Source organism: Podarcis vaucheri (genome assembly GCF_965113315.1).
Source record: "Podarcis vaucheri genome assembly, chromosome: 13".
Taxonomy (NCBI): Eukaryota; Metazoa; Chordata; class Lepidosauria; order Squamata; family Lacertidae; genus Podarcis; species Podarcis vaucheri.
The window spans coordinates 44,245,117-44,482,792 of record NC_138751.1 but is presented as its reverse complement, the minus strand read 5'-3'; the positions used below and the strand labels follow the sequence as shown (position 1 = coordinate 44,482,792).

The 237,676-nt window shown below is 47.1% G+C and overlaps 3 protein-coding genes and 1 long non-coding RNA gene across 16 annotated transcripts; 3 read left to right on the top strand and 1 right to left on the bottom strand.

The window, feature by feature from the left end:
• Window positions 1-3,435: 3,435 nt before the first annotated feature.
• On the top strand, window positions 3,436-27,886 carry DBF4B (DBF4B-CDC7 kinase regulatory subunit). Its single transcript, XM_082194894.1, has 12 exons — window positions 3,436-3,544; window positions 6,603-6,772; window positions 7,707-7,880; window positions 13,002-13,052; window positions 15,557-15,626; window positions 18,580-18,632; window positions 19,742-19,778; window positions 21,838-21,883; window positions 22,267-22,374; window positions 22,999-23,119; window positions 24,662-24,783; window positions 26,462-27,886. Exons 1-12 carry the CDS (start codon window positions 3,508-3,510, stop codon window positions 27,315-27,317), a joined length of 1,845 nt encoding a protein of 614 aa, XP_082051020.1. The 5' UTR covers window positions 3,436-3,507; the 3' UTR covers window positions 27,318-27,886.
• Window positions 7,763-21,873, bottom strand: LOC309516389. Of its 5 annotated transcripts, none has more exons than XR_014212866.1 (5): window positions 21,290-21,873; window positions 19,721-19,901; window positions 17,942-18,055; window positions 14,009-14,204; window positions 7,763-7,878 (listed from the first exon to the last, which is right to left on the bottom strand). It is a non-coding gene; the product is annotated as an uncharacterized lncRNA (long non-coding RNA). The 5 variants fall into 5 exon arrangements; XR_014212867.1 differs by having other exon boundaries at window positions 14,009-14,176; XR_014212868.1 differs by lacking the exon at window positions 17,942-18,055.
• A 750-nt stretch (window positions 27,887-28,636) lies between the features above and the next one.
• Window positions 28,637-113,497, top strand: ADAM11 (ADAM metallopeptidase domain 11; the record flags this gene model as incomplete). Of its 6 annotated transcripts, none has more annotated exons than XM_082194830.1 (28): window positions 28,637-29,094; window positions 32,223-32,385; window positions 32,758-33,000; window positions 34,364-34,581; window positions 57,143-57,219; window positions 62,727-62,793; window positions 69,506-69,591; window positions 70,483-70,549; window positions 72,376-72,442; window positions 77,630-77,697; window positions 78,822-78,896; window positions 80,453-80,524; window positions 80,883-81,049; window positions 82,817-82,901; window positions 83,993-84,083; window positions 84,913-84,964; window positions 85,087-85,186; window positions 88,367-88,438; window positions 89,323-89,415; window positions 91,961-92,041; window positions 92,383-92,433; window positions 93,398-93,461; window positions 95,840-95,939; window positions 96,096-96,215; window positions 96,544-96,712; window positions 97,270-97,384; window positions 98,960-99,050; window positions 101,969-104,061. In XM_082194830.1, exons 3-28 carry the CDS (start codon window positions 32,934-32,936, stop codon window positions 102,012-102,014), a joined length of 2,361 nt encoding a protein of 786 aa, XP_082050956.1. In that variant the 5' UTR covers window positions 28,637-29,094; window positions 32,223-32,385; window positions 32,758-32,933. The 6 variants fall into 6 exon arrangements, 5 of the variants coding, with proteins under 5 accessions (XP_082050956.1, XP_082050958.1, XP_082050959.1 ...); XR_014212798.1 differs by lacking the exons at window positions 28,637-29,094; window positions 32,223-32,385 and adding exons at window positions 110,283-110,803; window positions 112,808-113,497 and having other exon boundaries at window positions 32,540-33,000; window positions 101,969-101,986; XM_082194832.1 differs by lacking the exons at window positions 28,637-29,094; window positions 32,223-32,385; window positions 101,969-104,061 and adding an exon at window positions 112,808-113,497 and having other exon boundaries at window positions 32,540-33,000.
• A 3,232-nt stretch (window positions 113,498-116,729) lies between these two features.
• SCN4A (sodium voltage-gated channel alpha subunit 4) lies at window positions 116,730-227,321 on the top strand. Of its 4 annotated transcripts, XM_082194660.1 has the most exons (27): window positions 121,505-121,671; window positions 129,824-129,909; window positions 144,386-144,713; window positions 146,886-147,006; window positions 148,075-148,162; window positions 149,374-149,502; window positions 152,808-152,899; window positions 155,831-156,130; window positions 157,890-157,953; window positions 159,376-159,517; window positions 161,650-161,862; window positions 171,899-172,066; window positions 174,697-174,820; window positions 175,693-175,931; window positions 180,621-180,794; window positions 188,058-188,414; window positions 196,295-196,741; window positions 207,445-207,577; window positions 208,413-208,567; window positions 210,250-210,423; window positions 211,320-211,442; window positions 212,863-213,150; window positions 215,596-215,649; window positions 215,793-215,930; window positions 218,719-218,823; window positions 221,696-221,966; window positions 225,759-227,321. In XM_082194660.1, the coding sequence occupies exons 3-27, from the start codon at window positions 144,444-144,446 to the stop codon at window positions 227,123-227,125; spliced, it is 5,736 nt and encodes a 1,911-aa protein (XP_082050786.1). In that variant the 5' UTR covers window positions 121,505-121,671; window positions 129,824-129,909; window positions 144,386-144,443; the 3' UTR covers window positions 227,126-227,321. The 4 variants fall into 4 exon arrangements, with proteins under 4 accessions (XP_082050787.1, XP_082050788.1, XP_082050786.1 ...); XM_082194661.1 differs by lacking the exons at window positions 121,505-121,671; window positions 129,824-129,909 and adding an exon at window positions 116,730-116,873; XM_082194662.1 differs by lacking the exons at window positions 121,505-121,671; window positions 129,824-129,909 and adding an exon at window positions 119,489-119,571.
• Window positions 227,322-237,676: the final 10,355 nt, after the last annotated feature.

Here is a 237,676-nt window from a genome sequence, read left to right as displayed (position 1 = left end):
AATCCTGGCTACGCCCATGATCCTGAACTAGTCAGTGTAGATTATCCTCATGGTTTTCTCAACAGTTTCCACTGTGGAAGGATGTGTGGATCCAGAATTAGCCTCCACAGTCACGGACTCACTGGTAAGACCGTGTTCATGGAAGACAGTCTTACTCGGCTACGAGTGATCGCCAAAGAAGAAGAAGAAGAAGAAGAAGAAGAAGAAGAAGAATGGAACTCATATGTATACACTGTACCTTTAGAGCACATTTGAAGGACACTATTTCCCCAAATAATTATAGACACTATAATTTGTTACAGGTTGCTGGGAATTGTAACTGATGGGTAAATAATGCCCAGGATTTTTGGAGGGAAACGATGTGTTTTGAATGTACATTAAAGGTATAGTGCATTAGCTTCTGGATTCTTTTCACATGATCAGCCACCACCACCCATTTTTTAAAAAAAGACCAGCATTTACTCACCACCAGTCTCCTGGCATCTGACCCATTCTGAAATATCACTTTCAGTAGCTCTGAAATACAGTAAAGGATATCAATACAGTAAAACATCAAGCCAGCAGAGAAGGCAGTTTAAAACTGGCCTCAATAGTCAGGAAACACCTAAGAAGAAAATTAAGTTTTTATGAGGGGAACAGACTGTCAAGGAGGAACAAGTTCTTAAAAATCCCCCATCCAAATTCAAATGGCAGGTCAAATTCAAATAGCTGTTCAATTTTTCTTATATTTACTTTAAAATACTAAAAACATCAGACAGCTACAATGCAAGATTCAAGTAGCACGTCAAATGTATGGTGTTCAGCACAGGCGAGTAAAACCAACCTGTCTTTATAGCAACTGTAGGAGTCTGGCAACTAACCAGCCACCTGCCTCTGCTAGTCAATCGATTCCTGATGCATACCCCTGTTTGAGCCCACCGTATTTCAGATGTGTTTGTTCCACAAAACAGGTGCCATTGGAAGCCCCTTTAACACCCTGTATGTGCTGTAAAATGAAAATGTTCAGAAGTCATTAAATATATATATATACTTGGAAAGATAGTGCTACACAGAATCAATGCTACACACGCACACCCCCAACTTTAAAAATGATTGCTTTGGGGTTTCCAGTATTCATTGCAACTGTAGTCTAGGCTGGAAGGAAAAAACCCTGCTTGCTCTCCTAAATGAACCTGTCATTAATTGACAAACAAAATGCCTAGTAAGCTGTCTTCAACCCTTGTCATGTTGACACCTTTCCATTCATTCTGAATAATTCAGACATCCGGGAGGGTAAGAAAGAAATTGGCCTGCCCAGAGTGATGCTGAATGCAATGTCTGTACTCAGATTACTATGTAGAAAGCAAACACTCCATATCATTTGGTGTAGATGAGTTACCCTAAAGCACCTTAACCCTCAGAGTTCTCCATCTTGCACTTTTGGGTGGCATGATTGATAGAAAACCATCGCTTGCAGCTTTTCCCACCATGGGATTGCAGTGATGATGAGGAAAGGCACCCACACAGCTGTGACAGTTACAGAATCCTGATTCCCCCACCCCCAACCTCAGTAACCTACATCAGGGTTGCCAACCAGCCAAACAAAATTAGCTTGGCCTACTCTTCTGTCCATGATTAATAACTGCTGCACAACATACTTCTCTTAAATGGACAGTCAGACTGGAAGGGATCCTGAGGGTCATCTAGCCCAACCCTCTTCTGGTGCATCATCTTTAAACTGGGCTTCAAGTATGGGTGTAGCCAGGATTTATTGGGGGGGGGAGACCTCAGTTAAATGATATATATATATGAATGACGCGGGTGGCACTGTGGTCTAAACCACAGCTTAGGACTGGCCGATCCGAAGGTCAGCAGTTCAAATCCTGGCGACAGGGGAAGCTCCCGTTGTTCTGTCCCAGCTCCTGCCCACCTAGCAGTTCGAAAGCACGTCAAGTGCAAGTAGATAAATAGGTACCGCTCCGGCGGGAAGGTAAACGGCATTTCCATATGCTGCTCTGGTTCGCCAGAGCTCGCCACATGACCCAGAATCTGTCTGTGGACAAACGCCGGCTCCCTTGGCCTATAGAGCGAGATGAGCGTGCAACCGCAGAGTCGTCTGTGACTGGACCTAATGGTCAGGGGTACCTTTACATATATGTATGTGTATACACACACACACACACACAGTGGTACCTCGGGTTAAGAACTTAATTCGTTCCGGAGGTCCGTTCTTAACCTGAAACTGTTCTTAACCTGAGGTACCACTTTAGCTAATGGGGCCTCCTGTTGCTGATATATATATATATGGGGGCATCTGCCCCTCCTGCCCTCCCTTGGCTACACCCATGGCTTCAAGTGGACAGTCCTTTCAAAAGAGGACTGGTTCATGTAAATCAGGATACATCAGCACCCCACCCTTGTGCCATGTGAGCCCATGGTTTTTTAACAGAGCCCGAAGCAGCTGACCTTCAGCCTCATAACCAATAAATCCATTGAGCTCCCAGTTAGTGGGTGGGAGAGCATAGCTGCAGCATAGGATATGTAGCTTGTTTTATGAAGTAACCATGAATAACAAGGAAATCAGAGGCAGAGAGGTGGTGTTGAGCGAACCTCTCCGTCGCCTTTCACTTGAAACCGCGCTCTTGTTCCGTTTCCCAATGCATAAGGCGATCCGAATTGCATCTGGAGGAGTTTCCTATGTAAGCCTCCCCCTCTCAAGCCCCTCCCTCTCCCCTCAGTTTTGCCCTTCCCGGCCGCCGTAGCTCACAAAGTCTTTAACAACTGTAGCTATTGGCAGGAAATTTAAACTTGGTTCATTGGCAGTTTCGGGAAAACAAGGTCTTACATTCATGGGCGGATGAAAGTTTTGCATGTAAGTAAAAGGTTCGATTTTTAAGGAATGCTGGCTGAGGATCCCATCCCACTGATGGGATCTGCTTAAAGCCTTTTACTCAATTGCATGTTTTTGGTCTCGTGAACGTGTTTGTTCACACATTATTGCTAAATAGCCTTCGCTATGTTAATGGGTCCCGCTGCGATTTTGCATGGTGTTCCCCAGTGAATGCAAGAGTTATGATTCCCCAGTTACTCTGCGTGCTCCTCATTTATTTTCTTAAATGGACAACGTGCCTGCAAGGGCGGGTGCGGTGAGGTGGGGGCTCTGAAACATTCGGGTCATTGTGAAAACAAAGCAGTTTTTGTCATGTGAATTTGGAGGAAAAGAAAGCTGTGAGTTGGCTGAGGCATGCTTGGGGTGCAGTTATTCACTCTTTAAGGGCCTGTTACAGGGTTAGTGCATTTGACTGCTTTAATATGAGGTTTTCTGGTCTGCAGTATAGCAGAACTTTTATCTGTGCTCTTGGGACCTCTTTGTTTTAAATATTCTTGGAGCTTCAGCAAATGTCCTCAGAAAGTGACAACTTCAAGGCTGATAACTTTATTTTCCTTTTATTTTAGCCTTCTGAAATAATTGTTTTTTTTATGCTGAGGATTCTGCTGGCCTAGCCCATCCCAGCTTTCTCTGCTAAAATGGCTGACTGGACGCTTCGGCACTGGCAAAATCTCGGTGAGTGAATGCACCCATGGGGTTATATTCAGCTCTCTTTCTAACTTTTACTCAGAGTAGACCCACTGAAATGAATGGCCATGGCAAACTTGGGTCCCTTAACTTTGGTAAGTCTGTTCTGAATAAAAGCGGAACACAACACACCATCTCTAGATGAGGCAGAGTCCCCTAGCCAGCATAGATAACTGTGGATTTATTTTTATTTAAAATGCGTCTATGCTGCCTTTAAAAGCAAAAGCTCTCTCAAAGTGGCATCCATAAAAGCAGCCTAATGCAATCACAAATAAAAAAGATTGACAAGCCAATACATAATAGAACAGACAGATGAAATTAAAGTCCAATGTAATCAAAATCAACAGCAGCAGGAAAACGCAACAATTTCTTTTATTTCCAAAAATTGTCAAGGCAAGAAACTCGGCAAGAATAGTTGAGTTCTCGGATCTTTCCAAGAGCCCAGTTGATAAAGAGTTCCAGAGCCTTGAGGCTACTCTGGAAAATGTTCTCCCCTTTCTATATGCCAATTTAATTGCACTTGGTGACAAGCAGGACTTCCACCTGTTCGTTTATAAAAATACTGTACTTGCATACAACAATTTATTTAAAAAATTAAGTATGGCATATAACTATATATACAATAGAAACCAAAACCACAGATCACCAACTGACTGTAACAAAAATGATTTTTTAAATTGACTACAAAAACCTAGCAGCATAAAAGTTTCCCCCAAAAAGAGAGTAAAGATTAATACAGAATACACCTGCTGAATCTCTGTTGGGACAGTAATCCACACAATTGGGCTGATAACACTGAGGACATGGTTTTGTGTTGATATCAGACGTTGCGCTCAAAGTGCTCTTGGGCCTTCAAATAACTTGGACCCAAACCATTTTAAGGCTTTAAAAGAGAAAGAAAGGATAAGGAGTTCCTTTCACATTTCATTTTTAATTCATTACCTGCTTTTCCGCCCTGCTGTACTCAAGGCAATTTACAACCCATAGAAGTGATGAAATAATGTACAACATAAATCAGTAACAATTCAGTCCAATGTAAATAAGTCCTCATGAGTAGTGTTTTAAATCAGGTAATGTAAAATTCAATAGATGGTGAAGTAATATCTACTAACAGAATATTGGCAAGTTATGGTTTTGATGTAGAAGAAGGGTGCTTTAGTCCCAGTGAAATCGGTGGGCACAACTGAAGTCCCATTGGTTTCAAAGGGACTAACACTGCAATCCTGTGCATGTTTACTCAGAAGTAAACCTTACAGTGTTCAGTTGGGCTTATACCCGGGTAAGTGTGCATAGCATTGTAGCTTAAAGGATGGCTTAAGGCTGCAATTTGTACATTGTACAAATACCTCAGGTTACAGACGCTCCAGGTTGCATGTTTTCAGGTTGCGCACCATGCCGAACCCGTAAGTACCGGAACGGGTTACTTCCGGGTTTCAGCACATGCGCAGAAGCGCCAAATTACAACCTGCGCGTGCGCAGATGTGGCCCTGCGGGTTGCAAATGTGCCTCCCGCACGGATCATGTTTGCAATCCGAGCGTCCATGTAGTATACACACTTCTGAGCAGACATATGTAAGATTGCCCTGTAATTTTCTCTGGCTTCAACCTAATAATGAAACCAAGTCACTCTGAATGATTACAACAAACCTTTAGTTATAAACAGCAAATATGTAATATATAGAACACCATCGATCTCACAAATGTTTAACATAGGGGCAAGGTCACATCAATTTACAGTGGTACCTCGCAAGACGAATGCCTCGCAAGACGGAAAACCCGCAAGACGAAAGGGTTTTCCGTTTGCGAGTTGCTTCGCAAGACGAATTTCCCTATGGGCTTGCTTCGCAAGAAGAAAGCCCATAGGGAAATCTCCGGGGACCTCTTTTAAATGCTGGCGGTGGGGAGCAAAGCCTCCCCTCCCCTCCGGCCTTCAGAAGAGGTCCAGGAAGGCCGGCGGGGGCCGAAAGGCTTTGCTCCCCACCGCCAGCATTTTAAAAGCAGTCTGGGATAGCAGGGAAGCGCTTCCCGCTATCCCGGACGGCTTTTGAAGGCAGGCGGGGGGGAGCAAAGACTTTTGCCCCCCGCCGGCCTTCAGAAGAGGTCCTGGACCTCTTCTGAAGGCCGGCGGGTGGCAAAAGTCTTTGCTCCCCCCTGCCTGCCTTCCCGGGAGAGCGGAGAAATGCTGTCCCGGACGGCTTTTGAAGGCAGGCGGGGGGGGAGCAAAGACTTTTGCCCCCCGCCCGCCTTCAGAAGAGGTCCAGGACCTCTTCTGAAGGCTGGCGGGGGGGGCGAAAGTCTTTGTCCCCCCTGCCTGCCTTCCCAGAGGCTTTTAAATCGCCCCGGGACAGCGGAGAAGTCCTCCGCTGTCCCGGGGTTTTTTAAAATTCTGGGGGTGGGAAGAAAAGCCCTTGTCCCCCCCCCCAGCCTTCAGAAGAGGTCGGGGGACAGACTGTCCCCGGACCTGGTCTGAAGGCGGTTTCCATAGGAACGCATTGATTGATTTTCAATGCATTCCTATGGGAAACCGTGCATCGCAAGACGAAAAACTCGCAAGAAGAAAAAACTTGCGGAATGAATTAATTTCGTCTTGCGAGGCACCACTGTACAACATTCCATTTATTTATTAATTATTGCATTTATACCCTACCTTTTTTCCAAAGGGTTCAAGGTAGTATACACTGTTCTCTTCCCATTTTATCCTCACAGCAATCGTGTGAAGTAGGTTAGACAGAGAGACAGTATCTAGCTCAAGGTCACCAAGTGAGCTTCACGGCTGAGTGGGGATTTGAACCCAGGTCTCCTGGGGTAACCACTGTGGTGCCTTCCAGAAGTTGTTGACTACAACTCCCATCAGCCCCAGCCAGCATTGCTAATGGTCAGGGGTGATGGGTATCGTAGTGTGCAAGAATTGGAGGGCACCGTGTTGACTATCCCTGCTGCAACCACTACACCACACTAGCCCTTGGTGTGGCAAACAGAAATAGCTGGCAGAGGAAAACAGAGAAGAAAGCAATGTGATTGGACAACATCCCTCATTACTTTCCAGCCAGTCTAGATGGTCGCGCCCAGAAGAGCCAATTGAAAGCGACAAGGAAACGAGAGGAGGCTGCCCGTTCAGCCAGAAGCCGTCCTTTGGTTGGGAAATCTTTCTACCTGGACCTCCCCAGGGGCAAGAATCTGGAGTTTTTGGCAGAGAGTGTGAAGCAACTAGGTGGGGTGAGTACAGTGGGGTTGTTTCTCTTCCTGGTCTCCGTTAGGAAAGCCAATGTTACAGCTCAGTTAGGCATAATTGTAACTAGAACCAATTTGACAGGGAGGACTCCATCTAGAATGCCTCTGAGCATATGCAGAATGAGTGTCCCTCATCCGTGAGTGGACAGAGTTTGCCCATTGCACCAGGAAGTGCAATGTCTCCAGGGAAGCAGGTGTGGCTTCCACACAGGCAGGAGTCCCAACATTTTTCTTTGTACCAGTTCAGCACTGTAGCACAGTTAGATCAGAAATGGGTAGATGGGGCGGTATTCAGTGTATTTCAGTCATCAGTTTAAATGTGCTAGCTTACTATTGGCTCAGTCAAGAGATGTGGATGGTCTTTTCAAAGTTCATTTCTATTGGCCACCCTCTTGCAACTTAACCGCAGGGCAAACTGGGACGTACCGAGTTTTTCCTTGCATTCTGTCATCTTTTCCTTAAGGTGCTGCAGTTTTGGAAGCAGAACAGGAAAGACATGTCCGCAAAATTGTCAACTGTTCCAAATTACCAGTCAGATTAAAAAAATAATAATAATGAACTGGAAGGATTGGTTGGTTGCACTGATTATAGCTTGCTGAGGAAATCCACTTGGCATTATGTGAATATTGCATGATGTGTGTTAACAGACAGGCTTGTTTGTTAGCAGGATTGGCACCACACACGCACCGTAGGCTTCCCCCAAAGAATCCTGGGAATTGTAGTTACTCCTCATGGAGCTACAAATTTCATCACCCTTAACAATCCACCATTTCCAGGATTCTTCTGGGGAAAGTGCTTTGAATGTATGGTGTATGTGTGCAGCTGTCGTGATTCATTCCAAGCAAGAAATGTCCACCATTAATCAGTCAAGATTAATGATCAGCTGTGAAACTGTCTTCCTGTTTGTTTCTGGCTCCAGGTTGTTGAAAGTTTTCTGAGCAAAGAAGTGACTTGCGTTGTCTCCAGTAGCCAAGAGGCCAGGCGGGAGAGGTGGATGGAAAAGCAAAGTAGTTCTGCGTTGAAGGATGCTCAAGCTGGATCCCGGCCTTCTGCAGAGCTCCAAAGGGGTCCCTCGCACAAGCCAATAGACACTGTAAGAGATGCGGCGGGGTGGGTTGGGGGACTAGGAGTTTTATGTATTTTTTCGCAATAGAACTCCCCACCCACCCACCCCCCACCAGTGCTGTCCTCAAATCTGGAGAGCTGGGGGAAAACCCAGAACAAGTTTGTTTGTTATTGTATCTATATCTCATATTTTCTTCAAGGGACTCAGAGTTGGCATACAGACCTCTTCCCCTTTCCCCCTATTATCTTCACAACAACGCTGTATTTTTTGCGCCATAAGACACACCCGACCATAAGACGCACCCAGTTTTTAGAGGAGGAAAACAAGAAAGCAACGCAAAGCCTCTTGAGCAAAGAGGCAGGAGCGCTCCTGCTGCACTCAAGAGGCTTTGCATGGCTATCCCTGAAGCCAGAAGAGCAAGAGGGATCGGTGCGCACTGATCCCTCTTGCTCTCCTGGCATCAGCGATAGCTACGCAGCCTGCATTCGCTCCATAAGATGCACACACATTTCCCCTTACCTTTTAGGAGGGGAAAGGTGCGTCTTATAGAGCGAAAAAGACGGTAGGTTAGGCTGAGTGTGACTGGTCCATGGTCTTCGTGGCTGAGTGGGGATAAGAACCCTGATCTTCAATGTTGAAGTTCAACACTCTAGCAATTAGTCATACCTTGGATCCCGAACGCCCTGGAACTCGGACATTTTGGCTCCCGAACGCGGCAAAGCCGGAAGCCATTGTACTGGTTTGCAAATGTTTGTTTGGAACCTGAACTTCCTGCAGCCAATCCGAAGCCACAATTTGGTTTTCAAATTATTTTGGAAGTCGAACGGACTTCCGGAACGGATTCTGTCCGACTTCCAAGGTATGACTGTACACCACAGTGGTGCACAGGAAGAGAGGGAGGGGAAATCCCATTGCCTGGACAAAAGTCCTTGTGCTGATGGGACAAGTGCATTGAATACTACCCTAAAAATTAGCTTCCTTTTTGTGGCATGCTAGCAGCCCCTGCGCTCAGTATGAGAATTACTAGGCTACTTAAATATCAACCTTGCCATGCAACCTTTTTTCCCCTTTGCTCTGAATTCTTAAAGAAAACCTCTGGGCTTTGAAGCATGTTTTCAATTGACATTTTTAAAAGATGGATTAGTTCATGGGGGGGGGGGACTCAGTGGCGTAGCGTGGGGGGTGCCAGGGGTGCCAGCCGCACCGGGCGCAACATCTGCGGGGGGCGCGAGTCCAGAGGGAAGGGACAAGTTCCTTCCTCCGCCGGGCTCCCCGCCGCCACCGCCAGCTTTGCGCCTTGGCGCGCGCACCCCCCGCCGCCGCCGCTGCGGCTGCGCTCCACTCACTGCTCGCAGGAGGAGCAGCCGCTGCAGCAGCGCTGACCCCGCCACCAATGCCTGGCCGGGCACGGGCAGCCTCCGCACCCTGACGCCATCCCCTTCCCCCCTTTTTTTCCAGAGCTGGGGGAGGGGGAGGTTTTAAAAGGGGGTCTTGCATTGGCGATCCTGCAGCACTTTGGGCCGCACGACGCGAGCGCGCAGCACGGATCAGCCACGACCCCACCCCGTGCATTTCCTGGGGAAAAGTGCTCCGCGTGGGAGGCGCGTTTCCCCTTCATTCCCTCTCGTGCAAATCCTCCTTGGGTTCCCTCCCCCGTCTTTCCTCTCCCTACCTCACAAAAGCCTCACCTCGTCGCCTCCTCGCTGCCTCTCGCCTCCGCAGGAGCATTTCCCTCTGCGGAAGAAGGAGCAGGGCGCTTCTGCAACTTTGGATTGCAACTTCTTGCTTCCCTGGGAAACAGAGCCCGGCCGGGTCAGTTGTCCAGCGGAGGGCCAGTTCCCCCCTCTGCAACCCTTGCGCCCCCCCGCGTACTACTTGCAATGCAACTTCCGCGCTCCATGCGCTTTCATAGAATCTGTCGAGCTGGAAGGGAGCCGAGGGTCATCTAGTCCCACCCGCTGCAATGCAGTAATACGCCGCTGCCCCCCTACAAGGGATCGAACCTGCAACCTTGGCCTTATCAGCGCCGTGCTCTTAAACTGAGCCATCCGGGCTCCCCTTTCCCCCACCTTCTTGCATGCCTGAACCTGTCCGCGTTTTGCATTCTAACACTTGCAAGCTCCATCCTCCAGCAGTTCCCTGACGCCGGCTGCGCTTCCTTTCAGGCCAATACTTGGCAGCCATAAACTCGCACCGTGTCCAATATCCTATAAAAAGCATTAATCGGAATACCTTGCAACATTTCATCAAAGAAAATTGAGACGCCCTATTCCATAATAATAATAATAGTAATAATTTTATTATTTATACCCTTCCCATCTGACTGGGCTGCCCCAGTCACCTTGGATAAAAATATAATAAAACATGAAACATTTAAAAAAACTTCCCTTCAGATGACTTGTGAAGTTGTAGAGTTACTTATCTCCTTGGCTTGGGGGGTGTCAAATAAAAATAAAAATAAATTATTTATACCCTGCCCATCTGGCTGGGCTTCCCCAGCCACTCTGGGCGGCTTCCAAAAAAATATTAATACGTCAAACATTAAAAGCTTCCCTAAACAGGGCTGCCTTTGGATGTCTTCTAAAAGTCTGGTAGTTGTTCTTCTCTTTGACATCTGGTGGGAGGGCGTTCCACAGGGCAGGTGCCACTACTGATAAGGCCCTCTGCCTGCTTCCCTGTAACCTCACTTCTTGCAGGGAGGGAACCGCCAGAAGGCCCTCGGCGCTGGACCTCAGTGTCCGGGCAGAATGATGGGGGTGGAGACGCTCCTTCAGGTCTACTGGGCCGAGGCCGTTTAGGGCTTTAAAGGTCAACACCAACACTTTGAATTGTGCTCAGAAACGTACAGGGAGCCAATGTAGGTCTTTCAATGTAACTTCATACATTATTATTGTTGTTGTTGTTGTTTAGTCATTTAGTCGTGTCTGACTCTTCGTGACCCCATGGACCAGAGCACGCCAGGCACTCCTGTCTTCCACTGCTTCCCGCAGTTTGGTCAGACTCATGTTTGTGGCTTCCCCTCCCCATCCAGCTTGGTTTCCCTAGCCACTCGGAAACCCGAACCCTATGGAAATAGGGATGTCAAGGTTGCAGGTTCAATCCCCGCACGGGACAGCTGCGTGGTCCTGCATCTTTCCTCAGGGCCTGCAAGACAGAGCTGTTCCACCTGGCCTTTGGTTTGGACTCAGTGGGACCCTTATGTCTTCCCTCCCCTTACAGTTTTGATTTGTGGGCTACTTTTAAAATGAGGCTGCTTTTCAAATTGCATTTTAACCTGTATTTTAAATTGGTCCCTCCCCCCATTATGTTTCTATTGTAATTTTACCGGTGTTAGCCGCCCTGAGCCCGGCTCTGGCTGGGGAGGGCGGGGTATAAATAAAATGTATCATCATCATCATCACCACAGGGGGTTGGACTAGATGACCATCGGGTCCTTCCGACTCTACGATTCTATGATTCTATAAAGTCAAGTGTTACCGGAAAAATCCGAGGGCGCGCTCGCACTTGAGTGCTAAAATCCACGGGTTAGGGGGCGCAAATTACTTGCCTTGCCCCGGGTGCTGACAACCCACGCTACGCCACTGGGGGGACTTCACTTGTTCCATGTTTCCCAGTACCTTTTTCTTTTCTTTTTTAAAGCTGAATACCAAGAATGAAGGAAGGGAAGGGGTTCTCTGGCTCTGGTTCTGTTTGAGGCAGGACACTGGTCCCTCTTTGGACCAAATTAGATGTGATGTTAATAGCGTGAATGAAACAAGCGGGCATCTTTTTGTAAACAACCACATATAGGCCTGCAGTGACCCAGAAGTAGAGTTAAGCCCTTTCCCTTCTGCCATGGTACCAGCAAAAATCCCCCCTACTTTTATTTACATCAGGATGGAAGCCCATGTTTATCACCCATCACTGTCGCCAATGGGGAGATTTTTTATTTTTAATTTTTTTGCAGACCTGATGCTATATAGCAAAAACAGCAAAGTGCATGCTATTTCCAATTTACACGATTGTCATGTCTAGCTCAGCCTTTTTATCTCTCTCCACTGCCCAAAAGCAGTTTTACTTAGCAGTGCAGAGGTTCCTGCCCTCCCCCAACTTTATTGTTTAGGCTAAAAAGAAGAAAAATGTGCACGAGCCTCTTTAGTCCTAATAAGCTGCAGAGGTTTTATCAGACAGATAAACATTTTCTTCCAGTGTTTGGGCTAGCTAGGAAGAATGGCTGCAGCTGCTTTTAAAAAAAGCAATTTTTTTATTTTAAAAAATGTGGTCTTCCGTTGCCTTGGATGCAAAACACCCTTCTGGTGTGACAGGGTTTCAAGCATCAAACAGCCACGCCCCATTTTACCATTAAAAAAAATCTCACTTCTACCAAACCAGGTTTTCGAGTGCTTACTGTCACTTACGTCTTTTCTAAGAAGGGGAGATCTGGATGGGCATTCCATTTGCTGACCTTGACATAAGTTTTGTTTTTGTTTTTTCATCCCTGGCCATAGCTGCTCCTGCTCCCCGTATGTATGTATGTATCTGTCCAACCGTCCCTTCCCACTTCTGATTTTAAGAAGTCCATCTGTGGTGCCCCAAAACCCGTTAAACTGAACTAAAAAGGTAAAGGGACCCCTGACCATTAGGTCCAGTCGTGGCCGACTCTGGGGTTGCGGCGCTCATCTCGCTTTATTGGCTGAGGGAGCCGGCATACAGCTTCCGGGTCATGTGACCAGCATGACTAAGCCGCTTCTGGCAAACCAGAGCAGCGGACGGAAACACCGTTTAACTTCCCGCCGGAACGGTACCTATTTATCTACTTGCACTGGTGTGCTTTTGAACTGCTAGGTTGGCAGGAGCTGGGACTGAGCAACAGGAGCTCACCCCGTCGCGGGGATTCAAACCACTGACCTTCTGATCGGCAAGTCCTAGGCTCCGTGGTTTAACCCACAGCGCCACCCACGTCCCACTGTTAAACTGGACTAAGAGCGCACAAATAAGCCTAATGCTAATACCTAATGCTTATAAAGAAGTGATGAATAGAAACAGATAAAGCCCATTGCCAAGACCTGTGAAATCTGATTTCTCCATTTGTTTTAACCTGCTCTTTCCTTTGTCCCAATTCTTTCCCCTCCCCATTCTTACCCACACCCTCCCCAACTCTTTATGCAGAACCTGATCAGTCGTGGGAAAAAGCTCTTGCATAAAGCCATCAGGGGTCAGGTGAGCAACCCTACCAATCACTTTGTTCATCCTTGGGGTGGGGTGATGGGTCACAGTTGTGGATGAAACAGCAGAGTTGAAATGCAACCAATAGGTAACCTAGCTCAAGCCCCTGCTTACATTTAAACTGAACAATAATTCGGTGAGCCGAAGCTCAGCCCAGACAAGACAAAGACGCTGTTAGTTAGTGGGTGGTTCCTCTGACCAGATGAGTGGAGTTCAGCCTGTTCTAAATGAGACTGCACCACCCCGGAAGGATCAGGTTTGTGGCATTGAGGATTCTCTAGGGTCCTCTTCTGTTGCTTTATTCATTTATTTATAAGCATTTTAAAAACTGCTTAATATTTAAAATCTCTTACATAAAACAGTATCATAAAAAAACAGAATTATTTTTTTTTATGAGTCATAGAGAACCTGGGCAAAAATAGGTCTTTTGAAGCAACTTATGGATGATGTAGAGAGGGAAGGATATTCCGAAGGATGGGGGCAGCAGCAGCAGCTAATGCCCAGTTTTAGGTGATGGGTGCAGGGCCTCAAGTAAAATTTTCCCCGATGATCCTAACGATCTTAACAGGTCTGTACAGGGGCAGATGGTCTTTCAGGTAACCTGGCCCCAAGATCATTGGGGTTTTTGTGTGACCTTGAACATGGCTTGGTAGCTAATCAGCCACTGCTGTAGCTCCCTCCTTACAGGTAAAGTTTCTGTGAGTCCATGTACTCTAGTTAGCACCCTTGCTGCAACATTCTGTACCATCTAGTCCAGTCTCAATGCATGCCTCACTATAGTCCAGTTGTGAGGTTGCCAATGCATGAATCACAGTGGCCAAGCTATCTTTGTCCAGGTAAGGGTGTAACTGGCAAACCAACCTAAGTTGGTAATAGGTGCTCCTCACCAGAAAGACTGCCTAGCCTTCCAGCGACAAAAATGGTTCTGGAAGCACCCCCAAAGCACGTACCTGTTCCTCCACAGGGAGTGCAGTCCTGTCCAGAACTGGTAATCTGTTCTGCCTGGGAATCACTTCCTTGCACATTCGCCTCCTTACCAGAATTCAGTCTTAGTTTCCTGGCCCTCATCCAGCGCTCCATTACATCCAGGCACCGGTTCAGAACAGTCACTGCATCTCCTGATTCAGATGTAAAAAAATCTCTAATCTATGTGCAATATAAAAACAATATCCATTAGAACAAAAATACAATAATGTTTTTTTAGGGTGCAGTCCCATGAGTGGAATTTCCCCAGATCTAAGTGGTCTTATAGGACTGCACACAGGGGCAGACAGTCTTTCAGGACACCGTGGCCAATGGTATCAAAAGCCCCTGAGAGATCAAGCAAAAGCAACAGAGTTGTACTCCCTCTGTCTCAAAACTGAGCTTTAACCCTGACTGAGACCGATTAATCTAATAGACATAGGTGGCCTCAGTGGCACAGAGTGTCTTCCCCCAGCTTCGGTTGGTGGTTCAGCTGTACCCATACCTGGGCAGGGATGGCCGGGCTGTGGTGATCTATTTCCCAGTATCCTCTTGATTGGATTACTGCGATGGACATAGGGCTAGCTGGTGTCAATGCAGCCACCAGATTACCCAGGGGACTAACACTAGTATTGGCACAACTGCACTTCCTATCTATAGGCTTTGGGGACCAATTCAAGGTGCTACTTTTAACCTATAAAGATTTATACAGCCCAGAACCACAATACCTGATTGACTGCTTCTCCTGGCAAGATTATACCAATACTTTATGAGGGTCATCTGAGGCCATTTTCCTTGTGCCTCTTCTGAGAGAGGCTTGAAAGATGACAATACAGAGAGAGTCCCCCCCCCCCACCTGTGAAATGCTCTCAAAATGAGACTCACTTGGCACCGACACTGACATCTTTTGGGTGCCAGGTTCAGGCTTTAATTTTCACCCTGGTTTTCAATGAAATTTCACCCAGGTGAGTCAAGGCTAGTGTTGGGTTGGGTTGCTAATAATACCCCCTCCCCCTTGGAAGCAGATGTTTCCTCTCTATCATGTATTTATTAGAGTGTTTAGGTTTTAATTGTGGTTGTTTTTAACGATTCCATACGTTTTCAAATGTGATGGTAAGTTGCCTTGTGTCGGGTGACAGACAAAACAAATAGATACATTAATAATCTAGGTCTCCCCATGCAAGCCAGAGAGCAGACATACTACAGAAATATGGCCACCAAGCAGGTAAGTTTCATGTGCTGCAGGGGAGACAGAAAGCTCTCAGAGTTATTGTCAAAGATAATATAGGTGGTATGCGCTTGTATGCCAGACAAACACCAGTCACTATTAGTGGTAGTCTGTTGCTCCATGAGAAAGCTGGGGGTTGGCCTTCCTGAAACAGCAGAGTACTGGCAAGACAACCTTTGAGTCGGTGAGTTACCTTGGTCCTACACCTGTTTCGTGAAAAGTATTCTCTCTGCCCCACCTGATTTGTTATAGGCGCTCTGATTAGTAATTGCTATATACATTCTCTGTTTTTCTTTCTTTCTTTCAGGATAGCACCTGTGGCAACAGCATCCTTGCCACTTCGCGATCCTTGGGGGTACAGATTATACACATAGATGGTATCCTTTTTCTAATCTGGAGTGGGGTGTCCATTCAGATGGCTTTGCAAAGATAAATCATGTCTTGCAAAAGAAGCACCTAGTCTGACAGTGAAGGAAGAACTCTCCCAAATATTTTACCAGCGTGGCTCCTTGATTCCCACCAGGGCTCCCTACCTAAGAGAGGCAACTTCTGTGAGCTGAGGTTTTGTGGGTTTCTTTTTGCATCTTGAATCAAAGGGTATAGTTTCCCCCCTGTGTATGTGCCCAACCTAGCAGAAATCTTGCTACCGCCCCCACAAAAATAAAAAGTAAAAAATTAACAGTTCCCAGGATTCCCTAAAAGGATCCTGTATGGTTGGAATACACAATTTGTGTGCTTCTTTCTTCCAAGCAACTTGAAAGTTTCTCCCACCCCAAGGTCCTGTTAAATCTTAATATAAAATTTCCTGTCCTGCTATAGAGGGTTAGGGTGGATTGTCTGATGCTGCCTTTGTACCTTTGTAACAGTCTGGAAGGCAAGTTGGGCTAAAGAAGGTGCTTGTCTGAAGGTACCAAGTAAGCTTTGTAATTGAGCAGGGATACAAACCTGGATCTCACAGCTCAGTACTAGACATCATCCTGTATAATAGGTAAATAAGAGAACATGGGGCAGATTCTGGAGTGCATGGAGGGTATAAAATGATGAGAGACAGACCTAGGGATAGATGTGTCTATTTTAGTCTGTGTCCATTTTGCATACATTCAGGCATAAATCCTTTCGATTCTGTTTTTTGCATGAATCAGCAAACCTTTTTTTAATCTTCATGAAAACTTGTATTTATATTTTATCTCGATAGATCTAAACCTAAAAAGGATGCGGGTGGCGCTGTGGGTTAAACCACAGAGCCTTGGCCTTGCTGATCAGAAGGTTGGTGGTTTGAATCCCCGCGATGGGGTGAGCTCCCGTTGCTCGGTCTCTGTTCCTGCCAACCTAGCAGTTTGAAAGCACGTCAAAAGTGCAAGTAGATAAATAGGTACTGCTCCGGCGGGAAGGTAAATGGCGTTTCCATGCACTGCTCTGGTTCGCCAGAAGTGGCTTAGTCATGCTGACTGCATGACCCGGAAGCTGTACGCCGGCTCCCTCGGCCAGTAAAGCGAGATGAGCGCCACAACCCCAGAGTCGGCCACGACTGGACATAATGGTCAGGGGTCCTTTACCTATCTAAACCTATTTTATCCTAAAATATGGGTTGCAACGCCAAAGGATCTGAATTCTGCTTTCAACTTACTTTGAGGTTTAGGGTAGGGATTTTAGCTCTGGCAGAAAGTGTGCTTAGCACACAGAAGATTCCAGGTTCAATCTCTGGTTTCAAGGATCAGGGATCTGGTGATGGGCAAGTTCTCTGTGTTGGACCCCGTAAAGCTACTGCCAGCCAGAGTAAACTACTTGGCTAGGTGGGCCAATATAAGGCATTTTCCTGTGCTACACATAGGCTCTATTTAGATGCAGACCAATATGCTCCAGTTATTAGAGCAACTAGTTAAGAGTGCATGCTTGCTCAGAAAATGATGGATTTCAAAATGGGGAACCTGATGTAAATCAATGATTTAAATTGGTCTTTTTCCCAGAGTGATTTAAATCACCTTGATTTCAATCGATAACACCGCATTATAGAGGCAAACCTCTTTTCTGCATGAAATAGCGCAATGCTTTTTCCTTGCCGGAAGGTGGCAGGCCAGAGCAATGGATGGAAGAGCTTTTCATTGGTATGGGGTGGTTGCCGGGGAGATTTTCCCTCACTCTCTTCTGCATGGGTCTTGATTAGGATTGCTGACAGTCTTACTAGCTCTGACTCCCGTGGCTCAGCAGATTGATCAACAGACATTCTTCTCCACTGAAATGCCTCATTTGCTGAGTTGTATTTTTGTGAGTCAGTCTGCTGCTATATGCACCGGGGTGGGCCTCTTTTCTGTCAATTGGCAACCATAGCCTTAATTGGACCAAAAGACTGATGTAGTTCCAGCCTTTTCCTTACCAGGGAGGCTGGAATGACATAAGCTAGTGCTACCAGGTAATTTATGTGATTCGCTATACAAAAAGCTTTGCTTCTGTACAATGTGTGCATATTATTTTTTTTAATGCACATGTTCTGTCTTGCTCATTCAGTTTCAGAATTGTTAAGCATATTTAGCAGGTGTCCTGCGGGATAAACCTGTTGAGATGTTGCAGAGTTCTTTGTGGCATCAGTACTGCTTCAGCAGCGAGCATATGGAAAAGCTGGGGTGGGAGAAAAGAAGGCTTGTTCCTCAACCTGAGCGCTTGTTGGTTCATGCAAACATTAGACAAACATTACCTTAATTGTGGGGCCCCATCTCTCCTTTATGCCTCATTCTAATCCCTCTGTCAATTAGTTTCTGACACAGCTTACTTAAATTGTTGGCTGATCAACCCTGTTCCTGTGCTTGATCTGCAGAAATCAGTAGGTAAATTTTAAGTTAGCTTTTTCCACGGTGTGAAGATAAGTGTGATCACTTGCTACTGTCTGCTGATCAGGCTGCTGTTCAGGGCACAGCTGCAGCAGCTGCTTAAAAGTTGGTGACCTAACAAGTGCTCAAAGTTGGTTTGATAACTGGGTGTGGCTTCTTTCCCTCCTCCTTCTCTCTTCTCCCCCATCCAAGTGTTGAAACTGTGAGGTTGTGTCCACACTCCCATTTATCCCACATGCAGTACTAGCCCACCACTGGCTTGAGAAGCAGTGTACAAATGATTTTAGCTATAATCAATAGCTCCCTGTTGTTTCTTTTGAAACACAATGTGTTGATGCGTTCTTTCCCAACCCAGATATGATCTGAATTGAGAAACACCTTCCTGAGTTTTAAGCCAGTAATGTATATACTGCCTGAGTTAGGTTGTGCTCCTGTTCCTCTACTCTTATCTTTTTCTAGGGGGTAGAATACAATGTTGTTCTCCTTAATGGCCCTTCCTCCTCAGAAATGCTGTCCTACATACGACTGTTGTCTAAGAAGCACCCTTCCACGGCAAAGGTTGGTAACGTTAAGAGGTACATTTTTGTGCAGCTTTTATGATTTCAGGATCGTAACAGGCCTGGGAAATGCCATGCTTAAAAGGTAAAGGGACCCCTGACCATTAGGTCCAGTCGTGACCGACTCTGGGGTTGCGGCGCTCATCTGGCTTTATTGGCCGAGGGAGCCGGCGTACAGCTTCCGGGTCATGTGGCCAGCAGGACTAAGCCGCTTCTGGCGAACCAGAGCAGCACACGAAAACGCCATTTACCTTCCCGCCAGAGCAGTACCTATTTATCTACTTGCACTTTGATGTGCTTTCGAACTGCTAGGTTGGGAGGAGCAGGGACTGAGCAACAGGAGCTCACCCCGTCGTGGGGATTTGAACCGCCGACCTTCTGATTGGCAAGTCCTAGGCTTTGTGGTTTAACCCACAGCGCCACCCACATCCCTCAGGATCGTAACAGGCCCAGGAAATGCCATGCTTAAGATGTGGTAAATCCTGCCCTACAGCAGGAAGGGCAGGATAAATCATGGCCTTTCTTTCTGTGGCTGATTGACACCATTTGTCTGGAAGGTTAGGTGCCCACACGACTGAAATGATTGTTGCCCTATTGGCTTCCCACAAACGGACTCGGTTTTTGTCACACCCCAGAGCAGGAGAGATTTAGCTAGAAGACTTTTGAGGCTGTTTTCCAGGCATTTGCCAATTCTTAGGAGATCATTTCATATTATGCAAACAGGTTCTCAAAAGCACAATGTAACTGGGGGGTAGAAGACTGAGAATTTGAACCTGGGTTTGGGGAGACTACAGAGGTCCGCCTCTTCCAGGGGTTGTGGTTTCTAGTTCTAGAGCACACCAGCATAACCCACTTTCATATGCTCTGGTGTTACATAAACTGCCATGTGAACAAGCATGTTCCCTGTCCATTGGCACTGGGAGAATGGGTGGGACACCATCTGCTACATGCACTGGCGGTCAGTGCTGCTGGGACCAGCTGCCAGAAACCTTGAAGACCTGCTGCCGTGTGCATTTAGGGTTTTTTTTTGCCTGCCTCTGTCAGCCTTTTTAATGCTTGCTGCACATTCATTGTCCTGACATCTCTTACTGTGTATTTCTCCTGGGTTAGGTGAAGTTGGTTGCTTCTGGGTTCCAGCCTTCGGAAGGTAAGCCTGGAGGTTTCAGTGTTGCTGGAGGCCAGGGGACGCCCTGTGTTGTCACCTGCTGCCTCCCATCGCCTTGCATAAACTCCAAAATTCATATTGCGGTTTGGTGATGTACACTCTGTGCTTAAATGAGACGGGGAGAGAAAGCCAGAGAGGTTTGCTACAAGAAAACGTATATAAATCACTTCATGCAAAATAAAGAGACTTGAGTCAGTTCCAATTCTGAACACTTAGAAAAACAGAACTCTGAATTGGAGGGAGAAAATTTGGCTGCAGACAAGAAACAGGAAGAAAAGTTGCAGATCTGTGAGTAGGAAACAGCATTGTCCAGATCAGTTAAAGTCCCATCACTTCATCTTGCTTTTCCAAACAAGTGTTGCATGTTTCCAAGCCTAGCAATAATAAAGAGCTAGGACCTTACACTGGGTTGTGCTAACTCTGAAGTTTTCAACCTTTTTGAGTCCGCGGCTCCCTTGACCAACCAATTATTTATGTGGCACCCCTGTGGGTCTCAGGAGCCCAGTTATGTCACCTCTTCCCTGCAGAGCTTGGCAGCCTCTCACTCTTTATCGAACACCCTTCCTTGTGGGGCGTTTCCTCAGCCTCCTCTCCCCTCTCCTTGGGAGTCCTCTGGGCAGTCACTGCTGCTGCCCGTGGTCTCTGAGCTGCCTGCCCTGCCCCAGAGAGAGGTGCCTTCTCACACTGCCCCACAGGGACCTGGGACTTGTCTGTCCATTCCCAACAGTAAGGACTGGCTGGCTGGGCTGCCTCACCTGCCTGCTTGCTTACTATGAGGCCACTTCAGCTTCTGGCAACCGGCACCCCCTGACCAGCCCCAGAGGCACCATTTGCCTGCGGAGCTTGTAGCCAGGTCTGCTGTAACAAACAACTGTGCTAGCCTTTGGGAGGCAGAGATGCAAGAGGGCATCAGAGATGGGAGGGAAAGAAAGAGGGACAGAGGCCAGTGTTGCCCACAGCACCCCTGACCATCATTCAAGGCACCCCAGGGTGCCACGGCACACTGGCTGAAAACCACTGTGCTAACTTATTTATTTTTCTTGTGTACATTTTAGCATATGCTTTGTATGCCGTGGTGATGTTGTTGTTGTTATTATCTATCCACCCTTCACTCTTAAGGTCCCAGGATGGGTTACAACAATTAAAACACAATACTAAAAACAATTTACAGTGGTACCTCGCAAGACGAATGCCTCGCAAGACGAAAAACGCGCAAGACGAAAGAGTTCTCCGTTTTTTGAGTCGTTCCGCAAGATGAATTTCCCTATGGGCTTGCTTCGCAAGACGAAACGTTTTGCGAGTTCTTGCGAGTTTGTTTCCTTTTTCTTAAAGCCGCTAATAGCCGCTAAGCCGCTAATAGCTGTGCTTCGCAAGATGAAAAAACCGCAAGACGAAGATACTCGCGGAATGGATTAATTTCGTCTTGCGAGGCACCACTGTAAAACAATTTCCAATCACAAGCATAAAATGAGTCCCAAAAATATACAGCTCACTGTACATTATTTGCTCTCTCTGTTGCCTCTCCCCCCCCCTTCCAGGGAAATCTCCAGTGTTCCTTTGGTATTTAAAATTGCTGATGGGCTTCCTTTGTGCCGGCGACAAGGTCCAGCCACATCTCCTGTTCCCTGGAGATGTGCTATTGTGACTGCCAGTTCTGGACTGTCTCCCACTTGCTAACAATGCAGCGTTGGCATGGTGCTGGCACGGTGCCTGCCCATGAGGCAGGCTGTTGTTTTAATATAATAATCGCCTTGTTGCACAGTGTTTAAGTAACAGTCACCTGCAACAGCTTGCTCAGCTGTTTCCCCCCAGAGCTGGCTGCTTAACTGCAATCCTCCTCCCCCACCTCCCGACTTCCACAAATCTGTAATGACTTAATGCTTAGCTTTTTAAAGAGAGGTGTCCGGACTACCTAGCTTCCTGTGACCTTTCCACTAATCCAAAGTCTGGGATGGTGGTGGCTGTATCTATCTTTCCTCTGATATTTTAATAACGAGAGCTGCCAACAGTTGCTTTTCTTCTTCTCATGTTTCTTTCTTAGTGGTAAGGCTGAAAGCTCCATTCCTGAAAATTGAAGATGAGAGCAGGTAAGAGTCATGGAGAGTCACGGGACTCTCCCCTGCCTATTAATTTCTCAAAGACTGGAAGCTTGATGTCACCTGGCTCTGTCGAAGCAGTCCATGAGGGAGTTCTGGATCTGACTCACTAGCCTGATCCAGTTCCCCTGCCCTGGCCTCTGATGTAGAAACTCTTCAATCTTTCCCACACAATGCAGGGTACGGATTTCTCTGGTAAACCCATTCAGAGGTCCAGGGGAATAAGGTGGGCAATGATGTCTCCCATCTTGGCATGATTCCCAGCTATCCCTCCTTGAAGGTCCTGTAGGTGGATCTCTGTACATGCTGCCTTCCCAAGGGCCATTCTTGTTCATTTCCCAAGTACTTACTGAGAGGTTTTTCGCTCTGTCTAGGCAACTCAGGCCATTCTTTCAACAATTCAAGAATTTCCCCCAACTGTATTTCCGGCCGCTGAGAAGACATAGCCCATTTCAACCCCCACGAACCTCTTCCAGCTCAAAGTAAGTGTTTGTGGGGGACGGGTGGGTAAGGTAGCTAATGGCGTGGGAGGAAAACTTAGGAAGCTCTGCTAATAAATATACAGTGGTACCTCGGGTTACATACGCTTCAGGTTACTTACACTTCAGGTTACACACTCCGCTAACCCAGAAATAGTGCTTCAGGTTAAGAACTTTGCTTCAGGATAAGAACAGAAATCGGGCTCCGGTGGCGCGGCGGCAGCAGGAGGCCCCATTAGCTAAAGTGGTGCTTCAGGTTAAGAACAGTTTCAGGTTAAGAACGGGCTTCCAGAACGAATTAAGTACTTAACCCGAGGTACCACTGTACAGGACAAATCAAATCTGCCTATGTGGTGGGGAAACCAGGTAAATAAACTGGAATCCTACCCATAGCACCAGCTATTTTTGCCACAGGTGTAGAAAGGGAAGCCACAAAAATATTGTTGGGCAGGCCTGAAGTTCAGAAACCAAAGGTAGTCCTGGATGGGACCCCCAAGTGCTGAGGAGACTATAAAAGTTTTAAATTGTCTCGACAAATCTGAAGGCGGAGGGAACAAAGTAGGATACTGGGTTTGTGCAGCAGGGGAATGGAATGTCCTGAATATGTTTGTTTTGCCCTTTCTGCAGAGCACCTGAAAGCAAACAGTCACCCAATGAACTCTTCCCTCCTTCAGCCTGCTGTATCATGCCCAAACCACAGAAAGGCTACTGTGAATGTTGTGAAGAAGCCTTCGCAGAGTTGCAGATGGTAAGAAAGTCCCTTGCCCCAGACCTAGGCTTCCTCTGAAGGAGAACAAGCCCTATTTATACCAGTGTCTGCCCAGTCCTGGGACAGCTACCTACATTTTGAACTGCATGTACTAAAGCTACACCAGGCTTTGCAGCTTCGGCCTTGGAGGACGTAACCTCTGCTCCATTGTAGTACAAGGTCTAAGCTAGTCAGAGTACTAAAGCCTTTTCCTATACCAATTTATATATGTTCAGCCTAGTGCTGTGCTGAAAATGTTCCCTGCTCTTTTTGTAAACCTATTTGCAGGCCATGGCAGCATTTGGGGGATTTATGCAATTTTTGGAGGAGAATATTAAATTTTCAGTGGCGAAGAGCTTTACCAGAAGAATGACTTTACCCCAAAAGTCCTCGAAACAGCTGGTGGCCACATCTGCCCTTCAATGACTCCTCTGAGTGGCCTTGCATCACATCATAGTGTTGTTCCAGGTGAATTGTACAGTGGTACCTTGGGTTGAGAGCTTAATTCGTTCTAGAGGTCCGTTCTTAACCTGAAACCGTTCTTAACCTGAGGTACCACTTTAGCTAATGGGGCCTCCTGCTGCCACAATTCCGCCACCGTGCAATTTCTGTTCTCATCCTGAAGCAAAGATCTCAACCCAAGGTACTATTTCTGGGTTAGCGGAGTCTGTAACCTGAAGCCGAAATAGAATTCCATTTTTATAAAGGAAATAGAAAGCCTTTGTTGCTGCTGCCGTTTTTCAGGTAAAGCTCTTTGCCACTCCAAAAATTTCACAATTTTCCCCCAGCCCCTGAATATGTATTGCCTTTATACACACACACACGTGACCACTTTGAAGATCTGCAAAAAGTTCCCATTGGAATTTCAGACCCAGCTCTCATTCAGCCAACTGTCTGGCTTTGGAGACATCAGCACCATTAGCCATGTACTAACAGGCTCATCTTTGCAGCATAAGGGATAAATCTGCTTGTGTTTTTAAAGAAGCTGAGCTTTTCAGGAAGATACGTTCTGTGATAGTGTTGCATTCTGTGCTCTTACAGAATCCCAGCATATGCACAGCTCTGAGTACTAATGTCTCCCAGGCCTGGTAGTGCAGATGTCACTCAAGAATAAATGCATTCAGTGCTGAATAGACTGGGAGGAGGGACAAGTCCTCATGACTCTGTTTATCCCTCCTGAGAATTAAAAGTCTGGAAACTTCCTTGGAGACCAGTGGTTTTCTTTTGCTCAGAATGCAAACCCCCCAAATTGGTCCAGTTTGTTAAATATCGGCACAAATATTGGCTGGGCACTGATTTAGTATTACTTCCTCTCCTCTGGCAGTTCTAGTCTCCTTCTCCATCTCCCCACCAAAGCAGCTTTTCTTTTGTGGGTAAGCTCCTGAGGTCATACCAGTCTTCCCAGCTCCTAAACAAGGCAATTCCTCATTTATTTTGTCTGGATGCTTAAATAAAGAGGTTTGCTGGTACAGAATCTTTCATTTCCTTCCCATCTTCAGACCTCTCCCATTGCCTCTGATGCAGCCATTTTGCCTTTTGCAGCACCTTCAAAGTCAACGGCATAAAGAATTTGCGCTGGATCCATCCCACTACACTCTCGTGGACAGCATCCTCTCTCAACTGACCAATGACTTCGTGGTTTCTTCTTCCTCTCCACCACTGAGGTGAAAGTTTAACTCATGGGTTTTGGAGGGGGTGAAGAGTTATAAGTACCCAGCTCTTTTTGAAGGACTGAGGAATCACTGCAGAAATCTGACGAGTATTGTGGCTATATTCAGGGATTCTGATTTGCTGCATGGCTACAGTTGTAGAAACTGACTTGGCAGGAAGTTCGGGATGGACAGAAGGAAGCACTTCTTCATGCAGCATAATCCTGGATTGCCAGTAGTACATGTAAAAGGGATTTACAGGTCTTACTAGAGCACAAGCTTAACATGAATCAACAGTGTGAAGCAGCAACCAAAAATACTAATCAAGGGGAGTACAGTGGTACCTCGGGTTAAGTACTTAATTCGTTCCGGAGGTTTGTTCTTAACCTGAAACTGTTCTTAACCTGAAGCACCATTTTAGCTAATGGGGCCTCCTGCTGCCGCCGCGCCACCGGAGCACAAAATCTGTTCTCATCCTGAAGCAAAGTTCTTAACCTGAAGCACAATTTCTGGGTTAGTGGAGTCTTTAACCTGAAGCGTATGTAACCAGAAGCGTATGTAACCCGAGGTACCACTGTAATAAAAGGTAAAGGTAAAGGTACCCCTGCCCAAACGGGCCAGTCTTGCCAGACTCTGGGGTTTGTGCGCCCATCTCACATTTATTGGCCGGGGGCCAGCGCTGTCCGGAGACACTTCCGGGTCACGTGGCCAGCGTGACAACGCTGCTCTGGCGAGTCAGAGCCGCACACGGAACGCCGTTTACCTTCCCGCTGGTAAGCGGTACCTATTTATCTACTTGCCCCCGGGGGTGCTTTCGAACTGCTAGGTTGGCAGGCGCTGGGACCGAGCAGCGGGAGCGCACCCCGCCGCGGGGATTCGAACCGCCGACCTTTCGATCGGCAAGCCCTAGGCGCTGAGGCTTTAGCCCACAGCGCCACCCGCGTCCCTCACCCGCGTCTTGCTCTATTCTGTCTTGGTTAGACCACACCTGGAGCCTTTTGCAGGATGGTTTAGGAAATTGGGTATGTTAAACCTGGTAAAGAGGAGACAGAAAGGAGATATGATAGCCATCTTCAAATATCTCAAGGGTTGTCACATGGAGGATGGAGCAAGCTTGCTTTTTCTTGCTCTGGATGATAGGACCTGAACAAATGGATTCGTGTTACAAGAAAGGAGAGTCTGACTAAACATCAGGAAGAGCTTTCTGACAGTAAGAGCTGTTCAACAATGGAACAGACTCCCTTGGAAAGTGGAGGGCTCTTAAGCAGAGGTTGGATGGCCATTTGTCATGGATGCTTTAATTGAGATTTCTGTATTGCAGGGGGTTGGACTAAATGACACTTGGGGTCCCTTCCGGTTCTTTAATTCTATTATTCCCTTCATTGCTCATGACAAAAGTTTGTCTAGGTGGCTGAAAAATATAGAAGAATGTCTGTCTTATGGTCATGCTTCTGACTGAAGAACAAAACCCAGGGTGGGGCCATTTTATTTCGTTTCGTCTCTCTAAAGCAGTCCAATGACATTGTTCTTTGTGTAATATGATAAAATTAAAACTTCCAGTAGAAGAACTGAACAGAAGCGGATAATTGGTTTAGGAACACTAAAATAATGAAGGTACGAAAAATATATTCACCTGGGGCCCAAATGTGCTATATTTATATCATTTGCTATCTTTATATTCTCTTCCTCTTAGGGTGCCTCCCAGTGCCTGTAGTGGTGACTATTCTGAATTTCGTTTGGAGGACTATTGCATGTTTGCTGGAGGACAGACTGTCAACCCAGAGGCTTCAGCTCACTTGCTGGAGGACCAAGACTTTCTCCATCTTGCAGAGTTACCCCTAGAGATGCTCCTCACCCCAGTGCCATTTGGCTCCCTGGGGTCAGCATCCGAGCATCACAAAGCGGGCAGGCTGCTTGCCAGCACTCGCTCAGAGGCTGCAGCCTCCGCTGAGGCCGACCACGGTGCCGTCCCCCAAGAGAGGGGGCTCTTAGTTCAGCCTGCTGTGCTGTCTCGGAAACGCAAGCTCTCCGGCAGCCTGCACGGGCAGGCAAGAAAGAAGCGAGCCTTATCCAAGCATCCCTCAGACGACAGGTTGCCAGATGAGGAGTTGCTCCCTGGGAACCAGCAGGCTGGCACGACGGGATGCCCTCCGAACCAGATGGCTTCCAGACCCCTCGGCTTCTCTGCGGTACCATTCAGCAACCTTGGCCCCTCACACTTAACTTGGGACAGTCTGTCTTCTGAGCCTCTTGCTATAGACACCGGCTGCCTCCAAGACGCAGCGCAGCAGCAGGGCCAGGGCAAGGTGGCTGCTCTTTCTCCCTATCAAGGGAAGGACGCATGCATTTCTTGGGACTTTCCCAGCCCTAGTATTGAATCAAGAAGCATGTCTGGCTTCCCCATGGGCAAGCACATAGCCCCCACACTACTGGGCTCTGTGGACCAGCAATGCTTGCCTTTCATGGATATATCTGAACTAGCTTGGTGTGTTACCTCGGCAACTGGGCCTAGGCATGGCCTCTCTGCCCCCTTTCTGCCCACTGACTAGTCTTTCTCCTGAGGCAAAGAGCCCTCCTTCCATGTCAGAATGAGATAGACGGCTTCTGTGTGAGCCGGCAAGGGCCTCCCATCGCCCCTTCAAGAGCTTGACGGATGCTGCACTGCTAGGGACCTGCGTCAGCCTGTGTGAGGCAGCAACTATGAATCCCATCTTTGTTCTGTGCCCCTACAGAAAACAGCCAATCTCAGGCTGCAGGGAGGACTAGGGTTACAGGAACAGCTGTATGGAGATGGAGGGGACTCAACAGCAGTTGGGGCTTGTGTGGAAAACTGGATAAGCTAGGCTTCACTTCCAGAGGCCTGCTTCCTCTGCTCTGCATCCTCCTCCATCTCTGTTTCCTATGCCCTCTCTTTGCTCTGCCTCTTTCCATCTCTGAGCTTCTTTCTCCTCTTGCAGGTGGGCTACCGCCAAGTCTTCCTTTCTCCTCCAGTATCCTACAGAGTCAGGATTCATAACTGCATCCTTACAAGTTCTCTCTGATTTGCGTGCTTCTTAATGTGGCTTTTTTTCTGCTCTGCACCCCCTCTGAACCGAAATAAACAACGGCAAACATTTGATTGCACTTGTTCCGTGTCATTTTCCTTTAAGGTCCTGGTTTCCAAAATTCACTCATTCCTCTATATTCAGCTTTTGAATTCATGGAGAGCATAGCTCCATTGGTAGAGCATAAGACTCTTCAATCTCAGTGTTTGAGCCCCACGTTGGGCAAAAGATTCCTGCATGGCAAGGGGTCAGCTTCTACAATTCCTTGAATCGCCTAACTTTCTGCTTCTCTTTATGAATATCTCGCACCCTTGAATTCCACATTGCTGTTAAATTGTGATTCTACTCTCGCAATGTTAATATATAGGAATTAAGATCTCACGCTTCGAGACCCCACAAAATGGTGACTTCCCAGGATCCCTTGCAAAAAGCCTGTCTTTTGCTCCAATGAGTCAAGGTTTCCCTCAAAGTATCTGCCATCTCCACCTATTGACTCAAAAGAGATTAGTTCGCCTCTCCCTTTATATTATTACTTGAGCGCATCTACATCAGATATGTGGGTGGATCTATATTTGCTTTGGGATCCTCTCAGATCAGAGCACAGACCGTTAAACAGATGCATGATGAAGAAAAGAAACATTCTAAGCCAGTCATTTTTATATACAGAGTTTTTAAAAGTTCTCATTTCCTGACCTCACATAACAACATCTTAAATGTCACAATAGCTATCCTAACTTTTAAATATATACTTTAAGGTTTCCTTTGTCTCATTTCTCTTTGCCCCTCCCCCCACCTCTCTCTCCCTCAGAATCGCAAACTCATTTCCCAACTGCCACACTCCCCCAGTCACTCTCTTCACTCCCCTATTGTCAATCATTTTTCCACTAACATTTCTGTCACAAAACCATCTTGCGGCTCAAAACCAATCAACTACCCAACCCCATGTAACACCTGGCAACTTTTGTGGCGGGCATACTGATACCCAAATGTCAAAAATGCTATAACGCGGCCCAGCTTTTGTAGAGGTCTCCCTCAAATTGTGCTCGCCTCAGAATTGAACGCTCTGCTTTCCCCCCTCCATATCTTACCTCCTGTAATTAGAGATAACTGTTATGCTATGTATGTAGGTTGAACAGAGTAAAAGCCTCATGGGTGGAAATTAATATTTCACCCTGCTCACAGATTTTGACCAAAAAAATACAAGTTTAAATCATTACAGGAGAAATGTATCCTTTCAGCAGGAGTGTCACGGCAGAACGTACAACATGAGCATAAAGCTGAGGTAACATTTGACCCAAATGTGCTTAATGCAGTGGATCCACCGGAGATCCAGCGAACGCTTGTATTCTGTGATGCACAACGAGCTAATCCCTAATTTAGAAAGGAAATCAGGTTTGGGGGAAATGCAGAGCTCAACAATAAATTTCAGACGGTGTTTTGCAGGCCTGCTGCATGCAATATCAAGTTTTCCACATTGGATCTTCCCTTAAAGTTAATCCACATGGATTATTAGACACCCACATGATCTAAGCCTTGGGGATCCAAACAGATGATGAAAGTTGGTGGTATGAAATCAGAGTGAAGTCATTTACTTTGTTTTCACAGCGCCCTGTTGTTGCCTCTTTTTGGAAAGATGTTGAAACTAGAATGAATTTTACTTTTGGATAGCACTTCAGAGAAGTTGGCCTACATATCAGATAAATGGAGACCATGTGAGGGGGTGGTTTAGCAAAGCCGTGCTGAAAACCTAAAAGAGTAATCTTGAGGCACTGGAAATCTAGGATGACACCAAAGATGGAAGGGCTGGATGTATGATCCGCTGCTGCTGGCTGCTCATGAAAAGGTTCTCTGAGAGATGGGGGCTTCAAACAGATTTGGGATGGATTCATAGAACAGTATGCAGATTAGCACTAAGGAGAGAGATGGCACACAAACCAGTATTTCTGAGATACAAACTGAGTTCACCCCCAAAGGTACACTCTATTGTCTCCCGAGACAGATGGATGCCAACCAAAGATTAATAAGAATATTTTAAATTTTCCATTCTAATTTTTGTTTCTTTGGGGAAGTGGAGATGGGTTATGTTTGGGCCAGTGGGGAGACTTGGGTGGGTGTTGGGGGAGTAAGTTTGAAAGGTACTGCATGCTATACGAAAAGTTATCAACAAGCAATTAATAAACACACAATCATGTTGTGGTTTCTCACATGTCATATTGCTGCACACTTGCAGCAAAAAATGGAAGTCTTATAAAAGCCATTCTTAGACAGAACCTTTGCATTTTAAATGCCCTGCACTTTTTAGAAATGGGCCTGCCACAACTTCTAACGTACTGAAACAAACCAGGCACGTGTGGTGACTTGTAGAATAGTAGAGTTGGAAGGGATCCCAAGGGTCATCTAGTCCAACTAGATGTTCCATACGGGAATCAAACCATGGTGCTAATAGTCAGATACTAGTAAACTGGCAAAAGGTGATTGAGGAGTTAGCAGGTTTGGACTCTGGCTGGAAAGATATGATAAGCCATGAGTTCCACTGGGCCAGCCACTATCTGAGCCTAGACTACCTGATGGCGCACTATAAAGTGAGGTGCTTTGCACTCATGTTTACCACCCTGAGCAGGTACAGGGTGCTGTACCTGCTGACATTTATTCTTCTTTGGAAAACGTTTCAGAGCTGCAGCCTGTATTCCCACTCCATTACATCATTAAGGATGGACTATCCCTTAATGGACTATCCCTTTTCCCAGTAGTGATGTATGGAAGTGAGAGCTGGACCATAAAGAAGGCTGATCACCGAAGAATTGATGCTTTTGAATTATGGTGCTGGAGAATTGATGCTTTTGAATTATGGTGCTGGAGAAGACTCTTGAGAGTCCCATAGACTGCAAGAAGATAAAACTGATTCATTCTTATGGAAATCAGCCCTGAGTGCTCACTGGAAGGACAGATCGTGAAGCTGAGGTTCCAATACTTTGGCCACCTTATGAGAAGAGAAGACTCCCTGGAAAAGACTCTGATGTTGGGAAAGATTGAGGGCACAAGGAGAAGGGGACGGCAGAGGGCGAGATGGTTGGACAGTGTTCTTGAAGCTACCAGCATGAGTTTGACCAAACTGCGGGAGGCAGCGGAAGACAGGAGTGCCCGGTGTGCTCTGGTCCATGGGTTCATGAAGAGTCGGACACGACTAAACAACTAAACAACAACAACATCCCTTAATTAATGGAATATGTTAGCCCCCATAGTGCCCAGAATACAGATTACACCAAATGTTCCATCCTACAGTTATAAATTTGTGTCTCTGAGCACGTGCAAATTACCTTTCCCTCTTTACCACAGAGTATCAACAGACTGCCCCTACCCTGTTTGGATTGCACAGGAGAGGGTACGCCTAATAAACCGTAAATCTCACCACTTAAGAAATTTAAGTACTACCATAGGAGGTTGGAGAAGGAACTTTGTATTGTGCATTCAATTTAGCAACATTTGATTTGTGCTATTAATCGAGAGACTGTCTTATCCCTTATACACTCAGTGGATTGTTGTGGGAGAGTTTCTCCTGCAAGTTCTCAGAAGCCTGCTCAGCAATAACTCAGAGCAGGGCTTTCAGTGTGGCTGCCCCTGTTCTGTGGAACAGGATTCCCTGGGAGATACAACAGACCCCCACTATCTGCACTTTCTGGAACCACCTGAATACATTTTTGTTCCAACAGATGTTCCAAGCTGGATAAATGGGTCTTAACCACAAGTGTCTGATTTGCATCATTTTAATTTTAAATGTAATTGCTGTTTTTATGTTGCTAACTGTTTAAAAATATTTTTTAGTGTACATAGCCTTGTGGTGGTTGCTTAGAAGGCAATTAATAAATTGATGATGATAATAATGATTTCAGTTCACTGCCGGACTTCCTGAACCTATTCAGGTGAACGTAGAATTCGATCAGAAGGTAGAACCTAAAGCCATTTAATTTGTCCCCTGATTCCATTCCCATGCTTCAAGACTGGATCTTCTGTCTGCCAACGCATATCTAATCAGCCCACACAACCCTAACCGTGGCATATAACAAAGAGGTGCTGTTGAAAAGCTACCTGGCAGGAGACTTCGCTCCTCAAGCAGGTGAACAGAGGTATATGCTTCAGGAGAACATACGCACACTAGGCTTGCTTACCAATTTGGCTTGGCCCTGCAATTTGTAAGTACATGAGGACCATGCAAGACCACACCTGATTTGACTGACCTGGCATCAGCTACCAAACACTCCCCATTTCTTCTAAATAGGTCATCCTTGCTCCTTAATCCCAGATACGTTGAACGAAGGGGATGAATTCTGGTGAAAACTACAGGTTACCCGGTAATGATGGTAGGCACTCTGCATATACTCAGAGGCATACTTCCTCTCTTCCATGTTCCAGTGCTGAATCTCTCAAATCCATCCTGGGACCTGAATCAACCTGAGCTCCTGGCTTAATCTTCCTGAAAGAAGAAATAATTCCATGATTTTGGAGTGTGTTTATTCCGCCTTGATTTCCACCAGAGTAAACGGGTCTGATTTGCCTGTGTGCATGTGCAGAGAAGGTTAGTGTGCACACCCCCTGCTTCCCCCACCCCCTGCTTTTTGCTGGTTCCTGCTGCCTGTCCATACAGAAAGAGAGTGGGGGGGGGGGAGCGACAAGAGACAGCTCTTCCATGCTAAAAAGGCAGGAGGGAGGGATCTTTGCAGCTCACGTGTCCTTTCTCTCCTTTGCCTCCCCCCTCCCCAACTCTCCCCATCTCTCTCCCTCACATCATGTTAGACTCTTGTATCCATCACTGCAGAGCCAGGATGGAGAAATTTCCGTATCCTTCCTGCCCGTTCCTGGCTCTTCACTGGTTTTGATTTTGCCTCTGCAAAACATTCTCGTCTCTCTTTCCTCTCCGCTCCTCTTCTGACCACCTTCCTCCCCTCAGCAACAATTCCGAGGAGAAAAAGAAGAAAAAGAAGGAAGGAAGGAAGAGGCAAGGACCAGGGAGCATCCCAGACTTTCAATGCAAAGCAAAAGAAGAAAAAGAAAGGGCACTGAGAGCTGTCTTCCTCGCATGCTGTACCAATCGGTGCCAGCCCTGATTCCGATTATGAAGGCATTATGAGCTGCCCGCTACAGAACTGGGTGTTGTTGACAGCCTTCCTCTCTCTGCTGCTTTGTCATTCAGGTGAGGGGAGCCTCTCTTAGCTTTGCCCCCCCCACAACTTTCCCCAGTCCCTTCCTGAATTGCATTGGGGCAGAGGGCATCATATGGGGCGGGGAACCCGGGTACCAGCAGGTTGGAGCTAACAAAGGAGTGGGAGTTACAATGCATGCATCTCTCTGAGCTAACTGGGAGCAGCACCATGTTGCACCACCGCTGCTCCCCTCTCCCAAATAATACAGGGTTGCTCCACACCGCCTTTTTGAATGGAGCCCTTGGTGGGTGGGGGGCAGGTGGGTTGCAATTTGTTGCTTGTAAACATTCCCCGAGTTTGCTGGGCACCCCTTCCCCACAGTCCCATTTCTACACCCACCTCTACCGGTGCTGTGACTGCAGTCTTTTCTGCTGCATAGACACATTTTTCTGCAGTTCCTTCCAGCCCTAAGGTGGAGATGGTTGAGCAACAGCTGGGGTGGACGGCGAAAATATCTTGTCGGTTCTGCCTGGGAATGGCAGGGATGGAAGAGAGAGTTGAGGGAAAGGGGGGCTCCTGATATACACAGCTTGGGCGCACATTTTAGAGGGGATGCGTGGGTTTGGATCAGACTCTGATCACAAATGTATTGCCAAGTGTTGTTGGCCAAAAAGGATGGGACTCTGACCCCCCAAACTGCTTGGGAACAAGCCCAGGCATCTATCTAAATAGGTGTCTATTTATGCCAGGGCTCCCTAAGCATGTGAAGAGTACATTTCTATCAGCACAGAACAACCAGAACAGTCCTGCACAGATCCAGGATTTGGGGACAGGGCATGCCATTCAAGGCATGCGGATTCTAAAAATGCTTGAGCCCCAGCTCCCTTTCATTTTAAGAAACTAATAAAACCACTGATCCAGAGATGCCCTTACAGGGAGTATACCCGGGACAATACTATGCCAGCCTATCCAAGGCAATGTAGATGAATTAAATGCTGAGATGGTTGGAGGAGCTCCATCTAAGCCCTTGTTCCTTTGGTATGTAGGCCTCTCTGCAACATGTTGAATTTATTTTGTATCTTCCATGGCTTGATCTGATGAAAAATTAGCCCCACAACCTGTCCCGGGACAAACCCGAAGTCTGGAAAAGAATGCATCTACGCCTGATTTAGAATAGCTTTCCTTCCCCACCAAGAGACCTCAATCAACCACCATTCCCCTCTGCATCTCTTGAGTTTATAAGTAAATGCTTTCGGATCAGAAAGGGTGACCCGCAGGCTGGCTGCAGCCCCTCTGCCCACTTTAGCTGCCCCTCTCAGAAATGAAGCCCCAGTTCATCAAGTCCTCCCTCCTTTCCTTGATCGCACCATGATGACTGGTTTGCGTTTCTTTTTTCCCCTTTCCTTGGAGTAGGTTTTGTAAAAGCGGATACGCAACCTGGCGATTTGCGGAGGAGGGTCCCGAATGCCGGCTGGCGCAAAAGATGGGGTGTTTCGGAAATCACCCACCCCACCAGGCTAGTAGGACAGAGTTCTGGGGGAGAGGTCCAAAACCATCAGCTGGACACCAGGGTCAGAAAAGAGCCTGGCAGCAGCGGAGGAGCAGGAGGTGGCGGAAAAGGAGAAAGCCCTGTAAGTGAACCCTGCCTCCCCATTTCTCTTTCTCTCTTTTTTGTTAAAGGAAGACATTGTCCTAAGGCTCTTCTTAACATTATAGCAGGTGTGGGTGTGGGTGGGGAGAGCAGGCTCCAAGCTGTTCTGTGAAGCCAGATGGTATGCATACACAATGGTTGGGTGGCAAGGGCTGCTTCCAACTTTTTAATAAGATACTGTTATGCAGTGTTGGTGACGGAACAGAGCCGCCTGGCCTCTTGGGCAGTTGGAGCATTTGTCCAGGAAGTTTGTGAATAGCCACATGTGCTATCTCGGTTGGCATTCCCCATTGCCCTGAGAAGCACTTGCCCATCTGGCTGTAAGGAAGGTGAGAGTGGAGTGTGCTGCTCCTTTCCTAGAAACCAGAACATGCACCCAGGCAAACAACTGCGACATCCTTTCTGCCCTTGCCCCCACCTGTATAGAACAGGATACATATCTAATTCTTCTCAGCTGGCAGCAGCTCTCCAGGATTTCCAACTCTCTGGTGCGATGTAGAGGGAGATCAGGCTGCCCCCCTGGTCTAGATGGAGGGGCAAAATTGGGGCAGATGGTTAGCAGCGCGTTAGCTACTGGAAGGTCCCAAGGAAATGAGGGTTCACATATGTGGTGATCACATGAAAATGACAGAATGGGTATTCAAGGAAGGCAATAAATATTGCAGCCCCAGCAGCCTCCTTCCTTTGAACAGGAAACACTAGCATTTATGGCTGATCTTGATCTTTCCATCTGGTCCCTTGAATTTTGTTTTGGCTAGTTTTACTTACTGTTGCCAAGGATTCCTAAAACAATATTTTTTGGCAATTGTAGGTAAGCTTTGGAAACTGAGTACTACATCAAAGCAGAATGCTTCACAAGTTCTCAACTCCTCTACACAGGATAAATAGGAAAAAGCTGTGAAAGACTGAAATTGTTAGATAAAAGCAGAGCTTCGTGCTCTTTTTTGAACTATTGACTAATATTATATTGGCTATATCTGAGTTGCCAGATAGCTTGGTTCTAAGGGTTGTGTGATAGCTGGGTTCCAAGGTTGTGCAAGTTCATTTTAAGAGCATAATAAAATAAAACTGCAATCAGAAATTGTAAACAGAGTACAGTGGTATCTCGGGTTAAGTACTTAATTCGTTCCGGAGGTCCGTACTTAACCTGAAAGTGTTCTTAACCTGAAACACCACTTTAGCTAACGGGGCCTCCTGCTGCTGCCGCGCCGCCGGAGCACAATTTCTGTTCTCATCCTGAAGCAAAGTTCTTAACCTGAAGCACTATTTCTGGGTTAGCGGAGTCTGTAACCTGAAGCATATGTAACCTGAAGTGTATGTAACCTGAAGCGTATGTAACCCGAGGTACCACTGTAGAACAATATTTGGATATACCATTCAAGTCTTAAAACATGGCAACATGAAATGCTGCAACTGTAAATGTCCTGACTTAGAGCAGAATTAGAAATCTCTGCCCTGGTTTCTATGTCACAGAAAAAAGGGAAGCATGAGGAGTCAGAGAAAATTGATGGGGCTGGGGGGAACACGTATGCAGTAGCTTTCAGGACCCCGAAGCTCACATCTCACTTTTAACTCTAACCTCCCAAATCGGGCCAATTTGGATTTTTCATGTCTTGTGTGTTACTTATTCCACTGTCTCACTGTCTAGACCTGCCTCTTCACACACATCAAAGGCAGATCTAGGGGAGCACGATCAGTTTGGTACCACCAGCAACGACTTCCAAAGGAAGATTTTGGCATTGCACAGGGCACCACTGAAATTTGAGATGCCAAGGTCTGCCACTGTGCCCGCACAAAAACACACACCTTCCCTGTTGGCCTTATAACTTTCTGTGCACATCTTTTCTTTTTCCTCTCTTGTTGGAAGATGCTTGTGGCCCTGCTGGTTTTGGATTTTGGGTGTGTGTGGGGTTTAGGCAAAATCGTGACCTATGTGTTGGTTGCAGTCCCCCAGCTGAAGATCAAGGATGCAGAGGGGTTGGGGTTGGGGAGGCCCAGGGAAAGGCCAAAGTCAATTCTCAGTGTAGCACTGCTGTTCCTCAATAACAGGAAACCTGATTTGGTATGGATCCCATTGTAAGCCATTGGAAAGTTTAAATGTATTAGATATGGTGTGGTGAACCAGTGGCCCTCCAGATAGGACTACAACTCCTATTGTTCCTTCCTACTGGTGTTGGTAGCTGAGGCCGATGGGAGTTGAAGTCCAACAACATCTGGAGTGCCAGAGGTTCCTTGCCCTTCGCCTAGATAACCTTCCCATGTACTCTAGCTTAACAACTCCATATTTCAGTGCTAATTTCATTGACCCCTGGATATGAAACTCTTCACTGTTTGCTTTTCTTCTAGCACTCATTATCTTTTTTGTGTCTGCTGCTCTTTCTTTCTTTCTTTCTTTCTTTCTTTCTTTCTTTCCTAACTTTTGCATGGAGGACTGGGTAGCAGCTGTGATAGAAAATATAACCTTGCAAACCTTGTTGCAAATCACTTTGAAATTACCAGTGGAGGGGGTGGAAGAAGTTTGCAAATAAATAAAGCTGTAATCTTAACCCCTCTTACCTGGAAGGAAGCCCAACTGAATTCAGCAGGAGTTTTTAGAGCAGACATGGTTAGGATTGCAATGTACGTCTCAAAGTACAGAAGTTCCAAGTTCTTAATGCTGTTTGCAGGCAGGCAAACAGCAGGGGAAAGTTGCTGCCTCCATGCCCTGCTTATGAGGTTTCCTTGTTGCATCTAGTTGTCCACCACTGGAAAATGATGGCTGGATCTGATCTAACATGTTGCTATAATCCTGAGCTACACACAATTCACTGCCACAAGACCTATTGATGACAACTAATTTAGACTGCTGCCGGATGACCTATTTATTGAACATTCAACCTGACTTGTTTGCAGGGAGATTAGGTGATGTTGGCCATTTAATGAGCATTCTTTCTTGTTTCCTTTATGGGGAGGTTAGATGACATTGTGCCAAAGCAAAGCAAAAACTTCTACGTTCAGAAGCTAGCTAGTTAGCTAGCTAGCTAGCTGGGGTAGGGGGGCATGCTGGGGGGGGAAGCATGCTGGGGGCTGGCATCATTCCCTACTGAGAGCTTCATCACTGAAATCTTACTGACACCACTTGATTTATCAAAGCAATTCTTGCATTCTTAAGGAAGGAAGAAACTGTTGGTTTGAAACCACAGGACTTGGTGCACACACACACCCCACCATGGTTTTTAGGGGAGCTGTTATGCAAGCAGTACTTTGCTTTGCACCAAATCCTCCCACGAAACACACTTGAGAAATAGCTTGTCTTTCTTGCAAAGAATAGAGACATGTTAATGGGTTTATTTTTAGTATAGGTTGTTAGATATATCAATATTCCAACTAGAACCTAAGGGGGAGGATAGTACATGTTTTGTGTCTCAAAAACCACATTTCTCATACTGGTTATCCTCCAGCCCTGCCCCACTTAAAAACATTTGCAAACCATTCTTTCCCTTCTACGTTTGGGTCTCCTGATCTTTTTTTCACATCTTTTTCACTGGAAACAGTTTTAAAAAAATCTCTTTTTCTCTCAACATATGGAGTTGCCAAGCCACTCGACTACAGAATGAATCCTGGAGTTTGTTTGGCTCAGCCTTCCGCGAACAGTGCAAAGATGCAAGGGAATTAAGAGGAGAGAGCAGTGGAGACTTATAGACAGCCAAACAGAACTGAACGGCTCCTGGCTCCTTTTAACAAGAGGGATTCCCCCCGCCCCACCAGTAGCTCTGCTAGGAAATGACAGCTGGCAGCCTTGGATCTCAACAACCCCCTCCCCCAATGGGGCAGAGGCTGGAGATTCAGAGGGCAGAACATCTGTGGAACTTTCTGGCAGAATTCAGAGCCTTGGCTCCCTTCCCTGTGCAAAGTGGCCTTTTTGCAAAATCTAGTTGTTGTCCAGAGATCTAGGCTTTTGGTAGGAGAGTCATTTCCTCCTACGCCAACAAATGCAAGTTAGCCCCTTGATTTCCATGCCTCTGATAGCTGAGGTCCATTTTTGGAAGTTAAAATTGGAATTACCCTTTACTCTTTCACTCCGAAAGGTCAAGCACTATGCAAAAGGCATAGCCCTTAGAGGATTCCCAACTTCTTTGTTTCTTTGTGTGTCACTGTTCTGGGGATGCTTGAAAGGAGGCAAACTCAGATCAGTGACCCATACAGAGACCCAACAGGCAGTATCCTTCAAAGGCAGGTGATTTTTCCGTATCTCTGCATCAGATCAAAATTATCAGGTCATTCATTTCTTCTGGATTCTGAAGAGCTATGGCAGAATCACCCAACCCAAAGCAGGCTAATTGAAGAAGGCTAGGCCTGGTCAAGGGACGCGGGTGGCGCTGTGGGTTAAATCACAGAGCCTAGGACTTGCCGATCAGAAGGTCAGCGGTTCGAATCCCCGCGACGGGGTGAGCTCCTGTTGCTCGGTCCCTGCTCCTGCCAACCTAGCAGTTCAAAAGCACATCAAAGTGCAAGTAGATAAATAGGTACCGCTCCAGCGGGAAGGTAAACGGCGTTTCCATGCGCTGTTCTGGTTCGCCAGAAATGGCTTAGTCATGCTGGCCACATGACCCGGAAGCTGTACACCGGCTCCCTCGGCCTTTAAAGCGAGATGAGCGCCACAATCCCAGAGTTGGTCACGACTGGACCTAATGGTCAGGGGTCCCTTTACCTTTTTAGGCCTGGTCAATAAATGAGACAGAGATGCAGAAGTCTGTAAGTAGGTGTTTGGGAGTCACACAAATATTTTATTAATATCTCATTGGGAGTACATTTCTTCATGGCACACAGTTTATGGCTTAAGGCCAAACTAGATTGAGATGTGAAAGATCCAGGATTAGATCTCCCAACATTTCTACCTCCGTTTTTTCCTTAAAAGAAGTTTAAACTTCAGGGCCCCTAAAGTAGAGTTTGGGGATCTTCCTGAAGAAGGAGCAATATCTGTCCCAGCCTGGGCATTGTTCAAAAAGGGTGAGATTAATACAGAAATAAAAATGGCATCTAATGCCATCTAGTTGGTATCTTGGGGTACAAAATTTGATGGGCTACACCCATGCCATATATTTAAAGCACACGGCTTTACTCAAAGAATCCTGGGAACTGCAGTTTGTTAAGAGTACTGGGAAGTGAAATGTGTGGTAAACTACAATTCCCAGGGTTCTGTGGGGAAATCCATGTGCCTTAAATGTGCTTTATATGTATGGTGTGAATGTGACCTTGGGAATCCAGGCGCAAGAGACTGCCTCTGCCTTTGAGGAAACATTAGCAAGGCACTATTGAGAATGGGGTATTGTTAGTATAGGCACTGTAAAAGACTTGAGTGAAGCACAGGCTCATGATACAGATTTGGATGAAATTTGCATATATGTCTCCTTCCCTGTTCCATCCAATTACAGAGTGTGCCTCTGGGCAAATTAAGATGGTGGATAACTCAAGTCTTATGATAAAACAACGGCTTCTTAAAAAGATCAAGTTTTAAAAAAGGGGAAGATGCAAGAAATCTGGGGTCTGCCGCAAAAGATTTTGGGTTCTACCTTCCTCTGCTGCCCAACAACACCCTTGATTGTGAAGATTCTCTCCCTAAAACAGACCCTCCAACTGTCTCCCTTTTCCAGGGACAGCCCTGGATTTACAAAAGCCATCCTGGTTTCTGATTTGATCCCGGAATGTGCCACTTTTCCTTAGGACATGCTTAATTTCATTGGAGAAATGTTGGGGGGTATGGCGTTATGAGCCAAGGAGATAAGTAACTATACAACCCTTAGAAGACATCTGAAGGCAGCCCTATATTGGAAAGTTTCTTAATGTTTAATTATGTCTTTATATATGTTGGAAGCTGCCCAGAGTGGCTGGGGCAACCCATTCAGATGGACGAATAATAATAATAATAATAATAATAATAATAATAATAATAATAGGATGTCCCTATTTTCATTGGAGTAATGTTGGGAGGTATGCTAATGTCTCCCACACGCTTTCCACTCAGAAAGTTTCACCTGTAAATGTTTCCAATCTACTCTTCTCCCACCCCCACCTTCAACCCTCTTTAACGGATTCCATTAAACTCTCTGCTGTAGGTGTATGCAAGTGTTAAACTAGATTAAATGGAAGGCATGTAGAATATCTCATCCATAATGAATAAGATAATCACTCAGCCACGATGGAAGCAAAGGTAGAATTGCTTCTGGTGGTGGATTGCTGGCTGGGGCAGGGTGGGTGGGGGAGCCCAAGGTGCTGAGCAAGTGTGATGCACAGCTGACTGCAGCGGGTGGGCGGTTAAAACCGCAGGTTGTCCTTTGTGATTTTCAGTCCCTCCCCACCCTCCTCCAGGTGGTAGCTAACTCCAGAACAAAATCTTTGCATTGCCTAGATAAGTGAGTGGGAAGATTGATCAGGCTGGGCATGGCAGGATTCTGTTCAGATTCCTCACTGTGCATGGTACCATTTTTGTGTCCCAAACACTTTGACAATCCTTTTCCTTGTGACAGCTGCCCTATGGAATTTTTTTGGGAGGGGTGTGGGGGCTGCACAGGCCTCCATCCCACAGAATGTGAAATTGTTAAGTTGTGGGTGAACCTATCAGACGACACAGCGATTTGTCAAACAGCTCTTGTTTATTCACAGGCCAGAACAGAACTGGGCTGAAGGGTTCAGCCAGCCTGCTTATATAGAGCTCCACTAGAACGCAACAGTAATCACTTTCTGTAACTATCCAATCACTGAACGTCACTTTCAATCCCTTATTTGCATATGTGGACCTGAGTGAAAACTATCTACAGTATCCCCCTGCTGGCACAGGGTGAGAACTTCAGTACATAACAGAAATGATAAGGTAAAGGGACCCCTGACCATTAGGTCCAGTCGTGACCGACTCTGGGGTTGCAGCGCTCATCTCGCTTTACTGGCCGAGGGAGCCGGCATACAGCTTCCGGGTCATGTGGCCAGCATGACTAAGCCACTTCTGGCGAACCAGAGCAGCGCAAGGAAACGCCATTTACCTTCCCGCCAGAGTGGTACCTATTTATCTACTTGCACTTTGACGTGCTTTCAAACTGCTAGGTTGGCAGGAGCAGGGACCGAGCAATGGGAGCTCACTCCGTCACAGGGATTCAAACAGCCGACCTTCTGATTGGCAAGCCCTAGGCTCTGTGGTTTAACCCACAGCGCCACCCAGGTCCCAATAGAAATCATAATGAAGTGGAAATGCTTCTGGGCATGTACTGAGATTGCTTCCATTCTAGCTAATTAGTCTGGAATTGCCATGCTTCGCTCACTCACTGTTTACAAAGAATGCATTTGACGTTGTTGCAAAACAACTGCATCCCAGTGTTCATAGGAGCCAACGCCTAGGGGCTGAGGTCCCTTTCCCCCCAATAAAATATTTGAGGTGGCCGAGCTTCCCAAAAGTTGATGGGCATTGTCATTCAAATGGTGTGCATATGCTACATCTTGCGATTGGTTGTGCGAGGCAAGGGTTACCTGCCCCCAACATAGTTTATTCAAGTTGGCACCCCTGCCAATGTTGCTTCTCATCTTTTTCATATCTGATTTTTGTTGAAGTTGTTTGCAGTGAACCAGCAGCCTGTTCAGGAGTGAGAAAGCACTACTGTGGTTTTTCAAGAGACATTGTGTCTTTAATTAAAAGCTTCTGCCTCACATATTCCTGTTCAGCATGGCCGGGGGAATTAGTGATGGACTGTGACTTCATTCGTCAGCTTCTGTTCCCTGTTTTGTGGGGAAGGATTGAAGGGGTGAAGACTGAGAGAGCCAGACGGGAGCCATCTTATCTTGTACCCCTACCAGGCAAAAGGCCATTTTCTATTCTCTAGAAGAGCCAGCTAAGAGCAAACCAGGTCTCTGTTATATTTTGCAAGAACAGCAGTTGCATGCTTGTGGTTAGGGGAATTTTGCATGTACTAAGCTATTTCTGAGAAACGAGCCCCTGACTAACACAATAACAGGATGTTGCCCACCACGAAGACCGCAAGACCCCGGAGATGGGCTCTATTTAGAAACCACAGCCCATTCCCAGAAATGTGTGGGCTAGGGGCTCATTTACTGGAAATAGTGAAGAGGTCAAGCAGCTTATAAGCCAGCAGCGCCATCTAGTGATTAGTGCAAGCTTGAAACCGAACACGGCAGCCACCAATCTGATTGGTAGAGCTATAATGAATATGCAATAGATGGGGAGGGGTAAGGGGCTGAACTATGCTTAGCAAGAAAGGTATATAAGTAGACCACCCCCTTTGAAGGGTGGGCATTTTTTCATTTTACTGAAATGCACCCTTTTGCTTTTGTCTGGCAAAACCAAATAAAAACTTTTTCTTTAAGAAACTTTGCTGCCTGATCTTTACATTCTTGGTCTGAAAACCGATGTCCCTTTCATTTGGTGCCGTGACTCGGATCCTAAGGACCTTAAGTCCTGACCAGGAGGCAGCTCCCTTGCCCTCTGGGCAGGGACGGCAGGGGGCCAACAGACCTCCTGCTTCCAAGGCGCCCACCGAACTGTTTCTTCGGAGGAGGACAGAAGGCGACTTGACCCTCTGCTGTCTGCATCCTGGAGGAGAGCAACGGATTAAAGAACCGAGGTTCCTAGGTCTCAGAATCAGCCGGCAGTGGGTGAGTAGATGACAACGGGTCCCGATAGGGTAACCTCCTTATTTAATAATTAAGGAGAAGGGGGGTCCTGATCACACCCCCAGTGTGTCTGGACAAAGGGGGAAGGAGTGTCCCCCTGGCATCCAATCACACTTAGGTATTAAGAAGAGGTAAAAGAGGGTTGGAATTGCTGGGTGGTTAGTTGGATTGTACAACGTCTGGCGAAAGAGGCACTCTTGTGCACGTATGTTACAGGGTGACTGTATGAATGAATGGGGCCGGGATTTAGTCATCCCTTGGCCGCGCGGAAGTAGGATTGTGCATTTCTCTGTCCGGGCGACCGCGACGAGTCACAATCTGCAGCAAAAGGTGTATGTTTGGAAAGAGTGACACCGTCCGGAAAAAGTCTGAATTGATTCTGTGAGTTTGTGAATTTTTGGTGTGGTGACGTTGTAAAGGGCCATACTAAATATGGGTGGGGGTGCATCGACCGGGAATGTTACTCCCCTTCAATGTATGTTGAACAACTTTAAAAAAGGCTTCAGCGGAGACTACGGTGTCACTATGACACCAGAACGCCTAAGAACTCTGTGTGAATTAGACTGGCCAACGCAAGGAACGGAATGGCCGTCCATCGGCACCTTTGACCGGTCCCTGGTCGCCAGTTTATGGGGAAATATCATCAAGGACCAGGGGGGACATCCTGACCAGATCCCCTATATAGACAGTTGGCTGAGTGTGGTAGATAAAACCCCCCCCTGGTTGAAGAAATGCAGGACTGAATATTGCAAAGTCATGGCCCTCAGGGCTGAAGTTAGGGGCACAAAGTCAGGAAAATGTCCCAAGAAACCCATTTACCAGGGACCCGAGGCTGAAGTCTTAGCCCCACCGCCGTATGTTCCACCGACCGTAGTGGCCCCCTTAGGAGAACAGGGACAAGCCCCTCAAGTCCCCAACGCTCCACCATTGCCGCCGCCCCAATATGTTCCAATAGGCGCTGAAGGGGGAAAACCTGCCCCAGGAGAAGACCAGACAGAACCCAGTGATCAGATCCTAGAAGAAATATATCCCCACCTTAAAACCTTGAGGGAAGAGGCGGCCAAAAAGAGGACCAATACCGTCATGTATCGAGACGCTGTAAAAGCTTATGGCCAGGCCCGATACAAAGCATTGAGCTTGTATATGAAACAATGTAAGGCCGCTGCAGAGGCGAAAGCAGCAGTAATGACCCCCCTTCGCGTGGTTTATGATAGCCCGCCTCCGGCGCCTGCAGCAGGAGCAGCCGACGGCGATAACCCGCCGCCACCGCCGCCCCAAAGAACATTTACCCTTCAATATGTTCCTTTTACCACAACTGATTTGTTTAACTGGAAGACCCACACCCCGCCATTCGCTGAAAAACCCCAGGCAATGTTGGACCTACTGTCCTCTATATTTGCAGCCCATGAGCCCACCTGGCCAGATTGCCAGCAATTACTGAATACCCTTTTTACCTCGGAGGAAAGGAGGAGAATCAATACCCAGGCTTTGGAATATTTGAGGGATCAACAGGTGGATGAACAGGAATGGCCAAATCGGTATCCCCTTGCGGACCCACATTGGGATCCAAATAATGCAGACAGCCGTACCACCCTAACCACCTACCGAGAAATTCTCCTACATGGAGTACGTAGGGCAGCTAAAAAACCCACTGACCTGTCCAAAGTTTCGAGTGTCCTGCAACGGCCAGACGAGAGTCCTGGCGACTTCTTGGAACGCCTGATAGACGCTTACCGAACTTGGACTCCCTTCGACCCCGAAACCCCCGCACATGAGTTGATGGTCAATGCCTCCTTCATTGGACAGTGTGCAAAAGACATTAGAGTAAAAATTCAAAAACAACCCGGGTTCCAAGGCATGACCAGGTCCCAACTCATGGCCATCGCCCAGAAGGTCTTTGAGCAGAGGGGGGATGTGGAGAAGAAGGAGAAAAAGCAGTGGATGAAGGAAAAGGCAGCAGTGATAGCCGCGGCAATCGCGCACCGCCCAGGGAACCGGGAGGTCCGCCGCAGTCAGTCAGAGCCCCGCAGCCGAGGGGGAGGAAAAAAATCAAGGCTTAGGAAGAAACCAGTGTGCGATATGCAAACAAGAGGGCCACTGGAAAGCCGAGTGCCCCCAGAACCAGCCAGGAAGGATGGGAGGAGGCCGAGGACGGGAACGCCGGGGCAGGATAGTGGAAGGAAGATACGCCAGAGGACCAGACCGGACAGACCTTGTGGGTCTGGCAGCCATGGGCGACTATGAAGACTAGGATGGACCGGGTTCCTCCCTTGTAGGCACACAGTCAGCCTTCTCAGGTTCCCAATCGGAACCCATGGTCAAAATCAAATTAGGGAACCGACTTATCAATTTTATGATCGATACTGGTGCCCAATACTCAGTCTTGACTACTCCCCTTCAACGTGAAAGCCAGAGAACAGTGAACATAGTGGGGGCCACTGGCAATTATTCAAGAAAACCATTCCTACAACCCTTGGACTGTCAGATCGGGGGGCGTCACCTGACCCATCAATTCTTGTACATACCTGAGTGCCCAGTGCCCTTGTTAGGAAGAGACGTCCTCTCCAAACTACAGGCTCAAATTACCTTCACCCCCAAGGGACCCGAGTTGAAATTGCCCCCACAGGCAAGTGGCATAATGTCAGTTACAGTGCCCAGAGAACATTCATGGCGATTTCTAGCAGCATTGGCCGCCGAGCCCCAGCCAGTCTCTGCGAATGATCATATCCCGAAAAACCTTAAAGCGCCACCTGGCGTCTGGGCTGAAGACAATCCTCCGGGATTAGCCATCAATATACCACCTATCATAGTCAAATTAAAGCCTTTTGCAACGCCAGTATCTGTAAGACAGTATCCCTTGCCACGCCAGGCAGTGGAAGGAATAAAGAAACATTTAGACCGTTTACTTCAGTATGGGTTACTCAAACCGTGCCAATCTGAATGGAACACCCCTCTACTGCCAGTTAAAAAGCCTCACACCAATGACTACCGTCCAGCACAGGACTTAAGGGTCGTCAACCAAGCCACAGAGACCCTACACCCCAACGTGCCAAACCCATATACCTTATTAAGTCTCATCCCACCGGAAGCCACCTTCTTCACCGTTCTAGACCTTAAAGATGCCTTTTTCTGTTGCCGCCTGGCCCCTCAAAGCCAACCCCTTTTCGCCTTCCAGTGGGAGGATCCAGTGACCGGCACAAAAGGGCAACTCACTTGGACGAGACTTCCCCAAGGGTTTAAGAACTCCCCCACTCTTTTTGGCACAGCATTGGCAAAAGACCTGGCGCGGTACAATTCCGTGCCTGGCCACAAGGTGGTGCTCCAGTACGTTGATGACATCATTCTTGCGGCAGTGGACTATGAGACTTGTAGGGAGGGCACCGAAGAATTGCTCCACCTGTTGTGGGAGGCGGGATACAAAGTTTCCCGAAAGAAAGCTCAATTATGTCAGGAAGAAGTGAAGTATTTAGGTTTTAATGTGTCGCACCAGCAGAGGGCACTGCGCCCTGAGAGAAAGGAAGCCATCTGTTGCATGAAGGAACCCACTACCAGAAAACAGTTGAGGGGTTTCCTAGGAGCAGCAGGCTTTTGCAGAATCTGGATCCCAGCCTTCAGTATTTTAGCCAAACCCCTCAATGAAAGTACTAGAGGAGGAGAAAGAGATCCCTTTGAATGGGGACCGGCCCAACAAGAAGCCTTTGAGACTATTAAACGATGCCTCATGGCCGCACCAGCCCTGGGTTTGCCAAATCCCGGGAAAGCATTCCAATTGTATGTGCATGAACAAAACGGCGTAGCCGCTGGGGTCCTGACTCAGAGGCTAGGCAGTTGGAATCGGCCCGTCGCCTACCTCTCCAAACAATTAGACCCCACAGCGAAAGGATGGCCACCCTGTATGCGGGCCGTGGCCGCCACCGCCACCATTGTAGAAGAAGCAGGCAAGTTCACGTTCGGCCAGGAGATGCATGTGAATGTGCCCCACTCCGTTCTTACCCTTATGGAATTCAAGGGGAACTATTGGATGACCAACCCCCGCATGGCCAAGTACCAAGGCCTGCTGTGTGAAAACCCCAGAATACATCTACGAGTTGTCAATACCCTCAATCCAGCTACTCTACTGCCCTTGCCTGACACAGATACTATAGAACACCACGATTGTCTCCAAGTGATGGATGAGGTTTATTCCAGTAGACCGGACCTGAAGGATGAGCCGCTGAAGAATCCAGACGTTGTATACTACACAGATGGTAGTAGTTTCGTCCTGGACGGCGTCCGGAAAGCCGGGTATGCTGTAGTGACCAATGAGGAAGTTGTGGAAGCAGAACCTTTGTCCCCCGGCACCTCTGCCCAAAAGGCCGAATTGATTGGACTAACCAGGGCCCTGCAATTGGCAGCTGGATGTAAGGCTAACATCTACACAGATTCCAAGTACGCCTTCTTAACCCTGCATGCGCATGGAGCCCTCTGGAAGGAGCGGGGCTTGATCGGAGCCCACGGGAAAGCCCTGAAATACGGTCCAGAAGTTGAGACCCTACTGGAAGCGGTATGGGGTCCTGAAAAGATTGCCGTGATGCACTGCAAGGGCCACGGGAGAGGCAGGGACACGGTCACTAGGGGCAACCGGAAAGCAGACAGTGCGGCTCGGGAAGCAGCTTTGAAACCTCCACCAGCACTCCATGCAGCCCTCATCCCAGAATTCACTCCAGACGACGTGGAACCACGCTACACACCTGAGGAAAAGCAGTGGGCACGCCAGGAAGGAGCGACGCTCCAGGAAGGATGGTTCCGTCTACCTGACAACCGTGTGTTTGTGCCCCAACATCTGGCTACCGTGATTGTGAAGAACTACCACGAGTCCACTCATCTAGGGGGTCCAGCTGCCAGGGCGCACCTTGGGAGACTTTTCTATATCACTAACCTTGCTCAATTAGTTGCTGCTATATCCCAGAGGTGTGTCCTGTGCGCCAAGAACACCCCCAGACAAGGCCACCTCCCTCCTCCGGGAGTACAACACGTTGGCTTTACCCCTATGGAAAGCCTGATTGTGGACTTCACTGAACTACCATCCGCAAGGGGCATCAAATACCTGCTTGTGTTTGTCTGCACCCTGACGGGCTGGACAGAGGCCTACCCCACTAGAACAGAAAAAGCTCGGGAGGTGACCAAGAAACTATTGAATGAACTCATACCCCGCTTTGGCCTCCCCAGAAGTATTGGCAGCGACAATGGGCCGGCCTTCATTGATAAGGTTGTGCAAGAAGTATGCAAAGCGCTGCACATTAGATGGAGGCTCCACACAGCGTACCGACCCCAGAGCTCAGGGAAAACCGAACGCATGAATCGCACCTTGAAGACCCATTTGGCCAAGCTGACACAAGAGACAGGACTATGCTGGATAGATGTCCTGCCCCTTGCTTTGTTTCGGGTCCGGAGTGCTCCAACCAAGAGACTGAGACTATCACCCTTTGAACTTTTGTATGGCAGGCCACCCCCTTTCGTCAGAGACCTCCCCGCCAGTTTGGGCCGGGTGGGAGACCATATTACCCAGGAACAAGTGCAATCCTTGTCCCGTGTGTTTGCTTCCCTTTCCAGGTACACCCTCGAGCGCACACCCTGCAGTCTCGCTGAGCCGGTCCACCAGTTCCAGCCAGGGGACTCCGTGTGGTTGAAAGAGTGGAAGCGCGACCCTCTCATCCCGAAGTGGCGAGGCCCGTACACCGTCCTCCTCTCCACTCCTACCGCGGTGAAAGTAGCCGAGGTGACTCCCTGGATCCATCACACACGTCTGAAGAAGTCTGAGGGTGTCTGGACGTGCAAAAGCAACCCTGCTGACCCTCTGAAATTGACTCTCTCCAAGAACCCTTGTGTCTGACGCCACCGGAAGCGCGTCAGGCCACGGGCAACGGTTCCTGCGACGGATCATCACCTTGCGTCTGACGCCACCGGAAGTGCGTTAGGCCACGGGCAACTGTTCCTGCGACTGATCATCACAAAGACTTTCACAGAGACTTTCCCCTTTCTCTATTCTGTGCCTACCGTTTTGTTCTATGTCCTATCGTCCTGACCCCACCGAGCCATACCAATCCTTCTGGCCTGCTGACCTCTGCTACGAGTGGTTCGTCCTACCGGTGGTAAGGGACGGCGTCCTTGTCGGCTATTGGGAGCGGGGGCCTCACAGGGCAGCGGCAGTGAGGCATCCCACTTACCCTCTGTGGCTCCTTGTCCACGACACGTCCCAACGCACGTGGGTATTGCTCCTACGCGAAGTCGAGGAAACGGTCGAACTCTATCGAGTTTTCGCCCGCTCCTGTTTTGGAGGGGAGATATCCCACTGCCTAAGGGGGGGGAGAGCACTGGACCGGGGAGGTGGAGCACAGTACCAACCCCATTTGGCATACCACGCCCAGACCCTGACCCGGGTGTTGAAGGAATATTGGCTCAGGTGTTGAATGGGAGGGAGCTTGACCCCGGGGCGTATTGAGATTGCTGAACAAGTACCCGTAAATCCCGCAGCCCCACCTGTGGTTGTTGTGGTGGCTCGAACCTCCCAAAATCCCAGAGTAAGACCTGAACTAATAGGCTTGGTGACCCCACACCCAATACCTGTGGATGTGGCAGGATATTCTTGTGGCTGCATAAGGGTTGCCACCCCAGGGTTTCAGCCTACCTTCGCCCTGGTTAGAGGCCACGTGGGCGACAACCACCCAATAGGACCAGCAGGCCGGCAGACAGTACTCCTAGCTTCAGAAGAATCCAGACCCTGGTATAGGCCCTGGAACGTTAGGGGTCCTGAACTAGCGGAGCTCCTGGACGTTGCATATCGCCAGGCCCAGGAAGGACGCTACCGCTGGTATCTTGGCAACTAGGTACAGAAATCTCACCGCATGCAGAGACGCCCTTCCCCGTTAGAACCCTATCACGAGGACTGGTCAGCACAGCAGTGTTACAAGTGGTTTGCCCGGCCAGTAACCCGAAGCAGCTTCTTTTTGCAGGAAGGAGCGTTCAGGTGTGGCCACTATACATTTACCCTGCGCCAACACACCGTTCTTCCCTTGTGGCTGGTCTACAGAGCTTCAGAGGCTCAGGAGTGGGCTCTTAGGCCCTTCGGCCTCATCCGGGGAGTGGGCCCCTTTTTCGAAACTTACAGGGTCTACCGCCACCCCCGCAGTTCCCAAGGCCTAGCAGTGTTCCACTTCCGGACAGACACCTTTCCCTGGGAAGAGTGGGAACGCTACGTGTGTGCACGCTGTTCACGCCGTAGCACGGCCAGAAGTTAGAAGCCCCATGCCCTGGCCTTGGTGGGCCACCCTCCTTTTTGCTTGCGGCATTGCCATTTTTGTAGGATTCCTGTGTTGGTGGTACAGTCCCCTGTTCTGCGGTACTGAACAAGATGAGGAATCAGGTCATCCTCTGGCTCCTATGGGTCCTCACCTCGCAAATGGCCACGGGGTGGAAGGACAATACCTTCCTAAACATGACAACGGCGGTAGCCAAGAGCCTCAATAGGTCAGAATGTTGGGTATGCGTGCACGTCCCCATGCATATGGGGCAGGGGATCCCCATAACGGGAGTACCTTTCTCTATGAATGCAACTTCTTTTCTACGTCTGCTGATAGGTCCATGGCTGAACGTGTCCGACATAGGTCCATGGCTTAACGAGTCCTACAGAGTTCCCCGACACCACATTTGGAGCCTTGACAGGGTCATAGAGGGAGGCCCGTGCATCCACAGGAGTATACCACCTGTGGACAGTGCCGTTTGGAAAGCCTACTACAGGAACCATACTCCCCCTGACGATTGGTGGCAGCCAGACATTCCAAGCGAGGTTTTTGTGGGCACTCACTCAGGGTGTACTTACATACATAATGTGACCCGCGCTAAACAGACCTTAGACCACCCCTGGCACTACAATGCCTGGCCCCTTGCCACACCAGGGTGGAGAAAGGGATGGTTTTGGCTTTGCGATCACACAGCTTACAAGACTTTGCCTCGCAATTGGTATGGGACCTGCACCTTAGGAACCTTGGCCCCAGGGCTCACACTCCATGACACCTTCCCGGGAGTGGCACGCCCCCGCTACCGCAGGGCAGACAACCCCCTGGTGGTCAGAAACACCGGCTTTCACTCCTTTATGAGAGCGTTTTTCCCTGGCCTTGGAGTTTATGAGGTAGAACGAGCACTGGTCAATATTTCAGCCTCACTGGAGATCTTTGCGGCCTCCACCGCAGATGCCTTAACCTCCCTGCAGGAAGAGGTAGCACAACTGGCCCTAGTAGCTAACTCCACGGCTGATGCCCTTATGGCCCTTCAGCTGGAAATCAGGCAGATGGCCGCTACCACCTTCCAGAACAGGATTGCTTTGGACTACCTACTGGCCAGCCAGGGAGGGGTTTGTGCCTTTCTGAACTCCTCCTGCTGCGTATACATTAACCGAGACCAACGCGTGTTGACAGATATTTGGCGCATTAGGGAGTTAGCATCCATATACAACCAAAGTAAACGTGTGGAGAATGATGTTGAGCGCATTAAGAAGCAAGCTGACTTGTTCCACAAGATTAGTCAAGATGGTACAGGTCTTCCCAGTATTTGGAATTGGCTTACCTCTTGGCTCCCAGGATGGTCATGGTTAAAGGAGATTTTACTTGTGGTTCTGGTTTTCTTTCTTATTGTAATCGCCTTATCATGCTTTGTACCTTGTCTTATTCAGATTGTACGCCAAATGGTGAGCCGCTCAGTTAATGCAGCAACACGCACACAGGTTCTGGCTCTCTACGATTTTGCATCTATAGGTCCATCAACCGAAGATGAGGAACCTTGACCTGGGTTCTGCATCTTCGGGATGGAAAGGGGGGAATGAAGGGGTGAAGACTGAGAGAGCCAGACGGGAGCCATCTTATCTTGTACCCCTACCAGGCAAAAGGCCATTTTCTATTCTCTAGAAGAGCCAGCTAAGAGCAAACCAGGTCTCTGTTATATTTTGCAAGAACAGCAGTTGCATGCTTGTGGTTAGGGGAATTTTGCATGTACTAAGCTATTTCTGAGAAACGAGCCCCTGACTAACACAATAACAGGATGTTGCCCACCACGAAGACCGCAAGACCCCGGAGATGGGCTCTATTTAGAAACCACAGCCCATTCCCAGAAATGTGTGGGCTAGGGGCTCATTTACTGGAAATAGTGAAGAGGTCAAGCAGCTTATAAGCCAGCAGCGCCATCTAGTGATTAGTGCAAGCTTGAAACCGAACACGGCAGCCACCAATCTGATTGGTAGAGCTATAATGAATATGCAATAGATGGGGAGGGGTAAGGGGCTGAACTATGCTTAGCAAGAAAGGTATATAAGTAGACCACCCCCTTTGAAGGGTGGGCATTTTTTCATTTTACTGAAATGCACCCTTTTGCTTTTGTCTGGCAAAACCAAATAAAAACTTTTTCTTTAAGAAACTTTGCTGCCTGATCTTTACATTCTTGGTCTGAAAACCGATGTCCCTTTCAGGATAATTACTGGTTTCTTTTCATTTTTGCTATGAGAGAAATGAACAGGAGACCAGTAATTAAAGACCCTCTCCTGAGAAAAAAGAAATGGTAATTAATCAGCAACACTGCACGGAACAAGAAGATAGAAAACAGACTGAATTTGCAAAGAGGAAATCGCTAAGTAATGTTGCAGGGGACCTTTGGTGAGCAGGAAAGGGATTCTGGCTATGGGGAAAAGGCATTGCTGGGCAATATAGTGCTATATCAGGTGCTTTGTGGAATCCGCATTTTAATTATGTTCTGTTGATTCTTTCTGTTGATTGAGGAAAAGCCTCAGCTTTGCTAAAGGGCTGTAATGTGGAAGAACTTAAGTGTCTAGAAACCAGCAGCTATGCAACTGAAATTATTGAGCAAGGCTTCTAAATCAATTTAAGTCTGCAATGTCCATCTGAATTCTGATCAGGCAGTATTTTTAATTCCCGTCATGTACAATTACTTTCCAAGATTTACCTGGTAGTCAAACGGTTTTTTTTAAATAAAAAAGTCAGTTTACCAATTAATTGCATTTAATTAATTTGTTATAGTTCATTGTTTTGTGCAGGCTTTTTAATGTTGTTGGTGATGCTTTCGCTTTGTGAGCTACTCAGCAAACTCTTGTTATAGGGTGGCTATATAAATGTAATAAATAAATATCCCCTAGCTTCAAATCTGCAGCTCCCAAGGGCCAAACTAACAGTAACAGGGCAGCCAGATTTCTACTTGGGGAAGAGAGCTTTATAAGAGGTGTACACAATAAAAGTGTTGATTGATAGAACATAAATAAAACCCACCAAACTGTTAAAAATGAATAAAACACAGATGGAATCTGTAAAACAGAAAGCAGAATAATGAATGTCCAATTGCATTTGGTATTTATGTGTCTGCCATATACATGTAGAAAATGTATGTGGGGAAACTAATGTTTTACCCCAAAAGAGACTCACAGGTGAAGAGAGCTATGTTTTCTCCCTTCTCTTCCCCTGCCTGCTTTTGCTGCTCTCTGTCAATTTGGGCACCTTTTGCTCAGCGCCTGTGCCAAAACTGGATTTGGCCGAGGATAATACTTCCTGAACTGACAGCAGGCAGCAAGGTCAGGTCAGGAAGCGTTCAGCTCATGGCTCATTTGAAGCAATAGTTAGACCCCACCTTTTTTGTTTTAAGTGAATATAGTAGACACGGAGCACTTCCAGACTGTCACTATTTTCAGGTGGGATTTGATCACATACTGTGATCCATGTGATATGACAGACACATATCAGTGTCTGTCTGATATGTAACTGGAGGAAGTTACAAAAAGTAAGTGGCGCCATACTGAGGACTCATTTCTGCCATTGTGTAGAATGGACCTCTGGATCCCTTCTGTGCATTGAAAGTATACATGACTAAAGTCTCCAGGCTGGTGTATATACTTTGAATGCATATAGGGACTGTGCAGTCTAGTGAAAATACCTAAGTCACAGGTGGACCTGCCATAACAATCTTGCTTCAGTTTCTTTCTTTCTTTATTTCACAACACTTATATGCTGCCGCTTGATTGTAATAATAAAAAACCCCAAGGCAGTTTCCTTTATGAACGAAGTCCTGGTACAAGTGATCCCCAATCACTTCCGTCTCTCCAATTGTGTTTATTGTCTATTTATTCTTACTCGCTGCTTTCTTCCTTTTTTTAAACCAGTTTGCCATTCCGTAAGCAGAGTTGCCCTCTTATTCCATGCCTGCTTAATTTACGCAGGGAAAGCATTGCACTTGGGGAAAAGCCTTTTGAAAGTCCAAGTACGCGAGAGGATAGCTGCTTAAAGATATTTGCATTCAGGGTTGTTATCTTAAATGACAACAGCTCCTGGCTGACAAGGGAGTTCATGGCATTTCAATCAGATAGCCCAATTCTTACTGCTTTTTCTTGGCCGGTCCACTAGCCACTACTTGCTTGTAGGGAACTCTGTATGCTGCCTTACTCAGCACACCAGATATACAAGTCCTTCTGGGTTGCCATATGTCATCTTTCCCCAGGACGTGTCCTCTTCGTGGGTATGTAAAATGAGAGTCGTAGCAATCCATAGTTAGAAGCAGAAGTCGGCAAATGTGTCCTCTTTTTTGCTCTTTAAAATATGGCGATCCAATTTGCTTGCACACAGCTGATTATCCTAGCATGGGGCAAAGATGAGTCGAAACTATTTGGCCTTGCTAGGGCTCCTTCACCTCTCTTCTACCCCATTTTAGCCCCCCCCCCCCCGAATCTATATAGAATTAAGGTTTGAAGCACATTTATTACAAGATGCTAAAGTGGATGCACAAATCAGTCCACAGCAAGAGTTAAAACACATTCCTTCTATTGGAGTGCTCATTGAAAGTGTCATACCCTTCAGTCATCTTTTTGATTGCAGCTAAATATGTTGATCCCTTGATGTCTCTCCCTGGAAATCTTATTTTTCAGTCCTTGAAATGCTCTTGTAATTTCACCCTGCGTTTTCCTTCCTTTTCTCTCCCCCCCTCCTCCCACCTTAAAGAAAGGAGAGAGCGCACAGCAGAGAAACCAGAACTGGCCCTAATGTTTGAGTCACCTTCACATCCAACCTTAGTCACTCCCTCCTCCTCCCTCTCCCTTCCTTTCCTCCATCGCACAGCCAAAAATTGCATTATCCCAATTTGCTGCAGCAGCATTTGAGCAGGGGTTCCTTTGAGCCAGGGCTCAACCCCAGAAGCTTTTAACCTGCTACATCCAGTCCTTCTGAGAACTTTTTTTGGACTCAACTGTTCAGTACTCACCCTTCCTCCCAACAGCACATAGCTCTGCCCTGTATATGAAGTTATTTCCCCATCTCAATGGATCTTACAAGTCCATCGCTTTTTTCACTTGATGCGATTTGGTCCAGGAAAACACGCAGTAAATTCTGTTGGCAGTACATTCTGGACTGGGGGAAAGGAGGACTTTGCAAAATGCAGCATTGACTGACGGAATTTAGTGCCACAAGATGTGATGAGAACTACCCACTTAGAAAGCTTTAAAAGAGATCAGACAAATTTATAGAGGACAGGTCTGCCAGCAGTTTATTCTCCGTAATAGACAAATGGAACCTGCATGTTCAAAGGTGATATACTTGGGCAGATGGACAAGAGCCAGTGTGGTGTAGTGGTTAAGAGCGGTGGACTCGTAATCTGGTGAACCGGGTTCGCTTCCCTGCTCCTCCACATGCAGCTGCTGGGTGACCTTGGGCTAGTCACAATTCTTGATGTCTCTCAGCCTCACTCACCTCACAGAGTGTTTGTTGTGGGGGAGGAAGGGAAAGGAGAATGTTAGCCGCTTTGAGACTCCTTCGGATAGTGATAAAGCGGGATATTAAATCCAAACTCTTCTACTCTTCTTCTTTTGGTTTGATAAGTGGGAGTTTTTCCAGATAGCTATCTAGAATAGGAAAACCGCTATGTGCATAGTTAATTTCCTTTGAAAGAGAGAGAGAGAGAGAGAGAGAGAGAACATTGCAGCAGCTTAAGCCAAGCCAATATAGAAATCCATTATCAGAGATGTATGGAGGGAGTATGCTTAATCAAAAGATGAGGGAATTGCACTTTGCACATGCCCAGGGGTGTGCATTCATAGAACATGAAGCTGAAAGGGACCATAAGGATCATCTGCTCCAGTGTCTCCCAAACTTTGATCTCCAGCTGTTTTTGGAGTACAGTTCCCATCATCCCTGACCACTGGTCTTGCTAGCTAGGGGTGGTGGGAATTGTATTCCAAAAACCTCTGGAAACCCAAGTTTGGGAAACGCCAATCTAGTCCAACCCCCTGCAATGCAGGAATATGCATCTGTCCCATATGGGGATCAAACCTGCGACCTGGTGTTATCAATACCACACTCTAACCAAATGAGCTATCCAGGCCATTGTATGACCGTATTTTTCGTTCTATAGGACACACTTTCCCCCCTCCAGAAATTAAGGGCCCAGAATTCCAGCATTGGCTATGGGTGCCCATTACTTGAAGGTGAGGGGTTTTACAAAGGAGGGGAGGGTGAATTATCTCATCCTAAGCCCTGATGGTCTCTTCCTGGGACTGAGGGCGGAAGAATACTGTGCATTTCTCTGTTGTTTCTGAACTGAGGTTTTTTGTTTGTTTTAATCACTTCTTCTACTATTGGAAGTGGGAAAGGGCAGGTTTAGATATACTAAACCCTCTGGATGTTGCTGGACTCCAACTCCCATCAGCTCCAGCCAGCACAGCCAGTGGTTGAGGATGATGGGAGCTGTAGTCCGGCAGCTTCTGGAGGACAGCTGCTTGGGAAAGGCTGGTGTAACTGATACACTTAAAATAAATGCCAGGGAAGAACCTGAGAATGTGACCTCACATGGTCTCTCTTTGTTTCCATCAGGTTATACACCTGGCCCAGGTGAGTTTCCTTGTCCATGCCTTTGGCTCAGCCTTCACCTTGGACCTTGAGTTGAACCAGTAAGTATTCTCTGCATCTTTCCTTCAGATTCAGTTGTGGGTGTTCCCTTTTATGTATGAGGGTGTGTGTGGCTGGTGACTGGAAGCAGCCTCCAGGACCATATAACACTGGTCCTGAGAGACCTGCATTGGCTCCCAGTACGTTTCTGAGCACAATTCAAAGTGTTGGTGCTGACCTTTAAAGCCCTAAATGGCTTCGGCCCTGTATACCTGAAGGAGGGTCTCCATCGCTGTCGGTCAGCCCAGACACTGAGGTCCAGCTCTGAGGGCCTTCTGGCGGTTCCCTCATTGCAAGAAGTGAGGTGACAGGGAATCAGGCAGAGGGGCCTTCTTAGTTGTGGCGCTCAACCTATGGTACACCCTTCCATCAGATGTCAAGTAAATAAGTACGGTAACTATACAACTTTTCGAAGACATCTGGATGTGGTCCAGTATAGTGAAGTTTAATGTACTGTTTTATTATGTTTTTGTATATGCTGGAAGCCACCCAGAGTGGCTGGGGCAAATCCAGTCAGATGGGTTTGAAATAATAATAATAATAATAATAATAATGGCTAGTCAGTTCTGTGGCCATGAATATATTTGTTCCAGGCAGATGGTGAGAGGGCTTAAAACCAAAGTCAATTCCTGGAATGTATAGCTTCAGAATAAGGTAAGGGAGAGGGAAAGGTCTTCTACAGGTTTCTTTAAAAGCCCTGATCGAAACATTTTTTTCATTTAAAAAAATGAAGTTCAGGACCCTACAGATATAATTAACTGTTCTGCATCCTTGCCACACACCACACTTGTGATCTGTGGACTAGATTTTGAGAACCCATGAAGAATTCACTGCTAGAAGGTATACTTATTTTATTCATGTAACAAAATTTATATACCATTTGATGGCAATAAAACCTCTGACCTCTTAAGATATGGTGGCCTTTAGATCAGAGATGGCTTTTTAAAAGGATCAGAAAGATTCATAATGGACAAGTCCATCAATTAGCCACACAGCAAAATTGTCCTGTGCTTCCATGTCCACATATGGTCTAGCAGCAGAGGCAAGGGCAGTCTGCAGAAAAATTAGTTCTGTTCACCATGCTCTGCTTTGTGTGCTTCCAGAGGTGTCCACCATCATATGTGAAAACAGAATGCTGGATTAAGTTGATTTAGATCTGAGTATGCAAAGTAATTCTTGGACTATGGTGGTATCTGAGGCTTTGGACATGTATCTCTCAGCATGTGAAAAATGCCTGCTTCTTCCCACTGTGTAACTACAGCTGAACCCCATGCACCTGAGAGTCACTTTACACCTCTGCTTAGAAATTAATCCTTTTACATATCAGTCGAACATAGAGAGTGGAAGCTACAGAAGTGCAGTAGTTGCATCTGAAGTTATCGTGGGAATAGCCCTAAGACTTTAATTGGTTCCTGTGGATGACGTTTCTTTTCTTTCTTTCTTTTACATATATTTTTTATTAAATTTTCTATTTTACAATTTAAAATACTCATTTTACACCCATAAGATATGATTGATTTCCCTTCTTCTCTTTCCATGGTTCATTTTACATATCATAAATCCCTGCATATTTTACAAAAACTATACAATTCAGTTTCTATTATTGCATCCATCAAAACTAGTTTACACTGTTGAATTTATCTTGATGCTGCCAGCATTTTCAGCTGTGCACAATTATTTCCCATATATTCAATAAACGTTTTCCAATCTTCCAGATGACTTGGGACTGAGGATGTGATTTCTGTCTATCTGGACATCTCATTTTATGGTTTTATGGCCCCTTAAAGACTAACAAATTTCTTGTGGCATAAAATGACCTAACCCAATTCATCAGATGTATGAAACAGCTGACATGTATATGGATGGATGGATGGATGGGGACAAGACTAGGGTTTCCCAAACTTGGGTCTCCAGCTGTTTTTGGACTACAACTCCCATCATTCCTAGCTAGCAAGACCAGCAGTCAGGGATTATGGCAATTGTAGTTAAAAAACAACAGGACACCCAAGTTTGGGAAACCCTGGACTAGAGAGAGAAACGTTAATAGTGGAGTCAAATAGCTATGAAATGTGTGTGTGTGACAGTTCAGCAGAAAGCTTCAATGTATACAAGATAAGTGTATACATTGCCTCTTCACAACAACAGTAATTGGTGACAGCGCAACCATCCAAGCTTTGCTATGTTAATTAACACCTGTAGTGGGACAGAAAACCATTGTTTCAATTCAAGCTCTTGGTTTTTTTAAAAACTGGGCCTGGGATAAACAATGTACTAGCTCTGATTGTACAGAATGCCAAGCTTGTCTTTGCACTGGAAGTCTCATGAGCGGGGCTGCCACTTGTCGACGTGTGAGGTGGTGTGCAAGGGAACGGATGTGCGTGTGCTTGTCTTCTTAGCGCATGACTGCCGCCGAGTGTGACAGGATAGGAGCCGCAGTGAATGTGTACCTGTGTGCTGATTGTGTATTCCTCACGCCGTGCCAAGGTATGTGCGGCAAGATGTGTGCGTGGGTGCAGTCGTCCTACTGCTTGTGTATGCATGAGGGAGTTTGTCATGGGAGGCTTGCTTCATGAGAGGGAGAGCCACTGCAAGTTTACACCAGCACTATCCCATTCTTTTTTATGGGGCTGTTTTGGAGTAAACTGGGTGTGGGTTGCATCCCTCGGCTGGTTACGGCATTGAGAAAATGGAAGCGGAGAGACAGAAACGTTCTGTGCAACGCTCTTTCCATGTTGGAGAATCCTGATGTAAGCTGAAGCACAAAGAAGGTATTGTCACAGGCCACCCCAGTCTCTGCCGAGTGATAGCAAGAAATCCCTGGGACCTTGGCACTTAACCAGGGTTTGTGTTCCTTTGGAAAGAGATGAAGCGGAGACTAGTATCTTTAAGAAATATGGTTTATTTTACACACATTTACACCTGAAGCCTTCCATGGAGTGGGTGCAGAACCAGTGTGGTGTAGTGGTTAAGAGCGGTAGACTCGTAATCTGGTGAACCGGGTTCGCTTCCCCGCTCCTCCACATGCAGCTGCTGGGTGACCTTAGGCCAGTCACATTTCTCTGAAGTCTCTCAGCCCCACTCACCTCACAGAGTGATTGTTGTGACTGAGGAAGGGAAAGGAGAATGTTAGCCACTTTGAGACTCCTTTGGGTAGTGATAAAGCGGGATATCAAATCCAAACACCAAGAGTGTCCCTCATTGGTCCTCTCCCTTTGCCCCTCTGTCTGGCAAAAAAACAAGCTCTGATTAAACCCCAGCACCCAAGAATCTAGAGGGGAAAGTCTGGCACCCAGGGATCTGGGGGGATCCCTGCTCTCCCACTAACCCATGACACATGTAAAGGGGGGTGGGAACAGTACCTGATTGCTCAAGCAAAATCTAAACTGCCAGGAAGTTGTATCTTCTGGCCTGGCTTGTTCCTGACTGTATTTTTGCAGGTATTCCTGGAAGTTGTGTATGCAATTAAAGGTGTAGATATGGGCGGTGGAATATAAACCATGTTGGTGCATGTATTTATGAATGCAAAATGCGAATGTGACTGAGAAAATTAAGGTGAGATAGTGCACCTGAGAGCTCGCCCATGTACCGTATTTTCCGCTCTATAACACGCACCTGACCATAACACGCACGTAGTTTTTAGAGGAGGAAAATCCATAGGCATGCCACCCGTAGGCATTTCCTCCATAACACGCACAGACATTTCCCCTTACTTTCTAGGAGGAAAAAAGTGAGTGTTATGGTGCAAAAAATATGGTATTTTGTGACACTAGACGTGTGTCTCTGTGTGTATTATGAGTTTGTCTTAATTTATAGAGCGTAGTTTTGTTTGTTTATTAAATTTGTATGCCGCCCCTCATCCAGAGATTTCAGGGCAGTCCACAGCCTAAAAATACAAAATAAAAGCAAATAATACAGGATAAGAACAAGAACAAAACAAATCCCCACTGTGTAACAGTGCTGGGACTGTGTGCACTGCGGTATGATCTGCACAGTGCTATGAAGAACTTTAGCTTTTCTTCCACAGTACTGTAGTCACCACATATGTATGAGTATATATATTTGTGGGAAGTTTCTTTCACCCTCTTCGGTGAGACAGCAGTGTCTGAATGCTGCGATTAGGTGAGTGCCCTTGAATATTTAATAGGGCATCTGGATTTCTGCCTCTCCCCTGCCATCCTGCAAGTAAATTAAGCTCAAGGCACCAGGTTACCCGTAAGACGAGGTGGCCGATGAGTCTTGGGCTGTAACCAGAGATGGTGTGATTAACGGCATGTGTCTGGTAATTGAGTTTCGCCCCTTGCCAATGCGTGCTTTCATCCAGGAGCCTAGGTGCCCTGAGAATGACAGAGCCTGGTCCCAGAACCTTTTTCTTAGCGCTGGGATTTGCCTTGACGCTGTAGACCTGGCGGGAAGCATATTCTGGCCTCTGCAATTGGCCAGGACATTAAGGGCTGCTGGGGTTGTGCATGTCAGTGTCTGTTTTGATTTGTATTCTTGCAATCTGTTGTAAGCAGCCCAGAATATCATTTGAGCGGAAGGTGGGACTAGGTATAAAGATGAACCTCTTCACCCCGGCCTTTGATAGTTAAGATCTGTGTGGTTTTTGTGAAACTACCTCTGTGATTGATGTATATCCTTTGGCTTGTTTTAGACCGTTTTATTGGGTTTTAATATTACGTAAGTATATGGTTGTAACCTGCCCTGGGCCTTTATGGTGAAGGGCAGGTAAGAAATCTCTTCAATAAAATAAATAAACTAGAAATAATAATTATTTTGTAATAATAGAAGGATTTGTTACTGCCCAAACCAGACATGCCATAGAGGAAATATCAATTGCCAGTAGCTGCATTAATTCAAATCCTTATTCTCCCAAGGAATCTCCTGGCCTAGGCCTTCCAGGGAAAGTCTGCATATTCAAAGGGCTAGGCTGGCAGAAGCCAAGAGGCGCCAGCTGCTGGTGCATTGGAATGAATGGGGTGTCAGTGCCCTTGACACCCAAGGAAGGGATAATGGAAACTTGTTCATATTGGTTTGGGGAGCAGTGGAGCTCATCCCAGAGCCCTGTCCAGGCCATTGAGCTTCCTTATGATGGGCATGCACACAGAAAACTTGCCAGGTAGAGATGACATGCTAGCAGCCACCATGAGCAAAAAAGGTGAATGGGTATGATGGTCACAGTGAGAAACGCCCACGGAAAATGGCCTAGGATTTGGTGTGCCATCTCTACCAGAAAGTCTAGGTAGGTTTATTTATTCCATGTGATTTGGTAAGAAAGGAGTGGGGGGAAACAGGAGGGTGGGAGTGTGATCCCACATATCATAGAAATATAGAATTGGAAGGGACTCTTGAGGATCGTCTAGTAGTCCAGCCCCCTGCAAGGCAGGAATATGCAGCTGTCCCATACGGGAATCGAACCTGCAACCATGGCCTTATCAGCACCATGCTCTAACCAACTGAGCTATATCTGTAATGCTCTTCACGCATCTGCCCTTTCCCCTTCTCTCATCAGCCACCTGCTGTCTTCACATTACGTGGAACGCCATTTCGGGGAAGATGGAAACGGCAGCCACACCACGGTAAGGGGACACAAGCTAAAGAGGCTTTGTTGTGTTTATGTAGATACAATTTTTCAGCGTAAGTCGCTTGTTTGAGTGACAAGCAAGTAATAAGTTTAATAAATGAATGAATATCTGCTCCTCCTTCCCTGAGCGTAAATAATGTGCTTTTTCATTGTCACTGATCACAAAGCACCCCAAGATCTAAGACCAGGCAGCTAGGCTTCTGCATTAGAGGATGGGGCTTCTGGGAAAGTCCGAGCCCCCGTGTTTTTTATTTTAAATTAACCTGGCCAGTCTCTTGCACAGGAATCACAACTCTGCACAGTTTGCAGTTGCCCTAGGGTGGGTCCCTCTCTCCGTCTCTTCCGCCACCCGCTTCCTCCCTCAGACATGAAAGAGCTGCCAGGAGGGAGATTGTGGAGGGGGAGGAAGGCATCTCGGTGTTTGCAGCTGCTAACGCAGTGAGGTGGATTGCAGACGCTGAATGAATGGGAGCTCCAGAAATAGCCCTTCTCGCACAAGCCAGGAATTGGTGCAAACGAGAGCTTCACAAGTGGAGCATCAATAATGCTAAGTGTTTGCTAAGTGGTTGGTCATGCACACTCACAAGCAGTGGGCAGCCAGATCCTTTGAGCCCCCTCCCATTTTACTCCCCTCTCCCTCTTTGCATTGAGCTCTGGCTTCCCCCACCCCCTACTGAGCTAACCTGAACCACACTGCCTTCTATAAATAGACCTGGGGGGGGAGTGGGAGGGGGCTCACTTGCTTGCCTATCAGACTGCAGCAGCAGCCTTGAGCACCAGCCTGTGCAGGGGCACACGTGAACTGGTACATGGCAAGAATCAGGGAAGGGAGGAGAGTGATCGAGGGAGCGAGACAGCAGGCCTCTTCCCCAACGCAGTCCGTGGTGGTGTGTCTCTGAGCTAGTTCATGACCATGGATCCCCTATTGTGTATGCATAACGTGTGAAGGTGCCCATTGTCTGGCAACTGGCAGCAGGGCTGGACCAAGGCATTTTGGCACCTGAGACGAACCACAAATGGTGCCCTCCCTGCCTGCCAGGGAAGAAGGGGTGAGTGAAGATCTACATCAGGAACGGGGGCGGCGGCGGCGGGGGGGGGGCAGAATAAAGATCTGCGTCAGGAATGAGGAGGGAGGGAAGATATACCGTATTTTTCACTCTACAAGACGCACCAGACCACAAGACGCACCTAGTTTTTGGAGGAGGTAAACAAGAAAAAAAATATTCTGGATCTCAGAAGCCAGAACAGCAAGAGGGATCGCTGTGCAGTGAAAGCAGCAATCCCTCTAGCTGTTCTGGCTTCTGGGATAGCTGCGCAGCCTGCGTTCGCTCCATAAGACGCGCACACATTTCCCCTTACTTTTTAGGAGGGGAAAAGTGAGTCGTATAGAGCAAAAAATACGGTACATTGGGAACAAGGTGGGGAATCGTATCAACTGAATTGGCTGAAGTGGGAATCAAAGTCTGTAGCAGTGGGGAAAGGGACCTGCTCTGAATCACACCACTTCTTCCCTAGAGATGGGAGAAGACCAACAGTGCCTCCTGTCTGCAGAGAGCCACCAAGGAGTGCGCTGTAGCTGTTGCTGCCACTGCAGCAGCAGGAGCAGGCAGCAATGCAGTCCTTGGCGGGTAGCTCTTTCGCCCCTGTGGATCCTGCCCCCCAAAGCAGTCACCTCACCTTGCCTCATGGGTGGGCTGGCCGTGACTGCTGGCAGTGTCCCACATTCCCTTGTTCTTAATCGCTGCCTGTATCTATTTGATAACATTGCTCACTACCTTGCCTTTATTTTTGACTTCTCTTTCTCCTTTGAACCTCACGTTCCTTTTATCACCAAGTCACACCGATTCTCCTTGCAGAGCATGGCGTCAACCTACCCTTGCCCTCATTCCCATCCATTCTAGCCCTGGTTTGCATGCTCCTCTGGTCACTTCTCACACGGACGTCCGCAACTGTCTCTCTTTGGGCATATCCACACTTAACTTTCCTCCACACTTTCCTCCAAGTGCAAGTACATAAATAGGTACCGTTCTGGCGGGAAGGTAAACGCAAGATGAACGCCGCAACCCTAGAGTCAGCCACGACTGGACCTAATGGTCAGGGGTACCTTTACCTTTACCTTTACTATCTTACTGGGACAGCCCTGCCAGATGGGCGGGGCATAAATATCACCACCACCACCATCATCATCATCATCAATATTCAACACTAGCTCCTTGTCATGCCCTTTAAAGTGCCCATTGTCCTTCCTGGATCCTATCTTTTGGCCCAACATAGAATCATAGAATCATAGAGTTGGAAGAGACCACAAGGGCCATCGAGTCCAACCCCCTGCCAAGCAGGAAACACCATCAGAGCACTCCTGACATATGGTTGTCAAGCCTCTGCTTAAAGACCTCCAAAGGAGGAGACTCCACCACACTCCTTGGCAGCAAATTCCACTGTCAAACAGCTCTTACTGTCAGGAAGTTCTTCCTAATGTTTAGGTGGAATCTTCTTTCTTGTAGTTTGGATCCATTGCTCCGTGTCCGCTTCTCCGGAGCAGCAGAAAACAACCTTTCTCCCTCCTCTATGTGACATCCTTTTATATATTTGAACATGGCTATCATATCACCCCTTAACCTCCTCTTCTCCAGGCTAAACATGCCCAGCTCCCTTAGCCGTTCCGCATAAGGCATCGTTTCCAGGCCTTGGACCATTTTGGTTGCCCTCCTCTGGACACGTTCCAGAGGAGGACATGCCCCTGGCCACTGCCTCTGCATCCCGAAGAACATTTGCTCTCTTAAACGTAGGCAGTGTACACACCACCATCTTGAAACGCAGCTCGGTGGTTCTTTTTCTCCATTTGGATGGAAGCTGGTTTGCGGGGGAAGATACAGCAAAACTCATTACTGTATTTCGTAAGAAACCACAGGGTAGCTCTGGATGTGTGTACAGCACTTCCCAAACCAACAGTGGGAGCGCCCTGAGTATAAATGGGATGGTGGACCCAGCCAAGTATTTCTTGCCTCCCTTTATGCCTGAAGCTCTGTTCCCAGACTACTTATGTGGTACCGCCAGTCTCTACTAGGGCCGGGGCCTTTTCAGTACTGGCCCCGACTTGGTGGAACGCTCTGTCACAAGAGACTAGGGCCCTGCGGGACTTGACATCTTTCCGCAGGGCCTGCAAGACAGAGATGCTCTGTCTGGCCTTTGGTTTGGACTCTGTCTGACCCTTATGTTTCCCTCCCCTTCTGGTTTTGATCTATGGGCTACTATTAAAATGAGGCTGCATTTTAAATTGTATTTTTAACCTGTATTTTAAATTGGTTCCCCCCCCCCCAATTATGTTTTTATTGTAACTTTACTGGTGTTAGCCACCCTAAGCCCAGCTCTGGCTGGGGAGGGCGGGGTATAAATAAAAATTTATTATTATATTAGTATTATTTCTCTTGCACCCCTTCAAATCCAGCCTCCGAGCCTCTGATAACTCTCTTATCTATTAGTGCCCTATCTATGTGCAAACTGCATTTGTACATAGCCACCCCCAGTTACTCTTGCCTCCCCCCCATTTGCTGCTTCCTTGTCATTTCATGGAATCATAGAATTTTTGTTGTTGTTGTGTGTTTTTGTAATGTTTATCTTTTTTTCTTTTTCTTTTTTATGTGATAAATGTGAAAATCAATAAAAAAAAATTGGGGAAAAACCATTTATTGTACTAGCCAAAGGCCATGACAAAACCATACAAACACTATCAAAGAGAGAAATAGCTATAATAAATCTGTATATCCACATATAGAAACAGAACCTCTGCCTAAACCATCAGAATCATAAAATGCAGGCACACACGTAAATTGGGGGTCTCCACACGTCACACAGTATTTTTCTTTTTAGACCTCTGAGTCTCCCTTGCAATTTTATCCAGATTCTTCTTCTTAATCCTTCTTACCGCCAGCACAAAGAGGGCCACATTATGAGTCACTGGGGCATTAGCATCGCTGAGCACCTTGCCTTGTTGCATTTCATTGCTTTAAGCAATTTTCTCACTGTTTGGCTCATTTCTTCTGCTATTGGAGCAAACTACAGGAAAAAACTGCTTAGAACAGGCAAGTCAAAATGGGGAAGCGGGTTGTTCCTTAGATCCACATGTTCCTTGTTTGTAAAACATAGGATTCCCCCACTCACTCTTTGTATGTGAATGGGACAGGGACTGCTGCCTCATCACATCTAGTTATTGCATGCTCCTCAGGACAGGACCTTCTTGCCTATGCTACTCCTTGAACTTTTATTTCTTTATTTCAAACATGTTTACATAGCTGTCAACCGTCCCTTATTTGGCGGGAAAGTCCCTTATCCCAGTGCCGTGTCCCGCTGCTGTCCCTTATTGATGATGTCCCTTAAATTTCCTGGGTTTCAAAGGAAGCAGCTCCTCTCTCTCCCTCCCTCCCTGCCGGCCAGGGAGGAGGGAGGCTCCAACTGTGTTGCTTGGCTGCGTTGCTCACCCAATAAGAAGTCTAAGAACAACGGGGGGTGGTGGAGCTTGCATGCCTTGTGCTGATCAAATTGGCCGCGTTGCCTGGGGACTTGCCTTTGCTCAGCGCTTCCCAGCAGAGAGGTGACGGTGGTTTTCCTTGCTGCATCCCCTTTGCCGGGTTGCTGCGCTGTGGGAACCACCGCTTGAGGCTTCGTTTGGCTGCTGGCTGGGCTTTCTGCTTTTGGCTCGGACGGGCTCAGAAGTCGAACATACCTGTACTCTGAAAATCCCTTATTTTGGCTGCTGGTCCCTTATTTTCAAATCTGTAAGTTGACAGCTATGTGTTTACCCTGCTCTTAGCCAAAAAGGCTCTCAGAGCAGCTTACAGAGCAGTAAAGAACAAGACAGTCACTCCCTTCTTTGTGTATCAAAATGACATGACACAAAAGGAAAATATAAGGATGGAAGAGGAAGAAAGCAAACCCGGGCACCAATTCTTAAAATTCAGTAGTTCTCATAAATAATGACCATCTGGAAGGCAAATGGGGCCAATGGAAGCCTGGTGGAGATGATCTTTCAGCCAAGTCTGATGGGATGACTAGATAACTGGTGAGGGAAAGTTTCATGTATTTGATGGTGCCATAAAAAGTAAAAATAAGCTTGCAGTTCTTTATAGCAAAAGCTGCATCATTCCAAAGTGTCAGGGGAGGTGTTAGGAAATTGGTATGAGGGGAAGCCCATTTAAACCTGGTACAACAGCTTAACTGCAAAATTCCTAAGCATACTGACTCAGAAATAAGTCTCACTGTGCTCATGGGTTAAAGCACGTATGGAACTGCAGTCTAAAAAGACAAAGCAAGCATCAAACCTGGATATGTGTCCTCATATATATCATTCCAAGAAGAAGAAAAAGAACTAGTAAGGACTATTTCACAAAAACCACTCTTCTCTGTTTTCCTTCTCAGGCACCTACATAATCAGCCGGTTTTATTGGTATTGTTCCAGCTCATATCCTGTTTTAAATACTTGCGAAGAGTTTGGTGGAAATTTTTTTTAAAATAATATTTTATTAGGTTTTATCAATAAGGAGATTCAAAAGAATACAAAAACAGAAAAATACAAAGTTACAAAATACAAAAATACAAACATTAAACACAAAAAAGACAGGAAAAAAGGAGAGAGAAAAAGCACATAAAAAAGAAAACAAAACTCCCTCTTTTTAAATTTCTCTTTAGTTAACTTATTTTCCTGACTTCCTCACGCCTCCCTTTTTTGCATCCCTTTTCTTAAAATTTAGTTCAGCAAATTCATATCCAATTTAACTTATCTATTATCAATCCCATCTTACATTTTACCTTGGTGCTAGAACCCCATCAGTTCATTTCAACGTCATCAGCATTCAAAAATTTTACAATGTTTCTGTAAATAAATTTTAAATTTCCTCCAATCTTCCTCCACGAGCTCTTCTCCCTGATCTCGAATTCTGCCAGTCATTTCTGCCATTTCCATATAGTCTATTAGTTGCATTTGCCATTCTTCCAGGGTGGGTAGATCTTGTGTCTTCCAATGCTTTGCAATGAGAATTCTTGCTGCTGCTGTAGCGTACATAAAGAAAATTCTATCCTTCTTTAACACCGATTGGCCAACTATGCCCAGGAGTTTGGTGGAATTTTGTTCCTCTGGGCTCACTGTTTTTAAGAATTAGGTTAGAGACAAAACCTCACCGCAGTTCAAAAAGCTCACAGAGCTCAGCCCTGAAACCTGCCTTGGATGCCACCGAGAAGCCCTGGAATGTGTGAATAAAAAACTGCAATGCTTCTGAGTGTGTGCAGAGTGCCTTTTACATGCTACCAAGTTACTGCAAGGCACACCTGTGCGTTTTGGGTCAGGGAACAAGAATGCATCTCCTAAGCAGGTTTGAGCCACACCACCTGCCCTTTTGGAAACTAGAATTGTTGTCTATATTCTCTATTGATAAGGGAGGGCCTCTTTGAAAGGGGGTACGGGGTATGGCAGACTTCATCCATGTGCACAAGAGGAACTGCCAAGCCAAACCATTCTGCTGCCACAGCAAATATATTCCTCTTGCCTCTGGATTGACAAGCATGGGCCATATGGTACCCCTTGAGGACTGGATTTGACTCAGAAGCACCCAGTTACTGATTCTGGTGATTAAGGGGCTCTATGTTAAGAGGCAAATTAATCTGATTTACATAAGCTTGAGAAAGAGGTCCTTTCCTTTTATGGTCTGTTTCAGGGAGCCGGAGAGCACTGTTACTATCAAGGCGGTCTCCGTGGGGAAGCAAACTCTTTTGCGGCTCTGTCCACCTGCCATGGCCTCCAGTAAGTAGCAAGCGCTGAAGGAAGGAAGCGAACCAGTGAAGGGGGAATCCATTTCTGTCAAACACGGCCGGTCCTGTCATTGGGTAGAATGAAGCAGCCTCCTCCAGGAGCTGTGTTCGGATGCCATGAAGGGAAAGGGATGCAAAATGTTCCATTTAAGATTGTAATTTTTACTCTTGGAGAGTGATGCTAGTGGGGTTCTCTGCTACATGTGCCAAAATAACTTGGCCAGCCTTGATCTGAAAGAGGGCAAGTTTGCTGTTCCACCTCACACAGCTACATGTCTTGAATTGGCCCTCCCAATAAGCCAAAGCACCTCTGGCACTGTGGTCTAAACCACTGAGCCTCTTGGGCTTGCTGATCAGAAGGTCGACGGTTTGAATCCCCGCAACGGGGTGAGCTCCCATTGCGCTGTCCAACCTAGCTGTTTGAAAGCACTCTAGTGCAAGTAGATAAATAGGTACCACTGTGGCAGGAAGGTAAACGGTGTTTCCGTGCGCTCTGGTTTCCATCACGGTGTGCCGTTGCGCCCGAAGCAGTTTAGTCCTGCTGGCTACATGCCCCAGAAAGCTGTCTGTGGACAAACTCTGGCTCCCTCTGCCTGAAAGCAAGATGAGCGCCGCAACCCCATAGTTGACTGGACTTAATCGTCCAGGGGTCCTTTACCTTTTACCTTTTTACTGTCAAGTTAGAGCTCGCCTTAGGACCTGAGAATATTATTTTCCCGGCAGCCCCCAAGGGTGTGTAATGTATGTGCCTCCGGACATAAAACCCTCCTGCCCCCAAACTGGTGTGATGGGCTTCACTAGGTGCTAGCAGTGAGTACTCTTCCGTGTAATGGCTACGACTGACTGACTAACCTCTCTGTGTTTCTCTGCGCCCCTCCTTCAGCGGCGTTTTCTCCGACGGAAAGGCCACGTACCTTTTGGAGCCTCACAATTCACCTGAGCACCAAGAGGTAAGTCTTGGACCAGGCTGTAATTCCATCACTGCCACAGAGATGCCTCACTTGGGTTTCATGCCCAGAGGTGAAAGGAAGGCCGAGTGAAACAGTGCATGGATTAGCTTGCATTTTATTTATCCCGACTGCCCACCCCCCACTCCCCAAACAACAACCTCAACAACAACAAAAACCCTCTTTAGGCTCTAGGAACTTGTTCTAGGAAGAAGATCTGGATTCAAATTTCCAATCATTTGTCGATCTCGCCGGCTGAACTTTGGACAGTCATTCTCTTTCAACCTAGCTTATCTCTTGGGGTTGTTGTGAGGCTACAGTGGGACAACTCTACGTATGTTTCTGCCTCAAACAGCATTGAAGCAAGGGTGAAATACAAACATAATAGATGTGTTTTATTTTTTGCTTGGTTGGCGTGGCAAAGCAGGCAGAAGGACGCCAGTTTAAAAACCATGAGGGGTAAATTCTTCCTATGGCCAATGTTTCAAAGCACTTGCTTTGATTCCTCTGTTTTTCTTCATGTGCATGTATATTGTTCAGTTTATCATTGACATGCATGTGAATTAGGCTGTATATTTCAAAGCATGGATTTCTCTCTGCCTCCGAGGCAAATTCATAAGGTAGATTTCTTTGCTGAACAGATAATTGAAAAGTCCCCAGCGTTTGGCAGAGGCATGCATGATTAAAAAAAAAATCCACTATAAATTAAAAAAATTCTGCACCCACCTGAAACCTGTCCCCAAAGAAATCAAGTACTTCTATAGCATTACATCTTGATGGTATATCTTTAGGGGTGGGTGCTCAGGCATCTTCTAGACATGAACCCCCCCCCCGCTTTGGGCCTAGTCCCAAACATTTCTTAGCACTAGGAATCTAAAGGAGTTTCCCAGGGTGCCTCCTTTCACTCTTGTTGCCATGACAACAAATGGATGGAGATTCCAATTGCCTCTTTTCATCCCCTTCTTGGAGAGTCCTCAGCCTCCACACACTCACCCCTACAGCATGTGGTACATCAGTGGCACAATATGCCCTTCTACCTCAGTGTGCCCTTTTTGAGGGATTGTTTGGGTAGGCAGAGAAGTTGGGTGGAGCAGAGGTAGGGGCAGAGAAGCCGATAGAATACGAGCGGTTTGTAAGCAAAATCTTGGATTAAAAAAAGCACAGTAATGGTAATATAATACAAACTTGAACTAGGACTCTCTGCCAGGGTCTGGAAATTGATTTTCAGCCCCAGGGCATTTGGGAGTGTGAATCAATAATAAAGGGCATCTGAGCATAAACAGGTTGTTCTTCTCTACTGAATAACTACAAAATCCCTGTGAAGATTGACTCAGCAAGATTTGGGTCATCTGCACAGGGCTTCTGTAGTTATTTGGTCAGGAGGAACCGCTCAGGCTCGGAAGGCCTTTCTCCTTCTCACCAATTCTCAAACTACAAGCTGTACACCCTGGTAAAATCAGTTCCAGGCCCTGGCAATGAGCCCAGTTCAAAGAAATAAGGAAGCAAAAAATTAACTAAAGGGTTGAAATTTTCACCACTGTAAGATTTTGGGACGGTCAATGGAAACGGGCTTTCTTGACAGAAGGTGCAACCTGAGGAAAGCTTGAGCCCAGAAATACCTCATACAGTTTTCATGCAGATGTTTGTTGGTCCAACAATATCCACGTACACAATCAGTCCAGGAATTGGGGTATTGCTGTACAACTTGAGACCAGCTCTCTTGGCTAGTCAAAGAGTGAGAATTCTTGACCCCATTTCTGTAACCCCCTGTTAAAAGGATAGATGCCTGGGTATTAGCAAATGTTATCTTTTGTTGTTGCCTACTGCAGGGTCCACTCCCTCATCTGATCTACAAGACACCTGTACCTCGCACTGCTCAGGGTTGCACGGAACCAGGTAAACTTGACTATCCTCCGAAAGGACTTTGTGTACTTTTGTTCTTTAGGAGTCGGAGCAAATTTCTAAGCTTTGCATGTGAATAATCTTCCAGTCTCCCACGTATTCCCAAGAGGAAGTACATTAACATTACAGTTGTACCTTGGATCTCAAACACAAATCGGCTCCCAAACGATCAAAACCTGGAAGTGAGTATTCCAGTTTTTGAACAATTTTCGGAAGCCAAACATCCAGCGCAGTTTCCGCATCTTCTGATTGGCTGCAGGACGCTTCTGCAGCCAACCAGAAGCCACGCCTTGGTTTTCGAATGGCTCCGGGAGTTCAACAAAATCCCGGAACATATTCTGTTTGAGAACCAAGGTATGACTGTATAAAATGTTTACAATATGGGACATGCACTCAATGTTTCATATTTTGAAATCTGGCATGCTTTTTCCTTTAGGTATTCCTATGTTTAGATTATTATTATTATAAGAAGAAAATATTTCTCAGATTTCAAATCTGTGGAAATCCTAATTTCTGGATTCAAACTTTGAATGTTTTAATGCACATCTATTTATTTTATTCCATTGTTCCCAGTGCTTATTTTAGGTTGGGGTCCTACTTTGTTCATTTCCAAAAAAAAAATAAAAAAAAATATTCAGGTAGTTATAATGGTCTTAATAAATTATAAAACTGATGTTGCTAATTGGCTGGATCTGTTTTCTATTGCTGCAAGAAGAAAGGCACCTCTGAGCATGTGCAGAGTATCCTCTTACTTCTGAGCAGAGATGCTATTTCAGACTCTAACCATATGCGGGGTAGAGGGAGAAGAAATTTGTCAGGGTCCATTTTAAGAACACCCGTGATTATTATTTCCCATTAATAAGTAAAGCTGTGTAATAGCAGCAGCACATGTAGAAATATTGGTTTCAATTGTAATATCTTTTTGACATACAAGCCTCCTGATTTTGTAACTGGACCGGGTATGTGTGATTTTAACACACTGGTAGAATAGTTTCCTTGCTTTTAAGCCACATTTTGGATGGACATTTTGCACCTATTTCCTAACAAGCAGGAATTCACTCCCGCAGTCTCTTCAGCCCTAAAGTACTTCATCTTAATAAGTGCAGACAAAAAAGGTGAACAGGAGTCATTTGCTCCACAGTGAGTAAGCAGTGCAGATAGTACAGAAGAGAAGTACGTTTACTGCTGGAATAAACAACAGTCCTTTTTATTACTATCCTTTTTCCTGGTTTGGAATGTACTTTTGGTAATTCTTAAGATATAATTGCAGGATCTATAACCCACCCTGTAATGATTTGGGGGCATGTCCAGACTGCAGATTTAAACTACTATTGCCTTTGGGAACTATAGGTCTCTTCAGGGGGTTGGGGAGACCATGCATTACTAGCAAATACTTATCAGCACCTCACCATACTCTGAAACTCCTCGGCCTGAGAGGTTGAAGATACATACGCCCCCACTGGTACTCTGGTACCATAGACACCTGCCAAACCTATCAGGTGCCAAACCTATCATGCCAGACTGCAAATGATGCTGCAGGAGATGTCCGGCACCATCAAAGACACTGGCCTTGGCACCCACCCCTGCCCACCTGGGCCTGGCAGCCTTGCATGGTAACCATGCTGTGCGGGAGGGGTCCAAGCCATATGATGGGATCATCTCTGCTTACTGGAAAATGGGGAGTCACATCCCTCTGGGCCAATTATCAGCCACAGTCAGCCACCACTTTTGTACTGGAATCTGCAGATTGAAAGCAATGGACGAGGCATTGCCCTGTGTACATGCATCGCTGGGGTTTGTTGGCACGGCTGTGGTGTGCGTACAGGATCGTGTGGCTGGCAATTGCAGTTGCCATGTGCTTGGGATGCTGGTGGGAGCACGTGTTTACAGAGTCATGCTTGGCTGCGCTTGCTGTGCACATGTGTCGGCGGATTGCCTGGTGGGCAGAGTGTTAGGAGTGGTTCTTGGCAGCAACAGTATGGGCACCATAGGCTTGTGTTGTAGCCTCCACTGGGCTCTGGTGCTTTCCGCTGGCAGAGTTCGGATGCAGCTGGTTTTGCACCGTCAGATTTTGCCCACAGAAAGGCAGAATTCCCATCATTTGGATGGCTCTGTAAGGGTAAAGGACCCCTGACAGTTAAGTCCAGTCGCAGATGACTCTGGGGTTGCGGCGCTCATCTCACTTTACAGGCCGAGGAAGCAGGCGTTTGTCGACAGACAGTTTTTCTGGGTCATGTGGCCAGCAGGACTAAGCCACTTCTGGCACAACAGAACACCGAAATTAGAGCAGCGCATGGAAATGCTGTTTACCTTCCTGCCACAGTGGTACCTATTTATCTACTTGCACTTTTGGGGGGGCGTGCTTTTGAACTGCTAGGTTGGCAGGAGCTGGGACAGACCAACGGGAGCTCACCCCATCGCAGGGATTCGAGCCACCGACCTTCTGGTCGGCAAGCCCAAGAGGCTCAGTGGTTTAGACCACAGCACCACCTGCGTCGCTTCTGTAAGGGTATTCCAAGGAATTCCCTGTCCCCTCCAGAGATCACCAGGATGCAGTGTTGTCATTTTATAGGTGAAAAGCCAAAAACAGAGTCTTGGTGCCATCTCTGGCTTCTTCCAAGCGCAACAACTTCAGTTCTCTTTTTTGTCACTGAATAGAATGCAGTGTTCTGAAATAGGCCTGATCCTCTGAGTTAATTTATAAGTCTGTCAGTTGAAGGACTGGGTGTACTGAATGCCCCAAAAGCTACTGAAACTTAATGCACTGCATGTGAAAAGTTCATTAATGGAGTTGTAAAAATTAGAATAAAAAATGAAGCTAGGTTTATTGGAAGCTTAAGTTACATGTAATGAAATGGTTAGAATTGTGAAGCTCTAAACCAGCTCCTCCTGCTCCCACTATAGTGCCAGTCAGTCTGCCAAGGGCAGAAGGTCTGTCTCGCCAGCCCTCACCTCCCATAATTTCAATTCTTGGGGGGAAAAACATGGCCTGGCAGTGAGCAGCTGCAGCAATCCAGATGGTGGTTCAATAGCCTATAGATGCTCTTACCCTCCGAGTAGTAGGTCAGCCAATCTGGAACCTAAAAACTGCTTCAGGCGCCGAACTTGCAGCGTGCTCTTGAACAGTTGGTAAAGAGACAGCTCCACTTAAAACCATTTCCAGAGGGAAAGCTGTGTTTAGTCGCTTGCAACAGACACACCAGGGAGTCTTCTTGCGCCTTAAAAAACAACCAATTCATTATGGCATAAGCTTGGGGAGGCAAGAGTCCACTTCAACAGATGCCTGAGGTGTCAGCTTCCAGAGGCTTCTTCCTCAGACTGCTCTTTCCTTGAGCAGTTCATGCCAGGATTCTTTAAAGGCAGGTATCAGAAGAATGGTTCTGTACTTGCAATAATCCCATACTGTATGTCCAACGGTATTTGTACTCTGTCTATATTATTTTGCCTGCCCATCTGCCTCTCCTTGTTCTTGCAAATCTAACGGTCAGAGTCCTCAACAAAGTGTGATTCGAGCTTAGGCCCTCCTGGCAGACCCCTCTCTGGAAAACTCAGCCACATTGCAAATAGTCCCAAATCAGATTTCTAAAACAAAGGTTTTTGCCGACTCTTAACCAGTCGCCTTTCCTTCTTCTTAGCTCAACTACCATGCTTCTTTTGTATTTCCTCCCAGTATGCCACGGGAGCCCATGTCAAACTGGATTGCATGATAGCATGGCTTCTGGGTGCCAACTGATCAGATGGTTTCTTCCTTCAAAGGCATGCCCCAGAATTCTTCCGGGGAAGCCATGCCAGTTAAAGTGGTGTCAAAGGGTTGATTCACTTGCTACTTGTGTGTCAGGTGTGTGAAAAGTATGGAGTGGGGAACATACATTTAGCCTAACCCCTGATACTGTGTTGTCATGTTTCAAGAACCACTTGTTGCATGGAGTCATCTGTAAACAGAGCCTAACACAGGGGTCAGCAACCTTTTTCTGCCGTGGGCCAATCCACTGTCCCTCAGACCTTGTGGTGGGCCGGACTATATTTTGAAAAAATAATAATAAACGAATTCCTATGCCCCACAAATAACCCAGAGATGCATTTTAAATAAAAGCACACATTCTACTCATGTAAAAACACGCTGATTCCCGGACCATCTGTGGGCCAGATTGAGAAGGTGATTGGGCCACATCCGGCCCCCCAGGCCTTAGGTTGCCTACCCCTGGCCTAACATGTGCACTCCTGCCTGCGTTTTAGGGGCTCTGCGCTGCTGGGACTGCTGCACATCCGACTATCCTCACTGCATGGAAGCACAACCATTGAGCACTTCAGGCTTTCTTTATAAATAGCAGCATGGAGCACTTGCTGGTTGATAGACGTAATTCTGAAGACTGGGTTAAGAGCAGAGCCCCAGTCCATAGTCCACACACTTACGTCTGATGCTAGGGGTGAAGAACTTCCGAGGCTTTGCATTTCGCCTTTGACAGAGCTGTAGCTACAGGTGGGGTTGGGGGCTAGCCAGGATTTTTGCCTCGGGTGAAGCCTACAGAGGGGGCACCATTGAGGCTCCCAGTGTGTGTGTGTGTGTGTGTATGCAAATATATGTGTGTGGGGGGGGGTACCAAACTGGGTCTTTGACCTAGGTGAAATAACGCCTAGTTTCGCCCCTGCCTTTGAGCTACCCCCACAGGCCACGAACTCATTGCACTTTGGCCTGGCTGGCATGTATCAATGAACTGTGATCATGCCACTTGCTTGCTCAGGAGGCGGTGTGGATACCATGGACCATTAGTATGTGGCTCTTGGAAGATTACCCGGGGGCAAAACGAGGCTTTATTTCACCCGGGTCAAAGACCCAGGTTGGCACCTTCCCCATCTGCATCTGGGTACACACCCACCAACCCACCCACAGGCTGGGAGCCTCAATGGCACCCCACAAGGTAATGTGAATTTTGGGCTGGAAAAGTTTCCTCACCCCTTCCCTGCACACAAATAACTCATGAATGAGTCCTAGGGTCCTGGGTCTAATATTATGCTTTTGATTTTTTGGGGGGCGGGGGGGGGGACGGACTTCCAGGCAGGCTTGAGGCCTAGCAGCCTGCTTCTTAGGAATTAAGCAGCTGTTTCCTTTCTCTCTCTCCAGTCATGCCCCTTTCCTCCCCCTCAAAATCTGATGTGTACCCGCTCTTGCCCCCTACCCAGGGTGTTTATTTGCTGAACTGAACTACTACATTCCATCTGGGCTCCCTAAATTGCGACGCCGGCGGCAGGTAGGTTTACTTCTCAGACAGCCAACTCCGCGGAAGCGCAGGAGGTTTGGGATCAAGGGAATCCATGCACCTTAGAGCTGTGGGCCAATGGGAGGTCTCATGTTTTGCACGCAGAAGGTCCTGGCATTTCCAAGGAGGGCTGGGGAAAAGCCCTGCCTGAAATTCTGGAAATTTGCTGCCACTCAGTGTAGGCAATGTCAGATAGACCAACCGGTTATCTGATTCAGGGTGATAGCTTCCAGTGTTCTTTCCACACAATTTATGGCCAAAAAAATGGAATCTCTGTGGTGGTCTGTCCTCAGTCACACACAGTCCTCTCTACCACCACCACTACCAAAGATAGCCTTGTCTTGCAACACTATCATACTTTCTCCTACCTTGGAAACTGTGTTCCTTTAGGATGGCCATTAACCACTGTCAAAAAAGAGTGAGTGTCGCTTTGGCATAGCTGTCATTGAAAAGCGAGCTGTGGATTGTGCAAAAGCTAAGATGCAGTTGGGACCTACTTTGAGTGATCTAGCAAAATATTATGATGGCATTCCAAAATATACTCTGGAGAGCGTTTCATTTGCACAATGCATTCAGATCTCCTATTATGAGTGTCCGCAGACTATAATTTTTGAGAGAAGGGGTGAGTGGGCATGGGAGGAAGGGTCAGGTTGCATATAAAATCTATGTCTGTTGGTAGGGAGAGCGAGGTAGTTCTAAGAGGCCCAAGTAGTACCTATTTGACCTTGCATTCTTCTCTCCACCCTACTGCATGGCCTGTAAGACAGAGTTGTTCTGCCTGGCCTTTGGCTTGGAATCAGCCTGATCCTCTCCCCATCTTTCCTTTTCCTTCTGTGTTGGAACCCCTATTTGGGGACTTCCCTGGCTTTTTTTCCTGGCCCACATAGGACCAGTCTGGAGAGTTGGCCTTGGTGAAGATTTGACGTTTTGTCCCCCCCAAACAGTTTTTGATCTGGGCTTCCACTGAAATGAGGCTGCATTTTAAGTTGTATTTTAATCCTGTTTTTAAGTTGTATTTTAATCAATTGTTTTTATACCTGATGTTAGCCGCCCTGAGCCCAGTCTTGGCTGGGGAGGGCAGGGTATAAATAAATTTTGTTATTATTATTACCCAGGTTCACCGAAGTCACCGGACTGTCCACAGCGAGACCAAATTCATCGAACTCATCGTAGTTAATGACCACCAGCTGGTGAGTGCTACCAAGAGGTGGGTCCAGGCCTGGGAAAAGAAATTGAGATGGGTGTACTGCGTTGTGATTGGAGACCTCTTAGAATGGGTCATAGGGAAGGCAGCCCTAGAACACAGAAAGAAAAATAAGCCATCTCACCATAGGTACACCTGCCAGCGCTGCTTCTTTGAGCAAGTGGAGAAACAGTGCTTAAGCAGATCTCCTTTCCAGTCTCACTCTGTAACCTGATTACCCATCTCTTTTTTAAAAGACATGGACAGTTTGTCCTTTGTTGAGGTCTTTCTCCTCTACAAAGGCACTTACAATTCATTCCTGCAGGATCAGTGTTGAGCACCATATAACCCAGTGACTTTGCAAGCTAATGAAAATGAGTCAACAGCTAGAGCAAATCAGAGCTTCACACAACACAACAAAAGGTTGCAGCTGGTTTTTCACCTGCGTTTGCCACTGGGTTTGCCACTGGTGTTCCAGACGGACATACTAGCAAGTGAGCTTTTTGTCAGCCTGGACAGCTGCCATCACTGTCAGGAGGGCACCGCCTCTCTGCACCAGCCATTTCTGCTTTTTGTTCACTCTCTTTTTCCAGGGAATCCATATTACGTCATCGCCAGCCCATTGCATTCCAGTGTTTTCAGTATTGTCCTCCCACCTTTTTCAGGCCTGATTTGTATATTAAATGCAATTACACTGCCAACCTGTCTAGTATGAATTGACAAATTTTCCAGTGCCATTGTGCCTTTAATTAGCAGCTTCCTTGTGACAGCTTCTGTGCCTGCTATTGCATCCAGTTCAGTGCAGCAGTAACATCACAGATGAATAGCCTCTTGATCAGTCATTTCCTGTTCCTTCTTGGGGAGTGGTAAACTACTGATTGCCTCTCGTTTAAATGAAGCGTTAGTGGTGGAGGAGGAAAACAGTTCTTTAAAGCATCCTACCCCAGCCAGATCAGGAACTGACTGATTAAGGGCATTAAGATTAAAGGCATTGGTAACACTGTGACTGTGCTGAACAGGAAGAGCAGAGGCTGCAATGTATTGGCTAAAGTATTGGAACTAGGACCTGCTCAGCTATAAATATTTGCATGAAAATGGTCAGGTTCAATCCCTGGTATCTCTAGATGGATCTAGGGGAGACTCCTGTCTGAAACCCTAAATAGCCACTGCAAGTCAATGAACTGAACTAGAAGATCCAAAAGTCTGTGTTGCTATAAGGTGCCGCCTTGTGCTTTAGAGCACATCTGGTGACCAGGACTCATTTCTGATTAAACACCAGGATTTGGCCACTAGGGCAATCATTGCCAAATAATGCAGTGGTTGATTGCAGAAGAGCAATGATTCAGCAGCACTCAAAGGCCCTAGTGTGGAAGTAATCTAGGCCATTGCTTGTGGCTTCTTTTATGCATTGAAGGAAACTGATATCCCCACCCCCAGAAAGCAAGCGTTGAGTAGAAGGAGAAGCCACACATCCACACCTGACCACCCATGGCTGCTCCAGGTTCAGGGACTTCTAGCATGGGGTGATGTCCCTTAAACCCTTTTTCTTATGTTCTGTTTCAGTTTGAGCAGCTCCGTCGCTCCGTACTCCTTACCAGCAACTTTGCGAAGTCTGTGGTGAACCTTGCTGATGTGGTGAGTACAAGGGTACATTGCAACTCTGTCCAAAAAGGACCCATAATGTTCACTTCCCACTCCCCAAAAGATGAGAATTGTCAAGGCAGGAGATACTCTGACCCATGGGAAAGGATTCTATAGGGTCCTGCCAAGCATAGGAGCTACTCCCCATGCCATGATGACCCAAAAGAAAATGAGGATATGAAGTATCAAGGAGGGAATGTGTTTTGCTTTAGCTTTGATTTGGCATTGGGGTTGGTTGTTTGTATAGCCCACAAAGGCTTCTTTATGCCTGGGGAGGATGCCACAGGTATATAATGGCTGAGCCCCATTTCCCTTGAAGCAGGACCTCTGATTTTCTATTTCTGGTGCCCAGATCTATAAGGAGCAGTTGAACACAAGGATTGTGTTGGTTGCCATGGAGACATGGGCATCAGGGGACAAGATCCAGGTAGATGAAGATTCCCTAGAGACACTGAGCGAATTCATGAAGTACCGCCAAGATGCTCTTTCTGAGAACAGTGATGCTGTACATCTCTTCTCGTGAGTTTTGAATGGGAACCTGACTACCTTGAAAGAGGGTTGCCAGCTTTTCACTTGTCCTAGCTACTGTAGCTCTGCTTTTGATGCTAGGCTGATGGTAGGCTGAACGTTATTCATGTGTTCAAAGAACCCACGTGGGCACGAAACCTTGAACATCCCTGTCCCATCCTCCCAGAACAGAAAAGCCCCAAGAGGGAATCTTTAGGTATTAGGATGAATGTGCTTAGAATTCTCTCCAACTCCGATATTCACCCAAATGCACTCATCAAAGAAGGTTGGGGTGGAATTGTTGCGGGTGGTAATGCTTTGCATGTCTCCTCCACAATTTATACCCACATGTGTTCTTTCAATACATGAATAAAGCTATTCACAAGTAACGATGCTGATCTTCATGTAATGAAAAAGTTCACTTGCTGATTTCTGACCATTACACTTTTATACAGGCACAAGTTCAGGTCAGGCTGGTCTGTGGCAGCTTTAAGTGGTAAACCTTCTGATAGCCTGGCAAATGGACTTCGCTGGTACTCTCCAGTGTTGTAGCCACTTCCACCTGCAAGTCACGCTGCGAGTTATATTTCTTTCTAGAGATTTCCCAGATATCATTATTTGAGTTCTTGGCAGGTGAAGCAAAATGATACCTAGCAAGAAGTGAGATTCTAGAGCTCACAAGCTCTGTAATTTAATTAGGATACATTTTGCAAGAGGTTGCTTATGAAATCAAACTAGAGCGGAGCTTTCCCCCCTAGCGTAATAGGCAAAAGAGCAGCTCTTAAATCAGTTAAAATTAGAATATATTGACAGACCATAACGAAACAAAACAGGGACAAACCTTCATTTCAGTCTTTGCAATCTAAAGTATGCCAGTGCAAATGGTATCTCCTTTTTAATGTGCATCTTGATAAAAAGCATGGGCTTATGGGTTCAGACTTTGGATTCTGGGTGCTAAATGTGCTCTGGGGTGGGAACTTTTGATTCAAGGGGAAGAGCAAGGGTGATGGTGGAGGTGTTCATACCTTGACCAGTATGGCTGTCCCCAGCTCTTCCTATATCCAGAGACCACGAGCCGACATATGTGATTGCCTCTTTTCCACTACAGCCCTGAATCCATATCATCATCATCATCACCATTTTTAATTTGTATACTGCCTTTCTATCTTACAATACTCAAGGCGGTTTAGAAGCTGAAGAAACAAAAAATGTACATGTTATAACAATCTAATGCAATACAAAAATGTGATAATAAAACATAACTTTAAAATAGGCAACCTCCATCAAAAAAGTAACATTCAACAATCATTAGAATACTATAAAATAATAATATCAACATATAAAAGTTAAACAGAAATCCACTCAACAGTTACAATAATATCTAAACTATAATCAATAAAACAACGGCAAGCCACAGTACATAAAACAATACAATACACATTGAGAAGCAGAGAGTAAAGCAAAGCAGGTGGAAGGAGGCCTTGCCTGATGGAGTCTCTCCCCTCACAGTTCTTCTCCAGGCAACTGTTCTGGCTTGTAGTATGGGGATGAGGAACCTGTGGCCTCTCCAGATCTCCTTGGATTCTAGCTCCCCCCAGCCTCTGCTAGCATGGCCAATGGTCAGAGACTATGGGAGCTGTAGTCCAACAAGATATGGAGTGCCTCAGGGCAGCCAGCCCTGCTGCAGTAAGTGAGTAAGAGGGAAGCACAGAAGTACTGGGCAAGGCTACCCTTTCCCTCTCCTGTACAGTGAACCCTCCTCTTCTCTTCTCCCTCCAGCGGACACACTTTCAGAAGCAGCCGCAGTGGTACGGCATACGTCGGAGGGATTTGCTCAGTCACTCGAGGTGGAGGTGTCAACGAGGTAAGCGGGGCAGATACTGGACCTGGAATTTATGGGATGTTGAAAGTGGGGAACTAAAGCTGCATGCTCCTCCAATTCTGCCACTCTCAGCTGCCCAAGATATCTCCTAAAACTCCCCTCCAATTCTCTCCTGCTACCTCTGGAATTCCTTGAGCATCTCTATGATGTTACCTCTCTCTCTCGCTTTCAAAGCTTCTGTTTCTGGGAAGCCTTAGCCACAGAGATGAGGAAGCTGTGGCTCTCTAGATGCTCTCTAGTCCCAGTCAGCATGGCCCGTGGTCAGGGCTGGTGGGAGTTAGGAGTCCAGCAGCACCCAGAAGGTCACAGGTTCCCCATCCCCATTCCCCCACTCAGATAAAGACTAGATTTTTGTGCTTGCACTTGTTCACATTTATCTCTCATTTCTTTTTTTGACCTCTCATCTACATTTCGATTGGGGGATCCTTGAGAAAGGGGTGTGTCTTGTTTGTTTACATTAGTCTGTAAAGCACTATTGACTGTTATGAGACTACATAAATAATTAGCATACGAAAGATCACAAGCAGGTGCTGACTATGCCCTGTCCTACCATTGGGTAGAGTGAGACAGCCAATTCTGGGTGTAATGAAATGGCAAGAAATTGCTAACTTATTTAATTTAATTTATTTTTGCTGCCAGGGAAGGAGGAGAGGTGTTTGTGGGATTCTCTGCCTTGAGTACCAGAATAAGCACCTTGGCTGGCCTTGGGTACTGTGCACCTTGGCTTGGTGGAAGTGGGCTGCTCAGCTCTAGCTCAGTGTTTCTCAACCTGTGGGTCCCCAGATGCTGTTGGACTACAACTCCCATCATTCCTAGCCAACATGACCAGTGGTGAGGGATGATAGGAGTTGTAGTCCAACAACATCTGGGGACCCACAGGTTGAGAACCGCTGTTATTGGGCTGGCTCTGGTGCTGATCTTCCCAGAGTTGAATGCCCAAGGGAGGCTAGTGACCTGGGCCACTTGAGCTTTAAACTGGCTACAATAGGGGCAGAGATAAACCTACTCAAAGCAGCGCTCCACAAGGTGAGCCTTGGCTTCCTAACATGATGTCATCTTCTTCCTTCCCAAAGTATGGCAACGTGGGAGCAATGGCTGTAACGTTAGCACAGACCCTGGGGCAAAACGTTGGAATGATGTGGAACAAGCACCGTACCTCTGCAGGTAAGTAGCTGGGTGTCAGACTGAATGGAGAGATAGCCTGACCTGACCGTAAGCAGGAGTCCACAGTGCGCAGTAGACCTCTAAGCATATTTAGACAGAAGTCACCGTATTTTTCGCTCTATAGGACGCACCCGACCATAGGACGCACCTTGTTTTAGAGGGGGAGAACAAGAAAAGAAATTCTCCCCCTCTCTGCTTAGCGCCCCTTCAGCCAATTTGGCCAATGGTTAGCTACTGGAGTAAAGGATCGGTCATCGAGCCTTGTTGGAGATTCTTAGTGCAGGTTATACAGACAGAATTGCTGTTAATGGGATGTATTGTCCTAAGACAGAGGATGGGATAAGTGACATCTGGGGATAACAGTCCTAGGATTCTGATTAGAAGAGGGGTCACCAACCTAAGGCCCTTGGGCTGGAAGCAGCCCATGAAGGCCGTTTTACCATCCCACGGGCTGCCCCCAAACTGGGCTGCCTGCTCCTGCGCTGTGCTAAACCGGCGCAGCGCAGCATGGGGACTCGCTTCCGCGGTGCCAAAAAATGCATCTGCACAGATGCTGACACTGAAAATTGCATCTGCACAGACACAGATGCCGAAAATCACAGGTGCGCTTGCTTGCTTGCTTGATCTGCCCACGGAGGGATCTCCGCAGGACCGATCCAGCCCATGCAAGATAAACCTTGCTGACCCCTGGATTAGAAGGTTCCATTTGAACGAATAGCTAGGGACTTTGGAGACACAAATTATAGGCAGAGAAAAGTCACAGAATATGCCCCTCCCAGTTCCTTAACAAGGCATCTCCTTCTTTTCTTATCACCCCATTTCTCTGCAGGCGACTGTCGCTGTCCCGACTCATGGCTGGGCTGTATTATGGAGGACACTGGGTGAGTGTGGGGAAGAGATGAGGCTCACCAAAGGGCGAAACTGTCGGAGGCGTGCTTCACTTTGCAGTCAGGAACAGCATCCTCATTAATGTGTGCCCATGGCTCTCTTCTCTAACCCACAGATTCTACCTGCCACGGAAGTTCTCACGCTGCAGCATTGATGAGTACAATAAATTCCTGGCTGATGGTGGGGGAAGCTGTCTCTTTAACAAGCCACTGAAGGTAAATCCAAAACACTCATCTGCTCACCTATAGCCTACAGCCAAAGAATCTTCCGAGAGAGTGCCACTCCATTCAGAACCGGCTGCCTTGCCACTTCCCGGACTCGATAACTTGGAACACATAAAACCTCCCATCTTGTCTGGATTCAGCTTCATTTTCTTTGGCCTCAGTCCAGCCCATTAATGCCTCCAGGCACCAGTCCAGCACCTGAACGGCCTCTTCCGATTCAGATGGCATGGAAAGATAGACAGGGACGCGGACTTAGAAAAAATATTGGGGGGGGCCCGGGAAAGCTCATGAATAATAAATAAGCTCATGAATATGCAAATAAAGTGGCTCCGGCCCTAAATAGGGCAAGCCACGCCCCCCCAGCCAGCCGATTGGCTGGCTGGGAGGTGTGGCCAGTCGGGATTCCCCTGTTCTCGCGGGATTTCCGGCAGTGCCTTGGCAGTGGCGGTGGTGCTGCGAAGCAGCGAGGCAGGAGCCCCCGCCATTAGGGCGCACGGCTGGCTGGCTGGCTGGCGAAGGAGCAGGTGGGGAGGAGGCGGGGGGCGGCGGCGGCGCTCTGCTGGAAGGGCGCCCGAGATTATTGGGGGGGCTGAGCCCCCCCAAATTTTTTTTTGAGGGGGCTCGATCCCCCTCAAGCCCCATGGAGTCGGCGCCTATGAAGATAGAGCATATTGATGACACCTCGTTCCAAAACTCCTGATGATATTTCTCAGCGGGTTTGTGAATATGTTAAAAAGCGCCGGGGACAGGAGGCAGCACTGTGGAATTCCTCAGGTTCTGGAATCAGTAGAAAGCAGTATCCCTGGGCTCACACTTCCATGGCATTGGTTTGGTCCAGAAGGTGCTGTGGCCATCAAAAGCCATAGAGAAGTCAAGGGGAATGGACCTGGTTATCAGTCAGAGCGACCAAGGCAGTGTCCATACAACTGACTTGAGATCAGAGTGAAATAGGTCCAGACACTCGGCTTCCTCCAATAATAATAATAAAAATTTATTATTTATACCCCGCCCATCTGGCTGAGTTTCCCCAACCATTCTGGGTGTCCGGGCTGAACGATGGGGGTGGAGACGCTCCTTCAGGTATACAGGACCGAGGCCGTTTAGGGCTTTAAAGGTCAGCACCAACACTTTGAATTGTGCTTGGAAACGTAGTGGGAGCCAATGCAGATCTCTCAGAACCGGTGTTATGTGGTCCCGGCGTCCACTCCCAGTCACCAGCCTAGCTGCCGCATTCTGGATTAATTGCAGTTTCCGGGTCACCTTCAAAGGTAGCCCCACGTAGAGCGCATTGCAGTAGTCCAAGCGTGAGATAACTAGAGCATGCACCACTCTGGCGAGACAGTCCGCAGGCAGGTAGGGGCTCAGCCTGCGTACCAGGTGGAGTTGGTAGACAGCTGCCCTGGACACAGAATTAACCTGTGCCTCCATGGACAACTGTGAGTCCAAAATGTCTCCCAGGCTGCGCACCTGGTCCTTCAGAGGCACAGTTACCCCATTCAGGAACAGGGAATCCCCCACACCCGCCCGACCCCAAAAACAGTACTTCTGTCTTGTCAGGATTCAACTTCAATCTGTTAGCCGCCATCCATCCTCCAACCGCCTCCAGGCACTCACACAAGACCTTCACTGGTTCTGATTTAAAGGCGAGGTAGAGCTGGGTGTCATCTGCATACTGATGAACACCCAGTCCAAACCCCTGATGATCTCTTCCAGCGGCTTCATATAGCATTGTCCAGCCACAATGTTAGGATGTGGCATAGGGTACATTCTATTGGTGTTGCGAGTGTATGATTTGGGGTGACCCCAAAATTATTTGGGGATACATAGCTCAAGTTCTGTTGGCAAAGTTTGGTGTGGAGGCAGCAGAGATGAGATGGACTTGCATAGAAGTGAAGCATTTGAGTCAGATATGGTGCTAGTGCACCTCAAAGACCACAGATTTCTAGTGAAGTCGGGGCCCAGAGCTGCTTATGGGGTGCGCACTTCCACTGTCTTACTCATTTATGCTTATACTGGCAAGTACTCTTGTGGGCCTCACACTCTTTTGACTGTGTCTTGTGCAAAACTGCTACAACCAACTTGAAACACATTGGGCTACGATGGGGGTGGCCAACTTCCAAGAGACTGTGATCTACTCACAGAATTTAAAACTGGCAGTGATCTACCCCCATTTTTTAGGGGTTCAGGTCAAAGTTGTTCAGCTTTTTTTATGGAGGGGAAAAGCCCCATTTTTAGGGGGTTTGGGAGGCATGTTTAGCTTTTGGGGGGGGCACAATGTTTTTACATTAAGGGTCAAAGAGAAACAGTAACTCACCGAAGGATTGCTGGTGGGGGGGGGGGACAGCCTCAGTTTGTAAACTCCGTCTTCCATTCTCCAACAATGGAGGGCGGGGAGAGGGGTTGGGGTTGGAAGGAGGCCAGCAATCGACCGTGATCGACCAAAACCTCGCAGGGATCAACCAGTAGATCGCGATCGACCTGTTGGACATCCCTGAGATAGGGCATCTCTTCAGTAACATTATTTGGGGAAGGGGGGACTAAAGTGGCACAAGTGGAAAGGAGAGACAGCCATGTGCTAGGGGCTAGTTGCTTTCTCTCTCTCACACACACACATTTATCTGATGGTCAGAAGGGCATAAATTGGTCCTTTTTTATTTCTTCTCCTTGCTCCCTTCAAAAATCAATAGAAAGAAACCTGTTAATTCTTTTATAATGTTCAACCCGGCAGCATCACCGTAGACATAACTTCTTATGTTCATGAAATATTTGAAGATTGAATCCTGGCCATCTGCTGATGATACTTTTGGAAGGGCTTTCCTGGGCCGTGTTAAATTTTTAATTTGCAAACTAGATTGCTCCGTCATTGCAAGCAGCACAGTGTCAATGCAAGAAATCAGTGGTCAGCTAGGCTGCCACTTGGTGCAGCAGTGGAGAAATTTAGTTTATGGAAGGATAACTTAACAAAAAAATGCCGCTTCCATCTCTACTCTAAAAGCAAGCCTCCTCCATTCCCTCAAAATGGGGCCATGAAATGGGGGGGGGGTCAGTTTTGGCCTAGTGCAAAAAGGAAGTGGGGCGTAGAATATCAAGGTATACATGCAAAATGAGAAGATGGCTTGGAGGCCGCTAAAGATTTAATTTCTTTTCTGCCCCCCCCCCCCGTTGTTACAGCTCCTTGATCCTCCTGAATGTGGTAATGGATTTGTAGAGGCAGGAGAAGAATGTGACTGTGGGTCTCTGGCGGTAAGTGTCAAGTGGGGCTGAAACTGCCATGTGGGTGGAGGTGGGGTGACGGGGGAATGGCATTGCTGGACTTGGGGCTCTTATTCAGTCCTGCCTTCTGCATGCTTATGAGCCCCTCATATTATTTCAGAAGGCTGGGGTATTTCAGGAACTTGGTGAAAGACTTGGCATGGGCAGCTGACTGGGGCTCCAAAATATCTGGAGAGCACAGACTTGTGGAAGGTTATCTGCCATAGAGGGGGGACAGTAGATAGTGAGTGGGGACAGAAAGTAGTGGTAAGGTAAAGGTAAAGGGACCCCTGACCATTAGGTCCAGTTGCGGACGACTCTGGGGTTGCAGCGCTCATCTCGCTTTACTGGCCGAGGGAGCCGGCATACAGCTTCTGGGTCATGTGGACAGCATGACTAAGCCGCTTCTGGCAAAGCAGAGCAGCGCACGGAAACAACGTTTACCTTCCCGCCGGAGCGGTACCTATTTATCTACTTGCACTTTGACGTGCTTTCAAACTGCTAGGTTGGCGCACCCGTGTCCCTGAAAGTAGTGGTAGAGGTTAGGAAAACAGACGAGGCAAAGGTGAACACACATAATGTCAGTGTTTATTTTGTGGGCCCCAGACCCTGAGGTTACTGTGCCTTTAAGGGCAAGAAATTGTGCCTGGAAGATACTGCATCACTAAAGCACTGAGGTGGAGACTGGGACACATGGCAAAATTCTCCTTGGAGGAACCTGGCAGTCTCCAGTCTCAACACAAATGGCCCAGTTCAGAATTCAAGGCACCCATTGTTAGACAGGGTTTGTACCAGCTCTGATCCAAAATTCCCAGCGAAGTTAACACCTGGCTATTCTCTCTCTCTCTCTCTCTCTCTGCTTTGCCCCCTTGAAGGAGTGCTCCAAAGGTGGGGGGAACTGCTGCAAGAAATGCACATTGACGCACGATGCTATGTGCAGTGATGGCTTGTGCTGCCGAGGGTGCAAGGTAAGTGGGTGAGATTGGCAGCAGTGGTGAGGCGGGGGGGGGAGGTGTTCCCACGGGCATAAGCTCCACTCGGAGTCTAATTGGCACTAGTTTTAAGCGAGGCACCTTTTTAAGGAACTCTGCAGCAGATGAAAAATCAGCTGTGCCTGTGGGCGTGCTGCAAACTAGGCCAAAGCACAGTGGGCACTGCCCATGTGAGGCATGAATTTTTATTGCACAATTGTCTGTGGTTTTCTACAAAATAAATCCAAGCAGATAAGGCATCATACATCACATGCATATCATACACACATACATCATGCATGTGTACGTATGTGTATGTGACACACTCCCCTTTCCAGGTCGTTAGTCTACTCCACAACTGCTTAGCTTCAGCTTTCTTATAGCAGCTTCTAGACTATTCACAGGGATTGAACCCCAACATGTTGTGTTAAAAAAGTCCAGCTCTAGGTATTACTGTGGGTTCTAGGCATGAGGTGAGTCTTTCTGCAACCACTTGACTCTTTGGGTGCTTCCAGACTGTCACTATTTTTGGCTAGGATTCAGTCACTTCCTGGCAGATTCAGACAGTGGCGTAGCCTGGGGGGGCTGGTCACCCTGAGCGCATTTTCTGAAGGATGCTTGACTAGGTGCCCCTGCAACAGCCTCCCATCAGAGCCTGACTCTGGAGCTGCGGAGGCAGCTTCCTTTTGTGCTGCTCCACTTCCGGCTCAGGGGAAAAACAATGCTGTCCAAAGTTGTAAAGACTACGGAGAGAATAATTGGGTGCACTCTTCCCACCTTGGATCAAATCTATGCTTCCAGGTGCCATAAGAAAGCTGCAGAGATAGTGCAGGATAGTGCACACCCCGGAAATGATCTCTTTCAGCTTCTCCCTTCTGGAAGAAGGTACAGGGTTATAAAGACTAGGACTAGCTGCCTGAGAAACAGTTTCTATCCAAATTCAATTTTAGTTTTAAACGCAGTGTAAGGTAGTGTAACGTGGTGAGCTCCCGTTGCTCAGTCCCTGCTCCTGCCAACCTAGCAGTTCGAAAGCACGTCAAAGTGCAAGTAGATAAATAGGTACCACTCCGGCGGGAAGGTAAACAGCGTTTCCGTGCACTGCTCTGGTTCACCAAAAGCGGCTTAGTCATGCTGGCCACATGACCTGGAAGCTCCCTCGGCCAGTAAAGCGAGATGAGCGCCACAACCCCAGAGTCGGCCACGAATGGACCTAATGGTCAGGGGTCCCTTTAAGGTAGTCTCTATGGGAGTATATTGTATTCAATTATGGGGGTATCAGAGTTTTTAGGGGCTAACCAGGCTGGGATAGTTGGGATAGCAGGCTTGTTGGTTTTTGAATGTCTGATGTAGATTTTTTTTTCAATTTTGTTGTTCTGTATGGGACAATGACAATAAAGATTATTGTATTGTATCGTATTGTACCTCTGACCCGGGGGTGAAGTGGAGAGTCGGTGGCAGAGAGCTGCCGCCCCTCGCCTGGGTTGGGGCACATGCAGCTACACAGCAGCGGAGAGAGGCTTCGGGTGCGTAAGGCACCCAGCCATGCCTCCTCCATCTCCCATGTCAAGCCTGGCCCAAGGGGCAGAGAGAAGTTGCGGGCACACAATGTGCGCAGCCATGGGTCCTCCACCCCCTGGGTCAAGCCTGGCCGGGGAGGTGGGGTGGGAGAGGCTGCGGGTGCACAAGTGAGAATGCAAGGCAAGCTGTAGCCAGCTCTCTCTGTGCCCTGCCCCCCTCAGGGGCGTTCCCTGGCCCCGGGTGGTGTTTGGACATTCTCCACCACTGGATTCAAGTTGATAGTTGATTTGGTGGTCTTGCATGACAAACCCACTTCAAAAACTTTTTGCAATAAGCAAAGTGTCAGGAAAATGCACTGGAATGTGTGGGATAACAATGTCACCTCACCTCCCTGCAATCAGAGCAGAAGGAATTTTCAATAAATAGCCGGTGTTGTTTTATGCAAACAAACCTGGATGAACATTCGGTAAACAGATGTACAAGCAACTGCAGGAAGTTGCCAGTGCTGCTCTCATTATTCTTTTCTATCAAAAGAAGTGAGATCACGAATGCAGCAAGCCATGCTGCTCCAGGGAGAGTGCAGGCAATATTTCTCTTTCTGCATTGAGAATGGTTGGGAAAGGAGTGTTTGAGTAGACTGCGGAGCCATGCTTCCCCTCACCTCCAAGGCCAGTGTTATGTACTGAAGTTCTCACCCTGGGCCAGCAGGGGGATACTGTAGATAGTTATGCAAATGAAGGATCGAAAGTGACGTTCAGTGATTGAGTAGTTTTAGAAAGTTGTTACAGTAACAAGGTACTGGAGCTCTATATAAGCAGGCTGACTGAGCCCTTCAGTTCAGTTCTGTTCTGGCTTCTGAATAAACAAGAGCTGTTTGAAGAATCGCTGTGTCGTCTGATATGTTCACCCGCAACTTAACAGCCAGGACACAGAGCAAGAAATGTGGGAAGATGTTTCTGCCTGTTCCCTTTCCTTACCAGCCAGTATTAAATCTTTTGCTTCTTTCCCATCTCGCACCCTGCAGTATGAGCCGCGGGGTGTAACCTGCCGAGATCCCGTGAATGAGTGTGACATCCCTGAAACCTGCACAGGTGACTCCAGCCAGGTGAGATGGGCAAGTTACCAGGCAAAGATCTGGTCAGGAGGATCAGGAAGATGCACTTCAGGGTTCCAGTCAAACCACCTCCCTTTTGAACACCAGGAGATACCTCCTGCACCTCCAAGATCTGATTCTCTCGGGCTTTCATTTCCAAAATGAGATGCACATGAGCCAAATTCTGGCAGGAAGCTCTCAAGCTAATCTGGATGCCCTATCCTCCAATCCTAGCTATGTGGAGAACTGGTTAATTTAGTGACTCTTGAGCTGTGAAGAATCTTGTCTTGTTCTATATTGAATATTTATGTTTGTCTTTCCCCTCTCTCTGTATTTTTTTCTTTGCTCCATAGTGCCCACCCAATTTGCACAAGCAGGATGGCTATTTTTGTGACAATGAACAGGTAAGGTTGGTATCTCAGCTTCGCACTTGGGTGTGATGTCCCTGGCATTACTGCCAGTGAGGGGCATAGCTGCACCCATAGTCAGTTGCATCCATGTGCCTTTGCCATGCGCAGGCTGGACAAACCCTGGTCAGTTGCAGCACCAGGGAAGGAAAGCAAGGGAATGAATTTATGGTTAAAGCTGTTGCACCCACTGCCAGAGAAATGTGCCTGTGCCTTTTAAGGGTTGCATAGCGGGTGGAAATTCTGCTAGGCACAATTTCTCCTAGCAGTGCACCACTGTGATAGGGGAAAGCCAGCTTTGGTGAAATATTCACTTATAGGCAATTCAGAAAAGTACAAAAGTCATCTCAGTGTAGAGACTGACACAGCCCACAGAAGGAGCTCACTGCTAGCTTCTGTTAGAAATAATAATGTCCCATAGAATGGACAGGGAAATCGTATCTTTGTAGAGTGGCCATATATTGTACGGCTTGAGAGTAGGGAGGAAATCAAGAGTGTGATGAGTCAAGTCCCCTGAGCATGATGCAGCTTGCATCTGATTGTTATATTATCAGACGAAACTGATCAGCAGGACAGACCTTTATTTGTGTCTACTCCCTTCTGCTCTGAAAGCAGCAAGCTTTTCATGCTGGTCAGGCTCCCAGTGTGTTAAGATTTCCTGGGAATGCAGCTTCTTGTCTCCCTACCCATTAATTTATGCTAAAGGAAGTTACATTGGCTCCAAATATGGAGAAAAGGAAATTGCTTGGGGAAATTCTAGTTTATTCATAGCGACCCCAAATTATCCAGACCTCTGCTGTGTAGAATAGCTACTCTATGCAACCTTAGCAATGCAGAGACCTGAGTAGCTGAATCTGCACTCCCAGGCCCCATACATTAGAGCCTTCTATTTGTCCACGGAGGCATATGATCAAGTAAGGATCTTGTGAATCTCTAACAACTCTGACTTTCTCCTGCGCAGGGCCGGTGCTATGGAGGCCGTTGTAAAACCAGGGACCGCCAGTGCAGTGCATTGTGGGATCGTGGTAAGTAGTGCTCTTGGTCACTCAGATGGGTGGGGGATGCTGTAGCGAAGCCTGGTTTCATGTTGCCACTACGTCCCCATAACATCAGTGGGTGATGTATGCTGGCAAGAGGGAGGCACTAATGGCAGTGTTCTCGAAGCTACAAACATGAGTCTGACCAAACTGCGGGAGGCAGTGGAAGACAGGAGTGCCTGGCGTGCTCTGGTCCATGGGGTCACGAAGAGTCGGACATGACTAAACGACTAAACAACAACAATGGCCGTGGAAGATGTGCAGGTAGAACTGCTTTGCTCCTGTTTTCCCAATGATGTGCATTGCTGCTGCTTACCAAGATGGGGAAGCACAGGGCACTGGGAGCTTTGGTGTGGTGTGGGTGCAGCAGTAGGACCCATCCCTTCCTGCCGGTGTGCCTGCATCACACCAAACTCCCCATCTCTGTAAGTGACAGCAATACGCAGCTTTGGGAAGACAGAACAGCCACCCTACCTGCATAACGCCACCAGGTGCTCTTCCTGAAGGCTCTTCCTGTGGCTTTAAAAGGAGCAGGGCAAGGAGGATGTATGGAGCTGTATCACCTCTCATTTTGATACCCACTCTCTTGCCCCACTGCTCTCTTTTGCTGGCGGTGGGGTACAACTAGGGTGAGAGGCATATTGTATGAGTTCTGGCCAGGAGGTTATAGACCTAGCAACCTTAGCTGGAGGTGGTTAATGGCTTGAGTCAATGAGGGACAACATAAGATGATCCTGCGGCCATGCCAAGGGCTGAAAGGCTGATGAGGGTTCAGTACCAGCAAAATCACTGATGAACAGATAGCAGCATCTTCAGCCTTCCCTGTCATTGCCCCCCCCCCCAAGAGATGCTAACATGCAAAATTTAATTGCGAGACAGAGGGAGAGAGAGAGTCTTCAAACTCATCCATCTATAGGCTAGTTTCTCAGTAATACCCAGCCAATCTCTTTCTCTGGCTGGTTCTGATTCCATCTTGTATCCTGATTTTTCCAGTGCCAAGTCAAGAGCAGAGGTCAAGGGCTTTGCAGCATTCCGCAACATTAGTCTAATGAAATAGTCGGGGCTACACCACAGCTAAAGACCAGACATGCTGTTCTTGTTTGGCACGATGTAAGAGGGGCTTAATTTGTAGTTAACAGTCTGGGTTGCTTAAGTTGGATGCTCTCTGAAACTGGCACTGACTTGCAAAAAAAGCTTTGTACCAAGATATCCTTAGAAGGCCTCCAATGGACTTGCAAGCTTGGTATACCGTAGTCCAGCTCCTTGTCCGATCACAGACCTATCCACTAGTAGCCTCACTTAGGTTAACACTTGCAATCCAGATCACAGTTCACAACATGCAGAGGTGACTGAGGAACAAATGCCCCTGAATGACTCAAGCTGCTGATTTAGACCAGTAAGTGCTATATCCTAAGAGGTGTCCAAAATCATTGATGAGAACTTTCAAGGTAGGGATAGATCATTCTGGGTTTGTAACAAAGAGGAACGTCAAAACAAAATAAAAAAACTCCTTCCAGTAGCACCTTAGAGACCAACTAAGTTTGTTATTGGTATGAGCTTTCGTGTGCATGCACACTTATTCAGATACCACACGAAAGCTCATACCAATAACAAACTTAGTTGGTCTCTAAGGTGCTACTGGAAGGAGTTTTTTTATTTTGTTTTGACTACGGCAGACCAACACAGCTACCTACCTGTAACTAGAAAGAGGAACGTGTCATCCACAAATAAGGCGAATAATTCCCTGGGATTCCATACAATCCAAACCCTGGTTTTCCAAATTGTGAAAGTGGAGAAGGGCAGAGCGAAGAAAGCAGCATCTTGACCTCAGTCGCCACAATAGTGGCAGCAAAATATACTGTCATAATCTGGTTAAACTGTGGACTATTCAGTTATGAAGGTTTGCCTCTCCGAGTGTAAAACTAAAACCCCAGATACCCAACCTGCTTTGCATTTGTCCTGCTGTTGTTAGATTGGGATCTTATGATACTAGCAACATTTTTGGACGGGTAATATAAACCCCAAGGCCTCACCAGCTTTGAGTCTGGTAAAAAGTTGTGTTCCATGGAGATCTTCCCAGTGTCACAGTAATAAATGAGTACAGTACTGTACTGCAAACTGCCAGTCATCTGAAGGCACCAGCGCCACCTTCAGACCAATGGTAGAATTACACCCTTCCTTGCAAAATCTTTTTGGAGCAAAACCCCCCAGGGTTTTTGGCTTTCGCTAGAAGTCCTGATGAGCAGCTGTTCAGAAGAGTAGCTCTGCAGAGAATGTAATGCTGGGTCAGGGAAGTATGGAGTCTATGTGTGTTATGTTCTCTGGTGTGTCATACCTCCCTCTTCTTTTCCTCCCTGGGACTCAAGCTTCAGCTGAAAGGTTTTGCTACGAGAAGCTGAATGTTGAAGGCACTGAGCGAGGGAATTGCGGGCGCGAGGGGAACCGCTGGGTGCCCTGCATCAAGCAGTGAGTAATCTCAGATTTCACCCTTTCCCAGAATGCACTGTGTCCCCTTCCTACGATGCGCAGCGCCAGACCACCACACTACTGCAGCCGACAAGTTGGTGCAAAATCCCTTCTTTACGTAGCTTATCTGGTTCTTTCTCCTCCCCCTGCACTCAGAGACGTGTTGTGTGGATACCTCCTCTGCGCCAATGTGACAGGCTCTCCGCGTATGGGCGAACTTCTTGGTGAGATCACCACCATGACTTTCTATCACCAGAAGCGTTACGTTGACTGCAGGTTAGTGGAGCCTCACAATCTAGATCCATCTGCTGTGGGGGGAGGGTTAAACACTTCCTCCCCGGTGTTCTTTTCTCAGCAAATTAGCAAAGTCTGGCTGGCAGAGTCCTGCAGGCACACCACCACAGCTTCCATGTGGATTGCAGGTGTCTCTCACAGTACATCATGAGATGCAGCAACAGGAATTGTGAGAAGAAGTTGCTGGTAGGCTCCTCTCCCTCCCCCATTATCTCCATCGGCATTGTAATTATAGAGCCTTGTCTCTTTCATGTGTGGGAGCAATGAAGTATTCCACCCACACAGTGGAACTATTCTTTTCCTCTCCTAGGGGCGGCCATGTTCAACTTGTGGATGGCACAGATGTGAGCTACGTGGAAGACGGGACGCCCTGTGGACCCAGCATGCTGTGTCTTGACCACAAATGCCTTCCTGTATCCGCCTTTAACTTCAGCACCTGTCCAGGCAGCTGGGGTGGCCAGATCTGCTTTGACCACGGGGTACAACTTGCGAACAAGTGCCTTGCTCTTAGCATATGCTTAGCAGGACGGTCTGCACAGAGGCAAATATAGAGCCATCTGCTCCAGTTTCCTCCAGGGGCCAAGTCTTGGGGACAATGATTTTGAAACTGGAGGGTTGAGAGGGAGCCTTTAGCCTTTTCTGAAGTTGGAAAGTATGGATCAAAATGGATGTCATCATGACCCAGTCCATACGTTTAACAATTACGTTCTATGAGTGTAATATGGTGTGTTACATGATGGCAAAATCGAAAGTGATGGATGCATTTAATTTATTTGAGAATAATCTCATTCAGAAATGGTCTCTCCCCGCCATGGGGGAAAAGGCTAGAAAACAATGCTTTGGCTTCTTTTTTAATGTGGTTGGGGGATTTAAATTTGTTTTCCCCATTTCATCTTGTAACTGTGTCCACGCCACCATAGGGGAAAGCAACTTGCTTCTTCCGAAAGCAGCTCAAGCAGGCATTTTTAGGATACTAACCAAACATCAGAAGAACATCTTCAAGGACCAAAGCATGCAGCTTCTTTGTTGGTTATAGGTCTGCAGCAATGAGGGCCAATGCATCTGCTATCCTGACTGGACAGGAAAGGACTGCAGTGTCTATGACCCCATCCCAGATCCAAAGCCCACAGGGGAGACAGAAAAGTACAAGGGTAAGTTTGCAGGTCGAGATTCTCTTAAAGGTGACCAGAAACTTATCTCATGCACTTGCAAATCAAAATTGCAAATGTGGTGGTCCTTAGACCCTTAGCAGAGACCCTCCTCTGTGTTCTCTCTGAAGATCCCAAAGCCCTTTCTCGAATCTGCTGTTGGCTTCCACATGCCTTGTTTTATTTATCACATTCTAAATTAAGGGAGGAATACAAAAACATCAAACCTTTGGGAGAAACCTGAGTACATATTGAAACTGAAATACTTTATTGTCACTTGCACAACTTGTATACAGTGAGATTACACGTGCACCCCCCACTCAGCTCTCTTAGTCTCAATTCCCCTTGTTTACTGACGCACACCCACCAAACCCGAAAGTCAGTTGCCCTGTTGTTATCTTTTCATTCAGCAGCCTAACAGCCCACGGATAGAAGCTGTTCTTTACCCTGTTGGTGCGACTAGTCATGCTTCTATATCTTCTGCCTGAGGGCAAGAGATCAAGAAAGTGCCGGCCAGGGTATGAATCATCCCTGAGAATTTTCCTCACTCTCCTGAGGCAACGTTCTTCCGCTATTTCATCCAGTGGATTCACGGGACAGCCCATAATACCTTGTGCTGTATTCACCACCCTCTGTAGGCACTTCCTGTCAGATGATGTCAAACTAGCATACCACACCGTGATGCAGTATGAAAGGACACTTTCTATTGTTGACCCGTAGAAGGAGGTCATCACTCTGGTTCTTTTCTCCCACAGCTGTTTTTGGAAGACTGTCCCAGAATCATGCAGCTTCAGTTCTTTGAAAGCCACCTCTTATTTTGCTTGTCAATCTAAACGCTCAGATTAAAGCCAAGCGTTCTTACACCCACCGTTTTCTTTAAGCCTGCATTTCTCTCTTATCAGGTCAGACTGGCTGCCCCCTCTTTCTGATTCAGGCCCTACCTAATCCGGGCTCTGTCAGTCAAGTACCCATATTGTTGGACCTCCCCTTTTCATAGGAACATGGGGAGGAAGCTGCCTTATACTGAATCTGAACATTAGTCCATCTAACTCAGTATTGTCTACATGGATTGGCAGCATATCTCCTGGATTTCAGACTGAGGACTCTCCCAGCTCTACTTGGAGATGCTGGTGATTTAAATGAGGACCTTCTATATGCAAGGCAAATGTTCTGCCATTCACCTATGGTTGTAACCTCACAATACGTACAGTGGTGCCTCGCAAGACGAAAAGAATCCGTTCTGTGATTCTCTTCGTCTAGCGGTTTTTTTGTCTTGCGAAGCAAGCCCATTGACAGATTAGCGGATTAGCGTTATTAGCGGCTTTTAGCGGCTTATCTGCTGATCGGATCAGCTGATAAGCGGCTTAGCAGCTTAGAAAAAGGGGGGGGGAGGGAAAAAAGCCAGCAGGAACTCGCAAGACATTGTCGTCTTGCGAAGCAAGCCCATAGGAAATTCGTTTTGCGAAGCACCTCCAAAACGGAAAACTGTTTCGTCTAGCGAGTTTTCCGTCTTGCGAGGCATTCGTCTTGCGGGGCACCACTGTATATATATATTTTTTGTCCCCTCTTCCTCTGCAGGTCCCAGCGGAACCAACATCATCATTGGCTCCATCGCTGGAGCAATCCTGGTGGCGGCTATCGTCCTGGGCGGCACCGGATGGGGATTTAAGTAAGCAGCGTGGACTTGCGCATGCTGTGCCATTCAAATAGTGCTCCCCTGCACTGTTTTGCCTGGGGGGGGGAGCTCTCTCGCATGTTCTGCTCCAGGTGCCCTTTGCAGTGAGCTCCTTTGGTGCCTGCACTCAGCTCTGGGGAAGGGGGGGGGCGTTGAGCTGAGGCATGTCCCACCCCCCTACCAAGTTCAGCTTTTGCCGTTTTTCTCAGGGTGGATTCATACGACCACGGATTTCCGGTGGCGTTGTTGTGGAAAGGCCACTTGCTAACTCCTTCACTTGGTAGTGTAGGGAAGGTACGGCGCATTCCTGGGGGTGGTCTGGACATTTGCCTGGACTGGAGACAGGGATCGGTCTTACCTGATGGATCGACACCCTGTGGCCAGTTCCTTCTCTGCAGAACCTTCAGTCAGAAAAGGAGGAGCCGGGGATTGATCTGAGAGCCTGGTTAAGATTCCTCCCCTGCCCTTCAGGAGACTCCTCAACCATCCCAGGAAGTAGCTGTCGGTGCAAGGGGAAGGGTGGCAAAGGAAGGTTTGCACATGGGGCTTATTGCCATGCAAAATGGGGTGCCGACTGGTAGTCTGTATCCACCCTCAGACAGATAGGGGTTGGCTGCAGCAGGGAAATGTGACAAGCCTGGGCTGCAGGCTAAGGGAAAGCAGAGAAAGGCACCAAGCCTCGGAGAATATCAGTTGATGGAGGCCTTTTTGACTCCACCTCCAGCCCAGTTGTGGCCGCAACTTTAGAGAGCGTTTCAGGTCTGCTCCTGAGCCCACTTGTCAGACTTACTCTTTAACCCTCAATGCATTTTGCACGGCGCATGTTATGGAGAACGGAAGGCACCCTCTTGTGTAGAGAGCCACACTGGGAGTGGTGGGGATGGGGGCGGACTGATGTGGTGAAGCCCAGCTCCTGATGCATGGGGGCACACCAGAACAAAACGTTCACCATGTATGATGTGTTAAAATTGCTTTCCGGTGTTACTTTGCCACCTGTAAAGGCAGAATATGAATTGGTCTTAGGGAGCTTTCAAATGGAATCGGTTACCGGGCTGGGGTACACTGGTACAATTGCAGCTTTTGATATGCCATTCGCTTTCCCTCCTGAACCATTTCAGGCAGTTTGCCTGTACTTGCAGCAGCTGGAGCAGGATCTGTGTCCTGCCCCCACATGAACATGGGCTTGTAGGAGTTTGGGAGGGCTGTAAGTGCTGTCATCTCCCACCCGAGTTCTTAAAAATCTGTCTTAGGAGTGTATGTACCTGCACACTTTTAACTGCCACCAGCATTGCTCTGAATTGGGGCCTTTGCATCCTCTTTAACCTCTGTCCATTGCCCTCTCACCTAACAAACCGGGCTTTTTCACCCAGTTGACCTGCAGCATATTACTGCGGGGGAAAATTGTGGGTCCAGCACCCTGTGGTTTTGCTTTGGGTAGAAGGGTCACTTGGCGTTAGGTCATCTAGACATGGGCTTAGCTACAGATCACTGTCTGCTTTGGGAGGGTGGGGCTGTTTGGGGGGAAGCAGTTATTCAGCATTGGGGACTGGGGGTTAATGGCAGCATTCAGGAGGTGGGCTGACCGGGGGGGGGGCTGCTGGTGGTGTTGGGGTAAACAAAGAATGTATTGGGGAGTCACACTCTTCCTCTCTGATCCACACCAGGCTCCCTGTTTGATGTTCTGCATGGACTGACACTTGCATGAGTGAAAGAGGAGTGTCTGAAATAACAGTCGCATGACTCAAAATACTGGCTTTAAGGAGATGGTGGCTGGAGGGAGGGGGTGTTGGCATGGAGGTGGGATGGGGGATAATAGAGTCCGGAAACTTGTGGCAGGTGCCATCCTCTACTAAGCAAATTCCGAAGGCACGAGCTGCAGGGACCTCAGAGTTGGCTCCTACAAAGTGAACTGTAACCCACTCAAACCCCCACCTCAAATCTCCCCCACCCACAAAAATAATTGCTGATATTTGTATGTTGTATGCGCCTGCCTGTCTACACTACTGCATTGGAAAGCAAGGCACAACAGACCCAGCCAAACTGCTGTTCTGGACGCTGGGATGAGGGAGAGAGTGGGGAGGAGTGGAATGCCCTCTTGGCCCTCTGGTTTCTAGCTAAAATAGCTGACCACCTTCTCTCCAGGTCTGCAATTTCTTCTCTGGAATTACGAGCATCTTCAAGTCTCTCTCTAACACATTCCTCGGTTATATACTTCTCAAGCATTTTGAATTGTTGTTTTTCAGAGCTTTTCTTTTTTTAGAGGAGAATATGCCATGAGATGATCAAAATGTGCTTTGAGGAAAGGGTTGGTGGTCATATTCGGATTCTTTCCTTACTAGAACTATGGGGTGAAGGTGGTAAGAAAAAGAAAAGGGTGTGCCTCAGCAGAGGGCTGAAGGAAACCATAAAACCTTTGCTGTGTGGGAAATCCCCTCTCCTTAATATAGTGGCAGCTTTGACCACATTTCTTCTGTTCTCCAATTGCTACCTGTTTTTAAGATGCTCCTTTAACTTGCTGCTGAGGGCTAGAAACATGCTTTAAGAAGCTCATACCCAATATTAGAAATTCAGCACAAACATTGACTTTGTACTTGAGGCCCTTGTGTGACTAACGTGTGTGCCGCAGGGGAGATCCCAGCGAATCTGTTCCTCCTTTCTTGGCCTTCCCAAGGCCCTTTTAAAGTTCCGGCAGGAGCTATGTCAGCTAAGAAGAATAGTGGTGGTAGATCTCTGCACAAAAGCTGTCCTGGATGGTAAGGAAGATGTTGCATGCGTGGCTGGGTTTTGCATTACCGACCATGGCATGCGGCACGAAGACTTGAGGCAGTTAGGCCACGGTGTACCCAGCTGAAGTTACCTGCTAACCCCCGTCCCCCTCTCTCTCTTTCCTTCTCTCTCCTCGGCTTGCAAAGGAACATTCGCAGAGGAAGGTATGATCCGGCTCAGCAGGGCATCTAAGCACCACCCCTTGCCGCCACCCCCTTCATCGCTCATCCCCTCCATCCCATCCTCCGCATCGCCTTCATCCCGCACTCCCTGCTTGCAATGATCATGTGGGTGGCTGAACCAGCTCTCTTGCGGAGGCCCCTCTCGACCAAGAAGATCTCATCTGCGCCATCGCTTCTCTCCACGCATCCATCAGTGCCGGCATCAGCAACGCTTTGCTCTCCATTCCTTAGTTGGCTTGCGGGAGGAGGGCCTTTGGGCAATAAGCAAAACGCATCTGGGCTTCTTCTCCCCAAATTGTAAGGCTTCAGCCATCTAACACAACAACAGGGCCTGCTCTCAAATAATGGATGATAATGTTGAGGTGCTTGATGTTAACCTTGGCCCTTAGTCTCTAAGGCCCACGTTTTGACATGTTACCTTTCCTTATCTGATGTGGTAAAGTCCCCATGAGAGGATTTTACCCCCCTTGGTTTCACTGTGAGGAGTTCTCATTTTGAGCGGGCCCTCATGGTGAAAGCAGGTATTTATCATGAACTGTGTTTGTTCTGACATGGGGAAAAGGGCTCTACTTTCAGGAAACCCTGTGTTGACCTCTCCACCTCACCATTACATGTAAACCAACCACTGTATTTTCTGTGCTCCCCCCATTCTGTTAAATGAAAGGATATGCGCCACATTTTAGCACACATACAGGCCCTCGCATATTATACTGAGTATTTGCAGCCCTGAGATGTATTAAACCCGCCCAAGAAACCTACAAGATAAACCATTATTCCTGGAGAAACTGAGGCCAAGAGTGTGCAACTTGACTAAAGCAGTCTGTGAGTAGCAGATATTTAAACCCAGGGGCCCCGAGGCCCAATGCTGTAGCAATGAATGTCACACACACGTTTTCCTGCCTATATAGATACCTGTGTTTGTGCATACACACCTGCCCTGAGTATATCATTACCTGTGGGATATGGGGACCAGGGCCTTTTGCGTGTCCCCTCCCTCAATACATGAAGCATTCGGTTTGACCTGAGGCCCCCATAACATGTAATGCTCCATTAGTAGTATTTCAGTGGTAGTTTCTGACCCAGAGTAGCCCTGGAGGCTGCAAAGGAAACTGCTCAGGTGCTTTCCTGCTCAACATTGCTTCCTGTGCCTCTGGGATGTTTCCACTTGTAAGGGAAATATACCGTATTTTTCGCTCTATAAGACGCACCAGATCACAAGACGCACCTAGCTTTTGGAGGAGGAAAATAAGAAAAAAAATACTCTGAATCTCAGAAGCCAGAACAGCAAGAGGGATCGCTGCGCAGTGAAAGCAGCAGTCCCTCTTGCTGTTCTGGCTTCTGGGATAGCTGCGCAGCCTGCATTTGCTCCATAAGACGTACACACATTTCCCCTTACTTTTTAGGAGGGGAAGTGAGTCTTATAGAGCAAAAAATACGGTATATGGTTATCCTTTCCTTCTGTGTGGCAGAAACAGCCAGGGGAGGGCCATTTTGAATGGGGAAATGGCCAGTTAAGAAGCTCCATTAAGGCAACCCTCAAAACTCCAGTTCTCAAGTGGCTGCTTTTATAGGGATGAGGTTGGGGGAATGAAAAACCATACAACCAAATTTGCACATGCTATACCTTTCAAGCATATTCTTCCCCTGAAAGAAATCTAGGCACTAGTCTGTTAAGAGTTGCTAGAAATTGTAACTCTGTGAGGGGTAAATTATAGTACCTAGAATTCTTAAATGGGGGGAAATGTGCTTCTAGTGTGTTTTAAAGTTATAGTGTGAATACAGCCTGTGTTGAGTACAGCCAGAGTAGAGAGGACCCACTCGAGTAATTCTTTGCTGCCATTTTTTGAAAAAGGAACATCTTAACTCACGGGTGCTGGGTTTACTTGTGTGCAACTGTATGGACACTGGCTGTGAGTTAGCCTAAAGATTCTGTGTATGGCTCGGACTTCTCTGCCTGCCATGTATAGAATGTAAACCTTATATAAATATGGGTCTCGTCAGGACCCACACAGTTAGAAAAGCTTCATCGCAACAAAGTACACCACCTGGTCCAGCCAGGAGGTCTTTCAGCAGATTCATTTGTAAAGTTGTAGTATGCTATAACTTACCATAAGCAACAAACAAGGCCCAGTTCTTGCACACAGAAAGTAACGTAACATGATCATATTGAATTGCAAGAGGGGACTAATGTGGTTCAATGCCCTCCATACAAAAAAAAAGGAAATTTCCCCGCACGTAAAAAAAACAAAAACAAGTTGTTAGAGGAAAGGCTTGGCTTGAACAGTTAACCCTGACATACTAATTTTCCATATGCACTCAAAGGGGTATGGAGAACTGGACCCTAAGTTGCAGGATTCAGGTATTGCAAGGACTGATGGCTAAGTGCTCATTAACATTCCCTACCACTGCAGGTGGCAAATTTGGACCATTGAACATATCACAAAAAGCCGGTGATAGCCAAAGAAGGTCTTCTTTTAAATCAGTATGATTACCTCGCCCATTAACATTCACATAGGAACAAGCTCTCACATCTGGCAACTCAGTGATTTCTCTTTCTGAAAAACCATGAATATCACTTGGAACCTGGTACCACCCTAATGGGGAGAAGAGAATTGTCCCTGCTGTGTGCTATGAGAGACACATCCATGCTTATCTGCTGCTGTCCATCCATTGTGTATTATTTTTGTGAATGTGACCTGGCAATCTCCCTTGGCATTCCTCTCATTTCATGGCTTCACTGTTCTTTGGAAGTTTAAAAGAGCCAGGAGTTTGGGAACTAGGGGTGGAGACTGTCCTCTGTGGGTGGAGACTGAGCTGGAACAGATTCACACAAATATTAGGTTGAACAAGGTAATGATGTGATTAAGTGCTTTTTCATTCAGCATAGTAAGGTAAAGGGACCCCTAACCATTAGGTCCAGTCGTGGCCGACTCTGGGGTTGCGGCACTCATCTCGCTTTATTGGCTGAGGGAGCCGGTGTACAGCTTCCGGGTCATGTGGCCAGCATGACTAAGCCGCTTCTGGCAAACCAGAGCAGCGCACGGAAACGCCGTTTACCTTCCCGCCAGAGTGGTACCTATTTATCTACTTGCACTTTGACGTGCTTTCGAACTGCTAGGTTTGCAGGAGCAGGGACTGAGCAACAGGAGCTCACCCTGTCACGGGGATTCGAACCACTGACCTTCTGATCGGCAAGTCCTGGGCTCTGTGGTTTAACCCACAGTGCCACCCACGTCCCTTTTCAGCATAGTAAAGAGAGAGGTAAAAAACCCACCATGTTATACGTTGTGGCAATGCGGCTCTTGTTTCAACTGCTAGCACCCAGTCATGGAACATGGCAAGTAGTTAAAAAAAGGAATGCACCAATGGCCACATGCAAAGTTCATTCATTTCATGGAATTGTAGAGTTGGAAGAATTAGATGAGTCTATGTCCCCAGCAGTTATCTAGTCCAGCCCCCTGCAATGCAAAAATCTCAGCTAAAGCATCCATGACAGGTGGCCATCCTACCACTAGTTAAAAACCTCCAAGGAAGGAGAGTCCATAACCTCCCGAGGGATACCGTACCACTGCGAAACAGCTCGTGCCGTCAAAGTTCTTCCTGAAGTCTAGTCCGAATCTTCTTTCTCGTGACTTGAAGCCATTGGTTTGAGTCCTACCCTCAAGAGCAGGAGAAAACCAGCTTGTTCCCTCTTCCACAGCCTATATATATTTATTTTCTTACATTTCTGTCCCACCTTTTTTGCATCATGGAGCCAAATGAATATACATGAATATAGCACATGCCCAAAGGCACATGTTGGATTATTAGGGAGGACTTTCAGGAAACTTTGAGCATGCGCATCGGAACCTGTGTGATAATTTGTAGTCATATCACATTGTAAATAAGTTTTATTATTATATGGATATTGAATCGATGCTGCCATCTGCCCTGAGGAGGGTGCTGCCTTTATTATTTGCAGGGCTTAATTGACAGGCAGAAATTCAATAGGCGCAGCCTTTAGCACGAAGCGGTGAAACTGCACCTGCTGAACGAATGTCCCTGTCATGCCTACCATTAAATGCACAGGAGCCCTGCCACGCAGTGGTGCATTTGGAACAGGACTTTAGGGTAGAGGTCCAAGGGCTAACGCTGCAAAAGGCCCCCAAAATACAGTGAAGTGAAGCACACTACCATCTAAAACATGGGTTGGCAAACTAAGGTCCACGGGCCGGATCAGGCCCAATTGCCTTCTAAATCCGACTAGCGGACAGTCTGGGAATCGCTGCGTGGATCACCAGTGCATGGATCACCAGTGCGCACATTCTTTCCCTCCCTCTCCCTCACACGGCGCCTCCTCCCTCCCTCCTCCTGGCTTCCCCCTGCCCTGCCTAGAGGAGGAAGGGGGCTGGGCTTTGTTGGTGCCAGCAGCAGCAGCAGCAGGGCTCAAGCGGCAGCCATTTTAAGCAGCCCCTCTCCAGAGCCCTTTCACATGCCAATCATCATCCCGCCGCCACCAGCCCCTGCCGCTCACAAGACACAGGAGCCGCAGTTGGCTGAGTACCCCTCTTGAGCAGCCACCAGTTAAAGCAGCCCCTCTCCGGAGTCCCTTTGCGCACCGCTCATCATCCCTCGTTCATTTCCCCCCAAAAAATATAGTTCAGCCCCCCACAAGGTCTGAGGGACAATGAACCGGCTCCCTGCTGGAAAAGTTTGAGGACCCCTGATCTAAAGAGCACACACACACACACACACACATCCATATGAACATTAAGCCCAGAGTCTTAAGATTACTGCACCACAGCTGCCAGGAAAGAAAAGTCCACAGTTTCTCCTGATCAGAGCAGGCAAAGGGGAGTTTGTGGAAGGAGACTGTTCTGTGAGATATGCAGGACTTGGGACATCTAGGGCTTTTAAAATATAATAATCCACACGTTGTGTGTAGGGATTGCAAATCAGATTTGTATTTGTCACTTTGGTTACAGTAGGAATGAGTTTTCAGTATATTATTTCCCCAACCACTCCCACAGTGTGTCTCCATGCTTTTGTGCTATAATTGCTGCACAATATCTCTCTCCTAAATTTAACATTTTGAAAATGTCAAAATTCAGGGTACAATCGGAGAATGCTTTCTAATTCCCAAAGGAATGAGCTTTAGCGAGTTGCATAGCTGTGGCTGACAGACACAGAATCAATAAAATATGTGAAAGAAAGGTTAACTACGTTTTTAAAAAATGGTATACCAAATTCAGTTTTATAGGGGTACTTTAAAAGCAGAATATGATTATGGACTTAAAACTAAATTTAAAGTTGACAGGAGTCCCCTGCACAGAAAATTAGCAGGTGACTCTCTGTCTGCCATGAAGATAAATGTTAGGCAAAGTGTCACCCACGTAATTTCTGTGAGTCAAAGGAGTGGAGGTGGTGATCTTGAATTCACTGTTTTGCATCCTGTGTTTCTAAATCCAACAACATACACAACAGAATATTACAAAACAAAAAATTAAAATAATAATTAGGGTGGTGGGTTGTTGTTTTTTTGCAAATTTTAGACATTAAATATTCCCTTGAGAATTTTTATTCTGTTTAAAGCGTACTAGCAGCAATAACCCCTTCTATAGAGTTAGAAAATAGATAATTGCACCTATTAGACTGAAACGGCTTAAGAGTATATGCTTAACAATAAAATCCTATGTTAATTCAGAACTAAGGTATAGATGAATCAGTTTCAATTTCTGTTTATCATTTTCCCAGTCTTAAAAAATCAGTCCAACCCATTTTTGTTTCAGTTAGTGATTTTTTAAATATATATAAAAAAGCTTCCCTCAAAAATTGTCAGAACTTTTGCACGCATTTCTCCTAATAGACACATTTTTTTGAAAGTTATTTCGTCTAATGTAATGCTAAATTAGGAAAAATTGCTTGCAGTTCTTTAAATATATGGATTTGATGCATACGTGCCCCCTAATAGACACATTTTTATACAAATCTTTTTAGTTGGAGAACTGCCTCACAAAACGTTCAAATTTGGTAGCTCTGCTTCTGTTTGCATAGTTTCTGGACCTGTGAATTAGGGATATTTGCATTAAAATGCAGAGTGAACCAGATTTTCATCCCTGAGTCCCTCAAAGTTCAATGGACTTGTTCTGTTAGAAATGTGTTAACTGCAGTTGTAAATTACTAACAGTTTTAGAATTCTGAAATGGATGTCATTCTCTGCCTTGGGCCCATAATGGGAGAAGCGAAGAATTTCTGTTGTGGCAGAAATCTTGTACATGGTACAAGATAACTTGATTTCTTCCTATTTCCATAACACCTGCATTGGAAAAAACAACTTGAATTTGTAAAATGGCAAATGGTGCTCATGGCAACAGCGTTAATTAAAAAAAACCCCAAGACAATCCCTTTGCCAACCCCTGCCCCCTATCATGGCAACATCTAATATTTGCTGGTATCACCAAACCAGCAGAGGGGTCCACTGCCCTGACGCTTCCACTATTTTCACTTTCTCCAGCTGTTTTTGGACTACAACTCCCATCATCCCTAGCTAGCAAGACCAGTGGTCAGGGATGATGGGAATTGTAGTCCGAAAACAGCTGGAGACCCAAGTTTGGGAAACACTGATCTAAAATGTGTGAGAGTTGCCGGAATTTGCACATCCCAGTTAAAGGGGCCAATGAGTGTGCATTGCTTGAAGTCCCCACAATCTTGGCGTCAGCATTGTGGGTTGGGAAGCAGTGAATCATGAAAATGGTGGTTAGGTGAAGCCCTCATTGGTGACCCAATGTCAAAAATAGGCCCCCTTTGTACAGGCTGGGTGAATCCTATTTATCACAAAGGCATTTCAGAGCATTGCCAGACATTCAAACCGACTTTGGGAGTTCTGTTTCTGTGATAATAATAATAATAATAATAATAATAATAATAATAATAATTTATAATTTGTACCCCGCCCATCTGGCTGGGTTTCCCCAGCCACTCTGGGCGGCTTCCACAAAGACCAAAAATACACTAAGATGTCACACATTAAAAACTTCCCTGAACAGGGCTGCCTTCAGATGTCTTCTGAATGTTAGGTAGTTGTTTATCTCTTTGACATCTGATGGGAGGGCGTTCCACAGGGTGGGCGCCACTACCGAGCAGGCCCCTGCCCTGTTCCCTGTAGCTTTGCTTCTCGCAATGAGGGAACCGCCAGAAGGCCCTCGGCACTGGACCTCAGCGTCCGGGCAGAATGATGGGGATGGAGATGCTCCTTCAGGTATACTGGGCCAAGGCCATTTAGGACTTTAAAGGTCAACACCAACACACTGCAAATGTGAATTGTACACGGGTTAGAATGTACATTCAGCTGAAAAATGGCTCCGCTGGCTTTCCGTTACGTATTAATGACATTTATGCAGGCACCCAACTTACACAAGAGTATTCTCTGTGTCAGTGTCTGCAGATCTGCACTGCAACAAGTTGTGGTGTTGTGCTTAAGAAGACCAGCGCCAATAGTCTTGTCCTTCCCATCTCTCCTTCCCATCCCAAAGTATGAAACAGTGGGACCTAGACTTCAGTGTTCAGCAAGCACACCACAAAAAGGAATCTCTCCAAATCAATGCAGCCTCGGGTGCAATTGGGGAACGTTGAATAAAAATAGGGGGGGGGGGGTTGGAAGCATAAAGAAAGAGGACATTTTTGAAAAACCATTTGTACATGTTGCATCTGTTGCATAATGATGCTTACTGCCAGGTTAGGTGCTGAGGAAACTCAGCCAGATAAATAAATAATAATAAATTATTATTATTATCCAGCAGTCATGCTGGAGGTGAGGGGTTTTCCTGGGCTTGGGTCAACCCTTTTCAGCTTCACCCAGGCTGTGGGAAAGTGGAGAGCAGTGAAACAACAATAACAGGACCAATTCTATCCTGTCAAATCCCTTCTTGCCCCTAGCCTTTGCTGGAAACTCCTTCCCTTCTCACTCATGAGGTTACAGCTAGAGGAATGATGCTGGGGAAATGGATCGCAGCTTGTCTGCCTAGTTGGCCAATGGAAGGCAAGCTGCGACACTGTCCTCATCCCATTGATTAAAGAAGGTAGATTTCCACGGGGTGCTGAGTAATTTTTTTCTGTAAAAGGGGTGGTAGAGCAAATAAGTTTGGGAACCTCCGCTCCAGATGCTTCAGTCATGTACCAATGAATGAGAGGGAACACATCTGGCTCTTTTAACCTTGCTGAGGAATCACCGCCATTACTTTAGATTGCATTCCTTTACTTGCCACTAAAATTACCCCCCCCCCTTGCTTCTGTGTTTCAGGTCGGGAGGGGCTTAGCCCCAGCTCATAACCCTGATCTTTGTGCTGCTGCTCTGGGTCTGTATACTCACCATAGGGTGGGGAGGAAGGTAAAAACCCCCTCCTTTCCTCTTCCTGGCCAGCAGATAACCAACATCCCAAGCCACCAAGTCTTCCATTGCCTCCTGGACGGACATGGGCAGGAGAAGCGCCCTCCTTTGGAGGGGCAACGTGCACTGCACTGCCTCGCACTGTGGGAGCAGCTCCCCACGGATGACCCTTGCCGGGGGCACCATGTCACGACTTCTCGCAACCTTTCCTGGGGGAAAGGGCCAGAAAAGGGATGCTACTTCACAGGTCTACAAGTGTGCCTCACTTTGCTAATCCCACCAAGGAATGTACCATGTTGGATCCACCAAAAAGCCACGCAACACGGGGGCACAGCAATGCTCCTCTCCTCAGCTAGTTCTGTGCCTGGAAGACGCACTGCCCCCTTTCCCATGGAGCGGAAATCAAGCATTTGGGGTGTGTGAGGACAGTTGGGGTGTGTTTTCTTCCACACGTTTTCACATGTATGAATGCCACGGTAGTCCTAATATTCTCTGCCCCCCCTTTTTTTTTGGTTCCTGGAGAGGTGCTTCCCACAGCAACACAAAACTGCTCCTGGGTGGACTAGGAGGCTAGATCCCCTTTTGATCTTTTTAATGTCCACAAGCTCACCACCAGAGGTGCCAGGTTGTCCCCAAGATGGCGGGGTGGGGCCTCGCCCGCATGTGATGTTGGAGAGAAATAAGCCTCTACTTTTAATACTATTCCACTCAGCAGAAGGAGCAGGTGGGGTTCCAAAACTCAACAGGGCTGGCTCACCACATTGCCATAAAAAGGGAACCGCCCATTCAGTTTGGAGCCTAAATTTACTTCAGATGTTGTTGGACTACAGTTCATAATCATTGGCCATGCTCGCTGGCACCCATGGGAGCTGAGGTCTAGCAATAGCTGAGGGGGCATAGGGTCCCCAACCCCAGTAGAAAGGAAGTTACTGCAGTTGTAGAGTGTTCGCACTCAAATGCCTCTCTATAAACAGGGAATGATATGTTAAACCCTCCCAGTTGAAAATTACAGCCCTATTAAGAGAATAGTAACTTGTTGAGGCTAATAATCCTCTACAGTTCTCCGCAAAGATCCCTCCCTCCAACAGCAGGCAGAAAAGGCTGCTAACTCCTACAACGGGTTCAGAATAAGCCCTGGCCTTCCCTGAGATGGTGTCTGGGCGTGAGGATGGGCTGCTCCCCCTGCAGTTTTAAATAACTTCCAACAATACTTCCCTGATCTGATTTGGGGATCCATGAAAAAAAACAACTGTGGGAACTCCAAATGTGGATCTCTCAACATTTCATCTAATTTGGCCAGTCTTGGGCAGGAACTATCTGACCTCCTAGCCATATGCAAGACCACCCTCATGCTGGTGTCTCTCAGTAGGGCCTTTTCAGATTTCAGTAGGGGTGAGGAAGAGGTAGGGGTGAGGAAGAGAATAAGAGGGATGAGATTCAGCAGGATCCAGATCCCGACTCTTGAATGCTTTCAAGGCTACATTGCTAAAACCAACAAGCGTCTGTGTAAGAGTAAATACGGGGAAGCCCAACTGGGCCTTCTACCAAATGGGACACCTCTCCTCCTGGCTTGTACAACGGTTGACCCAGTCAGCCATTTTCCTCATCCGAAGAAGCAGGATTACTGAATGGTACTATAAGGGAACTGAATAGTCAGCTGTCTTTGGAGCTGGGGGCTTGGGTGTGGCTATATGGGGCCAATATTCTTGCGGAACGAAGGCCCCCTGTGCCATCTTGCTGCCTGGAAGCTTACAATGGCAAGGCGTTCCTGTCAGACATAATTGATGCACTCCACGCTTACCCCTGTCTCCTTGTACTCCTTCCTTATCCTCCTTCCTTTCCTATTTGAGCACCACAACTTTATGAAATAGGAATGCCGGGCAATGAAACAATAACAGGACCAATTCTATCCTGTCAAATCCCTTCTTGCCCCTAACCTTTGTTGGAAACTCCTTCCCTTCTCACTCGTGAGGTTACAGCTAGAGGAATGATACTGGGATTTGTAGCTTCCTTTGTCCCCACTGAGAGGACTGACTGTTGGCACACTAAAATCCAAAAACAGGTAAGGTGTTCTTCTTACGGGACCAAAGGTGGTCGATCTTAGGAGCAGGCAAGTTTGCGGGTCACAAAGAATGTTTTGTCAGACTGTGTGATTTTGGGGACCTGAGCATTGTTTGGGCATCTCTATCTGTTCTGTTATGAAATGATCTGGGCTCAGGGTTTGAGGGTTGCGCTATTGGTGGGTGAGTGGCTGTGTGTGTGTGTGTGTGTGTGTGTGTGCGTGTGTGTGCGTGAGAGAGAGAGAGAGAGAGAGAGAGAGAGAGAGATTATGAATGTGTGCTTCAATATGAGTGTGTGTGTGTGTGTGTGTGTGTCAGCAAGCTGTAGCATTTGGTGCAATGGGCAACTTGAACCCTCTTTTAACCTTCGCACAGTAGCAAGGATCAAGGCTCCTAAAACTTCAAAGACAGCGCAGTGAGGAAGACGAGGAGCAAAGGTGGCATCGCAAACGAAGAGCACAACCATGGAGGGAGCCCGCTCTGTGCTGCGCTCACCTTGGACCCCTGCCATCTCCCAGCACACTCTCCGGCTCGTGGGCACCTCGGACTGTGATTTCCTTTGCACATGAGTTGTGTGTATATGTATATATATCTATGATCTGCTCTGCCTCCCTCAGGGTGGGCAGCCTTGTCTGTATATCGTGATGTGCCCAAAGATTAACTAAAATGCCACTTCGGAGCATTCATGTAGATACACATTACACGTTCACTGCACACGCTGAATGTTGAAGGCTGGGCAAGGGGTTGGCTTCCAAACCCATCGATGGGACAATTCTGGGTCTTCCGCTCAGGCAGATGCTAACAGCTGGATGCAAGGCCTTCTCCTTTTGTGTACCCCGCTACGCTGCGCACATACCTGCCAATGTTTGCTAAGTCTGAAAGAGTGCAATCTACTCTTGCTCCTGACCTTTAGAAAATCTGGCCAATAATAAAAGCAGGGCCAATATTTTAAGATTTGAATTCCTGCAGAATTCTGTTAATCCTAATGTATACTACGAGGAAAAACACTAAAATGCATCCAACTGCCATATCTTAAGACTGAAAAGTAAAGTCTTTCTTTTTGTTCAACTCTTAGTGTCTCTTTGACTTGCGCCGGATGTGCTGTGAAGTTTAACTTGTTTGTCTAAAGTTCACTTGCGGTGGGAGCGTCATGGGTTTGAACTAGTTATGAGAGTCCTGTTTAAGGTAAAGGTAAAGGGACCCCTGACCATTAGGTCCAGTCATGGCCGACTCTGGGGTTGTGGCGCTCATCTTGCTTTATTGGCTGAGGGAGCCGGCGTACAGCTTCCGGGTCATGACTAAGCCGCTTCTGGCGAACCAGAGCAGCACACGGAAACGCCGTTTACCTTCCCACCAGAGCGGTACCTATTTATCTACTTGACGTGCTTTCGAACTGCTAGGTTGGCAGGAGCAGGGACCGGACAACAGGAGCTCACCCCGTCGCGGGGATTTGAACACTGACCTTCTGATTGGCAAGTCCTAGGCTCTGTGGTTTAACCCACAGTGCCACCTATTTAGCTTAGCCTAATTGGCTTGTCCAAGAGAAGAGCTCTTTTCAAAGAGCATTGATCCAGGAACTCTGGTCCTGCAAACTGTACTGTGTTTGTCTCAACTTGCAGTGGGATATATTAGCTAATTGAACACCCTTATTAATTGTGTAGGTTATCTCTGGCTATCTCCGGGTAAGTGTGCATAGGGCTGGCCCCTGCCCCTTCCAGTAGTTAATTTCTAACGCAGGAATTGCTGGGGCTCAAGCTGGACATCACATCTTTTGACTGAGTACCCTTTCTGTTTAATTCACAAATGTGGGAAGGGTGATTAAAGCTACAGAGCACTGCTCTGTGACTGGTCTTCTGAAATGGCATCTCATGAGTCAGAGCTGAGCCCTGGAATTTATAAACAAAAACCAGGTTCTGGGGTCAGTGTAAACCTTGCACTCTGCTTCTGCTCAGAGATTATCTTCTTAATTTGCCCCACTTATCCCAGAGATGGACATTGGCACTAAAAGCAAGAGCCGCTGCAGAGCCCAAGCTCTCAGTTCCAAAACTGTTATTCTAGTTCATTGATCTGTGGCTGGATTTGCCAGCTACACGAAGGGGACTTTTCCTCGAATTATTTCACCCTCTAGCCCAGGCTTCCTCAACCTCGGCCCTCCAGATGTTTTTGGCCTACAACTCCCTTGATCCCTAGCTGGCAGGACCAGTGGTCAGGGATGATGGGAATTGTAGTCTCAAAAACTCCTGGAGGGCTCGAGGTTGAGGAAGTCTGCTCTAGCCGATAGATAAAATACTCAGGCATTTGAAACGTCTCCCTGAGAGATGCCAGCCTTTCTGAACTGGAATTCCCTCAAGTTGTTCCTGAAATAAAATGACATACAGTGGTACCTCGGGTTACATACACTTCAGATTACATACGCTTCCAGTTACAGACTCCGCTAACCCAGAAATAATACCTCGGGTTAAGAACTTTGCTTCAGGATGAGAACAGAGACCGCGTGGCGGCGGCGCGGCGGCGGCAGCGGGAGGCCCCATTAGCTAAAGTGGTGCTTCAGGTTAAGAACAGTTTCAGGTTAAGAACAGACTTCCGGAACGAATTAAGTACTTAACCTGAGGTAACCTTAGGTACCACTGTACTTAATTCGTTCCGGAGGTCCATTCTTAACCTGAAACTGTTCTTAACCTGAAACACCACTTTAGCTAATGGGGCCTCCTGCTGCCGCTGGAGCACGATTTCTGTTCTTATCCTGAAGCAAAGTTCTTAACCTGAAGCACTATTTCTGGGTTAGCGGAGTCTGTAACCTGAAGCATATGTAACCTGAGGTACCACTGTACTTAATCTGAGGTACCACTGTAATCAGTTATATTTTAAGGAACAACTTGAAGCCCGCATGCCAACTTTTTGAAGGTCCACAACCTGGGTCTTGTCACTCAGATGCAGTGGCAAGTGTCAACAGCAAAGGTGAAGGAGAAAGAAGCATTTAAAACCCCCAATCTCTGTTCACACCTCAGGGCAAGAGGGAAGGACAGGTCTCTTGTCTTGCCAATGACCCTTAATGGCCCTGTGTTGTTTAGTCATTTAGTCGTGTCCGACTCTTCGTGACCCCATGGGCCAGAGCACACCAGGCACTCCTGTCTTCCACTGCCTCCTGCAGTTTGGTCAGACTCATGTTTGTAGCTTCGAGAACACTATCCAACCATCTCGTCCTCTCCCGTCCCCTTTTTCTTGTGCCCTCCATCTTTCCCAACATCAGGGTCTTTTCCAGGGAGTCTTCTCTTCTCATGAGGTGGCCAAAGTATTGGAGCCTCAGTTTCAAGAGCTTAGGTTTTTGCATAGGAATTCCTCTGCAGCTTAATTAAAACATATTTCAGGAACGACTGTCAAGCATAAAAGCATTTGACATCTGTAGACAGTACTGTGCACCAGTTAGACTGCCCACCATATCCAATAAGCCTAGGATTTGCAGTTTGATGAAGAGTCCAAAATGAGATTCTCAGCCTTCCTCTTGGAGCCGGGGGTGCCCAAACTTTTGTCCAAAGAGGGCCAGATTTGATGAAGTGAACATGCATGAGGGCCGACCAACGTCATTGACCTTTTTTCAGGATTGAAGTTGTTGAGCTCTTTTCTACGATTTTACCCCAAAGTTGTTGGGCGCTTTTTAGGATTGAAGTTTTGAAGTTGTTGAGCTTTCTTTACAATTTTAACCCAAAGTTGTTGGGCTTTTTTTTTTTAGGATTGAAGTTGTTGAGCTTTTGGGGGGATTTTACCTCAGGAAAAAAAATAACTAGATTAGGACCCCGAAACAGACTTTGGACATGCCTGTCTTAGCATGAACTTCAAAGTTTATTCTGCAGTGCAGAAAGTAAGTGAAATGGCAAACCCGGGAGAAAGCGGCAGAGGAGACCACAAACAATAAAGCATTTGCAAATAGGTAGCCGTGTTGGTCTGCCATAGTCAAAATTAAAAAATTCCTTCCAGTAGCACCTTAAAGACCAACTAAGTTAGTTCTTGGTATGAGCTTTCGTGTGCATGCACACTTCTTCAGATATCTGAAGAAGTATCTGAAGAAGTGTGCATGCACACAAAATCAGGTATCTGAAGAAGTGTGCATGCACACGAAAGCTCATACCAAGAACTAACTTAGTTGGTCTTTAAGGTGCTACTGGAATATTTTTTTTTTTATTTTGAATAAAGCATTTGGTAAACCTCTGGAGTGCCTGAGGATGGCACTGTGACCCCATGTGCCTCGACTGGGCACTGATATTGGATACAACCTCAGTACAAACCGAAGCGTTGCCTCTGAGAAACAGCCTGTGGAAACAGACTGACTTCAGCTCATCTGAAGGAGCGTCTAGTTAGGACTTTCCAGGAGTCGCACCCCCCTTATATCTTCAAGTATTTTGGTGAATGTGATCACTGGGGATTTGAGTGCACCTGAGAGGTCAAGGTAAGTTGGCCACTAGATCAGGGCTTAAATTTGGTTCTTGGCTGGCGAAGGAATAAAGAGTGCCTCTGAACATGGGGAAAGCAGATCTGCTGCTAGTCTGCTGTGTTTTGGTTTTTTTAGAAAAAGGGCACAATCCCAACAACATTCAGGCTTTTGACTTGATAGGGCTGCCATACGCCTGGGTATTATTGGGATTTCCAAGGCGGAATTGACATGGGGAGGGGGATTTCCGAAATGTGGCACTTTTTCCTGGATCTTAGGAAAGCCAATCAAAAAATCACAGTTTGGGGTTTGTCTAAAATAAGCTCAACAACTTTTGGGATGATCTGGTTTTTAATTTTTGAAATATGGCGACCCTGTGTGAGATTTAGGCATGCCTGTCACTTATTCAAAGAGCCTTATTTAAGCATGATATTTGTCGGCCAAAATCACAAGATATATAACATGGACTTGGGACGTTGTAGGCAGGCACAAATACACTTGGGTTGAGGTACTATTGAAGAACAACATTTATTTAAAAAAGACAATTACCTAAAGTTAGCAGGGGATCCAGAGAATAAGCACTGATTGCTGAGACATGGGAAGAATCCACATTTAATTGTGTCATTTTTCCCCTTTAGCACCAGACCAAAGTTGAATGGGGGACAGTTACTTTTTGTTGTGTAGAATCTTTATTTTAGCTTTGAGACACAGGACCAAGCATGGCAAGGGGGGTTGGGGTCTTATGAAAGGATTCCCCATGTCAGCTTGCTGTTGCTTTAAAAAAATGAAAATTAGTAATGGAGGGGACACACACTTTGAATTTGATTGGGACAGCAGACCCCTTTCTCCCTGAGCCACTTGCTTCATTCTAATTTCTATTTATTGAGAGTAAGTGATAAACGGTGGACTGAAGCAACTCACAAGGGAACATGATCCTAGGTACTTGTTAACTGTAGAGTGGCCAGCCAGGCAATATTTTTACTGCTCTGCCCTGGCAAACTATGTTCTGTCAAGGAACTAGCCTTGGGATCCGAAAAGCCAGTGAAGTCCACATTCTGGGGGAGTTTAGATGATTTCTACAGGTTGAAAGAACACACAGGTGGGAGGGTGTCATAAGGCTTATAATAAACAAAAATATGTCCTTATTCCCTTATGGGGGACACAAGAGCCCTTATAGAGTCCTTTGAGGGTTCTCCATCGGTTGGAGAAAATAACAGAGGCCAACCAGAGAATATTGAGAAGCAAAGCAGCTAGGAAGCCAGATCTTTATTAACTGTTGCAACAGGGTGCTCCCCTCACACGCAGGAAAGGAGGAGGACCCAGAACAAAGGTGTGCCCGCCCTTATATAGACATTTTAAATTGTCCGCCCTGCAGTCCAAGACCACCCCCAGAAACATCATACATACATCACAGAAGGGGTGTAGCTCAAGACCACCCCCCCAGATACATCATACCTACATCACAGAAAGGGCGGTCTACAACAGAAATCTGAGTGCGCTGTTTATCTCCTGTCTGGCAGGTTACCTGTTTAATGGTCACTTGATTGGATTACCTGGGGAGCCTGGCCAGTCTTTCATAATGATAAATACAGTGGTGCCCCGCAAGACAAATGCCTCGCAAGACGGAAAACCCGCTAGACGAAAGGGTTTTCCGTTTTGGAGGTGCTTCGCAAAACGAATTTCCTATGGGCTTGCTTTGCAAGACGACAATGCCTTGCGAGTTCCTGCGGGTTTTTTTCCTTTTCCCCACCTTTTTTTAAGCTGCTAAGCCGCTTATCAGCTGATCCGATCAGCAGATAAGCCGCTAATAGCGCTAATCCGTCAATGGGCTTGCTTCGCAAGACGAAAAAACCGCTAGACGAAGAGAATCACAGAACGGATTGTTTTCCTCTTGCGAGGCACCACTGTACTTAGTTCCTGAGCCAGGTCACAGGCTCACCCTATTCATACACAGACATACCCTTAAGAGAGGATTTGTGAACAAAAAGACAATGGGGAGGCTTTTCCATTTTCCTTTGACCTTGCAGAGAAATATTTGAGGTCAATTTGGGAGGGAACAAAATGGTTTCAGGACTTTTTCTGTGGGGTTTCAGACATGTGGTTTATATATGCAGTTATGAAATATGTGTGTGTGTGTGTGTGTGTGTGTGTTGTTTGTTGTTGTTTAGTCATTTAGTCGTGTCCGACTCTTCGTGACCCCATGGACCAGAGCACGCCAGGCACTCCTGTCTACACACACACACACACACACACATATATATGACCTTAATTTTTTTATTTCAGGCTGCATCATAAAGCTAGCCCCTTTTCTCACTGTTTGTGGGTAGTGGCCTGGGGGGGGGGACACACATGAAATCAGACAAACGTGAAATCGGACAGACTAGTTGGACAAACAGCTCCAAGACAAGGAAGCAGTTTGAACAGTCACGTGAAACACAAAGATTACAATAAATAAAACGGGCCGTATATTTAAAGCCCGGCCAACTCATACTTAAAGCACATGACCGCCCCCCTCCGCCCCCCCAAGAAAAATCCTGGGAGCTGTAGTTTGCTAAGGATGCTGGGGATTGTAGTTCTGTGAGAGGGAACTACAGGTCCCAAGATTCTTTGGGGTGTGTGTGTGTGGCATGTGCTTTAAATGTGCATCAGATGCAGCCACTATTGGATCGTGGCCTGGTCCAGGGTGGGTCGCGACCGGAGCAGTACCAGCATGCAGGTATATAGAAAATGTTTAAGAAAGGGGGTTCCTGGATCTGAAAATATTGAAGATACCTGTTTCAAAGGCATGCTGTGTATCTGCCTAAGGTTTTTCAGCTGGAGATTCCAGGCCTAGATAGGACCTTCCTTCCTGTGGGTTAATATGGCAGGAGGGAGCTAGTTAAATCTGCACTTGCAGCAGCGTGGCCTGGCAAATATCTATTGATGCTTTTCCTAGCTGGTGGCCCTTTACTTAATTGTTTTCTGCTTGTCCACCTCTCCCTTTTTTTTTTTACAGTGGCTTGTTCTTGTCCTTCTTGGCTACTGGCCCAACCATCCATCTTTCTATCTATCCAATTTAATGAGTGCTAGGTAGGACTTCAAAGAGGAAACAAGTCGTTAAATAGTCCACTGTCAGGAAATGGGAAACTAATTAATAGGCCTCTTCAGGAAGGCCATGAACAAGGAGATAAGCAATTAAAGTGCCGATAGCCAGGGGAAAAGGGAGCTTTGCTCAATGGGAATTATTTTGCCTCTGAGTGAACATATATTAGAATCTTGCCCACAGGGATGGGGTTTGTGGGATAAAAAAACATTCCAGATTAAGAAACTTCCCAATACAGGGCTGTCTTCAAATGTATTCTAAAGGTTGCATAGTTACTTATCTCCTTGGCTCAGGGGGGTTGCATAAATCCATACCCTCCAACATTTCTCCGATGAAAATAGGGATGCCCTAAGGAAAAGTGGGTCGCGGGTGGCGCTGTGGGTTAAACCACAGAGCCTAGAACTTGCTGATCAGAAGGCCGGCGGTTTGAATCCCTGCGACGGGGTGAGCTCCCATTGTTCGGTCCCTGCTCCTGCCAACCTAGCAGTTTGAAAGCACGTCAGAGTGCAAGTAGATAAATAGGTACCGCTCTGGCGGGAAGGTAAATGGCGTTTCCGTGTGCTGCTTCGGTTCGCCAGAAGTGGCATAGTCATGCTGGCCACATGACCCGGAAGCTGTACGCCAACTCCCTCGGCCAATAAAGCGAGATGAGTGACGCAACCCCAGAGTCGGCCACGGCTGGCCCCAATGGTCAGGGGTCCCTTTACCTTTAAGGAAAAGTGGGACATTTCGGGATCAAATTTATTGAAAACTGGGACAGCTTCTGTAAATCCGGGGCTGTCCCTGGAAACCAGGGACACTGGAGGGTCTGAGATGGGATTTCTGGAATTGTAATGAGGGATGTAAAATTATATGCATGTCCCGTGGAGCTATGGTTGAAATCCCTCTTCACGCTGCTTGCAGAAGACCAGAATGGACACACCTCTGGGGAATAGCGTAGCCCCTGAGCCCATAAGACAATCTTGACATGTGATAAGAGAGAGAGAGGGAGAAATGGCCTTGGTCCTGTATACCTGAAGGAGCGTCTCCACCCCCATCGTTCAGCCCGGACACTGAGATCCAGCGCCGAGGGCCTTCTGGCGGTTCCCTCATTGCGAGAAGTGAGGTTACAGGGAACCAGGCAGAGGGCCTCCTCGGTAGTGGCACCCGCCCTGTGGAACACGCTCCCTTCAGATGTGAAGGAAATAAGCAGCTATCCTATCTTTAAAAGACATCTGAAGGCAGCCCTGTTCAGGGAAGTTTTTAATATTTAACGCTGTACTGTTTTAAACACTTGATTGGGAGCTGCCCAGAGTGGCTGGGGAAACTCAGCCAGATGGGCGGGGTATAAATAATAAATTGTTATTATTATTAAATTGCAGGGTACATATTATTCTGGGGAAGGGTCAAGTCTGCCGCTCCTCGAGTGCGGAAAATGCAATCTCGGCGTTCCCTTTGTGCGAATCCCCGGGTGGCTGTACCATCGTCCGGCACTAGGAGATGGAGCTGCAGGGTTGCAGGAACCATCTGATACTTGACCAGCTGCCCAGAAGGGCGAGTGCCAAGCCGAGAGAGGACGATGCTACCTGAAGAACCCTCCGGTCCTCAGGTTTCAGCATGACCATTTGAAGGGAACAGCAGCTGTTCTGCCAACAGGCAAGCAGCTCGGCCTGAGAGCTCCCACTCTCGGGGCAAGTCTGAGGGGAGCGGGGGGAAAAGGCCTTTTCTTTGGGATATTGCTCACTCCATTGAACAGTAAGTAGGCGGCGGAAACCCCAAACCCACCCCCAAAGCTGGTGCCTGGCAGAGCTTTTGCGCCTCGTTTCTCTTTCTCGCAAGAAGCGGCTTGACCTCCACCTTCTCTTTTGCGTGGCTGATTATTCCTGCCTGGCTTTTTGACTGACCCATGGAGAGTTATGTGCTATTGCTGCTGCTGCTGCTGCTGCTGCTGCTGTGACACCTTTGGCTAAAGCACCGTTTGACTGTGGCTTCCTTTCCCCCCTTTCCCCTTAAAACCAGATAACCACCAGCTTCCTTCAGCCATGTTAGAAAGTAAAAAAACATGGGTGGGTCAGGGTGGGAGACATTGCTGAGGGGAGTTGTGGGTTGGTGTACACAGGGGCCATAAACAAAGCTGACAGGAGGAATGGTGCGGCCAAGATTTAAGCGGCACCAGCCTGCGAAGAAGCTGCTAATGGCTTGTGAGAGCGGCAGGGCTGTAAGGTGAGATGGGCTGGCTGACACCATCTTCTCCCAGCTCCAGGGGATGACTAGAATCTTGGCTTTCGCACCAGAAATGCGCCCAGCTCTTGCCGTCTTCAACTACCACTCTAAATATAAACCCAGGCCGCACACAGGGCTATTAGCAGTCGCCTTGTGCATGTCTGGACCGGGAAGTCTTTCTCTTTCTCTCTCTCTCTCTCTCCCCCTGCCCCGATCCTTGATAATGTGTGATTTCTTGAGGAATGGGTAGGGAAAGGCGCTTTGCCTATGCTCAGAGGCACTCTTCTCTGTGTCGTTCACTTTGCACATGCTCCAGCGTTGGGTTCCGCCACCAGAAACAGTTCTTGGGACTGTGAAAGTCCTCTTTTGAAAAGAATACATTCTCGGAAGACGGAAATGAGTTTTCTGGCTCATGAAGGAATATCGGTTCGTTCGCCTTTTCGCACCAATATTTCCCGAATTGCTTGGCACACCTGACGTCTCGCTGTTTGCCTGTTTGCTCAGAACGCCTGAAGAGCTTAAAGTAGAATTGGTTAGGCCTGTTTTCCGCCGCCAACCCTCCCCTTTGGCTCATCGATGGAGGAGGGATATGGTTTCTATGTGTCGCCCAAGGGCTTAGACTCGGTGGTGCACCAAGCAAGGACACTGCATTTGAAGCTGAGAAACTGATTCAAGGTCTCTCGTTGGGATCAGTGCAGGGGCGGTAGAGAGAGAAAGGAAGGAGAAAACACGTTTGAACAGTCCTGTAATGCCAGATCTTGAGTTTGTGATGAAAAGGGCTTTTTTTTTTTAATTATTCAAACCAGTGTTTAGCTTGGTCTCAAGGGAGAGGGTGGCCGCACATAGCTAATGCCACCCTTTATTTAGGGATTGTCACAAAGAGCAGTTACTACCGGTACATCACTTGTTTCAGTTATCTAGAGCCATCTCATTTTCATTCATTTCCCCCTGCTAGGGTGAACCATTTCTCTGTGTTTGGGGCTAAGTGGCAGAGATACATTGGAGATGACTCGGGCCTTCCTTTCAGATTTGCGAGTCTCACAAAAATAAAAGAAAGTTAGCTTCTGGGTGTGCGCAATATGTTTCCTACGTCAGGTGAAATCCTTACTTTTGGAAATAAGGGGTGCCAGGGCCGAAGTCGCATCTTTCCACCTTCTTGTCATTCTTATCTCAGGTCGCTAGAGGCTCGTTGAGGTTGTCTATAGGAAGGGCACTCTGTGCGTGGTCAGAGGCACTTGTATTTTTCTTAGCACATTTTAGGGCTGAGCGATGGCACGGGAAATTGGTTCTAAGTCCAGCAAGCCACAGGTCAGATCATGCGCTGCTCCTTATGATGTATATTTAGCGAAAGCAGCTGGAGGTACAATATATGGGCCTATTCACTGTGTGAGCTTATGTAAGGGCATATGTATACCACTTCAGTTGGCATGGCTTTTTTCAAAGATCCATGGGAACTTTAGTGTGATGAAGTGCTAAGGATGTTGTTGTTGTTGTTTTTGTTGTTATTGCTGCTGCTGTTATTATTTAATTTATAGAATCTATAAACTGCTTTTTCGCAGAATCAAAGAGTTTGAAGGGACCCTGAGGGTCATCTAGCCCAACCCCACATGATACAGGAGAGCCAGTGTGGTGTAGTGGTTAAGAGCGGTGGGCTCGTAATCTGGTGAACTGGGTTCGATTCCCCGCTCCTCCACATGCATCTGCTGGGTGACCTTGGGCCAGTCACACTTCTATGAAGTCTCTCAGCCCCACTCACCTCACAGAGTGTTTGTTGTGGGGGAGGAAGGGAAAGGAGAATGTTAGCCGCTTTGAGACTCCTTCGGGTAGTGATAAAGCGGGATATCAAATCCAAACTCTTCGTCTTCTCTTCTTCTCCACTAAATAAATCCATGACAGATGACCATCCAGCCTCTGCTTAAAAACCTCATCAGAGATTTGAAAGCAGTTGCTAACAATAATAGGACAATATAGTGAAACAATTCAGTAGAGCGAAAATGGAAGGTGGTTAACATCAAATTTATAAATTATTAGCAAGATATAATAAAATAAATTTATTAGCAAGAAAACCGTGAATAATAGCCTAAAACCCCAGAGTAAACGAAACAATTCCTCCAAAAGCCTGGGAGAAAGGTGGGATTTGACTAGATGATGCAAGGCCAACATTTCTGTCCACACCTGTAAAGGTAAAGGGATCCCTGACCATTAGGTCCTGTCGCGGACAACTCTGGGGTTGTGGCGCTCATCTCCTTTTATAGGCCGAGGGAGCCGGCATACAGCTTCTGGGTCATGTGGCCAGCATGACTAAGCCGTGTCTGGCGAACCAGAGCAGCGCACGGAAACGCCGTTTACCTTCCCGCTGGAGTGGTACCTAATTATCTACTTGCACTTTGACGTGCTTTCGAGCTGCTAGGTTGGCAGGAGCAGGGACCGAGCAACGGGAGCTCACCCCGTCACGGGGATTCGAACCGCCGACTTTCTGATCGGCAAGTCCTAGGCTCAGTGGTTTAATCCACAGTGCCACCCGCATCCCTTGTCCACACCTGTAGGGGGAGAGAATCCCAGAATCTGGTACTGTATCACCAACCCAACAAGTGATATTTGCTGGTGATGTTGCAGCAAGCCAACTCTTCCCAGTCGATTTCAGAGTCCAGGATGGCTAATATGGGGAGAGGCGCTTCTGATGGGAGCATCTGTTAAGACCAGGCATAGGCAAACTCCGACCCTCCAGATGTTTGGGACTACAGTTCCCATCATCCCTGACCACTGGTCCTGTTAGCTAGGGATGATGGGAATTTTATTCCCAAACATCTGGAAGGCCTATGCCTGTGCTAAGACTCTATTTCTTTAAATAATGCACATACCACTTACTCGAACAAAAGACCTCTAACTGGTTTACAGAACTCTAGCGGCAGTGTTTTCTATTAGTTGTCGTTTCTGGACGGATTTCAGGGCTGGTAGCCCCATGCAGAGAGCATTGCAGTGAATCTGCTAGAGATCTCTAGGCCTCACAGAACTGTGGCTTCCAAGTAGCCATTTCCAGTGGGGTTCCTGTGGCTTCCTAAAGGGCAGTTAATGACCATTAAACCAGTTTAATTTATACATATGTCCAGAGAGCTTGCTTTTACAGTTCAGAAGGTATTGCAGTTTTCGGGCTATAATGTGGGGCCCTTGACAACAGTAATTTCACCATTAATCTGTCCAGAACTTTTCCCCTCACCAGCTCTGTGGCCTATAGTTATCGCAACTGCATGACAGAAAGCAAGAGAAACTTTTTTCCGAATGAAATGTATAGTGTTATGGGGGGGGGGGGTTGGTGGTGGTGGTGGGAGGTTAGGCTGTATGATGCCTGAGTCCATTCTAATTCCTGGATTCAGCAAGTGTTACAATCTAACAGAGGATCCCATTGTTGAGTTAGCCATGGCCCCCAAGTATGGGTCCTTATTATAAGGAAATGGTTCTGTGCCACAAGGGCAAATGAGTGGAGCCCCTTCCTCACCTGGTGGGTAATTAGAAACTAATAATAATAATAATAATAATAATAATAATTTTAGAAATTTTTATCCTGCCCATCTGGTTGGGTTTCCCCAGCCACTCTCGGCAGCTTCCAACAAAATATTAAAAATACAATAAAACATCAAACATCAAAAACTTTCTTAAACAAGGCTGCCTTCAGATGTCTTCTAAAAGTCAGATACAGTGGAACCTTGGGTTGCGAACGTGATCCGTTCGGGAGGCATGTTCGCAACCCGCAGCGGTGCGTCTGTGCACATTCGGGTTGCGATTTGGTGGTTCTGCGCATGCGCGAGCGCCAAAACCCCAAAGTAACCCGTTCCAGTACTTCCGGGTTCGGCACGGTGTGCAACCCGAAAACGTGCAACCTGAAGCGTCTGTAACCCAAGTTATCATTGTAGTGGTTCATTTCCTTGAAATCTGATGGGAGGGCGTTCCACAGGGCGGGCACCACTACCGAGAAGGCCCTCTGCCTGGTTCCCTGTAACCTCACTTCTCGCAGGGAGAGAACCGCCAGAAGGCCCTTGCAGCTGGACCTCAGTGTCCGGGCTGAACAATGGGGGGTGGAGACGTTCCTTCAGGTCTAGTGGGCCGAGGCCATTTTGAGCTTTAAAAGTCAGCACCGATACTTTGAATTGTGCTTGGAAATGTACTGTGTAGGTCTTTCAGGACCGGTGTTGTATGGTCTCGGCAGCCACTCCCAGTCACAGGTCTAGTTGCCGCATTCTGGACTAGTTGTAGTTTCCAGGTCACCTTCAAAGTTAGCCCTATGTAGAGCACATTGCAGTAGTCCAAGCAGGAGATAACTGGAGTTTTATGTGAGCTAGACCAGAGACAGGCTGAAGGGAAAGGGAGAGCCATGCTTGATTTCTGCTGGAATCCTAGACAATGACTCAGGTTGTAGATATGTGTAAATAAACCCCATATCCTAAGACACCAAGGTCTACTACGCTGTCCCACATTCGGAGGAAATAAAACATTTTGTAAGCACCTGGAAGCCCCCGAGTCTTGCACCAGCTGGAGACTGGGGTGGCTGGGAATGATATTTTAGTCAATGTTACAGGTGCAAGAAATGATTTACCCATCTTTGTGTGTGAAAGGTACCTAATTCACCAGTTAATTTTGGAATAGATAATTGAGGGTCAGGGAAGGCTTCCACTGACCACGCAATCTCGAAAACAAGGAAGGGTCCAATATGAATTCAGGTAATATATGAATGGTGCAATCCTATCCATGTCTACTCAGAAGTAATTCCCATTGAGTTCAGAAGGGTAAGTCTAGGACTGCAGCCTCCTACCGTCAAAATTGCATTGGTAAACAAGATTTTCAGAGGGCTTGTGTGCCCTCTGATGCAGATATCTGCTTTCAAAGAAAAGCACTGACGTTACCTCTCTCAGGCTAAGTCTATTACCGGAGTATTATTGACGCCTCTCCCTCTCTCCTCCTTCAAGCCACATTTAAAGCCCCAGTTCTACACAAACCTTATCTGGGTACAAGGCTGACATGATGCATTGTGGTCCCTTTCTCTTTGCTTCTATTTGCAAAAACGTGAGAACAACACAGATTAATTTCTGCATCTCCATCACTGTGTCTCGTTTGCTTTCGGGGGCAGCTTTTTACCGGGTGGGCATTCTTGGGAGGAGACTGTACTGGAGTTTCATGATAATGAAGTTGGATCAGGCCAAAGGTCCATTGAGTCCAATGTTTCTAACATTAGCAAGATATGTTTCTCTGCAAAACAGGGCGAATCCCTGCAGCATTTAGCTGTATACCTGAAGGAGCGTCTCCATCCCCATCATCCAGCCCAGACACTGAGGTCCAGCGCCAAGGGCCTTCTGGAGGTTCCTTCGCTGCGAGAAGTGAGGTGACAGGGAAGCAGGCAGAGGGCCTTCTTGGTAGTGGCACCCGCCCTGTGGAACCGTTAGAGGGTTTTCCCCCCTCTGGTGGCAGATGACAGAAACTATGACATCACGAGACCAATGTAAAACCAAATCAAATAAAGGTTTGATTACAAAACAACAAAGCTTGTAGGTGTTTTTCCCTGCAGGCAAAGTTCAAACTGCAACTTTCCGTCCTTTCATAGTCATGACCAGCTGTACCCAATCTGCCCAAAGCTCACAGAAACAGTTCTTAAAGGTACAAACATCTTTACTGTTTCTTTGCAGAATGAATCCCAACAGGAACGCCCTCCCAGCAGATGTCAAGGAAATAAACAACTATTTTACTTTTAAAAAGACAACTGAAGGCGGCCCTGTTTAGGGAAGCTTTTAATGTCTGATGCTGTATTGTATTTTAATATTCAGTTGGAAGCCACGAAGAGTGGCTGCGGAAACCCAGCCAGATGGGTGGGGTATAAATAACGAATTATTATTATTATTATTAGTAGTAGTAGTAGTAATGTAGCCTTATGAGACTTTGCCCTCGGGTGGGAAAAATATTGCGCCTGGGAAAGGGAAGTGGGAGTCAACAGACACTCAAGGAATAGTTTCGGAGAAAAGGCTTTTATTTCTACCATCCATGAACTGGTAGAAGGAGCAAGTGTGATAAGTCACAAAAAGCATGCACGAGTTCACAGTGATGTGCACAAACATATATACCCCTTTCTAGTTCCCTCCCCCTTTCTCCTCCCTCAGGAGTCCTGCCCCATGTTGAGGTTCCTCTGAGCATGAACAGAAAGCTGTCTTGGGACTATTGTGGACTCTTGGCACCCTTCCCAGGAAAGGGGAATGAGAACGGTTCAACATGTCCAAAGGTGTTGCAACTGAATGAGATAAGATTCGTTTCTCAGGCCTGAGTATTCTTGGCAATGGCAGAGCCTATTCATTAGCCTTTAAAAGTAACATTTTGCCTTTTGCCACAGCATCTTGTGATAGAGCAGAGGAGAGCAGAGAAAAGCTGTTTTGGATTTTTAGAAGACAAAAGGAATTCTGGACAGTTTTGAGGCCTGGGGTGATTTCACAGACAGGATTTGGGTATACTGTCCCTTCAGTAGTAGCATTAGGGGGGACGTCCCAGCAAAAAGCCTCCCATCAGTGCCCATGAGAGCTTTTTCTTACTACTAACAGGAGCACACAGTGAGGCAATACCACAGGGAAGCTTAGGCCTTCCCCTGACCTCCCCACATAACAATTTCCCTCCCTTACCTAACATTATTAAAATACAGTGGTGCCTCGCAAGACGAAAAGAATCCGTTCTGTGATTCTCTTCGTCTAGCGGTTTTTTCGTCTTGCGAAGCAAGCCCATTGACGGATTAGCGGATTAGCGCTTTTAGCGGCTTATCTGCTGATCGGATCAGCTGATAAGCGGCTTAGCGGCTTAGAAAAAGGGGGAAGGGGAAAAAAACCGCAGGAACTCGCAAGACATTGTCGTCTTGCGAAGCAAGCCCATAGGAGATTCGTTTTGCGAAGCACCTCCAAAACGGAAAACTCTTTCGTCTAGCGAGTTTTCCGTCTTGCGAGGCATTCGTCTTGCGGGGCACCACTGTAAAAAAAAACAGTGACATGATTTTTAATCATGTCGGTGACATAATGTACAGTTAATGTCTTTAAAAAGCAGTCTGTGGCCATTTCTGTATTGATGAATTCCATGTTTTCTGAAGATGTACTTAGTTTTTTGCGGGGCTTGGGGCAACTGCCAGTACAGTATGTCAAATCCTGTTTCATTTTGATTGTTGTTTTTATATATCTTTTGTATACTTCTTAAACATTTTAATATTTTTAGATGCCTTGAATTCACAAGGTTTTTGGGTTTGTTTGTTTTTTAAAAAAGGACAAATATACAGTTTTTTTTAAATGAATGAAATAAATATTGAGAGAAGCACAGCCAGCTTTTGAAATCAGCATTTATTCAAATTTTGTTGGTCTCCAGCCAAGTAACGCGTACAAAGATGCATTTATTAAAGTGCCCACAAAAATGCATTATATTAGACAGAACTGCTTTGCAAAAATGTAGGTTTTACACAAAATTAAATGCAAAAAATATTGTGCATTTTAGGAGAAATTCTCACTAAAGTGCTGGTGAGAATTTTCACGAGGACTTTTAAAAAAATTGCAAGCTGATGTGGAAATGTGGAGAACTGGGGAGGAAATGAGAAACTGAGAAGACCCAAAATAAACAGAGTCGCCCATCCCTATTTCTAGTAATGCTCCGTTTGTTTCCCTGACCGTTGATTCAGAAATGGCAAAGCGTTGAGAGGGATGACCTGCCTGCGTGAAGAACGCCCCTTGCTTCAATCTTGGCCGTTCACAAATTTGAAAAGACGTAAGAGTTAGCTTATTTATTGGGCAGTAGCTCAGACCCTGCCACTCAAAGCCACTTCCTCAGAGTGCGTTTACAAGGAAAGTACAAATCCAATTAACAATGCAACAAAAGCAATAAAACGCACAGGACAAAACCGACAGCAACAAAATCTAAAACAGCAGATGGCAGAGCAGCATTAAAAATGGGGGACATAAAATATTAAAATGGCAGAGGAGTTGGAGGCGGCAGGAATGAGCGAGATGGGATCAGTGGTCTGATTCAATGCAAGGCAGCTCCATATATATATATTTTAGCTCTCCTTTTACGCTTTTTAGTTCCTGGTAGGAAGGCTGTCCTGAATTCCAGAGGAGAATTTCTCTTTTAGAAGGTGTGCTCTGTTTCAAGGGCTGTTTGGCCCAAGTTTGGATTTTGGATAAAAGAGAGATATCGGTGGCCTTGAAGTTGTGTACCAGCACAAGGGCAGCAGATTGAGCCAGTACATAGGGCCGGCCTGCCCATTAGGCGGAGTGAAGTAGCTGCCTCGGGCGGTGGAGTCGGATGGAGTGTCCCACCCTGGCCACCACGGGGGTCATCTGGCGGCAGCTGCGGCAGCTTGGGGCCTGATCTTGCGTAACTGTCGCAATATCTCGGCATCTACATAACCCCGGTAAACAAGGCTTTGATGGAGTGGCGGCAGCGCCTTTCCGTTGTGCCTCAGGCGGCGAAACGGGATGGGCCACCCCTGTGCATGGGTCTAGACGTGGCCTGCCCCACGGGGTGCGACTGCAGTGCTGGCTTTCTGACGGTGGGGTCATTGCTGCTTACCCAGAGCTGGGAGTGGGCGGCAGCGGGATGGTCAGTGCGGTGCAGGGACACCAGTGAGCATGGCAGATTAGCTCTGCCAGTATGTCCAGACTTTGCTAATGTCTCTACCACTTCATAAAGGGACGTGGGTGGCACTGTGGGTTAAACCACAGAGCCTATGACTTGCTGATCAGAAGGTCGGCGGTTCGAATCCCCGCGATGGGGTGAGCTCCCGTTTCCCAGATCCAGCTCCTGCCAACCTAGCAGTTCGAAAGCACGTCAAAGTGCAAGTAGATAAATAGGTACCGCTCCAGCGGGAAGGTAAACGGCGTTTCCGCGCACTGCTCTGGTTGGCCAGAAGTGGCTTAGTCATGCTGGCCACATGACCCGGAAGCTGTACACCAGCTCCCTCGGCCAATAAAGTGAGATGAGCGCCGCAACCCCAGAGTCGGCCATGACTGGACCTAATGGTCAGGGGTCCCTTTACCTTTACCTACCACTTCATCATCATCATCATCATCATCATCATCACTTTTAATTTGTATACCGCCTTTCTATCTTACAGTACTGAAGGCGGTTTACAAGCTGAAGAAACAAAAAATGTACAATCTAATGCAATACAAAAATGTGATAAAAAAACTTTAAAATAGGCAACCTGTATCAAAAAAGTAACATTCAACAATCATTAGAAAAGTATTAAATAATAATAACATATAAAAGTTAAACAGAAATCCACTCAACAGTTACAATAAATAATTTCTAAACTATAATCAATAAAACAATGGCAAGCCACAACATAAAATGATACAATACAAATTGAGAAGCAGAGACTAGAGGGTGAGGCAAGGCAGGTGGAAGGAGGCCTTGCCTGATGGAGTCTCTCCCCTCACAGTCACTTTACCCCGGCTCTCACCCTCAGCATAAGCAGTATCTTAGGTCAGGCTTCCTCAACCTCGGCCCTCCAGATGTTTTTGGCCTACAACTCCTATGATCCCCAGCTAGCAGGACCAGTGGTCAGGGATGCTGGGAATTGTAGTCTCAAAACATCTGGACGGCCGAGGTTGAGGAAGCCTGTCTTAGGTCATCTATACCTGTATACCTGAAGGAGCGTCTCCACCCCCATCACTCAGCCTGGACACTGAGGTCCAGCTCCAAAGGCCTTTTGGCAGTTCCCTCACTGCAAGAAGCAAAGTTACAGGGAACCAGGGAGAGGGCCTTCTTGGTAGTGGCACCCGCCCTGTGGAATGCCCTCCCATCAGATGTCAGACATCTGAAGGCAGCCCTGTTTAGGGAAGTTTTTAATGACTGATGTTTTAATGTATTTTTAATCTCTTGTTGGAAGCCGCCCAGAGTGGGGAATGGGGAAGCTCAGCCAGATGGGGGGTGGTAGTAATAAATTATTATTATTATTATTATTATTATTATTATTATTATTATTATTATTATTATATTATTATTATTATTTATTTATTTATTTATTTATTTATTTATTTATTTATTTTATCTGGCCATTGTTTTCCTCACAACTGTGACATTTGTTGTATTTCCAGTGAAATTAAAGTCATTACTAAAGTCACACATATATATTACCATGTGGAAAAGGGGCGGGGGGCAGTGTGTAAGTGGCCACGCTCTTTCTAGCCCTGCTTGTTTAAAAACAGCATCCTGCAATCTGGATACTCTAGTTGTTTTGGAATGCAATTCCCGTGAGTCCCAACACCCTAGGATTATTTGAACTGTGGTCAAAAACTCTCCAGGGCAGCAGGTTGGGGGAAGGCTGATTCAAAACATTTCTATTGCAGTGTCAAGGCTTCAGAAAAGCTATTCCTCCCCCTGTGGGACTGTGACGAATGCCAGAGCGCATGGAAACTCTGTTTACCTTCCCGCTGCAGCGGTACCTATTTATCTACTTGCACTGGCATGCTTTCGAACTGCTACCTAGGCAGGAGCTGGGACAGAGCAACGGGAGCTCACCCCGTCACGGGGATTTGAACTGCCGACCTTCTGATCAGCAAGCCCAAGAGGCTCAGTGGTTTAGACCATAGCGCCACCCACGTCCCTGCTAATTTTAATATATATTAGCATATGCTAATGTCTGCATATCAAACTGCTGTCAAACTATAGAGAACTGCCTTATCCCTATGCAAAGGTGGATTTAGGGCCATGCAACCATTTCCGGGGGGGGGGGGGCACCTTCCCACCTCCTTCCCTAAGCCTAGTAATCGTTAGGCAGCTAAATGGTTGGTGATTCGTTCTCCACTGACTGTATGTGATCATGTAGGACTTATCGACACAGAATCAGAACAAATGGCAATCGGGTTTTCTGCAGATTGCCGTTTGTTCTGATTTAGTGCTAAAGAGGGGGGGGTTGGGGGGGGAGTGGAGGTGAAAGGCAAAACCGATCAGATGTGTTCCAAGAAATCGTGGGACCAGCAAAAAAATGCTTGCAGTAGTTCCTTGGTTCTCGAACTTAATCTGTTCTGGGAGTCCTTTCGACTCCTGAAACCGTTCAAAAACCAAGGCGCAGCTTCCGATTGGCTGCAGGAGCTTCCTGCGCGGAAGTGGAAGCCACATCAGACATTCAGCTTCTGAAAAACGTTCGCAAACTAGAACACTTACTTCCTGGTTTGCTGCATTCTGGAGCAGATTTGTTTGGGAGCCAAGCTGTTCAAGTACCAAGGTACCACTGTATTCCTGTGCTTTCTATTTTATTTTATTTTCAATAAAATAAAATAAAATAAAAAATTGCTTTTTTACATCTATAACGGATAAAACATACAAAACAAAACACACACTACAATACTACAAGAAAAACAAAAACAAAAACACATATTCTTTCTTATAGTCATTTTAAATTCCATTATTACGTGACTTCCTCAAATCCCCCCTAACTGAATTTCATTGTCCAAACATTATATAAAGATTTTCTAATTACATGGTTTTTAAAACCTTTATGGGCCTTTATCTTATCATACCATAAGTATGCATGCCAATCAAATACATTGTCAAATCCCTCCAGATCCAGTACATTGTATTCCCCGTGCTTTCTAGGCATGGACAAGCCAAAGTGTGGATGAACCGCAAGTGTTTCTGTGTATGGAAGTCCCTACAATGTATGCAGGGAAGGGGATGTTGTACTTGTGTACAGTGGTGCCCCGCAAGACGAATGCCTCACAAGACGGAAAACTCGCTAGACGAAAGAGTTTTCCGTTTTGGAGGTGCTTCGCAAAACAAATTTCCTATGGGCTTGCTTCGCAAGACGAAAATGTCTTGCGAGTTCCTGCTGTTTCCCCCCCCCCTTTTCTAAGCGGCTAAGCCGCTTATCAGCTGATCCGATCAGCAGATAAGCCGCTAAAAGCTGCTAATAGCGCAAATCCGCTAATCCGTCAATGGGCTTGCTTCGCAAGACGAAAAAACCGCTAGACGAAGAGAATCACAGAACGGATTCTTTTCGTCTTGCGAGGCACCACTGTACATTTTTTCATGGCTGTGTGTGTGTGTCTGTGAGAGAGAGAGAGAGAGAGAGAGAGGATGACCCCCCCACACACTTTGGTTTCGGCCCCACCCACCATAGACCATGGCCACGTGGTCCCCAGAGGGTTCACCACAAGGGGATGCAGCCCCACCCTGCCCTAGAAGGGTGATCACAACCTAAAGGTCTTCTTCTTTGGCAATCACTCGTAGCCAAGTAAGATTGCCTTCCAAAAACACGGTTTTAAAATTGAGTCCATAAGTGACTGTGGAGGCCAATTCTGGATCCACACCTCCTTCCACAGGTTTCTGGGCATAGGTTTCTGGGCGGGAGTTGATCATGGTGAGGGTTTGCCAAGCGTGCCTTCCTCTTAGCACATTTCTCCCTTTCGTCCTGGGTTCAAGCATCTTCAAAGCTCGTGACACCTTTGGTAAAGGCTGTTCTCCAACTGGAGCGCTCGCCGTCCAGTGTTTCCCAGTTGTCAGTGTTTATACTACTTTTTTTTTTTTAGATTTGCCTTGAGAGAGTCTTTGAACCTCTTTAGTTGACCACCAGCATTATGCTTACCATTTTTAAGTTTGGAGTAGAGGAGCTATGGAAGACGATAATCAGGCATCCGCACATCCCTCCATAACACATGCCCATCAAATTGGTAAGCATTTCACTAGCGGTTGTATAAACTGACTGCAATCACAACAAAGTGTATGAAATGGGGTGTGTAGACGGACATGTATTTCTACTCCAAAATCAAATGCGTCCGTCTACAAATCACCAGAAAGTTTGTAATATTTTGCATGATTCTTCCAGATGAAGAGTTGAGGTGTGGTCATTGTTGCGCTGATATTTGCTGGGCAGTTACGGGAAATGGAGTGATGAAAGATAGAGCTGTAAGAGATCTGTTTTCATCAAGTGCGCTACTCCAGTCTTAAGCACACTTACTTGGAAATAAATCTCGTGGATTTCACTAGCTGGGCGTTCCTTCTCAGGCATTCTTAGGAGGACTGTTGCTTTAACTTCCTTCTGCCATGTATATATTTGTGTACAATATACTCTGCAATTTTGGACGCCTCAAGACTGGCAGGATTAGGCTCTGCGCTGTTGCTTTTTAAACCTCTGTTCCGGATGGGCCTTTTAATACGGGCTCTTGTTTCACCTCCCAGGATAAAATTCTCTCCAGCTAGCCGCTAAGTCAGCTTCCTTCAGGGCGTCAGATAATCCCGGAAAGTGAAGGGAGGACCTTTGTGCAAGTTTCAAATCAGGAAGTTTGAAGGAACAAAGTATGCCATCAAAACCGCAGAAGGAAATGGACTCGGCCAAGTGGCATTGGGTTACCGGGACAATTTTAGGTGTGAGAGAGGTCTGTATTTTCAAGCTACCTTTTAACCCAGGGGTCAGCAAACTTTTTCAGCAGGGGACCGGTCCACTGTCCCTAAGATTTTGTGGGGGGCCGGACTATATTTGGGGGGGTGGTGGACAAATTCCTATGCCCCACAAATAACCCAGAGATGCATTCTAAATAAAAGCACACATTCTACTCATGTAAAAATATTCTGATTCCCGAACAGTCCATGGGCCAGATTTAGAAGGCGATTGGGACGGATCTGGCCCCCGGGCCTTAGTTTTCCTACCCATGTTTTAACCCAATGTTTAAAATGTGTGGTGCCTGAAGTTCAAGCCCAGCTCAAAGCGATACCTGCTGCCCTAGCAATCTTACCGCTTTTTCCTAGCTGTGTGGCCCAGTTGTAGTAACGCAATCATGAGAAAAATGGCATGTTGTCAGTAGTGTGACTAGCTAGGCATGTCCCAGCACTCTTTGATCTAAGTTTGCTTAGAGCCCTTTAGCACTGCTGAGGCTTTCCCTTCCCACAATTAGCTGGAAGTGGAATTAAAATGGTGATTTCACATAGCACTTTATATAGCACTTAGTTGTTCAACAGTGTTGTCGTCAAAGCTAAGATTAGAAAGTTTGTCCAGAAGTAAGTATTATTTAAAGGTCCCCATCAATATTAATTAGTAGCTTCCTTCTCACGGGTTCTGCCCTTTTGCTTTCTTCCTGTGTAGTGCATCATTGCTGATGAATTATGTCCTAATTAGTCAGTTCCTATCGCCCATAGGGAGGACTAAGGGGAAATTCATTACTACTGTCATACTCCATTGAACACCAAATGGAAGAAGCATCAAGAAGAAAGCTTTTAATTAGAAGGACAGTAGCCTAGAAAAGCTTCAACAGCACATTGACTATATACACCAGACATGCTATAATTGTATTTCAGCTGGGGAAAACCTGCCGCATATCAAGTTTCAAAAAAAGGCCATGGAGAACACAGGAAACACTGAAATGCAACAGGACGGCAGTAGCATTGTCCAGATTCTCCAGTTTGCTTCCAGGCTACACTTGGACTCTTTAGCGCTGCCAATGCATTCCTCTTTCACAGTCAGCTGGGATGGAATTATAACAGTGGCCCTGCATAATTTGTGATTTAGTGCTATATCCCCCATTCTAGTCTTGCATTGCCTGTCCTCACAAAAAAGGCAAAAGTCAGGTCACATTATTGACATGAAGCCTCCCAGTGTGATCTGAACTGTCTTTACTCAGAAATCAGTCCAGTGAGACTTCCAGCAGAATGCTAACTAGGTCTACTCAAAAGGAAGCCCTGTTGAATTTAGTGGGGCTTGCCCTTGGGTAAGGAGAGTTAGGATTGCAGCCTTAATCCCTAGAGAGTGTGTTTTGTTAATGTCCTGCCCTGCCCTGTACTTACTTGCTTCCTAAACTCAAATGCCACCTGCCCTGTCAGAAATCCTTCACATATTGATTTCTGTGCCCCCACCCTCCAGTTTTCCTCATTGACAGCCCTCCCATGGTGCAGTCTGCACTGTCGACATCGTCCCCCTCCCACCTTTCTCTTTCTCCATTTCACATCCAGCCAGGAAAAGCCAGACAGGCTGAGTATTATTTAATTAATAGTAATTAGGAGGGCTTTCCCCCTGCCCCCCGCCCCCGCAGAACAACTGTCCTCACAAAGCTGGTTCCATAAAGATAAAATGCTCATCGGTTACAAAAATTGCCATAAAACCATGTACAGCCATAAGAACCAACCAGCATTTGTTGTTGTTTAGTCGTGTCTGACTCTTCGTGACCCCATGGACCAGAGCACGCCAGGCACTCCTGTCTTCCACTGCCTCCCGCAGTTTGGTCAAACTCATGTTGGTAGCTTCAAGAACACTGTCCAACCATCTCGTCCTCTGTCGTCCCCTTCTCCTTGTGCCTTCCATCTTTCCCAACATCAGGATCTTTTCCAGGGAGTCTTCTCTTCTCATGAGGTGGCCAAAGTATTGGAGCCTCAGCTTCACAATCTGTCCTTCCAGTGAGCACTCAGGGCTGATTTCCTTCAGAATGGATGCGTTTGATCTTCTTGCCGTCCATGGGACTCTCAAGAGTCTCATCCAGCACCATAATTCAAAAGCATCCATTCTTCGGCGATCAGCCTTCTTTATGGTCCAGCTCTCACTTCCATACATCACTACAGTGGTGCCCCGCAAGACGAATGCCTCGCAAGACGGAAAACTCGCTAGACGAAAGAGTTTTCCGTTTTGGAGGTGCTTCGCAAAACGAATTTCCTGTGGGCTTGCTTCGCAAGACGACAATGTCTTGCGAGTTCCTGCTGGTTTTTTCCCCTTCCCCCCCTTTTTCTAAGTCGCTAAGTCGCTTATCAGCTGATCCGATCAGCAGATAAGCCGCTAATAGCGCTAATCCGCTAATCCGTCAATGGGCTTGCTTCGCAAGACGAAAAAAACCGCTAGACGAAGAGAATCACAGAACGGATTCTTTTCATCTTGCGAGGCACCACTGTACTGGGAAAACCATAGCTTTAACTATACAGACCTTTGTCGGCAAGGTGATGTCTCTGCTTTTTAAGATGCTTTCTAGGTTTGTCATTGCTTTTCTCCCAAGAAGCAGGCGTCTTTTAATTTTGTGGCTGCTGTCACCATCTGCAGTGATCATGGAGCCCAAGAAAGTAAAATCTCTCACTGCCTCCATTTCATTCTCTTCTATTTGCCAGGAGGTGATGGGACCAGTGGCCATGATCTTCGTTTTTTTGATGTTGAGCTTCTGACCATATTTTGCATAGTATAATCTAAAACCAGTGTTATCTCCTACTTCCCACTGTGTTTCCCCTTCACTTCCGTTGTTGCAAAAAAAAATAAATGCTAGCCTTTGAGGAAGTGGACTTGTTGCTCAAGAGCTCATTTGCTGGTATAGGATTGAATCCCGTCTGAAAATTGCAACAGTTTGAAAGCTCCCTTAAGGGCTTACCCGCACTCATTTTTTGCCCCATGCTTTCTAGAAACAGGTATGTGTTTTCCTGGTCTGTGTTCTGAGAGCCCCACCTCTTTCCCCCCGGAAAACTCGGATCTTTACCATTGAATCAGAGCAAATGGCACTTCGAGTTTTCCATGGATTGGTGTTTGTTCCAATTCAGCAGTAAAGAGCGGGGGTTTTTTTGCAGGGAAAGCACCAGGGCGGGGGGGGGGGGTGCTCGGATCTGTAATAGTTTTGTATTGTTGTTACAGTAGTTTTCAGTGTATTTAATCTTTCTTTTAAGATTTTATTAAGACTTTTCATAATGCATTACAGTAGAGTAACAAATGAATCTAAAAAACAAGAGGAAAAGAGAAGAATATAAAGTCCTCCTTCATGGGTAGATCTTAGCTTGTCCCACCCAGAGACATCAACTAACCATCACCTTCATCAACTGCATTTATCTGTCTATTCCTTTCGTATTTTAAGCATTTTCATGTATGCCGCCCAGAGCTTTGGTTATGGCATGACATATATATATATATATATATATATATATATATATATATATGCTTTCGTAGATTTTCACGGGTACAGGAATGCAGGTTTTGGTGTCTTCGGGTGTCTTCCCGTGTAAGAGTCGGGGTGTCTGTGCGACGTTTCGACGAGGTCTCACTCGTCATCTTCAGGCTGGTGCTTTCGGCTTCTTGTTACTGGAACTCTGTTACTCTGTTACTCTGTTCCAGTAACAAGAAGCCGAAAGCACCAGCCTGAAGATGACGAGTGAGACCTCGTCGAAACGTCGCACAGACACCCCGACTCTTACACGGGAAGACACCCGAAGACACCAAAACCTGCATTCCTGTACCCGTGAAAATCTACGAAAGCATATATATATATATATATATATATATATATATATATATATATATATATATAATATATATATTATTATTTATACCCCACCCATCTGGCTGGGTTTCCCCAGCCACTCTGGGTGGCTTCCAACAGAATATTAAAATACAATAGTCTATTAAACATTAAAAACTTCCCTAAACAGGGCTGCCTTCAGATGTCTTCTAAAAATCTGGTAGTTGTTTTTCTCTTTGACATCTGGTGGGAGAGCGTTCCACAGGGCGGGTGCCACTACCGAGAAGGCCCTCTGCCTGGTTCCCTGTAACCTCACTTCTCGCAACGAGGGAACTGCCAGAAGGCCCTCGGCGCTGGACCTCAGTGTCCGGGCAGAACGATGGGGGTGGAGACGCTCCTTCAGGTATACTCAGTGGCGTAGCATGGGGGTGCAGGGGGGGCCCAGCTGCACCGGGCGCAACATTTTGGGGGGCGCGCTAGCACTAACTAATCTAGTGGAAGAGCTAAAATCCACGGGTAAGGGGGCGCAAATTACTTGCCTTGCCCCGGGTGCTGACAACCCACGCTACGCCACTGGGTATACTGGACCGAGGCCGTTTAGGGCTTTAAAGGTCAGCACCAACAATTTGAATTGTGCTCGGAAACATACTGGGAGCCAGTGTAGGTCTTTCAGGACTGGTGTTATGTGGTCTCGGCGGCCACTCCCAGTCACCAGTCTAGCTGCCGCATTCTGGATTAGTTGTAGTTTCCGGGTCACCTTCAAAGGTAACCCCACATAGAGCGCATTGCAGTAGTCCAAGCGAGAGATAACTAGAGCATGCACCACCCTGGTGAGACAGTCTGCGGGCAGGCGGGGTCTCAGCCTGTGTACCTGTGTAGAAATACATTTAATAGCAATATGTAAAACCATCCCTTGTATGGCAATGATATGGGGTGGGGGGGAGACCTGGGAGCTTCTCCCCCCTAGTGATAATTGCTGCTTGAGGGGATGTTGTTGGGACTGTGGCTGGAGAGGGAGGAGTTAGACCTCTCCACGCCATGTATTGCAGTCCCAGTGACCCCAGATTTTAAATGGGCAATCGTGTTATTAAAGAAACATCTGGTTTGGCCCCGAGTGATGCCAGCCACATGCCACAGGAAAGTAGTAATAGCAGCAGCAGCAGCAGTAGTAGTAAATAGTTACAATCATAATAATGAATTTGCAGAGTCTTTCCAGCTGGCCTAGATTATTCATTCCATTATCTCAAATGCCCAAACGTGGATACAGTGGTGCCTCGCAAGACGAAATTAATTCGTTCCGCGAGTTTTGTCGTCTTGCGATTTTTTCCGTCTTGCGAAGCACGGTGTCGGGGAAGTTTTGGAAAAGCTTCAAAATTCACCAAAGTCTTTAAAAACCTCAAAAAAGGCTACCACACCGCGTTCTATGAGTTGCTCCTCGAAGTCAAGTCGCAACTGTATTAACGGTGTTAAGAAAAAGGAAACAAACTTGCAAGACGTTTCCGTCTTGCGAAGCAAGCCCACAGGGAACATCGTCTTGTGAAGCAGCTCAAAAAACAAAAAACCCTTTCGTCTAGCGAGTTTTTTGTCTTGCGAGGCATTCATCTTGCGAGGTACCACTGTATGATCAAGATCCTATCCCTCCAATAAAATACTCCAATGGTTTTCTTTCCTTTTCCTTTTTTTCTAATAATTTCTAATAATTTTGTATTCGTTTCCGCCCACAAAATTTAAAATAATATAATAATTTATTACATTCTTACGTCTGTGATATTCCTGTTGTAATCCTTTCTTTGCTGCCATAATCATTCATTTTCTAGTATTTCTTATATTACAATCATTTATTTATTCTCCTTCCCTTGCCTATAATTCAAATCCTGCTTGCATTTGCATTTGACTATATATATTTTTCTTAAATAGTCCAGAAATAATCTCCAGCAACATTTCCGTCTCATTGATCTCATATTTTTGCTATCTGCTCCGCCATCTCTGCATAGTTCGGTAACTTTAAAATCCCTTGATTTTATTTTCTCAGCGTGTGTGGTTGCCGGTTCTTGATCCCGGGATGGGTGTGAGTCTATTATGGGGCATTCGAGGCCCAGAGCTGGATGCTTGCTGTGGTCAGGGCAGTGTCCCAGCTCAGTACGTTTCTGTACTCTCCAAAATACTTCACAGATGATACGAAGGATACTCGGGCAACACCCTAATTCTCATGCCAAAAATTACCGCCTTCCCCTCCCAGGCATTAAACTACAGATCTCCTCTGACGTATTGCTGCATTTATTTTCTCTGCAGTGAAGCCAAGATGGTGGTTTTGGTTTTAAAAACCAGCAATAATTAGAAAAACAACAACATAACGATCTGCTAATAACCCACGGCTCAGAAAACATAGCTCATCATCTGCAGTGTGTGAAATGGCTTGCAAATGAGGAAGGGCATAAGGAATATTTGAAAAAAATATGTTAATATTTAAACCTTAGAATAGCTTTGGAGGTGTATATAGGCTGTAGGGTTAGAAGTAGAAGATAGGGTATTTTAAAATAGTATAATTTGTAAGCGATAAAATGTGAAGATATTTTAAGTGCGATTTTAAAAAAGAGATGGTTAGAAATTATGATATATGTAAACTGCTAAAGGTGAAGTAAAATGAAAATCAGACAGGTGGGAATCCCACTTAACAATGTTTAGAAAAATAAGGATATGACAAGAATTTGTTCGTATTGTTCGTCTTTTCTGTTTGTGTTTTCTATTTGTCTTATAAAATGAATATTTTTTTTGGAAATAAATAAATGAGGAAGGGCTGACAGCTAGAATGGGGGCAGAGGCCTACATAGGGGCCCAGTGCGGCTGACAAGCGGCAAGGAGGCCAGCCTGGAATCTGCACCTGGCATCGCAGGACAACTGCCAGGCTCCAGTGCCCCAGCAGGATGAGTGCCCAAGGCACTCCTCATGGGGCAGCTGGACCTGAGTGCTTCCATTTTAATCACCCCAGTGCCCTGGAGCATTGTGGGAGCTTAAAATGCCGTTTTCCAGCTGCCCCGGAGCAGCCCTGATGACGGTGAGCCGCAGCCCTGTTTCCATCTTACATGCGTCTTCCTCCTCCTGCCTCTTCCTCTTCTTCCTTGGGAGGAATGGCCTGAGTCATCTTGTTGCTGAAACCTGACGCTTTCTCTGATGGTCCACAGCAGCTGGAGAAACTGCCAAGCACAGGAGGCTGCCCAAAGCATAGCTGTCAACTTACAGATTTGAAAATAAGGGACCAGCAGCCTCGGCAATAAGGGACCAGCAGCCAAAATAAGGGATTTTCAGAGCACAGCTATGTTCAACTTCTGAGCCCCTCCCAGCCAAAGGCAGAAAGCCCAGCCAGCAGCCAAATGAAGCCTCAAGCAGTGGTTCCCACAGCGCAGCAACCCAGCAAAGGGGATGCAGCAAGGGAAACCACCGTCACCTCTCCGCTGGGAAGCGCTGAGCAAAGGCGAGTCCCCAGGCAACGCGGCTGATTTGATCGGCACAAGGCATGCAAGCTCCACCCCCCAGTCATTCTTAGACTTCTTATTGGGTGAGCAACGCAGCCAAGCAACACAGCTGGAGCCTCCCTCCACCCTGGCCGTCAGGGAGGGAGAGGAGCTGCTTCCTTTGAAACCCGGGAAATTTAAGGGACATCATCAATAAGGGACAGCAGTGGGACATGGCGCTGGGATAAGGGACTTTCCCGCCAAATAAGAGACAGTTGACAGCTATGGCCCAAAGGCTGCCTAGCTGTATATTGGAGGCAGGATCCCACTGGGAGCTGCCGCTGCCATAGCAGCATACCTGCCCCATCAACATTTCCCCAATGAAAATAGGGGAGTCCTGTATCATCATCACCATCACCATCATCATTTTATTATTTACACGCCGCCCATCTGACTGGGTTTCCCCAGCCACTCTGGCCAAATTCCAACACATATAAAAACACAATAAAACATTAACAAAACTGCCCTATACAGGACTGCCTTCAGGTACTTTCTAAAGTTTGTAGAGTTACCGTATTTTTTGCTCTATAAGAATCACTTTTTCCCTCCTAACAAGTAAGGGGAAATGTGTGTGGGTCTTATGGAGCGAATGCAGGCTGCTCAGCTATCCCAGAAGCCAGAACAGCAAGAGGGATCGCTGCTTTTGCTGTGCAGCGATCCCTCTTGCTGTTCTGGCTTCTGGGATTCAGAATATTTTTTTTCTTGTTTTCCTCCTCCAAAAACTAGGTGCGTCTTATGGTCTGGTGCATTTTATAGAGTGAAATATACGGTACTTATCTCCTTGGCTTGGGGGACGCATAACTCCATACCCTTCAACGTTTATCCGATGAAAATAGGGACGTCCTAAGGAAAAGTGGGACATTCCAGGATTAAAACAGAAACCGGGACGGCTTCTGTAAATCCAGGGCTGTCCCTGGAAAATAGGGACACTTGGAGGGTCTGTGGTTGTCTGAATGCATCCAGTCATTGCATGAATGAGCTTGTAAGGTAAAAGTAAAGGACCCATGGATGGTTAAGTCCAGTGGAAGGTGACTCTGGGGTTGCGGCACTCATCTCGCTTTCAGGCCGAGGGAGCCGACGTTTGTCCGCAGACAGTTTTTCTGGGTCATGTGGCCAGCATGACTAAACCGCTTCTGGTGCAATGGGACAGTGTGACGGAAAACAGAGCACACAGAAACTCCTTTAACCTTCCCGCCACAGTGGTACCTATTTATCTACTTGCACTGGCGCGCTTTCGAACTACTAGGTTGGCAGGAGCTAGGACAGAGCAACGGGAGCTCACCCTGTCGTGGGAATTCGAACGGCTGACCATAGCTGTCAACGTTTCCCTTTTTAAAGGGAAATTCCCTTATTTTGAATAGGGATAGGAATCGCAAGAAAAGGGAAAAGTTGACAGCTGTGCTGCCGACCTTCCAATCAGCAAGCCCAAGAGGCTCAGTGGTTTAGACCACAGCGCCACCCGCGTCCCTATGAATGAGTTTGTAGTGGAGTACAGTCTGGTGCAAAACGAAAATTTTCCCCTCCTTCTTGTCTCTGCAGCCTCCCCACCATTGCCTTGTGGCACCAGGCAGAATAGGCCCAGGAGCAGAATGCAAAGATGGCCGCCCAGCCACCGTACATCCCTGGTCCAGAGTGCCTGCGCCCATTCACCCGCGAGTCCCTCCAGGAGATAGAGAAACGGATCGCGGAGCGAGAAGCCGAGAAGTTGAAGCCGAAGCATGAGGAGATTCACGAGGAAGAAAAGGAGGCCAAACCCCGAAGTGACCTGGAGCAAGGGAGAAGTCTCCCAATGATCTATGGGGACCCTCCCCCAGAGCTGATAGGGGTGCCTCTGGAAGACTTGGACCCATTCTACAAAGATCAGAAAGTAAGCCGGAAGTGTTGGGTAGGAATTGGAAAGCGAATAACTCAAGCACTGCTTTGAGGTGGTTGTTGTTTTCCCCACAATCAAGCAGTGTTTTATATTTTAGGAAATACAAATAGATAGATACAGTGATACCCCGCAAGACGAACGCCTCGCAAGACGGAAAACCCGCTAGACGAAAGGTTTTTCCATTTTGGAGGCGCTTCGCAAAACGAATTTCCCTATGGGCTTGCTTCGCAAGACGAAAGCCCATAGGGAAATCTCAGGGACAGCGGGGAAGCGCAGCGCGTCTTCCCCACTGTCCTCGGACCTCCTCCGAAGCCTGGCGGCGGGGCGGGGACACCTCCCGCCGCCGCCCGGCTTCGGAACGGTGCTCCGAAGCCGGGCGGGGGGGAGGGAACACCTTCTGAAGGCGGGCGGGGGGCGAAAGTCTTTGCTCCCCCCTGCCTGCCTGTCCTGGAGGGCTTTTGAAGGCAGGCGGGGGGGGAGCAAAGACTTTCGCCCCCCGCCCGCCTTCAGAAGAGGTCCAGGACCTCTTCTGAAGGCGGGCAGGGGGCAAAAGTCTTTTTCCCCCCTGCCTGCCTTCCCAGGGGCTTTTAAATCGCCCCGGACAGCGGAGAAGTCCTCCGCTGTCCCAGGGCGATTTTAAAATGCCGCCCGCCAGCATTTTAAGATCGCCCGGACAGCGGAGAAGTCCTCCGCTGTCCCGGGGTTTTTTAAAATGCTGGGGGTGGGAAGAAAAGCCCTTGTCCCCCCCCCCAGCCTTCAGATGAGGTCCGGGGACAGACTGTCCCCGGACCTGGTCTGAAGGCGGTTTCCCTAGGAACGCATTAATTGATTTTCAATGCATTCCTATGGGAAACCGTGCATCGCAAGACGAAAAACTCGCAAGACGAAGAGACTTGCGGAACGAATTAATTTCGTCTTGCGAGGCACCACTGTAGATGATATAGATAGATAGATAGATAGATAGATAGATAGATAGATAGATAGATAGATAGATAAATGTGCGCTAGTCCTTTTAGGCTGTCCTGGGTTGTTTGAGGTGTGAAGGTGACTTGGAAATGGCTCAGGCTGAATGCTCGTATATAGGAACACATCATAAAGTCATGATTTTTTTATTTATTCATTGGTTAATTACTGCCCTTGAAATGTCCATATTAGCTCACCCATCCTCTTATGCAACAGTTTACTAGTGTAGAGGACAACAAAGATGGCACCTTAGGAAATATTCTATGAAACCAGAAAGTGACACATGGCTAGAATTCAGATTGTAATCCTTGGATGAAGGGTGGTATAGATATTTAAATAATAATAATAATAATAATAATAATAATAATAATAATAATAATAATTTATAAGGTTGGGAAGCCTGGAGATAAGCAGGCAATTGGGCTGAGAAAGAGGCAAGGCAGTCTGAGAACAGGCCAGTATTCACTGTTTACTCAGGTAGTGATGCTCAACTTAAGGAACCTGGGACTGAGTCAGACGCATCTATGTTGTGCTTATCCCACACAGATTTCCCCCCAATTCCTGTCTCACCCTTAATCTTGACAAACGTCAAGTTCTCTCACCCACTTCTGCTAAAATTATGAACAATTCTTGCATCTTGTATGCATTATTGTACCTGCAAGATTATAAGCATGCTTTGTGTAAGTACTGTACGCTCCAGGTTTCATAAAGCAAACACCAAATAAGCAATTCACATCACTATTAAAATAAATATGCTTTTGCAGTGGACGCTCGGGTTGCAAATGTGATCCGTGTGGAATGCACGTTCGCAGTGCGCCTGCGCACGCGCGGGTTGCAATTCGGCACTTATGCGCAAAGCACGATTTAGTGCTTCTGCGCATGTGCTACCGCCGAAACCCGGAAGTAACCCGTTCTGGTACTTCTGGGTTTCAGCGGTTCGTAACCCAAAAAAACACAACCTGAAGTGTCTGTAACCTGAGGTATGACTGTATAACATTTCACTGCAGAAATACAGTACGTTATGTTATGTGTCTGGCTGGCAATAATCTCATTGACACTTCCAAACACCGCATTATGCTCGGGAAGCCGCGAGTCCTCATTCTGGTTCCAACATAACGTAAGTTTGCAGGCTAAGTCGTTGTTTTGAAAGAGAACTTGACATGACTTGAGGTTAATAGCAATGTCTGTTTCTCCCTTCCTCAGACATACATCCTCCTCAACAAAGGAAAGTGCATTTTCCGGTTCAGTGCCACCCCTGCTCTCTACATGTTGGATCCTTTCAATATTGTCCGGAGAGGTGCCATCCAAGTGCTTATACATTCATATCCTTTGCACTCGCTGAGAACGCACATGGCATGGTTTTACTTGGGAGGAAGCTGTGGGGTTCGGCTGATGCCGTAGTCATTCTTGTAGGACCAGACAGGGGCAGCGGCAGAGGCCAGCTGAGTATTTCACAAAAGTGTCATTTGGTGTCCTTGCTTTCTTGTAGTATATGAGGAAGAGAAACACCCTTTTCCTCATACAATTTCCCAGTGCTATTTTTCTAGAGAAAGAGGTGCCGCAACTCACCATGAGCACCTCCCTTGTTCTCTTCAACAGGCAGTGGTGCCCACCTGAGAGGTGCTGGAGCTCAGTTCCAGCTGTGGGAAAAAGCCCTTTCCTTTCCATTTGCAGAATTTTTGGTGGAAACAAGCACTTCACTGTCACCAGCTGCACAATGGCTACAGTGGTTCTCAAACTTAATCCGTTCCGGAAGTCTGTTCCAAAACCAAAGCATTCCAAAACCGAGGCACGCTTTCCCATAGAAAGTAATGCAAAACTGATTAATCCGTTCCAGACTTTTAAGAACAATTTAACATGAATTTTACTGTCGTACGAGACCATTGATCCATAAAATGAAAGCAATAAACAATGTACTGTACTATTTTGCTCTATAACACTCACTTTTTCCCTCCTAAAATGTAAGGGGAAATGTGTGTGCGTCTTATGGAGTGAATGCAGGCTGCGCAGCGATCCCAGAAGCCAGAACAGCAAGAGGGATTGCTGCTTTCACTGCGTAGCGATCCCTAACCCTAACCCTAATCCTAAACAGGGCTGCTTTCAGATGTCTTCTAAAAGTCAGGTAGTTGTTTATTTCCTTGACATCTGATGGAAGGGCGTTCCACAGGGCGGGCGCCACCATCGAGAAGGCCCTCTGCCTGGTTTCCTGTAACCTCACTTCTCGCAGTGAGGGAGCTGCCAGAAGGCCCTCGGAGCTGGACCTCTGTGTCCGGGCTAAACGATGGGGGTGGAGACAACCCAACAGGGCTGTTGTTCCCTTGTCTTTACCAAACGGGTTTGTCTTGGGAATTTCAGCAGAGGCCTGATGCATTTCCTTGACCTCATTTCAAATTATTCAGCATGTTTATCATGATCACCATCTTAGCCAACTGTGTCTTCATGACCATGAGTGATCCGCCGGTGTGGGCCAAGGATGTGGAGTAAGTGTTATTTTTCTTTCTTTCTCTTTCCCCCCTTTTCTCTTACCAGTTTCCTGCCTGGTCACTATAGGCTGGGCTGTGGGAGGTGGAAATGGAACCAGAGGAGCAGCTTACAGGCATTCTTAATCCAAAAGCGAAGCTGGGGTGGCCAGATGAGGAACCTTGTGTGATCAGAAAACTTGCAGTAACTATAATGCTTCAAAAATAACAGGCGGGTGACACAAACTCCCTGAGAAGCAGTATTATTGTAACCCGGCTGACATGAGGAGAAGATTAAAAGGCAGGTTGTGGGGTTGTTTCACTGCTCAAAGTCATGCAAATTGCGGTATTTTGGCTTCATGGTATCTGTGAATATAGCCAGTGAGTGTGCTTTCATTTTTTTTTTTGGGGGGGGGGAATACATCCATCTCTTCCACCTTTTATTTTCAGCTCTCCCTGCACAGGTTCATTAACCTGAATCCTTCTCTTTAGCAATTGATCCTATAGCCTGAGTGTCAAAGGTCCTTAGGTTCATTTTCTTGAGTACATCGAGTTTTAAAAGGGTCCCAGGTCCTAAGAAAGATCTCTGGCTCTAGAGTGAATATGAATTTGGGAAGTACGATTCCGGCAAATTCTACCTTCTAACTTAAGATTTGCTTACAAAAGGTACCGTAGATTCCGGCGTATTAGGCGACTGGGTGTATAAGACGACCCCAACTTTTGCTGTTCAGTTTTAGAGTTACAGTGTTTGAGCGCTGCCAGGGGCAGAGCGTGCAGCCGTCTGCTGCCTCTGCCGTTGCAGCAGCAGCAGCAGCCCGAGGCAAGGCATTTGGCGGGCGGGCGAGCGCCACGCTCGGAAGGACTTTCCGCGCCAGCTTCTGTGGGGAGGGAGGAGGAGCAACGGCTGAAGGGGTGCCTCTGCTCACCGGCTCCCTCTCTTCCTTCTCAACACGTCTACCCAGCGCATAAGACGCAACCCCAACTTTTTGGGTGATTTCCCCAGGGATAAAAAGTCGTCTTGTACGCCAGAACATACAGTATCCCTATATTCTTCTGCTGCAAATTGTTTACAACATGCCCTATTTTTATGCTATTGGATTGAGAGGCTTTTTAGGAAAACAGGATGCAGGGTATTTAATATATATATTAAATATCAGCAATAAACCTTGCATATATATTTTTTGCTATTAATTCTGCTTCCCTTGCCCTCCGTAACCCTCCCCTGTTCACAGATACACTTTTACTGGCATCTACACCTTTGAGTCTATGATCAAGATATTGGCCCGGGGATTCTGCATTGACAACTTTACATTCCTGAGAGATCCATGGAACTGGCTGGATTTCAGTGTCATCGTTATGGCGTATGTTGCATTTAGCAGGAGCAATGTGGTAAACCAGCTGGGGGAAACCAGAGGGCGTCAGCATGTGGGGGTGGGGTGGAAATCCTCATGCATGTACTGTATGGCGATGGCAAGCACTGAGACCATATTTCCAGTTAGCTACTGTCTCCTGGGGGACGCGGATGGCGCTGTGGGTTAAACCACAGAGCCTAGGACTTTCCAATCAGAAGGTCGACAGTTCGAATCCCTGCGACAGGGTGAGCTCCCGTTGCTCGGTCCCTGCTTCTGCCAACCTAGCAGTTCGAAAGCACGTCAAAGTGCAAGTAGATAAATAGGTACCGCTCCGGCGGTAAGGTAAACGGCGTTTCCGTGCGCTGATCTGGTTCACCAGAAGCGGCTTAGTCATACTGGCCACATTACCCGGAAGCTGTACGCCGGCTCCCTCGGCCAATAAAGCGAAATGAATGCCGCAATCCCAGAGTTGGTCACGACTGGACCTGATGATCAGGGGTCCCTTTACCTTTACCTACCTTCTCCTGGGCATACCCAGAATACTATAGTTGGAAGTGTCAACAACTTTTGTGTCCGCACTTTTGCTTTTTGAAGCATGGCAACCCTACTTTAATGACTTTTGAAACTGCCCAACCCTTTAGCCAAAGACCACCTGAAAAGCATCATACAAGTGCCACACAGAAAGAGGCGGTCTACAACAGAAATTTGAGAGTATGGTTTGTCTCCTTTCTGATAAGATACTTTATAATGGTCACTGATTGCATTACCTGGCCGGTGTGGCCATCCTTTTGATGGGATGCGGGTGGCGCTGTGGTCTAAGCCACTGAGCCTCTTGGGCTTGCCGATTCCCGCGATGAGGTGGGAGTTTAGCGCTAGGGAAGGAGTTTTCCAGAGCAAAGCTCTAGGGCAATGGCAAGTGGACTCATGCTTTCTAGGTGCGAGACATGCAGAAGTGGGGACGAGCCCTAAGTCTCTCATGTTTGTGGGACTTAGAGTGGGGTTAAAAAGCTTAGCCCTGTTCTAAAACTTAGAAAAAAACAAAACACAGTATTGTTTAACTCAATGCTTTAGGGAGTAAACAAGGTGAGGAGGTCAGCTGATAGTCACAGTACATACACAGTCCTTCTTGTGCAACACACTGTGTCACAAGGATGGTGGTGCAACACAATTGTCACGGGAGGAAAAGCTGCTAGTGGCTTTCTGCACAGGACTAGAAGCTTTTACCGGGTTGGGGGGAGATGGCGTGTGTAGAGTTGTATGTCTTTTCGCAGGGACATGTGTGGCGCTGTGGTCTAAACCACTGAGCCTCTTGGGCTTGCTGATCAGAAGGTTGGCGGTTCGAATCCCCGCGATGGGGTGAGCTCTCGTTACTCTGTCCCAGCTCCTGCCAACCTAGCAGTTTGAAAGCACACCAGTGCAAGGAGATAAATAGGTACTACTGTGGTAGAAAAGTAATCAGTGTTTCTGTGCACTCTGGTTTCCATCACGGTGTCCCGTTGTGCCAGAAGCAGTTTAGCCATGCTGGAATGACCTGGAAAGCTGTCTGTGGACAAAAGCTGGCTCCCTCAGCCTGAAAGCGAGATGAGTGCCGCAACCTCATAGTCACCTTTGACTGGACTTAACCGTCCAGGGGTCCTTTACCTTTACCTTTTGATATGGTAAATACCTTAGTTCTTGAATCCAGGTCACAGGCGTTCCCTATTCATACACAAAATATACCCTTAAAACAGGATTTGTAGCATTTGTAAGTGAAAAGAACTACTGGGAAAGGTTTGTCCAAGATATTTCCATCTGCAGAGGAAATACTGTATTTAGAGTCATTAGAAGTCAAGATAGCTTCAGGATTGCTCTCCTGTACTATTTCAGACATGTGGTTTATATACTTATGTATGTGTGTTTACCTTGTTCAGTAATAATAATAATAATAATAATTTATTATTTATACCCCGCCCATCTGGCTGGGCCTCCCCAGCCACTCTGGGCGGCTTCCATAAAAACCAAAAATACAATAAAATATCACACGTTAAAAACTTCCCTGAATAGGGCTGCCTTAAGATGTCTTCTGAATGTCAGGTAGTTGTTTATCGCCTTGACATCTGCTGGAAGGGTGTTCCACAGGGCGGGTGCCACTACCGAGAAGGCCCTCTGCCTGGTTCCCTGTCACCTCACTTCTCGCAATGAGGGAACCACCAGAAGGCCCTCGGCGCTGGACCTCAGCGTCCGGGCAGAATGATGGGGGTGGAGACACTCCTTCAGGTATACTGGACCGAGGCCGTTTAGGGCTTTAAAGGTCAGCACCAACACTTTGAATTGTGCTCGGAAACGTACTGGGAGCCAATGCAGGTCTTTCAAGACCGGTGTTATATGGTCTCGGCGGCCGCTCCCAGTCACCAGTCTAGCTGCCGCAGTAATCAACATTTATTTTATATTTGAGACCTAAGAATTCTTATAACACCCTGCTCTAGTTTATTGGCTCCTGGTTGCAGTGCTGGAGACACAGAAAGTGTAATGGCATAATAGCAAATGTTTCCTTTACTAAATATTGCCAAGGAGACACACGGTTCTGGTGGATTCAACAACCCCTAACAACTTGCGAGCCTCTGAAATATAAGGAGACTCTATTGCTGTTGTTGTGAACAGCTTATGTGTTTCCTTCCATTTCCCTATCATGCTTGGTCAACCTGTACAGTTGTAAATAACAAGATTCCTACAGAGATACCACTGTTTTCCACACCAAAGGAAACTTAACTCTGTGTTACCCTGAATGTTCCGCCATGTGGGAAGCAAGATTGCAAAGTGATATTTAGCATTCCTCCTCTCCTGAGGAAGAATTGTGCAGGATTTTAAAGCATCCATACACTTTCTGTCAGAGTAAATGACTGATCAAACTTTTGCTTTGCCTTTTCCTATCTTTTCAGCATCCTGACACAAGTCCAAACTGGTCATTGTAACAGCAGTTTTGTCTAATTAAGCCCAGGCTCTGTCCCAATGAAAGGGGCAAAGGGTCCATTTTTAACAGCAAAGGTGCCCAGCTTGCCCTCACTCGCATGCCGACTCTGATCCCACAGTCTTATCTCCTCAGGCACTGTCTCCCTCAGCTGAGCTCCGGTGCCCTTGATGGGTCAAATGCTGTTTGCAGATCCTGGTTTTAACTCGGACATTTGCTGCCCTCACAACCGACTTCAGAGCTGTGTCTCCTACATAGTTCCATTTCCGGAGGCGTTGTTTCCCTCTCTTTGCCTGTCGATAACCCTTGTTTCTACTTTTATTATGTTGCCTTTCAATGAACAGCTCGCTTGCCCTCTCTTTTCTAGCTACGTCACAGAGTTCGTAGACTTGGGCAACATCTCTGCTCTACGGACATTCCGGGTTCTCCGGGCACTTAAAACCATCACAGTCATTCCAGGTGGGTAATGGGGAGGGTGGCATTGATGGAGGTGAAGACCTTTGTTGTAAACAAAAATTGCCCTTTTCCCTTATGGGGTATCCAAGAGCCCATATAGAGTCCTTACATAGGTTCCCTATTGGTAGGAGAGAATAACAGGCCAACCAGAGAATATTGAGAAGCAAAGCAGCTAGTAAGCTTGATCTTTATTGATGTGTTGCAACAGGGTGCTCCCCTCACCCACAAGAGAAAGGAGCCCATAAAAATGCCGTGCAAGGCCTTATAAAGACTTTAGAAATTGCCACCCTGTAGATCAAGACCACCCCCAGAAACATCATACATACATCACAGAAAAGGCGGTCTAAAACAGAAATTTGAATGTTGGGAAATTGGCCAGTCCTTTGTAATGATAAATACTTAGTTCCTGGGCCAGGTCACAGGCTCACACCCTATTCATATCTTAAATGTGTCCTTAAGACAGGATTTGTGAGGAAAGAGACAATGGGGAGGTTTTCCACTTTGATCTCAGTTTAGGAATCAAAATGGTTCCAGGTTGGTCTTCCTGTTCTGATCTATGTATGTGCTTGGTTGGTACACTTACGAACATTTAACATATATCTAAGACCATAAAATTCCTATCACAACTTCAGGCAGATTTCATTTTTCATACGCATCAGAGATGAACTGGCTTCCAGCGGGGAGCATTCGCTGGACGCACTTCATTCGGGCCCCCAACTTGTATGGGTCTGGAAGCTCTTGGTTTGCTTTATGCCCAAGAGTTGCCTGTTACCCCCAAATTTTTTTAACATTACCAAAGGACACCCTTGATCTTCTTCAGGGAAAGAGGTAACTGCAGGAAAGGTGGAAATGTTAAGATCCTAGTTTTTGAAGATGCCATTGTACACTATAAGGCGAAACCCTCCTACAGTGCATTGGTTGCTCTTTACAATGCAAAAATACGGGTAAAAGCGGCTACTTTCCCCATCTCTGCAAACCAATTGGCTTTAAATTATATTTCAGGGAAACCAACTCAAAACTTAAAGTACAGGTTTTTAAGGCTGCTTCCCAACCAAAGGAATGCACATGGCAGCTAACTATTGTCAAAGGTAACACTTACAGATGCTTCTATACTTTATATACTTTGGGACGCGGGTGGCGCTGTGGTCTAAACCACTGAGCCTCTTGGGCTTGCCAATCAGAAGGTCGGCAGTTTGAATCCCCGTGTCGGGGTGAGCTCCTGTTGCTGTGTCCCAGCTCCTGCCAACCTAGCAGTTTGAAAGCACGCCAATACAAGTAGATAAATAGGTTTTGCTGCGGCGGGAAGGTAAATGGCGTTTCCATGCTCTCTGGCTTCCGTCACAATGTTCCATTGTGCCAGAGGTGGTTTAGTCCTGCTGGCCACATGACCCAGAAAGCTGTCTGGACAAGTGCCAGTTCCCTCAGCCTGAAAGCAAGATGAGTGCTGCAACCCCATAGTTGCCTCTGACTGGACTTAACCGTGCAGGGGTCCTTTACCTTTATACAGCTCCAAATACCTACATGCATCTCACATCCAGGCAGATATTCGAATGTCTGCACTCTATGGAGTAGTTGCAGCAACAGGGGACCACTCCACTGGTTTATGTACCTTTATGTACCTGCATACACACAGCCGGAGACTGCTCCTGAATGGCAACTTCCTCTGCTCATCCCTTTTCAGTCCTCTCCTGGTTCTGGGAGTCAGTGGTGCAGGAGAAAGCAGGGAAGGACCTGGCCCTTCCCTTGCCTGACCTGCCTCTTCCTCTTCTTCTCCTGATCCAGCCTGTGCTCCACCTTCTAGCTCTAGAGTTCTCCGCCTCCAACACTTGACTCTAGGCCAGCACAGTTCCCCACAAATCACTGACCCCTCTTCCAAGTCAGACTCCAGCCCCACATCCCTCGTCCCTGCCAGTCCCTGACATCAGAGCATGTCAGTTGTTAGAATTTATGTTCAATGCAAACTGTGCCTTAATAAAATAAAATAAAATAAAATAATAAAAATTGTTAGAAACCAAAATCGTTACCAACCAACAGCATTGATAACCACCCTGGGACCTCTGGGTACAGGGCATTATATAAATAAAACAGATAAAATAAAATAAATGTTGGTCCCTACCAGAGAAGAATGAAGCTATTGGACTATGCCGAAATGGCAAAACTGACCGGAAAGCTCAGGAATCAGGGAGACCACAACTTTAATAAGGAATGGGGGAAATTTACAATTTACCTTAAAGAAAACTGTAAGCAGCTGAAAACATTAGCAGGGCTGCATTAATGCTTGTAATGTCATGAGAACTATGGATACAATGGATTTATAAATAATCAGGATTATCTTTTAAAAATGCAGTAGAAAAGGTTTAATAACAGAACCCACGGAGAGGAAGGTGGGAAGTCCAGAGATTCGGGAGAATCTTGTAACTTTGGATGTGCTGTGATATGTCTGTAAATTCAAATATGTAAAATCAAACAGAGAGAGAGAGAGTAGGATGTTGGGTTGTTTTTTTGTACAGCCACTAAGCTCAGTTTTCTAGGGATGCGGGTGGCGCTGTGGGTTAAACCACAGAGCCTAGGACTTGCCAATCAGAAGGTCGGCGGTTCGAATCCCCACGACGGGGTGAGCTCCCGTTGCTCAGTCCCTGCTCCTGCCAACCTAGCAGTTCGAAAGTTCGAAAGCACACCAGTGCAAGTAGATAAATAGGTACCGCTCCGGCGGGAAGGTAAATGGCATTTCCGTGCGCTGCTCTGGTTCACCAGAAGCGGCTCGGTCATGCTGGCCACATGACCCGGAAGCTGTACGCCGGTTCCCTCGGCCAATAAAGCGAGATGAGCGCCGCAACCCCAGAGTCAGCCACGACTGGACCTAATGGCCAGGGGTCCCTTTACCTTTTAAGCTCAGTTTGTTGCCTGTAAGTAATGCTGTTTCTCTCTCCCCAGGGCTGAAAACTATTGTGGGTGCGTTGATCCAGTCTGTGAAGAAGCTCTCCGATGTCATGATCCTCACAGTGTTCTGCTTGGCCGTCTTCGCCCTCATCGGCCTGCAGCTTTTCATGGGGAACCTGCGGCAAAAGTGTGTGCGGTGGCCGCCGTTCACCAACGACACACTGGATGACGGTTTCATGGGCAACACCACTCTGTACGACAACGGCACCCTGTATGACAACAGCACATTGTACGACAACGGCACCCTGTATAGCAACGAGACCTTTGACTGGGATGAGTACATCCATAATGAAGGTAAGGGCTGCTTTTTCAAGGACTGCTGATGCTATCGCTTTTGACTTGGCCCGGAGCCGTGCCAGATGGGCATCTCAAACCCGAACCGCTAGCACGTACTGTATTTTTCGCATCATAAGACACACCTAGTGTTTAGAGGAGGAAAGGGGGAAAGCCCCGGTTTTTTTGGGATCAGCTCACAGTTGTGCGGCTTCTTTTGCAAAGGAGAAAAGGCCATTTTTTTGGAGGATCAGCTCAAAATTGTGGAGCTTACTTTTGCAAAAAGTCCTGTTTTTATGGGGTTCAACTCACAGTTCTGCAGCTTCTTTAGGAAAGGAAAAGGAGCCGTTTCTACAGATTACTAATACTAATCATTCAGATACTAAATTATATAATTTAGGTGTCTCTCTCCCCCCCCCCCCGCATGCTAGAATCTATTACACATTTTGTTTTTTATATTGTGATTTTATGATGTGAACTGTTCTGAGATCTATGGGCATAGGGTGGTATGCAAATTTAATAAATATAATAATGACGATAATGATAATGATGATGATGATGATGATGATGATGATGATGATGATAATAGCTGTCTTGGGGCTCATCCAGACATGCTTTCGCACTTTCCAGGCAAAGGTCAGTACTTTAAAGCTCTGTATCAGAGTGTGTGTGTGTTTGTTTTCGTTGTTTTTCGGTCCTAGTGATTTCCCCAGGAAACCCCACATTTTACTGCTTAATCGAAGGAAACAGCAATCCACAGAAAACCCAATTGCTGTTTGCTCCGATTCAGCAGTAAAATGTGGGGTTTCTTGAGGAAACCACCAGGATTTTTAAAAAGCCCACTTGGACATAAAGCTTTGAAGCCAGGGCCTGTGGCTTAGATACGTAGTGCAGAAAGAAATTCTGGGCGAGCCCTTATACCAAGTACGGCCATTTATCCATGTAACTCTGTGTTGTCTGATCTTCTCTCAGGCAGGAATAAATCTTTCCTTTACCTGTTACCTGAGAGCCTGTTAACCGCAGACGCCAGAACTTGAACTCGGAACCGTCTGTGTTCAAAGCCTAGTTCTCAGGAGTGGGTCACACATGAATGCGTGTCTCATCACTTGATAACACTTTTAAAAAAAAACATGTTAACAGTATCTTTTAAAATACATTACATGCATATAATGGCAGCAACCCTCAGTTAAGACTCAGCTAGAAAACTGCAGATTCTATTTTTTCTGCTAGTTCAAGGGAAGTCGTTCCAGGATTGGACTGAGAGATTCCCCCCCCCCCCAACTTTAATAGCACTAAGACTCACTGGTTAAAACTCACAAGTCTTAGTGTTATCAAAGCTGATGGGGGGGGGGGCTTTCTGTAGGTCTTAACCTACATATTTTAATTGTTTTGTATCTGTATTATTTACCGTTCTCTAGCTTATAGATTTTAATTTCAACCTGTGTATATTTACATGTTCTCTATCGCTGTATATGCCCATTATTTCTGGTCTGTGACCGTAATAAATCGATTCATTCATCCAGGACTCAGAGGGTCTTCCAATGAAACTTCGGTGCATGACATGCAAAAGGAGATGCTTCATCTTACACACCGCTGACTTGTGACATTCATTGCCATAAAGTTAGAGATGGCTTTTAACTTTAAGCTTCTCTGGTTGAGATCCTGATTGCGGCTTTCCTGTGTCATATCTAGTTTGACTCTTCTACTCGTTGCTTTTAACCTGCAATTGTGTTACAGTCTGAAGTTTATTCTCACACCTGCCTTTTTCTTTCTCGTGAAGAAAATTTTTATTTCCTCGAGGGTGCGCTTGATGCCCTGCTCTGTGGGAACAGCTCTGACGCAGGGTGAGTGAGATCTGTCCCGACCGCGGATCCCTCTTTGACAGGGGTAGACAACCTAAGGCCCAGGGGCTGGATGCGGCCCAATTGCCTTCTCAATCCAGCCCGTGGACGACCCAGGAATCAGCATGTTTTTACATGAGTAGAAATTGTCCTTTTATTTATTATTCATCTATGGGTTATTTGTGGGGCCTGCCTAGTGTTTTTACATGAGTAGAATGTGTGCTTTTATTTAAAATGCATCTCTGGGTTATTTGTGGGGCATAGGAATTCGTTCATTCCCCTCTCCCCCCCAAAAATATAGTTCAGCCCACCACAAGGTCTGAGAGACAGTGGACTGGCCCACAGCTGAAAAAGCTTGCTGACCCCTGCTCTTTAATAATAATAATAATAATAATAAATTTTATTATTTAGAGTGGGAGTGGGGAGGAGATCTGTCTTCTAGTGACTCGACCATTTTAAATCAATGTGAAAACTGTGCTCATTTAAAGAATGGTGAGGTGGGGGGTGGAGTCCCTCAAACATGGCACCCTCAAGATGTCTTTGATCTCCTTGAGACAATTGGGCACGCTGTTTGGGACTGATTTAGAATCCTGCAACATCTAGAGGGTACCACATCGGCTAGCTGTCATGGAGCAAGCCCGTCGATAAATCAACACAGTTCAAAGTTGCAGTTAACTCTGGATGAGCACGATCTGGCGGAGTGTCAGGCCTAATGAACGCAGCCGCTCATTCCCTGTAGGTCTTATGGCATGAAACCAGTTGCTGAGACTAAAGGCCCCGCCTGCCCCTAAACCACTGTGCCTCTTGGGCTTGCCGATCAGAAGGTCAGCGGTTCAAATCCCTGCAATGGGGTGAGCTCCCGTCGCTCTGTCCCAGCTCCTGCCAATCTAGCAGTTCAAAAGCACGCCAGTTCAAGTAGATAAATAGGTACTGCTCCGGTGGGAAGGTAAACAGCATTTTCATGTGCTCTGGCTTCTGTGACGGTGTCCTATTGCGCCAGAAGGGGTTTAGTCATGCTGGCCTCACGACCCAGAAAGCTGTCGGTGGACAAACGCCGGCTCCCTCGGCCTGAAAGCGAGATGAGTGCCACAACCCCATAGTCGCCTTTGACTGGACTTAACCGCCCAGGGGTCCTTTACCTTTACCTTTTAGGTCTCCTGTTCTATGTCTAGCCCTGTTCTAATTCCAAGAGTCAATAGAACTGACAAGAGAAGAACCTGGTTACTGTAATTCTCTGCTGGGGGAAAGTGTTGGATGACGGGCTGCTATGCAATTCTTAAAGCTGGCAACTCTATATTGAGGCGGCGGGGGGGGGGGGAATGTGGAATGTGGTTATTTCATGCCTGGGTTCTGCATGGATTTAGTAGGAACTTGATGCTGCTCTTATGACCTCTCCTTGCTGACATCCTTCCCTCCCTCTTGTAGGCAATGCCCAGAAGGGTATCTCTGCATGAAAGCTGGCCGGAACCCAAACTACGGCTACACAAGCTATGATACCTTCAGCTGGGCCTTTCTCTCCCTGTTCCGTCTCATGACTCAAGACTACTGGGAGAACCTCTTTCAACTGGTAGGCCAAACTTACCGTATTTTTCGCGCCATAGGACGCACCGGCCCATAGGGCGCATCAAGTTTTTTTGGGGGGAAATAAAGGGGGGGGAAATTATTTCTCCCCCAGGCGCTTGTGGGGCCAGCAGCGGGGAGAAGCGCTCTTCTCCCCGCCGCCCGCCTTCAGATCAGGTCCGGGGACAGCGGGGATACGCGCTGCGCCTCCCCACTGTCCCCGGAGCTTGCGGGGCTGGCGGCGGGGTCTCCCCACCGTCAGCCTCCAAACCACTTCGGGAGACAGCGGGATGGCGGCGTTCCGCCTCCCTCTGTTCCCCGACCTTGTGGGGCTGGCGCTGGGGCTCTCCTGAAGCCTGGAGAGCGAGAGGGGTCGGTGCACACCGACCCTTCTCACTCTCCAGCCTTCAGCGAAAGCCTGCATTTGCCCCATAGGACGCACACACATTTCCCCTTCATTTTTGGAGGGGGGGAAGTGCGTCCTATAGGGCGAAAAATACGGTATGTTCTAAGAAAATGGGGACTTTGGGGCCGCATGTATGATCTAGTTAAGATTGGACCCTCAGGGTCTCTTCCAACTTTAAAGTTCTATGATTCTATATTCCGGAGAGCTTTGTTGTTCCATGGAAGCTCATTGGGGTTCCTTGGGGTTCACATGTAAATATTGGATGCAATTCTAAGCCATGGTTTACCAGGCACGGGCAAATTGTGTCTGCTTTGCTGCTAGCATGAACTGGGAGGAAACAAACCATGTTTCCTCATTTAGCATCATATCCAAACCAGGGATCATGGCTTGTTATGGTCCCAACGAACCATGATCTGTAGCCAAGGTTTGTTCTTGGTTTACTGGTTACAGTTCGCTAGATCCCTGGTCTGGATCTGAAGCTAGGCCAGAGATCATGGCTGTGGTTTACTTTGGTATGTGAACAAGGGCAGTAAGAAGATCACTAACAGCTGATAAACATTCCTGAAATAAACACCTTGCCCACCATGGCAGTCTTGTCTTTGCAATTTGGGTTTGCTGGAGAGTGTTGAGTGCATTCTGGGGGCACATCCTTAACTGAAGGGGGAAGCCCAATAGGCTTGACCTGCATTTTACACAAACTGTGTGTGCACTCTAATAAAACATTCCCCTTCACTATAATCCTCCACAGGGTTTCCTTGGATGACAGATTGATTGTGGGAAAAGTTCCTGGAGGTAGAGAAAGTTTGGAAGAATGTACCATGGGCAAACAATTTTCCACCTGGCAGGCGGCATGTGGGGAAATGGTTAAACCCAGTGGTGGTGTCAGGGCAAGACTTTGAGTTAAACGTCCGGGGCTGAATTATCAGAATGAACGGCAACGTCTCCAATCGCAGCAGGACTCGCTTGCCACATTTCAAAACAAAGTGGAGTAATATATTACCTCTAAAGAGGAAATCAGTAAAAGGAGCGTCTCCACCCCCATCATTCAGCCCAGACATTGAGGTCTAGCTCTGAGGGCCTTCTGGCAGTTCCCTCATTGCAAGAAGTGAGGTTATAGGGAACCAGGCAGAGGGCCGCCTTGGTTCTGGCACCTGCCCTGTGGAATGCCCTCCCATCAGATGTCAAGGAAATAAACAACTATCTGACTTTTAGAAGACATCTGAAGGCAGCCCTGTTTAGGGAAGTTTTTAATGTTTGATGTTTTATCGTCTTTTTAATATTCTGTTGGGAGCCGCCCAGAGTGGCTGGGGAAACCCAGCCAGATGGGCAGGGTATAAAAAAATTAATTAATAATAATAATAATTTATTATTTATACCCTGCCCATCTGGCTGGGCTTCCCCAGCCACTCTGGGCAGCCTCCAACAAAATATTAAAATACAGTTGTTGTTGTTGTTACTGGTTAAATCCATCACACCACCAACACCATGGCCCTGACCTGAATCTTGGGCTGCTTTTTACAGAAATGTAAGCAGGCAAGAGATCCAGTGACAGCCTCGTCCAGTTTAGTCTCCAGTCCCAGAATGATATTTTCAAATGCTAAGGAAACATGTGAAGTAGCAACACGCAGAGGTGCCCTTGAGCATGCACAGAAAGCAAAAGCCTGTATCTGAAGGTAGAGATGAGGGGTCCTTCAGTAGAAATGGTGACAGGAGGCTCTTCCTCTTCCCCATAGACCTTGCGAGCGGCTGGGAAAACGTACATGATCTTTTTCGTCCTGATCATATTCTTGGGATCCTTCTACCTCATCAACCTGATCCTGGCTGTGGTAGCGATGGCTTATGCCGAGCAGAACGATGCAACTCTGCTGGAGGAGCAGGAGAAAGAGGCAGAGTTCCAGCAGATGGTGGAGCAGCTGAAAAAACACCAGGAGGAGCAACAAAGGCTGGTTGGTGGCTTTTTGATGGTATTCCTTTACTCTGCCTCGCTCAGTTCCGAAAGCTCTGAGTGCGCCAATACTGCTCTGCATTTTCCCTTTCTCAGGTGATTCAGGCGATGTAGAAATAAGATTGGGGTTTGGCTTTTGCTGCCCAACTCCCCAAGGGACTAAGTCATGGGTAGGCAACCTAAGGCCGGGGGGCCGGATCCGGCCCAATTGCCTTCTAAATCTGGCTCGCAGACTGTCCTGGAATCAGCATGTTTTTACATGAGTAGAATGTGTCCTTTTATTTAAAATGCATCTCTGGGTTATTTGTGGGGCATAGGAATTCGTTCATTTCCCCCCCCCCCAAAAAAATATAGTTCTGCCCCTCCCCCAAGGTCTGAGGGACAGTGGACCGGCCCCCGCTGAAAAAAGTTTGCAGACCTCTGGACTAAGTCCATCACTGGTCAGAGATGGATGGATGGAAGCAGGATCCAGAGAAAGCAAGGCAGAACTTTATTTTTCTGTTGGTATAAGAATTCCCCCCCCCCTTCCTTGCCAGGAGGTAAGAGAGACCCAGAACAAAAGTGTGCAAGACCCTTTAAAGACTATTGAAATTGCCCACCCCTTAGCCAAGGAACACCTACAAAGTATCCAGGTGCTTTTATGAAGCAGATTTGCAAGTGAAAAGACAATGGGAATTTCCACCCTCCCTTCCCCACAGGTGGGCGGGGTTTGTGGCACCAAGCGGGGGTGTGTGTGTGTGCCTCCCACCTGCTTGGGCTGGCCTTTGACCCGCCCTCGGCCAGGGAGGACAATGGACGGCGGATGGGGGGTGGGGCTAAGGCCAAAGAAAAGAGGCTGACCCCTTTGTCCAAGCCTCACGTGGTTTTCTTCCTTCTAGGCTTCCCATTTCCTCCCTTCCTCCTACTGCAGAAGACTATTTGAGGTCATTTTGGGAGAGTCAAAATGGCCTCAGGATTGTTCTGGTTGTTGTTTCTGTCGTAGAGTGCACCCTAATTTTTTACAACACAGGGCAACCCGTGATAGGGTTCATTTCTTTTTGTACAAGAGAATGGGCTCATCTGCACTTCAACTTGGTCTGTGTTTTATTCTGTTTGTCGTCAGCCCCCTCCATATCTCTTATCAGGGGGCTCAGCACACACCCCCTATTTTGAGGGGGCAGAGGAGGCCAAGCGAGGTTGCACTGGCCTGTACAACAACATTGCCTGACCGGGGGGGGGGGTCAGGCAGTTCCTGGAAATATTTTTTGCTCTATAAGACTCACTTTTTCCCTCCTAAAAAGTAAGGGGGAAAGTGTGGGCGTCTTATGGAGTGAATGCAGGCTGCGCAGCCAGAACAGCAAGAGGGATTGCTGCTTTCACTGCACAGCGATCCCTCTTGCAGTTCTGGCTTCTGAGATTCAGAATCCCCCCCCCCCCGTTTTCCTCCTCCAAAAACTAGGTGCGTCTTATGGTCTGGTGCATCTTATAGAGCGAAAAATACGGTGCAGTGGTGCCTCGCAAGACGAAAAGAATCCGTTCTGTGATTCTCTTCATCTAGCGGTTTTTTCGTCTTGCGAAGCAAGCCCATTGAAAGATTAGCGGATTAGTGCTTTTAGCGCTTTTAGCAGCTTTTAGCGTCTTATCAGCTTATCGGATCAGCTGATAAGCGGCTTAGCAGCTTAGAAAAAGGGGGGGAAAGGGGGAAAAAACCGCAGGAACTCGCAAGACATTTTCGTCTTGCGAAGCAAGCCCATAGGAGATTCATTTTGCGAAGCACCTCCAAAACGGAAAACTCTTTCATCTAGCGAGTTTTCCGTCTTGCGAGGCATTCGTCTTGCGGGGCACCACTGTACATCTCAGGTGTCAAAGGCCAAGTTAAAAAGGTCCTTTGGGGGGATAATTTCAGGGAACTTGTGCAAGTTGGCTAAAATCCCTCTGCCTGCCTGCTGCTAGGAATTGAATTGGGAGTTGCTTTATTTGCTTCCCCCCAAAAAAAAGAAACTCCGAACATAATGTTGAACATGCTAGAATATCTTCTTTTTCCAGCTGGCTTTTGCCAGCTAGTATTAAGAAGGCATGGGCGATTCTCAATGACAGTGGAGAGTATCTTGTTTGAGTGGATTTTGTTTCTTTTGTCGGTTTCTTTGTTTGGTTGACTTGCTTGGTTCAAAGAGAATGAAGCATCAGGAGACGATTCTATTTGCAGAGGGCTTGGTTTGCTTGTTTGTCCTTTAACCATTTTAGTTGTACATCCTTCCAAGCCGTCAGCGCAGGGTGGAGTAACAGAAGTTCAGCTGCCGCTGCCGGGGAGCCTGCAGCAGGATGCTATGAGCCAGCAGTTTGCCAGTCCATTCCTGAGCTGTGACGCAGCCCCCTAGCCTCCTTGTTTACTGACAGCATAAATATATCTTGCCGTCAGCAAGACTTGCCTCTCGCTTCCTGGAGCTGCTTAAAACCAAACAGATATAGAAAGTCTACTTCTTTCCGTCAGTCCCGAGCAAATGAAACACTTGGAGTGGAAAAGCCGTAGGGGAGAAAACTGCACCCTGAAAAAGCACATAATGCCAGGGATTTTTTTACACTGCTGGTGGTGTGGTTTGATCGGAGTGTATGCTTCATGGTGGCAGAGTGGGCACAGCAGCAGAAGATGGGGAAGCAGTGACTTTTCTGCACTCCATTGAATCCCTCTAAATTGGGCATAACTTCCTGCCAACTTTGGGGGGGGGGGTGCGATTGGATACAGTTTAAAAGGCCTGTATAGTTAAAGCTATGGTTTTCCCAGTAGCGATGTATGGAAGTGAGAGCTGGACCATAAAGAAGGGTGATCGCCAAAGAATGGATGCTTTTGAATTATGGTGCTGGAGGAGACTCTTGAAAGTCCCATGGACTGCAAGAAGATCAAACCCATCCATTCTTAAGGAAATCAGCCCTGAGTGCTCACTGGAAGGACAGATCCTGAAGCTGAGGCTCTAGTACTTTGGCCACCTCATGAGAAGAGAAGACTCCCTGGAAAAGACCCTGATGTTGGGAAAGATGGAGGGCACAAGGAGAAGGGGACGACAGAGGACGAGAGGGTTGGACAGTGTTCTCGAAGCTACCAGCATGAATTTGACCAAACTGCGGGAGGCAGTGGAAGACAGAAGTGCCTGGCGTGCTCTGGTCCATGGGGTCATGAAGGGTCGGACACGACTAAACGATTAAACAACGTGTGCCATTGGGGTCTGATGGGGGTATACTATATGGCATATAGTGACTCCTCCCAGTTGTGCCCTTGTCTCTGCCCTGTTTCGGTTCTCCTGCCTGTGGAGTTGCACAGCGCAGCTGATTCACTGGGATGGACTTCTGCTGGTGCCTTTGCGGCGTTGCAGATCTCCAGTGGCAGAGGCATATCTTAAGATGCACAAGTGTAGTACAGCAGCAGGGGTGCCAGGTATAAGGAGCGCAAGGGGCTCCAGCCTCCCCCCATATTGAGGGGGTCGTCATCCTCTGCTGCCGTGTGTCTTCCACATGCCCCAGCCTCCACCCACCAGCCTGGAAGCCCAGGAGCCAGGCAGTGGCTGGGACGAGCGAGGGCGATCTTTGCCTTTCTTATTCCCAGCCTCTGTCCAGGAGCCTAGGAGTTGGAGGGCGGCTGGGGCGAGCAAGCGTGAAGATCGCCCTCTGTGCTTCCCAGGCAGTGTCATGTGACCTGTCATGTGACCGCACCTGCTCGATGTGGGGGGCACGTCAGCGCCCCTGTGCTGCAAGGCTTTTGCACTCATCTTAGGCTATTACGTTCTACAGGACTTTGAAACAAAATCTTATACAGTGGTAAAGGTAAAGAGACCCCTGACCATTAGGTCCAGTCGTGGCCGACTCTGGGGTTGCGGCGCTTATCTCGCTTTATTGGCCAAGGCGTACAGCTTCCGGGTCATGTGGCCAGCATGACTAAGACGCTTCTGGCGAACCAGAGCAGCGCACGGAAACGCCGTTTACCTTCCCGCCGGAGCGGTACCTATTTATCTACTTGCACTTTGACGTGCTTTCAAACTGCTAGGTGGGCAGGAGCAGGGACCAAGCAACGGGAGCTCACCCCATCGCGGGGATTCGAACCACCGGCCTTCTGATCAGCAAGCCCTAGGCTCTGTGGTTTAACCCACAGTGCCACCTGCTTCCCTTTACAGTGGTACCTCGGGTTAAGTAATTAATTCGTTCCGAAGGTCCATTCTTAAACTGAAACTGTTCTTAACCTGAATCACCACTTTAGCTAATGGGGCCTCCTGCTACTGCTGCGCTGCCGGAGCACAATTTCTGTTCTCATCCTGAAGCAAAGTTCTTAACCCGAGGTACTATTTCTGGGTTAGCGGAGTCTGTAACCTGAAGCGTATGTAACCTGAAGTATATGTAACCTGAGGTACCACTGTAAAACATATTTAAGGTTAAAATGGAATGAGCCCATGCAACACAGACAGTGGTCTCTCTTTCAGAACACCTTCAACACTCAGAACAAAGTATACAGTGGTACCTTGGTTCTCAAACTTAATCTGTTCCGGGAGTCCGTTTGACTCCCGAAACCGTTCGGAAACAAGACGTGGCTTCCAATTGGCTGCAGGAACTTCCTGCACTCAATCGGAAACTGCGTCGTTCGGCTTCTGAAAAATGTTTGCAAACTGGAACACTCACTTCTGGGTTTGCGGCGTTCGGGAGCCAAAGCGTCTGAGTACCAAGGCGTTGGAGAACCAAGTTACGACTGTGATTTGCCTTCAGCCTGACCTACCTGCTATGCCCTTCTCATATGTGAGCTTTTCCTTCAGCCCCTGATGAATGCCAGCCACATCAGCCCATGGTGAAATTATTGTGTTCCTGCTTCTACTCAGGGCCAGCATGGATTCTCTTTGGCAGCTCATCAAAAAGATGGTGCATGTTTTTTTTTTTTTTGCATTAAATTTTTTATTAGATTTTCATAACTTCCACCAATTACCGTATTTTGCGCCCCATAGGACGCTCCGGCCCATGGGACGCACCTAGTTTTTTTGGGGGGAAATAAAGAAAAAAACTTTTATTTCCCTCCCCCCCCCCAGGTGCGGGCCTGGAAGAACCAGGTCGGGGAACAGTGGGAAGGCACGCTCTGCCTCCCCGCTGTCCCCCGAGCTTGTGGGGCTGGCGATGGGCAGAGCTGTGCTGATCCCGGGATGGCAGGCAGCTTTGTGCCGCCATCCGGAGCGGGGCGGGACTTAGCGCCCCGCTCCGGATGGCGGCGCAGAGCTGCGCTGGTCCCAGGACTGCAGGCAGCTCTGCTCGGCCACCGGGAGCGGGGCGGAGCTTCGCCCCCCGGCTCCTGGTGGCCGCGCAAAGCTGCGCTGATCCCGGGACTGCAGGCAGCTCTGCGCAACCCTCAGAGCCGGTCTCCCGAGGGTTGCACAGAGCTTCCTGAAGCCTGGAGAGCGAGAGGGGTCGGCACGCACCGACCCCTCTCGCTCTCCAGGCTTCAGCGAAAGCCGGCATTCGCCCCATAAGACGCAGGCACATTTCCCCTTCATTTTTGGAGGGGGAAAAGTGCGTCTTATGGGGCGAAAAATACGGTAGTTTCAAATTTGTTATACCTTTCGCTTATGATTTGATTTCCCACCTTTCCTTCCATGTTGTTTTTTATATCCCTTCCTTTTACATATTACATGATGCCACATATATCAACAAACGCTCATTCCTCTATTATATCTCATATGATGACCAATACCTGGCAGCTTCGGTGGACAAATATTTTGGTTTCTGTTTCTTATTTTTCCACTTTCCAATTCTCCAAAATTCTCTACATTTCCATATCAGTTTGTGATTTTTTTTTTTTTTGAAAAAAGCCCTCATGAAAATTCATTCACATTTTAATGTGAATTCTCCTAATATAACATTTTCGCTTGCAATATTGCCTAATAGGCACATTTTGCATATTATCGTCATGAATATATGCACTTTTATGCAGATTAAAGTAGTATAATCATTTCTGTGAGGTGATTTTGTTTGTGTTTCCCCCAGGCAATTTCCCTGTGAAAACCTGCTCTTTACTGCTGAATCGGAGCAATGGCAATCCACATAAAATTGCTGTTTGTTCTGATTCTGGGCTTATCTACGCTTGTCTTTCCTCCACTTTTTCCAGGCACAGTCTACAATTTAAAGCTCTGTGGCCAAGCACCCCCCCCTTTCCCCTTCAGAGCTTCTCCCGCGATAACCTGCTCTTTAAAGCTACTGTATTTTTCGCTCTATAGGACGCACTTTTCCCCCTCCAAAAATTGAGGGGAAATGTGTGTGCGTCCTATGGAGCGAATGCAGGCCCCTTGGCTTCAGCAATAGCAACGCCAAGCCTCCGAAGGGCAGAGGGAGCGCTCCCTCCGTGCTCCAAAGGCTTCGCCTTGCTTTTGCTGAAGCTTGAAGAGCGAGAGGCGTCGGTGCGCAGCAACCCCTCTCTCCAGTCTTCAGGGATAGCTACGCGCAGCCCCTCCGGCAGGGAGAGACTGCACGTGGCTATGGCTTCTTTAGCCCCGCGCAGCCTCTCCCGGCAGGAAGAGGTTGCGTGGAGCTAAAGAGGAAGCCAAAACAGCCAGCGCGATCCATCCCGCTGGCTGCCTTGGCTTGTGACATAGCCGTGCGCAACCCCTCCAGCAGGGAGAGTTTGCACACAGCCTGTATGCTGCTCTTAGGGGCTGGGGGGGGAATAAGATTTTTTTTCTTTATTTGCTCCCCTAAAAACTAGGTGCGCCCTATGGTCCGGGGCGCCCTATGGAGCGAAAAATACGGTAAATCAGAGCAAACATCAAACCCCCAAACTGACATTTGCTCCGATTCAGCTTTAAAGAGCAGGTTTTCACGGAGAAAGCTCAAGGCAACCCCCCCCCACTTGAACACGGAACCTTAAAATCAGGGACAGCCTTTGCCCAGAAAGTGCAGGGGGAAAGTCAGTTGGATGAGCACTTAGGGGAGTAAAAGTTTCGAAGGATGTTTCAGTTTGCTTATCGTATCGGAAAGAGCAAAGTTTGTAGCTTTGCCTTTAAATGCAAGCTGAATCAAACTTCACTCTCAACCCCAGTCATATCACATCCATTTGCTGTTTTTTTGATCCCTGTGTCCTGCGCTAGCTGCTCTTCTGGCCTTGAATGTCCTCGTCTCTTTTTTTGTTTTTTTAAAAGCATCTACAAGAGAAGGCATTTCAGGCATCTCAGAGTTTGTAACAGGCTCCTGCGCTGCCAGCTGCTTCCGCCCACTTGACCCCGAGCCACCCATACAAATCTAATTTTCGGGTTGTGCAAACATGCAGTTGTCCATGTGTGTGTGTGTGTAGAATGGTGTCGCGTATTGTGGCCTTGTGCTTCTAATCTAAACATTCGGAAGTGGATTTTCTATTTCCAGACAGCGAATATCTTCTCGGGAAGGGGACTTGGCTTGAGACGAACGCCATATATAGTTCAAGTCTTAACAGGACTCTGGGCTGATTTCAATACCTACGGGGTCCGTCCCCTTTTTTGATGGAAAGGTATAATTTGTGAAATAAAACGAGGGAATTAAACAATGACGGGAAAACTGTGTGGATCTGGGGATAAGTAAATGGTCAATTTTGGTTTCTCTCGGTTTCTTATTTTCCGTTTCATCACAATTCTACATCAATTTGTGATTTTTTTTAATAAAAAAAGGCCTCATGAGAACACACCTGTATTTTCTTTGAACGTGCATCCATTTCTCTGCAGTTTCACCCAACATGGGCATTTTTTGCTGAAAAACTGCAATGCAAAATTGAAACAATGGCTAGTATTGATAGCTGCCTGGGTTTCCGTTCATGTATTGTTTTGGAATGTGCCAGTTATGTAGATAGGTTTTGGCTTTGGACGCAAACTGATTTGAATTTATCCCTCATCTCTATGTGAATCACACAGAAAGACTCCTGAAACAAGATAATAAGCACCCCCCATCCTTTTCCAGATCTTTCCTGACAAATCGATGTGGGTTTTCCTTGTTCTAACATTCAGTGACCAGGGATGAGGCCTTCAGTTCCCCCTTCGTAAAGCAGAATAAAAATAGGGGAGGAGGGGAAATAGTCTGCCAGAATATTTATACTTTAAATCTTTTCTGCACAAGCAAGTAAATTCTACTTACAGCATTAACAGATGCCATTCAACTATGATTACGCAGACCTTCCAAGTGCCCCTATTTTCCAGGGACAGTCCCTTATTTAGAGAAGCCATCCCGGTTTCTCATTTGATCCTGGAATGTTCCTCTTTTCCTCAGGACGTCCCTATTTCCATTGGAGAAATACTGGAGGGTATGGAGTTATCCGACCCACAAGCCATCTGAAGGCAGCCCTGTATAGGGAAGAGGTTTTTTTATGTTTAATGTTTTTATAAGTGTTGGAAGCCATGCAGAGTGGCTGCAGCAACCTAGGCAGATGGGTGTGATATCATTAATCTAAGAAGAAGAAGAAGAAGAAGAAGAAGAAGAAACATTTCCGAGCACAATTGAAAGTGTTGGTGCTGAGCTTTAAAGCCCTAAATGGCCATGGTCCAGTGTACCTGAAGGAGCGTCTCCACCCCCATTGTTCTGCCCGGACGCTGAGGTCCAGCGCCAAGGGCCTTCTGGCGGTTCCCTCCCTGCGAGAAGTGAGGTTACAGGGAACCAGGCAGAGGGCCTTCTCGGTAGTGGCACCCACCCTGTGGAACGCCCTCCCGTCAGATGTCAAGGAGATAAACAACTACCAGACTTTTAGAAGACATCTGAAGGCAGTCCTGTCTAGTGAAGTTTTTAATGTTTGATGCTTTATCGTATTTTTAATATTCTGTTGGGAGCCGCCCGGAGTGGTTGGGGAAACCCAGCCAGATGGGCGGGGTAGAAATAATAAATTATTATTATTATTATTATTATTATTATTATTATTATTATTATTACAATGAGCGCTTTAATGTAGGTCACTGTTATTGTCCCCCGCTTGTAAGGTACAGAAATAATATTCCCGACCTACAACACTTTAATAATAAAGAAGATTATGCATCAGTTACAATTGGCCAAGGCATGAAATAGCACCCAGTTATGGAATGTGGCTCACAGCTGGAGAATCATTACCATCTAAATATATATGTATAGATCTTTATTTATTATTTACATTTCTGTTCCACTTTTTCTCTGAGATAGAACTGGTTCTCCCTACCCCTCAGTTTTGTTCTCACAGGTAACTCTATGAGGTAGGAGGGAGGGAAAGCAACCCTGTGTGTCTTGGCTGAATGAGTTGAACCTGGATCTCTCGATACAATCATCTTTATTGTCATTGTCCCATACAGAACAACAAAATTGAAAAAATCTACATCAGACATTCAAAAACCAACAAGCCAGGTTAGCCCCCTAAAAACTCTGATACCCCATAATTAAATACAATATACTCCCATAGAAACTACCTTACATTGCATTTAAAACCAAAATCGAATCTGGATAGAAACTGTTTCTCAGGCGGCTAGTCCTAGTCTTTATAACCCTGTACCTTCTTCCAGAAGGCAGAAGCTGAAGGAGATCATTTCCGGGGTGCGCACTGTGCTGCGCTATCTCTGCAGCTTTCCTATGGCACCTGGAAGCATAGATTTGATTCAAGGTGGGAAGAGTGCACCCACTCTTAGTTCAACATAACTGAGCCCAGTCTGTGCTGGGTACCTCCAGTAAATCATTATATATACAGTGGTGCCCCGCAAGACGAATGCCTCGCAAGACGGAAAACTCGCTAGACGAAAGAGTTTTCTGTTTTGGAGGTGCTTCGCAAAACGAATTTCCTATGGGCTTGCTTCGCAAGACGACAATGTCTTGCGAGTTCCTGCTGGTTTTTTTTCCTCCCCCCCTTTTTCTAAGCCGCTAAGCCGCTTATCAGCTGATCCGATCAGCAGATAAGCCGCTAAAAGCCGCTAATAGCGCTAATCCGCTAATCCGTCAATGGGCTTGCTTCGCAAGATGAAAAAACTGCTAGACGAAGAGAATCACAGAACGGATTCTTTTCATCTTGTGAGGCACCACTGTATATATGGCAATACTCTTCACCCAGATCTCTGGTTTCTTCACAGCTTCAAGAGCAAGCAGCAAACAGCAGTTCCGCAGAGAGCGTTATTGTGGAGAAGAAGAAGACGGGGGAATCCGATCAAGAGGCACCTAGTGATCAAGATGGGCCAAAAGACTGCAACGGCCGCGTCATCCCACGCTTGGTGCTGGACCGCTCAGCTACAATAGACGAGGTGTGTCGCCTGCACAAGAGGAATAGAAGGGCCCTTGTACAAGGGCAAAGAGACGAGGGCATTCCCCGTCCTTCCTAATGCTCCCTGGAAAGGCCTGGAGGGTGGCAACACAAGAACAGGCCTTTTCTGCAATGGATCCCCGTTTGTGGGGTGCTCTCCCACCAACAGTTCACCTGGCACCTTCATTATGTACGGATTTTTCGCTGCATAAGACACACTTTTTTCCTCCTAAAAAGTAAGGGGAAATGTCTGTGCGTGTTATGAAGCGAATGCTGCGCGGAGGAGGGACGGATGGGAGCCAGGGCTCCCGTGCTTCCCTTCTCCGCAGCTCGCTTTAAAGCAGCAAAGTGGGACAGGAGCCGCTTACACGGGTGTAAAGCAAGGACAGCGGGAGCCATGTAATCCCTCTGCCCCCACCCTCAACTGCCGCATTGGGATGGGAGGGCGTGTGCGCGCATGGGCGACGTCCCCACAGGCGACGTGCCGCCACGCAAAGACCCTCCCTCTGCCACTGGTCTTGCCGGGACAGTAGTGCCTTCCTTTGCACAAGTATGAAATTTGAAGGGTGGCTGTGATTTGGTCCTTGTGTTGTGTACGAAGGTGTGAATTACAGTGGTGCCCCGCAAGACGAATGCCTCGCAAGACGGAAAACTCGCTAGACGAAAGAGTTTTCCGTTTTGGAGGTGGTTCGCAAAACGAATCTCCTATGGGCTTGCTTCGCAAGACGACAATGTCTTGCGAGTTCCTGCGGGTTTTTTCCCCTCCCCCCTTTTTCTAAGCTGCTAAGCCGCTTATCAGCTGATCTGATAAGCCGCTAAAAGCCGCAAATAGCAGCTAAAAGCGCTAATCCGCTAATCCATCAATGGGCTTGCTTCGCAAGACAAAAAACCGCTAGACGAAGAGAATCACAAAACGGATTATTTTCGTCTTGCGAGGCACCACTGTAGGTAGGTTTGACTTTAAATGGGAATTGAATCAGATTCCTCCCTCATTCCTCCCTCATATGAAAGCCCCCAGAGCTCTCTGCAATGAACAAAATGGAAGGAAGTCCCACTTCTGTTGGCTTTATTAAATTAATTGTGTAGGGCCAAACCATACAATCCTTAGACCTAAGGGACTCAATGTGGGAAGCTCATATATTTTCATTGCCTGCCCCCCTTACTAGGGGATAAAGTCTCTCTTCGTTTGTTAATGACAATTAATGCCACTGTTGACTGCTGTTCACTTTACATGGTTGAAATATTATTCTGATATACCGGTAGTTTATTAAATATTTAGTACAACATTTGATTCAGAATATTTTTTCCCTTGTTTTCCTCCTCTAAAAACTAGGTGCACCTTTTGGTCAGGTGAGTCTTATGGAGCGAAAAATACGGTATTTTGGGTACCAGATGGAAACGTTCCTCTTCAACTTGGTCTTTGGCTTACTGATATTCTACAGGCTTTTAAATGTGTTTTTGGGAGGGGGGTTATTGTTTCGTTGTTTTTGTTTGAACTATTCACCGTATTTTTCGCTCTATAGGACGCACCGGACCATAGGAGGGAAAAAAAATTATCCCCCTCTCTAGGCAGCGCCCCTTCAGCGAAGCAGTAGGAGAAACGGAGCCCCTTCCATTTCTCCTCCCGCTTCGCTGAAGGGGCGCTGTGCAGAGAGGGAAAACTGTGCAGCGCCTCTCCAGCGAAGCGAAAACTGGAGAGCAAGATGGATTGGTGTGCACTGACCCCTCTTGCTCTCCAGGCTTCAAGTAGCTATCTGCAAGCCTTCAGAGCACGGCAGGAACTCCTGCTGCGCTACGAAGGCTTGCGGATAGCTGCCTGAAGCCCCCGGAGAGCAGCGGGAGTTCCTGCTGCGCTCCGGGGGCTTCAGGCGGCTTCAGCGAAAGCAAAGCGATGCCTCCGGAGCACGGGGGGAGCTCTCCCTCTGCGCTTCGGAGGCTTCGCATTGCTGTCGCTGAAGCCAAGGAGCCTGCATTCGCTCCATGAGACACACACACATTTCTCCTTAATTTTTGGAGGGGGGAAAGTGTGTCTTATAGAGCAAAAAATACAGCATTTGTGCTTTTACCTTGTATTTTTTATCTCGTGAACCTCCCTGAGAGCTTCTGGTGAAGGGCAATTATCATCATCATCATTATTAACAGCAGCAGCAGCAATATTGAGGAGCTTGGGGGTGGGTGGGAATGAATTACAAGTTGAATGTGAAAGGAGAATGGGAGAAGAAATTACAGGAGATGGGTGGAAAAACTTTGAGAGGCATTTGGAGGTGGGAAGGGAAAATGTGAAAGAAAAATGCCTCCGGATGAGCACATTCTGCCCAAAAATGCGGGTGCTGCGCCATGATACGTCCAAAGTAAATGTGTGTACCTAGCTTGAGAAAAACTGTGCTATGGAACTCCTTGCCACAAGGCAAACATGTGACAAGGAATTTAGCAGTTTCCAAAAATAGGTTAGATATCCGTAGAAAGCGATCCCAGTAATCGCCCATTGATTTTGCCAAGCTCTGACACTGCGTTCCACCAATTTTTTGAGTGGCTTGTGGCCCTCCATCATTTTCATCTGTCGCAAGTGGGACCTGGAGGCAGAAGGTGTGAGATACCCTGCGCTAAATCATCCTTGTTTCCCTGTTGCAGTCAGATACAGCGGAGGAGCACGAGAAGTCTGACCACAACCACCTCCAAGTAGGAAACCAAGAAGGGACAGGCATGAATAAACGAGCAGAAAGTGCACTCAGCATAGTCTCCAACACACTGGAAGGTAAATTCCGCTGTGACTTTGGGTAGAGCTGGATTGTTTCTGGCATTAGGAAAAACAACGACAAAGATCATTGCATATTATAATGATCATTTTTATCATTACCGCATTTTTCGCCCTATAGGACGCACTTTTCCCCCTCCAAAAATGAAGGGGAAATCTGGGTGCGTCCTATGGGGCGAATGTAGGCTTTTGCTGAAGCTTGGAGAGCGAGAGGGGTCGGTGCGCACTGACCCCTCTCACCCTCCAGGCTTCAGGAACACATCCGCAGCCTAGGCAGCCCTGTGGGAGGTCCCGCAGGGATGTCTAGGCTGCGGGTAGCAGCCTGGCGCGAGGGGCGCCCTGAAGCAGAGCGCCCCCCGCGCCGGGCAGACATCCGCAGCGTGGGGAGCCTTGCAGGAGTTCCCCGCAGGGCTCCCCACGCTGCGGATAGCAGCCTGCCGCCCGGCGGGCGGGGTGCCCTGAAGCAGAGCGCCCCTCGCGCCAGGCAGACATCGGCCAGCCCCACAAGCTCGGGGGGCAGCAGGGAGGCGCAGCGCCGCCATCCCGCTGTTCCTCGACCTGGTTCGGTTTCCCCGACCTGCTTTTGGGGGGGAAATAAAGAGGGGGAATTACCTTTATTTCCCCCCAAAAAAACTAGGTGCGTCCTATGGGACGAAAAATACGGTATATCATTTTTAGTATTGTGAATTGTTGTGAACTAAGGAAGAACAGGGATTGCATAAGCCGTTAAATAAATACAAATTGCCGTATTTTTCCATGTATAAGACTAGGTTTTTTCCCCTAAAAAATAAAGTCAAAAGTTTGGGGGTGTCTTATACACGGATACATCTCCTCCCATTTTCTTAAATTCCTTGCTGATTTTTTGCTTTCAGAACTGGAAGAGGCGCACCAGAAATGTCCGCCGTGGTGGTACAAGTTTGCCCATGCGGTCCTCGTGTGGAATTGCTGCCCACTCTGGGTGAAGATGAAGAACATAATCAAGCTCATTGTCATGGACCCTTTTGTTGATCTGGGGATCACCATCTGCATTGTCCTCAACACCGTCTTCATGGCCATGGAACACTACCCCATGACAGACGCATTCAACGATGTTTTGAATGTGGGGAACCTGGTAGGAGAACCACAAGCCCTCTGTGTTTTTGATAGATAGATAGATAGATAGATAGATAGATAGATAGATAGATAGATTTATTAAGTTTTCTGTTTTACAATTTAAAATACTCAATTTACATCCTTAAGACATCAGTGACTTCCCTCCTGCTCCTCTTTCCATGGTTCATTTTACATATCATAAATCCCTGCGTATTTTACAAAAACTATACCATTCAGTATTCCATTATCGCATCCATCAAAACTTGTTTACACTGTCGAATTTATCTTAATGCTGCCAGTGTTTTCAACTGTACACAATTATTTTCCCATATATTCCGTAAACATTTTCCACTCTAGGGCTTGCTGATCAGAAGGTCGGCGGTTCGAATCCCCGCGATGGGGTGAGCTCCGTTGCTCGGTCCCTGCTCCTGCCAACCTAGCAGTTCAAAAGCACGCCAGTGCAAGTAGATAAATAGGTACCGCTCCGGCAGGAAGGTAAACGGCATTTCCGTGCACTCTGGTTTCCATCACGGTGTCCCATTGCGCCAGAAGTGGTTTAGTCCTGCTGGCCACATGACCCGGAAAGCTATCTGTGGACAAACATCAATATATAGGTACCGTTCCGACGGGTAGGTAAACGGCATTTCCGTGCGCTGCTCTGGTTCGCCAGAAGCAGCTTAGTCATGCTGTCCACATGACCCGGAAGCTGTACGCCGGCTCCCTTGGCCAATAAAGCGAGATGAGCACCGCAACCCCAGAGTCGTCTGCGACTATCTGTCAGGGGTCCCTTTACCTTTACCTTTATACTTTTAAACATTTTTTTCAATTCATTATGGAACATTTCCCAATCACAAGCCCTCTGTTCTTCATTCTGTGACTTGATGCCAGCTAGCTTCAGTAGATGACCCTTATGCGCTGTGGCTTGACAGAGAGACAGAGTCCAAATGAGGGTCGTTGCTGCCCTACTCATAATTTGACAACTTAAATCATATCGTTTTTGCCCAGCAATTATTCCCCCTAAAGCTCAACAAATCCAACTTTTTTCAGTCCACAAAGTTTTAATCGGGCTGAGCTAAAGGTGCCACTCTGTACCATTTCTGGGTAATTAAATGAAGGGGGCATTTTACAGGGGGAGGCCTGTTCTGCCCCCTCACCAAAGCCCAATAAGTAATGCAACAAGATGACAGTGTTTCTGTTACGGTGGCCGTCAAATGTCCTCTCTCAATTCATTGAAATCAGCTGCTGAATTTTGGAGCCCACTCCCTCCTGGCTCAACTTTGAACTGAAACTTCCTTGTTGAGAACCATCATCTGTCTGTTTTATCCCCAGTATAAAGAGTAAAATAAATATTGAAACATTCAATATGTTAACACGGGGGTAGGTAGCCTATGGACCTCCAAATATTTGTTGGACTACAATTCCCATCATCCCTGACCATTGGCAATGTTGGCTGGGTTTAATAGAATCTGGTGGGCAGCAGGCTCCCATCCCTGCATTAACAGCACAGTTCTACTCAGAAGTAAGTCCCACTGAGTTCCCACTGAGTTCTTAACTGCCAGGTGGTAACTTCAGACTAGTTAATATTTAGGGGCTTCCTGTTTTGCACTAAAATCCTCTGATAACTCTTGGCATACAATCCCCCACTGTGTTTCTAGAGCTGGGCCTGCAGCCAGCTTCTAACAGCTCGTAGGAAACACAGTGGGCATGTTTTGTCCTATTAATCCCCTTGTATTTCCTTGACGAAACCCAACCCCAGGCAAGCGTGCTGGTTTCTGGGGCATTTGCCAGGCCCCAGATAGGCTGCCAAGTTATTAATGCTCTGCCAACACTGGAAGGTAGAATCCAGACACAATAATCTTGATATTATTAACGCAGTGCCATTGATGCACATGACAGGTCATCGGGTAGCGCAAGCAAAAGCCAGGTCCCTAATATGAGTGTTAAAAAAGACAACAATCAACAGAAGGAGAAAGGAAGAAAGACTTAGGTAAGGAGGTTGAGGGCTCATTCACACCTAGACAGCATGGGTCCAAGCTATTTTCCGCTCGTCCCGTGAGCTTTTGCCCTTCCCCTCCCACGTTCCCCTGGAAAAACCTGCTCTTTGGTGCTAAATTGGAACAAATGGCCATCTGCGGAAAACCCACATGCTGTCTGCTGCGATTCAGCGCTAAACCGCAGGTTTCCTCAAAGGAAAGCGTTGGGGCAAACAAAAATATGGATGAGCCTTCAGAGGATGAATATGCACAGATGCAGTTGTATATATATTTAGGGTAAGCCTCTGTAGGGTATGAGAACTAATGGGATTAGGATGAAAGCTTCTCGGAAAAAATAGTGATGAATTAGCAGAATCAAGGAAGCTATTGTGGAATTAACAAAGAGACACTCTGACACCATGTGGAGTTAACAGGGAGCCTGCCCTGTTGGGATGAAAGGGAAAGCTAGTGGCTTTAGGTCCTTGCCCAATTACCACCTCATCTCCTTGGTGTTTGTGCAACTAATACCCACATCAATAAAGCACAAAGAAATTCAAAGTCTTGTCCAAGCGAGGCGAATAAAGAGGAACACAAACTCTGGCAAAAGGAATATGTTAGCTGACAATAAAAGAGGTAAGAATGTAATACAAGAACACCTTTGCTAAAAGGTTTAGGCCAAGCAACAATAAAAAATATTTAAATATTGTCAGTAGCAATTCCCTGGAAATTGTTGGTAGAAATAGCAGAAGGCATGCTAAAGGAAGTGAGGAAAAGTGCAAAGAGGCCGAATTAATTCTCTGCTTCTGCTTCAATCTGTGGGAAACGTGGAGCAATTATCTGAGCTTCTCAGGGTCATCTATCATTGGCGCAATAGCCCTACATTCATTGGACAGAAATTGTGGAAAGGAACGTATTTGTAGCTAGAAGAGCAGCAAACATATAGCCTCATGTTCCCTCCGTCATTCTTCATGCAAGGGAGGGTATTTCTTCATCTTTTTTCAAAGAACAAACACTACTCCAACACGGTTGAATATGATAAATGCTGTAACCAAATACTGGGAGAAATATAATGTGAATTGCTTGTTGACACACAAAGGGTGCTTGCTTCCCTCACCTCACCCTTGTTAGAGTGCTAGCTTATACAGTGCTACCTCAGAAGTCGGAAGGAATCCGTTCCGGAAGTCCGTTCGACTTCCAAAACGTTCAGAAACCAAGGCACGGCTTCCAATTGGCTCCAGGAATCAGCCAATCGGAAGCTGCAGAAGCCTGGTCGGACATTCGGGTTCCAAAGAATGCTCAAAAACCAGAACAATCAATTCTGGTTTTTGATTGGGAACCGAAAGGTTCGACTCCCAAGGCGTTTGAAAACCAAGGTACGACTGTACTCGTGACCTGAGCTCAGGGTTGGGTGGCCCTGACATCACTCACCCCAGGTTGCCAGCAGGACCCAAGATCCCCAAGGCACTGCCCAGCATGTGGGCTGCTTGGGTCATGATCAGACTTACTGCCATACCAACCCATCTCATCTGCCACAAGCCCCAAAGTTGTGGCCTGTGGGATGTAAACACAGGAGCAGTCAATGACAACATTCCTAGAGTGTACATGTTAGAAATGGGAAGGGATGTCAGTCCAGCAAGCAGGTAAACTTCCTGGGGACGGACTTCCTCCGCATGTGACCAGAGGTGGGTGTGGCCTCACCTGTGCAGGTAAATGATAAAAGCACAGGGCAGGCAGACATCTCTCTCTCTCTCTCTCTGCCATTTCCCTTCGATGAGGAAACATCTAAGGATGCCCTCTTGGCTCCCAGCCAAGAGAGGAGATAAGGACTATCTTGCTACAAGATAGATTCTAAATGTATGTAACCTTTTTAAGCCTGTCTGCCTTCTGGGATCATATTGTGAACAGAATGTGAGTAAACTCTTTTATACTTTTATAAAGACTGTGTCGTGTCTTGTATTTTAAGAGGGAACAAAAGGGGAAATTACCAGAGTAATTATTATAGAGGTTCTAGCGAACCTGTGCACACGTTACCGTTGCAAACTTAAAGGGGAATGTCTATAAACTCGGCTGATATTTTGGGAACTTGTTAGCACAAGTTGGATAAGGATATAATCCCACAATATATCCTCTCCTGCACCCCAGAACATTCTCACATGGCCTAGTTTAACCCCCCCTTTTAATTTTTTTTATTCAAAATTAAAACAAAACATATTATCCAGAAACATATCATCCTTATTCCCCCCCCCATTTTTCCTCCCTCCCTCCCCCCACCCACCCACCCACCCCCACCTCCCGGCTTCCCTCAGTTCCAGTCTTTGATTTCTCTCAGAATGCTGTTTCCTGCATGTTACAAAGTTGTATACTATTTAGCTGATTATTATCAAGAAAAAGTTTGTGAATGTGTATTCAAAGCCAGCCAAGGAGTCCGGTTCGCTTTGTTGCGTCTTCAAATACTTTGTAAAGGGTTCCCATTCATCTTTAAAGTCACAGTTATCCTGGTCCCGTAGCTTGTATGTCAGTTTTGCCAGTTCTGCGTAGCCCATCAATTTTACTTGCCATGATTCTTTAGTTGGGGTTTCTTCAGTCTTCCATCCTTGCGCTATTAGAACTCTCGCGGTCGTTGTCGCATACATGAAGACTGTTTGGCTTTCTTTTCTCCTCTGCCCCTTGTCCGTGGAACAGCTGACTTGGCCCGCCTCTCACCGTGTCCTCTTTCTCACGGCGCTTCCTCGCAGGTCTTCACGGGGATATTCACGGCAGAGATGGTGCTGAAGCTGATTGCTCTGGACCCCTACGATTACTTCCAGGTTGGGTGGAACATCTTTGACAGCATCATCGTCACTCTCAGCTTGGTTGAGCTCGGCCTCGCCAACGTCCAGGGCCTGTCTGTGCTACGCTCCTTCCGTCTGGTAGGTGACTTTGTTATGTCATCCTGTGTCCCTGCGGCTTCTTTCTGAAGCAGGGCCAATATTTTCCTCCCATCCCGGGCAGAGCGGGGGCGAGGCGTCCCTGTGCTATTTTGGAAGGTGCCACAAGCCAGCTCGCCAGCGCTTGCGCAGAAAACTGACCAGTGCCAGAGACAGCCTCACAGGCTGAAATGTCTGTGCTGAGTGCCTGTTGATTTCTTCCTGGTTGCCTAATCCACCTTTAAGGTAGAGCAGGCTTCCTCAACCTCAGCCCTCCAGATGTTTTGAGACTACAGTTCCCATCATCCCTGACCGCTGGTCCTGCTAGCTAGGGATCATGGGAGTTGTAGGCCAAAAACATCTGGAGGGCTGAGGTTGAGGAAACCTAGAGCGACTCTACCAAGACACTGGTGATGTTGACAAGGAAGCATGTGCCATTGCAGCCGTCAGGGCTAGCTAGTCTACTATTTGCTGTGCAAATTTGGCCTTGCAAGAATATCAACTGTATTTTGTTCAGAGAATAGCCAGCTTCTAATCCTTTGGGTTTTACAGCATGGGTTTGTGTGTGTGCATATCCTCCAATGAAAATAGGGACGACCTATTCAATAACAATAATAACAACAACAGCAACAACAACATTACAATAATATTACTATTTTTTCGTTATTTTATGATTTTTATTAAATTTTCTGTTTTACTATTTTGAATGCTCATTTAAACATCCTTAAAATATCAGAGACTTCTTCTCTTTCCACGGTTCATTTTGCATATCATAAATCCCTGCGTATTTTACATAAACCATTCAGTATTCCGTTATTACATCCATCAAAACTTATTTACGCTGTTGAATTTATCTTAATGCTGCCAACTTTTTCAAGTGAACACAATTTACCCCCATATATTCAATAAACATTTTCCAATCTTCTCTAAATGTTTGTTCTTCTTGTGCATATTCCACCCAGTCAGATGAGAGGGTTTAAATAGTAATATTATATATGCACAGTAATATTACTATTTAAACCCTCCCATCTGACTGGGTTGCCCCAGCCTTTCTGGGTGGCTTCCAACAGATATAAAAACATAATATAACATTAAACATTTTTAAAAATCCCCCTAGAGGGCTGCCTTCAGATGGATTGAGGTTGGATAACTCTATACCCTCCAACATTTCTCTGATAGAGACATCCTGCCACACCCTCCAACATTTCTCTAATGAAAATAGGGATGTCCTAAGGAAAAGCAGGACATTCCTGGATCAAATCAGAAACTGGGATGGCATCTGTAAATCCAGGAGAGTCCCTGGAAAATAGGGACACTTGGAGGATATAGAACTAGTGACATCCCACAACCCCAGTGTTAGAAACTGAGATATGAAAGCTAGGATCTAAATGGTCCCTTAAACCTAGGTTATGAGCGCAACAACGGAAAGCCTAGGTGCGAAAGCCAGAGCCTACAGGCCTCCCACCTTAGCTATAAAGAGGAGTAGAAATGTTACGTCTGCTAGGTGAGGTTCAAGTATCTATAGACAAATTAAAGTTAACAACACAAGGCTGTGGCTGAAGCACTCCAGGTCTGGAGGGTGGGAACAGGCTTTCAGTACAACAACTTGCAGATGATCAGCTCTAGATCTCCGTTAAGTTACCTCGGGTTAAGTACTTAATTCATTCCGGAGGTCCGTTCTTAACCTGAAACTGTTCTTAACCTGAAGCTAATGTTAAACTGTTTTTAACCACTTTAGCTAATGGGGCCTCCCACTGCCGCTGCGCTGCTGCCACGCAGTTTCTGTTCTCATCCTGAAGCAAAGTACTTAACCCAAGGTACTATTTCTGGGTTAGCAGAGTCTTTAACCTGAAGCATCTGTAACCAGAAGCGTATGTAACCCGAGGTACCACTGTATGTCCTAAGCATTAAGGCAAGGATTGGGAAACTGTGGCCCTCTAGATGTTGTTGGATGGCAGCTCCTATCGTCTATGGCAGCCTTTCTCAACCTGTGGGTCCCCAGAGGTTCATAGAATCATAGAATCATAGAATCCTAGAGTTGGAAGAGACCACAAGGGCCATCGAGTCCAACCCCCTGCCAAGCAGGAAACACCATCAGAGCACTCCTGACATATGGTTGTCAAGCCTCTGCTTAAAGACCTCCAAAGTAGGAGACTCCACCACACTCCTTGGCAGCAAATTCCACTGTCGAACAGCTCTTACTGTCAGGAAGTTCTTCCTCATGTTTAGGTGGAATCTTCTTTCTTGTAGTTTGGATCCATTGCTCCGTGTCCGCTTCTCTGGAGCAGTAGAAAACAACCTTTCTCCCTCCTCTATGTGACATCCTTTTATATATTTGAACATGGCTATCATATCACCCCTTAACCTCCTCTTCTCCAGGCTAAACATACCCAGCTCCCTTAGCCGTTCCTCATAAGGCATCGTTTCCAGGCCTTTGACCATTTTGGTTGCCCTCTTCTGGACACGTTCCAGTATGTCAGTGTCCTTCTTGAATTGTGGTGCCCAGAACTGGACACAATACTCCAGGTGTGGTCTGACCAGAGCAGAATACAGTGGCACTATTACTTCCCTTGATCTAGATGCTATACTCCTATTGATGCAGCCCAGAATTGCATTGGCTTTTTTAGCTGCCGCGTCACACTGTTGGCTCATGTCAAGTTTGTGGTCAACCAAGACTCCTAGATCCTTTTCACATGTACTGCTCTCAAGCCAGGTGTCACCCATCTTGTATTTGTGCCTCTCATTTTTTTTGCCCAAGTGCAATACTTTACATTTCTCCCTGTTAAAATTCATCTTGTTTGTTTTTGCCCAGTTCTCTAATCTGTCAAGGTCGTTTTGAAGTGTGATCCTGTCCTCTGGGGTGTTAGCCACCCCTCCCAGTTTGGTGTCATCTGCAAATTTGATCAGGATGCCCTTGAGTCCATCATCCAAGTCGTTAATAAAGATGTTGAATAAGACCGGGCCCAAGACAGAACCCTGTGGCACCCCACTAGTCACTCTTCTCCAGGATGAAGAGGAACCATTGATGAGCACCCTTTGGGTTCGGTCAGTCAGCCAGTTACAAATCCACTGAGTGGTAGCATAGTCAAGACCGCATTTTACCAGCTTCTTTACAAGAATATCATGGGGCACCTTGTCAAATGCTTTGCTGAAATCAAGGTAGGCTACATCCACTGCGTTCCCTTCATCTACCAGGCTTGTAATTCTGTCAAAAAACGAGATCAGGTTAGTCTGACATGACTTATTTTTCAGAAATCCATGCTGACTATTGGTGATCACAGCATTCCTTTCTAGGTGCTCACAGACTGTTTGCTTAATGATCTGCTCCAGAATCTTCCCTGCTATTGATGTCAGACTGACTGGGCGGTAATTATTTGGGTCCTCTCTTTTCCCCTTTTTGAAAATAGGAACAACATTTGCCCTCCTCCAGTCTGCCGGGACTTCGCCTGTTCTCCAGGAATTCTCAAAGATGACTGCCAGTGGTTCTGAGATCACATCTGCCAGTTCTTTTAATACTCTTGGATGCAGTTCATCTGGCCCTGGAGACTTGAATACATCTAATCTAGCCAAATATTCTTGTACTATCTCCTTAGTTATTCTGGGCTGTGTTTCCTTTGCTGAATCATTTGCTTCAAATTCTTCAGGTCGGGCATTGTCCTCTTTATCGGAGAAGACTGAGGCAAAGAAGGCATTGAGGAGTTCAGCCCTTTCTGTGTCCCCTGTTTGCATTTCACCATCTTCTCCTCTGAGTGACCCCACTGTTTCTTTGTTCTTCCTTTTGCTACGAACATACCCATAAAAGCCTTTTTTGTTGCTTTTAACCTCTCTAGCAAGCCTGAGTTCATTCTGTGCTTTAGCTTTTCTGACTTTGTGTCTACACGTGCTGGCTATTTGTTTGAATTCCTCTTTGGTGGTTTCCCCCCTTTTCCATTTTTTGTACACATCCTTTTTTAATCTTAATTCAGTTAAAAGTTCTTTAGATAGCCACCCTGGTTTCTTTAGGCACCTTCCATGTTTTCGTCTCATTGGTATTGCCTGACGTTGTGCTTTTACTATCTCCGTCTTAACAAACTCCCAGCCATCATGAACTCCCTTTCCTTTTAGTATTGCTGTCCATGGGATCTCACCCAGCACTTCCCTAAGTTTTATGAAGTCGGCTTTCTTAAAGTCAAGAAATTGAGTCCTAGTATGCTTGGCTGCTACTGTCCGCTGTATAGTAAACTTCAGAAGAGCATGATCACTCGCGCCTAATGATCCTTCCACATCTACCCCACTAACCAGGTCATCAACATTGGTTAGGACCAAGTCTAAAATGGCTGTTCCTCTTGTTGCTTCTCCCACTTTCTGGACAATGAAGTTGTCTGCAAGGCCAGTGAGGAATCTGTTTGACCTTATGCTCTTGGCTGAGTTTGACGTCCAACAAATATCCGGGTAATTGAAGTCCCCCATTACTACTATCTCCCTTCCTTTTGCATGCTTGGCCATCTGTTCCAGGAAGGCATCATCTATGTCCTCCGTTTGGCTTGGGGATCTATAGTAAACTCCCACAATGAGGTCTCTGTTATTCTTCTCTCCCTTAATTTTGACCCAAATGCTCTCACTTTGGCTTTGAGGTTCTAAATCTTGGATCTCTTCACAGGTATACACACCCCTGACATATAACGCCACTCCTCCTCCTTTCTTGTCTGGTCTGTTTCTCTGAAATAGATTGTATCCCTCCATTATTACATTCCAGTCGTGGGACTTATCCCACCAGGTTTCAGTGATGCCTATTATGTCATATTTAGTTTGCTGTACCAAGAGCTCAAGCTCATCTTGTTTATTTCCCATGCTTTGCGCATTAGTGTACAGACATTGAAGTCCATTAATCATTCCCCCGTGTCTCTTATTTAAGGATTTTTTCCTCCCTCCACTAGGTCCGCGTGCTGTTTGCTCCATTTGGTCTATGACATTTGGATGATCATCTTCATTAATTGATAGGCTCCTACCTTCAGGAGCACTGTCTCCCTCCCCCACATTAGTCAGTTTAAAGCCCTCCTGATGAGGTTTCTGAGATTTTTGGCAAAAACATTTCTCCCAACCGTTGTGAGGTGCAGCCCATCACTTGCCAGAAGTCCATCTTCAAGAAACTGCAGTCCGTGATCTAAGAATCCAAACCGTTCCTGTTTACACCATTTGCGAAGCCAGCTGTTCACTTCCACTATTTTCCCCTCTCTCCCTGGGCCACGTCGTTCAACTGGGAGGACAGACGAGATGACAATTTGTGCATTTAGTTGCTTCAATTTCCTGCCGAGAGCCTCGTAGTCTCTTTTGATCTTCTGGAGGCTATTGCTTGCAGTGTCATTGGTTCCCACATGAACCAAGAGGAAGGGGTATTCGTCAGTGGGTTTTATGATTCCTTGCAGTCGTTCAGTTACATCTTGGATCTTAGCCCCGGGGAGACAGCACACTTCCCGAGACATCTTGTCAGGCCCACAGATCACTGCTTCTGTTCCCCTCAGTAGGGAATCCCCTATCACCACTACACGCCTCCTCTTGGGTTTGGTCGGGGTTCTTCCGTGAGCTGTCCGTTCCAAGGTCGCCTGCACATTCCCTGAGGACTGACTTTGCTGCTCGTCTTCATATACCTGATCGACTGTAATGAGGGAGAGATCCTCAAATGGAGTCTGCTCTTCGTCTTCCATGCTAGGGGAGAGGACCTCAAAGCGATTGTGTATTTCTAAACAATCAGAGTGAACCCTGGTCCTCCTACTTCTTTGAGTCACGTTTCTCCATATATCTGGCTCCTGTGTTGGTGAACTAGCCTCCTTCTCAGGGGAGTCCCCTGTCTCCTCCCTGGTGGAGACGGTGTGCTCTGTTGCTTCCAAGAAGAGCTCCAGCTCTCTAATTCTTTGGAGCGTAGCTACACGTTCCTCCAGTTGCTGGACTTTGTCTTTTAAAAGGGCAATCAACATGCAATTGCTGCAGGTAAAGCTGCCTGCAACCTTTGGCAAGATGGCAAACATTGCGCAGGAATCACAGGCGACTGCAGCTGTTCCCCCCCCTTCCATCTTGAGATCGTGTCGTTGGGGGTGGCTACAGAGGTCCTCCATCATAAAAAGCTTGAGGACAGGACAAATAACTTCCCCCACACACACACACACCAAAAAAAAAAACCTAGGTCTCCCCCAACAAACGTTTGAGACTAGCTCCCCTAAATCTAAAAGATGGGTATAACTGCGCGCGCCGCTAGGCGCGCGCCGCTGCCCTTCAGACTCTGATAAGCTCCTCCCACAGCTAATCCCCTGCCTCAACAGAAACCCTGCCCCCTCTGACCTTTACACAGGGAAAACAGCTAACCAGCCACAAAGAAACACACACACACACACAAGAAAACCCTTTTTGCTCCTTCTTCAACTGCTGCCCTTCAGACTCTGATAAGCTCCTCCCACAGCTAATCCCCTGCCTCAACAGAAACCCTGCCCCCTCTGACCTTTACACAGGGAAAACAGCTAACCAGCCACAAAGAAACACACACACACACAAGAAAACCCTTTTTGCTCCTTCTTCAACTGCTGCCCTTCAGACTCTGATAAGCTCCTCCCACAGCTAATCCCCTGCCTCAACAGAAACCCTGCCCCCTCTGACCTTTACACAGGGAAAACAGCTAACCAGCCACAAAGAAACACACACACACACAAGAAAACCCTTTTTGCTCCTTCTTCAACTGCTGCCCTTCAGACTCTGATAAGCTCCTCCCACAGCTAATCCCCTGCCTCAACAGAAACCCTGCCCCCTCTGACCTTTACACAGGGAAAACAGCTAACCAGCCACAAAGAAACACACACACACACAAGAAAACCCTTTTTGCTCCTTCTTCAACTGCTGCCCTTCAGACTCTGATAAGCTCCTCCCACAGCTAATCCCCTGCCTCAACAGAAACCCTGCCCCCTCTGACCTTTACACAGGGAAAACAGCTAACCAGCCACAAAGAAACACACACACACACAAGAAAACCCTTTTTGCTCCTTCTTCAACTGCTGCCCTTCAGACATCATCCCTAGCCAGCAAGGCCAGAGCTCAGGGATGATGGGCGTTGTAGTCCAACAACATCTGGGGACCCACAGGTTGAGAACCACTGGTCTATGGTCATTGATGGGGCTGATGGGAGTTGGATTCCCAACATTTGTGGGTCCACAGGTCCTGAATTCCTGCACTGGTGCCTGCATCTTGTGTCTAGCAGCTGAGATTTCCAGGGGCTAAGCAGGATTCCTCTTGCTTCCGCAGATGAGAGTCTTCAAGCTCGCCAAATCCTGGCCAACGCTCAACATGCTGATCAAGATCATTGGCAACTCAGTGGGTGCCCTGGGCAACCTCACCCTCGTGCTGGCCATCATCGTTTTCATCTTTGCCGTGGTGGGGATGCAGTTGTTCGGGAAGAGCTACACCGAGTGCGTCTGCAAGATCAGCAGCGACTGCACGCTGCCGCGCTGGCACATGCACGACTTTTTCCACTCCTTCCTGATTGTCTTCCGCATCCTCTGCGGGGAGTGGATCGAGACCATGTGGGACTGCATGGAAGTGGCGGGGCAGACCTTGTGCCTCATTGTCTTCATGATGGTCATGGTCATTGGGAACCTGGTGGTGAGTAGTAACTAGGAAATAATAGCGGTACAATAATCTTTATTGTCATTGTCCCATACAGAACAACAAAATTGAAAAAATCTACATCAGACATTCAAAAACCAACAAGCCTGCTATCCCAGCCATCCCAACCTGGCTAGCCCCCTAAAAACTCTGACCCCCCATTTTTAAATACAATATACTCCCATAGAGACTCCTTAAAGGTAAAGGTAAAGGGACCCCTGACCATTAGGTCCAGTCATGGCCGATTCTGGGGTTGCTGCGCTCATCTCGCTTTACTGGCCGAGGGAGCCGGTGTACAGCTCATGTGGCCAGCATGACTAAGCCGCTTCTGGTGAACCAGAGCAGCCCACGGAAACACCGTTTACCTCCCCACCGGAGCGGTACCTATTTATCTACTTGCACTTTGAGATGCTTTCGAACTGCTAGGTTGGTAGGAGCTGGGACCGAGCAATGGGAGCTCACCCCATCGCGGGGATTCGAACCGCCGATCTTCTGATCGGCAAGTCCTAGGTTCTGTGGTTTAACCCACAGCGCCACCCACGTCCCAGAGACTCCTTACACTATGTTTAAAACCAAAATCGCATTTGGATAGAAACTGTTTCTCAGCCCTAGTCTTTATTATAACCCTGTACCTTCTTCCAGAAGGCAGAAGCTGAAAGAGATCATTTCCGGGGTGTGCACTATCCTGCACTATCTCTGCAGCTTTCTTATGGCACCTGGAAGCGTGGATTTGATCCAAGGTGGGAAGAGTGCACCCAATTACCGTATTTTTTGCTCTATAAGACTCACTTTTTCCCTCCCAAAAAGTAAGTGGAAATGTGTGTGCGTCTTATGGAGCGAATGCAGGCTGCGCAGCTATCCCAGAAGCCAGGAGAGCGAAACAGATTGCTGCTTTCACTGCGCAGCGATCCCTCTTGCTGTTCTGGCTTCTGGGATTCAGAATATTTTTTTTCTTGTTTTCCTCCTCCAAAAACTAGGTGCGTCTTGTGGTCTGGTGCGTCTTATAGAGCGAAAAATACGGTATTCTCTCCGCAGTCTTTACAACCCTGGACAGCATTGTTTTTCCCCTGTCCGTGCAGCTCCCAAACCACACACATAGACCGCAAGTTAATACACTCTCAACAGTATAATGGTAAAATGCCATCAACAGGTCCTTTGGGAGGGCCTAAGTGTTTGGGGGACCTGCACGGTTAGACAGGCACTTCTCACTGCAAATCGAATCTTTCCATTTGAGAGGTCCCCAATGCCACATAAGCAGGGAGTACACAATAAAGATGGCCGGGGATGAGTGGAAAGCAGTTCCACTTGCCTTCACCATGATCCTGTCATCCAGCTCTGTGTCACTTGGCTTTGCTTGACACTTTTTTCGTGGCCCTTCAGCCCTTTCTGAAACCATGCCAGCTTTCCAGAAAAACCTACGGTTCTTTTTTATAGATATAAATCTTTTTTATTGAGTTTTACACTGCAAATTTAAATTCAAACATTAAACATCAACATCATTTAGGATTCCCTGAAACTTTTGACTCCCCTCCGCCCTTCCACAGTTACCATTTTCAATCTCTTTCAACTGCTTCACTTATTTTCTCTGTTTTTCTTAAATAACCCATTTTTACCTTAATTTTTAGTACTTTACAAGCGTTACTCAAATCCTGGCAAAGTTTTTAGTTGTTTACAGTGTTCTCTTAAATACATTGTGAATTTTCCCCATTCCTTCTTAAAGTTCTTCTCTTCCTGGTTTCTGATTTTCCCTGTCATTTTCGCCATTTCGGCATCGTCCATCATCTTCATCAACCATTCATCTCTGGTCAGGACTTTATCTTCTTTCCATCTCTGGGCCACTGGTATCCACGCTGCTGCCGTCGCAGACATAAATGATCATTTCTGCTCCTTTGGTATCTCTATACCTAAAATTCCTAATAAAAAAGCCTCTGGTTTTTCCACAAACATTATTTTAAACATTTCTTTCAACTCATTGTATACCATTTCCCAGAATGCTTTTGTTATCTTGCACGTCCACCACATGTGGCAGAATGTGCCTTCTTTCTCCTTACATTTCCAACATACATTTGAAGCCGTTCTATACATCTTTGCTAATTTTATAGGTGTGAAATACCACCGATACATCATTTTCATATAGTTCTCCTTCAGCGAAATGCCTACAGTTCTTAATCCATGTTTAGGACTTAGTCCTGGTGCAGAGGCAGATTTCAGAGAACGCGACTGGTTTGCCCACACTGGGTGCTGTGCCTAGAGGGTACCGCAATAATGACATAGATCGGAAGGCGAAAGGTGGGGGGGGGGACGCCAAATTTTAGTGTCATCCAAGGCACTGCTTAAATTTGAAAGCCCAAAGTCTGCTGCTGCCTCGTGTTAGTGAGAGAGTGTGGGGATGAGACCTGGCAGACCCAGCCACAAATTAAGCCCTTTTCATCAAACCCTCTGTTATGTGCTGAGTTGAATAGGATCCAAAATGCAGCAGTCTGATTGGTCCTAGAACAATAGGATCCAAAATGCAGCAGTCTGATTGGTCCTAGAACAATAGGATCCAAAATGCAGCAGTCTGATTGGTCCTAGAACAATAGGATCCAAAATGCAGCAGTCTGATTGGTCCTAGAACAATAGGATCCAAAATGCAGCAGTCTGATTGGTCCTAGAACAATAGGATCCAAAATGCAGCAGTCTGATTGGTCCTAGAACAATAGGATCCAAAATGCAGCAGTCTGATTGGTCCTAGAACAATAGGATCCAAAATGCAGCAGTCTGATTGGTCCTAGAACAATGCAGCAGTATGATTGGTCTGCAGGAGCCACCCAATCCAGCTCCAGATGGAAGTGAATACACAACCTGATTGGCCAACAGGAGAATTCCGGAATTAGCCAATCACGTGCAGCCCATTGTGTAAATAATGTATATAAAGCAGATATTTTGGGGAAACTTTCATTCCTCCTCACCACTATGAGCTGAATAAAGAGCATGAAATCCACTCTCGACTCTGAGTATATTTCACCCCCTCTCTCCTTGACATGGGGCTTCCTGATCAAGGAAGAATATGAGCTGGGACATAGACATCTAGACTAATATTCAAGCTGATGCACTGCTTTCTGTCCTTTCACTTCACAGGCCATTTCCTTCCTCTGCTCTGAAGAGTAAGGTTTCCGTCATTTTATTTCATTCGAAGGCTAAGGCTGGGAAAGAATCCCAAACCCACCCGAAGTGTGGAAGCTTTTGTCACCCGCAGGCCACTCGCTCTCTGAATTGAGGAGCTTTGAAGGTTTCAGGAATTCCTGGCGGCTGGGCCTCCGAGGACTGACAGCTTGCTTAGGGTCCCTTAATCTTGAAGGAATTTGCTGAGAAAGTGATATGTGCAGGGGAGCCTTTCACGGTCATTGAACGGGATGACCTGGGATGAAAGCTACAGCTATAGGATATAATCAAAGCACCTCTGGAAATTAAACCAGCGCAATACTAAATGCGTCGTGAGGCAGTGGTTCCTTTGCCAGGAGTAATGTGTTTATCATTAACACTGGAAGCATATACAGTCATACCTTGGAAGTCGTACCTTGGAAGCGGCTGTTCCGGTTTGCGAACTATTTTTGGAAGCTGACCGTCCGACGGTGCTTCCATGGCTTCTGATTGGCTGCAGGAGCTTCCTGCAGCCAATCAGGAGGCGTGCTTTGGTTTCCGAACATTTTGGAAGAGACTTCCGGAACGGATTCCCTTTGACTTCCAAGGTACTTTATTTTGACTAAACAAGGTCTTCTAGAGCAAAATATACAATGGGAGGCTTAGTTTGATCAGAATCTTGCATACACTTCCAGAGTTAACGCTAAATACACTACTTCTGGTAAATGAGCCACTAAATTTGTGTCCCAGGCTTTTTACACTTGTCTAGTGACGCGGGTGGCGCTGTGGGTTAAACCACAGAGCCTAGGACTTGCCGATCAGAAGGTCAGCGGTTCGAATCCCCGTGACGAGGTGAGCTCCCGTTGCTCTGTCCCTGCTCCTGCAAACCTAGCAGTTCGAAAGCACGTCAAAGTGCAAGTAGATAAATAGGTACCACTCCGGCGGGAAGGTAAACAGTGTTTCCGTGTGCTGCTCTGGTTCGCCAGAAGCGGCTTAGTCATGCTGGCCACATGACCCGGAAGCTGTACACCGGCTCCCTCGGCCAATAATAAGAGATGAGCACCACAACCCCAGAGTCGGCCACGACTGGACCTAATGGTCAGGGGTCCTTTACCTTTACATTTTACCCATGTAGTAAAAAAGGTAAAGGTAAAGGACCCCTCGCAGTTAAGTCCAGTTGCCAACAACTCTGGGGTTGTGGCGCTCATCTCGCTTTACTGGCCAATGGAGCCGACTTTTGTCCACAGACAGTTTTTCCGGGTCATGTGGCCAGCATGACCAAGCCGCTTCTGGTGAAACCAGAGCAGCGCACGGAAACACTGTTTACCTTCCCGCTAGAGTGGTACCTCGCAGGGATTCGAACTGCCGACCTTCTGATCGGCAAGCCCAAGAGGCTCAGTGGTTTAGACCACAGCACCACCCGCGTCTATATACTATCTGAAACCAAAGGGGCACATTGGTTGCCAGATGTGATTTCCCCCCCCCCCCCAGCTCTCCTATGCCACTAATGGAACCTTTAAGCAGTTTACATACATACCAGAAAGACCAACAGGCAAGGGAAATGGCCATGTGTGGAAACATGATAAATGTCTTCTCACTCTCTTCCAATGCGCCTTCCTCAGCAGCAGCACCACTGGTAACGCTGTCAAAGGACAGGCTAAACTATGCTGACCTGGCACAGTCCTGTTAAACTGACGAGCACGCTCCTTGTGTAATGATAAGGTGCTTCTGAGCATGTGCAGAGTGGCTCTCCACAGCATCACTAAAAAAATTAGCCCTGGGTTCCTAGGTTAGCACATATGACTTTCAGCCTGCCTTCAGCTGCCGCTCTCTCCCATTTCTGACTTTATAATATTTTTATCGTATAATGACAAGCAAACACAGAGGGATAAAAATGTATTACATAACGTGAAGGAAATTAATTGTGTCTGTGGATACTTGGCTTCTTGGTAGTTGAGTAAACAGTTTAAATTGCAATTATCATGCATTCCTTACATTCCACACTTTGTGCTCCGTCAGCCTAATAATAATAATAATAATAATAATAATAATAATAATTGTACTGCGCCCACCTGACTGGCTTGCCGCAGCCACTTTGGGCAGCTTCCAGCATATATAAAAACATAATAAAACATTAAATTCTTCCCTATATGCCAGTAGTTCCCAACCTTTTTTTGGCCATGCATGCCCCACTTAAGCATCTCTAAAATCCTGATCCCCCCGCCCCCGGTGACATATAATTCTTATAATTCAAAAAGTGAACTCCCATTCACTTGGAGGAAGCCTAAAAGACCATTCCCTGTTAATAACTCATTCTCGAATTGCTCCCCTTAAAAATCAAATTGCACCACTGTGGGGACCACAGCTATAAATAAAAACAACACCTTTGAAATGTATGGGCTACTCACCTACAAATAAAGTATTGTGTTGGTCAGTGAAAAACTCCCTGCAGGGGTAATATTTCCTACTACAGTGGTACCTCGGGTTAAGTACTTAATTTGTTCCAGAGGTCCGTTCTTAACCTGAAATTGTTCTTAACCTGAAGCACCACTTTAGCTAATGGGGCCTCCTGCTGCTGCCGCGCCGCCGGAGCACGATTTCTGTTCTCATCCTAAAGCAAAGTTCTTAACCTGAGGTACTATTTCTGGGTTAGCAGAGTCTGTAACCTGAAGTGTATGTAACCTGAAGCTTATGTAACCCGAGGTACCACTGTATAGTCACTCCCAGAAGATACTTTTCATCCCATCTCCCCCATTTCCAAATACCCTCATTTTTAGAATTTTGTGGTCTGGCCTCTGCGCTCGGTCTACAGTGGTACCTCAGGTTACATACGCTTCAGGTTACATACGCTTCAGGTTACAGGCTCCGCTAACCCAGAAATAGTACCTCAGGTTAAGAACTTTGCTTCAGGATGAGAACAGAAATTGTGCTCCGGCGGCATGGCGGCAGCAGGAGGCCCCATTAGCTAAAGTGGTGCTTCAGGTTAAGAACAGTTTCAGGTTAAGAACAGACCTCCGGAACGAATTAAGTTCTTAACCTGAGGTACCACTGTATTTCTAGAGTGCCCTGAGCTGGCTACTCATCCCCCGCCCCGGCACCACTTCTGGCATTTCCGTTGCAGGTTTATTATGAGAGAAATGGCGGAAGTGACCGAGTGGAAAAAGCAAACGACTTGAGGAACCTTTAGGGTTACGAAGAGCAAGCCGGTGGCGCTCTGGGCTGTAATTGGCGCTTCAGAGAAGCACCCGAGAGCAGCAAGGAAACTGGAGGGGTTTATATAAAGGTCCTAGTTAAGTCATGAGGCATGAGCCATGTGCAAATAGCCACACCGACGACCTTGAATATCAGCAAAGCCCCGTCTCAAATGTGCTCCTGGCAGGGAAGAGGCACAAACACCGACAGCTGTGAGTGGGCAGGCTGGCTTTCCTCAGCAAACACATTCCGCTTTCTTGCTGATGTTACTGTACATCAGTACATCCCACCAGTACCCATACCCTCCAATATTTCTCCGAAGGAAATAGTGATGTCCTATTCCATAATCGTAATTTTATTATTTATACCCCACCCATCTGATTGGGTTGCCCCAGTCTCTCTGGGCAGCTTCCAACCTATATAAAAACATAATAAAACATTAATATTTTTTTTAAAAAAAACCTTTCCCATACAGGGCTGCCTTCAAATGTCTTCCAAAGTTTGCTTACAGTATCTCCATGGCTCGGGGGTCGCATAACTCTATACCCTCCAACATTCCTCTGATGAAAATAGGGACATCCTAGGTAAAAGCGGGACATTCCAGGATCAAATCAGAAACTGGGGCGGCTTCTGTAAATCCGGACTGTCCCTGGAAAATAGGGATACAGTGGAACTTCAGTTGTCAAACTCCTCCGTTGTCGTATGTTTCGGCTCCCGGACGCCGAAAACCCAGAAGTAACTGCTCTGCTTTTTGAATGATTTTCAGAAGCTGAATGTGCTACGTGGCTTCCGTTTTGAGTTTCCCAATTGTATTGATGCTTCCACTTTCAGTTTTCAATCGTTTCGGAAGGCGAACTGTCCTCTGGAACGAATTATGTTTGAAAACCAGGGTTCCACTGTACTTGGAAGGTCTGTTCTTAAAGATAAAAGGTAAAGGGGCCCCTGACCATTAGGTCTAGTCGTAACCGACTCTGGGGTTGTGGCGCTCATCTCGCTTTAAAGGCCGAGGGAGCCAGCGTACAGCTTCCGGGTCATGTGGCCAGCATGACTAAGCCGCTTCTGGCGAACCAGAGCAGCGCACAGAAATGCCGTTTACCTTCCCACCAGAGCAGTACCTATTTATCTACTTGCACTTCGATGTGCTTTCGAACTGCTAGGTTGGCAGGAGCAGGGACCAAGCAATGGGAGCTCACCCCCTCGCAGGGATTTGAACCACCGACCTTCTGATCGGCAGGTCCCAGGCTCAGTGGTTTAACCCACAGCGCCACCCGCGTCCCATTCTTAAAGATAAATCAGAGCAAATGGCTATTCAGGTTTTCTGTTTGCTCCAATTCTGCTTTAAAGAGTGGTTTTTTACAGGAAAATCTCCAGAGCAAAAAAAAAAAAAAGGTGTTTGTGAGCTTGGACAAGGAGCTTTAAAGCACAGAGGAAAGATATGTGTGGATGAGCCCTAAGGAGAGATCTGTAAATATTCCACACAAGTACCATACTTGTGTAATGAAGCAAGTTAAGTCCTCCTGAACATTGAGCTGCCATCTCCTTTTCCCCCTCTCTCCTTCCAGGTGCTCAACCTGTTCTTAGCTTTGCTGCTCAGCTCCTTCAGCGCCGACAGCCTGGCAGCATCTGACGACGATGGCGAGATGAACAACTTGCAGATCGCCATTGGCAGGATCACCCGGGGGATCGACTTTGTGAAAAAACATGCCCTCCTCCTGCTTCACCGGCAGCTGAAGGAGAAGAAGGCGGAGCCCCCTGCCGAAGACCAGGAAGACAGCAAGAAGGAGAACTTTGTCCTCAACCATTTGGACACAGGCCAGGACTTCAAACCCGACTACATGGATGGGATAGCCCTGGATGGGATAGCCAGGAAAGAGCCACGCATCGATGAACTGGACCATATGAACTTCATCAACAATCCTCACCTGACCATTCATGTCCCAATAGCCTCGGAGGAGTCTGACCTGTATGACGAAACCGACACAGGAGAAGAGACTGCCGAAGACACCAAGGTGAGTCCTAGATCCCAGAGAGGACGGAAGCAGACCCAAAGGTACTCAGTGGCGTGCGGTCAGCGGACTAGGGGGACTAGACTGGTCCCCTGAATGCTCCCAGTAAATTAAAGTACTAAAGTCTGCTGCCTCTATCCCAAAACACAGGGAGCTTCTCCCTGGCTTAGGGAGGGAGGCTTGATGCCCTGATGGGGTCCAAGAGCTCTTCCACCATCTTATAATGATAGTAATCAGTGTTTAGGGGTACTCTCATTTTGACTCAAGAGAATCACCATTTTATAGTTCAAATCGGGGGAAATAAATACAGTAAATGGACACAAGTACCAAGATTCACAAAATGTTTAGGGGTATGCGTACCTTGCATACCCCCAGAAAAAAGCACTAATTATTATTATTATTATTATTATTATTATTATTATTATTATTATTAATTTATACCCCACCCATATGGCTGGGTTTCCCAAAGCCCACCTGCAGAGGAAACTCAAATGTATCATTTCAACTGGCAAGAGAAAGCTTATTTCTCTTGCAGGCCATTCTGAAAACAGAAGGTGTGCCTGAGCCTCAAAGAAAACTCTAGAGTAAAGCATATCTGCTGCAGTAATGTTTAGGCCGCAATCCTGTGCTCCCTTACTTGAGAGTTTTCCTCAGTACGACTTGCTTCTGAGTAAACACGCATGGGCTTGCGCCGTCAGTGTATGAAGTCAAGGGTGGTTTGCTCTGTGTGTTTCCTCCCTTTTACTATATAGCCTTTTTGGATACTTTGGAGAGGTGCCCACATTACAGTGGTGCCTCGCAATACGAAAATAATCCGTTCCATGATTCTCTTCGTCTAGCGGTTTTTTCGTCTTGCGAAGCAAGCCCATTGACGGATTAGAGGATTGGCACTATTAGCGGCTTTTAGCGGCTTATCAGCTTATCGGATCAGCTGATAAGCAGCTTAGCGGCTTAGAAAAAGGGGGGGGGAGGAAAAAAAACCCCGCAGGAACTCACAAGACATTTTCATCTTGCGAAGCAAGCCCATAGGAGATTCGTTTTGCGAAGCACCTCCAAAACGGAAAACTCTTTCATCTAGCGAGTTTTCCGTCTTGCGAGGCATTCGTCTTGCAGGGCACCACTGTATATGTGGGCATTTTGAATGGGCTCCACTGTGTAACGCAGTAAAGCCTCTCCTACCTAGAAGAGTCTACCCATTCTTAGGGTGGATAAGTGAAAAGAGGAGAGAGAGCCTGCCCCTTTAATACTAGCGAAGAAGAGGGAGTTTTAGTAGTTAATAAGTAATAATAACTTATTATTTATATTCCGCCGATCTGGCTGAGTTTCCCCAGCCACTCTGGGCGACTCCCAACAGAATATTAAAAACACTGTAAAACATCAGACCTTTAAAACTTCCCTAAACAGGGCTGCCTTCAGATGTCTTCTAAAAGTCAGATAGTTGTTTATTTCCTTGACATCTGCTGGGAGGGCGTTCCACAGGGCAGGCACCGCTACTGAGAAGGCAATACAGTGGTGCCTTGCAAGATGAAATTAATTCGTTCCGCGAATTTTTTCGCCTAGCGAATTTTTCGTCTTGCGAAGCACGGTTTCCCATAGGAATGGATTGAAAATCAATTAATGCGTTCCTATGGTCAAAAAAAGTCCAAACAAAGCCAAATTTGGTACAACAAGAGTTTATTAAGTTCTCTTTAAAGTCACACATACTGTAAAGAGCATTTCAAAATTCAAACCCAGAATTTTTTTTAAAAAACAGCAGAGTGGCCCAATGGTCACAGAAAATGATAAAAATGCAGAAAAAAACACACAAGCTTCCAGATTCTTGCAAACCCCTTCCCAACACCAAGTCCTTGAATTCCAAACACCCCAACCCAAAATCCAAAACCCCCCAAAAAAGTTTTAAAAGCTTAACTTACCAAATGGCTGCAAAAGAAGTTTTGGAAAAGCTTCAAAAATCACCAAAGTCTTTAAAAACCTCAAAAAAGGCTACTATGTACACTGCGTTCTATGAGTTGCTCCTCGAAGTCAAGTCGCAACTGTATTAACGGTGTTAAGAAAAAGGAAACAAACTTGCAAGATGTTTTCGTCTTGCGAAGCAAGCCCATAGGAAATTCGTCTTGCGAAGCAGCTCAAAAACAGAAAACCCTTTCATCTAGCGAGTTTTCCGTCTTGCGAGGCATTCGTCTTGCAGGGCACCACTGTACCTGGTTCCCTGTAGCCTCACTTCTCGCAGTGAGGGAACCACCAGAAGGCCCTTGGTGCTGGACCTCAGTGTCTGGGCTGAACGATGGGAGTGGAGACGCTCTTTCAGGTATACTGATATAGCTCATACAAGCAACACCTGCTGGAATGCCTACTTCAACACTACTTTTAAAGGTCCAGGAGCCCTTGCCTTTCTCCCCAGCTGGCAACCCTGTCCATAAAGGTAAAGGGACCCCTGACCATTAGGTTCTGAAAGATCTTCATTGGCTCCCACTACGTTTCGGAGCACAATTCAAAGTGTTGCTCCTGACCTTTAAAGCCCTAAAGGGCCTCGGCCCTGTATACCTGAAGGAGTGTCTCCACCCCCAGCATCCAGCCTAGGCACTGAGATCCAGCACCGATGGCCTTCGGGTGGTTCCCTCACTGCGAGGTTACAAGGAACCAGGCAGAGGGCCTTCTTGGTAGTGACGCCTGCCCTGTGGAACGCCCTCCCAGCAGATGTCAAGGCAATAAACAATTATTTTACTTGAAGGTGGCCCTGTTTAGGAAAGTTTTTAATGTCTGATGCTGTATTGATATGTGGTCTTGGCAGCCACTCCCAGTCACCAGTCTTGCTGCCGCATTCTGGATTAATTGCAGTTTCCGAGTCACCTTCAAAGGTAGCCCCATGTAGAGCGCATTGCAGTAGTCCAAGCGGGAGATAACTAGAGCATGCACCACTCTGGCGAGACAGTCTGCAGAAACCCCAAAGAGAGATTCAGCTTAGCCGAGCTTCAGTGGGATTTTCGCAAGGCGCAGTTGCAGAAGGGCGAGGAAAGGGCTTGGACCCGGAGGAAATAATCAGCTACGCAATGCGATCAAAATATGGGTCAAGGGAAAGTGTGGAGGCGCCCTAACCGGTCACCAGTTCAGCCTTTAAAGCACCAGTGGATCTATAGTCACTGGATGGACGCTTGTTAACATGCCTCACCATTTGCAGTCCCCCAAAAATTTCCAAGTAGTCCTTCTGCTGAGGCCTTCACGGCAACGGCGGGTGGGGAAGAGCCTAGACTTATATCTTCAAAAGCTGGCAGGTCCTACGCTGGTAACTGTGTGACATCAGACTGTGACCAGCTTTCATATACAGTGGTGCCTCGCAAGACGAACGCCTCGCAAAACGAAAAACTTGCAAGACAAAAGAGTTTTCCGTTTTTGAGTCGTTCCGCAAGACGAATTTCCCTATGGGCTTCTTTGCAAGAAGAAAGCCCATAGGGAAATCTCCGGGGACCTCTTTTAAAATGCTGGCGGTCGGGAGCAAAGACTTTCGCCCACCGCCGGCCTTCAGAAGAGGTCCTGGACCTGGTCTGAAGGTGGTTTCCATAGGAACGCATTGATTGATTTTCAATGCATTCCTATGGGAAACCGTGCTTCGCAAGACGAAAAAACTTGCGGAACGAATTAATTTCGTCTTGCGAGGCACCACTGTATACCATATTTTTCGCGCCATAATACGCACCTGACGATAAGATGCACCTAATTTTTAGAGGAGGAAAACAAGAAAAAAATATTCTGAACGAAACGAAACAGTGGATGTATGATTTTTGTGGTTCATGCTGTGGCCACAGACATGTGATCTGATGGTGAATTTGGGGTGACCTAATGCAAAAATCCTGAGGATCCATGGGCTTTTACCTCCCCCCTCCCAGGCAGCCTCTGCTAGCGTCCCTTTTCTCTCTTCCGATCCCACCAATCAGCTGTTTCCTTTCAACACTCCCTTCCCTCTTGTTTGCCTTAGTGTCTTTTCCTTAGCTGGAGCAGTTTTTTGCTCCTCCTTTTCTTCTAATTTCTCTTCTTATTGCTTTAGTCTTCCTGTTCCCCCCCCCTTTGCTGTCTTTACCTCCCCCCTCCCAGATTGCCTCCTTTATCTCTAGCGTCCCTTATCTCTCTCCCCGATCGGCAAACGATCAGCGGCTTTGTTTCAACACCCACTTCCCTCTTTCAAAAACCCCCCACATGATCTGCTTTTTGCCCCTGGGCAATTCGGCTCCAGGGACCACGCATGCGCTCCATAAGATGCACAGACATTTCCCCTTACTTTTTAGGAAGAAAAAAGTGTGTCTTTTGGAGAGAAAAATACAGTAATTCCTGGGGCTCTCCTAGTTACTTTTAGAGGCAAGGTGCGATGGCTCAGGCTTCAAAGCCTAGCAGCTTTTCCATGGAGGGTGGGGGGGGTGGGACCCATCTCCCAAGGCTCGTTGTCACATGTCCACAGATGACTCCCACTGGGGTATTAACGCCAGATCCAATTGTAGGGGGGTCAGCAAGTTTCCTTAACCCTTAGGCTCCTCTGCCTTCCCCTCCCCCAGTCATTTATAATCACGCTTGAAAAATTAGTCTCCTTGCATGCATCTTCACCCTCGCCTCCCTGCCAAGTCCTCCTCTATTTGTTGACGTATCATGTTCCTTAGCAGTGACTTGGGACTCTGGGGGCGGAGGCGCTGTCAGGGTCTCTCGTCCAGCCCCTCCTCTCCCCAGTGCCAGAGCAAATTAAGCCCCCAGCCAGCAGCCGGTTTTGCAAACAGATGCTTATAGTTTGCGGTTCATTCTCTCTCTCTCTCTTTTTTTTAAAAAAATATTATTTATTTGCTTTTTCAAATCGGCATTTTACGCTCACATATCCAACATACGTCGTAAAATCGAGATGCCAAAGAATCTACTGGACACCCCCCTCCTCCCATTTGTGGGTCCTATTGTTAGTCGTTTCCTCCTGCATCTTTTATAATAACCCAAATTTTTTACATCTCCATTACAGTGGTACCTCAGGTTAAGTACTTAATTCGTTCCAGAGGTCCGTTCTTAACCTGAAACTGTTCTTAACCTGAAGCACCACTTTAGCTAATGGGGCCTCCTGCTGCTGCCGCGCCGCCAGAGCACGATTTCTGTTCTCATCCTGAAGCAAAGTTCTTAACCCGAGGTAATATTTCTGGGTTAGCAGAGTCTGTAACCTGAAGCATATGTAACCCAAGGTACCACTGTATAGCCAAAATTCACCATTAAACTACAAGTGCTATTCCAATCCTACTAACGGTTTTAACTGTTTACAATGATTTTTTAAAGATAAATTATAAATTTCCCCCATTCCTTATTAACATTCTGGTCTTCCTGGTTTCTGATTCTTCCTGTCATTTTAGCCATTTCGGAATAGTCCATCAACTTGAGCTGCCATTCTTCTCTGGTCGGGACTTCTTTCCATCTCTGAGCCAAGAACATCTGTGCAGCTGTGGTTGCAGATATAAATGTTGTATTTCCCCATCTATAAGACACCCCCTAATTGGGGGGACTCAGATTTAAGAAAATGGGGGGGGGAGATGTAATTGTGTATAAGACGCCCCCTAATTTTTGACATTATTTTTTAGGGGGGAAACCTAGTCTTATACACGAAAAATACGGTAATCTATGGACTTCAGCACCTAGAATTCCTAAAAGAAAGACTTCGGGGCTTTTTAAAGGAAAAGTTATTTTAAACCTTTCCCCCCAATTCATTATATATCATTTCCCAAAATTCTTTTACTACCTTACACGTCCACCACATATGTTAAAAGGTACCTTCAGTTTGTGGTTCGCTCTCGGCCTCAACCACTGCCCTAACACCCCCCCCCTCTTTCTGTAGTGCTTGGGCAGTTAGTGGGGCCCACACATTCTTCCCTGGATGCTCTGCCCTCTAACCGCAGCCACTTGGTGGCTGGTTATCCTTGCTCCATGGGTGGAAGATGACGCTTTGCACATGCACAGAGACACTTCTAACCACTTTGTGGTTTCTGGGGCTGAGCACGACAGTGTAGAGCTGTGGGAATGTTCAGGGTGGCAGGAGAGGATATATACAAAGTGTTGGTGCTGACCTTTAAAGCCCTAAACGGCCTCGGTCCAGTATCTCTGAAGGAGCGTCTCCACCCCCATCGTTTTACCCGTACACTGAGGTCCAGCTCTGAGGGCCTTCTGGCGGTTCCCCCACTGCGAGAAGCCAAGTTAACACCCTGTGGAACGCCCTCCCACCAGATGTCAAAGAGAACAACAACTATCAGACTTTTAGACGACATCTGAAGGCAGCCCTGTTTAGGGAAGCTTTTAATGTTTGATGCATTACTGTATTTTAATATTCTGTTGGGAGCCGCCCAGAGTGGCTGGGGAAGCCAGACCAGATGGGCGGGGTAGAAATAAATTATTATTATTATTATTATTATTATTATTATTATTATTATTATTAGTATCCTTCCTAACCTGCGCTAACAAGTTCCTTTACTTAGCAGAGTGCATTCCCCTTTCTGCAGCAGAAAACTACTTGCAAATTCATGCAAGTTTCTTAAGACAATACGCAATTCGATCCGGCTTGTCCAGATTAAAATGTGTTCTAATATTTTCCTGGTTTGACTGCTTGAATCCCTCCTAAAAGAGTAAAGACACCACATAAGCAATAAAAAGAAAGTTCACTCGTGATCAGACAGAGCACAGTGTGATCCCTGAAGGCAGGCTTTAGGGTTAAAGTTACAAACTTATACTAACAGGTTTATCCCATAAGAGAGATGACCTGGGGGACTGCTTGGCTGGCAGCCAGCAGTTCATTCCAGGAAGTTTGCAGGACGAAAAGAAGATGGGAAAGAGGGAGAGTAGCAGCATGCCTTGTCCTTTTACCAGGTCTGGAAAGGTCACGCCCACCCACCAGTCACATGCAAGGAAGGATGCTCCAGGCCAGGAGGAACAGGAAGTTTAGACTGGCTGGACCAAACATTCCCTTGCATGTCCACTCTAGGAAAACAAGGAATGTTGTACTTGACTGCTCTCAGTGGATTACATCCCACAGGGGCAAATTCCACCCATCTCTAACCTGCAGGGTCTTGCTTCTGCCTCTGAGTTGCCTGATCAAGATTCAGAAGGTGGGGATGGAGTGAAAAGATCCTTCCAGTGGTCAGGGAGGCGGAGCTTCAGTGATTTGCATAGCTCCTTGTCTCATTCCATCACCCACCCCGGCCACCACCACCAATAGGTAGAAAGATAAGATAATCTGCGTCATGGCAATCTCCTTTTGCAGCCCATTTTCTGAAACTCCCAGGGGCAACTAGTTGACTGCTATCAGAAACACAGTGGCAAGCTAGATGGATCTTTGGTCTGATCCCATAAGGCACTTCTTATTGTGTTCATCCTTGCTACAGATTGCTATTAGATCTGCTCAGATCAGGTGTGTGTGAGAGAGAGTGTGTGTGTGCACATCCCCCCGATAATAATTTTTATTAGTTTTCAGTTACAATCCAATAATAGCCTCATTATAACAATTCCAATTTATAATGCAATTCCTAATACCAATCATTCAAATGCCGAATTATATACCATACTTTCCTGTCTGTAAGATGCCACCGTGTATAAGTCACAAAAAATTGTTGAGCTTTTTTGGGGAGAATTGCCCAGAGTTGTTGAGCTTTATTAGGGGGCGGGAATCACTCACCCCAGCCGCATGCTTCACAAAATCCGCTTCCCCAACAGAAGCTGCCAATCGCCAGCCCAATTGCCGCAGCATCGGCCAATCAACACCACCCATTGACGCAGCAAACAACTAAAAGAAAGGCTTCAGGCTTTGTTTTTTTAGAAAATGTTGTTTTAAACATTTTTTTCAACTCATTATATATCATTTCCCAGAAGTCTTTTACTACCTTACATTTCTACAACATATGATAAAAAGTGCCTTCTTTTTCCTTACATTTCCAGTATACATTTGACCCCATCCTGTACATTTTTGCTAATTTATTAGGTGTTAAATACCGTTGGCACATCATTTTCATGTACCGTAATTTTCTTTCAACGTGTAACATGCTGTGGACTTTAAATCCCAATTCCATAACAGTAGACCCATTGTAATCAATGGACATGAGTAACTTAGGTCTATTAATTTCAATGCAGTGGCTGGATAACTTCCCAGTGTGTCCCAGCAGAAGGGGACTACGTTGAGTTACAGTGGTGCCCCACAAGACGAACGCCTCGCGAGACGAAAAACTTGCAAAACGAAAGGTTTTTTCGTTTTCGAGTTGCTTCACAAGACGAATTTCCCGATGGGCTTGCTTCGCAAAATGAAGCTTGCCCCGCAAGCTCCGGGGATAGCGGGAAGCGCAGCGCGTCTTCCCCGCTGTCCCCGGACCTCTTTTGAAGCAAGGGGCGGCGGGGAGAAGATCGCTTCTCCCCATTGCCAGCCACACAAGCTCCGGGGATAGCAGGAAGCGCAGCGCGTCTTCCCCACTGTCCCCGGACCTCTTTTGAAGCAAGGGGCAGCGGGGAGAAGATCGCTTCTCCCCGTTGCCAGCCCCGCAAGCTCCGGGGACAGAGGGGAAGGCGCAGCGCGTTCCCCTCTCTCCCCGGACCCCTTTTGAACCAAGTGGCGGCAAGGGGGAGAAGCGATCTTCTCCCCTCCGCCCCTTGCTTCAAAAGAGGGGACAGAGGGGCGCTTCCCCTCTGTCCCCGGACGGTCTCCATAGGAACGCATTGATTGATTTTCAATGCATTCCTATGGGAAACCGTGCTTCGCAAGATGAAAAACTCGCAAGAAGTAAAAACTTGCGGAACGAATTAATTTCGTCTTGCGAGGCACCACTGTATTCAGAGTTGAGGACAAAACAACAACAACCGCTCAGCACATGCTCAAGGAACAGTGCTTCCAACCTGTCAATCCTCCCTTGCAGTTGTAGAAAGGCAGGGATCAGCAAACTTTTTCAGCAGGGGGCCGGTTCACTGTCCCTCAGACCTTGTGGGGGGCCGGACTATATTTTGAGGGGGGGAGAATGAATTCCTATGCCCCACAAATAACCTAGAGATGCATTTTAAATAAAAGGACACATTCTACTCATGTGAAAACACGCTGATTCCCAGACTGTCTGCTGGCCGGATTTAGAAGGCAATTGGGCCAGATCCGGCCCCTGGGCCTTAGTTTGCCCAACCACCTTAGTTTGATCAGGCTTCCTCAACCTCAGCCCTCCAGACATTTTGAAACTACAATTCCCATCATCCCTGGCCACTGGTTCTGCTAGCTAAGGATCATGGGAATTGTAGGCCAAAAAAACATCTGGAGGGCCAAGGTTGAAGAAGCCTGGGTTGGATTCAACAAATAGTTGCTCACTAGGGGTAGAGGGAACCTGCCTGCCTCCAGCTCCTGTCAGTTTCACCATTTCTGAACTGGCATAAACTTTGACCTAAAGGCTCTTCCACGTAAGCCGAGCTATAGATGTTTCAGAGAACCTAACTCGACCGTACTAATTATATCTCAGGTTATTTGTCATACGTCCAACTGCGAGAGAGCCGGCTGAAAAGGGGATAGCAAAGGCTTTGAAGCTTCGTAGGAAAAATTATTTGGGAGAGGTTGGGAAATCCCCTCCTCCTTCATCGCTTGAAAGAAGTGGTGTGTGCTTGTCAACTCGTACTCCTTGCGGGGGGGATCTCATTTCAGAAGATACAGGTAGTTAAAGGAATGTTAAGGTCTTATATAAAATAAATGTCCATAACTGTACAAGGCAAACACATACAAAAATAGATAAACCACATGTCTGGAAACAGTACAGGAAAACAGTCCTAAAGCCATTTTGACTCTTTCAGTCACCTCAAATATTTCTCTGCAAGGAGGAAGGAAATGGAAAAGCCTTCCCATTGTCTTAAGGGTGTGTCTGTGCATGAATAGGGTGAGCCTGTGACCTGGATTCTGGAATTAAGTAGCTATCATCACAAAAGAGTGGCCAAATGGCCCAGGTAATGTAATCAATGATCCATTATCAGGTATCCTGGCAGACAGGAGGAAAAAACCCAACACACAGATTTCTGCTGTAGACCGCCTCTTCTCTGGTGTATGTATGATGTATGCAGGTGGTGGTCTTGGGCTCCAGGGTGGGCAATTAAAAATGTCTATATAAGGGCTTGCGCGGCATTGTTCTGGGTTCCTCCTCTTTGCAATTCCCAATTGCAATTCAATGTATCCCTATCATGTTTTATGATTTTCCTGATATTGTAAGTGAGCTGGAACTGGTCTGTGACCATAATAAAAAATTCATTCATTCAGCCCTTTCCTTCCTCCTTGCAGATAAATATTTGAGGTCAATTTGGGAGGGTCAAAATGGCTTCAGGTTTGTTCTCCTGTACTATTTTAGACAGATGGTTTATATACTTATGTATGTGTTTGCTTTGTACATTTATGAACATTTATTCTCTATTTGAGACCTTAGAATTCTTATAGCACAAGGGAGGCGTTCATAGTGAATTACGGCACCTCTTTTTCTAGAAAAATAGCACTGGTCGTCCCTTTTAATCGGAGAAATGTTGGAGGGTATGCTGTTGTGGGCTGCTGCTTGCAGCTGGGGAGGATGTACTTAATGCCCTGATATCCGGTCATTTGTTCATTGTAATAGATGTAGGCCCATGATTGAACATCGCTTGGTGGCACTCATACACCCTGCATAAAATCTAATGTCCTTCTAGACTGTCATTCTCTTTGCTCTTCTCAGAAGCCTCTGTCAGATGGGACTGAGTCGTCCATATGCAGCACTGTTGATTATAAGCCCCCAGACCCTGAGGAGGAGGTAGCTGTGGCTGAAGAGGATGCCGAGAATGATGAGCCAGAGGAATGCTTCACTGAAGGTAGGGTAGCCAGACAGCAACACGGGTCTTCTGGGAAGGACTTGAATATAGCCATGCTCTGCTCTGGTACATGTGAAGAAGAGAGCACATAATGCTTTGCCTTGAGAGAGCCAGTGTGGTGGAGTGGTTAAGAGTGGTTAAGAGCAGTGGACTCATAATGTGGTGAACCAGGTTCGCTCCCCTGCTCCTCCACATGCAGTTGCTGGGTGACCTTCTCTGAAGTCTCTCAGCCCCACTCACCTCACAGAGTGTTTGTTGTGGGGGAGGAAGGGAAAGGAGAATGTTAGCCGCTTTGAGACTCCCTAGGGTAGTGATAAAGCGGCATATCAAATCCAAACTCCTCCTCTTCCTCCTCCTCTTCTTCTTCTTCTGTTTAGGGAAGGTTTTAATGTTTAATGCATTACTGTATTTTAATATTTTGTTGGAAGCCGCCAAGAGTGGCTGGGGAAACCCAGCCAGATGGGCGGGGTATAAATAATAAATTATTATTATTATTATTATTATTATTATTATTATTATTATTATTATTATTATTATTATAACAGAAAACAAAATGTCCTCGCGCATGTGCAGGTTTTTTTTTTAAAAAGTCTGCAAACCAGACATCATTAATTAGTTGGGGTGGCTTTTGTTTGCATTTCCTTTTCATTGAGACGACTGAATGTTATATAAATAGCACACGTTAAGCAGCAGACAGAGAGATAGCGTTTGGCAGAAACCAAACTGCAGCAAAATGGAAACAGCGCCGTCTGTGAAAGGTACAGGTCAGAATGGAAACTGCAGCTTTCTTCTGTTCCCAGCTGTGGGCTTACTATTGGCATGTCTCTGCCTGCAGCCTGTGTCCGGAGATGCCCTTGCCTCTACGTTGACGTCAAGACAGAGAAGGGGGAGAAGTGGTGGAATCTCCGGAAGACGTGTTTCAAGATTGTGGAGCACAACTGGTTTGAGACGTTCATCATCCTCATGATCCTCCTTAGCAGTGGAGCCCTGGTAAGTAAGGGCTAGCTACTCCTTGGGGAGGAAGGGCAATGGTTTGAAATTGCTCCGAAAAGAGAGGGCAAAGTATTAGACATGGTTGTTCAGGAATCCCGTCCCACATATCTTCCTGGACGAATGAAGAAAAGAGACCTCACTTTAGTTCCAACAGAGTTGTCAAGGCCTGTGACACGGAAGAAGGAACAAGCTTGCTTTCTCCTGCTCTGGAGGGTAGGACTTGAACCAGGCTTCAAGTTACAAGAAAGGAGTTTCCGACAGTCAGGTGTGCGTGCAGGAGCCAGGCCCTGTGACCAATAGGACTTGGCAGGACTGGGGCCTTCCTGAGTTTGTTCTGGAGAGGCAAGGCCGATTGGTAACTCACAGCACCTAGTGGCAAGAGCTGGGAAGGGATATAAGGTCAGCATTTCCCTTCGGCTCATTGCCACAGCAACACGCTTCCTGCCTTGGGCTTATTGCTTCCTGATTCTTGAACCTCGGCTTCTTGACTCCCTTCTTCTTGATCCTCGGACCCCTGACTTCGTGACTCCTTGCTCCCTGACCCTTGGCTTCTTGACTCCTGGCTCTCTGACCCTCGGACTCTCGGCTTCCTGACTCCTGGACCCCCATTCCTGCTCCCACCCCACCATCTTACCCCTGGTCCTGACGTCCCGTGCCGGGATTTCGATCACCCGTGAACCGGACTGTGACACCGACAAAACATGCGGAAAAGCTTTCTGACAGTAAGAGCTGTTCCGTAGTGGAACGGCCTCCCTCCGGAGGTTGTGGACTCTCCTTCCTTGGAGGTTGGACGGCCATCTGTCATGGATGCTTTAGCTGAGATTCCTGGACTAGATGACTCTCTGGGTGCCTTCCAACTCTATGATTCTAGGGTTCTTCTCAAATAAGTTGCTAGTGGGTGTGATCTCTGACCTCATTGCTTCCAGGTGGGTGTCTCCTTGTGCTACCCAAGCATTGCTTTTCCACTATAAAACAGCAAATGGAATTGCACTTGACTTTTCACACCTGGGAGAGGGTTGTACTTTGTTTTGTTTTGTTATAAACATCCCACTGTGTTCTGTCCACACTGGGAGGCATGGCATAATCAGAGAGAGAGTGAGAGCGAGAGAGAGCAATGAATCACACTGGTTTCATGGTTGGTATTCTGTCCTGAAGTACACCCAACATGGATAGCTGGCCCTGATGATTACTTGAGGTTCCCGACCCCTATGGTTGTAATTCGTGGGCAATCATTTAATTCTATCCTGATTCTTATTTTTAGCTGTATCTTAATGTACCGTATTTTTTGCTCTATAAGACTCACTTTTTCCCTCCTAAAAAGTAAGGGGAAATGTGTGTGCGTCTTATGGAGCAAATGCAGGCTGCGCAGCTATCCCAGAAGCCAGAACAGCAAGAGGGATTGCTGCTTTCACTGCGCAGCGATCCCTCTTGCTTTTCTGGCTTCTGAGATTCAGAATATTTTTTCTTGTTTTCCTCCTCCAAAAACTCTGTGCGTCTTGTGGTCTGGCGCATCTTATAGAGCGAAAAATACGGTATTTGATGTTTAATGTTAGCTGCCCTGAGCCCGGTCTTGGCCGGGGAGGGTGGTGTATAAATAAAAAATTATTTATTTACTTATCCACGTGGGTGGGTTGCAGAGAAGGTTTCCCCAGATGACTCTGAGCCTCTTCCTCTTTCAGGCTTTCGAAGACATCTACATAGAGCGTCGTCGGACCATCCGCATCATCTTGGAATATGCTGACAAGGTCTTCTCGTATGTTTTCGTTATCGAGATGCTTCTCAAGTGGGTAGCCTATGGGTTCAAGGTCTACTTCACCAATGCCTGGTGCTGGCTGGACTTCCTCATTGTTGACGTAAGTTGTGGCTTGAGGGGGAGGGAGTTGTTTGAGACAGGAGTCCATTTTTAGTATCGTTGCTGGCTACCCCAATCTCTGTCAAGAGGCGAAAATTCCAGGGGTCTTAACCGGGGTTTGTGTGGGGAAAATGAGCCACAGTGGAGGCTGCAGTGCAGGCATAGGCAAACTCGGCCCTCCAGATGTCTCGAGACTACAGTTCCCATCATCCCTGATCACTGGTCCTGTTAGCTGGGGATGATAGGAGTTGTAGTCCCCAAACAGCTGGAGGGCCGAGTTTGCCTATGCCGGCTGTAGTGTCTTTATGAAATATGGCTTATTTACACATATTGACTCCCGAGTCTGGATGGAGAAAGGGTTCTGAGCATCACATCTCACAAGGGACTTGCTGCCCACAGAAGCAAAGCACTGAATTCGAAAGAAGCCAAGACAGCATCCCTGTGTCTCCTCTACACAGCTTGTCCGTCCCTCAGCCTGTGTGGCCTCAGGCCCCACCCTTCCTCTTCCCCAAAACCCTTGCTAAAAACGCAACCCGAGCATTGGGTAAAAAGGACACTTTTTCCTGTGGTGACATCACACCGCCTGTAGTCCTGGCAGCCTCCCCCTCCCAACCCTGCTGTTGTCTTTTGCTGACAAACACACAGCTGCAAACCCATCACAGTATTAACCGTAGAAGCTGGCTGACAAAATTTGATTCTGACAGCAGATGTTATATGTATCTGTCTCAAAGACTGGTCCCAAAACATGGGTCGCTAAATGGGTAACCATGTTCCTTCTTGTGGATATTTTAAGGATGTTTGATAACAAACTTGCATCCTGACCAGGGATCCTTTCGGTGGTCTATCTCTTATCGTGCTTGCCAGCTTTGTCCGTAAGCGTTCTGGTTTCTCCACCAGGTCTCCCTCATCAGTCTGACAGCAAACTGGATGGGATATTCGGAACTGGGGGCAATCAAATCCCTGAGGACGCTCCGTGCTCTGAGACCCCTTCGGGCTTTGTCCAGATTTGAAGGCATGAGGGTAAGTTTTGCGTGGCGTCCCGAGGTTTCGCTCCCCACTCCCCACCCCCCAGCGGTGAGGATTTCACAGAGCGAGGACTTCGTGTCTCTTGGAAGGAGGTTCTGGGGCTCAGGCTTGCCTCAGAAATATGTCCTTTGAGCAGCGGTTTCTGGTGCCTAATTTATTTAAAGATGTTTGCATCTCCAAGGGGGACGCGACTGGCGCTGTGGGTTAAACCACAGAGCCTAGGATTTGCCGATCAGAAGGTTGGTGGTTCGAATCCCCGCGACGGGGTGAGCTCCCGTTGCTCGGTCCCTGCTCCTGCCAACCTAGCAGGTCGAAAGCACACCAAAGTGCAAGTAGATAAATAGGTACCGCTCTGGCGGGAGGGTAAATGGCGTTTCCGTGCACTGCTCTGGTTCGCCAGAAGCGGCTTAGTCATGCTGGCCACATGATCTGGAAGCTGTATGCCAGCTCCCTGGGCCAATAAAGCAAGATGCGCTCCACAACTCCAGAGTCAGCCACGACTGGACCTAATGGTCAGGGGTCCTTTACCTTTACGTTTACATCTCCAAGGAGCTCATAATAGTGGCCACTGAGTTGTCTCTCCCATTCTATCCTTGCAACAACGCCCAGGTGATAAGCCATCATGAGAGATAGTGACTGTCCAAGGTTACCCAGGGACTATGGATGAACGGGGATGAGAAACCAGGTCTTCCCAGTCAGAAAGTGTGAGGCAAAAGCCAAGTTGGGCAAGCCTAGAGTCTTGTATGTTTCCAGTACACTGGATGGCATCACATTTCACGGGTGAAGAGTGTGCTATTGTATCCACATGTGCAGAATATTCTCCACTCTATTATGGCACTGAAAATAGGTTCTGGAGCTCATCCCTTGCAATCCCTGCTTCGGACAACCCTATAAACTTTTGGTAGCTCTGAGGATCATTCCCACTTACCATATTGGCCCGAATATAAGCGGCACCTGCAAATAAGGCGCACCTTTAAAATTGGGGGGGGGGGGAGAGAAAAAAAAGACAATACCTGAATATAAGCCACTCCCTTAAAATTCTGCAGGCACTCACACCCATAAATGGCAAATGTGGAAGAAAACCCTACAGCGATATCGTAAAAGCCAATTTTTGTAAGGTGGCAAATTTAAGCCGCGCTTTAACTTTTCACAGTCGGAATTGGGGGTGGGGAGTGTGGCTTATATTTGGGCCAATATGGATTGAATGTTGTTGAATTTCCGATAAGCTGATATACTACCTTCTTGCCTTTTCTAGCCTACAAGCAATATAATTTGAAAAACTCTGAATGTGGAATTTAATTTAAAGTTTGTTTGTTTTTTTAAAAGAAGATGGCTGTGTTTTGCATTTGTGAAAAGCAAAAAAACCCGGTTTCGGCCTCACTTTGGTTAAACTGCCTCTTTCTCTGGGAGCCAGGTGGTCGTGAATGCCCTTCTGGGAGCCATCCCTTCCATCATGAACGTCCTCTTGGTCTGCCTGATATTCTGGCTCATCTTCAGCATTATGGGGGTCAACCTCTTCGCAGGGAAGTATTATCGCTGCATCAATACCACCACGGGCGACTACTTCGAGCTCTCCGTGGTGAACAACAAGAGCGACTGCATGACTCTCCTCGACGTTTACAACGCCACGGACGTCCGCTGGGTCAACGTCAAGGTCAATTTTGACAACGTGGGCATGGGTTACCTCTCCCTTTTGCAGGTGGTGAGTGTACCTCCTTCGCCCCTCCTTCTCTGCCTGCTAGGGGCCTCCTTTGAATACGCTTCTTCGGAGGACTTTTCTCCCATCATGCCTTGCAAGGAAAAACCCCACTGCCAAGTCTTTGTCAATGTGGCAACCTTCCTTCGTGCTGCATCCAAACTTCTCCCTGGTGGTTTGCTGCAGTTACAAGAGAAAACTGCTCCCTTTCCCTTATGGGGTATTCCGGAGCCCGTACAGAGTCCTTAAGTGGGTTCCCTATTGGTAGGAGAAAATAACAGAGGCCAGCCAGAGTACAGTATATTGAAAAGCAAAGCAGCTAGTAAGCCTGATTTTTATTCAAGGCGCTGTTGCGACAGGGTTCCCACTCACCACACGTAGGAGGGAGGAGAACCCTGAAAGATGGTGCACAAGCCCTTATATAGACTTTTGAAATTGCCCACCCTGTAGCCCAAGACCACCCCAAAAAACATACATACATCACAGAAGGAGGCGTTCTGCAGCAGAAATCCTGTCTGCCAGGAACCCTGATAATAGTCACTGATTGCATTACCTGGGCAGCCTGGCCATTCTTTTGTGATGGTTAATATTTTAGTTCCTGAATCCAGGTCACAGGCTCACCCTATTCATACACAAAGACTCCCTTAAGACAGGATTTGCAAGCCTAAAGACAATGAGAAGGCTTTCCCCATTTGTCTCCCTTACTGCAGAGGAATATTTGAGGATGTTGGGAGAGTCAAAATAACTTCAGGATTGCTCTCCTGTACTATCTCAGACACATGGGTCATATATTTAGATATGTGTGCGTTTATGAATATTTATTCTATCTTTGAGACCTTAAAATTCTAACACTGTGATGCCTACTCACTGGCGAGGCACATTCGCCCTAGTTTCTAGTTACTCAATGGCAACTGCACAACAGAGATTCGGGGCGCACAGCCCAGTCCCAATTTGGTGTACCCCCCTCTCAAGCACTCTTTCCCCACCACCAGTTGAAGGGTGAACTTCAGAAGCAGGAAGTCTTCCCCATTTGATATTGAACTCTACATAATCGTAGATTCAGAAGGCTCATCTAGTTCAACCTTTGCAATGTAGGAGGAATCTTTTGCCCAACCTGGGGCTCAAACCCAGGACCCCGAGATCAAGAGCCCCATGCTCTACCGACGGAGCTAACAACCAATGTTCTGAACTGCATGGTGAGCTTCCACAGGTATAGGAGCACTTGTGGCAGGGAAAGGAACTGAGAAAGGGAGGTGCTGGTGAGATTCCACCTACCAGCCATCTTATTTAGCCCCAAAGCATCCATATGAACTGCTACAAAAGTTGGGTGCCTCCCCCTCTTCCTGCTGAGTGGTGGCAAGAGCCTAAGGGGTTCCGGGCACTCACCCAGCGTTTGTGGTCCTTTGGAGAATTGAGACTCAGTGGAGACTGTCGTAGCTTTAAGAAATATGGTTTATTCACCTATTTATACCTTCAGCCTGCATGGAGGGAGTCCAGATCTTACAGCATGGTCATTTCAAGAGGGGCTTATCCCCTACGGCAGTGCAGCCATGGAATCCAAGGTCTCTCTCCCAGCCAGCCTTCAGCCAGCCTGCCCAAGATGGATCCCAGTCTTTTCTTACTTTCATCTTCCCACCGCAACTTGCTAAAGACCCAGTTACCCTGGCAACCTTCCAAATCCCCCCCCCCCGTCTCTGTTCACACCTCAGGGAAAGGAGGGAGGGCAGTTCACTTGCACTGCCAGTGGCCCTCAATGGGTCTTATATTGTTTCTTAACAGCCCTAGCTTGGCCAGGGCATAAGCTGGTCCAGGAATTCCTCTGCAGCTTGTATTTCTCCCTTCACATCCCAAATAATCAAAATCCTTCTATTTATTACTTTCTGGGTTTGGGGTCCCCCCTCCAAGAGTATAAATTGACATGTGCACATTTCTCTTGTGCAGGGCCGTCTTGACCATAGGTGTTAGGGGTGCTGGGCACCCGGGTGCCCGGCTCTCAGGGGCGCCAGGCCGAGAGTCTGGGGCCCGAGAGTTGGAATCTGGGGAAGAGCCTGCCCATCGGAGCTCCACAGCGGGCTCGTCTGCTGCGGGCGGCTCTCTGCCACAAGTTCGGGGGCAAGCGAGCCAGTGGGGTGCTGAGGCGGGTGGCCGGTTTGCCCTCCTGTGCACCTGGGATTGGCGTAGGGCCGTGGAGAGGCCTGCCCAGAGCACTTCTCTGTGCCCTGCTCTGCCCTGCCTGCACGCCTTGACGGCCAGCCCAAAAAAGGTCGACAACTCTGGACAGCCAGGGGGGAGGGTGCTGGGTAGATTTTTCCACCCTGGCGCCACATATGCTTAAGACAGCCTTGATCTTGTGGATCTCTGCTCTGCCCCCCAAGTGCTTTAAGAACCTAGCAGCAAGACCCCACCTCTGCCGGGCACCACAATGAGTTTATCCTTCTGCGTTCTTCGTAGGCCACATTCAAGGGCTGGATGGACATCATGTACGCTGCTGTCGACTCCCGTGAGGTAATTCTGGGCTGAGGAGGAGGTGTTTGCTCGGTCCCACAGGCCTGTTGTAGGGGCAACCGGGTCTGGCCTGCACAATGGGGGAAGCGGGGGCCCCGACCGCAAAAGAGGGTCTCTTCTCAACCTCTTCTCTGGCCTCCCAGGTTGAGGAGCAGCCCGAATACGAAGTCAACCTCTACATGTACATCTATTTTGTCATCTTCATCATTTTTGGAGCTTTCTTCACTCTCAACCTTTTCATCGGCGTCATCATCGACAACTTCAACCAGCAGAAGAAAAAGATAAGTGTCTCTTGGCTTTGGGTTTCAGCTGCGGGCGTCACTGTTAGTGGGCACCTCCCGCAGCAATAAAATTGGGGCACAATTCAGACATTTATCTTTGAGTAGAATGACTCTCGCATGCTATTTGGAAGCGATGCTTGCACTGTCATTGAAAGTCTACTCAGTATTGATCCAGAGTAGAGTCCAATGAATAGTAAGCAGAGTAAAAACGTAAACACGTTGCAGGATTCCCCCCAAAATAGACCAGAGGCAATTAATATTTCATCCAGCAGAGCTTTACTGCTGCTGAAGGCAAATGAGCAAAATGGTCACAAATCCAATACATTCAGGATTGGCACTGTCCATAGGAAATCCAGTTGCACCAGACCTGACTTAAACAATAACTTATAATAAGTCTAAACCTTAACACTACATACAGAATACCACACCAGATGGAAAAGAGATAGAAAGAGAAAGTGAAACCTAGGCTCATTCTGGCCTATTTTTGTAGTCAGCATGACCTTGACAGAAAGATAACAGAACCAGTTTAAGCCAGCTGTACGCAGCTTCTCTGAGGGAATAACCCAAACATTATGAAGCTTCTTTCACACAGAGAAGCTTCCAGAAGCTTCCAGAACCCTCTTGAATTAAATAGAATAGGGAAGATCTCTACACATCAGATCAATACTTTCTGCACTAAGAAATGCAAAGTGACCTGCACGGCTCCAGCTACAGGAGTCAGTATCTGGCGCAGAGTTCAGGGACATCAGCTGGGACCAGTTCACACAGCTGGTTTTTGAGGTGGAAGCCCACCTTGATATTGAGCTCGGGTACCAAATCTGAGCTCCACAGTCAGGCCTGGATCCTATTCTCTCAGCGCCGGGACAATCTGCATAATAGCAGAGATTCACGGAGTATGTGCAGATCAGAGGGCTTAACTTGAACCAAACCTCATGCCTCACCAGTTTCTGTGCCAGAAGTAAAACTTCCCAAAGTGGCAAAGAGCATAGAAAGTGGGGGAAGAGGAGACTCATGAGGAAAATAGGCTTTGTAGACAACATAGCCAGCTGGGGTCCCCCCGCAAATGTACATGGAATCAGGGTTGGGGGGTGATTTAGTAGGCTACCTGTTCCATCCTCCTTACTCAATGAAAAGGAATCTAGAATCTAGAATTATAGCCCTCTTAGAGCTATAATTCCCAGCACCCTTCATAAACTACAATTCCCATGATTATTTTTGTCACACACACACACTGCCCATTGAAAACACATGATTTCCCCCAAAGAATCATGGGAACTGTAGTTTAAGGTTGCTGGGAATTGTGACTCTGCAAGGAGTAAACTATAGTCCCTGTGATTCTTTTTATTGGGGGGGGGGCGGTGGAGTCATGTACTCTAGATATATGTTTAAATGTTCTTTAAATGTATGCTGTGGGTGTGACCTCTGTAGGGAGCAATGTGCTTCCATCAGTTGCTTCAAGACCTTCAGTAATGTGAGAGCCCACTACCCTTAAGCAACAGGCTTTCAAAAATGGTGGAATCATAGAATTGCAGAGGAACCTTGTGGGTCATCTAGTCCAACCCCCCACTGTGCTTTCATTGAATCAAGCCATTTCTAAACAGAGACAGCTACATATTCCCTGGACCTCTGGTTAGCCGCAGGCACTTGTGTGTTGCATTAGGGAGGGAAACCGCCTGCCCTCTGAAAGAACAACTTTTCACTTTCCTGGGCCCTTCTTTTAATAGACTGAAGTGGTTTGGCAGGGAGAAGGGAGAAGATGGCCAAGGCCATTTTTGGGACTGGGCCAGTCAAAGACAGCTATGGAGCAGGGCTTAGAGCAGCCGGTTAGATACGTCTTTCCTTAGTTTAATTAAATAGCCCAAGGCTTAAGACCACAATAGAGTAGCCTGGCAACAACAGGGACGTTTCTAGAAATCCAAAGCTCTCACAAGACATTGAAGAGTGAGTTAGCATCCTTTGGCAGGATGGAAGTGAGGGGAAGCGTTTGAGGCTTCTGCTGTCGAGCGACAGACTGATCGACAGAGGAAAATAAACTAGCGCGCATGAACAAGGCATAGCTGTCAACTTACAGATTTGAAAATAAGGGACCAGCAGCCTTGAAAATAAGGGATCAGCAGCCAATATAAGGGATTTTAGTCAACCATCAGCCAAACAAAGCCTCAAGCTGTGGTTCCCACAGCGCAGCAACCCGGCAAAGGGGATGCAGCAAGGAAAACCACATCACCTCTCCGCTGGGAAGCGCTGAGCAAAGGCGAGTCCCCAGGCAACATGGCCGATTTGATTGGCACAAGGCATGCAAGCTCCACCCCCCAGTCGTTCTTAGACTCCTTATTGGGTGAGCAACGCAGCCAAGCAACACAGTTGGAGCCTCCCTCCTCCCTGGCCGGCAGGGAGGGAGGGAGAGGAGCTGCTTCCTTTGAAACCCGGGAAATTTAAGGGATGTCATCAATAAGGGACAGCAGCGGGGCAGGGCGCTGGCATAAGGGACTGTCTCGCCAAATAAGGGACGCTTGACAGCTATGGAACAAGGAGACTTGTTACGAGTGGAAGGCGGGGAGGGGAGTTTGGAAAAGATGGAGGCGGTCAAGCGAAATTGACCAGACTCTATAAATCCAGCCCAGTTACCATCGCTCAGCCTCAGAAATTAAAAGGCAGGTTCTGTGGTTCACTCTGAGCCCTGGAAACTGGGTGTGAAGTGGGGCTGTGAAGTGGAAACCTTTCGTGGGTCTTGGGCACTGCAACAGACGACTTCCTCTCATGTCTAATAAGTTGTGATTCCCCTTTTTACTTTGGAGGAAAGGATATCTTCATGACAGAGGAACAAAAGAAATACTACAACGCCATGAAGAAGCTAGGCTCAAAAAAGCCGCAAAAACCCATCCCAAGGCCCCAGGTATTTATTTGCTTAAATAATGAGAAGCCACCTTTCTGGTCCAAGGTAGCCGACAGTAACTGCACCCTAAACCACAACATAATACAGTGCACCCTAACGAAGGCTTGACTCTGGCATGTTGTATGATGTTGGGTTTTATGGTTATACAGTTTTTCAAAGCACAAAACCCAGCAACGTATTAGAACATAAATCGGTATGAAACAATTTCCAAGCCAACAGCAGTAAAGCAATAAAGCTAGCAGAATGTGCAGAAGACCCATATCAGTTAAAAGTCAGTGGAAATGGTGCATGAGAAATTATACCAAGGCAACTAATGCAAACATAATTTGCAGCAAGTACAGCCACATATTATTATTATTATTATTATTATTATTATTATTATTATTATTATTATTATTATACCCCACCCTTCCTCGTTCAAAAACCGGGCTCAGGGTGGCTAACAACAAATTTAAAACACTTTGAAACACTTAATTATAAAAGCAGCATAAAATACAGTATAAAAACATGAATAACAATAAAATAAAAAATCAATTAGATAATCCCTAGGGCTAGCTGGCTGAATTGGTCCTACTTGGGCCAGCGAGGAGGCCAGGGGAGAATTAGCTGTGGGGTCTCAGAGCAGGTGATTGTCATAAAAGGGGAGGGGGGAAGGAAGATAAAGGAAATAAAAGATCAGGCTGAATTCAAATTAAAGGCCAGGCGGAATAGCTCTGTCTTACAGGCCCAACGGAAGGAGGTTAAATCCTGAAGGGCCCTAGTCTCATGGGACAGAGCATTCCACCAGGTCGGAGCCATCACTGAAAAGGCCCTGGCCCTGGCGGAGGATAGTCTTAACTTCCTTAAGGCCCTGTTACGTGGCTTTTTGTCCATTGCATCGAGAGATCTTGAATTCTAGCACCCACAGAGCCAGAATTGCATGATTCCCAACATTCATTTGATCACAAAAGGTCAGTTTTCTTTACATGATGTGTGAACAAGAGATCTTACTTTCATGCGCTGAGCCAAGATTCCTGCAGGAAAGGGAATGCAGGGCTCTGGGCTTCGTGACAACAGAGGATGCGCGCACCTGTCTGCAGGTAGTGTGCACCCCTGATGTTGTTGCGGATCTTTGTAAATCTATTTGGAACAAGGGAGGGAGTGGGGAAGGGGAGACCTGGGCTTGCTTCCCAGGCAATCTCCACCTGTTCTCCACCCCTGCTACCATACCACAGCCTCCCCATTTTCCCTTCTCTCTCCTTTGCTTCCCAATTTCTGCTGAGATCAAAGTCCCTCGACTCCCCACTGCTTCCTTCCTTTATTTTATTTTAAAGCTTTTTATTTTTAACTGAAACACCACTACTTTTTTGAGCCAGCGCCTAGGGCTTGCCGATCGAAAGGTCGGCGGTTCGAATCCCCGCGGCGGGGTGCGCTCCCGTTGTTTGGTCCCAGCGCCTGCCAACCTAGCAGTTTGAAAGCACCCTCGGGTGCAAGTAGATAAATAGGGACCGCTTACTAGCGGGAAGGTAAACGGCGTTTCCGTGTGCGGCTCTGGCTCACCAGAGCAGCGATGTCACGCTGGCCACGTGACCCGGAAGTGTCTCCGGACAGCGCTGGCCCCCGGCCTCTTGAGTGAGATGGGTGCACAACCCCAGAGTCTGTCAAGACTGGCCCGTACGGGCAGGGGTACCTTTACCTTTACCTTTATGATTTCCTTTTTCTTAGCCCTGTGTATTTTCTGCCCAGGACGTTATCTAAGCTGCAAAAAAAGAAAGAAATAATAGATTTATTTAAAAATTATATCTAAACAAATAAACAAATAAAACTACACATAGTGTTTCTACTTACAATTCATAAGAGTCTTATGCCCAGGATCACCATTCTGCTTTTGGACCAGTCAGGGAATTTGTATCCTGCTGGTTCTTAATGACCACAGGCGTCTGTTAAAAGTGGTTCTGAGAACGGCCAAGGAAAGCCAAAGGAGGCAAGTGTCTGTCTGAAAGGATCAGAGGACAAACTTCCAGTTTGCCACAGAGCTTTTAACCTTTCCTCATGGTTAGGGCAGTATAAACAAACCTTATGTGCATTTACATAACAGAAGGCTCAGAAATTAAAAAGCAAAAACAACTGCCTCCTTCCTTCCTTCCTTCCTTCCTTCCTTCCTTCCTTCCTTCCTTCCTTCCTTTTCTATCCTGCAGTTCTTCCAAAGAGCTCAAAGCTAGTGAGTAATTCATGAGTTGTTCTCTATGTTACTTTTATAATAATATTAATAATATTTATTTATACCCTGCCCTCCCCAGCCAAGACCGGGCTCAGGGCGGCTAATACCCGATATAAAAACAAATTGATTGAAATACAACTTAAAAACAAGATTAAAATACAACATTAAAACAGTAAAATACAGCCTCATAGCAGGGTCTCCCAAACTTGGGTCCTCCGCTGTTGTTGGGTTACAACTCCAACCTGCTAACTAGAGATGATGGGAGTTGTAGTCCAAAAACAGCAGGAGTTCCGAGTTTGGGAAACCCTGGTTTATAGCAACCTTGCTGGCTTGATTGGACTGAGAGTTGGTTCCTTGCCTCAAACCATCTCAGTGAGGTTCCTATTCAGCCAGGGGTGTTCCCAGACCAAGTCCAACACACTGTCCTGTTATTCCACACAAAAGCTTTTTGGAGCACACATACACATACATTCTTAGTTCATGTTCCATGGGGTTGGATGCTGAGCGATTATTTTCCCATTTCTTTGCCCGCTTGAACATTCTTGTGTGGGGTTTTCTCCTCCATTTCTCTTCTCTTCTCTTCCCTCGTCTGTCTCTGCCCGTATGTCTTTGTCCCTTTCCTGTGTCTCTCTCTCTCACACCCGTGCCTGCCTGCCTTCCACCTTACTAAAGAACAAATACCAAGCGATGATCTTTGACTTTGTGACCCAACAAGCCTTTGATATAGTCATCATGATCCTCATTTGTCTTAACATGGTGACGATGATGGTGGAAACAGACGACCAAAGCGACACCAAGATAAACATCCTCTTCCAAATCAACCTGATCTTCATTGTCATCTTCACGGCCGAGTGCTTCCTCAAGATGATTGCCCTGCGGTACTACTTCTTCACGGTTGGCTGGAACATCTTTGATTTTGTCGTGGTCATTATCTCCATCATAGGTGAGGAAAATGTGAAGGTGGCAAATGGGCAGGCATTTGGGCCTGCTCTCTTTCTTAATAACTCTTAAATCTGACAAAAAAATTGTCCAGCAGCACCTTAGAGACCAACTAAGTTGGTTCTTGATGCTACTGGACAAATATATACAGTGGTACCTCGGGTTACATGGGACGTGGGTGGCACTGTGGGTTAAACCACAGAGCCTAGGACTTGCTGATCAGAAGGTTGGCAGTTCGAATCCCTGCGATGGGGTGAGCTCCTGTTGCTCGGTCCCTGCTCCTGCCAACCTAGCAGTTCGAAAGCACGTCAAAGTGCAAGTAGATAAATAGGTAAACGGCGTTTCCGTGCGCTGCTCTGGTTCGCCAGAAGCGGCTTAGTCATGCCAGCCACATGACCTGGAAGCTGTACGCCGGCTCCTTCGGCCAATAAAGCGAGATGAGTGCCACAACCCCAGAGTCGGCCACGACTGGACCGAATGGTCAGGGGTTCCTTTACCTTTACCTTGGGTTACAGACGCTTCAGGTTACAGATGCTTCAGGTTACAGACTCTGCTAACCCAGAAATATTACCTCAGGTTAAGAACTTTGCTTCAGGATGAGAACAGAAATTGTGCTCTGGTGGTGCAGCGGCAGCAGGAGGCCCCATTAGCTAAAGTGGTGCTTCAGGTTGTGAACAGTTTCAGGTTAAGTACAGACCTCCAGAACAAATTAAGTACTTAACCTGAGGTACCACTGTATCTATATCTATCGACTGTATCAGACCAACACGGCTACCTACCTGAATCTTAAATCTGACAGTAGGCATAATGGGGAATAGTAGGGCAGAGGCGTTCAGCAGAGTAGTGGAGATAACATAAGAGCAGCTTTACCACGTTCAGCCTAGAAGCACATTTTTCTCTCTTTAGAGAAATCTTATTCTGTAGCTCAGCAGTGGGCAGAAGCGCCAACTTCTCCAGCCCATCTTCAGAGGCCCGGTGTGACGTCACCCGACATTCCAACGTCCTGATACCTTGATGTTGCACACGCAACATTGTGCGACGTCCTCTGAACGTTGAGGGGGCCTGGCGAACAAAAACCAGGGGACCAAAACTGCCTCAGCCCCTAGGAGTTGGCACCTATAGTGGTGGGGAACCTTCAGCCCATGAAGCCTGCCAGGCTTCTTCTTTTGCCTGGCAAGGCCATTTCAGTTAATTGAGACCCACCTGCCTTACACCTGACATCAGGGATATGTGTGGGGCAGGTGAAGACACAGCTGGGCCAAAAAAGGGTTTGTAGACAACCATCATCCAACGAGCAAACGCCGCAAAGTCCTGTGCGTACTTTGCAAATGGCAACAATCAGCTGATTGGCAGGGCTGCAGACATGATGGTGACCCCTGCTTCTGCGGGGATTGACTAGGAAACTGGAACACACTGCCGAATCAGGCAGGATTAATCCCCTTTCCCCACTCACCCTCTGCTGATGATCCAATCTCCCAACAGCTGCTGTCAGCTTCCCCGCCCCCCATGTGAGGTGGCAGAGGAACCAACCTACACAGCCCTCCCCAGCCGAAGCTGGGCTCAGAGCGACTAACAACAGTAAAATAATAAAGCATTCTAAAATCAATTAATTATAAAATCAGTTTAAATCAAATTTATGGCAGCCATTGGGCTAGAGTTCTGTGAGGATTACCAAAGAAGGGGGTCAGGCTGTGCCCTGACCAAAAGCCTGGTGGAACAGCTCTGTCTTGCAGGCCCTGCGGAAAGATGTCAAGTCCCGCAGGGCCCTAGTCTCTTGTGACAGAGCGTTCCACCAGATCGGGGCCACAGCCAAAAAAGCCCTGGCTCTGGTTGAGGCCAGCCTAACCTCCCTGTGGCCCGGGACCTCCAGGATGTTTTTGTTTGAAGACCGTAAGGTGGGACATACCAGGAGAGGTGGTCCCATAGGTACAAGGGTCCTAGGCTGTATAGGGCTTTAAAGGTTAAAACCAGCACCTTAAACCTGATCCTGTACTCCACTGGGAGCCAGTGCAGCTTGTATAGCACAGGGTGAATTGTGATCCCGCAGCGAGGACCCCGTAAGGAGTCTCGCCACAGCATTCTGCACCCGCTTTCATCATTCATTATTCTCAAGAGATGATCTGCAAGGGAAATCAAAATTTGTATCTTCATACCATTCCATACCAGCGGGTTGCGCTGTGGGAAAACCTCAGTGCCTAGGGCTTGCCGATTGCATGATCGGCGGTTCAAATCCCCACAGTGGGGCGAGCTCCCGTCGTTCGGTCCCAGCTCCTGCCCACCTAACAGTTCGAAAGCACCCCTAAGTGCAAGTAGATAAATAGGTACCGCTTTATAGCGGGAAGGTAAACGGCGTTTCCGTGTGCTGCGCTGGTGCCGGCTTGCCAGAGCAGCTTCGTCACGCTGGCCACATGACCTGGAAGTGTCTTCGGACAGCGCTGGCCCCCGGCCTCTTAAGTGAAATGAGCACGCAACCCTAGAGTCGGACACGACTGGCCCGTACGGGCCGGGGTACCTTTACCTTTACCTTTACCATTCATTGTAGCAGAATCATGTTCTCTTGCCATTCAGTTGATTATGTGTATTGCCGATAAGCCTCTTGTAACCTCTTTTCTGCAGCATAGTGCTAGACAAGTGTTGATACGACACTGGCCTTTTCCCTGGTGTTGTCCCTAGTGTTGTCCCAAGGGAATATCCACCCCCGCCATCTCTCCCACTTTCTCATGAGTCATTGCTCGGGTGCTGAGAAGCGCCCTCTGCCTTTGAGTTCTTTGCTCCCCTACTTTCAAGGCTCTCTGGAAGAGGAGGGGTCTGGAAGACTTTCTAAAGATGCTGAGTCCGCCAGCTGTCTCTCCCCTGGTCTTCCTCCTCTCCCATCATTTCCCAGCTTTCCCCCTCATCTGCCTCTGAGCTGTGACCTCCCTCAAACCCCTGTTGTAATTCCGAACTGTCTTCCTCTTCTCTGGAAGGGTCAGGCTGGGGAGGCGCTCTCCACCATTCCTCCTCTGCCCAGTTCCTGGCATCACCTGGTGGACAGGTGGGTGTGGTTTCAGGGAGATGGGCTCATAACCCATCCAGGTGGTCCAAGGTTGTAGCAGGAGCTTGAGGTTCTCCTCCCCTGCTTTACGCCATCGTCATTTTATAAGCTCATAGGTCCCTGTCAGGTAGATTGTGGTGTTTTAAAATGCCGTCTCTTTTTAATTCTTTTGTGCTTCTTTGCACCTTTGACATCTCAGTTCAGCTTGCTGTTAGAACAAAAGCCTGGAACCTTTTCTACAGTGTGAATAATTATTATTTATACCCAGTGCTTTTTTTTCTGGGGGGACGCAGGGGTACACATACCCCTAAACATTTTGTGAATCTTTGTACTTTTGTCCATTTACTGTATTTATTTCCCCCGATTTGAACTATAAAATGGTGGTTTTCTTGAGTCAAAGTGAGAGTACCCCTAAACATTTTTTTGAGGGGAAAACGGGACTGTTTATACCCCGCCCATCTGGCTGGGTTTCCCCAGCCACTCTGGGTGGCTCCCAACAGAATATTGCGATAAAACACGATAAAGCATCAAACGTTAAAAACTTCCCTAAACAGGGCTGCCTTCAGATGTCTTCTAAAAGTCAGATAGTTGTTTATCTCCTTGACATCTGATGGTAGGGCCTTCCACAGGGCGGGTGCCACTACCAAGAAGGTCCTCTGCCTCTGCAAATCCATTTGCTATTAGCAATTTTTAAAAACTGTATCTCTTTGATGATGGACAAGAGGTTCTGAAAAAAACGACGTCTTCCTAACTGTCTTTCAGGACTTGTCCTCTCGGACATCATTGAGAAATACTTCGTATCGCCCACCCTCTTCAGGGTCATCCGCCTGGCCAGAATTGGGCGTGTCCTGCGGCTGATTCGGGGAGCCAAAGGCATCCGGACGCTCCTCTTTGCTTTGATGATGTCGCTGCCTGCTCTCTTCAACATTGGCCTCCTCCTCTTCCTGGTCATGTTTATCTATTCCATTTTTGGGATGTCCAACTTCGCTTACGTGAAGAAGGAATCTGGCGTGGACGACATCTTCAACTTCGAGACTTTTGGCAACAGCATCATCTGCCTTTTCCAGATCACCACGTCGGCCGGTTGGGACGGCTTGCTGAACCCCATCTTGAACAGCGGTCCTCCGGACTGTGACCCTGAACTGCAGAACCCTGGCAGCCATGTGAAGGGCGATTGCGGCAACCCCGCCATTGGCATCTTCTTCTTCTGCAGCTACATCATCATCTCCTTCTTGATAGTGGTCAACATGTACATCGCCATCATCCTGGAGAACTTCAACGTTGCCACGGAGGAGAGCAGCGAACCTCTGTGTGAAGACGACTTTGAGATGTTCTATGAGACTTGGGAGAAGTTTGACCCCGACGCCACGCAGTTCATTGATTACGCCATACTCTCGGACTTTGCGGACACCTTGCAACCTCCGCTGCGGATCGCTAAGCCCAACAAGATCAAGCTGATCACTTTGGACTTGCCTATGGTTCCTGGGGATAAGATTCATTGCTTGGACATCCTCTTTGCACTTACCAAAGAAGTGCTGGGAGACTCGGGGGAAATGGATGCTCTAAAGCAGTCGATGGAGGAGAAGTTTATGGCTGCCAACCCCTCAAAGGTCTCCTACGAACCCATCACCACCACACTGAAAAGGAAGCAGGAGGAGGTGTGTGCCACCAAAATCCAGCGGGCGTTTCGGAGGTATTTATTAAGGCGATCGATGAAACAGGCCTCTTACATGTACAGGCACAGCCAGGATGAGGAGACCCTGCTGGAAGGCGCCCCCGAGAAAGAAGGATTGATTGCGAAGAAAATGAATGAAATATATGGGTCTTCGGGCTCAGAGGTAGACATCCAAGTGTCTCCAGAAACCTCCCCACCTGTTGAACTTAAATCAGTCGCCAGCGCAGAGGCTACGGATGACCCTAGCAAAACCAAGAGAGAGGTGGATCGTGGGGGAAAAGAGGAAGGCGATCCCGGCAAAACGAAGGAAGAGGAGGATCCTGGCAAAAAGGAGGAAGGCGACCCCAGGAAAATGAAAAAGAGGGAAGATTCCGGCGGAACAAAGGAAGACGACCCCAGCAAAAGCAAAGAGAAGGGGGGCACCAAACGTGGTGTGAAAGAGTCGTTTGTATAATGCAAAGCACTTTTGGCCAACTGTCAATTGGCATCCAGATCCAAAAGACTTCTCTCACAGGGGCCCTTCCAAAATCATGTGCTGTAGTGAGCTAACCACCTTCTCTTACCAGGTTCCTTGTACTCAGCTCAACATCGTAACTTTGGAAACAGAGCCCCTCCTGGTTTCAAGTTGGGGTTTTGTTGTTGTTGTTGTCCAGATTCGCCCCAATGAGCGAAGATACCTTATTTTTTCCTTATGAGGTTAATGTGAATCTCTATTGCAGGTGAAAAGAACAGGTGTTTTAGTTTAATGGTAGGCGGCGTCCGTGTCACGTGTTCCAGGGCCAGTTCTGCTTTCAGTACTTCCCTACTACTTCCCTACTAGCGTTTTTCAGAAGTCTTGGAAGAAGAGACAGAAGAGAAGGAAATGGCCAAAGATGCAAGTCTTCATAATTTGAGTCCTGCCATGTTCAAGCTTAGGCATGGAACCAGAAGACCAGTTTTAAGGAACTCAACCAGAGTTGTGTAAGTGCTTCACTTAAAAAGAAAAATGTATGAAAAGCTGGGTTTTGTGGCCTGAATCAATTACGCAGATTTTCCTGTGGCTGCATATTCTGCATAATTTATTCTGCTTGTCAGGGGTGAACGAAAGCCTTGCCTCTGTATCACTGGCATGCAACAGACATGCACACACAAAAAACTTTCAAGGTTTATGTTTGCAGCCTCAAGGCCTAGATACCTGCTTGCTTTTTCAACGAAAGCAGAGGTTTTAAAGATGCCGAATTCAGTACCCAATGTCAAATTCTGTGCGCATGCGATCACGGAAAGCAGAATGCACAGAGCCCTAGATTTAACAACTGCTATCTGCTGGACAAACTTTGTGAAAGCTTCTGTCTTCAGCCATTTTCGCCTCCTTTTCCAAAAGCAGTGAAGAACTGCCGTCTGTACTGGTTCTCAGATATTAACGTCTGGATAGGGCTCTGTGGCTGACTTCTTATAAAAAGGAAGTATTTCTTAATGTTATCTCCTGGTAACAGACTGATAGGCAATTGGCTTAGGAGTGTTTCCAGCATGCAAAGGTGAGGTGAATGGAGCTGAATAATAACTGAAATGAGGGGACAGTTTGGTGAACAAAATCCACAATGTCTTAAAAAAAACGTGCTTCAGCTTTTTCCTTTCAAGTATTTGGAAGGACTCACGAGATATTTTTTGTGTGTTAGAAATGGTTTAAAGTGCAATTAAGAGTCTTAACCATTTGAACACTCTATATCGTTTATTTTTTAAAAGTAAAAATAAATAAATAGCAAAAGCAATGTGCTGATCTGTTCTCAGGGTTTAATGTCAGCTTTAAAATTGTTCTCATTCTCTACCAATCACCTAGGAAGGTGTGCTGCGCTTTTACATAGTACTATATCTTCTGTCCAGAAACGTAGGCCGTTTTGCTTCGCCCCTCCCTCCACTCCATCAGTGGTGCATTTGAGTAATTTTAGATTCATTCTTCTGCATGGAGCCCTGGACTTCTGCTCCAAAGTCCTGTCCTGACGGCACTACTTCCCCACATTGCTCCCCACCCCAGTCCACACAGCAGGCAGGGTATGGCCTAGAAGCTTGGAGTCTGTGTGGTTTGTTCCCATGCGCAGGGCTGAGGGAAGGGAATCTCAGAGACTGAACTGCAGGGACCTGCTATCTGGATAACCCAATAGTTTCCTGAACCAGCCCCCCCAGAAATACAAAGGCAATATATTCCTGGTAAACGTCTGTTTATATCGACTGCACCCATGCAAGATGTTCCCAGTGGCTTGTGTCCCCAGCCCAACAAGTTTAAATAATGGGAGGCAAATGAATATTTAAGAACTGAAACAGTACAGTGGTACCTCGGGTTACGAACCTAATTCGTTCCGGAGGTCCGTTCTTAACCTGAAACTGTTCTTAACCTGAAGCACCACTTTAGCTAATGGGGCCTCCTGCTGCTGCCGCGCCGCTGGAGTACGATTTCTGTTCTTATCCTGAAGCAAAGTTCTTAACCCGAGGTAATATTTCTGGGTTAGCGGAGTCTGTAACCTGAAGCATATGTAACCTGAGGTGTATGGAACCCGGGGTACCACTGTACTGGTATTCACTACCCTCTCTCAGCCCTGCATCTCCCCATTGAATCTGACAATAAGAAATTGATTTATTTGTTCTGTCTGCCACACTCTACCTCTGAGGCAACCATTATTGCTGTCTGTTAGAAACAGTATATTGGGTAGTGTGGATCATTGACCTTCTCCGGCAGTTGATCGAACTTTGAAAAGCCTGCCACCCACCCCAAAAGTGGGGGGGGGGCTGCCTTTTTGTTGATGTAAGAATCCAGTGTGGTTATAAAGCTTTTATTTTTTCCACTTGCAGAGATAGATAGACAGATAGATGATAGGAAGGACATGGATGGTGCTGTGGTATAAACCACTGAGCCTCTTGGGCTTGCCGATCAGAAGGTCAGCGGTTCGAATTCCCGCGACGGGGTGAGCTCCCGTTGCTCTGTCCCAGCTTCTGCCAACCTAGCAGTTCGAAAGCACACCAGTGCAAGTAGATAAATAAGTATCGCTTCGCAGGAAGGTAAACGGTGTTTCCATGCACTCTGGTTTCTGTTACGATGTTCCGTTGTGCCAGAAGCGGTTTAGTCCTGCTGGCCACATGACCTAGAAAGCTGTCTGCAGACAAACCCCAGCTCCCTTGGCCTGAAAGTGAGATGAGCTCTGCAACCCCATAGTCGCCTTTGACTGGACTTAACTGTTCAGGGGTCCTTTACCTTTTTTTTTTTTAGATAGATAGAGAATCTGTACAATTTCCTAACCACTAAAAAGTGTGCAAATAAAATATCCCCCAGAGAAGGCTCGCTGAGCAATTTCGGATAGAACTAGCAAATGGCAGGATGTTCTGACAATGGAAACATTGAGGTTAATAGAAAATTAGCTATCATCCCTTGACCCATGAGGAGTGAGTGGGTAGGTGGATATCATCCTGTGGACTTCAAGCAATTCGCTAGATAGTGGGTATGTATAGACATAGGCGCCAACTCCATGGGGCTTGAGGGGGCCCGAGCCCCCTCAAAAATTCGTTTGGGGGGGCTCTGCCCCCCCAATAATCTCCGGCGCCCCTCCAGCAGAGCGCCATCGCCGCCCCTCCCCCAGCCCAAAATGCACAGGGTCGGGCTGCCTGCATGCCTCCTGCCCTCCCTCCCGAGCAAAAGCTCCACCCAATTTCCTTTGGAGCTGATTAATAGCCGCAGCACGCTCTCCCCTATTTGCTCACGAGGAGGCGGCGCCACTTTATTTGCATATTCATGAGCTTATTTATTATTCATGAGCTTTCCCGGGGGGGGGGCCCAATATTTTTTATAAGTCCGCGTCCCTGTGTATAGACATGCATAACTAGAGCAGTCTGTTTTGGTCCACACATACAGTACAACCTTCACTGAAGAGTAGAGTCTAGGAGAAACCAGTTCTGCTTCCTTCCACCAGATGGCAACAGCATCACAAAACCACCACCTCACCTTTCTCCAGAGCAGTTTTTAAAATAGCGGATTTTTTTAAATAAATAAAAAATCATACTTTGGTCTTAAAGTACAGATGGCACCGAGGAATTGTTTAATTGGATCAGCTTGCATAGGGCCTGAAATATGTAAGTCTCCTTCCTTGGAGGTTTTTAAGCAGAGATTCGAGGGCCGTCTGTCTCGGATAAAAATAATAATTTATTATTTATACCCCACGCATCTGGCTGGGCTTCCCCAGACACTCTGGGCGGCTTCCAACAAAATATTAAAAGATAGTAATGCATCAAACATTAAAAGCTTCCCTAAACAGGGCTGCCTTCAGATGTCTTCTAAAAGTCTGGTAGTTGTTTTTCTCTTTGACATCTGGTGGGAGGGCGTTCCACAGGACGTGTGCCACCACTGAGAAGGCCCTCTGCCTGCTTTAGCTGAGCTTCCCTCCATGATTCTGTGATTTTTAGGGGTGGTGGTAAGAGGGAAGGAGTATCGGCGCTGGATTTGGAGGCAATTTCATGTGTCTTCTGAGGAGCGGAGCAGAAGGGTATCCAAGCACACCCCACCGACAGCAGAGCCCAAAAGCACCAACTCCTGTTTGTATGCCCGTATGTACACACCACGGGGACACGGGTGGCGCTGTGGGTTAAACCACAGAGCCTAGGACTTGCCGATCAGAAGGTTGGCGGTTCAAATCCCCGCGACGGGGTGAGCTCCCGTTGCTCAGTCCCTGCTCCTGCCAACCTTGCAGTCCAAAAGCACATCAAAGTGCAGTAGATAAATAGGTACCACTCCGGCGGGAAGGTAAGTTTCCGTGCGCTGCTCTGGTTCGCCAGAAGCGGCTTAGTCATGCTGGCCACATGACCCGGAAGCTGTACGCCGGCTCCCTTGGCCAATAAAGCAAGATGAGCGCCGCGACCCCAGAGTCGGCCACGACTGGACCTAATGGTCAGGGGTCCCTTTACCTTCACCTATGTACACACCACAGGTCTAGCGCAGAAACTAAGATCGCACATGGCACCCTAATAGGGTCAGCCATCCTCCATGTGTTTATTGTCCCTTTAATGCATGTGTCGTGGCCTTCCTGTTACCATCCCACACAGCTGGTTTGTGTACACCCAGTTTAGGTCTCCCTTCAGAAAACGTTTTGCACACAGAAGGCTTTCGCTTTATCAGGATACCATTCCTCAATATTCTTACTCGACATGTCCCTGGACTGAACCCCAGAACTGCCACTAGGTTCTGGGTTTAAGCTCTGATGAACTGCACCTCAAGTCTTAATAATGATAATAATAATAACTTTATTTATACACCGCCCATCTGGCTCGGTTTCCCCAGCCAACTTTGGCTGTCTTACAGTATATATAAAACATAGTAATCCATCAAATCCGCTAATATCTGGAATGCGTTTTAAAATTTTAGATTAGAAGCCTAGCCACCTGAAGCTTTGCAAGCCAATTTCAGGTAGGAAAATGCACTTTGGAATTTATTTTTTGCACCCCAAATTAACTCCGCGTCTGTTTCAGCAGCGTCTAATCTGACGCCCAAAATCACTGGTTCGGTTTTGTACATGCCTTTTGGAGAATGAGAGAAAAATGTTGCTAATGGGTACCTGGATTATTGCTTGAGCAAGGTGAATTTTTCTCCCAATTAAAAGTAATCTTCCTGTCCCTTCCCCTTCGCCAAGCAGAGACTACAATTCTTTCAGGATTGGATGCCTGCATTTTAGTCAGCGGAGTATTGTTGGGGATGTTTCTCCTTCCAAGTGGCAAAACTGGAGTTTCCCAATTGCCTACTGGAAAATCTAATTTTTTCAGCTACTCCGCGGAGCAGGGGGCCACCCAGGAATTGTGTTACTTGAGACGAGAGTTTTCAACTGTGTTTACATGTTAACAGCTGTGGAAAAGAGGACTCTGCTCCATTTCAGATAGACTCTGTTGATTGTACATTATGTGACACTCTGTGATAAAGAAAGAAAAAGCTTTAACGCCATAACATTGTGCAATGTTTTCTTTGTACATTTCTTAAAATAAACTGTAAATGAGCTATTGTTACATTCAGAACTATATGCTGGTTTTCTTACCAACGCTTCCACCCGCACCTTCCTGCCTTTCTTGGTGTTTAAAAAGAGAAAGAGAGAGGTGATGTACCGTATTTTTCGCCCTATAGGACACACTTTTCCCCCTCCAAAAATGAAGGGGAAATGTGTGTGCGTCCTATGGGGCGAATGCAGGCTTTCGCTGAAGCCTGGAGCGAGAGGGGTCGGTGCGCACCGACCCCTCTCGCTCTCCAGGCTTCGCGGACATCTCCGCAGGTAGCGGGAGCGCTCCCGCTGCTTGCGGAGAGTTGCCTGCATGCCGAAGCCTGCGCGTGCTGAGATCAGCGCGTCCAGGCTTCGCGGACCTCTCCGCAAGCAGTGGGAGCCAGCGCTGGGCTCCCACGGCTTGCAGAGAGCTGCCTGTTTGGCGGCTGGGGTCGGGGGAAGCTCGGGCTGCCCCAGCCCTGCGCCTGGGGGGGGGGGAATAATTTTTTCCCCTTTATTTCCCCCCCAAAAAAACTAGGTGCGCCTTATGGGACGGTGCGTCCTATAGGGCGAAAAATACGGTCGCTTAAGCCTGCCCGCAAAACATGCCACCGAAGTCCTTTCCTTCTCAGTAGGCGAAGAGCCGCTTGCCATTATTTAAATTTGAGAAAGGGAATATCTGTTCATGCTGTTAGAAAAGCTGGGTGCGATGACCCACACTCTGCAAGAATCCCAGGGGGGTTCCAGGCACTTGCCCACGGTCTGTGTTCCTTTGGAAAATCGAGACACGTCAGAGACTGTTGTAGGTTTAATATGGTTTATTCACCTGTAAACCTAAATTTCAGTGTGCATGGAGGGAGTCCAGATCTTACAGCGTGGTCATTTCCAGAGGGACTTGTACAGCCTTGGAGTCCAAAGGACCACTTCCAACCAACCTTCAGCCAGCCTGCCCAAGATGGATCCTAGTCATTTTTCCTCCTCCTCCTTCCCAGAACAGCCTGCTGAAAACTCTCTTTTCCTGTCACCTCACATCCTGTTACCCTGGCCACCTTTCAAACCCCCAGTTTCTGTTCACACCTCAGGGCAAGGGAGAAGGAGTTCTGTGACATTGCCAGTTAGGCTCTCTGTGGTCTTGAATTGTTTCTTAATGGCCCTAGCTTGGGCCTTCGGTTGCTGACCCCTGGTCCAGCTCTATCCCCTTCTGGGCGCCAGCTTTGTGTGCTACAATACTTTTTAAACAAGCAAGCTGAGGTCACTTTCAAATGTACACACAACTGTGTCCTTATGGTCTTCCTGACAGGCCTTTTTTGCAAATTCATCCACGATTATCTGTTTTCCCCACTTGTGGGAACAGCATGTCCTTGTAGAACATTAATTCCAAAGGCACGGGGCTTGTCCCAGTAGGACATCAGTTCCAGGCAATAAACAACGGGGAGAGAGATCCATATTTGATCGGATGCAATGCTTGCTGCCCCAAAGATGGCAGTGTGAAACTCGACTCTCTGTTGAATAGGAATGAGTGGCGAAATGGCGTGCAGAGGGGAAAGGGGTCACATTGTCGCCCGTTCCTCTCTGTGTGTCAAACCAGTACTACAGCAGGCTGTCCGTATTAGCGCTTTGTTAGGAAGGAGCTGCCACACAAGGACAAAATTGCTTCCGCCGAACCGACCTCATGAACAAGCCGTGGAGATGAGCCTCAGCAGGCTTCCAGAAGAAGAAGAAGAAGGTCACCCAGCAGCTGCATGTGGAGGAGCGGAGACGCGAACCCGGTTCCCCAGATTACGAGACTACCGCTCTTAACCACTACACCATACTGGCACCATATACCTCTGTCCAAAACCGACAAAGGTCCACAGTTTGGCCCTTCTGTGACTCTTGCATCCGGCTATAACAGACTGCTGTATTTTAATTGAGAGCCAGTGTGGTGTAGTGGTTAAGAGCGGTAGTCACGTAATCTGGGTAACCGGGTTCGCGTCTCCGCTCCTCCACATGCAGCTGCTGGGTGACCTTGGGCCAGTCACACTTCTGTGAAGTCTCTCAGCCCCACTCACCTCACAGAGTGTTTGTTGTGGGGGAGGAAGGGAAAGGAGATTGTTAGCCGCTTTGAGACTCCTGAAGGGGAGTGAAAGGCGGGATATCAAATCCAAACTCTTCTTCTTCTTCTTCTTCTTAATTAACAGACCACTGTATTTTGATATTTTGTTGGAAGCCACTCAGAGTGGCTGGTGAAACCCAGCCAGATGGGCAGGGTATAAATAATGAATTATTATTATTATTATTATTATTATTATTATTATTATTATTATTATTAAAAGGCCTGCTGAGGAAGATGAGCAACTGATGAGCAGACAAAGAAAAGAGAAAAACCAGAACCTTTCCGTTTTGGAACATACTGCCACGGGAAGTCCACGATTCCCACAGAGAAGATAAAGGGCTTTAGATCAGGATTAGACGAATTCATGGAGATTGGATCTGTCGGTGGTCAGAAGCCATGACAGCTAAACTGAGCCTACATGCTCAGAGGAAGCCTACCCAGACCCTCCAACATTCCTCGGGTGAAAATAGGGACATTCTATTCTACATTCGTGTCACCTTCCCCACGGCCCCTATAAATGCTTACTGCCAATGGAATACAGTCGTACCTTGGATGTCAAACACCTTGGCTCCTGAACAAATCGGCTCCCAAACGATCGAAACCCGGAAGTGAGTGTTCCGGTTTTTGAATGCTTTTCAGAAGCCGAACGTCCAGCACGGCTTCCTCGGCTTCTGATTGGCTACAGGACGCTCCTGCAGCCAATTGGAAGCCACGCCTTGGTTTTCGAATGGTTCCGGGAGTCGGACGGCCTCCCAGAATGCATTCTGTTCAAAACTAAGGTATGACTGTATGGGAAACAGATGGGTCTGTCTGAGCTGCCCCAACGGCTGTTAGCAAGAGGCATGTGTAAAAACGTCTTGGTTATATGAGGGAGTCTTAGATGATATATGGTAAAACCATGAGGTTTCCATCAGCCCACCCTGGGCGTCAGAGGAGGGACCTGTGTCATTTCACAAGGCAGTACTTTTGCGCCAGCAACGTAGTCTCTATGGTCAGCGACTAGGACCACCGAAGGGCCCCTGTGTGTCTGTAAGAGCCGGGGCCCTTAGACCGCTCCTGCTGCCGCCATCTGTCAGGGACCTTGCTGAGGATGGCTGCATTGAGGAAGAATGGTGGGAGCCACCCTCTCCCCCTGATCCTAACCCTGAATCTCCCCAGGAGCAGGAGGACAGCATAGATTTGGAACAGTGGTTTGCAGAGGGGCATTGTTCAGAAGGCAGAAGCTGGGAAATACTGGATGGGGAATAGCTAGCAGAAGAAACACTAGAAGAGAGAGAGAGTTCACAATCTCTGGAAAGCATTCACACCCCTTCTCCAAAGTCACAGTGAGCTCAGAAAGTGGCAGAACAGAAAGCACAGTGGGTACAAGCTCAGATTACAAAACGTAGGAGTGACGTAGGTTAATAGGGACGGAGGGGCGAGTGTCCCTGGTGTGATGGCCTGGGATTCAGACTCAGATTCTGAACCTGAGAGATCCCAGCTTGCACAGGATTCCCCGCTTCCAGAACCAGCTGAGCCGGGGCTGGGGCCTGAGCCTGAAGGGTCCTCACCTGCGCTGGATCCTCAGGTGCAGGCACCAGCTGAGTCTGCTCTGGCTCCTGAGGTGATGGAGGACCCATTGCCTGCAGGTGCTCCACTCTCAGTGGAGGAAGGAAGGAAGCTGAGGTTGCCTCTGGGTCCGGTAACCCTCCAGCCTCTCCTGAGCTGCAGAGACTCAGAGCAGAGAGGCGGAGGGAAGGGAACTAAGTTCCCACAGGAGGAGTGCTTGCCTCCAGGAGAGGCGAGTCACCAGAGGATCGGGGTCGCCCTATGCCTTGGGGCAGATAAAAGCCGGCCAGCTCCAGTCCCAAGTTGTGGGAGCAACATTGTTGGTTGCTAGTTCCTGCCTGAACCCTGTCCTGCTTTCCTGCCTGAGCTCCTGACCCGCCCTGGTTCCCTGCTTGCAAGCCTCTTCCTGACTTCACCTGTCTCCCTGCCCTGCATCCAGCTTCAGCTACTACGGACTGCCTCCACGTTGCACCTTTGACCACGGACCGGACTTGGACCTCGCCTCTCGGGTAACCCACGGGACGAGCACACCTTAATTGGGAGCACCGCCATTTCCAGGAGATGTGTTCTTTGTTCTCTCGCTGTAATTATTAAAGAGTCTAACTGTTAAGGCTTTCCTTTTGTTTGATCTTCTTATCTACTGCCATGGGGGGAGGAAACCGTTTCCCCAAAGCCAGACACCATCACTGCTGTCAGATGCATTGAGTGGAGCTGAGGACTGCAGCAGTGGCAGCAGGAATCCCTCCTCTCCCCTTGGGTTCCGCTGTGCCACCATGAGGGTCCAGGCCGCCTCTTCCTCCCCCTCCTCCTCCTGCCTCCAGCCAGTCCATGACAGTAGCGCATGGTGAGGAACATCACATGCATGCAAACGCACACAAACCCTTTCCTGTTATGTTCACACCAACACCAGGCCGGGCAAAGACATGGGGTGTGTGTGTAAATTTGATTCAGTTTGCATTTAAAGCTGAATCTCAAATTTGCACGTTCCGAAAAAATATGAGAACCGAATCACAGCTCAAAATTCACCCAGATTTTGCAACATCAGGTTCTCTGAGCAAATAAGCTGTCCAAAAATGAATACATATGCGGAAAGTGTGCATAACTGTTGGGTGTGTATCGCTGAAAATAATATACAAGAATGCATTCCAGTCGGATGGACTGTTTGCAAAAGCATGCACACTGTATACAAAAAAATAATTTGTTAGGTGAAATTTGCGCTAAAAGGGTGGAGAATTTGAAAGCAAAAATGGCAGATTGCTGCAGAAATGTGGAGCACTAGATTCAAAATGGAGGAAATGAGAAATTGAGAGAACCAAAACTGGCTGATCCTTCAGCCCTAGCTGAAAGACCAAGGTTACTCAGTGAGCTTTGCGGCTGTGTG

Excerpts from the sequence above, each read along its gene's own strand:
- SCN4A (XM_082194661.1), top strand. The coding sequence starts at position 144,444 with ATGGCCGCCCAGCCACCGTACATCCCTGGTCCAGAGTGCCTGCGCCCA. Across the intron at positions 152,900-155,830 it reads AACCATCACAGTCATTCCAG|GGCTGAAAACTATTGTGGGT; the intron begins GTGGGTAATGGG and ends CTCTCTCCCCAG. Across the intron at positions 174,821-175,692 it reads AGTCTCCAACACACTGGAAG|AACTGGAAGAGGCGCACCAG; the intron begins GTAAATTCCGCT and ends TTTTGCTTTCAG.
- DBF4B (XM_082194894.1), top strand. The coding sequence starts at position 3,508 with ATGGCTGACTGGACGCTTCGGCACTGGCAAAATCTCG. Across the intron at positions 15,627-18,579 it reads ACAGATTATACACATAGATG|AAATGCTGTCCTACATACGA; the intron begins GTATCCTTTTTC and ends CTTCCTCCTCAG. Across the intron at positions 19,779-21,837 it reads TGGGTTCCAGCCTTCGGAAG|TGGTAAGGCTGAAAGCTCCA; the intron begins GTAAGCCTGGAG and ends TTTCTTTCTTAG.